This window comes from Bos javanicus, chromosome 3, assembly GCF_032452875.1.
Source record: "Bos javanicus breed banteng chromosome 3, ARS-OSU_banteng_1.0, whole genome shotgun sequence".
Taxonomy (NCBI): domain Eukaryota; kingdom Metazoa; phylum Chordata; class Mammalia; order Artiodactyla; family Bovidae; genus Bos; species Bos javanicus.
The window spans coordinates 50,832,516-51,090,211 of NC_083870.1; the positions used below are offsets into that span (position 1 = coordinate 50,832,516).

Consider the following 257,696-nt stretch of genomic DNA (forward strand, 5'->3'; position numbering starts at 1 on the left):
ACCCTGCTTATTTAACTTATATGCAGAGTACATCATGAGAAATGCTGGGCTGGATGAAGCACAAGCTGGAATCAAGATTGCTGGGAGAAATATCAATAACCTCAGATATGCAGATGACACAACCCTTACGGCAGAAAGTGAAGAAGAATTAAATAGCCTCTTGATGAAAGTGAAAGAAGAGAGTGAAAAAGTTGGCTTAAAGCTCAACATTCAGAAAACTAAGATCATGGCATCCAGTCCCATCATTTCATGGCAAATAGATGGGGAAACAGTGGAAACAGTGGCTGACTTTATTTTTCTGGGCTCCAAAATCACTGTAGATAGTGATTGCAGCCATGAAATTAAAAGACGCTTATGACCACCCTAGACAGCATATTAAAAAGCAGAGACATTACTTTGTCATCAAAGGTCTGTCTAGTCAAGGCTATGGTTTTTCCAGTAGTCATGTATGGATGTGAGAGTTGGACTGTGAAGAAGGCTGAGCGCCGAAGAATTGATGCTTTTGAACTGTGGTGTTGGAGAAGACTCTTGAGAGTCCCTTGGACAGCAAGGAGATCCAACCAGTCCATCCTAAAGGAGATCAGTCCTGGGTGTTCTTTGGAAGGACTGATGATGAAGCTGAAACTCCAATACTTTGGCCACCTGATTCGAAGAGCTGACTCATTTGAAAAGACCCTGATGCTGGGAGGGATTGGGGGCAGGAGGAGAAGGGGACAACAGAAGATGAGATGGCTGGATGGCATAACTGACTCAATGGACATGAGTTTGTGTAAACTCCAGGAGTTGGTGATGGACAGGGAGGCCTGGCATGCTGCCGTTCATGGGGTGGCAAAGAATCGGACACCACTGAAAGACTGAACTGAACTGAACTGAAGCAAAAAAGTCTAAAGATCATTGATGTTGACTTTTCTATATTTGAAACCATTGGAGTTGCTCTTTTGTCTCTGGACATCCAAAGTTATGTTATACATGAGGACTAAGAGGCCACAAATCACCTCTGAACGCAACCATATGGATCAGCTACACAACGATTAGTTTTGCATTACCTAGGAGAAGGCAATGGCACCCCACTCCAATACTCTTGCCTGGAAAATCCCATGGATGGAGGAGCCTGGTAGGCTGCAGTCCATGGGGTCGCTAAGAGTCGGACACGACTGAGTGACTTCACTTTCACTTTTCACTTTCATGCATTGGAGAAGGAAATGGCAACCCACTCCAGTGTTCTTGCCTGGAGAATCCCAGGGACAGGAGAGCCTGGTGGGCTGCTGTCTATGGGGTCACACAGAGTCAGACATGACTGAAGTGACTTAGCAGCAGCAGAAGCAGCAGCAGGTTTTATTTAGAAAAACAGTCTTTTAAGTTCACAAGAATGGATGCTAGGTAAACAGGTAAATTTAAACGTTTGTAAGGTAGTTCCACCATATGACATCAAAATTCACAGGGCAACTGTAATGCACGTGGGAAGGAGAGCCAGGTCAAGAGGTAGAATGTTTCCTACCCAAAATGGCCACAGGTCAACCTGCTTGGATCATCTTGGGACTCACATGTAGATTTAAAGCAAAAAGTTAAGTCCAAAGGTATGAGAGCTCATCAAACTCACCTAGGAGGTTCCCAGGAAGGACCCTAGGGTAGCTGCTGCTCTACATGGGATGACAAGAGAAACTACGCAAACGAGAATTGAAAATGAAAATGAATAGAAAACTAATTTCCCCCTTTTGAACACGAAAATGTTAACTACATTGATTCTTTTTGTTGTTTTTTGTTGTTTTAGTCACTAAGTCATGTCCAACTCTTTTGTGAACCCAAGAACTGTATGAAGCCTGCCAGTTTCCTCCTTGCTTGGCATTTCCCAGGCAAGAACATTGGAGTGGGTTGCCATTTCCTTCTCTAGGGGATCTTCCTGACCCAGGGGTGGAACCTGCACTGCAGGCGGATTCTTTACTGCTGAGCCACCAGGGAAACCCTACATTGATTCTTTCTTGATTCTAAATGGAAATTGACATTCACTTCTCATTTGGTTGAAACTTTATCCCTATTATTCCTGTTTATATCCTTTACCATAGGAAATCCTAGACTCCCAGATCACCCTTCGTCTTCCACCCACTAAATCACTCAGGGCTCTTCACATCACCTATTTTGAACCCCTTTACCACACTCCCCAATTTCTGAGACTCTTTCCACTATGTCCTCTGGAATTCACAGTTCATCTTCAGCGAAAACCTTTGTATCTTCTATCTCTTCTCTATTTCTTCACCTTCTTGTTCTAAAGCAAACCTGGCTCACCCTCTGTGGATGCTGTTGTCCCTGCAACCTTCCCAGAACCCTTGGAAGACTTGGAGGTGGGAGAGAGACCCTCTTTACCCTTCATTGCTTCTCTCAGGCTATTCTCCCCATCTCCTATCTAATTCCTCCCCCTGAAGTATTTGTTTCTTTAACTCATGACCTCCCATGAGAGGACATATCACTCATATCACTCTCCTCATTGTGGTAGTCCCCTACTCACTTAGAGATCACTCCGAATTATTTCTCCAGGCTTCAACTTTTGGCTACTGGCATCCTATCCAGGGGGCTTCCCAGGTGGCGCTAGTGGTAAAGAACCAGCCTGCTAACGCAGGAAGATACAAGAAATGCAGGTTTGATCCCTGGGTCGGGAAGATCCCCTGGAGGAGGGCACAGCAACCCACTCCAGTATTCCTGGAGAATCTCATGGACAAAGGAGCCTGGCAGGCTGCAGTCCATAGGTTGCACAGAGTCAGACACGACTGTAGAGGTTTAGCACACGTTTTCTATCCAGTATCTCTCTTGTCCTAAATCTTGCTGTTTTTAATATGTATAGTGAGAATCCTCATGATACTCCCTCATTGACTCACTTCCAATGACACTGTATTCCAGACTCCTTAGTCATTCATTGGCATTGTCAAATTCACTTCATCACTTCTCCATAATCTTTATTGCATGCATCCCACTCAAACTGCCACATTGTTATGGTCATTCTGCAGACTTGAGATAGATTCCTCCACCTGTATTTTGTTTGGGATGTCAAGACTGATGATGCTACACATGTACCAACTTTTTCAGAGTATGAAAAATTTTATTACACACGTAGAGAAGTTTTCTGAGGAAAGCAGGGCAGTCTCCAAGTTGGTCTAAATATGACTTGAGGGAACAGAGAGAGGAGACTTTCTTAGGGTTTATGGTGTTTGGGGTGAGTGTAGGGGGGCAGGGTCAAGTGTCCCTCACATGGACAGGCTCTTGTATACTTTGAACTTCCCATGGGCACCAAAGGAGTGAGCAGCTGGGCTTTCTGATCAATTTTCCCAGATGTGGGACACAGGGAGCAAAGAAGTGGTGGGGCTTGAAAGCTGTCATCAAATATCAAAAATGGAGCCAGACCATTTATGTTATACCTATATTTTCAGATCATTCCCTCTTCTTGTTGGACTCCTACAGACCCTCAGCCCCAAAAGGACCTGCAATTCACTGATCCAACCACAGTTTTTCTGACCTTAGTCTCTCCATGTCTACTATTCCCTCATCTTAAAACTCCGTGGTGAATCATACTCACTCCCTTACATCTTTGACTTTCTTGTGCCTCTGTCCTTGCTCTTATTTCCTTGGTAAAACCTAACTGCATACAATTCTAAGCTTACTTTGAGCCTGCATCCTGGCTCAGTCAATTACTGCTGGAGGAAGAAAGGACAAACATACTGACTTATCCCACTTAAATTTATGACCATGAACTCAGTTCAGTTCAGTTCAGTCGCTCAGTCGTGTCCCATTCTTTGCGACCCCATGAACCGCAGCACGTCAGGCCTCCCTGTCCATCACCAACTCCCAGAGCCCACCCAAACTCATGTCTATTGAGTAGGTGATGCCATCCAGCCATGTCATCCTCTGTCATCCCCTTCTCCTCCTGCCCCCAATCCTTCCCAGGGTCTTTTCCAGTGAGTCAGTTCTTCGCATCAGATGGCCAAAGTATTGGAGTTTCAGCTTCAGCATCAGTCCTTCCAATGAACACCCAGGACTGATCTCCTTTAGGATGGACTGGTTGGATCTCCTTGCAGTCCAAGGACTCTCAAGAGTCTTCTCAAACACCACAGTTCAAAAGCATCAATTCTTTGGCGCTCAGCTTTCTTCACAGTCCAACTCTCACATCCATATGTAACTAACTCAAGTGGGCCCTTAATGACACTCAGCAGGCCTGTGATATATTTTTCTTTCCTAGTATATTCATCTTTCCATTCTCCTGGATGAATATATCACACCTTCGCTTCTCTCCTCATCACCTTCAGTTACTCTTCCGAATCTCCTCTTCCCTGCTGATGACCTTACATCATATGTCTCTGAAAAAAATAATCAGAAGAGAACTTCCACAGATCCTCACCACTGCTCCTATGACCTTCCCTCCAGTTTTCATAGATGAACAGTCTGTACTCCTGTCTATAGATAATCCTTTCATTTGTGTGCTAGATCATAAACGTTTCCCCTTTCAAAGGCACCACTCTAGCAATTCTCTCTTCTTGCTCCTTCATAAAAATTTCCTCTCTTCTAGATCATTCTCACTGAAACAAATATTTCAATTTTTTGGCCAACCTACTTTTGACTCCACTTCCACCACCAGTTAACTGTGGTGGTAGGCTCCCCATGATCATTTTTGGGCTCCCTTATACAGGAGAACTTCTAAAAAGAATTGCCTATAATATTAGTATCTCCAATTTCTCTCCTTCAATTTTCTCTTAAACCCACTCAAGTTTTTTTTCCCATTTCCCATAGCCTCCATGGTACTAAATCCAGTAGTTATTTCTCAGTCCTCACTTCCTCACTCACATGTAAGCACTAATACCTCCTTGATAACTTTATATTCACTTGACTTCCAGGCACCTCACTCTCAGCTCACCAACTTCACTGGCTGTTCCTTTTCAATCTCCTTTGCTGGTTCATCCACTCTCCTGCCTTGAAGTTACAAGGTTTCATCTTTGGTTCTCTTCTATTTATATTCACTTCCTTGTGACTTTAAATATCATTTAATATCTCTATTTTTGGACAAATCTAAGTTTCTGATGACTTTTAGATCATACTACTGAGCTGGCAAAAACTCCTATATCCTGGGCTGTAGTCCTCAGTAAGGTCACAGAATAAGACATAACTTTCATCTTAAAAAAAAAAAAAGCTGGTGTCTCTTATGCTGCATATGGTAGCTTGGACCACCCTTCTTAACACTGCACTCCCATGTACAACTGCCTACTTAAGATCTCCACTTGAATTTCCAATAGATATCTTGAATGTAAAAAAGTCCAGTCCTGATTTCCTGATCTTTGTCCCCTACCCAACTCTACCTGTAGTCTTCCTCATCTTCACCGGTTTGTTTTCTTTAACATACCCTCTATCTGCTTTATTATCCTATTTGATTTTCTTATGTATTACTTGTTGCCTGCTGCCCCCACTTCCAGAATGTAATATCCACAAGGGGTGAGGGTTTTGTATTTTGCTCAGGTATGTAACCCAATCAACTAGAACAATGTCCAGGGGCTCAATTAATATTTGTTTATTGAATGAATGAAAGAACGAATTAAACCAGTACTTATCATACTCAGAAATTACTGAAATCTTTTAACTCAAGCTGAAAGATCAATGAAAAACGGGTTTATTTGCGGCAATAAAATACCACACAGGTTTTAAACCTGTTTGTGTTTGGGTTGGGGGAGGGGCAGGCAAGAATGCAATTCTTCAGAAACGGAAGACACTAGAACAAAGCTTAAGTAAAAACCACAGTGAGAGTTAGTCAAGTTTTGCTCCTAAGGAAACTTCTTGTCAGAGCAAGAGGCCTGAGTTCTAAGTGGCAACCTATGGGGTAAAAAGAAGCAAAAAGCATCTTCTTACAAGTCACTAGGATCAACAGCTGTTCTCTCCTGCTAGGATGGCTGTTTTTCCCTTATTTGGACTTCACTGTCAAAAGAAAGACACCACACCCTGTGTTATGTAGCCTTAACTGAGTGTGCCACGTCCCGGGCCTCCTGACTTCAGAACTGTATTTAATTTAGTAATGTTTGTCTTTTTCTCTTTTGACTCAAGGTTCGTGGGTAGGGCCAGGAAAGCTCTAAAGCTGTTTTGAAGCAATTCAAACCCAAAAGGTCAGACTTTAAAAAGTACTCAGGAAAAACAAGTTTAAGGCTGTAAGAGTTTAAGGCTGGATGTGGGGGCAGGTTACATTCAGTAGAGGGGAGCCCCGTCTGCGTTGGCTCAGGGGATGCGCCAGTCGGTTGCTCCCGCGGCCGCATGGGCCACGGTACGCGAGGGAGGAAAAAGCCGGTCCCCAAGGAAGGAGCCCCACGCTTCCCTTGAATTTCCTCGCAACCCGCCCAGACACGTCCGGGCTGAAGGAGCAGAGTCCAAAAGAAGCGTCAGACCTGCCGGGCGGGGTGGCGGGACGCGCGGCCAGGGTAGCCAGGAGCAGCCACTTAGGTCGGCGTGTTCGGAGAGCTGGGCTCCCCGGCCCTCCCCTCCAGGCGCCGAACAAGCGACACCCCGGCTTCCGCGGCGCCCCCTCCTTCCTCCGCACGCCTCCCCTTTAAGCGCGAGGCGCAGTTGGATTTGTGTCGGCCGAGCGAGGCGCGACTCCCCTTTATGGCGGAGCCGGCAGCGGCGGCTCTGACAGCAGCGGCGGCTCTGACAGCAGCGGCAGCCGGGCGAGCAGAGCAGGAGGCCGGGCCTCGGGCCGCCGGCCGCCGTCGCTGCAGCGGGGCCGGGGGGAGCGCGGCGCGCGCCGCGACGGGGGCGGAGGAGTGGGCGGGCCCGGCCGGACTGGGGGCGGGGAGGCGGGGAAAGGCGGGGAGCCGGGTCGCCGGCGCTCGGGTCCGCCTCTGACTGCGGCGCGGCGGGGCGATGTGTGATTACCATGGCGAGGAGTCTCTGTCCGGGGGCCTGGCTAAGGAAGCCCTGTTACCTCCAGGTAGGCCGGCGGCGAGCCCGCCGCGCGCCCGCTCTCTGCGCGGGACTTGCCCGCCTTCCTCCTTCCTCCCTGGGTCGGCGCCCGCCCGAACCCCGCTGCCCCCTGCCGTCCGGCACCTGGCGGCGCGCCCTCCCTCGCTGACCCGGCGCCGCAGCCTCCACCGCGGCGCTGTCCCGCCGCCCCCCAGCGTCCCGACCGGTCCGGGCTCGCCCTCGGCGCCTCGCATCCCGAGAGCCCCGGGACGTGACCTGGGTGCGACCCCACGCCCCTCGCGTTTGGGGCTCCGCAGTCTGGGCTCGGGACGTGCCGCGGTCCTCTCCCTGGTCCATTGCTCTCCTCCCCCCTCCCTGGTGGGCCCCGCAGGGAGGCTGTTCTCGGTTCAGTCCTGAGTCCTCAGTAGGTGGTAGGAAAGGTGGTGTGTCATTCCTCCATATTTTAGAAAATTATGACAAATTGTCACATCAGTGTTTTCTTCATACCCTGGTGAAGCGGCATGTGCCTCGGGCTGAACCACTTGGTTCGATCTCCATCACACCCGTGATTTAAACGGGAGCAAGGGCTCAAGCGAGGCGGATGGATGTTTGCTTTTTAAAAGGAAGGGGACAATGTCTTGTGCGGATCCCGAATACGCCAACAATGCAAATGTAATTCTGTTATGTCATGTATACTATTCGCGTGTTAATTTTTCATAATTTCCCATTCCACCCTCTATTCCGCTGCCAGTCTGTGTCTTCGAACCCTGCTACAGCTTTCATGTTAGTCACCAGGGGGACCTAGTAGACACCATGAGTAGCTGAGCGCAAATCCATCACCCAAGTGGAAAAACAACTACAAATCAGTTCTTCGCGTGGGTCAGCAGTTGTGTCTGCATTCAGAGAACAGTATTCCTTTACCGCTTACATTAAAATGCTTAAAGGTATCGATAGATTATTTGGGGATGGGAATTCATTAGGTGGTGCTTTTATCAATTATTTTAAAAGTTGAGAAGAAACCGTCGTGGGGCACGTAAATCTTTCATTTTTGTTTGGAAATTGCATGTGTGAATCACTACTGTGCAATGAGTGATGTACTTCAAGTTGGAAGCTTGATTGATAGCTCATAAAATGAAGAATATAGGAGTAAAACTGATTGTTCTGAGCCTTTGTAGCAACTCCGCCAGTAGTAATTGTGCCCGAAAACAGTAGAGCAACCCAGTGTAGAATTCAATCCAGGCCAGATACCTCTTTGTAACCCTTTATGTGAAGAGAAAAAAAAAAAAAAGGAAAACAAACCACTTTCCAGACTCTATTCTCAAAATTAGTTTGAGATATTTAAAATCTTTTTTCTTAACTAAAACTGTCTAGCTTTTTTTTTTTAGATTTTGTGGCACACTTTTAGACTTTGATTCATTTGGTTCTCAACGTTCTCCACGCAAGTGATTGTGACATTTTTTTGGCACCATAGCATAAGAACTTTCAGATTGGCTGAGTTAAGGTTAGTTTTTCAAATAGTTAGGCTTCTGTTAATGGCAAACATTTAGTAATTCTGCCTTCCAGAATGTGTGCATCATTATCCATTACCAAATTAAGGTAAACTCAGGTCCTCAGCATTTCAAAAGGATTTGGGGGCATAGTTATATATTAGTAGGCTATTTCTATATAAAATAATGATTAAATAGAAAACTTTGTTGATTATAGTATTGTATTTGTGATAAATTTTAGAACTTGGGAACCTGGAGTACTGGTGTTTTAAACATTGTCTTGGTATTAGTATTTATTATTTATTAGTGTTTAGGAATTTTCTTGTTAGTTGTCCTTCACCATGCCTTTTCAGTTTAACCCGCTGAATAAAAAGGCCTTCACATTACTCAGTGTCATGCCTTCTTCTGTTCTCCATTGCTTAAATGCTTCACCTTTTGTTTTTAATACTACTTCTACTGTGTGGAGCTTCCCTGGTGGCTCAGATGGTAAAGAATGCCTGCAAGGTGGGAAACCTGGGTTTGATCCTTCAATTGGGAAGATTCCCTGGAGAAGGGAGTGGCTACCCACTCCAGTATTCTTGCTTAGAGAATTCCATGGGCAGAGGAGCCTGGCTAGGTCTCACTTTTTTTTTTTTTTTTTTCTTCCACTAGGTGCTTCAACTGTAAATTGTTTTGGATGAAGTCAAAGAAAAATATTTTCATCTAAGACTATTGTACAGCTATCTATTCAGTTTCTCAGTCACTGAAAGTTGAATTAACATATACAATACTCCTTTCATTTTTTATTTTTATGATCTTTTAAATTTTATTTTATTTATTTTTGTTGTTTTTTGGCAGTGCCATGTGGCTTGTAGGATCTTAGTTCCCTGACCAGGCTTTGAGCATTGTGAGCGTGGAGTCTTAAACACTGGACAGCCAGGGAAGTCCCTGATTTTCTTTAAAATGATGTTCCTTTGGGAACAGCGTGAGGCATGAGGACAGAGCTGAGTTTTGTTCATTTGTGCATCTGGTTCATTATGACCTTGAAAAAATTTCGTAACTTTCTGGTTCCATAGTTTCCATATCATAAGTAGAAATTGTGGTTCTTAGCTGTGTAATCACATGAATGTAGTGAGGATAAGCTCAGTTTCAGTTCAGTCGCTCAGTCATGTCCGACTCTTTGTGACCCCATGGACTGCAGCATACCAGGCTTTTCTGTCCATCACCAACTCCCAGAGCTTACTCAAACTCAGGTCCATCGAATCGGTGATGCCTTCCAACCATCTCATCCTCTGTCGTCCCCTTCTCCTCCCGCCTTCAATCTTTCCTTGCATCAGGTTCTTTTCAAATGAGTCAGTTCTTCACATCAGTTGGCCAAAGTATTGGAGTTTCAACTTTAGCATCGGTCCTTCCAATGGATATTCAGGACTGATTTCCTTTAGGATGGACCTCCTTGGATCTCCTTGCAGTCCAGGAGACTCTCAAGAGTCTTCTTCAACACCACAATTCAAAAGCATCAATTCTTCGGCACTCAACTTTCTTTATAGTCCAACTCTCACATCCAAACATGATTACTGGAAAAACCATAGCCTTGATTAGATCTTTGTCAACAAAGTAATGTATCTGCTTTTTAATGTGCTGTCTAGGTTGGTCATAGCTTTTCTTTCAAGGAGCAAGCATCTTTTAATTTCATGGCTACAGTCACCATTTGCAGTGATTTTCAGTTCAGTTCAGTTCAGTTGCTCAGTCGTGTCCGACTCTTCGCAACGCCATGAATCGCAGCACGCCAGGCCTCCCTGTCCATCACCAACTCCTGGAGTTCACTCAAACTCATGTCCATTGAGTCGGTGATGCCATCAGGCCATCTCATCCTCTGTCGTCCCCTTCTCCTCCTGCCCCCAATCCCTCCCAGCATCAGAGTCTTTTCCAATGAGTCAACACTTCGCATGAGGTGGCCAAAGTATTGGAGTTTCAGCTTTGGTATCAGTCCTTTCAATAAACCCAGGACTGATCTCCCCTAGAATGGACTGGTTGGATCTCCTTGCAGTCCAAGGGACTCTCAAGAGTCTTCTCCAACCCCACAGTTCAAAAGCATCAATTCTTTGGCGCTCAGCTTTCTTCACAGTCCAACTCTCACATCCATGCATGACCATTGGAAAAACCATAGCCTTGACTAGACGGACCTTTGTTGGCAAAGTAATGTCTCTGCTTTTTAATATGCTGTCTGGGTTGGTCATAACTTTCCTTCCAAGGAGTAAGCATCTTTTAATTTCATGGCTGCAGTCACCGTCTTCAGTGATTTTTAGAACCCCCCAAAATAAAAGTCTGTCACTCTTTCCATTGTTTCTCCATCTATTTGCCATGAAGTGATGGGACCAGATGCCATGAGCTTAGTTTCCTGAATGTTGAGTTTTAAGCCAACTTTTTTACTCTCCTCTTTCACTTTCATCAAGAGGCTCTTTAGTTCCTCTTCGCTTTCTGCCATAAGGGTGGTGTCATCTGCGTATCTGAGGTTAATGATATTTCTCCTGGCAATCTTGATTCCAGCTTGTGCTTCATCCAGCCTGGAATTTCATATGACGTATTCTGCATATAAGTTAAATAAGCAGAGTAACAATATACAGCCTTGACGTTCTCCTTTTCCTATTTGGAACCAGTCTGTTGTTCCATGTCCAGTACTAACTGTTGCTTCTTGACCTGCATACAGATTTCTCAGGAGGCAGGTAAGGTGGTCTGGTATTCCTGTCTCTTAGTTTTCCAGTTTGTTGTGATCCACACAGTCAAAGGCTTTGGCATAGTCAATAAAGCAGAAGTAGATGTTTTTCTGTAACTCAGCTACATGTAGTTAAATCTATTTTGTGGCATCTTAACTGCATTTTTAATAGAAAAGCATGTGAACTTAAATGGTAAATTTACATGTAAGTAAATATGTTCATTTCCTTCTACCAAAGGTCCCTGACTTTCTATCATCCCCTCTTTTATTTGTTGAGTCTTTATTGATCTAGGGGCATGATATGACTTAATTTTACTGACTTCATCATTTACTTAGTAAATATTTGTCTATGCTTTTCATATGCCAGAAACTCTGTGAGGGGGTTGGGATTCTACAGAAGCTAAACAAACACCCTTGTGATCCTCATGGAGCTTAAAGTCTAGTCAAGGAGACAAACATTAATCAAATAACCTTAGAAATAAAAGTGCTATGAATAAAAAGTGAAGGGACAAAAGACTGCCTGAGAGGAAGAGAACAGTTTCTCTCTTTTTAAAAAGTATTTTACTATAGAAATTTTTATACATACATAAAGCAGAAAAGAATAATGTACTCTCAGGTACCTGTTACTTGCCCTCAACAATTATCAGTATTTTGTTTCATGTCCCTTCCCCTGTGTCCTTTTTCCAACTAAAATATTTTGAAGCAGATCCCATATATCACATAATTTCATTTAAATGCCTTAGTATGAATTTCTAACAGATAATGATACTTTTGACATAATCATAATACCATTATCATGCCTTAACAAAATTAACAGCAGTTTCTTACTTTCTCTCATTCTCCTACATATGCATTATTCTGAGAGAATGACTAGATTTGATTTACCATGGGATGGATTTACTGTGATATGAGAGGGTCTCTTGGTAAAAACAAAACAAAAAACTCTCCCCTTACGAGCTAATTCCTACCAGAAGTTCTTTGAAGGAAAACTTAATTCTCATTTCAGGTTTTGGGAGAAAGTCTTAGAAAATGTCTGGTGTAAGTAACATTTTCATGTAAATGTAATATTTTAAAGTAAAGCTGTAATTAGTCAATAGATATATAAAAGATTTTGTTTTGTTTGGAGATAGGGTTGGGGTGAAGAGCACTGAAGGAATTAAATTTCAAAGATAGGGGGATGAGGTGAAGGGCCCAGCAAGAAGAGAGGAAAGTTTCAGAGACCAGCTTTGTATGCTTGCTTACAGTTTTGCTCTTCTGTCTTCAAGTGGGTGGAGTCCAAAAGTAGTTCTGTTCTGAGGTGTTCAGGCCTTAGGACTTGCAAGTTTCTCTTCCTACTGTGGTTTACAGGAAAAAATTTTAAGCAATTACCTATAAAGGAGCTTCATTCTCAGTATTTTCTTTAATCCAAAGGTCACTGTGATAATTGATAATGTTTCTGGAAACTGTAGAATGTTTCTAGGAACAGTGGACTTCACTGGTGGCTCAAATGGTAGAGTCCACCTGCAAAGCAGGAGACCCGGGTTCAATGCCTGGGTTGGGAAGATCCTCTGGAGGAGGAGATGGCAACCGACTCCAGTATTCTTGCCTGGAGAATCCCATGGACAGAGGAGCCTGCAGTCCATGGGGTTGCAGAGTTGGACATGACTGAGAAACCAACACTTTCTAGAAACTGTAGTATGATGCAATTTATGATAAGTTTTCAGCTATAATATGGCTTAAGTAGGCATTTATGGACTAATGTGGGGACCTAATTACTTTTTGCAGTTTTGTTTATGTAGCAAAGGAGATTCTTCTGCTTGTGAAGAGAAAGACTGATAATAGTATATACCCATGTAGTAGAATATTGTTCAACAATAAAGAGAAATGAAGAATTGATATATGCTATAACATGGATGAACCTTGAAACCATTAAATATATGAAAGAAGCCACTCATAAAAGATCACATATTCTGGGGTTCCGTTTATTTGAAGTAGCCAGCAAAGGCAAATCTGTAAAGACAGAAGATAGATTAGTTCTTGCCTAGGACTGGGAGGGTTGTGGGGAAATGGGTATGGGGTTTCTTATGGGGTAAAGGAAATATTCTAAAATTGATGCTGTGCACAACTCTGTAAATATACTAAGATCCACTGAATTGTATACTTTAAATGAATAAATTGTATGGTATGTGAATTATATCTCAATAAAGCTGTAAAAAAAGAAATTTAGTTTATCCCATTGACATGGTTCTTCTCACTGCTTCTTGTTATAAATTCCACCCATGCCAGCTTTTTGGTGTAGAGAGTACTTCGTCCAGAGGACCAGTGCAGGCACACTGCCTGTGCGGCCTCTCTGTGAACCAAGAGGGCTTGTGATCTGCTAGAAGTAGGTATAGCCCAGCAGCATTTACCTGAGCAAACAACGGCTCAGGGCAAGGCAACATTCCCAGAGCACATTAACTTCAAGTTCTGTCCTTCCTGGCTAGTTTGTTGAAAGCTTACCTGGGAATTAGTATTTCCTGGACTAGCTATATGTTGTGGCACATTGAACAGAGTAGAATCCTGCCTCTGAGAACAGGATCTGTAGGTGTGTTCATGTTCACTAGTTTGGACCATGTTTAGGCAGTGTTTTTCTTCCACACAGCATTGTGATGGTACTCTTTGGGGCCTGTGTGGTGACCCAAGTTGACACCTGTGTTTGTCTCTTTTTAGCAGTGTGTTTTCAACAAATTAGGATCCACTTTGTTTAGAGTTTGCTCATAGCCTGAGTGGGACTGATAACACAACAGCCCTATAATTCATTGGTTTTCCTTTATAATACCTTCCTTCTTCTCACTGTCATTAAGTCCTGGAAGAATGAAAGTTAAGACAATTTAAGCTAATTCTCTATACTTAGATTAGACACATTTTCCATTCCAGTCATTCTGCCTACGTGCGTGCCCTGTTACATATAAAAGGCTGCTGGAATGCTAATGGCACTTGAAGTCTGAGATACTTGGGTGCTTATGAGGGTTTTTCAAGTCCTTTAAATTGCAAAAGTTTTAAATTTCTTAAGGTAGCCTCTTAAAAATAACTAACAGTTTCAATGTGTTCAGTAGGGCTGTTACGAATGGATGGATAAATGGCATGTTCTAATGAGGGTGTCAGCACTTTAACATTTCTGATACCTACCTGGCTCTTTGATTTACATTAGTACTAGTCTTCAAACGTGACTGCTGTAGATGGTTTGGTTCTTTTTTACTTCATGTGTATATTTTTGCAGGATTTAGTGTCTTGTAGGGTTACTGATATGGTTTAGTTGATAATATTGACAAGGTTGACAAATACTGTAGTAAGAATAATATGGCTTCTTGCTCATTTTCAACTCCCAGGATTATTTTAAATCTAAGGGTAATAAAAGCAAGTATTGTTTCCTGTTCTCCAAAGGGAGGACTGTAGGTGGTGTGGTTCATCAGCTCTTTAATACCTGCTGTACAGGGTTAAACTTTTGCCTTTGCCTGAAACTGAATCTCCATAACTATGATTAGCTTTCTTAAAGTAGTGACTATACAGGGAGCATATGCATCCCATAATGTCTTAAATTTAAGCATAGAATTATAATGCAGCCTTTTGATATTATTATTAGTCACTGTAATAAACTCAAAGAAATGGTGAATTCTCATGCAGATTTCATACTCACACACTTTCAGGCTATCAGATCAGATCAGATCAGTTGCTCAGTCGTGTCCGACTCTTTTCGACCCCATGAATCGCAGCACGCCAGGCCTCCCTGTCCATCACCAACTCCAGGAGTTCACCCAGACTCACGTCCATCGAGTCAGTGATGCCATCCAGCCATCTCATCCTCTGTCGTCCCCTTCTCCTCCTGCCCCCAATCCCTCCCAGCATCAGAGTCTTTTCCAATGAGTCAACTCTTCACATGAGGTGGCCAAAGTACTGGAGTTTCAGCTTTAGCATCATTCCTTCCAAAGAAATCCCAGGGCTGATCTCCTTCAGAATGGACTGGTTGGATCTCCTTGCAGTCCAAGGGACTCTCAAGAGTCTTCTCCAACACCACAGTTCAAAAGCATCAGTTCTTCGGCGCTCAGCCTTCTTCACAGTCCAACTCTCACATCCGTACATGACCACAGGAAAAACCATAGCCTTGACTAGACGAACCTTTGTTGGCAAAGTAATGTCTCTGCTTTTCAATATGCTATCTAGGTTGGTAATAACTTTCCTTCCAAGGAGTAAGCGTCTTTTAAATTTCATGGCTGCAATCACCATCTGCAGTGATTTTGGACCCCCCAAAATAAAGTCTGACACTGTTTCCACTGTTTCCCCATCTATTTCCCATGAAGTGGTGGGACCGGATGCCATGATCTTCGTTTTCTGAATGTTGAGCTTTAAGCCAACTTTTTCACTCTCCACTTTCACTTTCATCAAGAGGCTTTTGAGTTCCTCTTCACTTTCTGCCAAAAGGGTGGTGTCATCTGCATATCTGAGGTTATTGAGATTTCTCCCGGCAGTCTTGATTCCAGTTTGTGTTTCTTCCAGTCCAGCGTTTCTCATGATGTACTCTTATTTAACATAAGTTAAATAAACAGGGTGACAATATACAGCCTTGACGAACTCCTTTTCCTATTTGGAACCAGTCTGTTGTTCCATGTCCAGTTCTAACTGTTGCTTCCTGACCTGCATACAAATTTCTCAAGAGACAGGTCAGGTGGTCTGGTATTCCCATCTCTTTCAGAATTTTCCACAGTTTATTGTGATCCACACAGTCAAAGGCTTTGGTATAGTCAATAAAGCAGAAATAGATGTTTTTCTGGAACTCTCTTGCTTTTTCCATGATCCAGCAGATGTTGGCAATTTGATCTCTGGTTCCTCTGCCTTTTCTAAAACCAGCTTGAACATCAGGAAGTTCATGGTTCACATATTGCTGAAGCCTGGCTTGGAGAATTTTGAGCATTACTTTACTAGCATGTGAGATGAGTGTAATTGTGTGGTAGTTTGAGCATTCTTTGGCATTGCCTTTCTTTGGGATTGGAATGAAAACTGACCTTTTCCAGTCCTGTGGCCACTGCTGAGTTTTCCAAATTTGCTGGCATATTGAGTGCGGTGCTTTCACAGCATCATCTTTCAGGATTTGAAATAGCTCAACTGGAATTCCATCACCTCCACTAGCTTTGTTCGTAGTGATGCTTTCTAAGGCCCACTTGACTTCACATTCCAGGATGTCTGGCTCTAGGTGAGTGATCACACCATCGTGATTATCTGGGTCTAGCATGCAGTAAAAGGGTTTCTTCATTGTTATCTTCCCAGTACCTCAGCTTTTCATCTTAATGTTTTGTATTCTTTATAGTTTTCTTTTTTTTACGGTTTTCATTCCTTAAAGTTGCTTTGAAAAACAATACTATACTATTCTGTTAAATACCATATTTTCACACTGACTGGAAAGATAAATGTCTCACATTTTTAACATATTTAGTTCTAGACATTTAAATATTTTGTGAATAATTTTTCTTTAAAACCCTTTAATCTACAATGCATATGGGTTTAGAAATAGCAGAATACTGCAAAATGAACATGTTTAAAAGACCAAAATATTAGTCGATGAATTTTTCTTTAGAAATAGTAGGGGATTTTTTTTGATAATTAAGCAGAGACATTACTTTGCCAACAAAGGTTCGTCTAGTCAAGGCTATGGTTTTTCCTGTGGTCATGTACGGATGTGAGAGTTGGACTGTGAAGAAGGCTGAGCGCCGAAGAATTGATGCTTTTGAACTGTGGTGTTGGAGAAGACTCTTGAGAGTCCCTTGGACTGCAAGGAGATCCAACCAGTCCATTCTGAAGGAGATCAGCCCTGGGATTTCTTTGGAAGGAATGATGCTAAAGCTGAAACTCCAGTACTTTGGCCACCTCATGTGAAGAGTTGACTCATTGGAAAAGACTCTGATGCTGGGAGGGATTGGGGGCAGGAGGAGAAGGGGACGACAGAGGATGAGATGGCTGGATGGCATCACTGACTCGATGGACGTGAGTCTGGGTGAACTCCTGGAGTTGGTGATGGACAGGGAGGCCTGGCGTGCTGCGATTCATGGGGTCGAAAAGAGTCGGACACGACTGAGCAACTGAACTGAACTTTAATGAAATTAAACAGTATCTGTTTTAGGGGTGATCATGATGTTGTGGATTTTTTTTCCTTTTGTTTTTTTTATTGTGGTCAAAAACACGCAGCACAAAGTTTTCCATCTCAACCATTTTTAAGATTATAGTACAGTACTGTTAACATATGCACATTTTTCGGCAACAAATCTGTAGAACTTGTAATCTTGCAAAACTGAAACTCTGTGCCTATTGAATAAGAGCTCCCCTTTTTCCCCTCCATACCATCCTGCTAACCACATTCTACTTTCTTTTTCTATGTGTTTGACTTCTTTAGATAACTTGTGTAAATAGAATCATGCAGTAATTTTTGTGTGTGTGTGACTGGCTTTGTTTACTTGAATATCCTCAAGATTTATTCATCTGGTATGTATGATAGGATATCTTTGTTTTCAAAGGTTGAATAATATTCCGCTGTGTGTGTATACCACCTTTTTTATCCACTCATCAGTTGATGGACATTTGGGTTACTTCCACTTCTTGGCTGTTGTAAATAATGCCATAGGGAACATGGGAGTGCTAATATAATATCTCTTTGAGATATTCTTTCAGTTATTTTGTATATATACCCAGAAGTGGGAGTGCCACGTCACTGGGTACTTCTGATTTTAAATTTTTGAGGAAAGTCTGTACTATTTTATATAGTGGCTATATCAATTTTATATTCCCATCAACAGTGCACAAGGACTCCAATTTTTCCACATCCTTGTAGCATTTGTTATTTTGTTTTTTGTTTGTGTGTTTACTGGGCCAGCCATCCTAATGGGTTTGAAGTAATGTCTCATTGTGGTTTGGATTTACATTTCCCTGATGATTAATGATATTGAGACTCTTTTCATGTGCTTCTTGACCATTTGCATGTCTTGTTTAGAAAAGGTTTCTTCTTTTTTTAAAAAGGCTTTATTTAATTTAATTAATTTATTTGGCTGCATCAGATTTAATAGTTTTGGCATGCAGGATCTTGGTTGCAGTGCACAGACTCTAGTTGAGGCAAGCTGGCTCAGTAGTTGTGGTGCTTGGGTTTAGTTGCCCCATAGCATGTGGGATCTCAGTTCTCCAACTAGGGGTAGAACCCTCATCCCCTGCATTGCAAGGCAGATTCTTAATCACTGTACCAGGGAAGTCCTGAAAAAGTTTCTTTTTGATTTATTGTTTCAGAATGATGTTTATTCAGCAGGGTTATGTTAATGTAAGCAGTACTACCCTTTCTTTCCTAAGAAGGAGAAGGAGAAAGAGGGAGTGATGTTTAAATGTTTAGAGAGAGTGAGAAAGCAAACAATTATTGGACACTGTTAGCAATTGATTAGTAGAGGCATAGGTATAAGAGTATTCTTTGCACTTTTCTCCTAAATTTTCTGAAGATTTAAGCATTTCCAAAATAAAAGGTTACATTTCCAAAATAAAAAGAGAGATGGGTTTGATCTCTGGGTCGGGAAGATCCCTTGAAATGAGTAAGGAAGCAATTTGGGGCCAGGGCATTAGCTTTGGACATGTTGAACATGAAGTGCTAACTAGAGGTAGATACCAAATAAGCAGTGGGATGCAACTCTGAAGTTTGAGGTGGGGACGTTTGGGCTGATGATACACTAATACCAAATACTAATGGGTTGAGACCCATTAGTATTTGGGTTGTCGTGGAAGCCATGTAAAGAGACACAAGGAGACTACAAAGTGAGAAGCAGAGAAGGTTGGAGTCCTGAGGACAACAGGGGCTAAAGAAGATGAGATTGAGATCAGAATTCGGTTCCATGCTGTGGTAGGATTGAGGGCTGCATTTCCTTGCTGGCTGTTGGCGGGCGGGGGTGGTTGTGGGGGGCTTGTTCTCGGTTTCTAGAGGCTGCCTACATTCATTGGCTCATGGCTTCTTTTCTCCATCTTCAAAGCCAGCAACGGTGGGTGGAGGACTTTGCGTGTTTTTATCTCTGACTTCCTCTTCTGCCTCAGCCTTTTTCTTTTTCTCTGCCTCATATCTCTGACTGCTGCCTCTAAGAGTTCATATGATTATATTGGCTTCACCTGGATAATTCAAGATACTATCTCTACTTTAAGTCTCTTTATAGCAGTATCTAGATTAGTGCTTCGGAGAAGGCAATGGCACCCCACTCCAGTACTCTTGCCTGGAAAATCCCATGGACAGAGGAGCCTGGAAGGCTGCAGTCCATGGGATCGATAAGAGTCAGACACGACGGAGCGACTTCGCTTTACTTTTCATGCAGGCTCTGGGGTCACACAGAGTCGGACACGACTGAAGCGACTTAGTAGCAGCAGCAGCAGATTGCTATGCTATGCTATGCTAAGTCGCTTCAGTTGTGTCCAACTCTGTGTGACCCCAGAGACGGCAGCCCACCAGGCTCCATCGTCCCTGGGATTCTCCAGGCAAGAACACTGGAGTGGGTTGCCATTTCCTTCTCCAGTGCATGAAAGAGAAAAGTGAAAGTGAAGTCGCTCCGTCGTGTCTGACTCTTAGCGACCCATGGACTGCAGCCTACCAGGCTCCTCTGTCCATGGGATTTTCCAGGCACGAGTACTGGAGTGGGTTGCCATTGCCTTCTCCAAGCAGCAGATTAGTGCTGATTAAATAATCAGGGGGTGGAAACCTTGGGAGACTTAGAATTCTAACATAGAAAACACAACTGAAAATTGACAGTTAAAAAAATTAATCATTAATCATTTCCTAAAGTATTTTGTTTTCCTTCCATTACTATTAGGTTTTAAGATGTTGCCATAAGAAATTTTATGAGTTACCATTGTATTTATCATTCTAGCAATTACTATGAGAGGAATCTTGGATACTTATTAAAGGAAAGAAAATATAAATAGCTACTGAACAACCACATGTGGCAATACTTGTTTTTACAATAGATACTATTCTTAAATCTTTTGTAACCTTGTACAAGCTAAAAAGTGGAAAAGTATCACTTTATGAACTCTAAGAAAAGGTTCTTTAAAATGTAACCTAATACATTACCATATGTAGAATAGATAGCTAATAGAAAGTTGCTGTATAACACTGGGAGCTCAATGCAGTATTCTGTGACAGCCTAGAGGGGTGGGTGAGGTGGGGGGGCGGTACAAGGGGGAGGGGACAGATATATACTTATGGCTGATTCACATTGCTGTATAGCAGAAGCCAATACAGTATTGTAAAGCAATTATCCTCCAATTAAAAATAAATTAAAAAAATGTAACCTTGGACGGAGGAGCCTGGTGGGCTGCAGTCCATGGGGTCGCTAGAAGTCGGACACGACTGAGGCGACTTAGCAGCAACCTATGTCTTTCTGTTTATTACCTAACACTTGTTCTCTACTCCTTAAAGAAAAAAAATGCTTGTTTTGTTATGTCAGCTTGTAAGATTTCAGTCACATCTGATCCTGTATAACTAAATTCATACCCAGTGAAGGCAGAGCCTACTTATTACTCTAGTTTTGTCCTTTATCCTGAGCATATAGTACTCAGGATGTGCAAAATGATACAGTATAGTACACATATTGAAAAATATTCTTTGGGGTTGGTGCACTGGGACGACCCAGAAGGATGGTATGGGGAGGGAGGAGAGAGGAGGGTTCAGGATGGGGAACACATGTATACCTGTGGCGGATTCATTTCAATATTTGGCAAAACCAATACAATATTGTAAAGTTTAAAAATAAAATAAAATTAAAAAAAAGAAAAACTGACCAAAAAAAAAAAGAAAAATATTCTGTAATCACTCTGAGAAATTGAACTGCAATAGCTCACACTAAGCACACATTGCTCTCTCACATTCTTACTGTTTACTCTTACTACCACCTCCATCATATCATCTTCACCATTGTCGTTATAACTGAGGCTGTTGCCACCCCCTCTTCTTCCAATCTGCCAACCTCCTCTGGCTTCCCTCTTTTCCCTGTTCAGTCAGGACCCGATGTTCTGTCATGTCAGCTACTCTTCTTTGCCCACTAACTACCTCTTTGCTTCTCTTACTTTCCTTTCTTCTTGTCCTGATACTCTCCCTTTCCTTTCAATCTCATCTTTTCTTTAGCCCCTGTTGTCTTCAGGACTCCAACCTTCTCTGCTTCTCACTTTGTAGTCTCCTTGTGTCTCTTCACATGGCTTCCACGACAACCCAAATACTAATGGGTCTCAACCCATTAGTATTTGGTATTTGTGTATCATCAGCCCAAACGTCCCCACCTCAAACTTCAGAGTTGCATCCCACTGCTTATTTGATATCTACCTCTAGTTAGCACTTCATGTTCAACATGTCCAAAGCTAATGCCCTGGCCCCAAATTGCTTCTTTACTCATTTCAGTTAGTGATACTCTCCAGTTACTCAAGAGATAAATATACTCAAGTCCTTCTAGACTCTCCCTCTCTCCTTATCCTCATATTTAATCCCTCAACAATTCCACTAGTGAATCTCCTTAAATAGCTTTTGATTGCGTCATCTTTCTTTTTTTAAATATACAGTGTTATCAACTGTAGTCACCATGTTTTACCTTAGATCCTCAGACCTTATTCATTGTGCAGTTGTAAGGTTTTTACTGGCCTTTTACTGATCTCTATTTTCCCCACCTCTCAGCCTCTGGTAGCCATTTTCTACTCTCTGTTTCTATGAGTTTGACTTAAAAAAATTTTTTTTTAGATTCTATATATAAATGATGGGAGAAGGCAATGGCACCCCACTCCAGTACTCTTGCCTGGAAAATCCCATGGACGGAGGAGCCTGGTGGGCTGCAGTCCATGAGGTTGCTAAGAGTCAGACACGACTGAGCGACCTCACTTTCACTTTTCACTTTCATGCATTGGAGAAGGAAATGGCAACCCAGGCCAGTGTTCTTGCCTGGAGAATCCCAGGGACGGGGGAGCCTGGTGGGCTGCCGTCTATGGGGTCGCACAGAGTCAGATACGACTGAAGCGACTTAGCAGCAGCAGCAGCATATATAAATGATACTATGCAATATTTATCTTTCTGTCTGGCTTCATTTAGAATAATGCCCTCAGGGTTCATCTATTTTGTTGCAAATGGCAGTATTTCTTTCTCATGGCTGAATAGTTTTCTAGTGTGTTGTGTATGTTTGCGTGTCTGCCATGTTTTCTTATCCATTTATCCTCCAGTGGACACTTTGGATACTGAGGTTATTTCCATGTCATGGCTATTATGAATAATGCGGCATTGAATACAGGGGTGCGGCTATCTCTTTGAGATTCTATTTTCACTTCCTTTGGCTATATACCCAGAAAAGTAGGAATGCTGGTAGTTCTGTTTTTTAGTTTTTGCGGAACCTCCATATTTTCCATAGTGATTAAACCAATTTACATTCCCACCAACAGTGCACAAGGGTTCCTTTTTCTCCACATCCTCACCAACATAGCTGTCTCTTGTCTGTTGATAGCCATTCCAACGGGTATGAAGTGATAGTTCGTTGTGATTTTGATTTGCATTTCTCTGATGTTTAGTGATAGTACCTTTTCAGGTACCTGTTGGCCATTTGTTTCCTGCTGGTACCCTGATTCTTTCCTTTTGTCTCACTCAGTTCAGTTCAGTTCAGTCCAGTCGCTCAGTCTTGTCCGACTCTTTGCAATGCCATGAATTGCAGCATTAGGCCCACTATAATAGCCTCCAGAAGGGCCTTCCTGCCACCTTTACCCCTATCGGATTCACCCCCCACTTTCCTTCCAGATGAGTCTTCTCCAAAATGCCAATCGGATCTAATCCTCCTCCTACCAGTGAAGTCCTTCTGTGATTTACCATTGACTTCAGTGGACCATTACCTTCAGTGGCTTCCCTGATAACTCAGTTGGTAAAGAATCCGCCTGCAATGCAGGAGACTCCAGTTCAATTCCGGGAAGATCCCCTGGAAAAGGGATAGGCTACCCACCCCAGTATTCTGGCCTAGAGAATTCCGTGGACTGTATAGTCCATGGGGTCGCAAAGAGTCAGACACTACCGAGTGACTTTCAGTGAACTAAGCAGAGCTCTGAGCCCTTTTTTTCTGGTCCCTTCCTGGCTTGCCATTTCATTCAGGCCACAACCATCTCATGAACTGTTTACTCTAGCAATTCTGAAAAACTTCCCGTTTCCCAACACACCTTGCTCTCCTCCACATGTCACCTATCTATCCCACCATTTCCTCCTCTTTGCCCTAGAATGCCCTTCCCGCATTTCCCTGCATCCCTCTTTACCTGGTTTATTCGCAGTTTTCTGCTTGTCCTTTAGGTTTCAACTCAGAGAGGAAGTGACCTTTCAGAAATTTCTCCCTAAACTTCACACGGCAACCTTTTTTGTGCCTCGCAGTGTGAGTACCTGATATCTGGCACACACTTCTCTTACAGAACTTATGATATTGAATTGTTATCACTGGTGACAGAAAGAAAGATTTTATTTCTCTCTTCTGAACCCCAGACTGTGATCTCCCTGACAGCTGAGATGGAGATGTCAGTTTCCTCTCTTTATCTTTTGTGCCTAGCCCAAAGCAGATGTTCAATAAATGTTTGTTGAATGACTGAATCCTCACAAACCTGTATAAGTATAGGAGAGCTTATGATGCAAGTCATGTTTCCCCTTCCACTTCTTACCCCCAGCTCTACTCTCAGAAGGTAGCCTCTTTGAATCACTTATCTTTTTGGATTTCCTGGTGGCTACACTTCTAACTTCTAGAACAGTGTGTCTAAAGGGAACTGCACACATCCCACACCCTGGGAGGTTCTTATAATGCTGAATTTGTTTCCTGGAAGAAATTACTTGAAATTGTGTTTATTCTTATGTGCTTTTTATATCTTAAAATATTTTTCACAGAATAGCTGATGGTTTCCTGTATTTGGTTTATTATTATAATAAGCATTTCCCCCCAGTAAAAATCAATTCAAAATTATTCTTCAGTTCAGTTCAGTCACTCAGTCATGTCCAACTCTTTGCAACCCTGTGGACTGCAGCACGCCAGCCCACCCTGTCTATCACCACCTCCTGGAGTTTACACAAACTCATGTCCATCAAGTCAGTGATGCCATTCAGCAATCTCATTCTCTGTCATCCCCTTCTTTTCCCCCCTTCAATCTTTCCCAGCATTAGGGTCTTTTCAAATGAGTCAGTTCTTTGCATCAGGTGCAAAGTATTGGAGTTTCAGCTTCAACATCAGTCCTTTCAATGAATATTCAGGACTGATTTCTTTTAGGATGGACTGGTTGGATCTCCTTGCAGTCCAAGGGACTCTCAAGAGTCTTCTCCAACACCACAGTTCAAAAGCATCAATTCTTTAGCACTCAGCTTTGCTTGTAGTCCAGCTCTCACATCTATACCTGACTACTGGAAAAACCATAGCCTTGACTAGACAGACCTTTGTTGGCAAAGTAATGTCTCTGCTTTTTAGTATGCTGTCTAGGTTGGTCATAACATTTCTTCCAAGGAGTAAGCATCTCTTAATTTCATGGCTGCAGTAACCATCTACAGTGATTTTGGAGCCCAAGAGAAGGTTGTCACTGTTTCCACTGTTTCCCCTCTATTTGCCGTGAAGTGATAGGACCAGATGTCATGATCTTAGTTTTTTCAATGTTGAGTTTTAACCCAACTTTTTCACTCTCCTTTTTCACTTTCATCAAGAGGCTCTTTAGTTCTTCGCTTTCTGCCATAAGGGTGGTGTCATCTGCATATATGAGGTTATTGATATTCCTCCCAGCTATCTTGATTCCAGCTTGTGTTTCATCCAACCCAGTGTTTCTCATGATGTACTCTGCATATAAGTTAAATAAGCAGGGTAACAATATACAGCCTTAATGTACTCCTTTCCGATTTGGAACCAGTCTGTTGTTCCATGTCCAGTTCTAACTATTGCTTCTTGATTTCTCAAGAGGCAGGTCAGGTGGTCTGGTATTCCTATCTGTTTAAGAATTTTATGTAGTTTGTTGCGATCCACACAGTCAAAGTCTTTGGCATAGTCAATAAAACAGAAGTAGATATTTTTCTGGAACTCTCTTGCTTTTTCGATGATCCAATGGATGTTGGCAATTTGAATCTGGTTTCTCTGCCTTTTCTAAATCCAGCTTGAACATCTGGAAGTTCACGCTTCACATACTGTTGAAGCCTGACTTGGAGAATTTTGAGCATTACTTTACTAGCATGTGAGATGAGTGCAATTCTGTGGTAGTTTGAGCATTCTTTGACATTGCCTTTCTTAGGGATTGGAATGAAAACTGACCTTTTCCAGTCCTGTGGCCACTGCTGAGTTTTCCAAATTTGCTGGCGTATTGAGTACAGCACTTTCACGGCATCATCTTTTAGAATTTGAAATAGGTCAACTGAAATTCCATCACCTCCACCAGCTTTGTTTGTAGTGATGCTTCCTAAGGCCCACTTGACTTCACATTCCAGGATGTCTGACTCTAGGTGAGTGCTCATACATCGTGATTATCTGGGTGGTAAAGATCTTTTTTGTATAGTTTTTCTGTGTTCTTGCCACCTCTTCTTCATATCTTCTGCTTCTGTTAGTCCATACCATTTCTGTCCTTTATTGTGCCCATCTTTGCATGAAATGTTCCCTTGGTATCTCTAATTTTCTTGAAGCGATTTCTAGTCTTTCCCATTCTATTGTTTTCCTCTACTTCTTTGCACTGATCACTGTGGAAGGCTTTCTTATCTCTCCTTGCTATTTTAAAATTTCTATTATTGTGAGTTAAAATATACATATCATAGGTTAATATGACCATGATTTTTATAGAATATAAATAAGTATACAAATGTTAAGGATTTTTTTTTCCCTAATATATTTTCCTGAGAGCATTTTACTATAAAAAAAGTTTTGGGGCTGCTTTTTATCTCTGTTTCTTGATTTATTACCTTTAGATAATATCTACTGACTTTCTACTTTTAAGAAGGGCTATTTAGCTTTCCTTACACTACAGTTCTCATTCTCTGCCAGCGTTTGATTTTTAATTTTGTTTCTTCTGTTGCTTAATTTAGTAACTTCAGATAATGACAACTCTTTCTCATTTCATCCACTTTTGACAGTCTGTCTACTCTCCCCCTTTTTAAGATGGGGATTAGAACCTGTTTCATTTTTTGTGTGTTTTTTCTCAATTTCTGTCAGCAACACTTTTACATTGTCAAAAGTTGGTAACTTATATTTTCTCCTATGACAGTAACCAAATCTCCAAATAAGTGAATCTAAAATATGAAAACTATAAGTAGTATTATATTCAGTTGGCAAAAAACTTCGTTCAGGTTTTTCAGGAACATATTTCAGAAAACCCAAATGATTATTGTGATTTGTTAATTCTTCCATAAATAAAAATTCCCCCTATATATATGGCTGAGTCTCTTCACTGTTCACCTGAAAGGATCACAACATTGTTAATCAGATATACTCCAATAAAAAAATGTTTTTAGTGTTAAAAAAACTAAATTGAAAAAAATTTTTAAAAATCTCCCTTACAAAGCTGAGATCCTTTGACTACAACATGAAGTTCCTTCCCCTTATCAGGAAAGTGGGTAGAATTAACAGACTGGGATAGATGCCTCTTGTTATTGAGCAAATTATTGCAAGGATTTCCCCCTTTCCACAAGCTAAGCCGTATTTCTGCTAGTAGGGAAGAGAATGTGTGATATTTACACTTTTCCTGTAAAAAGTTTCTTTTTCTTAGAAATCATGCTTGCTTACCTTTTAATATTCTTACTAAAGAATAATTATTTAAAGCCTAGCCTTTGGAATATGTAGCGAAATAACAGAGTTATGATTTGAGATGACTGTGAGTTACAGTGTCTACCCTTAGCAGTCAATATACTGGCATTTTTGAAATGGGTACCTGGTTATGCTCAGCTCTAGGGACTAGACATTAATTCTGTTATCTGCCCCTCAAATCCAAGTGAACTGAGCTAATTTTGGAGTTCTAGACCATTTGAATAAGGAAAACAATTTTCATCTTCAGAGAGAGCACAGCAGGTAGGAACTGAAAGTGAAAGTCTCTCAGTAGTGTCAGACTCTTTGCAACCCCATGGACTGTAGTCCATGGAATTCTCCAGGCCAGAATACTGGAGTGGGTAGCCTTTCCCTTTTCCAGGGGATCTTCCCAACCCAGGGATCAAACCCAGGTCTCCCACATTGCCGGCAGATTCTTTACCAGCTCAGCCACAAGGGAAGCCCTTGATAGCAGGGAGGAACTGGCTATCATTTTGTGCCACAGTTGTAGAAAATAGGAGGAGAGTAAAGCACTTTTTGCCAGTCTTTCTCATAGAGTCCTGAAGTTTATGTCTTGAGACCAACCATATCAAAGTTAATTCTGGCCTAAAATGAAGGGCCTCTCTATTTTTAGTACTCCCTAAAATATCATTCTATATTTAGTGCAGAGCCAATTTGTGTGCTAGGATTACATTTTCTTCTCTCCAGGGCCAGGGTCGTGACTCCCTTGTCTCTCAAGACTGTAAGATCAATAATGACTACATATTTTCTCATATTCCAATTTCTTATAATTAGGGTACATATAAGCATGCTTCTTATTTTGAAATGTAGCTTTTTTGGTGACATTTGTCTTTTCTTTCTTGCTTTTTAGTTTTCAGGGAGTTTCTAGTTGCTCTTTTTTTGGCCTAATATGCCTTTGCTGCAGCCTCACTTTTCCCATATTCTGTTATTTTTTTATTGTGTGGAATCCCATTTATGACCAAATGACTCTCTAGGCTGCTGCACAGCTGTCTTCCAAGGGCTTGCCTCCATTCTTCTGTGTTGTAATCACTGTTCTTAGGGTCCTAGGTCTTCCACTGTCCTGATTTATGCCATAATTTTACTGGGGTGTATCCTGAGATAAGTTCTTTAGAAAGGATGTGTGGGAAGTAAACTTTCTGAGTCATGTCTAAAACTGTCTTTATTATACCTTTGTTTGTAATTAGGTTGGGTGTAGAATTCTGGGCTGAAGATAAGTTTTTTTAAAACTGTGAAGACATAGTTCTATTGTCTTCTAACATCCTCTGTTGCTGACTAGAAGCCGGTTTGGTTATCAATCCTCTGTGGGTGACCTATTTTTCCTGTTCAGGTCTCCTTTTTATATTTGTTTTGGAATTTCGTGAGGAAATGTGTAAATGTGGATCTTTTACTGGTTGGTTATATTGAACACTCACTGAGCCCTTTAAGACTTGTGTCTTCTCTTCTGGGGAATTCTATTCTAAATTCTATTTAATAACTTCTCCTTTCTTTTTTTTCTGTTCTCTCTTTTGGCGGCGGGGAGTGTTTAATTAGTCAAATGTTGTACCTCTTGGATTGGCTCTTTGTATCTCTCACAGTTTTCTCTATTAGTTCCATCTTTTTATCCATTCTGAGTTTCTCAATTTTATTTTCCAGCTCGTCTGTTGATTTTTTTCTTCTAATCACTCCTTAAATTCTGTCTTTTTGATTTAAAAGACTTCTGTGAGGTTCTTTGTTCCGTTTCTCCGTGTGTGGTTTTCTATTCCTAGTTTATATTCCATGCAGTACCCTTTTGATTATATTGGCTTGGCCAAAAATTTTGTTCAGGTTTTCCACACATACAGAAAAACTTGAATGAACTTTCTGGCCAACCCAATTGTTTAATAGATTTTATTTTTGTAAGTTCCTTAATTGTTCCCTTCAGGATTCCTTTTTCTAAATGTTTTTCTTAGCTCTTCTCTTTTGTGCTGCTGGACTTGCCCATGTGCCTTGGTTGTCTACTCATTTTGTAGAAAGCAGGACTGAGACACTGGTGTGGATTTCCTCTGCTATTTTAGAAGTTGGTCTCTTTTCCCTCAGACCTTTCACCTGACTGGATGGCTGACTGTGCCCTCTGTGTAGGTGGGATGCGTTGGCTGGCCTGCTTGCTCTGGGGTGAGCCTGTGCTCAGGCCCTGGGGGCCCCGTTTCAGAGGAGTCCTCTACCTGGGGCGGACTGGACTACCACCAGAGGCCTTGGCTTTCCCCGGGTTGTTTGTTCCTTCAGGTATCTGGTTTTTCAGCTGAGGGTTAATGCCAGGCTGCCTGTGATCTATGTGGGCATGGGGGAAGCAGATAGTGGTGCCAGCTTGTGCAGTTCTAGATACAGACCTTCAGTTATTCCCACTGTCTTCAGCCTACTTCTCTCTCCTGCCTTCCCTCATACCTCTGGCCCAGAGCCCGGAGCCATCAGTTGTTCTAGGCCAGATTGGCTCTCCTGATGCCTTCTAGCATTCCAACAAGCATTTTGGCTTCCAGCTCCTTTAGGTTGCCTTGTGGAGTATTTTGGGCCGTGGCTTTCTTTGCCTCTCTCATCCGTCAACATAATTCAACCTGCTTTTTTAATTCTAGAAATTAGTTCTATCTTTCATCCACTGGTGAACCCCCTACATCCCCTTTCTTTTGATATTAGAGTTTCATTGTTTCTTTTGCCTGCCTTCTTGAAGTGTGATTTTGCACGCTATAAGTAGTAAACATAAATCTTCAATAGCTTGAGATCTTGACAATCTCAAGAGTGTCAAGACATCTTGAACTGAAAGTCCTGACGTGAATTTTATCTATCATCTGAATATTTACCTACGTTGTTCATCTTCATGAATGAGGTGTCTAAGCATTGCATAGTCAATAAATTATTTCAATAAAATAAGGCAAGAGAATTTTCCCATAAAATCTTGTATAATAACAGTTTATTTTAGTAAAAAAAGAAAAAACTACTCAAAATTGGAATCTTAAAATTAGCATCAGTATTGTGCCTAATTTCTATAGATTATAGTCAATAAGGAGATTGCCTGCTATGTGTTGGGTAAGCACTGGGTTTGTAGCAGTGACTATGATAACAGTATGCTGTCAGAGAATTTGCATGTTATTTGGGGGACGGGCACTGATGGATAAATAATAAGTGAAATTAAAAAACAAGCACACAATGAAAACATCAGGTGCTTGTGTGCTTAGTTGCTCAGTTGTGTCTGATTCTGCGACCCCGTGGACTGTAGCCTGCCAGGCTCCTTTGTCCATGGGGATTCTCCAGACAAGAATCCTGGAGTGGGGGTTGTTGTGCCCTCCTCCAGGTATGGCAACAGTTAGCTATGTGCAAATGCAAATAAACTAAGTTAGGGATAAGGAGTGTCAGGACATTTGTGTTGGCTGACTGGCTAGAAAACCTGAGATCTGACTAATAAGCAGGAGCCAGCCAGGCAAGAACAGGAAATTTTGCATTACCCTCAGAGACATATCCTTTCCTTAGTCAGAGCTATCTACCCCCCTTTTGGTTTTGGTCATCCTCTGTCCTGTAAAAAGGTTTTTATATTAATGTAATAAATTGCCTGAACATTTCATCAGCTTTTAAATAGCACTTTGGTGGAATAGAAAGACTCATACGATAATTTATTCCCCTAGGACAGAGAAGGGATAAACAAGCCTTTTTAGTCTGTGATAGTGGATTGGTTTGGTGAATATAAAGGCCTTAATTATTATGCTTTAAGCAACAACTTAATTTGTTTCAGTCTGATTCCTGGCTTTCAAGTGGAGTCTTCCTCTGATATATTGTGTTGCTATTTTGGTACTTGTCATTTTGCTATTGCACTTTTCCTCATCAAAAAGCATTTACTGAACACTTCTTATATAGTCCTGGTGCTTGTATTGATACCATGCACTGCAGATGCACATTCACTTTTATCTTGAAATTGGGTACATTTTTCAAGGAGTATGGGGAATGGATAGTTTAAGGGGATCAATTTGTAGATCCTTAAATTACCCAAGTACTTTTTCCTAACATTGTTCTGCCTGAGAATGTGCCTTTGATGGAGGCGCGGGGCTACATTCCCACCTTCCCTTTTGCAGTTGCCCTTCTCCCACTATTACAAAAGAAAGACACATTGCTCATCCATCTCGGATCTTACAAAGGTCCCTGGATGTGAAAGCCACCAGGGTGCCAAACAAAGGGAAATTGAAAATATTGGTGTTTGTGTTGAGATCATGAATGACTGAGGAACACTATCTCAAGGAATGACTGGATAACAGTTTCTTTTGCAATTCAAATAGTTTCCCATTTTTTGCTTTCGCAAAATTAAAAGACCTAATTGAGTTGTTTGCTAGTTTACTAGTAAATCATTAAGTATATATGTACATTTTTTGAAGTGGTTAATACTATTCTATAGAAATGATACTTTTTAAAATTTGATTTTTATTTTATATTGGAGAAGATGGTAAAGAATCTACCTGCAATGCTGAAGACTTGGGTTCCATCCCTAGGTTGGGAATATCCCCTATAGATCCACTGGAGAAGGGAATGGCTACCCATTCCAGTATTCCTGCCTGAGAAATCCCATAATCAGAGGAGCCTGATGGGCTGCAGTCGCTGGGGTTGCAAAGAGTCCAATATGACTTAGCTTAGTGACTGAGCAGCAACAACATGATGGGTTAGTCACCAGTTATACAAGATGTTAGTGTTGGGGGATGCTGGGGGAAGAGTACCTGGACCTCCTTGTATATCTTAGCACCTTCCTGTGAATCTATAAATACTTCAAATTAAAGTTAAAATAATTTGTGGTGAAAGTAGAGAGGAGAATAAGTTCAAGAAGGAAAATAAGATATAGAAAATTTCTGACCATTCTGAACCAGTAGTTCATTCATTTTTTGAAATGGATAAAAGCAGCTATCAAATTGCAATAGAGTTTAAATTTCATTTGATGCATTTAAGGTAGCATAATAACTTTGTTTTAAAATATCAATACTTACAATATGTTGGAAATTATTCCTTTGAACTATATAAACTTATGGTGAAATTTTAAAATACTAAAAATTTTATTTTATTTTTGGTCACGTTGCATGGCATGTGGGATCTTAGTTCCCCGACCAGGGATCGAACTTGCACCCCTGCAGTGGAAACATGGTGTCTCAACCACTGGATCACCAGGGAAGTTCCCTTATGATGAAAAATTTTAGATATCAATTTAAAAATGTGTGAGGAGGAGTATATAGTTTTTAAAATTCTCTTGGGGGGTCTACAAACAGAAAAACTAGATTTCAGTAGCATAATACCCCCATTGATGAAGGGGTTAAATTCTAAAAGTATACTTTAACAAAATCGAAATCTTAATTACCAGAGGTAGTTGAAACTTTTTTCATTTTTTTGTTGTTCTTGCTTTGGCATGCCACACAGCATGCAGTATCTCAGTTCCCCACGTGTGTGCATGCTAATTCACACATGCTAATGTGCATGCTTCAGTTGTGTCCCACTCTGTGCAGCTCTTTGGACTGTAGCCTGCCAGTCTCCTCTGTCCGTGGGATTCTCAGGCAAGAATACTGGCGTGGATTGCCATTTTTTCGTCTACTTAGTTCCCTAACCAGGGATCAAACCAGTGTCTCATAGTGGAAGCTCGGTGTCTTAACCACTGGACCACCAGGGAACTCCCTAGTTGAAATATTAAAGAACTTGAAAACTGTTGGTTAAGGGTAGGATTGTAGTATCCAAAATCCATTAAATAAATAGGAATACAAAATATGGCTCAAAAAACCATAAGAAAATGAAGTGTTGTACTGTGTTTAGATAATGTTATTGGCTTCAAATGGCCTATTTTTTGAACTGATACAGGTATGTTTAGTTGCTGTGTTCTGAACAGGCAAGAGAAGAAAAGGAAAGAACGTCAGTAGAGGGTTGGGTTTTTCAGCAGTCTATGTTAGTGGGGGGCAGAGTGACGAGGGATGTTCACCTCTACCTCCAGCAGTCACCCTGAAAGGACTACATACATCTTGTTAGCCTTTAGATAGTGCATGACTACAGACTTCCTGTTTCTGTCCCCACAAAAAGAAAATCTCTATAGGCTTGATGATGTCTCAGTCATACAGAGGATTAAACCTTCCATTTCACCATTAGCTGACTTAACATACAAGTACTTCGGGGATTACGTGCTGAGTCACTTTAGTCATGTCCAGCTCTTTGCGAACCTATGGACTGTAGTCTGCCAGGCTTCTCTGTGCATGGGATTCTCCAGGCAAAAATAATGGGTGGCCGTGCCCTCCTCTAGGGGATCTTCTCAACCCAGTAATCGAACACATGTCTCATGTCTCCTGCTTTGACAGGCAGGTTCTTTACCACTAGTGCCACCCAGGAAGCATTAGTTATATAGTATAAATGAATTTCAGTCATTTGATATATGCAAGTTTGCATTTTCTAGTTGATAGAGAAGTGGAATGTGAAGAATTATTTATCATTCAACAAAGAGAGTACATGGGAAGGTGAGGAATTGGAGAGTTAAGTTTTGAAAGCTACAAATAGGAGTAGAAAGTGAGGTATTTTGGTCTTGCTAATGCATTGTTTAACATGATTTATGAATGTTTTGGTTAATATTTTATAATACTGCTGACTGCTTTATTAAGGAATTTATATCTCTAAGGATTAATTAACCTAAAATAGATCCCATTAAATCAGATTAATATAAAATGGCCCATAGCTCGAGCTGCCAAATAAATGTGAAAGTCATTATGTTATGTAGACTTCCCTCCCCAAAGATGATAGAAATTAATCATATAAAATGATACTTGGGGTACAAATGTCTTATGTAGCAAGTATTTTTAATGAAGTGATTTTGAATTTAAAGAAAAGTGAAAGAATTCTAGTGTTATATGCTTTCAAGATGAATAATATGCTTTAGCATGTCATTTGACTTGTCTTGGGCTTCCCTTGTGGCTCAGCTGGTAAAGAATCCACCTGCAATGCAGGAGACATAGGTTCGATCCCTGGGTTGGGAAGATCCCCTGGAGAAGGGACCGGCTACCCACTCCAGTATTCTGGCCTGGAGAATTCCATGGACTGTATGGTCCATGGGGTCACAAAGAGTTGGACATGACTAAGGGACTTCCACTTCACTTCACTTTTCTCAGCCCCTTTGTTTTTCTTAGCCCTATTTTTTTCATTTACTAGCGAGATGATGATGATGGTTGATAGGCCAGTTTTTCCTTCCCTCTCTAACAATATTTTCAGTATTGAAAGAGGAATGCTTTAGCTTCCTCATAAAATGCTATGATACACAAAATTATACATTTTTTAATGATTTTCAGAAAATGTTATGGCTTTCTATGTTGTACTCTTGTCTATTTCAAGGATTTTTTAAAACATTTATTTATTTGGCTGTGCTGGGTCTTAGTTGCGACATGTAGGATCTAGTTCCGTCACCAGGGATCAAACCCAGGCCCCCTACATTGCAAACAGAGTCTTAGCCACTGGACCACCAGGGAAGTCCCTCAAGGATTTTTTTGAAGTCAGATTACTGAAATGCCCACTTTCTTTCTTCAGATTGTCTATTTATCTTAGTTTGTGTTTATGATTATGTTGGAGAAATCAATGTATTTTTTTCTTATTGAGACATAATATATCCATTTCATAAAGATTTCTAGAAACTCATATACCAGTTATGTTTACATTTAGTCATATTGAATATAGAAAATTTCATTATTATGTCTGATGGTAAATGCTGTAACAAACTACAAAGTTCCACAGAATTTTGTTTCACTTTCAGTAATAGGGACATATTTATATTACCTAATACAAAAAGATTCTTCTAATGTGTTTTTAGAACTTTAAATAAGTAGACAGTTTACATTTTTACTTATGGAAAGGGCCTAGATTAACACAATGGAGATATAGGTCAGTGCTGTCTGTGTTTACTAAATAGAGCCACATGTGATTCCTCCTCCTCTGTTTATATAAACACTTTCAGGAGTCTGGATGCTGTGGCCTTCATCTAAGTGAGTGGGTGTGGCTTAGATTCACACACTGGGCTACCTCCATAGAGAAGTTGTGTGAAGTTGTGTGTGTGTCAACAGGAGGCTGCTTTACCCAACAGGAGGGAAAGGTTGGAGTGGGGAGTATCCCTAACTCATAATTGAGGATTATGACTTTGTATGGAAAACTCTAAGATACTCATTAAGTGTATAACTCTATATACTGGCAAGTGTGGTTTCCCTCTATTATGAAGAATGACATTTAAGGTTTAAATAACCTTCAAGTTGAATAATTCAAAATAAACTTTGAAATTTCTTATAAATGAAGGGTGATAGAAATAACCTTAGGTCGAGATGTGATTTTTCTTGAAATGGACCTTTGAAACAAACTGACAGTTACTTTTTAAGTTTAGAATTTTCCAAAGTAGAATAAGTAAAAGTGCTTATTTGCTCTTAGGTACCATATCTTGAACTTAGGAAAGTATCTACTAAAGTGATGTTTTTTTTCTGAATAGAGGTGTGTCTGATTAAAGATGAGAAACTAAGATCCACAGTCCAGACAATCATAGTTTTCTTCTACCATAAACTTTATTAAAGGTTTACTAGTATTCATATTAACTAATCATTGCTCATTAGCACAAGTTTGGAAAATAACAATCTCTAGAGGAAGACATAAAGAAATGCAGATGCTGATGCACAAACAAGAACCTTCTCACTGATCTTCATTTTTAACAAAATGTCTTCGTCTATCCCTGCTTCTAACATTGTGGCCTAAATAAAAACATTCATCCTGGATTGGCCTAATTTGAGATCAGTCTGCTGAGACTTCTACCCAGTTTCCTGTTTAGCCAGTTGTTAAAATCTGTAAAACATATCTATTGTAGGCCAATTGGTGGCATGGACTCTCTATCTTTACTCAATACTCAGCTTTTACTCCTTAACAGTCTAGGCCTTCTATGGGTCTTTATAAAATCACTTTAACCTCTTAAAGCTTCCAGTATGACAATAAGGTAATATGAAATAGTGATTAAGAGCATCAGCTTGGGAGTCAGACACTGCAGGATTCAGATTCTGGCTGTACCATGTAAGTGCTGTCTCCCTTTAGACAATATACTCAGCCTAAATCTCCTTAGCATAAAATTATGAAAATAAAAAAGTATTATTTCATGGAGTTATGAGAATTAGATGAAATGATGTATATAGCACACTTTGCTCTGTGTATGGTTCATAATAAAAACAGTGATAAGGGGAGGGGGAAGAAAATCATTCTTTTCAAATGTCTTTGACATTTTTTTAAAATCAAGAAAGAGCAAATTCCTTCCACTAGATTGTTACTAGATCTCTAATTCTGTGAAGCTGTTCGGTAAATGTTACTCTGCAGTTAGCTTAAAATCAGTTTCATTATTAGCCCTTATCGCATACTTTGACATTTATCCAAAAGGGGCTGTTTTTTTAATACGAAAGGCCATAACCTTAACATGAAATAGCAAGAAAAAGTACTACTGAACTTAAGTATAACTTGCATATGAAAAAGTATATCTATGATTGAGAAATAAAACCATACCAGCACTCTAGAAGCTGTCTTCATGTTCTCTTCCTATTTCTACCATCCCCAGTGATGGTAACCAGTGTCCTGACTTTTAATGGAATAGATAATAGGTCATATTTTATCTGACTTTGTTTTTTATATAAATGGAGTCACGTCTTTTGGGTCTGGCTTCTTTTGCTTAGCATTATATTTATGAGATTCATCCATATTATCACGTGTAGTTGTTACGGAGTCTAAGCGCATACTGCTTGCCACATAACAGTCCAATAAATCAAGAGATGAGGTTTTGAGGCAAGGAGCAGCAACTTCATTCAGAAAGCCAGCAGACCAAGAAGATGGTGGGCTAGTGTCTCAAAGAACCATTTTCTTTGAATTAGAATTCAGGCATCTTTTATACTAAGAGAAGAGATATGATTGATTGTTGCATTCTTGGTGCTAGAATCTTTTGTTATGGCAGTCCATGAATGTCTCGCCACGATGTTCCTATAAACCTCCAACAAGACATGCTATTCTCCATTCTACAACTTTTTCTATGTGAAGGAGAAAGTGTTATACCTTTAAAGGTCAGAGCCTTGAGAATGGGTTATCCTGCATATTTCAGGCTATAGGCAACATCATTTCAGGCTATAGCAAAGCATCATTTGCTACAAGTGATTAATTTGTAGCAAAAGCAATAGAATACAAAGGTTAAAGTAAAAGAAATAGAACCAATATGGAGTCCTATTTATTCCTCTCTATTACATGGTTATATATATTCACTTTCGGTGCTGTGTAGTGTCCTGTTGTGTGAGCATACTGCAATTTATTTATCTGTTCTACTGTTATTGGATATTTGGGTTATTTCCAGCTTTTTAGCTGTTACACATATTAAAGCTGTGGAGATTTTGGTACCTGTGTTTTGGTGAATGTGTGTAAGCATTTCTCTTGGACTGGAATTACTGGGTCATAAGTATGCTTATGTTCAGTTTAAATAAATATACTCAATTTTGCAAAGGATTGTACCAGTTTATACCACCAGCAATGTATGATAGTTCCAGTTGCTCCATGTTCTTACCAATACATCTTCTTCATTTTATACGTTCTGATGTGTATAGACTATCACACTGTGGTATTTAATTATGGTTTTAATTTGTATTTTCCTGATGACTAATGAAGTTGGACATCTTTTTAGGTTTATTTTCTGTTTGGATGGCCTTTTGTGTGAAGTCACACAAGTTCAAGTCTTGTTCACATTTCTGTTGTGTTGTCTATATTTTTCTCACTGATTCATAAGAATTCTCTATGTAAAATCCCGTCGTTTCCCAAGTATATTATTGTTACATCTTCTTCCACTTTTATGGGTTGTCATTTTGCTCATGTTGTCTCTTGATGAACAGAAATACTAAATATAATCAAATTTATCATTTTTTCCTTTCATGGTCAGAGTTTTTGCATCCTGTTTAAGAGGATGTTGTTGCTATTGTTTAGTTGTTAAGTTCTGTCTGACTCTTTGTGACCCATGGACTGTATGTAGCCCACCAGGCTTCTCTGTCCATGGGATTTCCCAGCAAGAATACTGGAGTTGATTGCCATTTCCTTCTCCAGAGGATCTTCCTGACCCCAGGACTGAGCCCACATCTCCTGCATTGGCAGGCTGATTCTTTGCCTGTGAGTGACCAGGGAAACCCATTTAAGAGGATACAGATACCTGAAATAATTTCACAAAAAGATATTTTATGTTTTTCTCTGAAATTGTATTATCTTTAATATTTAGGATTGTGGTCCATCAGGAATTGACTTTTGTATATGGTATAAATTAGAGGTTAAGGTACTTTTTTTTTTCCCAACTGGATATTCAGATGACCTTTGCTGAGATTTTTTTTTTGAAAAGTAGCATGAATACTTTGGTAATAATAGGTCATTCACTGTAAGAAGGAGTTCCAACTCTAGCCCAAAAGGAGGCTGAAGGAGTGTTTTAAGACCTCTTTTTCTTTCCTGATTTCCTGGAACACAATAAAGCAGGTAGGGATTTTTGTTGATTCCCATAGGCTAAAAGACATGTCTGCTAGAGTTAGGTAAAGTGTAACATGCAGTAACTGTGAAATAACACCTGCAAACTATCCAATCCTAAAGGAAATCAACCCTGAATATTCATTGGAAGGACTAATGCTGAAGCTGAATCTCCAGTACTTTGGCCAACTGATGCGAAGCTCCAACTCATTGGAATAGACCCTGATGCTGGGAAAGATTGAGGACAAAAAGAGAAGGGAGCAGTAGAGGATGAGATGCTTAGATAGCATCACCAACTCAATGGACATGAGTTTGAGCAACTACCTATAGGTAGTGAAGGACAGGGAAGCCTGGCGGGCTGCAGTCCACAGGGTTGCAAATAGCCAGACATAGCTTAGCGACTGAACAAGAGCAACATGATGGGTTAGTCACCAGTTAATGTGCTATGAGGAAGTTTGAAGTGATTGGAGAAAAACGTAGATCTGATGGTATCTAGTTTTAGATTTTATATGAAAGTTTTTTAAAAAGTAAAAAGTTTTGTAATAACATCGATTTACATTTGTACAACAGTTTACAAAGTATTTTTGTTTACACTTTTATTTTTATCCTTATAGTAACTAGCATTGTAAAGTTTTCAAGACAGATATTACTGTCCTTGTTTAACAGAAAAAAACCCTAAAATTCAGATCAGTTAATCAGTTTGATAAATAATTTTATAAAATTGAAAACCCTTTAGTCTTCTTCCTTTGAGCCAACCATTTTTACAAGACTGGCCTAGGCAAATTGAACCAGAGATGCAGAGAGCCCCAAAATATGATTTATTCTCTCAAAGAGATGTAAAGTTTCAGGAATTAATCAAAACAAAGTATAATGTTTCACACCTGATGAATGAGCTGGAGCTTGGAGGAGTTCAGGTAATAGAATTTGATGATTTCAAATTTTCCTGTTTTCTTTTTACAACTGTCAATTGAATTAGCTCTTTATGATGCTTCAATCTTCCCTTTTCTAGCACTTTATAAACTTTATGTTTGATGTCTGTTAGCAAAGAGACACAGTACCTAACTGCAATTAAACTGTACTTGGAAACTGATAAGAATGTAATTTTAAATGTATAACTCAGAGGTTATCAATTTTGCATAATCCTATTCAGTTGTTAACTCCTGGCAGCTCGTAGGTACAGGGACTATGTTATGCATTCTGGTTTTCCCTAGAGTAACCAGTTGTGAACCACATGTAATGAATATCCATAGTCTGTATGAGCTAACAATTGTCTCAAGTAGAGAAGTGAAGGTAAAAGTTGCTTCTACTAGTGATAGTTAAAAAAAAAAAAAAAGATCTAAATGACTAACCCATTTAAAGGCTCAAACATAAATTATCCAGAGCCACATAACAGCATTCAATAAAGCAAAGATCAGGATTCTTCATATCTGGTAGAGACACATGATTCTGGCAAAACTAGACTAAAACAGAAGACCCCAAGCTTCTTTTATGTTCTTTTATGTCCCCCTTCAGAAAAACTAGTCTTTGGTTTTCAAAACTACTTAGTTAAATGAATGCATAAATATATGATCTAAATCACCATAATTTCAACTGTGCATACCACGATTTTCTGATAATAGTGTTCTGTCTGACTCTGCAGAGCCAAATCAAATGCAGAGCTTTATTTTGTAGTGGGGATGATATTTCCTGTGTTTTAACTTGTTTAGTTAATCAAATATGGATCAATCGATGTGTTTATTTATTTGCTTTACTATTTGAATAAGTTATAAGGTAATCAGGATAAGGTAAAGATCCTATTCTTAAGTTGTCTGAAATTATATTTTAAATGGTAGAATTAATTTTAATGATCCTAAGCCAACCTGCTTATTTATAGATAAGGAGAAAACAGCCTCAGAGTCACACAGCTAGTCAGTAGCAGAGCTAAAATTTAACTCCTGGTCTTAGGATCCTGATTCCAGTGCTCTGATACCTTTAAATAAATTGGGGCATAATTTTTTGAAAATTTGTTTTATTGAAGTAGTGTTTATTTACAATGTGTTGCTTTCTGCTGTACAGCAAAGTGATTCAGTTATACATCCGTATATATTTTTCATATTCTTTTCCATTATGGTTTATCACAGGATATTGAATATAGTTCCAGGGGCATAATTTTTAAAGAATCTTCCCAAGTTTAAAGATACAGAATTTCTTAAGTATGTTTTCATAGTTTTCAGTCCACTTTTAGCTCCATTTTACTTTCATGACTCTGGAACTTAAAATACACAATTCTTTTAAAAACCATTATGTATGGGGGTCCAAAATAAAAATATATTGTCATTTCTAGCAAAATACTGATAGAGAAAGAGCCTGTGACTTTCAGGTGTTTGAAATGACTCAGATTAAAAGTTTAAGATACAGGCAGCATTATCATTTTAAGATTATTTAGAAAAGTAGCACTGTTCAACAGAGCAGTCAAAAGGTTATTGTACCTAGAGTCTTGAGACCCACATTTTTTAGAGGCACCCACTAGCTGTGTGATTTTGGGCAAATGACCTGCCTTCTTCAGGCTTCAGTTTGTCTATGGAATAAGGAAATAAGGCTAGAATTATAACTGTCTCTTTAGTAAATAACTGTCTTTATTGCAGAATTTGAGAAATCAGGCAGAGCAAGTTTGTTGTCAGAAGTCTTTGGTCATGAAAATTATCTGTGCATTACATTCTTTATTTGACACTGTTAAGTAACCACAGACTAGCCAACCAGCCATCAATCTCCATCTGTAGAACAGCCACTGTTGTCCATGTATGGAGAAGGGCCAGATTTTATTTTTGCCAGAAATACTCTTGGCAAATCTGTATCCCTAGAGATCACTGTTTAATTTTGTGGCACAGTGTATAGTTTAGTGAAAAAGAAAAGGAATGCTGAGCTATTTCATTTTAAATGCTCTCAGAGACAGCTCTACTTCATTTGTTTTTGTACTATCTGTGTTTCAAGATGTGTTGAGTGGAGGTAAGCCAAAATGAAATAAAAAGAGGAAGGTGAGAAACTGTCCACAGTATCTGCTGACTCTAGAAACGAATTTGAATGATGTGAACGATTTGAATATATGTTTACATATATTGGAAACTTAAGATATATGTATATAGTATTAACTGTCTTGCCAAGTTTATAATTTTATACATTCTTATGCTATTTTTGTTTTGTTTTGAATTAGTCTCATCTATAAATTGTTTAAAAGCACTTCATTATTGGGAAAATTTGCATTAACAGATAATTCAAAACTCTCCCATTATTTTGCCTTCTGGAAATAATGATAATGTGAATTTGAATAAATTTTCCACTGCTTTTTATTTGTAAAGATTCCAGTTAACAGCTGGATTTAAAATTCATTTGTTTGAAGAAGTTCATTTTGTGATTGAAAGTTCAGTGCTGAAAATGAAATCGCTAAATTTCATAAGTTGTAAGAGTAAATTCGGTTGAAGTTGTATTTGTCTAAAATGTCACCACCGATCTTCATCCTTCATTTTCTTCTTTCAGTCTTTCTGACACTTTTAAAATCCTTTTCTCCTAACCTCCACATCCATTTATTAACAGGTCCTAATAATTTTGCTTTCATATTGTCTCTCAGATTTCACCTTTCATCTTTATTGTGTTGGCCCATTCTAATCCAGGCTGAGCTTAGGTTGCTGCAGCAGCTTTCTGAGTAGTCTCCCCTGACTTTGGTATTCTCTTTCAAACTGTCCAACTAAAATCCATATTAATCTTTAAACATCAATTTTACCAGGTTATATATCTGTTTAAAATCTTAAAACCTTGTAATTCAGTTCTCAGTGCTGTCAAGCCTTTAAATCCGTCTGTATGTGGTCCGTCCTTTTCCATCCAACTGAATTTATTCAGCAAATATGGTTTTGAGCATCTGTGTGCAAGACACTGTACAAAGGTAAAAATAAATAAAATATAGCTTCTTGCAGCTATATAATATCAGCATTTAGTGTTAACACATCCAGGATTTTTTTCTGTTTAGAAACATGTACTTACACTGTTCTTGCTAAGGTTATCAGTGAGCTCCTTATTGGCAGATTCATCAGGCGGTTTTCAGTCCTGATTGTGCTTTACATGGCACTGGGTGCTGTCTACCATGCCTGCTTTGTTGACACATTTTCCTCCCTCAGTTTCTAGGTATAGAATCACATTTTCTATTTCTTCTTGGAATTTTTTTTAAGGAACATAGTTTTCATTTTTTTGATCTTTATTTTGGGTTATTTTCTATTTATTAGTTTCTATATTTATTCCTCCTTTCCTTCTACTTCCCTGTTTGTTTTTTTTTCTGGTTGAGTTCTTCAGTTTGATTTCCTATTCTTTTCCAGCTTCTTGAGATGCATGTTTAACTTTTAAATTTTTATTGAAATGTAGTCAATTTACAATGTTGTGTTAGTTTCTGGTGTACAGCAAAGTGATTCAGTTATACTTATATATATTGTTTTTCATATTATTTTACATGATGGTTTATTACAAGATACTGAATATAGTTCCCTGTTCCATATAGTAGAAAGGGCCTTGTTTATCCATTCTGTGTATAATAGTTTGCATTTCCTAGTTCCAAACTCCCAATCCATCCTTCCCCACACCTCTTTCCTCTTAGCAAACACAAATCTGTTCTCTCTGTATCTGTGAGTTTGTTTCTGTTTCATAGATAAGTTCATTTGCGTCATATTTTAGGTTCCACATGTAGGTGATATCATATGGTAATTGTCTTTCTCTTTCTGACTTATTTTACTTAGTATGATAATTTCTGGGTCCATCCATATTGCTACAAATGGCATTATGTCATTCTTTTTCCCCACTGAGTAATATCCCATTGTGTGTATATGTGTGTGTGTGTGTGTATATATACACACACCCCCCACATCTTTATCTGTTCATCTGTCAAATTTAGGTTGCTTCCATGTCTTGGCTATTGTAAATAGTGCTTCTATGAAACATTGAGGTGCATATATCTTTTCTAATTATAGTTTGTCTTGATATATGCCCAAGAGAAGGATTGCTGGATCATGTGGCAATTCTATTTTTGTTTTTTTTTTTTTAAGGAACCTGCATACTGTTCTTCAAGTGGGTGCACCAATTTATATTCCCACCAACAGTGTTGGGTGGTTCCCTTTTCTCCACACTCTCTCCAGCACTTGTTATTTGTAGACTTTTTAATAGTGGATATTCTGACTGGCATGAGGTGGTACCTCGTTGTAGATTTGTATTTCTCTAATAATTATCAATGTTGAGCATCTTTTCATGTGCCTGTTAGCCATCTGTATGTTTTCTTTGGAGAAGAGTCAAGTAGACCTAAGTAAGGTCTTCTGCCTACTTTTTTATTAGATTGTTTGGTTTTTGTTATTGAGTTGTATTTGCTGTTAGTGTATTTTGGAAATTAAGCCCTTGTTGGTCACATCATTTGCAAATATTTTGTCCCATTCTGTAGGTTGTCTTTTCATTTTGTTTATGGTTTCCTTTGATGTAAAAAGCTTTTAAGTTTAATTAGGTCCATTTGCTAAAAATAGAGTATATGGTTTATTTATTTGACAACACTGTGTGGCTTGTGGGATTTTAGTTTCCTGATCAGGTATCAAATCCAGGCTCTTGGCAGTGAGAGCACGAAGTCCTAATACTGGACCACCAGGGAATTCCCCCAAATACACTATTTTTAATAGCAGTTTTAGATTCACAGCATAATTGATCAGAAAATACAGAGTTCCAATGTCCCCCACATATATAGCCTCCCCCACTATCAACATCACCCACCAGAGTAGTACATTTGTTAAAAAATGGATTAACCTACATTGACACAGTATTATCACGCAAAGTCTGTAGTTTACATTAGCCTTCATTCTTGGTGGTGTATGTTCTATGGGTTTGGACAAATATATAATGATGAGTGTTCATCATTGTAGTATCATACAGAGCAGTTTCACCAAATCCCATGTGTTCCACCTGTTCATTTCTCCCTGTGCCCTAATCCTTGGCAACCACTGTTCTTTTTACTGTCTCCATGTTTTTGCATTTTCCAGAATGCCATATAGTTTAAGTTATACAGATTTCCAGATTGTCTTTCCAGATTGTCTTCTTTCACTCAGTGATAGGCATTTGAGGTCCCTCCATGACTTCTCATGGCTTGATTGCTCATGCCAAGACTGAATAATATTCCTTTGGATGTGCCACAGTGTAGTTACTCATCCCCCTACCGAAGGACATCTTGGTTGCTTCCATGTTTTGGCAACTCTGATTAAAGCGGCTGTAAACATCTGTACACGGGCTTTTGTGTGGACTTTTTTTTTCACTTAATTTGAGTAAATACTAAGGAGCATGATTGCTGGATTGTATGGTAAGAATATGCTTTATTGTATAAGAAACTGCCAAACTATCTCCCAAAGTGGCTATATCACTTTACATTCCCACTAGCAATAAGAGAATTTTTGTTGTTTCATATCCTCACCAGTAATTGGTATTATCAGTGTTTTGAATTTTAGCCATTCTAATAAGTGCATAGTCATATCTTATCGCTGTTCTGATTTGCAATTTTCTAATGGCATGTGATTAGAGTATCTTTTCATATGTTTATTTATCATGTCTTTTGACTCTATAGTTTTCAAACTTCTTTTCTTTACCTGTGCCTTTACAGCTGTGGATTACCCTGTTAGAGCTTTGGTTGTTTATCTGTTTGTATGATTTGAACTGTTCAAATTTTGTTTAAACTTTCTTTATACCTCAGCACTAAAAAATTAGTTTCACATGTGCTTGAAAATAATATGTAGTTAGTACTCTTGCCTGGAAAATCCCATAGACTGAGGAGCCTGGCGGGCTGCAGTCCATGGGGTCTCGAAGAGTCGGACACGACTGAGCGACTTCCCTTTCACTTTTCACTTTCATGCATTGGAGAAGGAAATGGCAACCCACTCCAGTGTTCTTGCCTGGAGAATCCCAGGGACGGGGGAGCCTGGTGGGCTGCCGTCTATGGGGTCGCACAGAGTCGGACACGATTGAAGTGACTTAGCAGCAGTGATGTTGAATGAAACACTGTGTATTAGGTCAAGTTCCTAGTCATGTTGTGGTGTTCAGATCTTTTCCAACCTTACTGATTATTTTTTGGTTTACTTATCTATCAGTTATTGAGAGAAATGTTAAAATCTCCCATAATTATTGTGAATTTGTCTGTTTCTTCTTGTAGTTCTTTCATTTTTGCTTTATGCATCTTGAGGTTGTATGATTAGGAGCCCATCCACCTAAAAGTGCTGTATCTCCATGATGATTTCACATTCTTTTCATTAGGAAGTGTCCCTTGTAGTCTCTTTTGGCTGGTGCCAATACAGCTATAATATCAGCTATGGTGCCAGTTATAGCTGCACCAGCTTTCAGTTTGTATTTGCTCAGTATAACTTTTTCTACTGTTTCACTTTCATCCTTTTTGTATTCTTAAATTAGACATGAGTCTTTTGAATTTTTTCTGTTTCATTTTTATCTAATCTGAGAATCTTTGTTTTTTAATAGCCTGATAATCTTTGTTTTTAAAGGAACATTTCGCTCATTCATATTTCATGTTGTTACTCGTCTGTTTGAGTTTATGTTGCTTTGTTTTGTCTTCCTTAGTTTGTGTAATGTTACTGTCTTGGTTCTCTTCATACCTTTCTGAGTTTTTAGTTTTGTTTGTGTGTGGATGGGGGTGTCACTCTCTGTTCTCCACTTAAATGCTAAAGTTCCCCAGGATCTCATTATTTGCCTTTTATTTTTCTTACTCTGTGTACTTATCCTTGGTGACTTTATTCATACTTATAATTTCAAATGCTATTTATTTGCTGAACTCCAAACCTATATATTCTTCCTGGACTTCACCACTTGGCAATGCTATTGCTTCCCCAGATTCATCATATCCAAAGCCATACCTTCTTCTATTCTACTAACTGTGTTCTCTGGATTGGTGAATATCGCTACCATTCATTTCTCAGTATATCATCATCTATTGGTAGAGCCACCTCCTTTCTATTCCCAAAGCCACTGCCTTATTTTAGATCTTTATTATAATTTGCCCACTTTGTTACAGTAGTCTTCTAGGTGGTCTTGCTGCATTTATTCTTACATGACTACATTTTACTTTCCATTGCTTTCAGAATGATGAAGGGTTTTATGCAGAACAGTGATATCAGATTTGCATTTTAGATACATGACTCTGAAAACATTTGCTGAACATGGCAGCTATTAAAGGCATCTAATGACTGAGCACCTGAACTGAACTGAATGGCTATGTCCTTCCATCTCTAGTAGATTTTCTAGACCATGACTTTCTCACTTTTTCAACCATAGCCTATAATAAGAAATACATTTTGTGTGATCAATATAAATGCACAAGTAACTGAAAGAAAGTTTCTGTTATTGTTCAGTCACTCAGTCGTGTCCGACTCTTTGTGACCCCACGAACTACAGCATGCCAGGCTTCCATCCTTCACTATCCCCTGGAGTGTGCTCACACTCATGTCCATTGATCAGTGATATAATCCAACCATCTCATCCTCTGTTCCCCTTCTCCTCCTGCCCTCTGTCTTTCCCAGCATCAGGGTCTTTTCCAATGAGTCAGCTTTTTGTATCAGGTGGCCAAAAGTACTGGAACTTCAGCTTCAGCATCAGTCCTTCCAATGAGTATTCAGGGTTGATTTCCTTTAGGATTGACTGGCTTGATCTCCTTGCTGTCCAAGGAACTCTCAAGAATCTTCTCCAGCACCAGAATTTGAAAGCATCAATTCTTCGGCTCTTAGCCTTCTTTATGGCCCAACTCTCACATCCATAGATGACTGCTGGAAAAACCGTACTTTGATTATATGGACCTTTGTTGGCAAAGTGATGTCTGCTTTTTACTATGCTGTCTAGGTTTGTCATAGCTTCTCTTCCAAGGAGCAAGTGTCTTTTAGTTTTGTGGCTGCAGTCACCACCCGCAGTGATTTTGGAGCCCCAGATAATAAAATCTGCCACTGTTTCCACTTTTTTTCCCATCCGTTTGCCATGAAAAGATGGGACTGGATGCCATGATCTTTGTCTTTTGAATGTTGAGTTTTAAGGCAAGTTTTTCACTCTCTTTCAACTCTCTTCAGGAGACTCTTTAGTTCTTCTTCATTTCTGCTGTTAGAGTGGTATCATCTGCATATCTGAGGTTGTTGATATTCCTCCCAACAATCTTGATTCCCACTATGAGTCATCAGCCTGGCATTTCGCATGATGTACTCTGCATATAAGTTAAATAAGCAGAGTGACAATATACAGCCTTAACGTACTCCTTTCTCAATTTTGAATTAGTCTGTTGTTCCATGTAATATTTTGACTGTTGCTTCTTGTCCTGCATACAAATTTCTCAGGAGACATTTAAGAATTTTCTTTAAGAATTTTCCATCTCTTTAAGAATTTTTCAGTTTGTTGTGATCCACACAGTCAAAGGTTTTAGCATGGTCAGTGAAGCCAAAGTAGATGTTTTCCTGAATACTATTGTTTTCTCTACAATCCAACAAATGTTGGCAATTTGATCTCTGGTTCCTCTACCTTTTCTAAACCCAGCTTGTACATCTGAAAGTTCTCAGTTTGCATACTGTTGAAGCCTAGCTTAAGGATTTTGAGCATTACCTTGCTAGCATGTGAAATGAATGCAGTTGTGTGGTAGCATTGCCTTTCTTTGAGATTGGAATAAAAACGAACCTTTCCAGTCATATGGCTACTACCAAGTTTTCCAAATTCGCTGGCATATTGAGTGCAACACTTTGACAGCATCAACTTTTAGGATTTGAAATAGCTCAGCTGTAATTCTATCACCTCCACTAGCTTTGTTCATGGTAATGCTTCTTAAGGCCCATTTGACTTCACATTCCAGGATATCTGGCTGTTGGTGAGTATTCAATAGAATGTAAGAAAAAGAAATGTAGTACTGACTGGCACATGCTACAACATGGATAAACCTTGAAAACATTATGAAAAGATGAACAGATCCAGTCAAAGATGACCACATATTGTTTGACTGTATTTATATGAAAGGTCCAGAATAGGCAAATTTATAGAGACGGAAAGTTGATTAGTAGTTGAGGGGAAATGAGGAAAGACAGATAATAGATACGAGGTCTCTTTTTAGGGGATGAAAATATTCTAATGTTAGATTTTGGTAATGGTTATACACCCTATGAGTGTACTTAAAAAAACAAAACAAAACATTGAATTGTAATTTAAATGGGTGAATTGTATCATATATGAATTATATTTCAATAGAGCTTTTTTTAAAAAGCCAAGGGAGAAATCAAAATGCAGTATTAAAGCCTTTTTCTCAGATAACCCCAAAAGAGAAACAAGCAAACAGATGAACAGATGGCACAAATAGAAAACAGGTAGCAAAATGGCAAATCTAAACTCAGCCAAATCAAATGTAAATGTTAGACTAAACTCTGTAGTTAAAAGGCAGAGATTGTCAAACTGGATAAAAAGCATGACCCAACTATAAGTTGTCTAAGTGGCATGGACATTTAACACAAAGACACAGGGTTGAAAATAAAAGTATGGGAAAAGATGAAAAATTTTGCCATGCAGACATGAATCATTCGAAACTCAGAATTAATATTTTAATAGTGGAAAAAAATATAAACTTCAAAACAGGGAGTATTATCAGAAATAAATAGGGACTTTTTATAATTGTAAAAACCCCAGTATAACAAGAAGACACAATTACAAATGTATATGCACCTAGTAATGTAGCTTTAAAATAGATGATGCACAAAACTGGCAAAACTAAAGGGAAAATATTCAAATCCACAATTGTAGTTGGAGATTTTCACACCCATTTAGAGCAGCAGCCCCCAACCTTTTTGTCACCAGGGACCAGTTTTGTGGAAGACAGTTTTTCCATGGACCGGAAAGTGGGGGATGGATTCAAATGTATTACATTTACTGTGCATTTTATTTCTAATCTGATGCTACCGCTTATCTCACAGGAGGTCCTAGTCTGGAGTCCAGAGGTTGGAGACCCCTGCTTTAGAGTAATTAATGTAACAACTAGGTCAAAAATCTGTGGGTATATAGAAGATCTGAATAGCACTGTTAACCACCTTGACCTGATTAATATTTATAGAATCCAACACCCAACAATTACAGAATACAGAATCTTTTCAGGTAGCCTGGAACTTTTACCAAAACAGGCCACTTATAGGTCCATGAAACAAGTTTGAAGTCTGAAATCTAAGAGTATATTCTCTGATCACAATTGAATTTCATTATAAATCAGTAACAAAAGGATATCTGGAAAATTCCCAAAGAATTTAAATTACATAATATATTTCCAAATAACACATGGGGCAAAAGAATATCAAAGAGAAACTGGAAAATATTTTCATGTGAATGGTAATGAAAAACAAACATGTGAGCATTTGTGAGGTGTAGTGAAAGCATTGCTTAGAGGAAAGTGCACAGCTTTAATGGTTCATACAGGCATACCTCGGAGATATTATGGGTTCAGTTCCAAACCATTGCAATAAGGAAAATATTGCAATAAATTGAGTCACAGGAATTTTTGATTTCCCAGTACATGTAAGTTATGTTTACACTATACTTAGACTATTAACTGTGCAAAAATATTATATATAAAAAATATATACATACCTTATTTTAGAAAGACTTTATTGCCAAAAAATGTTAACCATCTTGCCTTCAGTGAGTAGTATGTAGTATCAGAAATCACTGGTCACCATCACAAATATAATAATAATGAAAAAGTTTGAAATATTGTAAGAATTACCACAAAGACACAAAGTAAGCCAGTGCTACTGGAAAAAATGGTGCAGATAGAATTGCTTGACACAAGGTTACCACAAACCTTCAATCTGTAAGGGGAAAAAAAAAAGACAGTATCTGTGAAGTGTAATAAAATAAGATATGCCTGTATTTGAAAGAAGAAATGATTCAAATTTATTTTGTATATTTCCAGAAGCTAGAAAAACATAAGCAAAGTAAACCCAAGAAGAAGTAAATTAAGAAAATAGAAGGTATCAGTTAAATAGAAAATGGACAACAAAGTAAATTAACAAAGCCAAATGGATTTTTTCAAATGATCAGCAAAATTGAAAAACCCACAAGTTACCAGTATTGGAAAATAAAGAAGGAGTATCATCACAGATCCATAAACTTTAAAGAATAATAAGGGAATTCGAAGAAAACTTTTGCCAGTAAATTTGATTTAGTGAAACAGAAAAATTTCCTGCAAAAATACAACTTGCCCAAATTGACACAAGATGAAATTAAAAATCTGAATAGGCCTGTCAGACTTTGTGGAAGAAACTGAATTTGTTTCTTTGTTTGAAAAAGAAAACATTTTTCCAAAGCTAACTCCAGTCCTAGAGAATATCACTGATAAATTATATCAAACGCTATGAAAGAAACCATAACAGCCTGACAAACTCTTTCAGAAAATGAAAGAAGAAGCCTTTCTTTTTAAAAAAATATTCATTTGTTTGGCTGTACTGTGTCTTAATTACAGCATGTGGCATTCAGTTCCCTGACCAGGTATTGAACCCAAGACCCCTGTATTGGGAATGTTGAGTATTAGTCACTGGACCACCAGGGAAGTCCCCGAAGAAACCTTTCTTAATTAATTTTATGAGGCTAGTATAATCCTGAGACTAAAACATAGTAAAGATATTTAAATAATTAAAAAATCTATTATAAAGAGACATAAAACTCCCTAAGAAAATATTGAACCCAGGAATGTGTATGAGGATTAATATATCATGACCAAGTGGGTTTAATCCTAGGAATGTAAACTGATTTTGTATTTGAAAATAAGCATACTTACCATATTAACAGAATAAGGAAAAAAAGAATATACGATCATCTCCATAGATGCAGGAAAAAAACATTTGACAAAATTCATCACCCATACTTGACATGTGGATCTGGAATTAGAAGGGAATTTCCTCAGTCGGATAAATACAGATCTACAAAATAATCTTCAGCTAACATCATGCAAAATGGTTAAGTTCCTGGAAATTCCCCAGGAATCCAGTGGTTAGGACGTGGCATTTTCTCTGCCCTGAAATCCCTGGTCAGGGAACTAAGATCCCACAAGCTGTGCTGCGTGGACCAAAAAAAAAAAAAGTCAAATTAGTTGACAAATTTTAAAAATAAATGATAAATCATTGAACATTTTCCCTTTAAGACTGAGAAGAAGGCAAAGGTGCCGCTCTCACAATTTCTACTCATCATTTTCCTGACTGTCTTTGCTAATGCAGTAAGGTAAGGAAAACTCAAAGAAGTCAAGATTGGAAAGGCAGAAGTAAAAACTGTTCCTATACATAGATATGTAGAAAATTAATCATCAAAAAATCTTTATCATCAATAAGTGAATTTAACAACATAATCTTAAGATATAAGGCCAATAGAAATACTAATTGTATTTTTATATATTAAAAGATGCTTGCTCCCTGGAAGAAAAGCTATGACAAACCTAGACATAGGTTTGTATTAAAAAGTATTTGTATTAATACACATAGGTGTGTATTAAAAAGCAGAGACATCACTTTGCCGACAAAGGTCTGTATAGTCAGAGTTAGGGTTTTTCCAGTAGTCATGTATGAATATGAGAGTTGGACCGTAAGGAAAGCTGAGCACCAAAGAACTGATGCTTTTGAATTGCGGTGCTGGAGAAGACTCTTGTAAGTCCCTGGGACAGCAATGAGATCAAACCAGTCAATCCTAAAGGAAATCAACCCTGAACATTCATTGGAAAGACTGAAGCTGAAGCTTCAGTACTTTGGCCACTTGAAATGAAGAGCCAACTCATTGGAAAAGACCTTGATGCTGGGAAAGATTGAAGGCAGAGGAGAAAGGGGTGACAGAGGATAAGATGGTTGAATAGGATCACTGACTCAATGGACATGAGTTTGAACAAACTCCAGGAGACAGAGAAGGACAGGAAAGCTGGCGTGCTGCAATCTATGGGGTTGCAAAGAGTTGGACACAATTTAGCAACTGAACAACGAACAAAATAAATATGAGATTTTAAAACCAATGATATTTTAATAGCATTAACAATAAAATACTTAAATTTAACATGCCCAGCTCTACATTGAAAAGTGCAAAATACGGCTCAAGGAATTAAAGCTGTAACTACATGAAGATATATAATTTTCATGAATTGGAAGCCACAATATTGTTGATATATCACTTCTTGCAAATAATTCTATAGGTGCAATGCAATCCAATTATAATCCCAGCTTGTTTTGTAAATAAAAACATATCAGCTACTTCTAAAACATATGGAAATGCCAAGGACCTAGTATAGCCAAAATAGTATTGAAAAAGAGCAAAGCTGAAGGATTTATTCTCATCAAGGTTTAGTTATAAAGTGACAGTAATCAATATATCATGGTATTGGTATAAGGGTAGACACATAGAGAAATAGAAATAGAGTTCCAGAAATATACACACATATATACAGTCAACTGATTTTTGCTAAAAGCACCTAAGCAATTTAATGAAAAAAAAGAAAGAAATTTCAGGAAGTGATATTCGAAAAACTGGCTATCTAAAAAAAAAAAAAAAAAAAGCAAAACTCAATCCCTGCATATGCCATCCATAAAAATTAATTCAAGGTGGCTCAGAAACCTAAATGTAAAAAATAAAACTATTAATATAAATTGTTTAGGGAATTCCCTGTTGGTCTAGTGGTTAAGATTCTGGGCTTTGACTGCCAAGGACCTGGGTTCAATCCCTAATTAGGGAACTAAGTTCCTACAAGCCCCTCGTGGCCAAAAACAAAAAGCAAGCAAAAAACTATAAAGCCTTTAGAAGAAACTATAGAATTTTTTTGCAACCTGAAAATCATACAAAATTTTCTAAGGCACAGAAAGCAAAAACTTTAAAACAAACATTGATACATTAAACAATCAAAATGTAAAACTTCTGCCCATCAAAATGTGCAGTTAAGGAAATGAATTTGGACCCCATAGACATAGACCACATAGACCCCATAGAGTTGGAGGGGAGTCACTAAACATGTATCTGACAGAAAACTTGAATCAAGAATATGAAATAAGTTACTGCCACAACTCAGTAAATGACACCTACCCCCAAATATTTAAAAGACCTAAACAAATATTTCACAATAGAAGATATTCTATAAATGGCCAATAAACATAAAAATACAAAATACCCTTAATCAACAAGGAAATGCAAATTAAAAGACAATGAGAGGGCTTCTCTGGTGGTCCAGTGGTTAAGGGTCCACCTGCCAATGCAGGGGACACAGTTTGATCCCTGGTCTGGGAAGATCCCACAAGCTATGGAGCAGCTAAGCCCGTGACCCGCAACTCCTGAGCCCACTCATGGCACCTAGTGAAGCCCACAGCTGAGAGCCCATGCTCCACAGCAAGAGAAGCCACAGTAATGAGAAGCCCACATATCACAGTGAAGAGTAGCCCTGGCTTGCCATAGCTAGAGAAAGCCCATGTTCAGCAACAAAGAGCCAGAGCAGCAGCCGCCCCCAAAAAACTGCAATGAGATACTTCCTATTCCCTAGATTACCTGCAATAGTAAGGCTGAAAATACCAAATGTTGGCAAAAAATGTGGACTACTGGAATGTTCATACGCTGTGAATGGAAATTTTTTTTGGCGATTTCTTAGAAAGTTAATTGGAGAAGGAAATGGCAACCCACTCCAGTTCTCTTGCCTGGAAAATCCCATGGATGGAGGAGCCTGGTAGGCTACAGTCCATGGGGTCTCAAAGACTCAGACATGACTGAGTGACTTCACTTTAGAAAGTTAAACATAGGACTTCCCTGATGGTACAGTAGATAAGAATCTTCCTGCAGGGGACACTGGTTAGACTCCTGATGTGCAAAGACTCCACATGCCTCAGGCAACTAAAGCCCATGCATCATAACTACTGAGCCCACGCACTCTAGGGCCCATGAGCCACAACTAATGAGCCTGTGTGCTGCTGCCACTGAAGCCCATGGTCCTGGAGCCTGTGCTCTGCAACAAGAGAGGCCACCACAACGAGAAGCCTGCTCACCGCAGTGAAGAGCAGCCCCCACTCACCGCAACTAGAGAAAACCCACGCACAGCAGTAAAGACCTAGCACAGCCAAAAATAAATAAATAACTTAAAAAACATAGAAACACCTCCCCTTTAAATTAGTAATTCCACTTCTGCATATCTGTACAGGAGTAATGGAAACATTTCACAAAAAGGCTTGTGCAAGAGTGTCCATAGGATCTTTATTCCATGTGCAAAACTAATAACCCACATATCCATAAATAGGAGAATAAACCACATGGTTATATGCATACAGTAGCATACTGCTCACCACAAAAAGGAGTGTACTATTAATCCATGCAACAAATGGATGAATCTCATAGACATAATGCTGTGTGAGAGAAACCAGACATTGAAAAGCTTATGTTGAATGATTTCATTTATATAAATTTGTGAAAGAGGTAAAAATCTCCAGAGGAAAAATATTGGAACAGAGGTGGCCTAGGGCTAGTGGTGGGGAGCTATAAATTGACTAGAAAGATACAGAAGACAACTTTCTGAGCAAACAGAAGTTCATCTAAATTTGATGTGGGTTATTCAGATGTGGCCATTTGTTAAAATTTTAGTTAAGATTTGTGCACTTCTGTTTATGTAAATGTTACCTGAGAACTTCCATTACCAAAATAACAATCACGTAGGGGTAGGGAGAAGGTGGAAGCACCATGATATAAGAATGGCAGAATCCTAAAGTGTTGAAGTTGGGTGATGAATACATAGGGGTTCATGTTACCATTTTGTGTACTTTGTACAGATTTGAAGTTTTCCATAATAAAAAAAAATTTAAATACCAGATGCCCACCATAGTACAGAACTTCCCAGTTATTTGAGCCCATAAATTTTATTTCTGTCAAAACCAACTAGAGATGGATTTTCTGTTACTCATAGTCAAAAGCATCTCAAGTAATACACTGGAGATTGTAGTAGTCTTTTTTTTTTTTTAATTCTATCATTTCTGCGTGACAATAAACCTGGTAGTTGGATCTTATCTAAGTTTAGCAGATGGAAACCTGTTACACACCAGGAATTAGACGAGAAGTTGTGCTCGTCACCCATACAGCTGTAGACTGGAGCAGGGGAATCCACTGGCGCGTTCATTGACAGGATGGGACCAGTTGTCTGTCCGCGCATTCTGTTTGTTGTCGAACACCAGGTCTAGGTATCTTTCTCATCCTCAAACGAGAGGTCACATAATAATATGGGACTTGGAAAACTTTTAGAACAAGGGAAAGGGAACATCGTCATGAAGATTTAAAGGAAGAGCGACTGAAAATTATTTTTTATAAGAATTATGAGAAATTTAAAAACTTTTCTGTATCCTTTGTTGATGCAAGAAGATAAGGCTCCTGTAGAACTGAAGCATAAAAGCAAAAGGAACAAATAGGTTAAGATGAAAACAGGACAAAGTTGGATAGATGTAGGTGAACACCATACAGGAGCAAAATTAAAATACCAATTGGAGATGGTGAAAAAAGGACTCACATTGAGGTGAAGCAATGAATGTGGAAAACACATTTGACAGTGTCTTGGGAACTCAGAGGGAGAAATAAAAGAGTTTGAAAATTGTGGGAGAGATGGTAGCTATGGATGACATCAAATGTCAGAAGGTGAGCCAAAGTTTTCAGGGGAAAGTCTGTGACTAGGGAGTCTTGTATCCAGCTGCATTTTGTTTTATTCATGAGAGTAACAGACATTCAAGTGTGCCAGAGTTCAAAACTGTGCCAACAGTTTACATAACCTTCTTGAAAAATAAAGCAAAACATTTAGTTGACTGAAAAACAAATCAAAATAAAGAACTTAAGAACAGAATATATGTTATGAAAGTCCTGGCATACTTCCTAAAGGACTGCCAGTAAATGGAAGGCCATCACAAGTTCTTGGTTAAATACTCATCTTACCAAAATCACTGTGATAGAACTGAGCACACTGATGAAGCTGTGCAGGAATGTGTATTGTGTGCTATCTGGACTAAACTTAAAAGCAGTTTCTTTATGAGTTGTTATTCCTCTGGGACAAAACTGTGTAATTGGCACAAACGATTCATCTGGAAACTGTCTCCCTCAGGCGCTGTTTACAAGATTCAGAAGCTCCAATAGAAGTAAAGTACGATAATGTTTTCAAAAAGAAGAAAAGAATAACTTCTCAGAAAAAAAGACTGAAAGGAAATACTTCAAAATTAAATTAGCACAACATTGTAAATCAAGTATACTCCACTTTTAAAAAGTTAAATGATTACTACAAAGCTATGAATTTTAATCTTTGACTTTTATGTTATTTTAGCTTTTGAAATGAGCACGTATTGTTTTTCAATTAAAAAAAGAAAGAAAAATTGATGAGAATGCTGTTACTAAGCAAAAAAAAAAGAAAAAAGAAATATTGAAATGAGAGAGCCAAAAACAAGGTTTCATTATACAGTTTAAGCAGAGAATACATATATTATTCAAAGCATGTCATTAGCGAAAACAATGTAAAAGGGAACATTGGAAACCTTCACCTTTTTTCAATTTCAAAATTCTTAAATTTTATTTAAGTAATAACATTTAAATAGTGGCTTTACAGTTTTTCAGATATATCAGTTTATGAAACATCACAACAAATAAACAAAAGCAAACAGTAAAACCAGAGGATAGAGAGGGGAAATATATAATCCAAAAGTAGTACATGCTTCCAGAATACACGTATCCTAAGTACAACTACAGTCTTCCAGTAATAGAACAATAGTTCTATATGGTTCATACCCTACCAAGTGTAATCATAAAGGGAACCTTAGTCATAAATCCTTATCTTTGGATCAAGGAGGTCATTGGGTGCTAAAGATGTTATAGACTTGCTATGCCTGTCTTTTCTTTTTTCTCTGGAATGGGTTATTTATTCCTTAGTTTCCCCTTCAAAATTCTTAGATTTTAAGGGCAGATCAGAAGACAAATGTGAGGTCTTAATACCCTTGTGCAGTGTCCTCTAACCTGAGATGAACAGTAAGACCACACTCTGGCGGCCTTCCAGCGTGATGGTAGTTGGAGAGCCGGGGAGCTCAGGACAGACTCCTGCATTGTACCTTTTGTGCCAGGCTTTCAAGTACTTCGTAGTGACTTCCCTAATTTGATCCTTGACAGTAGAGGCAGAATCAAACTTTTAGTTACACCCACATCTAATAGGCCTCATCTCTAGCAATTAGAAGCTCATCCAAGGGCTTCCCTCGTGGCTCAATGGTAAAGAATCCACCTGCATGGGTTCGATCTCTGATCTGGGAATATCCCATATGCAACTACACCTGTGTGCCACAACTATTGAACCTGTGCTCCAGAGCCCAGGAGCCACAACTACTGAAGCCCTTGTGCCCAAGAGCCTGTGTTCCATAACAAGAGAAGCTTCTGCGATGAGAAGTCCACACACCACAAATAGAGAGTAGCCCTTGTTCACCAAAACGAGAGAAAAGCCCAAGCAGCAATGGAGACCCAGCACAGCCATAAATAAATAAATAAATAAAATTATTTTAAGAAGAAGAAAAGCTGAACTAAAAAAAGAAAAGAAGCTCACCCCCCTTCTCAGATATCTGAAGAGAGAATCAGAAGCCTACTGCCTTGCCATCTCTAGACAGTTCCACGTGCCAAGACCAGGCAGCACAGGTGATGGAGTTCGGGTGCCCTCGCTGGGGCCTCGGGACCAACAGATGACAGCTTACCTCTTGCTTGAGGATTCCTTGGAAAGTTCTCTGTAAGTGCTACTCCTGAGTCGGGAAATGCTTCCATACACCTTCCCTGACCTACTTACCCATCAGATTCTTGTAGCTCCTTCACTTTAGATCAGCTTCTTACCTACCATCCAACCCTGAGGACCTGGTTTTTCTCCAGACTGTGTTTTTACTCCTGAGACTTTCTACCCAAGACTCGGCAGCTGAGTCTATATTCCCTGGGTTCCCACTTTCCTACCATCTGCAAGGGCACTCAGAATATAAAAAATTGCTTATATAAAAAAAATCTCTTAAGCCTGTTTATGCTACCTTATTTTACTTCACATTTTTTTACACATATATTTTCTGTAACTATCTTCAGAACTTGGTCCAGTATTGTTATCTTTGCATTCTAGTTTCATTCCCTCTTTTTCTGGGAAGTCTTTCACAATTTTTCCATCCTGAGTGTGTTTCTATAGCACTTAAAAACTAACACACATAATTGCTTTCTCAACACAATTGTAAACTCCTTGCAGGCTGGAATCATGTCCAATACTTTTCTTATGCAACATAGGGCAAAGTATCCTGGTATTTAAAATAATAGTAATCAAGTGCCCATAACAGCAGCAAGTAAATATTTCTTGGGCTGTGCATTAGCCTCCCAATGTGGAAACTGTGGCTTCCTTCAGATTCTTTCCCAACTAGTTCAGAGAGTCCCCAGGGACAGTTCAAATCTGCTCTGGAATAAAGTTCTTTAGGCTACTTTGTGTGTAGCCATTTCCCCCAGCTCGTGTTCCTTGAATGTTTTTCTTTCTACCACCACCTCCCACACCCACTTTCTTCCTTTTACACTCTGGCTACCATGGTAAAATATTCTGCCACCCCATGCTCTGATGTACAGCATCCTCTGGGACCTGGATCTTCTTCTTTAATATTATTTCTTTGGCTGGGCCGGATCTTAGTTGCAGCATGCAAACACTTACTTGTAGCATGCAAATTCTTATTTGCAGCATGTGGGATCTAGTTCCTGATCAGGGATCAAACACAGACCCTCTGCATTGGGAGCTCAGAATCTTAGCTTCTAGACCACCTGGGGAAGTCCCCTATTTCTTATTTCTCGTTCTTTGTCTGGTTCAATTTGAGATAGTATCGCCTGCCTCACCAGCACTAACCCATTGATCTTACCCTGCCTTATGTTCTAGGATTCACATGGACCAACCCACCCAAACATATTAAGACATATTGTGGTTGTGTAGGATTGAGCCTGGGACTATCTCCTCCAGGAAGTCTTGCCTGAGTCATGCCTGCCCCCACCACTACCTCCATATAGGTAGTATACATCGCTTCTTTGTACCATGGTACTCTGAATATGTCCTAGATATAGTTCTTATTATGTTATATGGTAATTATCTTTTTGTGAACTTAATTCCCCATCTAAACTATGGGCCCTTTCAGGGAAAGAATCATGTCTCATGCCTTTGAGCGTCTCGCTTTGTTCTTGGTACTAAGATTCCACAGTATCTCAGGCTGGCCCCCCAGTGTGCTTGTATGTTCCACAATTGATTTGATTTGAATAATACCTTGTTTTAATTAATGGAAGTTCTTCCTTTGACAAGACTTTCTTGCCAAGGTGATTCATTGTTTTTTCCTTTAAGATTTATGTCAAATTAATTAATCAAACATTGAACGAAGCCCTGTATGTCCTAGTAATGCCCAGCCCCGTGGAGATATGGAGATGAATAAGACATGGTTCCTGCACAGCAGAGATCTAGAAGCTTCTTTGGGTTTCCCTCCCTCCATTTCTCCATTCTTTCCTCCCATTCCTTTTCTGGATAAATTTTTATTGCGTCTGAAATTATGTCTAATGGAGTAAATGCATGCAAAGAGATTTTTTTTTCTTTTTTCAGTAAGTTCTACTCAGTGCAACAGTAAAATTTTATTACAGATATAGAAATAGCACAGAAGAAAACATCATAGAATCTTAGGGTGGACTTGGCAGATCTTGCAGGAGGTGACTTTTAAGTGAGTGGTAAGGGGAAAAAAAAAACACAACAGATGCTGAGGTGGATGAAAGATGCATGCATGCTGAGTCACTTCAGTTGTGTTGGACTCTTTGCGACCCCGTGGGCTGTACCCTGCCAGGCTCCCCTGTCCATGGGATTCTCCAGGCAAGAAGACTGGAGCAGGTTGCCATTTCCTCCTCCAGGGGATCTGCTCAATCCAGAGATTGAACTCACATTCACGTCTCTTAGTCTCCTGCATTGGCAGATGGGTTCTTTACCACTAGCACCACCTGGGAAGCCAAACAAAGAGCGTATATAAAAGCCTTGAGATGTGAAGAAGCATCATGTGCTCCAGAAACAATACTACTTGGCTATCTGTCTCTGCAACATAAAGTTTAGTAGAATAGGGATGGGGTGAGATGGAACTAGGGTAATAGGCAATATTTTAAGTCTTTTATGTTTGGCACACTTTTTAGTGAAGAGAATGGTCATCTCCAGTATGGCTGGTGGTATTAGTAATGAAGTGTGAAGTCATTACATTGCAAATTTCCATCCATTTCCATCACAGAATTAAGTGGGGTTCTGTGATCATCTAGCTGTAGTTTAGTATTCACTGTATGGGTGAATAAGAATGAAAAGAATATGCTCCCTAGATTTGATGTCCCTATTGAGGATAAAGAATTGACCCACACAGACAGTTCAGAGTCCTTACCAAGCAGTCTTCAAACTAGTACAGACTTTAATTGTAAAGATAGTATATAAGCACAATATTTTTGCTTTTTTAAATTAAATTATAGTTGGGCTTTCCTGGTGACTCAGTGGTAAAGAACCCGCCTGCCAATGCAAGAGACATGGGTTCAATCCCTGGGTCAGGAAGATCCTTTGGAGAAGGAAATGGCAACCCATTCCAGTATTCTTGCCTGGGAAATCCCATTGACAGGGGAGTCTGGTGGGCTACAGTCCGTAGGGTTGCAAAGACAGTGATTCAACATCAACAGTAGTTGATTTACAATGTTGAGTTAGTTTCTGGTGTACAGCAAAGTGATTCAATTATACATATATATACATATTCTTTCTCATTATGGTTTTTACAAGATACTGAATGTAGTTCCCTGTGCTATACAATAAGACTTTGTTTATCTGTTTTATATATAGTAATTGTGTATCTAACCCCAAACTCCTAACTTATCCCACCCCCACTGATGTTTGTTTTCTGTGTCTGAATAAGCACACTCTAGATGAGTCATAGATATGATTAGGAAAGTGTGAGTTATAAAGAGACAACCTGATTTGGGGTTTAAAAACAATTTCCATCAAAGCTAGCTGAGTATAGAATATGCAAAATTGAGGAATGTATTTGTAAGTTAAAAACCTCTAACATTCTATAGTCTTACAGTCAAGAAATGACCTTCTAGTTAGACCAACAAATAATCATCTTTGAGCTTTATAGTATAAGCAGGAGACAAATTTATTTTTTCTTTATAATAAATTTGTTTACTTATTCTCTACTGGTGACATGAGCCTATGTTAAGTCTTTGTTTTCCACTAATCTTATTTTTATGCTTTTAGGTATTCAGTTTGCCTTAGAGATTGCTTATTATTTGTATGAAATGAGTCCCTGTGTTTCTGCCAAGTTACTCTCTGTCCAGACCACACAGGGATTATCTTAGATTCTCCTTTCATCTTATTACTTTCAGAAATGCACCATGCTTCTGCCTTTTTCCTGGTGGAATGCATTCACTCTTCTCCTTGTTTCACCAGGGCTCATATCCCCATAGCCCTCTATTCAGAAATTCTTTCCTTTCATAGAGCTCATGTGAACTTTTGTCAGCTCCTAGGGTCTGTATGTGAACCATCATGGAGCCTTTGATCATTAAATCCCATTTCACACTTTTTGTTGTTGTTCAGTTGCCAAGTCATGTCCCATTCTTTGCAACCCCATGGACTGCAGCATGCCAGGCCTCCCTGTCCCTCATCATGTCCCAGAGTTTGCCCAAGTTCATGTCCATTGAGTTGATGATGACATTCAACGATCTCATCCTCTGTCACCCCCTTCTCCTCATGCCCTCAATCTTTCCTGGCATCAGGGTCTTTTCCAACAAGTCAGCTCTTCGCATCAGGTGGTCAAAGTATTGGAGCTTCAGCATCAGTCCTTCCAATATAATATTCAATGTTGATTTCCTTTAGGATTGACTAGTTGGATCTCTTTGCAGTCCAAGGAACTCTCAAGAGTCTTCTCCAACACCACAGTTCAAAAGCATCAGTTCTTCAGCACTCTGCCTTCTTTATGGTCCAGCTCTCATATCTGTACATGACTACTAGAAAAACCATAGCTTTGACTAGACAGACCTTTGTTGGCAAAGTAATATCTCTGCTTTTTTTTTTTTTTTTTAATCTCTGCTTTTTAATACACTGTCTAGGTTTGTCTCCAAAAAGGTTTCCCTTCAAGGTTTCCCTCCAAGAAGCAATTGTTTTCTTAATTGTCACACTTAGGCAAACTCAAATTTACAAGGTGATGTGTTATAGTCACGGAGAAGGCAATGGCACCCCACTCCAGTACTCTTGCCTGGAAAATCCCATGGACGGAGGGCCTGGTGGGCTGTAGTCCATGGGGTCTCTAAGAGTCGGACACGACTGAGCGACTTCACTTTCACTTTTCACTTTTATGCATTGGAGAAGGAAATGGCAACCCAGGCCAGTGTTCTTGCCTGGACAATCCCAGGGACGGGGGAGCCTCGTGGGCTGCCGTCTGTGGGGTCGCAGAATCAGACACGACTGAAGTGACTTAGCAGCAGCAGCAGTGTTATAGTCAATCCTCCAAAAGTATAGGGGAACCTTTCACTTTCAATTTGTATACTTTATAAATTTACTATTTTCATAATAAAAAGTAAAGATGACCCACTTTGAAAAACTAAATTCAATAGTAGAGCCTTCAGTACCAGTTCAGGTCTGTTATCTTATCTATATCTACACACACAGACACACACACTCCATAGTGCAAAATAATATTGAAAGCCTCATACTAGTTTAGAAAGCAAGAGCCATAAAAATGTTCCTACTATATATGACCCAGAAGCTCTACCGTTGAGAAACAGCCTAAGGAAACAATTCAAAAGAAGGAAAATATAAAAATCTATACAAAGCTTGTCTACACACAGAAAAATTGGGGAAAGAAGACTTTAATATCAACATTAGGGGAAAGTTAGGAAAATAATAATACATCATGGCATATTATTGCAACACTGAAAATGATTATTATAAAAAACCTATATTAACAACATAGCATGTTTACAGTATAATGAGAAAAAGAATACAAAATTATATATACACAGATTATAGCTGTGTATAAGATGAATTACATGTGGGTAGCTAGAAGGAAATGGACAAATGAAAACAGCTGTTGTAGTTCAGTGGAACTAAGGGTGAATTTTAAAATTTTATTGAATGTTTTTTCAGGAGATAAGATTGGAAATTTTGAGAGTTTCAAATTGTCAGTTAATTCAGATTATTATTGTTCTGGGACTTTTGCAGCAAAGACTCCAGGATCTGAGCCTCTTCCCTCTCTATTTCACTAACCAAGAGAATTACCCCCTAGGAAAGAAGGCAACATCTATTTTCTTAGAAAAGTTATAAAAAGGAACATTCTCAGGGCATATGATACTGGAATGACCTTCTGCAGAAGTCTGTAGATTCCATTCTTAGAAATCTTTAAGAAAGTAGTTGTGGTTGATTACTAAAGATGCATCAAATCCAGTAACCTCTTTGCTGCTGCTGCTGCTGCTAAGTCGCTTCAGTCGTGTCTGACTCTGTGCGACCCCATAGATGGCAGCTCCCCGGGCTCCCCCGTCCCTGGGATTCTCCAGGCAAGAATATTGGAGTGGGTTGCCATTTCCTTCTCCAAAGCATGAAAGTGAAAAGTGAAAGGGAAGTCACTCAGTCGTGTCCGACTCTTCGAGACCCTATGGACTGCAGCCTACCAGGCTCCTCTGTCTATGGGATTTTCCAGGCAAGAGTACTGGAGTGGGTTGCCATTGCCTTCTCCGAGTTATCTCTTTACTGAGATAAATTCACATATTATAAAACTCAGCCTTTTTAAGCACACTTTTTAAGTAGTTGTTAGTGTATTTTTACTTTATTCTACTTTTTAAGTAGTTGTTAGTATATTTACAGATTTGCACAACCATCGATCACTATTACCTATTTTTAAAACATATTTTTTAGTACCCATTAAGCAGCCACACCCCCTTCTTCCCTCCTGCCAGCCCCTGGCAACCATCAGTCTATTTTCTGTTTCTATGGATTTGCCTATTCTAGACATTTCATATAAATATGTGTGATTCATGTCTGTCTTCTTTTACTTAGCATAGTGGATTTCAAAGTTCATGTATGTTATAGCCCATATCAGTGCTTCATTCCTTATTATAGTTGAATATTAATGTTCCATTGTATAGTACACCACATTTTGTTTATCCATTCACCAGCTGATACACATTTGGATTGTTGCCATTGTGTGTGTGAAACTGTTGTGAGTAATGCTGCTTTGAACATTTGTGTAAAAATTTTTGTGTGGACATTTGTTTTCAGGTTTTTTGGTAATACATGTAGGTATGCAATTGCTGGGTCTTATCACAAGTCTATGTTTAACTTTTTGAGGATCTCTTTTCCAAGTGGCCGTGCCATTTTACACTCTCACCAGCAATAAATGAGTTCCATGATGATCTTTTGACATCCCTTCCAGCTCTTAATGCAGTGCTTGAAGTGTGGTAAACATTGAATAGATGCCAGTTACTCTTACTGATAATGATGTCAGAGAAAACTGGAAATTGCCTTGTCTCTAAGTAAAATGAAGTCACTGTAATATTTTCCTCACTAGGCTATATTTTGGCTTTTTTTTTTTTAACTCTCAGTAATTGGTAATGATATTTTCTTCCTTTAATTTTCCAGAGAGAGATTATAAATGTGTGTGTGAATTTTTTCCTTTTTGTTTGATAAACTACTTTGACATAGTTCTGAAGTCTATAAGTATTAAATAAATACATGTACTCATATTTAGGGCATGCCATTTTGTCCCCCAGGGTCCCCAGTCCTGCTATCCTGAATATAGGTGGTGGAGAAAAACCTGCTGCTGTGGCCTAGCAGCAGGCTGTGAGAGTGAAGGAAGGTGAAGAACAATAGAGACCTGGGCTGTGAACACCAGGGTCACCACGGTTAGACGTGCCGTAGGGTGTGTGGGAGTCTTCAGTGTGATCTCTCTTTCCTGTCCTTACCACCTTTGCCACATCCCTCCCGCCTCACTCCCTTGCTGCTTCCTAATGTTTACTATTCCTATTTTAAGGGAAAGTTCATATTAAAAGAGCTCCATGTATGATAAATGATTGAAGTGTTGGGACTTCCCTCTAGGGGTCCAGTGGTTAGGCCTCCCCGGTTCCACTACAGGGGGCCGTGCTGGGGAAGTTGGATCCCATAGGCCACAAGGGTGCGGCCAAGAAAAAAAAAGGTGTTGACAATGCGAAGATTTAGGTCAAGTCATGGTTTAGCACCTTTTATGATTTTTCCTCATTGCCACATTTAAAAAATGTTTTCTTCTTTCATTCCCATAGTTCGAGTCACTCACTAGGTATTTATTGCTCTCCTCAGGTGTGCCAGGCACCGTTTCAGGCAGCCGTTTTTATCCTTCTGCATCCATTGCCTTCTGCTCCTACCTTTTTCTACCCCTTTACATTTCCCAAATTGGAAGTCAGAGAGACAAACAAGAGATAGAAATTATAGGATATAGTATCTATGTGTATTATATTCTCTTCGTATTCTAGTAATCATTTCATTGATTTTCTTTGATTTCAAAAAAATTGTATGTTTTCCCCAAACACCTCAGAGGTGTGTGAGAGGACATCCTATTTGTGTATACATTGGGTTTAAAGACTTCTTACTAGTTTTCTGCCTCTTTCCAGAATGGCATTGTTGATTTGTTCTTTATTTTCTGAGTCTGGCAAAATAGGAAGGAGGTCCTGGCAGGAGGAGTAAGAAAAATATAAACCAGAGAAGATAGGCAGAAAGGAGCAAAACCAAAGTCTTGGCCAGAATGGGGGTTACGAATCAGAGTAGTTGAGGCCTCCAAATACATAATATCTTATATGTAATATTATTACATTATGTTGCCCTTTTGTGTCATTTCAGTAAAGTAGTTTAGTTTTCATGGTGCCAGAAGAAATTTTAGAGATTATTTAATTCACTTACAAAAATAAGTCATGGAACATGCAAGGTATCCTATTTTCACCCTAACTGATAGAAAGGGGATAATAAATTGGATGTTTTTGCTACTTTTTATTTACTAACTCAGAATCTATCTTTGTAGTAGTCTCAAAACAGAAATGTTCTTCGACTAAGAAGACAAATGAATGGACTGGTATTTCCTGTATTTTTTGTGTGTGTGTGTGTGTCATATTGTGGCATAAAAAAGAACGAGCATTTGTAAAGCACTATGGCAAACAGACAGGCTACTGTCAACTAGAGGTGACTGACCTGAGGTTGAGGCCACCAGTATTTTAACCTACCTGTAACTCTCTCTCTTACACCAGCTGAGGAACTCGGAAACAAACTGTGTAAGCCACAGGATTATGGTGGATTGGTGTTGAATTTTACCCTTTACTGAGAAAAGTAGAGTGTTTTAGCATGAGCAAGGGGGCTGGAAATAATGGCCTAATTAACTCTGTGGCTTCCTGTATACACGTACACTTGATGTTGTGTCTAGTAACATAATGTATGTCTACAGCAAGAAACAATTAGTGCATATTTTAGATTATAAAAGCTGGTCTCACATTTTTAGATTTTCATGGTCACTTGGGTTTTGGAGAAAATTTGAGGGAATTGAACTGTAAGTTCTAGACCTTTGAACTCATCAGGTCTTGGAGAATGAGGTATTGGAGCTTGAAGGTTCAAGCAGGTGAAACACTTTTACAGGTATCTAATATCCTATGGTATTTTGAAAATTACATCTATATTTTCATAGAAAACTTTTTTTCTCTGCCTTTTTCCCTTTACAACAAAGGGAATTCTTTAGAGGTATGAGATGTGTATTGTCTTATTTTTAAAAGTCCATGAATGTTTGACATACATGTAAATATTGATACATTTTTTAATATATACATATATATCATTTGTAAATTTTAAATCATAATTAAAAAAATTAACATCCACAAATCTATTGGTCATGTTAGTAAGTGATGGGAATGGGGCAGGAACCCAAACAGTTTCATCCTAAATCCATTGCTATTTCTAATAAGTATCTTGATATGTATCATTCCTCATTATTAAAATGTGCAATGGTGTCATGAAAACAAATTGAAATCGGTCAGTGATGACTCCAAATGTTGATAGGAATGCAGAGGAACTGGATCCTCATACATTGCGGTAGAAATATGAAATGGTGTAGCCACTCTAGAAAATAGGCTGGCAGATCCATTAAAAATCTAAACATGTAACTGCCATACAGCCCAGCAATTACATTTTGGATCATTTATTCCAGAGAAATGGAAACTTCTTCGCATACAAAAACATGTCAATGAATGCTCACAGCACCTTCATTTTGTAATACTCTAAAGCTGGAATCAGGCTACATATCCTTCATTAGGTAAATGATTAAAGAAACTGTGATACATACATACTTCATGGCTGCCAAGGAATCAGAGGAGGGGATAAAAGTGAGTGTGGTTATAAAAGTGCAGCACAGAGATCTTTGTCGTGATGGAATTGGTGTGTACTTGACTATAGTAGTGGATACACAAAACTACATGTAATAAAACCAAATGGAACTAAATACCTTGACACACATAGAAATGAATACAAGTAAAATAGCAGATCCAAAAATCAGTAGATTCTATCATTATCATGATAGTGATATTATAATTTTGCAAAATGTTACTATTGGGAAAACTGGGCACAGGGATCTCTGTATTATTTTTAACAACTGCATATGATTCTACAATTATCTCCGAATAAGAAGCATACAAAAGTGAAATCCAATTTTAAATAACAAAATTATTGGTTCTAATTTTAAGAGCTGTAGTATATTCCTTTTATTAATAATAACTGTTACAATTTATAATGATCATTTATGGTTTAATGAAATCTTGGGATGGAAGGGAGCTTGAATGATGCATTCTAGTTCTGGCACTATTGCCGGTTAAGTAGTTGTTCAATGTAAGTCCATTTTAGTAAACTAGACAGGGGTTTCCTGAGAGGTTACTATTTATTTAGCTTGTGTCTACAACTCTTTCCCCCCAGATTTAACATGAATAACTTGGGGAACTTTTAAAATGCATATTCCCAAGGTTCACCTGTAAGGATTCTGATTGAGTAGATCTGGGAGTGTGTGGTGGGATGGGTGAGTGTTAGTTGCTCAGTCATGTCCCAACTCTTTGTGACACCATGGACTGTAGCCCGCCAAGCTCCTCTGTCCATGGAATTCTCCAGGTAAGAATACTGGGGTAGGTAGCCATTTCCTTATCCAGGGGAATCTTTCAGACCCAGGGATTGAACCTGGATCTCCTGTCTTGCAGGCAGAGTCTTCCGTGGGGCTACCAGGGAAGCCCCAGATCTGGGGATAAGTCCTGGAAACCTGCATTAAAAAAAAAATTAGCTGATTTTGATTCAAAAGAACAATGAATTATGCTTTGAGAAACATTGAAGTATAGTTTTTACAATGAATCAATAAGAACAGTTTCAGTTGCTTTGTGGCATGAGGATTTGTGATTAGGTGAGAATTTTAAGAGCAAACTACTGATAAAATTCACCCACATGTTGAAAATGTTTGAATAAACTGAGTATGTATTTACTCTGAATCAACAAGAGCTTTGAACAAAACGGAACTTGCCTTTGATTCTTATTCATGTTGAAAGAATCCTGCCAATCTCTAAACTGCTTGACTTGCCTGAAACCACTCTTGATTTGCTTGTTATAAAAAAGGCAAAGACTTCTGTTTTACTTTCATAGACTGTATGAAGGGAATGCTCTGCTAGGGTGAATGATTTATAAACTCTGAAAATAATCCTTATCCTTTTCCTCCTAAACTGTAGTAGTCACTTTAAGTGACTGTAGTTGAAAAGCAGGTGCAAAGAAATCATCCTATTTTAATTTTGGGGGGTGCTCAGTTTGCTTTTTGAAATCTGATGGGTCTCCCTCTGCTCTGCCTCCTCAAACAATTAAAACATATTCATTTGAGAATTCTTCAGGCTTAGAGTGGAGTCCAGTCCAGCTCCTGAGTGTATGCTTTGAGCTAGTGAGTTGTCCTGTGGAAGCCCCTCTCTCTAGGCTTGGGGCAAGGAAGGATCAACCCTACCCTTCCTTTCAAGAGTATTTATAGGAGAGCAATACATCTCTTCAAAGAAACCTCTTGCAAATCCTCCCTTTCTAATAACCCCATCTTTCTGGGGATTGAAGTCAGAGAACCAGCCCTGGCCTTTTTGACTTTTAACACATGTGTTTTCTTGGGCACCTCATTTTGATATGCAGCTTTTATTATATTTTTGTGTGCTTCACAGTATAAAGCATATAGCACCATGTATCATATATAACTTGGTACTTCATATAGCAAAATGCAAAAATATACATGGGAAAGACAGATAATGATTTCCTCTGAGGATGAAAGTTAAGATAATGAATATAAGGGGAGAGAGTTAGGTTTGGTCATAACATTGTATTTCTTCTTAAAAGAGAGTTTAAATTAATATGGCAAACTATTGACATCTGTTTACATTTAGTGGTAGATATGGAGCTACCTTTTATGTCATTTTTCTCTGTTTTCCTCTTTAAAAAATTTTTATTGAGTACAGTTAATTTACAATATTGTTAGTTTCTGCTGTACAGCAAAGTGAATCAGTTATATATATGTCTACTCTTTTTTAGATTCTTTTCCCATATAGGTCATTACAGAGTATTGGGTAGAGTTTCCTGTGCTATACAGTAGGTCCTGTATAAAATATAACTATTTTATATATAGTTATGTGCACATGTCAGTCCCAATTTCCCAATTAATCTCTCCCTCCTTCTATTTTTCTATACAGACAATTTTTCTGTATGTTTGAAATGTTTTATAAGTTCAGATCAGTTGCAAGAATCAATCTAGGTTACAGTAATTTCTCTGTTTTATTCTTTGTATTATTTCTCTCTTCCTTTATTCTCGAAGACAGAGAAAACTTAAGTCATCTGATAGAAATGATCCCCGCTGACCACTCAGAGACACACACACACACACACACACACACACACACGTGCACACTTCTTTCCTTCTTTCCTTTGGGCACAGTGGAGTCGCTCTCTTCATCTCTGTTCTGGGTCTCCTGTCTTCTCACCTCTCAGAAACTTTGTACTATTAATCTGCCAACACCTTATCTCTTCAGGTTATCTCTTTCTACTGACTTCCTGTAAATATATTAAAACGTGCTAGTTCCTCTTAGCTTAAAAAAATACAAACAAACCCATGCCTCAAGTAGGTGCAGAACTATCCACACTGCAGGCGAAAACATTTTCATTTGGAAACTGTCCCAGTGCATTTTCTTTAGAAGTCAGTTCCTTTTCTTCTGTGTGAAAATCACTATGATCAAAATAGCTGTCGTCTGTCTCTGAAGCATTTTCTATAGATTTTGTTTTGTTTTGTTTTTAGCTTTCTTTGGAATTTAGGCGAGAAGTGAGAAGGCAGTTTTAGATTAACACCTGTCTGAGAAATTTCAAAATTAGAGATGGCCATCTGGTTTGCATAATGTGTAATATTTTTGAAAAAAAGGTCTTATCATTCTAAATAGATTTTTAAGTATTATTCTAAAATAATACTTAATTTTAAAACTGCTACAGCTATCAACATTTTACTATTGAACTGAAAAGAGGATCATCCGATGTTGGTGATGTTCACTCCAAAAAAGAAAGCTTCTGTGACCTCGCTGTCCTCTGTGAGATAGCTATGGGCAGTGGAAGGCCACATTTCTCCTTATTCAGGCTCATATAAATTGAAGGCCCATCTTCAATTCTTCTGTGCTTCTAATTATTCTTTAGAATAATGTACTTAAATCAGGCCTTAGGTAGTCAACCACAGTAGCTCTTAACATGTCTGAATTTGACCAAGGTCATCCCTACCTCGTGGGTACTTTAAAATTTGACTAGCTCTCTTGCCTTCTATTATAACTTTGAAATAAATTTCCTGGATACATCCATGAAATTCTGCATTTTATAAATCCTGAGATTATCATTCACCAGCTCTTATTCAGTGCCCTACTGATCTATGTATACCTGAGCTTTTGTCAGATCTAGTGCTAAAGATTCAGAGAGCATATTAAAAAAACTCAAGGCTACTGTTCTGAAACTGTGACTGTAAATAAAACTGTAAACAAAACTAAAACTGTGATTGCCTATAGAATTTGATGCTGCAGGAGGTGAAAAAAGTGCATTTGAAAAACCAGTGAGTGTTAATTGTTGCAAGCTTTTTGGAAAGTGGTGTAACAATATATATCATTAACTTTTTATTTTTTATTTTATTTTTTTAACACTATGCATAATTTTATTTTATTTTTTTCTAATTTTATTTTATTTTTAAACTTTACGTAATTGTATTAGTTTTGCCAAATATCAAAATTAATCCGCCACAGGTATACATGTGTTCCCCATCCCGAACCCTCCTCCCTCCTCCCTCCCCATACCATCCCTCTGGGCCGTCCCAGTGCACCAGCCCCATGTATCCTTTGAGCTAGAAATTTTCTTGCTAAAATCTTTCCTGAAAAAAATAATCAAATACTCAAGCAAGTATTTATGTATTTAATACAATAGGCAGTAGAATAGAGAGAGTACAGACTTTGAGGCTAAGTTTCCTCAATTCAAATATTTATTCTCCTATTTACTACTCGTATCAGTTCATTTCCGTTCAGCTCAGTCGCTCAGTCATATCCGCCTCTTTGCGACCCCATGGACTGCAGCACGCCAGGCCTCCCTGTCCATCACCAACTCCTGAAGCTTACTCAAACTCATGTTCATTGAGTCAGTGATGCCATCCAACCATTTCACCCTTTGTTGTCCCCTTCTCCTCCTTCCTTTAAGCTTTCCCAGTATCAAGCCCTTTTCCAGTGAGTCAGTTCTTTCACATTAGGTGGCCAAAGTATTGGAGTTTCAGCTTCAGCATCAGTCCTTCCAATGAATATTCAGGACTGATTTCCTTTGAGATTGACTGGTTGGATCTCCTTGCAGTCCAAGAGACTCGCAAGAGTCTTCTCCAACACCACAGTCAAAAGCATCGATTCTTCGGTGCTCAGCTTTCTTTATAGTCCAACTCTCACATACATACATGACTACTGGAGAAAATACAGCTTTGACTAGACGGATCTTTTTCATCAAAGTAATGTCTCCGCTTTTTAATATGTTGTCTAGGTTGGTCATAGCTTTTCTTCCAAAGAGCAATCATCTTTTAATTTCATGGCTGCAATCACCAACTGCAGTGATTTTGGAGCCCAAGAAAATAAAATCTGTCACTGTTTCCCCATCTATTTGCCATGAAGTGATGGCACCGGATGCCATGATCTTCGTTTTCTGAATGTTGAGTTTTAGGCCAACTTTTTCACTCTCCTCTTTCACTTTCATCAAGAGGCTTTTTAGTTCCTCTTCACTTTCTGCCATAAGGGTGGTGTCATCTGCATATCTGAGGTTATTGATATTTCTCCCGGCAATCTTGATTCCAGCTTGTGCTTCTTCCAGCCCAGCATTTCTCATGATGTACTCTGCATAGAAGTTAAATAAACAGGGTGACAATATACAGCCTTGATGTATTCCTTTCCTATTTGGAACCAGTCTGTTGTTCCATGTGCAGTTCTAACTGTTGCTTCCTGACCTGCATACAGATTTCTCAAGAGGCAGATCAGGTGGTCTGGTATTCCCATCTCTTTCAGAATTTTCCACATTTTTTTGTGATCCACTCATATACCCTTGCTTTACTCTCCATACGTTTCTCAGTTTCTCCATCTGTAAAACAAAGAATAGTCCCCACTCATAGAGTTCTTACAAGGAGATTTAAGAGTAAGGAAAAGTCCAATATCTGTTAGCTACCACAACAATGCTGCATAACAAATTGCCCCCAAAACTCAGTGACACATAATGAGCATTTATTTCTAACTTGTACATCCAACAGATGAGCTGGAGTTCAACTTTTATAGGCTGAGATTGGCTCCAGGCTATGGGTTTGGTTCAGGTGGGCCATGGTGTCACTTACTGTCCTGGAATGTGTGGACTGCCAGGACCTGTTCTTCTTTTGGCAAAGCCTGAAGCACAAAGAGGCAAGTCTTATTGTACCTTTTGCTTTGCTTTGCATCTACTAACAAACATTGACCAAAGCAAGTCACATGGCCAGGCCAACAGCAATGAGGCAGGGAAACTAGGGGAGAGGGAAGGAATGAATATTTACAATTCAAGGGTTGACAAACTATAAGGAGCAAGATAGTAAATATTTGGGGCTTTGCTGGTCATAAGGTCTCTGTTGCAACCACTCAACTCTGCCATTTATAGCATTAAAGCAGCTTTAGATGGTAAATCACCACAGGGGCTGGCTGTGTTCTAATAAGATGACTTGCAAAACCAGGTAGCAGACAGGATTTGGCTCATGGACCATAGTTTTTTTACCCCTGGCCAATATACCACACTAGATCAGACTTTTTATGAAGATAACAGTCCCTGGTACAGTGCAACATAGTAAATATTGGCTCTCACTAATAATGTTTTTACTACTAATAGACCACAATATTGGAAATAACCACATGTTCAATGATAGAAATAAGGTTAAATACCCATAATGTATGGCATACCCATACTGTAAAATGTTAAACATTCATTTAAACATCATATTTTTAAAATGTCAAGACTATGTCATGGCCTAACAATGTGTTTTAATATTAAGTCAAAAAAAGTGATAAACGACATTTATCATTTGACCCCAATTTCATTTTTCTTACAAGATAATGTAGATTATATAAGTACATTATACAACAGCTATGAAATAAATACACCAAAACTGGATTGTTTATTATACTTTTTTAACATAAGTATTCTTGTTTTTTATTAAGTTGTAATTAACATATCATGTGTTAATTTTAGGTGGACAACAGAATGATTTGATGTGTGTATATACTGTAAAGTGATCACCGCATAGATTAGTTAACATCCATCTCCTCACATAGTTACAGTTTTTTCTTGTGATGAGAACTTTTAAGATCTCCTCTCTTAGCAACTTTCAAATATACAATACAGTATTGTTAACTATGAGCTTCCCTGATGGGCTCAGATGGTAAAGAATCTGTCTGCAATGCAGGAGACCCTGGTTCAATCCCTGGGTCGGGAAGATCCCCTGGAGAAGGGAATGGCAACCCACTCCAGTATTCTCGCCTGGAGAATCCCATGGACAGAGGAGCGTGGCAGGCTACAGTCCATGGTCACTATGCTATACACTGCACCCCAGGACTGACTTGTCGTTTAGCTGAAATTACATAATTCTTTGTTGTCCATTTTTTCTATAGGATGTGGGTCCTGTTTCCTGGTTGAAAGTACTTTGATGAGAAAAAAAATAGAATCCAGGTCTACTGAGGACCATTCTAACTGACGTAGTTACCATTTCTATGTCACTTCTGTTTCAATTGCTTGACAAACTGGGAGTGTACCTTCAGAGATTCTGATTAGAATGGACTAGATAGACACTTTCCAACCATTGTATTTTTAAAGGAAAATTGTTCTGCTCCAGGGCTCCTGGAAATATGTGGTAGGGTACCAACCAATGTGAATAGAATCCCCATATGCCTTTCAGGTTGAAGAAACAGTAGCTCCTTTCTGACCACAGTTCCTGAGCAACCACAATCCTTTCAGTGATACAAAGGCAGAATGTTGTTGCTCAGAGGTGAACAACCTCCCCCACCCGTGCTTTGACCACCCCAGTATTTGAACATACACATCTGCTTTCCTCATGTATCAGAGAGAGGTTGGGTTTCAATGTTTAATTGCCACTGTGTCTGGAAGTCACCCAGATGAATCCTGGGAAAGAAGTTTCTGAACCCAGCCGTCATCTTCATCAGTCTCACAGAATATTAACTAACATTAATTTCCTTTTTAAGACCCTTTAGAGTAATCAAGTTTCATCTAATTCTAATCAGCCTCTGGGTACACCAAGATTCTAAACTCTGTTGCAGATTATGTTAATCAGATTGTACAACCTAGAGGTAATTATCCCAAATAAATTTTCCTCTAAAATGTACTTCAGAGTCTGAAGTTTAAAGGGACCATGCTTTTTAACCTTTGAGTTTAGGTAAAATGTAGCTAAACTTTATTTTTAGTGAGTGAATTATTAGTGCCCACTGGGATTCCCATGTAAGATTTGCCTGCGGATGTTGTATGTTTACTAAATTCTAGATTATAAAGAAAGCTGAGTGCCAAAGAATTGATGCTTTTGAACTGTGGTATTGGAGAAGACTCTTGAGAGTCCCTTGGACTGCAAGGAGATCCAACCAGTCCATCCTAAAGGAGATCAGTCCTGGGTATTCATTGGAAGGACTAATGTTGAAGCTGAAACTCTAATACTTTGGCCACCTGATGTGAAGAGCTGACTCATTTGAAAAGACCCTGATACTGGGAAAGATTGAGGGCAGGAGGAGAAGGGGACGACAGAGGATGAGATGCCTAGGTGGCATCACTGACTCGATGGACATGGGTTTGGGTGGACGCTGGGAGTCGGTGATGGACAGGGAGGCCTGGAGTGCTGCGGTTCATGGGGTCACAAAGAGTCAGACATGACTGAGCGACTAAACTGAACTGAACTGAACTGAGACCCAGTATAGTGCTCAAGCCTACTAAAAAGGGAAAATGACCACCTGATTTGCCCATTCTGAGTCCCCAAATGTTGCTAAGACAACATGAATCCTATTTGGAGACTTATCTCAAGCAGTTCTTTAACTTGGAACTTCATGTGTATAAGCTAAAGATTTGTTGGGACTTCCTGACAGTCCAGTGGTTAAGATTCCATCCTTCCATTGCATAGAGCGTAAGTTCAATCCCTGGTCAGAGAACTAAGATCCTACATGATGCAGGTGTGGCCCCCACAAAATAAATACATAAATAAAGATTTGTTGATAGTTACTGCGGTCATGATATGGAATGAAAACTGTATTTAATAAGCTTAAACATATATACAACTACAGATACTATGAGTGGATTTTAATAGAAATTTCCAGTTATGCTCCATTAAGGAAGAAGGAAGAGCCCTTAATCTGAATGGCCAAGAAAATCATCTGTTCTGGCTAGGACTTGCACTTGTTTTTCTCTTCACTCTTAGACCCTGCTTTGCTGACCCGATCTGGGAATGGCAACTACTCTCCAAAGATGACCCTGCAGTAGCCCTGCCTCCTGGTGTGCATGCCCTTAAGGAGTGCCCCCTACAGTCCCTCTGATCTGGCCTGTGTAACCACGAGAGTAGGGCAGAAATGGGGCCGCTTCCTCCTTGGTCTCTGGGAGCTGTTGTCCTGGGGTAACCCAGCCATCATGAAAGAAGCCTAACTACCCTGAGCACCGTGCTCAGGAGGCCAGTTTGCCGTATGCAGCTGTTCTAGCTACTCCAGCCAAGGGACTGGGCCTGGGGGTGAAACAGCCACACGTATGTCCAGCCCAGTCAGTCCTTTGTCACATGTCTTCAGCCCTAATCATGAATTCATGGAAAACTTGACTGACCAGCTCAGTCCAGTCAACTCAGAACCACGGGAGACATAAATTATTTTTCTAAGCCTCTGGGTTTGGGGATAGTTTATTATATAACAATAGAAAATGGGAACACTTAGCTTTCTTAACCCCTATCTTTTGTACTGGGATGTTGAAGAACTCCGTGACTGAGTTCCTTTGCTCTTAAAAATCCTAATATTCCTTTTATGTAGAGTGCTCATAGGGACTGCATCTCCCTTGCATTTGCTGCATAAAATGCAGGTTATTTGTTCATTAAAAGCCTTCTGTGTGCCTTCTTAGGGATGGCTTTGCTTTGTTTTTCTGGTCTTACGCTCTTTTAAACATGTGCCTGGCTTGTGGTCCCTAAAGCAGCAGCACCCTCTCCAGAATTTACTGTTTGTAGATTTTTTTGATGATGACCATTCTGTCTGACATGAGGTGACCCCTCACTATAGTTTTGATTTGCATTTCCCTAATAATTAGTGATGCTGAGCATCTTTTCATGTGTTTGTTGGCCATCTGTATGTCTTCTTTGGAGAAATGTCTATTTAGGTCTTCTGCCCATTTTTTGATTGGATTGATTGTTTTTTTTAATATTGAGCTACATGAACCATTTGTGTATTTTGGAGATTAATCCTTTGTCAGTTGTTTCGTTTGCAAATATTTTCTCCCATTCTGAGGGTTGTCTTTTCATCTTGTTTGCTGTGCAAAAGTTTTAAGTTTAATTAGACCCCATTAGTTTATTTTTATTACTCTAGGAGGTGAGTCAAAAAAGATCCTGCTGCGATTTATGTCAGAGAATGTTCTGCCTGTTTTCTTCCAAGAGTTTTATAGTGTCTGGCCTCACATTCTGGTCTTTAATTCATTTTGAGTTTATTTTTGTGTATGGTGTTAGGTTGTAATTTTATTCTTTTACACATAGCTGTTCAGTTTTCCCAGCACCAACCACAGCCTCCTTTGTTATGGATTAGGTGACCCTAAGTGTGTGGGTTTACCTCTGGGGGTTCTATCCTGTTCCTTTGGTCTACATTTCTGTTTTGTTTCTTTTTGTGTCAGTATCATACTCTCTCTCTCTTTCTTGCCTTTTTTTCTTTTTTTAAAGAATTCCCTAAAGCAGTAACTGACAAGGATCTTGGGACTATGGGATTACCATAATTCAGTATGACACTTTCTTGATTACTGTAGCTTTGTCAAATAGTCTTTTTAAAAAAAATTCATTTATTTATTTTAATTAGAGGCTAATTACTTTACAATATTATAGTGGTTTTTGCCATACCTTGACATGAATCAGCCATGGGTGTACATGTGTTCCCCATTCTTAACCCCACTCCATCTTCCCTCCCTATCCCATCTCTCAGCGTCATCCCAGTGCACCAGCCCTGAGCACCCTGTCTTATGCATAGAACCTGGACTGGCGATCTGTTTCACATATGATAATATACATGTTTCATTGCTATTCTCTCAGATCATCCCACCCTCGTCTTCTCCCACAGAGTTCAAAAGACTGTTCTATACATCTGTGTCTTGAATAGTCTTAAGGTCAGAGAGCCTGATTTCCCCAGCTCCATTTTTCTTTCTCAAGATTGCTTTGGCTATTTAGGGTCTTTTGTTTTTCCAAACAGATTGTAAAATTTTCTGAGCTAGTTCTGTGAAAAATGCCATTGGTAATTTGATAGGGATTGCATTGAATCTGTAGATCACTTCGGGTAGTATAATCATTTTCACAATATTGATTCATCCAATTCATGGTATATCTCTCCATCTGTCTATGTTGTGTTTGATTTCTTTCATCAGTATCTTATAGTTTTCTGTGTACACAGGTCTTTTGCCTCCTTAGGTAGGTTTATTCCTAGGTATTTTATTCTTTTTGTTGCAGTGGTAAATGGAATTGTTTCCTTAATTTCTCTTTCTGATCGTTTGTTCTTGGTGTATAGGAATGCAAGAGATTTCTGTATATTGATTAGAAAAAGGAACCCTCCTGCACTGTTGGTGGGAATGTAAGTTGATACAGCCACTAGGAAGAAGAGTATGGAGGTTCTTTAAAAAACTAAAAATAGAACTACCATGTGACCCAGCAGTCCCATTACTGGACATATACCCAGAGGAAACCATAACCAAAAAAGACACATGTACCCCATTGTTCATTGCAGCACTATTTACAATAGTCAGAATATGGAAAGCAACCTAAATGCCCATCAACAGAGAAATGGATATAGAAGATATGGTAGGGACTTCCCTGGTGATCCTGTGGGTTGAGAGTCTGCCTGCCATGCCAACGCAGGGGACTTGGGTTCTGTCCCTGGTTGGAGAGGATTCCACATTGCCATGGAGCAGCTAAGCCCATGTGCTACAACTACTGAGCCCGCTCTCTAGCGCCCTCGAGGGGCAATCACTGAAGCCTGTGTGCTACATCTGCTGAATCCCAAGCACCTAGAGCCCATGCTGTGCAACAAGAGAAGCACCACAAGGAGAAGCATGAGGGTAGCCCCTGTTCTCAACTAGAGAAAGCCTGAATGCAGCAACGAAGACCCAGTGCAACCAAAAATAAATAATAAATCAACAAATAAAATTTAATTATAAAAAAGATGTAGTACATATATACAATGGAATATTACTCCATTGTATGGGTCATTTCTAGGTTTATTTGGATAAACCTAGAAACTGTCAATGAAGTAAGTCAGAAAGAGAAAAATATTGTATATCAATGCATATGTGGAATCTAGAAAACTGGTATAGATGATATTATTTACAAAACAGGAATAGAGACACAGACATAGAGAACAAATGTATGAACACAGGAGGGGAAGGGGAAATGCATCAAAGAAAAATGCAAGTCACTGTACATGGTATATGTTTCTATATCTATAAAGTTCAAGAGTAATGAACATCAAATTCTGCATTTTAGGTATACATGGTCAATGGTTAAACTACATAGGAAAGCACATATATGATTATCATTGAAGTCAGGTGCATGTTTATTTATATATATAACCCTTTGTTGAGAAGTCACATGGAGATCAGTGAAGGTACTAGAGAAACTGTTTCTTAACCCAAGTGATAGTTACATGGGTATTTGCTTTCTAATTATAATTTAAGTTACACCAGTGACCACCTGACCTGCCTCTTGAGAAATCTGTATGCAGGTCAGGAAGCAACAGTTAGAACTGGACATGGAACAACAGACTGGTTCCAAATAGGAAAAGGAATATGTCAAGGCTGTATATTGTCACCCTGCTTACTTAACTTATATGCAGAGTACATCACGAGAAACGCTGGGCTGGAAGAAGCACAAGCTGGAATCAAGATTGCTGGGAGAAATATCAATAACCTCAGATATGCAGATGACACCACCCTTATGGCAGAAAGTGAAGAGGAACTAAAAAGCCTCTTAATGAAAGTGAAAGAGGAAGAGTGAAAAAATTGGCTTAAAGCTCAGCATTCAGAAAACGAAGATCATGGCCTCTGGTCCCATCACTTCATGGCAAATAGATGGGGAAACAGTGGAAACAGTGTCAGACTTTATTTTGGGGGGCTCCAAAATCAATGCAGATGGTGATTGCAGCCATGAAATTAAAAGATGCTTACTCCTTGGAAGAAAAGTTATGACCAAATTAGATAGCATATTGAAAAGCAGAGACATTACTTTGCCAACAAAGGTCCATCTAGTCAAGGCTATGGTTTTTCCAGTGGTCATGTATGGATGTGAAAATGGACTGTGAAGAAAGTTGAGTGCTGAAGAATTGATGCTTTTGAATTGTGGTGTTGGAGAAGACTCTTGAGAGTCCCTTGGACTGCAAGGAGATCCAACCAGTCCACCCTAAAGGAGATCAGTCCTGGGTGTTCTTTGGAAGGACTGATGCTAAAGCTGAAACTCCAGTACTTTGGCCACCTCATGTGAAGAGTTGACTCATTGGAAAAGACCCTGATGCTGGGAGGGATTGAGGGCAGGAGGAGAAGGGGATGACAGAGGATGAGATGGCTGGATGGCATCACCGACTAAATGGACATGAGTTTGGGTGAACTCTGGGAGTTGGTGACAGATAGGGAGGCCTTGCGTGCTGCAATTCATGGGGTCGCAAAGAGTCGGACACGACTGAGCGACTGAACTGAACTGAACTGTGTATTTTTTAACTTATCTGTGGCTGCACTGGATCTTTGTTGCTTTCTGTAGTTGCGGTGAAGGTGGGCTACTCTAGGTTGCAGTGCACGAGCTTCTCATTGCAGTGGCTTCTCTTGTTGAGGAACACAGGCTCTAGGCCTGTGGGCTCAGTAGTTGTGCACACAGGCTTAGTTGTACCATGACATATGGAATCTTCCCAGACCAGGGATCGTACCCATGTCCCCTACATTGGCAGACAGATTCCTAACCACAGTACCACCAGGGAAGTCTGACACTATTGTATTTTAAACAATTCTATATGAAGGATTTATTTCCAAGTTTTAAAAAAGAAATTTTTAAAAAGCACTCAGGAGACTTCTAGATCCTAGAGATATGTTTTAAAATAGATATGCTAAAGCACTTATATGAAAAAAAAAAAACTATGTATTTGCATCTACTTACATATCTATCAGTTCAGTTCAGTTCAGTCGCTCAGTCATGTCCAACTCTTTGCGACCCCATGAATCACAGCACACCAGGCCTCCCTGTCCATCACTGAATCCTGGAGTTCACCCAGACTCAGGTCCATCGAGTCAGTGATGCCATCCAGCCATCTTATCCTCTGTCGTCCCCTTCTCTTCCTGCCCCCAATCCCTCCCAGCATCAGGGTCTTTTCGAATGAGTCAACTCTTCTCATGAGGTGGCCAGAGTACTGGAGTTTCAGCTTTAGCTTCAGTCCTTCCAAAGAAATCCCAGGGCTCATCTCCTTCAGAATGGACTGGTTGGATCTCCTTGCAGTCCAAGGGACTCTCAAGAGTCTTCTCCAACACCACAGTTCAAAAGCATCCATTCTTCGGTGCTTAGCCTTTTTCACAGTCCAACTCTCACATCCATACATGACCACAGGAAAAACCGTAGCCTTGACTAGACGAACCTTTGTTGGCAAAGTAATGTCTCTGCTTTTGAATCTGCTATCTAGGTTGGTCATAACTTTCCTTCCAAGGAGTAAGTGTCTCTTAATTTCATGGCTGCAATCACCATCTGCAGTGATTTTGGAGCCCCAAAAAATAAAGTCTGACACTGTTTCCACTGTTTCCCCATCTATTTCCCATGAAGTGATGGGACCGGATGCCATGATCTTCATTTTCTGAATGTTGAGTTTTAAGCCAACTTTTCACTCTCCTCTTTCACTTTCATCAAGAGGCTTTTGAGTTCCTCTTCACTTTCTGCCATAAGGGTGGTGTCATCTAATGTAATATATATTCATTATAGAAAATCTGTATAATACAGAGAAAACTAAAAATCATTCATAATCCTACCACTTTTGACATTTTGAAATAACCACCCTTGACATTTTGATGTATTCCTTGTAGTTTGTACAGTCTGTTTGTGACTTTCCTTTTTTTTTTTTTTTTGAAGCAAAATTGGGAACATATCATATATGCTGTTTTGAAAGTTGATTTTTTTCTCTTACCGTATCATGAACATTTCCGCGTACTTTGACACTTTGAGATATTAATTTGCTATTGAAATCAGCCACAGGCTTCAGGATCACCCCATGCAATTAGTTCCCCAAGGAAAAATGTTCTGCTTTTTTGGTGCTGTCAGCCCTGTAAGCTGTAAAAAATATGAACCAGCATGCAAAGAAAATGTGAAAATTATCTGCTACTTGTTAGAATTTTATTTCTAGAGTTCTAATAAAATCAGAAAAGAGAATATGCTCATGCAAATAAAACCTTTAGAATTTAGATCAGAGAATAATGACAGTTCTTCCTATAAAAGTGAAAACTCAGCTCTTAGATAAAGAATGCTAAAACTCTGAGCAATAGGCTAATAATGCCCTTTGACAAGGAATTCTCCTCTAAAGTTTTGTCATAAAAAAAGTATTTTCATGCTCAGGACAAGCTGGGGAACATAGATATTTTTAGGACCTTTTTTTTTCACTATTTTTAACTTATAAACACTCAAGATCTTCCTTGTGTGGAATGACATGAAAGTTCTTTTCTTGTGTGTTTCTTGGTTAAACATCATAACTGTTTCTTGATGTTCATGAATGTTAGCACTAAGAGAGTTAAGATACATTTTCTTAATGGTTTTCCCACAACCCTCCAACTAAGCAGTGAGACAACCTTTAGTAAAGGTATAGGATCCATTCCAAACAAAGTTGATCTGGAGGTGTTGTGGTATACAGTATTTACCTTATTAAATGGTTTCTTTATATTTCTATTTTTACAGTCAGCATGTTTTTCATGCTCAAGTATTATTATAAATATCTAGAGTTCATTTTTTAAAAAAGGGTACAGTTATATTTAAAGATATGTCAATAATTTTAACTTTAGTTTTTTCCAGCCACATTACTCCTAAATATTTAGCAGTAAAAGTTAGCTAGCTATAGTATTGTTGCTGCTACTGCTGCTAAGTCGCTAAAGTCGTGTCCAACTCTGTGCGACCCCATAGACAGCAGCCCGCCAGGCTCAGCCATCCCTGGGATTCTCCAGGCAAGAACACCGGAGTGGGTTGCCATTTCCTTCTCCAGTGCATGAAAGTGAAAGGTGAAAGTGAAGTTGCTCAGTCGTGTGTGACTCTTAGCGATCCCATGGATTGCAGCCTACCAGGCTCCTCTGTCCATGGGATTTTCCAAGCAAGAGTACTGGAGTGGGGTGCCATTGCCTTCTCCGATAGTATTGTTAATATAACAATAAGGGGAAAAAAGATATTTGAAGTTTATTTAAGAGTAAGTGATTATTTAAAAACTTGAATAAAAATACATTGTACACATGAAACTGATAAAAATGTTGTAAACCAGTCTCAAAAAATAGCAAGCTTGTCTTAACTTTTTCTATGAAATGATGAAATCATTGTATTTGAGTTTTTACAAGTTATAACCTTATCAGTTTGTTAGATTTTCTGAGTGTTCAAGTCTACTACATATATTAAGCAAAGTGTGAGAGAGATTTTTCTTCCTTACTTTTCACAATTAAGAACATCTGTATGGGGAGGTACTTAGGGATAAAGCAGATGGGCTTTGTGCTTTATATGTTTGTATTAGGTTGGTGCAAAAGTAATTGCAGTTTTTTGCATTATAAATTTGCCTTTGATATTAGAATGCATTCTTAAACAAATGTGGTTATGCTATACATAATTTTAATGCACATTTCTCATTTTATGTTTTTTTTTGCTATTGACTTATTACTTGCTGTTTATTTTATATTTATTTTAGATTAGGGACATGATGTTACACAAAAAGCAAATTTGAGCAGTTTTCTTATTTGAGTTCAAAATGGGTCATAAAGCACTGGAGACAACTCACAACATCAAAAACACATTGGGCCTAGAAACTATTAACAGATGTACAGTGCAGTGGTGGTTGAAGAAGTTTTGCAAAGGCGACGAGAGCCTTGAAGATGAGCATAGTGGCTGGCGATTGGCAGGTGACAACAACCAACTGAGGGCAATCACTGAAGCTGCCCCTCTCACTACTGCACAAGAAGTCACCATTGGCCATGCTATGGTCATTCAGCATTTGAAGTAAATTGGAAAGGTGAAAAAGCTCTATAAGTGCGTGCCTCATGAGCTAACCGAAAATCAAAAAAAATAGTCATTTTGAAGTGTCTTCCTATTCTACGTGACAACAACAAACCCATTTCTCTATCAGATTGTGATGAAAGTGGATTTTGTATGACAGCTGGTGATAACCACCTCAGTGGTTGGATTGAGAAGAAGCCCCAAAGCACTTCCCAAGGCCAAACTTGCACCATAAAAAGGCATGGTCACTGGTTGGTGGTCTGCTGCCAGTATGATCCATTATAGCTTCCTGAATCCTAGTGAAACCATTACATCTGAGAAGTAAGCTCAGCAAATCAGTGAGATACACTGGAAACTGCAACGCCTGCAGCTAGCATTGGTCAACAGAGAGTGCCCAATTCTCCACAACAGTGCCTCACCACACATCACATAACCCATGCTTCAAAAGTTGAATGAATTAGGCTAGGAATTTTGCCTCATCCACCATATTCACCTGACTTCTCACCAACTGACTACCACTTCTTCAAGCATCTCGATAACTTTTTGCAGGGAGAATGGTTCCACAACCAAAAGGATGCAGAAAATGCTTTCCAAGAGTTCATTGAATCCCAAAGCACAGATTTTTACACTATAGGAATAACCAAAGTTATTTCTCATTGGCAAAAATGTATTGATTGTAATGGTACCTATTTTAATTAATAAAGATGTGTTTGAGCCTAGTTGTGATGATTTAAAATTCACAGGTCGAAGAATCAATATTGTGAAAATGACTATACTACCAAACGCAATTACAGATTCAATGCAATCCCTATCAAATTACCAATGGCATTTTTCACAGAACTAGAACAAAAAATTTCACAATTCATATGGAAACACAAAAGACCCCAAATAGCCAAACCAGTCTTAAGAAAGAAGAATGGAGCTGAAGGAATCAACCTTCCTGACTTCAGATTATACTACAAAGCTCCAGTCATCAAGACAGTATAGTACTGGCACAGAAACAGAAACGAAGACCAGTGGAAAAGAAGGAAAGAAAGTGTGGTCGCTCAGTCGTGTCTGACTCTTTGTGACCCCATAGACTGTAGCCTACCAGCCTTCTCTGTCCATGGTATTTTCCAGGCAAGGGTACTGGAGTGGTTTGCTATTTCCTTCTCCAGGGGATCTGCCCGACCCAGGAATCGAACCCAGGTTTCCCTCATTGTAGGCAGATGCTTTACCCTCTGAGCCACCAGGGAAGCTCTAAAGACCAGTGGAACAAGATAGAAATCCCAGAAATAAACCCATGCACCTATGGATACCTCATTTTTTATAAAGGAGGCAAGAATATACAATGGGGCAAAGACAGCCTCTCCAATAAATGGTGCTGGGAAAACTGGACAGCTACATGTAAAAGAATGAAATTAGAACACTTCCTAACACCATACACAAAAATAAACTCAAAATGGATTAAAGACCTACATTTAAGACCAGAAACTATAATATTCTTAGAGGAAAACATAAGCCGAACACTTAGTGACATAAATCAAAGCAAGATCCTCTATGACCCACCTTCTAGAGTAACGGAAATAAAAACAAAAGTAAACAAGTGGGACCTGATTAAACTTAAAAGATTTTGCACAGCAAAAGAAACTGTAAGCAAGGTGAGAAGACAACCCTCAGAAAATCCCATGGACGGAGGAGCCTGGTAGGCTACAGTCCATGGGGTCTCGAAGAGTCGGACACGACTGGGTGACTTCACTTTCACTCTTCACTTTCATGCATTGGAGAAGGAAATGGTGACCCACTCCAGTGTTCTTGCCTGGAGAATCCCAGGGACAAGGGGAGCCTGGTCGGCTGCTGTCTATGGGGTTGCAAAGAGTTGGACACGACTAAAGTGACTTAGCAGCAGCAGCAGAATGGGAGAAAATAATAGCAAATGAAACAACTGACAAAGGATTAATTTCCAAAATATACAAGGAGTTCATACAACTTAATGCCAGAAAAACAATCAACCCAATCCAAAAGTGGGAAAAAGACCAAAGAAGACATATAGATGGCTAACAAACACATGAAAAGATGCTCAACGTCGCTCATTGTTAAAGAAATGCAAATCAAAATCACAGTGGGATATCACCTCATACTGGTCAGAATGGTCATCGTCAAAAAGCCTACAAACAGTAAATGCTGGAGAGGGTGTGGAGAAAAGGGAATGCTCTTGCACTGTTTTTGGGAATGTGAATTGATGCAGCCACTATGGAAGATGGTATGCTGCTGCTGCTGCTAAGTCACTTCAGTCGTGTCCGACTATGTGTGACCCCATAGACGGCAGCCCGCCAGGCTCCGCCATCCCTGGGATTCTCCAGGCAAGAATACTGGAATGGGTTGCCATTTCCTTCTCCAATGCATGAAAGTGAAAAGTGAAAGTGAAGTCGCTCAGTCGTGTCCGACTCTTAGCAACCCCCATGGACTGCAGCCTACCAGGCTCCTCCGTCCATGGATTTTCCAGGCAAGAGTACTGGAGTGGGGTGCCATTGCCTTCTCCGGGAAGATGGTATGGAGAGTCCTTAAAAAACTGGGAATAAAACCACCATATGACCTAACCCAGCAATCCTGCTCCTAGGCATATACCCTGAGGAAACCAAAATTGAAAGAGACACATGCATCCCATTATTCATTGCAGCACGATTTACAATAGCTAGAACATGGAAGCAACCTAGATGTCCATTGACAGATGAATGGATAAAGAAGTTGTGGTACAGATACACAATGGAATATTACTCAGCCATAAAAAGGAATGCATTTGAGTCAGTTCTGATGAGGTGGATGAACCTAGAACCTATTATACAGAGTGAAGTAAGTCAGAAAGAGAAAGAGAAGTATTGTATTCTAATACATGTATACGGCATCTAGAAGAATGGTACTGAAGAACTTATTTACAGGGCAGCAATGGAGAAACAGACATAGAGAATAGATTTATGGACATAGGGAGAGGGAAAGAGAGAGTGAGATGTATGGAAAGAGTAATATGGAAACTTACATTAACATATATAAAATAGATAGCCAAAGGGAATTTGCTGTGTGTCTCAGGAAACTCAAACAGGGGCTCTGTATCAACCTAGAGGGGTGGGATGGGGAGGGAGGTGGGAGGGAGGTTCAAAAGGGAGGGGATATATGTATACCTATGGCTGTTTCATGTTGAGGTTTGACAAAAAACAATAAAATTCTGTAAAGCAATTATCCTTCAATAAAAAAATTAATTAAAAAGAAAAAGCAAACAAAAATTCACGGGTCAAAACTGTAGTTGTGTTTGCACCAACCTAATAAATGAATGTGAAAAATAGGTAAGTAATATAGAAGTAGTCTTATGTAGCTGAATTTTGGTATGTTGCCTCTTTATGCCTAATTCAAAACTTAATGTAAAACTATTTGAATAAGTTCATAGGTTTTCAGATTTTTCATGAAATAAAATCATCACAGTAAAATAAAACAATATAAAAAAAAGAAAAAGTATCACTGTTCTTTACAGTAGAATTGGTAGAGAAAGTTTGTTTCATCATGTATATATTTTCCATCTCCAGTGATTTTTCTTTATGTATAATAAGATATTGCCAATCATTTAGTCATTAAGAATTATTTCTGTTATTTCCAGACAGATGTTATATTTTTCTAATTAAGTAGTAGTTTATGCTTTAAAGATTAATTTAAAATAAAATGATAGTGTCATACAAATTTGATTCTTTCAACCCCATAATCTTTGCTTTCATGTTATTTTGTAACCGTAATACAAGTTTTCTCAGTCTTAGTTAGCACTGTGGACGTTTGGGTAGATAATTCTTTGATGTGGGGAGCCCTCCTGTGCTTTGAAGGATGTTTAGCAACATTTCTGGCCTCAACAGACAAGACTCCAGTCACACTTTGTGGTTCTAGACCCTGCCAGGTATCCCCAGGAGGCAAAACTGACTCTAGTTGAGAATCATGCCATAGTGTATTCTCTAAAATTCTTATAACTTTCAGGAGCATAATTTGGAATAAAGCAGTTACCACTAGTGAAAAGTGAAAGTGAAGTCACTCCGTCGTGTCCAACTCTTTGTGACCCCATGGAGTATACAGTCCATGGAATTCTCTAGGCCAGAATACTAGAGTGGGTAGCCATTTCCTTCTCAAGGGAATCTTCCCAACCCAGGGATCGAACCCAGATCTCCCACATTGCAGGTAGGTGGATTCTTTACTAGCTAAGCCACCAGGGAAGTAGCTAGGCCTAAAATCAGCAGAACAAATTTTGCTTCTGGGCAGTATTTTGGATAGTTCAGCATCAATAAAAAGGTCATAAACAGTAACTATATTTTTTCATCAAAGTCTAGATTGTCTAGGTAATTGGTATAGAACAGACCACTGGGAACATTTTAGTGAGTGCCACACAGGGAAACAGTCAGTAGGTACAGATGTCATTTATGGCTGTTTTTCTTCAACCTTTATTTTAAAATGTGAGGCAACAGGATCTGCAGAAATTAAAGGACACATGAAAGCCCTTATACTAGTTTGTGTTACCCTCAAATCACGGTGATTTCAGTGACATACCAGAATAAAAATGCGTTTCGCTCCTTTTGTCATTTACATATAACAGGTGATGCCCACTGCCCTGCTGGGAACATCCTCAATCCAACTTCCTCTCCAAAAATTTTGGCATTCTGTATCATGATGAACACACAGTGGGCAAGCCAGTTTACAGGGTATTTTTCCATTTAAACATATGCCAGAGGGAAAAAAAAATTTAATTTAGCTCTTTGAGAGAAAAACAAAATTACTTCAAATTTTATTAAATTGGCTGTGCAGAAGGGAAAAATATACAGGTCTCTGCTGCCAACATTTATTAAGCTTAATATGCATTTGATAGCTAATAGAAATTATTGATGGAGACTCCAAAGGTAGTTGACATTACTAGACTCCTTGAGGTGGGTGTCAGGGAGAAGGTAAGACAGACCGTTCTGAACTAGCAGAGAACTCACCATGTCTGCGTGGTTTCCTTTACTCTGTGACTTCTACCTGCTGCAGAGCAAGGCAAAAAAAGGAAAAAAGAAAATATTATTTTACAGTGTAAGGTCTTCTTGATTTTTTACTAAACGAATTGAGGTTAATCTCGTTTTAAAACCCCATCTCAATATTAATATAAGATTGAACTTCTCACCTAAGTGGTTGATTGTAACTTTATGGCCACTAAAAGATTTCAAACTGCATTCATTCCTCTTTGTACACATAATGAAAAATGGGCAAAATAATGAAGATTGATGTTTCCTTAAGTCTGCTCTGTTTAATTCTACTGTCTGCTCTTCTACAGTGCTGTCTCTAATTGTACATAGTTTAATGATATCTAGGAGTATAAAGGTGTTGCCCATAAACAGCTTGTAAATAGCTTTCCTAAAATAAAATGGTTTCAATAATTGTATTCAGTAACTTCTTGATTGCTGAAACTTGGTTGCCTCTGATAATGCACTGTTATAATAACAGGTGTAAAAGATGTCATATATATTACATTGGGGTGGGTCGGGGGATGTGTGTGTGGGTATGTGTATAGTATAGACTTAATTCTTCACTTGTGATACATCCCTAAATGTAGAATTTGCTAGATGAAAATTTTTAGAGTTTTTGATGTATATGGCTAACTGCTCTTTCAGAAAATGCTGTGACAGCATACCCTACCACCATCATAGGAGTGAGTACAAATCTCCTCAGTTCAGTTCACTTGCTCAGTTGTGTCTGACTCTTTGCGACCCCATGAATCGCAGCACACCAGGCCTCCCTGTCCATCACCAACTCCCGGAGTTCACTCAGGCTCACGTCCATCGAGTCAGTGATGCCATCCAGCCATCTCATCCTCTGTCGTCCCCTTCTCCTCCTGTCCCCAATCCCTCCCAGCATCAGAGTCTTTTCCAATGAGTTAACTCTTCACATGAGGTGGCCAAAGTACTGGAGTTTCAGCTTTCGGATCATTCCTTCCAAAGAAATCCCAGGGCTGATCTCCTTCAGAATGGACTGGTTGGATCTCCTTGCAGTCCAAGGGACTCTCAAAGTCTTCTCCAATACCACAGCTCAAAAGCATCAATTCTTTGGCGCTCAGCCTTCTTCACAGTCCAATTCTCATATCCATACATGACCACAGGAAAAACCGTAGCCTTGACTAGACGGACCTTTGTTGGCAAAGTAATGTCTCTGCTTTTGAATCTGCTATCTAGGTTGGTCATAACTTTCCTTCCAAGGAGTAAGCGTCTTTTAATTTCATGGCTGCAGTCACCATCTGCAGTGATTTTCAAGCCCAGAAAAATAAAGTCACCTACTGTTTCCACTGTTTTCCCATCTATTTCCCATGAAGTGGTGGGACCGGATGCCATGATCTTCGTTTTCTGAAGTTGAGCTTTAAGCCAACTTTTTCACTCTCCACTTTCACTTTCATCAAGAGGCTTTTAGTTCCTCTTCACTTTCTGCCATAAGGGTGGTGCCATCTGCATATCTGAGGTTATTGATATTTCTCCCAGCAATCTTGATTCCAGCTTGTACTTCCTCCAGCCCAGCGTTTCTCATAATGTACTCTGCATAGAAGTTAAATAAGCAGGGTGACAATATACAGCCTTGATGTACTCCTTTTCCTATTTGGAACCAGTCTGTTGTTCCATGTCCAGTTCTAACTGTAGCTTCCTGACCTGCATATAGATTTCTCAAGAGGCAGGTCAGGTGGTCTGGTATTCCCATCTCTTTCAGAATTTTCCACAGTTGATTGTGATTCACACAGTCAAAGGCTTTGGCATAGTCAATAAAGCAGAAATAGATGTTTTTCTTTAACTCTCTTGCTTTTTTGATGATCCAGCGGATGTTGGCAATTTGATCTCTGGTTCCTCTGCCTTTTCTAAAACCAGCTTGAACATCAGGAAGTGACTTCAATTCTTGTCCTGAGCCCTCTAGCTACCCTCTCTTAATCTAATGATGAAAACTCCTGTCACATCCCATTTTATCTTTCAGCTTTGTTTACAGTGATTTTTGTCACAACTTTAAAGTTTTTACATAGTCAATGTCTTCCTTTAGAGATTCTGTGGTAGTTAGAATTTTTGTCATCTCAAAAAATATTTTTGAAAAATCCCTACATTTGTATTATATTATGTCATGTATTACATGTGTATCAGTTTCCTGTGGAATTTATTTTGATGTAAGATGTGTTTTAGGTTTTTAAATATGCTATTTCCAAATGATTAACAGTTGTCTAATCATCTTATACTAAATAATCTTTCTCTAACGGCCACATACACACAAAAGATTGGACTTATAAAAGTAAAATCATGCCATGCTACTGTTGTCCAAGAAACCCTCTGAACTGTGTTAAGGGTACTTATCTGGTATTTAGGATTTGTTTGTCACTGTAAACGCAGATGTTCTGAATGTGCCTAAGGTGGCGCCAGGCACGTAGTAGACAACAGATAGTGGCTGAATGAATGTGTGGGAAGCGGGTATCTTGGTATGAAAGTATTCCTTATCTTACAACGTAAAAAAATGTTAAATCAGTAGAGAAAAATGTACAAACGAAGGCATGTAACCATCGCCCAGCTTGAGCAGTTACCAACTCACGGCCAGTATTGTTTTAATACTTTTCCCACATACCTTTCCCTTCCTATATTGTTTTGAAGCAAATCCCAGGTACTATTTCATTCATAAATGTTTCAGTGTCTGTCTCAAAAAGATTAACTCGTGTTTCTTTAAACATCACATTATTATGCCTAACAAACTAAAATAATGCCTTTACAGCATTAGGTATCCTGTCAACCTTCAAGTTTTCAATTGTCTCATAAATGTCATTTTTTGTTTTACAGTTTTTCATTTGAATCAGGACTCAAAAAAGATCCACGAAATGTGATTATTTAATATACAATATTTCTTAGGTATTTTTTGATCTTTGGTTTTCTCATCTTCTCTCTCTTTTCTCCCTGGTGATTTATTTGTTGAAGAACGGGGTTATTTGTATGGCCGCATTTCCCACAGCCTAGAGTTTGCTGATGGTATCCTAATACTGTCATTTACTTAAGTGTTACTTATATGCCTCTGTCTCCTGTATTTCCTGTAAACTGGTAGTTGGAGCTAAAGGCTTAATCAGATTCAGATTCAGTTTTCTTTTTGGCAAGCCCAAAAAGAAGGCGGTGGCCTATCATAATGACAGCGTTACTGGCTTTTTGTTCAGGGCCTTGCAAATTGATTTTGCTAACGTTTGTTGAGTATTTTCTGTGTGCCTAGCAAAGTGCTTATGTTCTGCAAGCATTATGTCACTCAATAATATTTAAGCTTTGTAATACTAGTACGTATCAATTTCTGTCTGATGACTAGACCTCTTATTAGGGCCAAGTTATCTTAAATGTCTTTCAAACAAACCCCTTGGTGTATACTCATGGTCATTTATGTGATTTAATTTGGAAATCTATCTGGACTTTCTTTTTATTGGATTCATTTAGAGCCATACAAAAATAACTTGCATTTAAGTCATTAAAAAAATGTTTTAATAATAAAACTCAGAGATCTATCATTTAACTGTGAATTTGTTGTACTTAAGCTTTTTGGTACTGGGATTCACTTCACAAAGACCGATATCTAAACCACAAATAGAGCCAAAAGAATTCAGTATTTCGGAGTCCCTTTCTCCTCTGCACTCCGCAGACGCACTTGTGTCTCCTTCATCTCCCTCGGCTTTCTTTGCAAGCCCACAGCGCTCACAGTGTCCCGCTGTTGTCCCGTGTGAGAAACTGACTTGGGGTTGTGAAAGCAAAACTAGCTTTTCATTGTTTGTTTACATGTCTTTAATTTATTTTTGCTCAATTCTCCCCATGGTCCTAAATTCAGTTATTTATAAAATCAGACCATTGGAGTTCCAGACTCAAAACATAAATGTCAAATTATCTTGACCAGCTGACAGTTTTGGAGATGAAACTGTTTGATATGTAGTTGATGGAGAAAAACCCCCAACTGACCGGAGTCGCAATTAGATACCAGAGCACTAGTTGCAAAGCAAGGCAAAGAGGATCCTATTGTACAGCTTTACAAACTGACATGAGGGGAGTCATTTATTCTTTATATATATATTCATCTTTCTTCTCCTTTAATAGTTGTAACTTTTTCCTCAAATTTCCAGAATATCTGTTAGGTGAAGCATTTGACTGATTGAATAAAAGGAACATAAAGCATTGGTGAATACAGCAGGGAAATAGGAATGAATGTGAAGTTTCATTTCATTTCATTTCTGGTTGTACCTCACTGTGAGACATTAGACTAGTAGCCAAATTCTCTGTTTTTATTTCTTTAAAACACAATTATTTTTGCCATACTTATTCATACAGAACTTTAAGATTCTTATTTGAACCAGTCTTCTGTAAGCTTGTCATAGAGGGGACTGTGTCTCTCTTCACCTGATCTTACTGGGTGTCCAGGGTAGCACGGTGCACGTGCTTGAGCTTAATGAGTAACTTTGGATTCTGGTGGTATTTGAAAGATTATACATTTTAAAGGGTATTTTGTTCTCTTTTTCTTGGCAAGACCAAGGAGCTTCCTTTTCTAAGACCAGTGCTTTTTAGACTCAGTGAAAGTACACATTGTTCTAGGAGAATTGCCATATGAAAGCCTAGAATATATATTGAGTGCTTCCAAGAAAGGGGGAAAAGTCATGTTCTAGGACAGTGAATGCTGACTGTGTGCTGAATGATTGACTGTTATGTGCTCTTTTACTCACAGGCTCGCTTCTCATATGTGCGAATGAAATATCTTTTCTTTTCCTGGTTGGCGGTCTTTGTTGGAAGCTGGATTATATATGTGCAGTACTCTACCTATACAGAACTATGCAGAGGAAAGGACTGTAAGAAAATAATAGTAAGTATTTTTTATTTTCTAGTATATGAAGAAACCTATTCTCTAATTGAAGTAGAGTTGATTTAAAATGTTGTACCAATCTCTGCTGTGCAGCGTGACTCAGTTATATACATATACACATTCTTTTATTTATATATGTATATATATATATTATTTTCCATTATGGTTTATCCCAGGAGGCTGGGTATGGTTCCCTGTGCTATATGGTAGGACCTTGTTGTTTATCCATTCTAAGTGTAATAACACATTAAAAAACTATATTAATAACAGATATATTTATTACTTATACATAGACTAAAATTATTTTCAAAAAGTAAAAGTTAATCTGATTTTGAGTTGTGTTGAACTTCTTACCATTTTGATATGACCAAATTAGTAGAACTGTTCCCCACTTTGAAAAACTCTGTATTCAGAAATCTGAGTAAGCCAGACTAGTATGAGAGCATACTTATTACAAAGAGGGATTCTTGCTTTTCAAATATATTTGAAGTTTAGTTTAATCAGATGGATTTTTAAATATTTATAATATGAAAGTGTTATTTGCATCCATCCTTTCTGGAACATATCTTTTGAATAAATGGAGTCATTCTCGAATGCTGAAAATATTTGTAAAAAGTATATACGTGTATTTATTATTTAATTTCTATCCTACTGGATATATCTTAGGAAAATCACTAACAGAATAAGATTTCTAGTAGTAAATATTGGTTCCATAGCACTTATATTTTAAATGTTTGAGGATAATACTTAACTCCTTGTTTTCTGCTAATATCTTCTATATAAATAATATTAAAACATCTAAGAATTCATCTAAGAATTATATTTTTATCTAATAATTATTGAGATCCCAATTATTGTAACTTGTTAATGGTTCTAATTGTTGAATGGTTACTTTTTAAACAGGCCAGTGACGTAGGTGTATACATTTAGCAATAAGGCATCCTGACCTTATGAACTTAGAGTCTAGTAGGGAAGAAAATGAATAATTACAGTAAGGTAAGATAATTATTATAATTATTACAGTAACAAATGATATAGGGTCATAAGATAGGGAGACCTGAAGCTTTCCAAAGTTTTAAGAGAATAAAAATCAGGTTAACTCTAGACATTCTGTCAGTCAGAATAAAAATAAATTATTCCCCAGGAGTATAATATCCGCTTAGTAGTCAGAAGAGAAATACTAATATAAGAAGCAAGGGAATTAATTAGCAAAGAACAGTTCCAAATCAAGGAAGGTTGAAAGATGTCAATCTCGTGTTCATTCCAATTGGCCATTCCAGATCCTTGAAGACTTTAGGAAACTCTGGGGGCAGGCAGTATACTGGGTACTTCATATCGTCATTAGTACTTAAAATGATCCTGTGAAAGCCCCCCCCAAAACCCACTTTACAAATAAAGAAATATGACTAATAAGAGAGAAGAATTTGCCTTTCCTGGTGGAGCCAGAATTTGATCCCAACTCTGTGTGTATAGAAAGCTCATGCTCTTTCTGCTACCCAGAGTCAGAAAAGACTGATAAAGGGAGTTATAGATTAATAAAGCTAACAAACCCCCCCCCACAGAACCCACCAGCTCAGCTTCAGTGACGAAGAAAGAAGTTATATAATCAACTATAATAACATGTAAATAACCAAAACTATTTGAAATGTTTATTTTCCTTTTTTAAGGTCACCTTTCTCAAAGTGGGTTTCTTGAGGCACCTTAAAAGGTAGTCCATGAGTCAGATATACTTGAAAACAGAAAGTTAAACAAAAATAAAGAGTTGACTTTACTGAGGACTTCTTAGGATCTTTAATATACTAATGTGTGTTCTGCATCTCCAAAGAAAGCAAATATATTTGATTAGGCGAAAAATCCATCCCCACTGTAATCCTCCCAGGAAGACCTATTAACATCATCTGGCTATGTTAGAATACTGTTCTAAGAGATTAGAAATAGACATGGTTTTTATCTTGTTTTTAATATAGTAGCCTTTAAAATGTAAGGCATATGTTGGTACATATTCTGTTATGAATGAAATTATAGTTTAAGTACGTCATTTTTCATTTTAATGGGTAAGAAATGAAAGCAAAACATAATTCTAGCATAATTTAATGGTTATCTTTCTAAAACTTCAAAATAATAAACAAGTTTTCTAAGCCTAAAATATATCTTTTTCCTAAGACTGTCTTTAAAAAAAAAAAAAATTATAGTTTCTCTGCATTTGGGAATTATGTTCTTAAACTTACCCAAACTGGCAATACTTTAAGACCAATAATACTAAATAGTACTGATATGGCATAGGAATTGTGTAATTAGAAAAGAAAGCAGTGGGGCTTCCCTGGTGACTCACTGGTAAAGAATCTGCCTGTCAATGCAGGGGACATGGGTTCAATCTTCCATAAAGATCCCACATGCTATGGAGCAACTAAGCCTGTGCCTCACAGCTGCTGAGCCTGTGCTCTAGAGCCAGGGAGCTGCAACTGCTGAGCTCACGTACCTAGACCCTGTGCTCTGCAACAAGAGAAGCCATGGCAATAAGTCTGTGCACCACAGCTAGAGAGCAGACCCTGCTCACTGCAACTAGAGAAAAGCCTAAGCAACAGCAAAGATCCAGCACAGCCAAAAAGAAATAAAAGTATTTTTTTTAAAAAGAAAGAAAACAGGCAGAGAAAATATTTTTAAAGTATATGTTAAAGCTTCAAAGAACTAACAAGGTAGTGAGGAATTACTTGATTAAGATCTGAGAAAAGGGAGACTTGCCTGGTGGTCCAGTGGCTAAGATTCTGTGATCCCAGTGCAGGGGGCCTCGGTTCAATACCTGGTCAAGGAACTAGATCCCATGTGCCACAACTTCAGAATTCGAATGCCACAACTAGAGATCAAATATCAAAGAAACTAGTGCTGCCAGTAAGATTCAGCATAGACAAATAAAATAAGTAAATATTAAAAAAAAAAAGATCTGAGAAAGGATAAGATTTAAGAGAGGTGAGCCTTGATTTTGTAACTGTGTTTGCCTGGAGATAGATGACCTAAAATATAGTCTTTTTTTTTTTTTAACATGATAGTTTTATCATTTATTTTAAATCCAGTAATGCATAGTTCTCATTTAAGTAATCCAGTTCTCATTTAAGTCTCACAAATACCTATATAGCTAATTATTGTCACATAAATTTCACATGAAGAGAACAAATTTTAGCACTGACAATATGAGAACTCTATTGTTTGATTATGAAACCCATAAATTATGTTCTGACAAGCAGTAATTATAAATATATAGGGTCATATATTTAAATTTTTGTATATTTTTCCATATACATCACCAAAAAGTATCTATTGGTTCTGTATTAGTATTCCAAGAACTACAGTTGTTGAGACCAGAGCAGTCAAAATACTGTACTTGGAAGCTATTACTGAAACCAGGAGTGAGTCACCAATAGTCTCAGCACATAAATCAGTTTAATATGGAAAGATTTTGTTGTCATTGTTGTTGTATTGTTTACTTTTCCTTTCTTTTTAAAATCATGGTAGGAATGAGGTTTGGAGAATGGTATCTCATAAATTTTTATAGGATGCATTTTCATTTTTATTCATCTCAAAGTAATTTCTAATTTTCATAGTCTTATGAGGCTAGGAAGATAAAAATATAGTACAGTTTCTACCAAGAGTGGGACCTTGGTACACCGTGCTTTGGGCTGAGATCGCAAAGGGCTGGACCCCAAGAGTGAAGGTGAGCTAAAAGAATCTCAGAAAGGTGAGCTGACTTTTGTAGCTTCTTTTTCCCTTGAGGAATTTGCTGATACTAGGCATGAGCAGGCGTCTGAGAACCAGGACTGTATACTGGGAGACCTTTGCTCTGGGGACAAGAAACCAGCAAGCTTTTATAGAAAACTAAGGGAACCTCAAGCAAACAGGCAGTTATCCTGTTGGGATGTTTGCCAAATCCTGGGCTTTACAGAATGGAAGGCTAAAAAAAATCTCATTGGAAAGCCTTTGAAAAGCAGACATTTTGGCAGTCTCAGAAGATACAGACTAGAGTTATAAACCTGCCAGAGGGAGAAATCTCAATGAATTCCCAGGGTCTCAGTTAAAAATCCTGGAGGGTTGTGCTCTTGGAATGGAGATGAACCCAAAGTAGCTTGACCTTTACTGGAGACGCAATTAAGCCTGCACTCAGCACAGCCCCCTGATTGGTTTAAGGTGATCAGTTACCATATCTGCCTACCAGAGGAAAGGGAAATCCTCTCTGGAGGCATTATGTACAAAATTACAGGGCATACCAAAAGACAAGATGACATGACCGAAACCCAAGAAATAAACATGGACAATAGAAGCAGATCCGTAGATAATCTAGATATTGCTGTCATCCAAAAAAGATTTTTAAATAACTGTGTACATGTTCAAATATATAGGAAAAAAACAAAAGTAGAGAATATAAATTTTTAGAAATGGGTAATTTCAACAGGGAATTAAAATGTATTTAAGAGAATCAGGAAGACAATATAGAAGTTCCTCAAAGTTAAATATAGAATTACCATATGAATTACCAGCAATTCTACTTTTAGGTATATACCCAAGAGAATCGAAAGCAGGGACTCATATACTTGCACACCAATGTTAATAGCAGCATTATTCACAGTAGCCAAAAAGGTCGAAACTTTCTAATGTCCATTAGCGTAAAGAAAATGTGACATATCCATACAAAGGAATTTTAATCAACCTTTAAAAGAATGAAATTCTGGTGAACGTGCAATGTGGAGTAACTTTGAAAACACAATGCTGAATGATATAAGCCAAATGCAAAAGGACAAATGTGTGATCCACCTATATGAGATACCTAGAATAATGATTACACAAAATCATTACAAAAATTGGTTTGACTCCACTTGTTTGACTTAGTATGAATAGAATGCTTGATTTCTGATTTATAGTAACCGAAGACTTTGATATAGTTTCATGTATTTTCACATCTAGTATTACTGCTAAAAGTCTAGAAAATTTATTATCTTAGTGATTTAAAAACACTTGAGTGAAGCTTGAACTTTTGGACATAAATGGTATGGACCTAACAGAAGCAGAAGATATTAAGAAGAGGTGGCAAGAATACACAGAACTATACAAAAAAGATCTTCATGACCCAGATAATCACGATGGTGTGCTCACTCACCTAGAGCCAGACATCCTGGAATGTGAAGTCAAGTACTTCTGCTTTATTGACTATGCCAAAGCCTTTGACTGTGTGGATCACAACAAACTGTGGAAAATTCTTCAAGAGATGGGAATACCATACCACCTTACCTGCTTCCTGAGAAATCTGTATACAGGTTAAGAAGCAGCAGTTAGAACTGGACATGGAACAACAGAGTGGTTCCAAATAGGGAAAGGAGTACATCAAGGCTGTATATTGTCTCCCTGCTTATTTAACTTATATGTGGAGTTATTTACCTTATATTCTTAACCTATATAGCTTATTTAACTTATATTCTTTTATACAAGAAAATTAGAGATACCAAGGGAACATTTCATGCAAAGATGGGGCTCGAAAAAGGACAGTAATGGTATGGACCTAACAGAAGCAGAAGATACTAAGAAGAGGTGGCAAGAATACACAGAAGAACTGTACAAAAAAGATCTTCATAACCAAGATAATCACAATGGTTTAATCTCTAGTCTTTCCCATTCTATTGTTTCCTCTATTTATTTGCACTGATCACTGAGGAAGGCTTTCTTATCTCTCCTTGCTGTTCTTTGGAACTCTGCATTCAATGGGTATATCTTTCCTTTTCTGCTTTGCTTTTGGCTTCTATTCTTTTCAGAGCTATTTGTAAGGCCTCCTCAGACAGCCATTTTGCTTTTTTGCATTTCTTTCTCTTGGGAATGGTCGTGATTCCTATCTCCTGTAAAATGTCACGAACCTCACTCTATCAGATCTAGTCCCTTAAATCTATTTCTCACTTCCACTGTATAATTATAAGGGATTGGATTTAGGTCATACCTGAATGGTCTAGTGGTTTTCCCTACTTAGTTCAATTTAAGTCTGAATTTGGCCATAAGGAGTTCATGATCTGAGCCACAGTCAGCTCCTAGTCTTGTTTTTGTTGACTGTATAGAGCTTCTCCATCTTTGGCTGCAAAGAATATAATCAGTCTGATTTTGGTATTGACCATCTGGTGATGTACATGTGTAGAGTCTTCTCTTGTGTTGTTGGAAGAGGGTTTTGCTATGACCAGGGCGTTCTCTTGGCAAAACTCTATTAGCCTTTACCCTGCTTTATTCTGTACTCCAGGACCAAATTTGCCTGTTACTCCAGGTGTTTCTTGACTTCCTACTTTTGCATTCCAGTCCCCTATATTAAAAAGAACATCTTTTTGGGTGTTAGTTCTAAAAGGTCTTGTAGGTCTTCATAGAACCGTTCAACTTCAGCTTCTTCAGCATCACTAGTCAGGGCATAGACTTGGATTACCGTTATATTGAATGGTTTACCTTGGAAATGAACAGAGATCATTCTGTTGTTTTTGAGATGGCATCCAAGTACTGCATTTCAGACTCTTTTGTTGACCATGATGGCTACTCCATTTCTTCTAAGGGATTCCTGCCCACAGTAGTAGATATAATGGTCATCTGAGTTAAATTCATCCATTCCAGTCCATTTTATTTTGCTGATTCCTAAAATGTCAGTGTTCACTCTTGCCATATCCTGTTTGACCGCTTCCAATTTGCTTTGATTCATGGTCCTAACATTCCAGGTTCCTATGCAATATTGCTCTTTACATCATCGGACCTTGCTTCCATCACCAGTCACATCCGCAACTGGGTGTTGTTTTTGCTTTGGCTCCATCTCTTCATTCTTTCTGAAGTTATTTCTCCACTGATCTCCAGTAGCATATTTGACATTTACCGACCTGGGGAGTTCATCTTTCAGTGTCCTATCTTTTTGCCTTTTCATACTGTTCATTCAGTTCTCAAGGCAAGAATACTGAAGTGGTTTGCCATTCCCTTCTCCAGTGGACTGCATTCTCTCAGAACTCTCCACCATGACCTATCCATCTTGGGTGGCCCTACACGGCATGGCTCATAGTTTAATTGAGTTAGACAAGGCTGTGGTCCATGTGATTAGATTGGTTAGTCTTCTGTGATTGCGGTTTTCAGTCTGTCTGCCCTCTGATGTAGAAGGATAAGAGGCTTATGGAAGCTTCCTCTGGGAGAGACTGACTGAGGGGAAAACTGAGTCTTGTTCTGATGGGCGGGGCCATGCTCAATAAATCTTTAATCCAATTTTCTATTGATGGATGGAGCTGTGTTCCTTCCCTGGGGCCCAACTATGGTGGAGGTAATGAAGATAATGGTTACCTCCTTCAAAAGATCCCATGCATGTACTGCTACACTCAGTGACCCCAACCCTGCAGCAGGCGACCACCAACCCATGCCTCCGCTGTCACCAACTTAGACAGCATATTAAAAAGCAGAGACATTACTTTGCCAACAAAGGTCTGTCTAGTCAAAGCTATGGTTTTTCCAGTAGTCATGTATGGATGTGAGAGTTGGACTACAAAGAAAGCTGAGTGCTGAAGAATTGATGCTTTTGAACTGTGGTGTTGGAGAAGACTCTTGAGAGTCCCTTGGACTGCACGGAGATCCAACCAGTCCATCCTAAAGGAAATCAGTCCTGAATATTCATTGGAAGGATTGATGTTGAAGCTGAAGCTCCAATACTTTGGCCACCTGATGCAAAGAGCTGACTCATTGGAAAAGACCCTGCTGCTGGGAAAGCTTGAAGGCAGGAGGAGAAGGGGATGACAGAGGATGAGATGGTTGGATGGCATCACTGATTCGATGGACATGAGTTTGAGCAAGCTCCGGGAGTTGGTGATAGACAGGGAGGTCTGGCACGCTGCAATCCATGGAGTTGCAAAGAGTCGGATAGGACTGAGAGACTGAACTGAACTGAAACTTTTAATCCAGTTCTGAGCCTATAAAGTGATACTATGTTGTAAAAAGAAGAAAAAAAAAAAACAGAAGAAATTAATGTGATACAGTATTATTAACTAAAGTATAGATTTTGTTCAAATTTCACAAAATTTTATGCTAGTGTCTATTATTTGTTTTCATACCTTATTCAAGACTCCATATTATGTTTAATTGCATTGAGCAGCTTCAGCTGCATGCAACAAATTCTGGTAAATTCTCTTTTCATTTTTATTCTTTGCAAATATTTTCTAATTTTCCTTGTTATGGCTTCTTAGAAACATCTGTCATTTAAAAGTGGACATTTAATTTCCAAATGCATGGGATTTTAAAAATATCTTTGATATTAATTTCTCATTTAAATGCTTTCTTCTCTGCAATAACTCTCTGTTTTTTCAGTCTTCTAATATTGAGGCTTTCAGTGGCTAAATCAAAGATCTCTCTTGGTAAATGTCACATTGCACTTGAAAAGATATGGATTATTTTCAAATATCTTTTGACACTGATTTCTAACATAATTTCACAATGATAAGAGAACAGACTCTGTATGATTTCAGTACCTTTAGACCATGAAATTTTTGCACCTTTTTTTATGTCCCTGGATATGTTCCAGTGTCTCCTATTTTATAATCTATGGGAACTTGAATAGACTTCGTATCCTACCGTTGTGTGAAATTTGTATAAATCTTAATTATGTTGAGTTGGTTCATAGTGCTTTTCAGGTCTACTATATTCTACTTCTCTGTATATCCATTCTATTACTTTTTAAGAGTTTGATATTGAAACTCCAACTAAAACTCTTAATTTGTCTGCTTAAAAAAATAATTGTAATACATAGTGGAACTATATGTAAGCTTGTTTTGTAATTTCCCAGTCTCCTATAAATGTGTTATCATACTTTCATAATTTAAAACATAAAAAAGAAAGACAAAAAAACTATTACACATAAATAGGGAAAAAGGTAAACGGAGTTAAAATGTTTAAAATCCTTATCATATTGCAGAGTAGGAGAAAAGTATTAATTAACTTTAGACTTGCTAATTCAATTATGTATTTTATTATTTCTAGGATAGCCTCTAGAATAGAAAAAGAGCACATCATTTCCAAACTACTGTAGGAAAATTGGGATAAATAATAATACTCAGTCCTAAAGATAGCAAGAAGGTCAAGAAAAAGAAACATAACAGGCAGAAGAAGTAGAAAACACATAATAAGATGATAGATATCACAAATTAAATTCCCTGGGAAACAGACTCAGAGACTAAGATTTGCCCAAAGGAAGTTTGTTGGGATGGTCTTTTGAGATTAACATCTGTGAGGGAGTGAAGAAGCAAGATAGACCTGAAGAAATTTAAACTGCAATGCAGTGGTAATAAACGCCTCAGTTGATTCTACAGGGAACCTGGAACTGGGATGGGCTTGCAGAGATGCAGGCATTTATAGAAAGCATCACTATGAACAAAGCTAGTGGAGGTGATGGAATTCCAGTTGAGCTATTCCAAATCCTGAAAGATGATGCTGTGAAAGTGCTGCACTCAATATGCCAGCAAATTTGGAAAACTCAGCAGTGGCCACAGGACTGGAAAAAGTCAGTTTTCATTCCAATCCCAAAGAAAGGCAATGCCAAAGAACGCTCAAACTACTGCACAATTGCACTCATCTCACATGCTAGTAAAGTAATGCTCAAAATTCTCCAAGCCAGGATTCAGCAATATGGGAACCATGAACTTCCTGATGTTCAAGCTGGTTTTAGAAAAGTCAGAGGAACCAGAGATCAAATTGCCAACATCCGCTGGATCATCGAAAAAGCAAGAGAGTTCCAGAAAAACATCTATTTCTGCTTTATTGACTATGCCAAAGCCTTTGACTGTGTGGATCACAAGAAACTGTGGAAAATTCTGACAGAGATGGGAATACTAGACCACCTGACCTGCCTCTTGAGAAATTTGTATGCAGGTCAGGAAGCAACAGTTAGAACTGGACATGGAACAACAGACTGGTTCCAAATAGGAAAAGGAGTTCATCAAGGCTGTATATTGTTACCCTGCTTATTTAACTTCTATGCAGAGTACATCATGAGAAACGCTGGACTGGAAGAAACACAAGCTGGAATCAAGATTGCCGGGAGAAATCTCAATAACCTCAGATATGCAGATGACACCACCCTTATGGCAGAAAGTGAAGAGGAACTAAAAAGCCTCTTGATGAAAGTGAAAGAGGAGAGTGAAAAAGTTGGCTTAAAGCTCAACATTCAGAAAACAAAGATCATGGCATCCGGTCCCACCACTTCATGGGAAATAGATGGGGAAACAGTGGAAACAGTGTCAGACTTTATTTTTCTGGGCTCCAAAATCACTACAGATGGTGACTGCAGCCATGAAATTAAAAGATGCTTACTCCTTGGAAGGAAAGTTATGACCAACCTAGATAGCATATTGAAAAGCAGAGACATTACTTTGCCAACAAAGGTTCGTCTAGTCAAGGCTGCGGTTTTTCCTGTGGTCATGTATGGATGTGAGAGTTGGACTGTGAAGAAAGCTGAGTGCCGAAGAATTGATGCTTTTGAACTATGGTGTTGGAGAAGACTTTTGAGAGTCCCTTGGACTGCAAGGAGATCCAACCAGTCCATTCTGAAGGAGATCAACCCTGGGATTTCTTTGGAAGGAATGATGCTGAGGCTGAAACTCCAGTACTTTGGCCACCTCATGCGAAGAGTTGACTCATTGGAAAAGAGGGATTGGGGGCAGGAGGAGAAGGGGACGACAGAGGATGAGATGGCTGGATGGCATCACTGACTTGATGGACATGAGTCTGAGTGAACTCCGGGAGTTGGTGATGGACAGGGAGGCCTGGCGTGCTGCAGTTCATGGGGTTGCAAAGAGTCGGACACGACTGAGCAACTGATCTAATCTGATCTCTGATACCCTTCTCCCTGACTAATCATTGGATACCATTTCCCATCCTCTCCCAACTTCCTTAAAGGGGATATGACCTTGAATAAGACTGTATTCCAGCTGAGGACAAGTCCCAAAGAAGGATTCAGCCGAGACCTGTTGACTACCTATGTGCTCAGCAGCTGAGGGAATGAATGCTCCAGTTCTAGAGCAAATATGAGGTGGCTTACCATGGCACTGACTGTCGTATATCTAAACCCAAACATGTTGGTAATTAAATTAAATATAAAGGGACCAAATGCTTCAGTTAAAAGACAAAGATTGTCGGACTGTGTTAAAATTTAAAAGCAATTATATAAGATACACATCTAAAATATAAAGATGCAGACAGATTGAAAGTAAAAGAATAGGAAAACATTCATGCACATATGCAGATTCTAAAAGGAGGAATGTTTAGAGAAAAAACCATGGCTATATATATTCTTGTAAGTTCAATATTGCACAGACTACCTCTTTTTAAAGTTTGAATTAGCTCTTACTGGCTTGAAATGCAATTCCTTTTAAATTTGCTTCCCCCGGGTTACAGGTTTGCAATAGCTGCCTAAGTAATTGTCTGGTCTTCTCCTAAATTATGGCACTATCCACGCATACTTGTTCTGGTCTTAGTAATTCCTGTTTTGAAATGTGGAGTCTACACTGATTATCTCTCTCCCTCTGTATTACTGCATAGACTGTTCTCTTAAGTGGAATGAACTGAAACGGAGCATGTAATAAGATGGCTGGTTTTCAGTTTGGGATATACATACATAATACTGCATTATCTCAAAACCACATTTAGTGAAAACATGCTTGCCAAAGGATTACAGTATCTTGTGTATAAACTATGAACAGATTTCCTTTAAAATCCTCAGTCAGTTTCATCTTAGTGAACTAAGGAAGATTAAAAAGAGACACAGAAGATCCAAAAGCAGCCCTGTAAATACTGTTTGCTAAAGTTTAATAATGAGGGTTCTTTTCTTTCTTTAAAAGTTGACAGTTTAGCTTTTAACCTTTTTCTAGTTTTTTTCTTATTTTTCATAATTTAATATGTATTTTCAAACATACATATTTAATATGTATGTTAGTCATTATTCTGAGTGCTGTTGATACAGTCGTAACCAGAGTCCATGTCTTAAGAAGCTTATATTCTTAAAGTGGAATATGAATAATAAAAGCAAAAAACAAATAACTGACTTCATATATTAAGAAGGGCAGTGAGAAAGGATATAATAGCAGTATTTAGTAGAGAATGGCAAAGGATCCTATCTTGACCAGAGTGGTTGGGACAGGATTTCCTGAGAGGAGGGCATTTTAAATTGAAACCTGACGAGAAGGAAATAGCTGTGTATTGGGGCATAAAGCATTTAAAACGAGAAAGGAAGTACAAATGTCCAAAGAACAGAGCAAGTTTGGAAAATAGGAGTGGTTTCATGTGTGACTTGTGGAAATGTCTCATTACTTTAGTCACATCGGTGTATCCTCAAACCCTTGGTACTAATGGTACAATACACAAAGTATGAGGAGCCTCTTGACTGTAAGTAGCTCAACCATAACATGTTAGTCTATTGGAGAAAACACTAGCCTGGACTCAAAGAACTAGTCTTACCCTTTCCCGTGATGCATGACTTTGAATAAATGACTTCATTTTATTGACTAGCTATTAGTTCCATTGTACAGGTGAGAAAAGTATTTCTTTTTAAAAATTATTTATTTTTGGCTGTGCTGGGTGCAAAATTTATTTGTTACAGCGTGGGCTTTTTCTAGTTGCGGCGAGCGGAAACTTCTCTTTGTTGCCGTGTGCAGGCTTCTCACTTGGGCGGCCTCTCTTGTTGTGGAAAAGGAGCTCTGCGGCTCTTGGACTTCAGTGTTGCGGCCCGTGGGCTCAGTAGTTGCAGTTCCCGGCTTCAGAGCATAGGCTGAATATTAATAGTTGTGGCACACGAGATTAGTTGCTCCATGGCAGGTGGGATCTTCCCAGACCAGGGATCAAACCTGTGTTTCCTGCCTTGGCAGGCAGGTTCTTTAACACTGAGCTACCAAGGAAGCCTCAGAAAATATTTCTGCCCTACCTGCATCACAGATTTTGTGAGGATAAAGTAGAATTGAACCAATTAAGCTGAACGATATTCTGACATATCTATTTTTTGTTTTGTTTGAAAATAAACGTTTATTTTATCCCACAGTATGAAAAACAAAGACATTTTTTGAGCAGCTGAAGTATCTTGACATATCTATTGAATACAGAGAACTTGACTTCCTTTGGCCTGGGGCAAGTACCCTAGTGCTTGTGCCTGTAACAATTTGTACTTCAGAATTTCCTTAGAAGATTGCTCTGACTCTCTTACTTAGAGCATTGCCTCCAAGATGAGCATATTGTCTAGGACAGGAACAACAGGTGATTGACACAGTGTTATAGGCAGTTTACTTACGTTTAAGAATCATAGTCTGTCTCAATTTACATAGCTTTCTTTTTCTCTGTATATCTCTATCTCTGTCTTTTCCACTTTCCTTCCATTTGTGTGTAATGGTTCCTATTTATTCTAGTAAAGTGCATCAGCTTTGAAATAAATGAACTTCAGGTTTGAGTTCCAGCTTTGCCATTCCTTAGCTGTATAAGTTAGGCAAATTATTTAGCCTCTATAAAATGGGGATTAATAATACTACATGTCTCATCAGGTGGTTGTGAGGATAAAATGAGTTCATGTATTAAAAGGCTTAATACAGTACTTAACACTTGACACATAGTGTTCAATGAATTATTATCTCATTTATACCTTTGAATATGACTAGGAAGATAAGACATATACAAACATATATATGTACATGACATTATATGATCAGTGGTATCAATCAAGGTTCAAGCAGAGAATCAGAGCCAATAAAAATACATATTAAGAGATTATTATTTTAAATTTTATTAATATAAATTTATTAATATTACTTATTAATAACATGGGTGGACCTCAGGGACATTATGCTAGGTGATATGAGAAAGACAAATACCACATGATCATGTTTATTTGTGGAATCTAAAATATTCCACAACAACAAAATCCAGCTCATAGATGCAGAGAATATACTAGTCTTTGCCAGAGGAGGGGGTGTAAGGTGGGCAAAATTGCTGAAGTGGATCAAAAGTACCAAACTTCCAGTTATAAAATAGACAAGTCATGAGGATATAATGTACTCGATGGTGACTATAGTTCATAATACTGTAGCCAGTGAATCACAGCCTTGGTCACTGGGCCTTTTGGCTACCTGTAAATTAATATCTTTTCCTCTTTTATATTTTTATAATAAATTTCAAAAACAAACAATATTGAACAAATCAGCTATGTATTTCATATGCATTATGTACTATATGTGAATTAGTCTAATTTAGTAATTAATTACATTTCTTATAAATTCAATATTGAAAATCACTATAGAAAGTTAGTATTACTGCCCTGAGATGTTCTTCACTAACCAATGGATAATTTTTGTCAAAAGATATTGTAAAGAAATGAGAACTGTATTCTGCTCTTCTTTGTTTAAAGGCAGCTCTCACTAAAACTAAGGGCAACCAGTAACTAACCCTAATTAGATGTGCTCAGAAGGATCCATTTTTTCCCAGTTGTGCTTTTTCTTTTTTCCACCAAGCTAGTTATAACATATTATACATTTTCTATGATCGTAGCTATCACTAATTCACTTGTTATTTCAGCAAAGTCCTATTTTGTGCCTAACCATAAAGAAAGTTTGCACAGTTTGGTTTGCTGGGTTCTTTAAAAAAGAAAAAAGAATGAGGGAGGAGGGAGAGAAATTTTCCTTCTATACATTTTTCAGGAAAACTTTAATATTGAAATTTCTGGCGTGTTCCTCCATGATCAAGAGTGTTTGTTCTAAGGCTCTACCTCAGCAAATAATGAGGAATCACTCCCTGTGATACATTCTGGTGAACCTTTGTGACTATTGTATGAGCAAATGCTTTAAAATGTAAGCATTAAAGATGAAAGAGCCCGTAGATTTTATTATAGTCTCTTAAGATTTAATTTCTAAAGATAATAGTTTGTTGCTTAAAACCACTAGCTTCAGTTCAGTTCAGTTCAGTCGCTTAGTCGTGTCCAGCTCTTTGCGACCCCATGAACCGCAGCACGCCAGGCCTCCCTGTCCATCACCAACTCCCAGAGTCCACCCAAATCCATGTCCATTGAGTTGGTGATGCCATCCAACCATCTCATCCTCTGTCGTCCCCTTCTCCTCCTGCCCTCAATCTTTCCCAGCATCAGGGTCTTTTCAAATGAGTCAGCTCTTCACATCAGGTGTCTAAAGTATTGGAGTTTCACCCTCAACATCAGTCCTTCAATGAACATCCAGGACTGATCTTCTTTAGGATGGACTGGTTGGATCTCCTTGTAGTCCAAGGGACTCTCAAGAGTCTTTTCCAACCCTCAGTTCAAAAGCGTCAATTCTTAGGCCCTCAGCTTTGTTTATAGTCGAACTCTCACATCCATACATGACCATTGGAAAAACCATAGCCTTGACTAGACAGAACTTTCTCAGCAAAATAATGTCTCTGCTTTTTAATATGCTTTCTAGGTTGGTCATAATTTTCCTTCCAAGGAGTAAGCATCTTTTAATTTCATGGCTGCAGTCACCATCTGCAATGATTTTGGAGCCCAGAAAAATAAAGTCAGCCACTGTTTCCACTGTTTCCCCATCGATTTGCCATGAAGTGATGGGACCGGATGCCATGATCTTAGTTTCTGAATGTTGGGCTTGAAGCCAACTTTTTCACTCTCCTCTTTCACTTTCATCAAGAGGCTCTTTAGTTCTTCTTCACTTTCTGCCATAAGGGTGGTGTCATCTGCATATCTGAGGTTATTGAGATTTCTCCCGGCAATCTTGATTCCAGCTTGTACTTCCTCCAGCCCAGCGTTTCTCATGATGTACTCTGCATAGAAGTTAAATAAGCAGGGTGACAATATACAGCCTTGATGTATTCCTTTCCTATTTGGAACCAGTCTGTTGTTCCATGTCCAGTTCTAACTGTTGCTTCCTGACCTGCATACAGGTTTCTCAAGAGGCAGGTCAGGTTGTCTGGTGTTCCCATCTCTTTCAGAATTTTCCATAGTTTATTGTGATCCACATAGTCAAAGGCTTTGGCATAGTCAATAAAGCAGAAATAGATGTTTTTCTGGAACTCTCTTGCTTTTTCGATGATCCAGCGGATGTTGGCAATTTGATCTCTGGTTCCTCTGCCTTTTCTAAAACCAGCTTGAACATCTGGAAGTTCACGGTTCATGTATTGCTTAACATATACTAAATTCAAGATACTTAGAACCATGTTTTCAGTAAGATAGCAGTACATAACTAATGGTTTCATTTAGCTTTCATTTACTCAGAATCAATTATTGTTTGGTTCTAGAGGTTCAGTTTGTGCTGTTATCCTATATTTTTTAGAACCAATTCATTTGAAACATACTGCTTTTAAAGTACAAGCTTAATTTTTTTCTTTTAAAAGTATGGCTTTCCTTTATGCCAACTTGAGTTAGGTTCCCAGTCTCTTATTTGCAAACTTACAGGAAAATATTTACTAAACAAATTTATTTCAAATCTTAACAGACATAAGCCCCAGAAGAGCTTCCCATGTGGTTCAGTGGTAAAAAATCTGCCTGCCAAGCAGGGGACACAAGAAACGTGGGTGTGAGCCCTGGGTCAGGAAGATCCCCTGGAGAAGGAAATGGCAACCCACTCCAGTATTCTTGCCTGGGAAATCCCATGGACAGAGGAGTCTGGCAGGCTACAGTTCATGGGGTCACAAAACAGTCAGACACAATTTATCAGTTAAACAACACAACAACAATGTAATTGAGACTGGAAGAAGGGTTACTAGATTTATGAAACAAAACAGAAATAAAAACAGTATATCCAGTTAAATTTGACTTCAAAATAATGTGTTTTTAGTGTATGTCCCAAATATTACCAGAGAATAGCTAATAATTTTTTAGTATATGTCCCATGCAATATATTTTTTCATTGAGTAATCCTGAGAAGGTTCCAGAAGACTTTCTGGAAGAGGTTATATCTGGACTGAATTTTGAATTGAGCAGTGCAGGCAGAAAAAGGCTTGTGCAAAGCTACAAAGATATGAATGAATGCTGCATTCCAGAAACAGCCTGGCTAGAGCAGAGCGCATGGGGAGCAGTTTATGGAGGTCACGTTAGCAGAGTCAAATTCAGAACTATGCATGTTGTGTTAAGGGTAGCAGAGACTCAATAGCAGGTTTTAAACAGGGAAGTGAGTGATTAGATTTATGTGTCAGAGGAATGTCACTGTCTGAGGCAGATAGTGGATCGGGTAGGAGACTGTCACACACAGGGAGACCAGTTTTATGTTGTTGTTGTCCAGGCCCAGAGCAGTGAGAGTTTAACCCGCAGCCTTGGCAGTGGGAGTGGAGAGGAAGAAATAGCTTCAAAGTGTATCAAGGAGATAATTTGACCGCCAGCACATGGTGACCAGCTGAACACGGGAGGATTAGGAGGAAGGAGGCGGTTGGGACAGCTCACTGTTCCCTCTCTTGGATGCCTGAGTGGATGATGGCGCCTTTCAGTGAGGCAGGGAATGAAGGAGAATGACCCTCGGAGAGGAAGGCACGAGATGGTGAGTTCGGTTTTGTGAAGGTTGAATATAAAGTACATGTAAGTTATACAAATGGAGATAGGAGATGTCCAAAAAGCACTTAGATATTTAATTCAGGAGAAAGACCTGTGTAAGGACAGAGATTTGTTAGAGCCATGGGAATAAATGTTACCATGATGACATACAGAGAAGCCAAAGAAAGTAGAACAAAACCATGGAAAAACAATAATACTTATGATGATGAGAAAGGACTGAAGGTTATAATTCAGAGTTCATAGTCAAACGTGTTATAAGGATTTTCAAAGTCTAATAGGATCCAAGGGCTTCAAAGCCAAAATACGTTGGATTACATTTGAATGGGAGGAAAGAAGTGTCGATACCAAGTTTAAACTACTGTTTCTAGAAACTGTGCTGGGAATTTGTTGGTTTGGGTTTGGTTTGAATTTTTTTTAATTATGATAAAATCCACATAATATTTACTGTCTTAACCATGTTTGCTTTTTAGTTTGTTACTACTTTTTGTCCTCACTTTATTGAGGTATAATTGACAAATAAAATTGTAAGATAGTTGAAAAGTATGTGGTAAAATAAAATCAAGTATGTGGTGATTTGACATACATATATACTATGAAAAGATCCCCCCTCAAGTTAATTATCACATTCATTGCCTAACATATTTACTCTTTTGGTGTATGTGAGAACAATTAAGTTCTACTCTCTTAGCAGATTTAAATTATACAATAGAGTGTTACAGCTATACCTATAGTCACCATGTTATGTTAGAACCTTAGACTGTCTTCATTTTATAACTGAAAGTCTGTACTCTTTACTATCCTCTTCTTATTTCCCCACCCTCTCAGCCTTTGGCAACCACTTCCCCACTCTCTTGTTTCTATGATCTTTTATTTTCTTTTTTTTCATATTTCACTTAAAAGTGATACCATCTAGTATTTGTGTTTCTCTCTGTGGCTTATTTCATGTAGCATAATATCCTGCAGGTTCATTCATGTTATTGCAAATGACAGGCTGAATAATATTTCATTGTATCTATTTACCACATTTTCTTAATCCATCCCTCTGTCCATGGACACTTAAGTCGTTTCTATAACCTTGGCTATTGTGAATAAGACTGCAGTGAATGTGGAAGTATAGCTGTCTCTTTGAAATAATGATTTTGTTTCCTTCGGATATATACCCAGATTTGATATTGCTGGATCACCTGGTAGTTCTATTTTTAATTTCTTGAGGAACTACCATACTGTTTTCCATAGTCCATGTTCACTGTTTTAAATGTACAGTTCAGTAGTGTTAGGTTTATTCACATTGTTTTGCATCCAGTCTCCGTAACTTTTTCATCTTGCAAAACTGAAACTCTATACCCCTTAAACGCCAGCTTTCCATTTTTCCCTCCTCCCAAGGCCCTGGTAGCTCAGCTAGTAAAGAATCTATCTGCAGTGCAGAAGACCATGGTTCGATCCCTGGGTTGGGAAGTTCCCCTGGAAAAGGGATAGGCTACCCACTCCAATGGGCTTCCCTGGTGGCTCAGACGATAAAGCATCTACCTGTAACACGGGAGACCCAGGTTCGCTCCCTGGGTTGGGAAGATCCCCTGGAGAAGGAAATGACAATCCACTCCAGTATTCCTGCCTGGAGAATTCCGGGGATTGAGGAGCCTGTTAGGCTACAGTCCACAGGGATGCAAAGAGTTGGACACGACTGAGCGACTTCACTTCACTTCACCCACTCCAATATTCTTGGGCTTCCCTGCTGGCTCAGACAGTAAAGAATCCGCGTACAACGAGAGAGACCTGGGTTTGATCTCTGGGTTGGGAAGATCCCCTGGAGAAGGGAATGGCAACCCATGCCCAGTATTCTTGCCTGGAGAATTCCATGAACAGAGGAGCCTGGTGGGCTACAGACCATGGGGTCACAAAGAGTCTGACGCAGCTGAGCTACTTTCACTTTCAAAGCCCCTAGCAACCACCTTTTCTACCTTCTGTTTCTGTGAGTTTGACTACAAAAGATCTCACGTAAGTGGAATAGCACAGTATAGTTACACTTGAACCACATGGATTTGAACTGCATGGGTTGACTTATGGTGGACTCTTTTCACTAAATACAGACTACAGTATTATATGACTTGCAGTTGGTTGAATCTGTGGATTAAGGACTATGGATACAGACAGCTGACTGTAAAGTTATACCCAGATTTTGTACTGGGGAGGGGATCACTGCCCTTAACCCCCGTGTTGCTCAAGTATCAGCTGTGTTTGTCTTTTTGTGACTGGCTTATTTCACTTAGCATAATATCTTGAAGTTTCATCCATGTTGTAGAATATGTCAGAATCTCCTTCCTTTTTAAGGCTGAATAATATTCCATTGTATGTATATAACACATTTTGTTTATCCATTCATCCATCCACCCACTCTTGGATTCTTGGGCTGCCTCCACCTTTTGGCAGGGAAATTGATTTAAACTCAACTAACCCAGGTTGGGCATGCACGCTTCCTTAGATTCTATTTTGAAAGATAATGGCAGCCACAGAAAATTTTGATGTAGGTGAGTATGAACTACTGCCACACAACCTCTTTACTATGTTATAATGAAAATGATTTCTACTAAACATAGGCATTTATTCAGCACATATTTATTTATAAGCAGTCATAAAACATTTCATATAATCAGTCTGTACCAGGTGGCTCAGTGATAAAGTAATCCTCCTGCCAAGCTGGAGACACAGGTTCAATCCCTGGCCTAGGAAGATACCCAAGAGGAGGAAAGGGCAACCCACTCCAGTATTCTTGCCTGGAGAATCCCATAGACAGCAGAGCCTAGTGGGCTGCAGTCCATGGGGTTGCCAAAGAGTTGGACACAACTTACAGACTAAACAGTAATAACAACAAACCCATTTAAGTTCTAACTCTGGCCTTTTAGTTGCTCAGTGAACTTTCATGAAAGATTTCAGAGGCAGGCTCCTGTTACCCTTATAATTAGCCTCGAGCAACTAGAAATTCTGAACCTGATTCTCAAAATGTTGTCTCTTTGATAAGCAGCAGCATTAGTATCACCTGGAGACTTGCTACAAATGTAAAACTGCAGCCCCACCTAAAACCTAATGATTCAGAAACTCTAAGAGTGCAGTCCAGCTGCCTGTTCTAACAAGATCTCCAGGCGAGCTGAAGCTCCCTAAAGGTTGAGAACTTAGCTCTAGGTACCTATCTAGACAAAGGTATGACTTCTACTGGTTCTTATAACATTCCCTCTCTGTGAAAGAGTAGGAATATCTTATATTTTAGCCAATGCACATCTCTCAATTTCACCAGTGATAGCTCATTTCTAACTTCACATGCCCCAAGTTTCACCTGTAAAACCCTAATTTGCTAATTAACCATATCTCTGAGATGGATCGATCTTTATCATACAGATAACAGAAGCCCTTACAGCCTCTGGAACATGGGCTTCCTTGCTCCCTCATTAGAACGCTAGTCAAGAGCCTGTGCGTTCCTGACTGAGGTATTGGAGGCGCCTGGACCATAAACAGGCCCACACAGCACACTATGTGCTGCATGTAAAATACATTATAACATAAGGGAAGGCAGGAGTGGAGAGGGTTCGTGTGTGTGTGTGTGTGTGTGTGTGTGTGAAACGAGAGAGAAAGAAACTGAGAGTGATGAGCACTGTTAATGTCTGAGAGAAAGAAGTCAGGAGAGAGAAAGAATGAGAGGTTGATGATACGGTGAGAATGCAGAGAATGGTGAAGTTGCTTTAAAATAGCTGATGTAGGGAATGGGCAAGGGTGCTGACTAGAGACTCAAGAGAATTTTCAGGAATTAAGAACCCAACTATTGTGCTTCTTCCTAAGTAAGGAGAAATTGATAATTGTGTGAAATACATTTTTAGAATGTGGAACTTAGAAAATCATCTGAAACCTAGTACTATACATCTGTTCATTGTTACCACCTCTTGTGGTACAGTTTCCATAGTTCATGAAGTTATTGTCAGCACAAATGGGTTTCATCAAATTTAGCTGAAGAGTGCCATCTTCTGGTACCATGAGGTATGTGCAAGCAAAAGGGGTGAATAGTAAAATCCTCATAGTTAAATAAAGCCTTTGATGTTTTCTGCTCAGAATTGTAAAGTTGAACATTCTCTGTAGTCTCTGTGTCTTTTTAGTTAGAAGATCAGATTACTGACAGTGATTATAGTTTGTGTGTATGGCTGAGCCTGAAAACAAGACAAAACGAAAAACAAAACAATATGTGGCCGACCATCCTTTTCATAAAAGCATGTGGGAAATTTGCTTTTAGTTTGTGATGGAAGCCACAAGTTGAAGAGCCTGTTCTTTGTGACTACCTCTTTGATGCAGGCTTGGCTTGGCGCCTTTGCTTAAAACAAGAATCTGATTCTTGTAGCTGAATGCCCGCTGAATGTCTTCACTGTTTCACAGTTTACTAATAAGATACTGGTTTGTTCCTTTTTTTTTTTTCTTTAGTGTTTTAAACATTATGGGAAAGCATTCATTTTATCCTCAATGAGGTTTTAAAATCAAAAGCTCTATGTTTTTATGCTGGTTATTTAATAAGCATTTATTAGACACTTAAGCAATTCCAAACTCTGTGCTATGTGCTAGAGGGAAAGGGAAGTTCAGAGATGGCAAGGACCACGTCTGTGTTCACATTGTATTAGGGAAGATAATGTGAACGTAAATGAAGTTAGATTTGGGAATGCAGGGAGAGAAAGAACAAGAATATAAGCTCAGGAAGGAAATAATACAGCCTTGGGATTGTTCAATGGAAGACAGGTGTGGTAGAAAGAACCACTTTAAATCTTGACCTGGGGTAGAGTTGCAGATAAAGTGTGCCTCAGAATGCAGGAGCCAAAGATTAGTTAAAGCAGGTAGCTATCCTTGTCCTACTCTAGGAGTTGTTCATAACAGAGTGCCCTATTTCTAGATAAAAAAACCCAGAATACTCTTAATCTATTCATCTATCCAGCAAGAACTTTTTATATGCATTTGATTATATGCAAAGCTCCAAGGAAACAAATATGAAAGTTGTGTCCTCGCTTTGAGTTGCTGTGTAAAAGGAATGAGCACTTAGCAGGAGCACTGGGGATGGGCTTGCGACCCCATCACTATTAAACATGCTCTAAATGTTGCCCTCCAAGATAAGTAATCCTGGTTCTTTTACTTGGGTGGTTAAAAGCACAGGCTCTGGAGGCAGACTGTCTGGGTTTGGACCAGCCCCACCACTAATGTGCTCTGCAAGTTTCTTTTTTTCCTTTTGTAATTTTCTAAAAATGTATATATTCAAACAAAATCATCAATTTTTTGGTATAAAATTTGTAATAGTCTCTGTTTTTAATGTCTGCAGAATATGTGGTGATATCCCCTCTTTCATGCCTGGTATTTTTTTATGCCTTCTTTTTCTTCATCAGATTTGTTTCTGCAAGTTTCTTAACCTTCTTGTGACCTCTCTTGCTTCAGTTTCTTTACCAGTAAAATGGAAATAATGATAATACCTCTTTCATAGGGTGGTTGTGAGGATCGAAGAGAAATATAACATGAAAAGTTCTTAGAACAATGTTGACGTATAGAAAACAATACAACAAACACCTATGTACTTCCTACCTAGATAGCAGACCTTTGCCATAGTTGCTTAATTTGTATAGATTTTAAAAATAATTTTATTTAACTATGTATGGCTGCGCTGGGTCTTCACTGCTGCGTGGGCTTTTCTCTAGTTGTGGCGGGGGGCTGCTCGCTGCAGTGGCTTCTCTTGTTGCGGAGCACGGGCTCTAGGGCCCTCGGGCTCAGTAGTTCCAACTCCCGGGGCCTAGAGCACAGCCTCAACTGCTGTGGTGCGTGGGCTTAGTTGTTCTATAGCATGTGGGATCTTCCTGGACCAGGGATGGAACACATGTCTCCTGCATTGGCAGGTGGATTCTTTACCACTGAGCCATCAGGGAAGCCCTATTTTTTAGAGATCTTTAGAATTTTATTTATTCATTTGTTTTTGGTTGTGCTGTGTCTTTGTTGCAGTGTGCAGGCTTCTAATTGCTATTGGCTTATCTTGTTATGGCAGGCCCAGTTGCGGCTCAGACAGTAAAGAATCTGCCCGCAGTGTGGGAGACCTGGGTTCAATCCCTGGGTTGAGAAGATCCCCTGGAGAAGAGAATGGCAGCCCACTCCAGTATTCTTGCCTGGAGAATCTCATGGACAGGGGAGCCTGGTGGGCTATAGTCCGTGGGGTTGCAAAGAGTTGGACACAACTGAGTAATTAACTTTCTCTTGTGGAGCACAGGCTCTAGAGTGCAAGGGCTTCAGTAGTTGGGCATTTAGAGATAAGCTTTATAGTCTCTGTGATCTAAAATCCTTAGAAACCTTAAACTATACCTGCAAAATCACTACAGATGGTGACTGCAGCCATGAAATTAAAAGACGCTTACGCCTTGGAAGGAAAGTTATGACCAACCTAGATAGCCTATTCAAAAGCAGAGACATTACTTTGCCAACAAAGGTTCGTCTAGTCAAGGCTATGATTTTTCCTGTGGTCATGTATGGATGTGAGAGTTGGACTGTGAAGAAGGCTGAGCACCGAAGAATTGATGCTTTGAACTGTGGTGTTGGAGAAGACTCTTGAGAGTCCCTTGGACTGCAAGGAGATCCAACCAGTCCATTCTAAGGAGATCAGCCCTGGGACTTCTTTGGAAGGAATGATGCTGAGGCTGAAACTCCAGTATTTTTGGCCACCTCATGCAAAGAGTTGACTCATTGGAAAAGACTCTGATTCTGGGAGGGATTGGGGTCAGGAGGAGAAGGGGACGACAGAGGATGAGATGGCTGGATGGCATCACTGACTCGATGGACGTGAGTCTGGGTGAACTCCGGGAGTTGGTGATGGACAGGGAGGCCTGGTGTGCTGCGATTCATGGGGTCGAAAAGAGTCGGACACGACTGAGCGACTGATCTGATCTGATACCTGCAGAAGGTTTCACTCCTGAGTCATACCCAAGAACTCCCACCACCTTTCCCTCAGTGAAAAAAACATGCCAATGAAATTCCTGGCCATCTGATACCAAACAGATGGTTCTGCATTTCCTCAAAATCGCCAGAGGTTGACCTGGATGAGAAAGTATTGAGCATCTCCCCATGGAGTTCCCCACAGACTGCTTCTCCTATGAAGATGAAACCTAATATTCTTGGTTACAACCTGGTCTAAAGGAGAAAGGAGGCATGGTGAAGGGCTCACCCAAGAGCTTCTGCTAGTGATAGCTGAAGAGTAACAGATTCTAGGTGTTTGTATTCAACTCTACATGTGAGCAGGACTCTCATCTCTATTAGGGCTATCCTTATTCTCAGAGCAAATAGGTCTGCTGAGCCTGTGCTAGCCTTTCCAAGTATTGAGTAATTACCAAAACCCACTATGCTTTGGCTGTTTCTTTGGGATCATGAAAAATTTATGCCCCCAGGGACTTCCCTGGGGGTCCAGTGGTTAAGAGTTCTCATGCTTCCAATGCAGGGGGCACGGGTCCAGTCCCTGGTTGGGAACTAGACCGTACATGCTGAGCAGCATGGTAAAAAAAAAAATATGTCTCCAGAATGAAAGGTTCAAGAAATCATCCTCAGCCACAATCCCATACAACAGGAAACCCAGTCACTGCAAACCTCTAATAGGTTGCCTTATCCCAACAGCTAGAAGTGGGCAAGACTGAGACTAAGAGAACCAGACAGACAGGAGAAATTCTGGGAATGAGCAAACAAAAGGTAATTGCAGAAACCAGGAAAGAGCAAGAAGGTCTAAAGTAGGCATTAGGAGATAAAGATCAGAGGAATTCTTTCAGTTACAGGAACATACTTCCCTGGTGACTCAGACGGTAAAGCATCTGCCTCCAATGTGGGAGACTCTGGTTTGATTCCTGGGTTGGGAAGATCCCCTGGAGAAGGAAATGGCAATCCACTCCAGCACTCTTGCCTGGAAAATCCCATGGACAGAGGAGCCTGATAGGCTACAGTCCATGGGGTCACAAAGAGTCGGACACGACTGAGCGACTTCACTTTCATCCATAGTCTTTTCTTTATTTTATATTGGTTAATGCATTCTTTCTGCATTCTTTAGATTTTTTAATTCATTTGTTCTGTGTTGTTTATTAATGTAATTAAGACTGCATAGAGCTTTGCCACGGAGAAGGCGATGGCACCCCACTCCAGTACTCTTGCCTGGAAAGTCCCAGGGACGGGGGAGCCTGGTGGGCTGCTGTCTATGGAGTCCCACAGAGTCGGACACGACTGAAGTGGCTTAGCAGCAGCAGCTGCAACAGAGTTTTGCCAAGAGAATGCACTGGTCATAGCAAACACTCTCTTCCAACAACACAAGAGAAGACTCTACACATGGACATCACGAGATGTTCAGTACCAAAATCAGATTGATTATATTCTTTGCAGCTGAAGATGGAGAAGCTCTATACAGTATGCAAAAACAAGACCGGGAACTGACTGTAACTCAGACCATGAACTCCTTATTGCCAAATTCAGACTGAAATTAAAGAAAGTAGGGAAAACCACTAGACCATTTGACCTAAATCAAATCACTTATGATTATATGGTACAAGTGACAAATAGATTCAAGGGATTAGATTTGATAGACAGAGTGCCTGAAGAACTATGGACGGAGGTTCATGACATTGTACAGGAGGCAGTGATCAAGACCATTCCCAAGAGAAAGAAAAGCAAAAAGGCAAAATGGTTGTCTGAGGAGGCCTTACAAATACAATGAAAAAAAGAGAAGCAAAAGGCAAAGGAGAAAAGGAAATATATACCCATTTGAATACAGAGTTCCAAAGAATTGCAAGGAGAGATAAGAAAGCCTTCCTCAGTGATCAGTGCAAAGACATAAAGGACAACAATGGAAATGAGAAAGACTAGAGCTCTCTTCAAGAAAATTAGATACCAAGGGAACTCTTCATGCAAAGATGGGCACAATAAAGGACAGAAATGATAATGGACCTAACAGAAGCAGAAGATATTAAGAAGAGGTGACAAGAATACACAGAGGAACTGTACAAAAAAGATCTTCACGACCCAGATAATCACAGTGGTGTGATTGTATCCACGATGGTGGAATATCACTACAAACAAAGCTAGTGGAGGTGATGGAATTCCAGTTGAGCTATTTCAAATCCTAAAAGATGATGCTGTTAAAGTGCTGCACTCTATATGCCAGCAAATTTGGAAAACTCAGCAGTGGCCACAGGACTGGAAAAGGTCAGTTTTCATTCCAATCCCAAAGAAAGGCAATGCCAAAGAGTGCTCAAACTACCACACAATTGCACTCATCTCACACGCTAGCAAAGTAATGCTCAAAATTCTCCACGTCAGGCTCCAACAGTACGTGAACCGTGAACTTCCAGAGGTTCAAGCTGGTTTTAGAAAAGGCAGAGGAACCAGAGATCAAATTGCCAACATCTGTTGGATCATTGAAAAAGCAAGAGAGTTCCAGAAAAACATCTATTTCTGCTTTATTGACTATGCCAAAGCCTTTGACTGTGTGGATCACAATAAACTGTGGAAAATTTTTCAATACCAGACCACCTGACCTGCCTCCTGAGAAATCTGTGTGCAGGTCAAGAAGCAACAGTTAGAACTGGACATGGAACAACAGACTGGTTCCAAATCGGGAAAGGAGTATGTCAAGGCTGTATATTGTCACCCTGCTTATTTAAGTTATATGCAGGGTACATCGTGATAAATGCCGGGCTGGAAGAAGCACAAGCTGGAATCAAGATTGCCAGGAAAAATATCAATAACCTCAGATATGCGAATGACCACACTTAAGGCAGAAAGCAAAGAAGAACTAAAGAGCCTCTTGATGAAAGTGAAAGAGGAGAGTGAGTTTCTCAACATTCAGAAAACGAAGATCATGGCATCTGGTCCCATCACTTCATGGCAAATAGATGGGGAAACAATGGAAACAGTGGCAGACTTTATTTTGGGGGGCTCCAAAATCACTGCAGTTGGTGACTGCAGCCATGAAATTAAAAGACACTTGCTCCTTGGAAGAAAATCTATGACCAACCTAGACAGCATATTAAAAAGCAAAGACATTACTTTGCCAACAAAGGTCCATCTAGTCATGGCTATGGTTTTTCCATTGTTCATGTATGGATATGAGAGTTGGACTATAAAGAAAGCTAAGTGCCAAAGAATTGATGCTTTTGAATTGTGGTGTTGGAGAAGACTCTTGAGAGTCCCTTGGACTGCAAGGAGATCCAACCAGTCCACCCTAAAGGAAATCAGTCCTGAATATTCATTGGGAGGACTGATGTTGAAGCTGAAACTCCAATACTTTGGCCACCTGATGTGAAGAACTGACTCATTTGAAAATGCCCTGATACTTGGAAAGATTGAAGGCAGGAGGAGAAGGGGACAACAGAGGATGAGATGGTTGGACGGCATCACCGACTCAATGGACATGAGTTTTTGTAAACACTGGGAGTTGATGATGGACAGGGAGGCCTGGCGGCTGCAGTCCATGGGGTCACAAAGAGTCAGACACAACTGAGTGACTGAACTGATTGAACTGAAGACTGCATTCTTCTCTGAATCATTTTTTCAATTTTATCATTGGTTTTAGCTATAGTTTCTGATATTTTTTAAAATGCATTATTATTATTTCCCAGATGCTTAAAATTTCAATTTAGGCTTTCTCTTTGACTCAAGAATTAAAAGAATATTTCAAATTTTCCAGGTAGATTTTTTTGTTAATTTCAAATTTCTTATCATATTGTGACTGGAGAATACTGCTTTCTGCTGTGTCTATTTAGTGGAATGTGTAGAGCTTTTGATCTAATTCATAGATGTTCCATAGGCATTTGAAAAAGTCTGTTCTCAGGGCAATTAGATGTACCTAGATTATTGAGTTCTTCTGTGTCTTTTTTTGTAAACTTTTTTCATCTGTCATAGACAGATAAGAAAAGTGAAATAGGGACTTCTAATGCTTTTCTCTTTATTTCTTTTTCTATTTCTTATAGATTTCATGTAATTAATTAACGTTACTTGGTTTACTTTATAGAAATTCAGGAAGGGGGAGGACTGTGAGGGAGAGGATGTATGTATACGTGTAGCTGATTCACTTCACTGCACAGCAGAGACTAACAACATTGTAAATCAGTTGTATAGTCCAATTAAAGTATTTACACTCCAGTTAAAGTATTAGTATTGTAATATCATCATTGTGGATTATATGTTTTAACATTCTAAAGATTCTAACACTTTCTTTTTTGCTTTATTTAACGCTCCCTCACATAAAGAGGGGGATTCAACCTCATCTGGTATAAGATTGTAGCTTAACTTTTTTCTTTGTGTTTGGCTGGTGTACCTGTATCATCTTTTATTTTTCAACTTTTTTGATATTGTCTGTTTTCTAAAGATACTTTTCTTGCAATAGGTAAGCTTATCCCATTGACGTTTATAGGTATGTCTTAGTTCTGTATCACATTTTATGACCTACTTTTTGTTTTTAAGGATTGGTTTGTATCTTTCTCCAGAGGGTATATATTTGTTTTATGCTTTTGTTCCTTTTGATAATTTAGGAAGGTTTGTATTCTGATTTTAGCTCTTCTATTGGTTAGCCTTATACTATAACTTTTAAAAATATATTTTATTCTCTATTGCTTTAGGCCACATCTATTTATTCCCCACTACAAGCAGTGACAAAATTATTATACCTCTATCCATCCCATCTCCTTTACTCTACTTCATTTTAATGAATACATTATTATTATTAGTTCTTCAAATTATCATCTCTATACTTTTGAATATACTCTGTCTCTATTATTTGATTTATAAGAAATAAATAATGTCTTTTGACCTAGGATATTAAAGATAAGGAAATCAACATCCTTTTGCAACCTCTCATCTTCTTACATCTCCCCTTCTTGGTTTTGTTAATTCTATTACTTTTACTGGTATAGTTTATAATATTAACATTCTGAACAATATAGAGTAGTGATTAAGAGAATGAGCTCTGGAACCAGACTGCTTAGGTTGAAATCTTGGCTTTTATGATTTTGTAGCTTGAGTATAGCAATAGGTTCTACCTCACAGGGCTGTTGTCATAATAAAAATGTGGCACTGGAACAGTGCCTGATACACGGTAAGCATCTAATAACTACGCAATACTGTTTTAACAGTTATTATGAAATAGATTTTCAGGGTTGTTTTCATCCCAGTCCTACATTTCAACTGGCTTCCATGCGCAGTTTCTGTGTTCATCTCTTGGTTGCCTCAAATTCATTCTCTAATAGTTCTTCAAGAGATGCTAATGGGAATTATATCTTCTGATCCTTAACATATTCAAAAACATTTGATGCCTTTTACTTGAAAGAAAGTTTGGCTATGGAAAATAAGAAGAGTTATTATTGAGCACTTATTAAAATCACAGGTGATCCATCCTCCTTAAATGATTATAGCTCATAATAGTGCTATAAGTCAAGCAGTATTTACATCTCCTTTTACAGAAGAGAAAATTAGGACACAAGCAGGTCACACTTCTTTCTCAAACTTTGCTGGCACTGCACTACCTTTGAAGATGGCTGTTGAGAAATCCGAGTCCAATCTGATTTATTTTCCCTTAAAAATGTCTTGATCTTTTGCCTGCTTGCTCAAAGGATTATTTATTTTTCAAGTCCAGTAAAATTCAATGGGATATGTCACAGGGATCATTCTGTGTCCATTTCCTTGGGACACTGTGAGTCCTTTCAATCTGTACATTAAAGACTTCTTTCACGTATATGAAGTTCTGTTGAATTCTACCTTGATTATTTTTTTCTTTTCCATGTATTCTGTTCTTCCAAATATGGATATGCTGGATATCCTTTGTCTTCTATATCTATAATTTTATCTCAAGTTCTTTTTAGTTCTTTTTAAATTTCTATCTTATTTTGCTCACTTTTCTCAACCTAGCCCTCATAAGTCTTCCTGTGTTGTTGTTTTTGTCTTCCTACGCTTTTACCCATTCACACTATGTCTTTAACTTCTGTGATTTTTTTTTCCTTTTCTTCCTTTCTGAGTCCTGTTTGCTTCATTTAAATTCAGTTCTTTTGTCTCATCATTATGTCTCCTGCTTTGAAGTCTTAAACTATTTCATTAAGTCTTTTGAATTGATAGCAGTATGTTTGCTGTGCTTCACGGCAATATTCTTCTGGAAAAAAATTTTTGTTTGAGATGTCCTCTTCCTATTCCTTTCTTCCTTTTCCTCATAGATTTGCTGTATAGATCTCCAGCTTGTTTTGAGTATTACTCATTAACTGAATGAAAGGAGTTCTTCAACCCGCTATTTGCAGGAAGCAACTGGGGCAGTGAAATGAGCGAGTGGTGAAACTCCTGTGGCCCAGAATTTGTGTGTATGTGTGCGCGCGAAGAGAAAAAGAAAAGATGAGACAGAGAGACAGAGATACACAGATTGCTTTAGCCTATCTCTCTCCTCAGCAACTACAGAGTTGCTCATAATATAGTCTCTCCCAACTCTTATTTTATTTACAGACTGCCTCCAACATAGATAAGATTTTTAAGGATTTTATTAATCAGTGCTGCCTTGCCCTGGTGGCTCAGTGGTAAAGAATTTGCCTGCCAATGCGGGAGACGTGGGTTTGATCCCTGGGTCAGGAAGATCCCCTGGAGAAGGAAATGGCAACCCACTCCAGTATTCTTGCCTGGGAAATTCCATGGGCAGAGGAGCCTGGAAGGCTGCTGCTGCTGCTGCTAAGTCACTTCAGTCATGTCCAACTCTGTGTGACCCCATAGACGGTAGCCCATCAGGCTCCCCCATCCCTGGGATTCTCAAGGCAAGAACACTGGAGTGGGTTGCCATTTCCTTCTCCAATGCATGAAAGTGAAAGTGAAAGGGAAGTCGCTCAGTCGTGTCCGACCCTCAGCGACCCCATGGACTGCAGCCTTCCAGGCTCCTCCGTCCATGGGATTTTCCAGGCAGGCTGCAGGGTTGCAAAGAGTAGGACATGACTGAGCACACACACACACTGCCTTGCCCTGCTACTTCATGATGCCAAATAGAGTCCTGGGAAGTTCTCACAGCTTGTGCCCCCTAAACTTTCATTGCAAACCAGAGAGGTGGGTCTGTCCCTCAGGTATACCACGTAGTCAGTGCTCTCCCAGCTTTGAGAAGTGAGGTCACAGCAGGTATTTCATCTCAGCATCCTTCTGTACTCTGCTGTAATTTTTACTGTATTTGGCAGGTCATCCTCATTTATTGTGCCTTAGGGTTACATTCGGAGAAGGCAGTGGCACCCCACTCCAGTACTCTTGCCTGGAAAGTCCCAGGGACAGAGGAGCCTGGTGGGCTGCAGTCCATGGGGTCGCGAAGAGTTGGACACAACTGAGCGACTTCCCTTTCACTTTTCACTTTCATGCATTGGAGAAGGAAATGGCAACCCACTCCAGTGTTCTTGCCTGGAGAATCCCAGGGACGGTGGAGCCTGGTGGGCTGCCATCTATGGGGTCGCACAGAGTCGGACACAACTGAAGCGACTTAGCAGCAGCAGGGTTACATTGGCACCTTATCTTATCAAAGGATTTGGTTTCTTTTTTTTTTGGTCGCAACACATGGCTTGTAGAGTCTTAGTTCTTTGACCAGGGATTGAACCCAGGCCTTTGACAGTGAGAGCAGAGTCCTAACCACTGGATGACCAGGGAATTCCCATCTTTTTTTTTTTTTCCTTGTCTTGGGGCAATATCAAGGAGACAGACAAGATGACAGAAGTGCCTTGTTATTTTAAAAATATTTTGGTATTTTAAACTTATTTTTAATTCATTTTAAAATAGAGCCATTTTAAAAAATAGACTGCCCATCTTCTCATAAGCAGTAGATACCATACTACGTCAGGCCATGCTAAGTGGGAAAAAATGACTTCAAAGTTCTGTGCATGCCCTAGTCACAATAAGATCTCTCATAGTTATATAACTAGTAAGGAGCAGAGCTTGGATTCAAATCCAAGTCTGTCCATATCCAAAGCCTGAATTATTTTTATCATAGAACTTTCTCTTAAAGAATGTAAATATTTCTTTATGGTATCTTTAATATGTTTCTTCTTTTTTAATTTTAATTTTATTGGCATATAGTTGGTTTACAATATTGTGTTAGTTTCAAGTGTACAGCAGAGTGATTCAGTTCCACATATACATATATTCATTCTTTTAGTTCTTTTCTCTTAGAGGGTATCACAGAATACTGAATAGAGTTCACTGTGCTATATAGTATTCCTTGTTGATTATCTATCTTATATATAGTAGTGTGTGTATGTTCATTTCATCATTCTGATTTATCCTTCCCTCTCATTTCCCCTTTGGTAACCATAAGTTTGTTTTTGATATCTGTAAGACTGTTTCTGTTTTGTAAATAAGTTCAGTTGTATCATTTCTTTTTGATTCCACATGTAAATGATACCATATAGTATTTGTCTTTCTCTGACTTAATGCACTTAGTATGATAGTCTCTAGGTCCATCCATGTTGCTGCAAATGGTATTATTTCATTGTTTTTATGGCTGAGTAATACTCCACTGTATGTGTGCCACGTCTGCTTTATCCTTTCCTTTGTCAATAGACATTTAGGTTGTTTTCATGTCTCGGCTGCTGTGAATAGTGCTGTGGTGAACACTGGGGTGTATGTATCTTCTTGGATTATGGTTTTCTCCTGATATCTGCCCAGGAGTGGGATTGCCGGATCATATGGTAGCTCTATGTCAGTTTTTTAAAGAACCTCCATACTGTTCTCTATTGTGATTATACCAGTTTACATTTCCACCAACAGTGTGGGAGGGTTTCCTTTCCTCCACACTCTTTCCAGTATTTATTGTTTGTTACTTTTGGATGATGGCCATTCTCCATGGTGTGAGGTGATACCTCTTTGCAGTTTTGATTTGCATTTCTCTGATAATTAGTGATGTTGAGCATCTTTTCATGTACTTTCGGCCATCTCTCTGCCTTCTTTGAAGAAACGTCTATTGTGATCTGCCCATTTTTTCTTTGGGTTGTTTTTATTTTGACATAAAGCTGCATGAGCTGTTTGTATATTTTGGAGATTAATCCTTTGTTGATTGCTTCATTTGCAAATATTTCAATGTGGTTCTCCTTGTGAACATTTTCCTATTAACTACTTTTTTATTTCCTGGTTTTTAGTGTGACAAATACAAGACCGGAGTTATTGATGGGCCTGCATGTAATAGCCTTTGTGTCACAGAAACTCTTTACTTTGGAAAATGCTTATCCACCAAGCCCAACAATCAGGTATGGACATTGTGAATTAACATTCCAGATTTATGGTGCTATCTGATTTTACCTTAAACTACTTATTAAAAGAACTGTTGAACTGGAACTTTAGGATATTTAAATAATTCAATTGTATAAGTGTTGACTCACTCATCCAACAGGTATTTATTAATCCCCTAGTCCAAGCATATTCCATACACTATTTTAGATGTTAGGAAAACAGGGGTGATTAAGACAGATAAGATTATTTCCCTATGGGTCTCACATTATCAGTTGACAGATAAGTAAATAAGTAAAGTAATTACAGAATGTGGTGTTTTGTATAGGATATACACAAGGTGAGTTGATGAAATATACTCATTCCTTTTATAGAAATTTAAAGTAGGTTTCAAGTCTATAATACTAGCCATGCTTAAGAAGTTTTCTGAAATAAAGTCCAGTATTTGAGTATCTGCTGTTTGCTAAGTACTGCTTAAGGCATTGGGAGAGACCATGGGGAACAAGACAGACAAAACCTCTGGCCTCATATGCCTTATGTTTCATGTGAAAGAAGACAGGTGATAAAGAGTCAATAAAGAAATAAGGTCATTTCATGGATTCCCTGGTGGTACAGTAGATAAGAATCCGCCTGCCATTGCAGGGGACACAGGTTCAATCTCTGGTCCAGGAAGATTCCACATGCCACGGAGCAACGAAGCCCACGCGCCACAACAACTGAGCCCTTGAGCCTAAACTACTGAGCCCGCGTGCTGTAACTGCTGAAGCTTATGCACCTAGAGCCTGTGCTGTGCAACACAAGAGGCCATCAAAAGGAAAAGCCCATGCACCACAACTAAGAGTAGCCCCACTCACTGCAACTAGAGAAAGCCCATGCACGTCAGTGAGGACCCAGCACAACCAATAAATAAATAAAACAGAACATTAAAAAAAATAAGATCGTTCCAGACAGTGATAAGGGCTGTGAAGAAAATAAAATGAGGTCATGGCTTAGAGGGTAGTCTGTGAGGGAAGAGGGATCTACTGTAGGTAGGAAATTAGGGAAGGTCAGCCGAACGGGACCTCTTGGCTGAGACTTGAATGATGTGAAGGAATGAACTGTATGAAGATCATTGAGAGTACACTCCGGGCAAAACCAGTAGCAAGTGAAGGAGGTCATGAAACAGGAATGATGGTAATAGGTTCAAAAAACAGAGAGAAGACCAGCATAGATGGGATATAGAGACTGAGGCAGTAGGTGGTAAAGATCAGGTTGGAGAAGCAGGCCAGCTCATAAGAAGCCTAGCAGACAATGAAAAGGGCTTTGGACTTTAATCTGATTGAATTAGAGGGTTTGAAGCAGAGGAGAGAGTAATAGTATTACTAATTAATATGGTCATATTTGTTTTTTACAAATAAATAACAACAGTATAAGCAGCAGTAGACTGCCTGGGTTCACATGCTAGCTTTGCCTCCATTGTATTCCCTTCAGCATACTGCTTCACTTCTCTCTGCTTCAGTTCATCTATCAGTGAAGTCAGGGTAATAATAGTATCTACTGCATAGGGTTGTTATAGGGAGTAAGATAATCAAGTAAACTAACAGATCATAGCATAACGTAAAGCACCATATATTGTTAGACTGTTAAATAGCTAGATAGTTAATAATTACTAATTCTGGGAATTAGGGAAATGGATGTTGAACTTTTCATGTTTCTGTGTAATTTGACTTTAAAAAAGACTATATTTATAGCTATAAACACATATTAAGAGATAAGATCTCAAATAAACAACTGAACTTTACATTGTAAGGAATTATAGAATAAACTAAATCTAAACCTTGCTGAAGGAAGGAAATAATACAGATTACAGTAGAGATCAAGGAAATAGAAAAACGATAAAATCAGTGAAAACAAAAGTTGATCATTTGAAAAGGTCAACAAATCTGACAAACTTTTAGTTAGATGGACTAAGAAACAATGAGAGAAGACTCAAATTATGAAAATCAGAAATGAAGCAGAGACATTACTGTCAGTTGTACATAGATAAAAAGGATTATGTGAGAATACAGTGAACAGTTGTACAGCAACAAGTTGGATAATCTAGATGAAATGGGCAGATTCTTCCTAGAAACACAAAACCTACTAAGAAATAGAAAATCTACATAGACTAACAGGGAGATCGAATCAGTAATCAAGCCCCCAACAAGAAAGGCCCTGGATGTATGGGTTTCTCTCATGAATTCTGCTGCTGCTAAGTCGCTTCAGTGTCTGACTCTGTGCGACCCCATAGACGGCAGCCCACCAGGCTCCTCCGTCTCTGGGATTTTCCAGACAAGAGTACTGGAGTGGGGTACCATTGCCTTCTCCCTCATGAATTCTAATAAACATTTAGAAAACTAACACCAATCCTTCTTAACTTTTGATGGCTCAACAATGAAAATTGATCAATGTAATAATACATGACATTAACATAACAAAGGGGGAAAAGGAACACCACAATTAATGCAGAAAAAGCATTTGACAAAACTCAAGATAAAAACACTCAACAAACTAGGAATAAAAGGCAACTATTTCAACATAGTAAAAACCCTGTGTGGAAAACCTACAGCCAACATCATGCTCAGTGGTGAAAGACTGAAAACTTTCCCCGTAAGATCGAGAAGAAGGCAAGGATGCCTAGTTTCACCAATTCTATTCAGTATAGTACTGGAAATTTTGGCAAGATCAGTTAAAGAGATAAAAGGCATATAAATTCGAAAGGAAAAAGTAAAATTATCTCTTGATAGGTGATATGATCTTATTTGTAGAAAAACCTAAAAATTTCACAAGATTATTAGAGCTAATAAATGAATTCAAAGTCCACCCACAAAAATCTGTTGAATTTCTATACAGTAACAATGAGGACAGATATATAGACTAAAGGAATACAATAGCCCAGGAATAAACCCTCACATATAGAGTCATATAATTTTTGACAAGGGTGCTAAGACCATTCAATAGGGAAAGAACTCTTTTTTAACAAATAGTACTGGGAAATCTGGATATACACATGCAAAAGAATGAAGTTGGACCCTTACCTAACACCACAGGCAAAATTCAAGTCAAAATAGATCAAAGATCTAAAGATAAAATTAAAACTATGAAACTCTTAGATGAAAACATTAGGTAAAAGCTTTGTGACAATGGGTTTGGCAATGATTTCTTCCACAGGCAACAAAAGAAAAAATAAATTGTACTTTATAAGAATTTTTAAACTTTGTGCATCAAAGATCTATATCAGTAGAGTAAAAAAGAAACAGAATGGGAGACAGTATTTGCAAATCATATATCTGATAGGGGATTAATATCCAGAATATATAGAGGGCTCCTAAAACTCCATAACAATAACAAGAAACCCAGCTGTATTAAAAAAAATCGGCAGGAACTTCCCTGGTCCAGTGGTTAAGAATCCTCCTTCATGCAGGGGACATGGCTTTGACCCCTGTTCAGGGAACTAAGATCCCACAGGTCTCGGAGCAAATAAGCCCATGTGCCACAGCTAGAGAGCCATGTGCCAGAACTGAAGAAAGCCCACCCATGCACTGCTAGGAAGACCCATAGCAGCCAAAATTTTTAAAAAAAAAAAAGGTCAAAGAATTTGAATAGACATTTCTCAAAAAATGGTATACATATATCCAATAAGTACATGAAAAGATGCTCAGCATCACTGATTATAGGAAAATGCAAATCAAAACCACACTGAGGGAAATTCCCTGGCTGGCCAGTGGTTAGGACTCCGTGCTGTCACTGCCGGGGCCTGGGTCAATCCCTGGTTGGGGAACTAAGATCCCACATGCCATGTGGAATGGCCAAAAAGAAAAAGATACCACCTCACACCCATCAGCAGAGAAGGCAATGGCACCCCACTCCAGTACTCTTGCCTGGAAAATCCCATGGACGGAGGAGCCTGGTAGGTTGCAGTCCATGGGGTTGCTAAGAGTCGGACACAACTGAGCGACTTCACTGTCACTTTTCAGTTTCATGCATTGGAGAAGGAAATGGCAACCTACTCCAGTGTTCTTGCCTGGAGAATCCCAGGGATGGCAGAGCCTGGTGGACTGCCGTCTATGGGGTCACACAGAGTCTGACACGACTGAAGCGACTGGGCAGCAGCAGCAGCACACCCATCAGAATGGCTACTGTTAAAAAAAAAAAAAAAAAAAACAGGTGTTGGCAATAATGTAAAAAAAAAACTAGAACCCACTATTGGTGGGAATTTAAAATAGTATAGCCACTGAAGAAAACAGGTTGGCAGTTCCTGAAAACATTAGAAGTAACGTGACCTTATGATTCAGTAATTCCACTTCTGGGTATATATGTAAAAGAATTGAAATCAGGATCTCAAAGATATATGTGTAGATCCATATTCATAATTATTCACAATAGCTAAAACATGGAAGCAACCCAAGTGTCCATTGATGTATGAATGGAAACACAAAATGTGGGATATTTCTACAGTATAGTTTTAATTCAGCATTAAAAAAGATGGAAATTCTGATACTTGCTACAATTTGGTAAACCTTGAGGACATTATAAGCTTGTTAGAAAAGAACACTTACATAAGATACTCAGAGTGAGTAGTATAAATCAGAGACAGACAGTAGACTGGTGCATGGCAGGGCTGAGGAAGGGGGCAAACAGGGAGTTGTTTAATGGATAGTTTCAATTTTAGAAAATGAAGAGTTCTGGAGACAGATGATGGTGATTATACCACAAGTTCATGAAATCTAATACCACAGAACTGTATTGTTAAACATGGTTAAGATGATAAATGTTCTATTTTTTATATTTTAGCATGATTTAGAAACTGGAAAACAATAAAATTGATCGTGGTAAAAATATATATATTTATATATATATATAAAAATATATATTTAGGTATGTAATATTTTTTAATTAGGAAAATTAAGGGAAAAAAGCTTTGAAGTATGATTTCAGATTTGCAACTCAAAAAGTCAGCTCAGTGTTGATGTTTTGTTGCTCGTTTGTTTTTTTAAGAGATGTTGGTGGTTTAGTCTCTAAGTCGTGTCCAAATCTTATGACCCCATGGACTGTGGCCCACCAGGCTCCTCTGTCCATGGGATTATCCTGGCAAGAATACCGGAGTGGATTGCATTTCTTTCTTCAGGGGACCTTCCTGTCTCAGGGATCAAACCCGTGTCTCCTGCATGGAAGGCAGTCTCCTGCATTGCAGGTGAATTCTTTACTGCTGAGCCACCAGGAAAACCCCATTTTTAAGAGGAGGGGGACACTAAAAATATCATGTAGATTAGATGAGGGTTTTCTACTCTGCCTAAAGCATAATTTGTCATTCTTTTCACAGATGTATTTAGGGATTTGGGATAATCTACCAGGTGTTGTGAAGTGTCAAATGGAACAAGCACTTCATCTTGATTTTGGTACAGAATTGGAACCAAGAAAAGAAATAGTGCTATTTGATAAGCCAACTAGGGGAACTACTGTCCAGAAATTCAAAGAAATGGTCTACAGTCTCTTTAAAGTAAGTATATGCATTCACATGTTGCTGGTATGACATGGTTCTCTTCTAGAAGCTGGCAGGATTTCATTGTAAGCCATAAAAATGTTGCTATTCTTTGACCTATATCAAGGATTCTATCTTGAGGAAATAATTCAAAGAAAAGAAAAAAAAAAAAGGAGGGTGTTTACTTTAACATTACTTATTATAGCTAAAAATGTCCAGATGTGAGAGTAGAGTTCATTAAGTAGATGGGCTGCTCTATAGCTTCACATTATAACCGGTACACCATTTTCAAAAAGGTGAAATAAAATTAGGCCGATTTTTTTTTAAAGAATAGAAATATTAAAAGATGAAAATAACACTTCTGGAAAGAATATGTTTTCTCATTTTCATTGCACTCATATATTTTCACTCAAAATCTTTTCTTTGGACAGTTTATACTTTTAGACTGTTTTGTGCCAGGGAACATTTGTAGGGAAATGCTTTTTAGCCTTTACTATTGGAACAATATACTTGAATGAAATGTAAAAACAATTACAAAATAAGAGATAGTAATCTGTAGTTGACCTTTGTAACTTTGGATATGGGCAAATCACGCTGCAATTTTGCAAGTGTATGGACAAGGCAAAGAATAATTAAATTAATGGCTTGGGTTTAAGGAGATTATGGGAGTTAGGGTGGTCATTTCTTAACAGACAAATATACTTAGCAAAATGGGTTTTACTGCAAGTACCTAAAGCATAGTTTTGACTTGACAAATATTATAAATACCTGGGAATGTCCTTAATCTCCTATGGGTATTCAGTAGCAAGGTTATTACTTAGCAGGTTAATCATTCCCATAGAGGAAGTTAGTTATGTATGTTACACTTGGGATACTCATTTTTCATACCTTCTGTGTAATTAGCCAAGTTCTTATCTTTACAGGCAAAGTTGGGTGACCAAGGGAACCTCTCTGAACTGGTTAACCTCATCTTGACAGTAGCTGATGGAGACAAAGATGGCCAGGTTTCCTTGGGGGAAGCGAAGTCAGCATGGGCACTTCTTCAATTGAATGAATTTCTTCTCATGGTGATACTTCAAGATAAAGAACATACCCCCAAATTAATGGGATTCTGTGGTGATCTCTATGTGATGGAAAGCGTCGAATATACCTCTCTTTATGGAATAAGCCTTCCATGGGTCATTGAACTTTTTATACCATCTGGGTTCAGAAGAAGCATGGATCAGTTGTTCACACCATCATGGCCTAGAAAGGCTAAAATAGCCATAGGACTTCTAGAATTTGTGGAAGATGTTTTCCATGGCCCATATGGAAACTTCCTCATGTGTGATACTAGTGCCAAAAACCTAGGATATAATGATAAATATGACTTGAAAATGGTGGACATGAGAAAAATTGTGCCAGAGACAAACCTGAAAGAACTTATAAAGGATCGTCACTGTGAGTCTGACTTGGACTGTGTCTATGGCACGGACTGTCGAACTAGCTGTGATCAGAGTACAATGAAGTGTACTTCAGAAGTGATACAACCAAACTTGGCAAAAGCCTGTCAGTTACTCAAAGACTACCTACTGCGTGGTGCTCCAAGTGAAATTCGTGAGGAATTAGAAAAACAGCTGTATTCTTGTATTGCTCTCAAAGTCACAGCAAATCAAATGGAAATGGAACATTCTTTGATACTAAATAATCTAAAAACATTACTGTGGAAGAAAATTTCCTACACAAATGACTCTTAGTTCATTTGGACGTTGTAACCATTTTAAGAAAACTTAGCACTTCAAAAGAAAACTATTCATCATTTTTTCTACATGGCTTGATTCAAACCCTTGCGTTAACTCCTTTCCCCAATCCTAAGGAAGCCATCATCTTAAAATACATGTTGATTGCTGAAGGCAGGAGTTACAGGATCAAAAGGTCCAAAAAATTTATTCCTGTCCTTTTAGAAACTCTTGGTACACTTCCTAGTACATCTACCGTGTAACTATTTTGACTAATGACTTAAAAAATAATGCTGTGAAAAGCCTCATTCCATAAACATCAACAGTGAAGAGTATTTTGTAGATTTGTTAGCCAAATATCAGTGCTGGAAATTGTGTCTGCATTGAAGCTGCTATTTAAAAAAGAAAATTTATAAATTTACTAATGTCTTAGCATGGTAAAGTTTGCACATTAACAGGAATTAAGACTGCAAAGCAGGTAAATTAAAATTACTCCTTTATAAACAGGTGTTGGGTTAATAGCATGGTTTCTTGTATTATACACTTAATCCATTTATATATCAAATTTTACGTGGCTTCAGAATGTTGAGTGGCCCTTCCCCACTTGAAACCCATCAGGAAGATTCTTTCTGGCAATATGTAACTAACTGCCAATTTCAGAGGCTGAATATGGATGAGCTTTCATCATCCTAGATTTAAAGCATCTGTATCTTAGTAACCAGCCACTGGTCCTTCAAAAGGTGCATCTTTAGGCCATAGACCCAACAGTTCCACATATCTTGAATCTAAGCTGTTCAGAGTGGGACTCTGAAATCATACAACTTCCTATTAATAACTGTTTTCAAACATTCCCTATTGGCCAAAGGGCTGTTTCTTAAGAGGCATGTAAATTTACCCATCTAACACTCTGTCGTGTAAATTTGACATACAAGCGTTGATATGTGCTCCTCTTTTGTTTATTCAGATCTGGCATGTGCCTTTCAACTCTATAAAATGAAACATCTCGTGTGAGAAAGACCCAGTGTTTTCTGCTCAAAGCTTTCACCTGGTTAAAATGAATATGTTAAAATTATATGACCTTCATGGGACAGCTTCCTCTGAAAAATTAAAGCCAGGAATTAATTAGCATCAGTTTTTCTTACTTTAAAATTGTAAACTTTGAAGGTACTTTTTCTTCCCACTTATCATCTGGTTACAATAAATGAATTGAAGAAATACTTCTAATGGAAGGTTTGTCTGTTGCTTGCCAGACTTGAATTAACTCCTGTCAGGAAGAACTGATGCCCAGGCAGCAGATATGAACCTTCAGACAATATGTAAGCTCTCAGAAAAGCTATACTTCTTTCTGGAAGGAAAATACTGGCTATGTCAGGTGCTTTCCAAAATTCCATTAACAAGAGCTTAACACAAACAGCTGCTTGTTCAATAAGTTTATTATTCTTATCTGAAAAATCTTGATAGAAAATTGTAGTTTGGTTTAACTCTCAGCAGCTCGTTCCTGAGCTCTAAGGAAGCTTGCCTTCTTCTGAGCTACCCGATCTTTCTTCTGGGCAAGTGACATTTTGGGACGGTTCCACCTAGGAAACAAAAAGAAAACAAAGGGATGTAACTTAAAAACCTGACTTTAAAAGTCAAATAATCCAATTCTCAATACATGTACTCATTTATGATCTTAGTCTAACTTTCCCAAATTCCAATTTCTGTGACACTGTCCTATTATATCACAGGGCCAAAAATCAAGTAAAGATTTAAGTATAATGCTTAGACTCATTATTAAAATCCCATGTGCCATGCAGCACAGCCAAAAAAAAAATGGCAGTAGTTACAATGTACTGGGATAGAATGAGCCACCTCGGTAGCATCCGAGGCTAATACATTTCTATCACCACAATTACTTTAGCAAACCTGGTTCCCCTCACCTCTGCAACATCATGCAGAGCTAGTGATCGAGTTTGCACAATTTCAGAGTCTGCGAGAGATGCAACAAGGCAAGAACCCCTCCCAACCTTTCTTTCCAAAAGAAAAAAGATACACACCTCTTCTTTTTAACTTCTTTCTTAGGCTTCTTCTCATACACTGGATTCTCTCGTATTGCAGCATGAGCTTTCTTATACATCTCCTCCATCTGAAACAAAGCAAAGCAAACAGTACTTGGTTTCATTTCACATGCCCTAAACGATAATATGACACACTGTATTCTACTGCTTGCTCTATTTTGTCCTTCTAAGACAGATTCTCAAAAGGACTAAGTCCATGTCGGTATCCATATAAAAACCACATTTTCCTAAGTCCCAGTTTTTACCACAGGCAATATGAATTGACACTATTCACAAAACTTAACTTACTCTTCCTCAAAAAGAAAAAAATTCACAATTTCTGAGCTGTTCAACTATACTTCTTGAGTCAAGTTCAAAATAAACTGTTTCTGTAGAAACACATACTGTGCTCACTTAAAACCATCTGACCTAAATTCTTTCATTCAAATACGGATACATGCCAGCATTTAAGAGGTTACAATGAAGAATATGTGGGCCAACAAACAAATGCCAAATGCATCTCTGTCCTCCCACATTCCCCATTATTTTTATTTTCCACTGATTTCTGATAGGTCTTTACAAAAGTTATTCCCAGGATCCCATACCAGGGACCTCCTGATCTATTACCACAAATCACCATATCTGGCAGTATCAGGCCTTAGTGGAATCAGAAAGAGGTCTGAATTTCCCTAGAAAATCCTGAAAGGCTATTAGAAACCTTACTGAGAATTTTGTTCTAAAATTTAACAAAAAACAATGTTGCAACTCTCTGAATTGTTTCAGTACTTCCTAACCCAAGCAAATGACTACCAAACACATGGAAGATCAAGTCATGAAGAAACTAAAATGCCTGAGACTCAGTAACAATTACCTTCTTCCTTAAGAATGAGTCAAGTTAATCCAGATCTCTAAACTACACATTCAACGTGGATAAAATGCAATTACAACATGTATTTGTATAAAGCTCATTAGCCAAGGAAAATAATGCAAAAACTTAAAACAGCACTTGAGACCTCAAATACCTAAATCCCTTTTGAAAGTTTCTCTACTTCTCTTAGCTATCACAGCTCTCTACTGTATTTAACAAATTTAATGACTTCAAATGCAGCCATTTAACAAATCTAACCAACCCAGTTCACTTCTTCCACAAGATCAATTCCATAGGAAATACAACCATGTATGTAGAGAACACCATGAATTTAGTTTATAAAAAGACCACTTTCTGTTGGAGACATACCAGATGTCTGCAGAAGATTTCAGGAGGCACACATAAGCAGAGGCCTCTACAGATAAAATGAATGAGCTTACTGTAAAAGGATTAGCCAAAGAATGGTCTGGCTGAAGTATACCATGCATTAAGAAAGCATTAGGAAGCAGACATCTGAAACACATGTTGTAGCTTAGGAAGAAGTTTTACAGGCAAAGCAGAATTAGTCAAACTAAAAGGTATTTTTAATATTAGGGTGATGTCAATAGTAACATAAATATACTCACATGAAAATTAATATGCATCTACATTACTAATATAAAACTACCCATTTCCTAGCTCAAAAACTCAGAACTATAGTGTTTATTTAGTCTTAAAAGATTGTGTACTAAGCATACAAATGACAGTAAGTGATCTACCACCCAATTATAATTCTAAATATAATTTTTAGACATAGGTATACCAAAATATAAACTATGCACCAACAGAAAGAACCTAATAACAACAATTACTTGACATATAATCCATCAATTTACATAAAATTCTATATTTGTAGGTTTTATAATCTGTGATTTTGGTGTTCTATGCCTTCATTATCAACACTAGCACTATCATCTTCAATTACTTCAATGTGTTAAGAGATAACCCTGAGACTCAACTTTAGGTGTGATAAACTTCACAACATTAAACTTCAGAAAACATGGGCCCTTTCACTTCTGCAACATCACACACAACTAGCGATAGACCTGTCCTTCTCCTTTTCTGTGCATGCCTGAGACACAGAAAATCAACATGGCACTTATTGGCTATAATGAAGACTGAACCTTTCCCCTATTATCTCAAGAAAAGGGAAGTTTAGTACATAGAACCTCATATCAGAGTAGATTGTAACTATGACCACACAAATGAATTTTTTAACTACAGAACAGCCAAATACGTAAGAGCCACCAAATGCTTTAGATTTGGATGCTTGAAGCTTGCCATCCTTAAGCATCTAAAAGATTCCTAAAAGCATGTTGACAAGCCTAGCTCCTTCTAATATCTTTTCTGACTTTTTAACTTGCCCTGGGCCCAATATCCCAATTTCATTTTAAGCCAAAACCAGCTTTTTAAGGTCTGTCTATACCTACGAACATGCCCTTATTCAATTTTAACTGTTAACCTGAAATAAAACTGTATTAACGTACCTACCCAAAACAGAAAACTTGGTTCTATAAATTTACCAATACAGGCATTTAAAAATTTTTTACCATGTCTGGAGTTACGTTGTTCTTTATGTACTGAGAGAACTGTTTCTTGTAAGCATCTTCATCTTCCTCAATCAGGTAGCGCATGTAATCTGCAACGTTTTGCCCCATGATGTGCTTTCGGTGTACCTCAGCACTGAATTCTTTGCTTTCTGAATCATAACCAGGGAACCGTTTGGTACTGAAATAAAATTTTCCATATTTTAGTATATACTGGTTGAAATCAGTTTACTAGCAGGAATTCATTTCAGTAGCTGCCATCAGTCCCGTCTTGAAACAATTAATTGCATCATATGCAACCAAAGGACCAACTACTGACTGCTCAGTTAGTGGGATATCATCATTCAGCAGCTAATTTCTGAATTCCTGGACAGAAAATCATGCAACAAGCACCTTTAAAAACTATTAAATGAACCAAGGCCACTATAAAGTTAGTTCTCCATATTTCATAGACACGTTTCAAAATTACTTTCCTGAAAACCTACAATTACTTAGTGGTGCCTCAGGGCACATGGTAAGTGATTTGTTCCAGATTACATTTAACAGGTGCCTTGCAAGAGAACTGGCAAGACACAACTCCCTCCCCTCTATTACAGAAGTAAGTGCCAGTCAGGCTATATTTTACTGTTTACCACTCCCCTGCCAAAACAGGCGGGGGAGGGGGAGTATCGGTGGAATAGAGCTGCTCATTTCCAACCAAAATTTCTCTTGTGGCTCAGCTCGTAAAGAATCCCCCTGCAATGCAGGAGACCTGGGTTTGATCCCTGGGTTGGGAAGATTCCCTGGGAGAAAGGAAGGGCTACCCACTCCAGTATTCTGGCCTGGAGAATTCCATGAACTGTATAGTCCACAGGGTGGCAAAGAGTCAGACATACCTGAGCAACTTTCACTTTACTTCAACCAAAACTTAGCCACACACAAAAGGTAATGGTTTCAACACTGGCTTCTCTACTTACTGGCTCTAAAACCTTGGACAATTCATTTTACCTCTGAAGCCCAGTGTCTCCACTTATAAAGCATGTTACAATTCCTTCCCACCCCACCAAGTTCCTTTTACACAGTACCCAGCACATGGCAAGTACACAATGATACTACTATTACTTTCACTGGTTCAATTTTCTCCAAAGCCCAACTAGTTAGAAATAGTGCTGTTTTGGAGTCCAGGAAATGTGGTCTTGAATACTATTATTACCTGTGAGGGATAGACAAGCCTCCATCGACAGCTCCCTTTAGGGCCCCAAAAACTTTATTCCCGGTAGTAGTTCTGGCAAGTCCTGCATCCAGGTAACAGGTGAAGGCACCAGGTTGACCATCGATGCTTTCCACATTGTATTCATCTCCAGTCACCTCGACTTGCCCTTCATAAATTTTGTCCATACCAAACCTATTAAGAAGCTATTAACAAAGAAGCCAGTCTAAATGCTTATCAGAATATATTCAAACAACTCTAAAATATCTCAAAATTCACAACTTTAATCCCAACCTACTTTTAAAGAAATTTCAGACATCCAATTTTAATCACAAGTATAACTGTTTAACAGTTTCTGAATCGGCTACACTGTCCATACTTGATTTTTGTAACAATCAATTAGGACATGGTACTTAAAAGAATATCTTTTTTTCTCTACAAAGCCACTACATTATGTTAATTAAGCCACTACTCTGCTAGTACACGTCAGGTGGCTATGGTTTCACAAGTAGTGCCTTTGCAATAAAATGCTCTCAAATAAAAGACAGTGTTCCCCAACCAAACATGTTTATAACCAGTGAAGATGTGGGTCCCCAACAATGACACATGCTTAACCAAGAAAACAAAAACAAGGCAAAAGTTACACTTTCATTTCCTTTCTGTATTATAGGAAATGCTGCCACCCAGAGGCAAAGATTATTAAAACAAAACTGAATACCCCCAACCAATGCCTAGCCCCACCCCAAAAGCTTAAGGCACTGCTTCTCAAAACTTAGCATGCATATAAATCACGTGGACATCCTATCAAAACATAATTTCTGAAGGTGTGAAGAACAGTCTGCATTTTTAACGTACGCTGATGCTCACAATGTATGGATGTGAGAGTTGGACTGTGAAGAAGGCTGAGCACCAAAGAATTGATGCTTTTGAACTGTGGTGTTGGAGAAGACTCTTTGAGAGTCCCTTGGACTGCAAGGAGATCGAACCAGTCCATTCTGAAGGAGATCAGCCCTGGGATTTCTTTGGAAGGACTGATGCTAAAGCTGAAACTCCAGTACTTTGGCCACCTCATGCGAAGAGTTGACTCATTGGAAAAGACTCTGATGCTGGGAGGGATTGGGGGCAAGAGGAGAAGGGGACGACGGAGGATGAGATGGCTGGATGGCATCACTGACTCGATGGACGTGAGTCTGAGTGAACTCCGGGAGTTGGTGATAGACAGGGAGGCCTGGCATGCTGCGATTCATGGGGTCGCAAAGAGTTGGACACAACTGAGCAACTGATCTGATCTGATGCTCACAAGATCTACACTTTTGAGTAGATCTGTCCAACAGGTAGCCACCAACCAGCCACAGACGGTTATTCATATTTAAGTTAAAAACTCAGTTATGAGTAGCACTAAAAACATCTCAAGCACTCAATGTATGTGGCTAGTGGCTACCACATCAGACAGCATAGATTACAGATACCCATCACTGCAGAAAATTCTACTGGCCTAGATACACACAACAAACAGGAAAGAAAACTGGAGAGGAAAAAAGGCTTCCCCAGATTAGAAAGTGTATCTGTTAGAAACAATGCATTTATAAAATTATCTTCTGCAGTGGTGCCCTTTTAAGCCACAGGGCAACAAGAGGCGCTTCTCTGTTCCCACGGTTGAAGGTATCTGATCCATGTATGAACCATCTATGTTACAGACAACTCAAGTGAGCTAATTCCAAAATATGCCAATTGAAATAATCTTGTACATACCCTGCGGGCCAGCAGCAGGCCAGTACAATATGCCGCAGCATAATTTGTCAGGCCAACCTTCACACCATATTTTGGGAGTTCGTGAGCATAAGCTGCACAAACTATCATATCTCCTTCTATACGGGCATAAGCAATCTACAATAAAAGAAAAATGAGGTTAGTAATCTGTTTTCACTGATTACTTGTCCCAAGTATCTTCTTTGTCAAAGGAGTTAACAAAAAGCTAGATACAGACCTGCATCACTTAAGACTTGTCTTCGTTAAACCCACTCACTGTTTCAACTACAGATTTATGGCTTCGTCAACTACAGCAGGTAGGTTTGAGTCAAATGCCACAATACATATGTCTCAAATTACACAGCTGGTAATGGACAGGGAAGCCTGGTGTGCTGCAGTCCACTGGATCGCAAAGAGTTGGACATGACTGAGAGACTGAACTAATAAGCAAACTGCTGCTTTCTGAAAATCTTTTGCATGGGAGACACCTTCATACATATTTACTAAAACTACTTCAAACAATATACAGGAATAAGAACACTCTTAAAAGTCTAATATTCACACCTACCTACCTCTTCAAAGCAGTGCATAAGTGGACTTAGTCCACAACAAATTCTAGTATCCTACTGGAATTACAATGGTCAAGAACCTTCTACTAGGTCTTAAATTTATCCTCCCATCCCCCGAAAAACAGCACAGAACCATAAATTTCTCTAATCCGCCCCCCTAAACTGAATGGATTAAACTGGGGTAGGATTGCTGAACAGCTGATCTTCAAAGTATTTTTTTTTTTAACAGTACCAATTCTCCAGGCTCCACCTTCAGACCTACTAAAACAACTACTCAATGTTTTTTGGAGTGCCAGGCACCAAACTAGACAGACCTAATGCATACATTTGTTCTGCTTCCCAAGTATGTCTCTAGCACAGTAAGGGAAGAAGTGGGGGTGGAGGTTACCAACTATTATTTAAGTCTAAAATACAACTTACCTGACAAATGATATCTCTGTTCGTTACACGAACAATCATTCTGTATTTAGGTGTGTTGTACTTATTTTTATCTTGGATTACCAATCGTTTCCGAGCATAGTAGTCAGTTTTGCCCTCTGAAAGAAAAAAACAAATTAAGAAAGTCCACTCCGTTACAAAGCAGAATCTTTTCCTAATGAGAATATGAAAACCTGACCATACCTCGCCTTCTTCTGAATTTCACTTGGTATCTCTTGAAGTAGGCCTTGTTCTTGACAACTTTAACAAACCCCTTTAAGATAAAAGAGTAAATTATTAAAACTTTGATAAATGTTTTAGCTTGATATCTTTGACATTTGAGTTAACTTTGTAACAAAGTAACAACTTAACTTTGTGACAAACAAAACTTTGTGACAAAGTAACAACTTAACTTTGTGACAAAGTAACAACCTAAACTTCAAAAGTGAATCCAGAAAACCATCACTTTCTCAAATCTGAGAAATCAAATCACTTTTCTTCTATTTTCCATCTATCAAGACTGACAATTTTATACAACAAAATAAAAATGAATCAGCGCCAAAACAGGAATGAAAAAGCAAACATACAAAATGTAGGCCAATTTATTATAGTAACCAGATATAAAACGAGCACTATTAAAGTTTTAAACACTCTCCACTTTTATTCCCTCTTGGACCAACAATCCTTGTGTCCCAACTTTTGCTTAAGACAACTATTTTGCAAACGTCAGTCTGTTCTTAATGCTGTCCCATTTGATGAACCTATATTTTCCCTTTCCACGAACTTTTTTCAAAAGCCTAAATTTCTTGTCACGAAACACAACTGGCCAAGCACATACTCGGCAATCACTCCCGATTAAAACAGTCCCCCACAAACTACAGCACCACACCACCCGAAAATTCACTAAAATCTGTTACCAGCGACAATTTAGAGAAAAAAGCAGGAGAGGTACACCAAACTAAATGGGCTTTCTTTCGGGGCCCAAAGACACCAGAGCCTCCAGGTTCTACTGACGGTTTTGGTTTAAAAGCCACTTTTTCGGACCAGTAACACAGGTTTCCCAAACAACCTGCCGACCCCGACGCTCCCTCGGAAAACCCACCAGTCATGAGCGGAGCTGGGTCCGAGAAGCCACAGCCCGTCTCCACTCAGGCCAGTAGTCTGAGACCGACTCCATGCAATCTTCCCTTCCGGGCCGCCTGCCGGAGCTCCCCTCTGCCAAGCCAGAACTAGCCACACCGTTTGCTTACTCTACTCACCTCCTCCTCAATCCCCGGTCCCAGCTCCCATCTTCTTCAACCCCTCCCCCCACTAAGCTTGAGCGCCGTGGCAGCCATTAAGGCCACGCTGGGAGCTGCAGCCCGACCACAGCGGAGCCGGCAATCTAACGCCATCCGATTCCTGCGCCGCGCTAAACGGACTTTAGGCGGGCTTTAGGACAAGGAGAGGAAGGCCCCATGCATCCGTAGCCCCAGCAACGGGATACCCACTCACCATCCTGCGGATCAGAACCCAGACTCCGCGGCTTGCCACAGAGCTGCAGAACCAGCACGGCTCCGGGGGGGAAAAGGCCGCGGCGCACGCGCAGGCGCAGTATGTAGCGCCGACGAACACGCCAGCGACGTGTGGAAGAGAGACCAGCCGGTCGGCCGGAGTGCAGTGTGCCTCCCCCTGCTGGTGGGAAGACCGGTGCTGACCTTCGCCTTCCCCCGACGAATCCTCAGAGCCGCAAAGTCCCTCATCTCCAGACTGGTAATCCGACAGGGAGCGACTGTGAGCACTAGCATGGAGGATTATTAACGGCATTCACTTGCCTGTGCTAGGAAGTTGTTTCATAACAAACCTGTATTACTTTTGTAAGCAAGAAAAAAAATTTTAATTAAGTAGAATAAATTTGCTGTAGAACACTTTTGCCTGCTTCTTGACTACGCTTCCGAGTCCAGAGCATATGCCCCTCACGAAGCCTTGCCTTAGTGCTCCAAGCCTGGGTTAGGGGCCTTCCCACAGCACCTTTGTAATGGCACCCCAGTCCAGTGCTCTTGCTTGGAAAATCCCAAGGACGGAGGAGCCTGTTAGGCTACAGTCCATGGGGTCGCTAAGAGTCGGACACGACTGAGCAACTTCACTTTCACTTTTCACTTTCATGCATTGGAGAAGGAAATGGCAGCCCACTCCAGGGTTCTTGCCTGGAGAATCCCAGGGACGGGGGGAACCTGGTGGGCTGCCGTCTATGGGGTCGCACAGAGTCGGACATGACTGAAGTGACTTAGCATAGCATAGCCTACCCTAGATTGTAAACTCCCTGAGGGTAGTAGGCCCTGCTGTTAAATTCCTTTGCTTCTGTAGCACTTAGTCTAATCTGTCTGATACTTGATGAAACTGCAAACAAACCCAAATTGAGAGACGTTTTACAGAGTAACCGGTATGTATCCTTCAAAAATGACAAAATCAGGATGGATAAGGAAAAACTAAAGAACTATTCCAGTTTGAAACAGACAACTACATGCAATGTGCGATTCTAGGCTTCATCTTGGACAAGAAAGAAAAAAAGAAAAAGGAAGGGCTTTTTTTTTTGTTTTCTACGAAGAATATTCTCAGAATAGTCAGTGAAATTTAAATGAAATCTGTGGATTAGATGGTGGTAATAGATCAATGTCAATTTCATTCTGATAACCACACTACCGTTATGTATGAGAGTGTTCTTGTTTTTCAGGAAATATACTTTGAACTATTTTGGAGTTCAAAATAGGCATCATTTCACAATTTACTCTCAAAAAATGACAAAAAATAATTACATTTATGTGTGTATACACATATCCAGTATTTTGGCCACCTCATGTGAAGTGTTGACTCATTGGAAAAGACTCTGATGCTGGGAGGGATTGGGGGCAGGAGGAAAAGGGGATGGCAGAGGATAAGATAGCTGGATGGCATCATCGACTCGATGGACATGAGTTTGAGTGAACTCCGGGAGATGGTGATGGACAGGGAGGCCTGGCATGCTGCAATTCATGGGGTCGCAAAGAGCTGGACACGACTGAACAACTGAACTGAACACACATACATGTAGAGAGAAGGAAAATGAAAAAGCAGATGTATTAAAATGTTAACAATAGGGAACCTAGAAGAAGGATATATGGAAATTTTCTGTACTATTGTTCTTACAACCAACTTGTGATTTTGAAATTATTTCAGAATAAAAAATAAAACATTGTGGTGACTTTTCTGGTGGTCCAGTGGCTAAGACTGTGTTCCCAACACAGGGGGCCCAGATTCAACCCCTGGTCAAAGAATTAGATCTTACATGCCTCAACTAAAAACTCCTCATGCTGCTGCTGCTGCTGCTAAGTCACTTCAGTTGTGTCTGACTCTGTTCGACCCCATAGACGGCAGCCCACCAGGCTCCCCCATCCCTGGGATTCTCCAGGCAAGAACACTGGAGTGGGTTGCCATTTCCTTCTCCAATGCATGAAAGTGAAAAGTGAAAGTGAGGTCACTCAGTCGTGTCTGACTCTTAGCGACTCCATGGACTGTAGCCCACCAGGCTCCTCCACCCATGGGATTTTCCAGGCAAGAGTACTGGAGTGGGATGCCATTGCCTTCTGCATGCTGAAACTGTTCATAAAAAAATCTCACATGCAACAACGGGATTTAAAATCCTGCTTGCTGCAACTAAGACCTGGAGGAGCCAAAAAAAAAAAAAAGAGAGAACATTAGGAATTCCCTGCCAGATCAGTGGTTAGGAAATCCCTGGTTGAGGAACTGAGACCCCCATAAGCAGCTCAATGTGGTCAAAGGAAAAATAATTAAAAATAAAACATTGATTCCTCTTAAAATAGAAGATATTTCTCATATTATTTGAAATGAAAACAAACTCAGTTTTATCAAAATTTATAACAAATAGAAAATAAATCAGCAATTTTTAGTTCTGGTAATGATGATTTAATACCAAAATATGGGAAGTATTCTATGATGTCAATCCATGAGGTACTTACTTAGTGCCCAAATCATCTAGATCTTTATTGAAACCATCATCAGTTCAGTTGTTGCTCAGTCATGTCCGACTCTTTGGGCCCCCATGTACTGCAGCATGCTAGGCTTCCCTGTCCATCACCAAATACTGCAGCCTACTCAAACTCATGTGCATTGTCAGTGATGCCATCCAACCATCTCATCCTCTGTCGTCTGCTTCTCCTCCTGGCTCCAATCTTTCCCAGCATCAGCGTCTTTTTAAATGAGTCAGTTTTTCGCATCAGGTGGCCAAAGAATTGGAGTTTCAACTTCAGCATCTGTCCTTTCAATGAATATTCATTCAGGACTGATTTCCTTTAGGAATGATGGGTTGGATCTCCTTGCAGTCCAAGGCACTCTCAAGAGTCTTCTCCAACACCACAGTTCAAAAGCATCAATTCTTCAGCGCTCAGCTTTCTTTATAGTCCAACTCTCACATCCATAAATGACTACTGAAAAAACCATAGCTTTGAGTAGATGGACCTTTGTTGGCAATGTCTCTGCTTTTTAATATGCTGTCTAGATTGGTCATAGATTTTCTTTCAAGGAGCAAGCATCTTTTAATTTCATGGCTGCAGTCACCATCTGCAGTGACTTTGGACCCCCCAAAATAAAGTCTCTCACTGTTTCCATTGTTTCCCCTTCTATTTGCTATGAAGTGATGGGACCGGATGCCATGATCTTAGTTTTCTGAATGTTGAGTCTTAAGCAAACTTTTTCATTCTCCTCTTTCACTTCCATCAAGAGGCTTTTTAGTTCTTCTTCACTTTCTGCCATAAGGGTGGTGTCATCTGCATACCTGAGGTTATTAATATTTCCCCAGGCAATCTTGATTTCAGCTTGTGCTTCATCCAGCCCAGCATTTTGTATGAGTTACTCTCCATATAAGTTAAATAAGCAGGGTGACAATATACAGCCTTGACGTGCTCCTTTCCCAATTTGGAACCAGTCTGTTGTTCCATGTCCAGTTCTAACTGTTGCTTCTTGACCTGCATACAGATTTCTCAGGAGGCAGGTCAGGTGGTCTGGTATTGAAGAATTTTCCACAGTTTGTTGTGATCCACACAGTGAAAGGCTTGGCATAGTCAATAAAGCAGAAGTAGATGTTTCTCCAGAACTCTCCTGCTTTTTTGATTATCCAATGGATGTTGGCAATTTGATCTCTGGTGCCTCTGCCTTTTCTAAATCCAGCTTGAACATCTGGAAGTTCATGGTTCATGTACTGTTGAAGCCTGGCTTGGAGAATTTTGAGCATTACTTTGCTCAAAATGAGTGAGATGAGTGCACTTGTGCAGTAGTTTGAACATTTTTTTGGCATTGCCTTTCTTAGGGATTGGAATGAAAACTGACCTTTTACAGTCCTGTGGCCACTGCTGAGTTTTCCAAATGTGCTGGCATATTGAGTGCAGCACTTTAACAGTATCATCTTTGAGAATTTGAAATAGCTCAACTGGAATTCCATCACCTCCAATAGCTTTGTTCATAGTGATGCTTCCTAAGGCCCACTTGACTTCACATTCCAGGATGTCTGGCTCTGGGTGGGTGATCACACCATCGTGGTTATCTGGGTCATGAAGATCTTTTTTGTATAGTTCTGTGTATTCTTGCCACCTCTTCTTAATATCTTCTGCTTCTGTTAGGTCCATACCATTACTGTCCTTTATTGTGCCCATCTTTGCATGAAATGTTCCCTTGGTATCTCTAATTTTCTTGAAGAGATCTCTAGTCTTTCTCATTCTATTGTTTTTCTCTATTTCTTTGCACTGATCACGGAAGAAGGTTTTCTTATCTCTCCTTGCTATTCTTTAAAACTCTGCGTTCAAATGGGTATATCTTTTCTTTTCACTGTAATTATGATCAAAAAACATCTAATTATCTCAAAATGTTTTTTCCACTTTGGCCACTCATGCAAATTGTTGACTCATTGGAAAAGACTCTGATGTGGGGAGGGATTGGGGGCAGGAGGAAAAGGGGACAACAGAGGATGAGATGTCTGGATGGCATCACCGACTCAATGGACGTGAGTCTGAGTGAACTCCGGGAGTTGGTGATGGACAGGGAGGTCTGGCGTGCTGCGATTCATGGGGTCGCAAAGAGTCGGACATGACTAAAGGACTAAACTGAACTGATGATCAATTATTGTTTTCAATAGAATACAGCAGAAACTATTACCAGATATTTTGATATCATCATATAAACCACTGCCATTTTTTTTTTCCAGATTTCTTTGTCTCTTGCAATAGTATCCACAATTCAGTTCAGTCGCTCAGTCGTGTCCAACTCTTTGCGACCCCATGAATCGCAGCACGCCAGGCCTCCCTGTCCATCACCAACTCCTGGAGTTCACTGAGACTCACATCCATCGAGTCAGTGATGCCATCCAGACATCTCATCCTCTGTCGTCCCCTTCTCCTCCTGCCCCCAATCCCTCCCAGCATCAGACTCTTTTCCAATGAGTCAACTCTTCACATGAGGTGGCCAAAGTACTGGAGTTTCAGCTTCAGCATCATTCCTTCCAAAGAAATCCCAGGGTTGATCTCCTTCAGAATGGACTGGTTGGATCTCCTTGCAGTCCAAGGGACTCTCAAGAGTCTTCTCCAACACCACAGTTCAAAAGCATCAATTCTTCGGCACTCAGCCTTCTTCACAGTCCAACTCTCACATCCATACATGACCACAGGAAAAACTATAGCCTTGACTAGACGGACCTTTGTTGGCAAAGTAATATCTCTGCTTTTCATATGCTATCTAGGTTGGTCATAACTTTCCTTCCAAGGAGTAAGCGTCTTTTAATTTCATGGCTGCAGTCACCATTTGCAGTGAGTTTGGAGCCCCCAAAAATAAAGTCTGACACTGTTTCCACTGTTTCCCCATCTATTTCCCATGAAGTGATGGGACCAAATGCCATGATCTTCGTTTTCTGAATGTTGAGCTTTAAGCCAACTTTTTCACTCTCCTCTTTCACTTTCATCAAGAGGCTTTTGAGTTCCTCTTCACTTTCTGCCATAAGGGTGGTGTCATCTGCATACCTGAGGTTATTAATATTTCCCCAGGCAATCTTGATTTCAGCTTGTGCTTCATCCAGCCCAGCATTTTGTATGAGTTACTCTCCATATAAGTTAAATAAGCAGGGTGACAATATACAGCCTTGACGTGCTCCTTTCCCAATTTGGAACCAGTCTGAGGTTATTGAGATTTCTCCTGGCAATCTTGATTCTAGCTTGTGCTTCTTCCAGCCCAGCATTTCTCATGATGTACTCTGCATAGAAGTTAAATAAGCAGGGTGACAATATAGAGCCTTGACAAACTCCTTTTCCTATTTGGAACCAGTCCGTTGTTCCATGTCCAGCTCTAACTGTTGCTTCCTGACCTGCATATAAGTTTCTCAAGAGGCAGGTCAGATGGTCTGGTATTCCTATCTCTTTCAGAATTTTCCACAGTTGATTGTGATCCACATGGTCAAAGGCTTTGGCATAGTCAATAAAGCAGAAGTAGATGTTTTTCTGGAACTCTCTTGCTTTTTTGATGATCCAGCAGATGTTGGCAATTTGATCTCTGGTTCCTCTGCCTTTTCTAAAACCAGCTTGAACATCTGGAAGTTCACGGTTCACGTATTGCTGAAGCCTGGCTTGGAGAATTTTGAGCACAATTACCCATGTTTTATTATTCTTCTTACAGTATTTCAATGATGGCATATGATAAAGGAAAACAAAATAGTAGCATGTTGCTCGACTTGTTCAAATGTCTTCAATCAGACTATCTACACTGACCTTTCAGGGTCAGAAGATAATCTCTATAGAAATTAGTTTTAGGTTTGTTTGTGCTTGAGTTTACTTCTTCCCAGTCATGCAGACTTTTCCATTTCCTTATTCTAATTTCCTTATATTTCATTCTAATGTCACATTTGTTGAATATCTCTCATGTAGTTTCATTCAACATAGAAAAAATGTATCTACAATTTTTATGTTCTAAAAAATTAGATCTGTTTGAACACTTGTAATTATTAAAAGCAAGTAATATTTAAAAACTAGCACAAATTCAAAAAAAATTTTATTTTTTTTTGCCAAAGACTAATTTGCTCTCTATCTGAGCACCTTCCCTGTTTCACTTGACTCTTCCACAGCATCTCATATCTTGTTTAAATAAAATCTAACTTTTAGCAGGATGAATACCTCTAAACCTGAAACTGGAACATAAAGATAAGCAAGAAATTAGAGGCTTGGCTTTACTCAGTCATGAAACTTCATTATTCTAGAATCTTTTGTGTTCCCTTTATCACAAAGAAAAGATTTGATGAGTTAGTTTTTGTTTTTTTTTTTTACTTCCCTAATAAAAAATTTCCATTACTCAAATTCTCCTGCACTCCAAAGCAGTTATCTGTTTCAAACAGCAGCACAACCTAAAACCTCATGACATTCAGACACAGTTGCTTTTTGTGTTGAGGACACAGCACAAGAAATGTGAAACAGCATTTCCCTGGGGCCTGAAGGTGTTGATTGCCAGGGCAGATGCTTAGAGTTTCTGGTAAGAGCTGAATGCCAAGTCCCAAGTGACAGAGGCAGCCATGGCCATGCATTCCATAATAAATCTACTTTTCTGTGTGTTTGAGAGATGTAAGGTTTTATAAAGTACAGACCCAGGGTAAGGGACCTGGCAAGGGCCCCTCTTGCCTGGGTCTTGGGAAGGTACTTTCTAGAAGCATCACAACCCCTGAAGATCATCTGACTTGAAATGTCTGTACTCCTCCCTGTTGGACTGTTCTTCCAGACTAATCTCAATGACTCAGACTTGGTTGGGGGGGGGATAGTGAATAGGGAACAGAGAAGGAGTGGCAGGATTTCTACATGTGGATCAGAAATAACAGACATCTACTGAGAACTTACTATGTGCCAAAGTCTATGCTAAGTATTTATTACATTATTTCATTTTAATCTCAAAACTGATCCATCAATAGTTCATTATCCTCACTTTATAGATGAAGAAAAGGATGCCATAGCCAATCACTGTGGAACACAGAAGGACTTTTCAAATCTGAGCCTGTCTTAAAACTGTACTAAAGGAAGGACCTTGTACTATAAAAAGTTCATTAATGTGTGTATTTGACTTTGGAGTATATGCCATGATGTATTTTTGTTTGACTAAGATGTTAACATTGTTTGTGTGAAAGTGTTAGTCTCTCAGTTATGTCCGACTTTTTGCAATCCCATAGACTGTAGCCCACCAGGCTCCTCTGTCTATGGAATTCTCCAGGCAAGAATACTAGAGTGGGATATATGTATACCTATGGCTGATTCATGTTGAGGTTTGGCAGAAAACAACAAAACTCTGTAAAGCAATTATCCTTCAATAAAGAAATAAAGATTCTTCACTGTCTGAGCCACCAGCAGCTGAAACATTGGTTGGCTTAGACTAACTACAATTAGTTTGACATTGTAACTAATTCTAACTTTGTTTGAAAATAAAGATGAGGGAATTCCCTGGCTGTCCAGTGGCTAGGACTCTGCACTTCTACTGCAGGGAGCATGGGTTTGATCCCTGGTTAGGAAACTAAGATCCTGCAAGCCATGTGGCCAACAAATAAATTAAGGTGAGACTGTAGCTAGTGAACTTCTTGTCATCTTCTAAGTCATCAAAATGAAACTAAAGTTTTACAAACTTCCAGAGAATGAAGACTTAACAAAACTCTGATCAGTCTGAACTAAGAGTCATAGCTTGTTGACTAGATGAAACCTTCTAATCTAGAAGGATTAGAAATCCTTCTAGAAGCAGGAGAGAAGCCCTTGAAGCTAAACAAGGCGGTCTCAGGACGAATCTGGTAAGTCCAGCACCATTTTATTAGATGGTCAGTTAATATATGAAAGTCAAAAAACTTAAATGATTCAGTAGTATTTAGGTGTTTTTCTGGAGACTAAATTTATAGCAAGTCCTTAAGAAAAAGTTTGAAAGTCTAGAGATTGCTGAACTTTAAAGGTCAGTGCTGTCTTCAGGGCAATTATCATCTATTATGCTCAAGTTAAAAAAAAATCTATTATTGCCACAAGTTGAAAAAAACTATTATTGCCACAAAATCCATGGGGATACGAAATAAGGGGAAATCCCTGGCAGTCCAGTGGTTAGGACTCCGTGCTTCCACTGTTGAGGTGGGACGCACAGGTATGATCCCTGGTTGGGGAACTAAGGTCCTGCAAACCTTACTGTGTGGCCAAACAAAGCAAAACAAAAAAATTGAAATGAGAGGAAAGAAGCAGCTGGCTAGGCCGGTGTTAGGTGGTAAGGAACTCACCTGGGAATTAAAAGTATGCCTTCATCTTTCCTGGAATCATCCAAGTTAACTACAGTCTTATCTTGCCAGTTCTTCAAGGCTTAAAATATATGACTCATAACAACCTCCATAAATCCTTTTGAGACTGTACTTGTTAAATGACACCAATAATATCTGTCTCCCTCTTCAGTTACTTTGGGAATGTAGGGAAGACCCCAGATACACACAAGAAAGCCCACCGAGTTCTTTCGCCCCTTAGCCCACGATGGTAAAACCGGCTTCTAGATTCTCCCTGTTTCCTGAGTCAACTTCTTCAAGGAAATGTTGCAAGCAAAAAAAAGGTGTAATTAGATCTGTTACAGACAACTTCAAAGTGATGGTCATGGTGTTCTGAGTCATCCCTGCATTTCTGTGTGGGGTCAGCTTCTTGGAGAGTCTATGCTTAAAGGCACAGTGTCTTGAATGGCATTTAACTCTGGCATCATGGCTATTAGATGAGTCAATACACAGAACGACTCTAGTATAATAGCAATGGAGGGCAGGACAAGTACGTGAACTATACTTGCTATAGAGCAATAACACCAAAAGCCTTAAAGTCATACTTAATGCCTGTCTTCTAATCAAGTTCCACATCCATATCCTAGTGGCTGTATGTACTTTTTTTTTTTTTTTGGCCGTGCCATACAGCTTGTGGAATCTCGGTTACCAGACCAGGGATTGAACCCAGGCCATGGCATTGAAAGACCTGAATCCTAACCACTAGGCCCCCAAGGAACTCCCATGGTAGCTGTACTTTTAATATATATATGTAACATCTGACCACTCTTATCTCTCATGCTCTGGTCTAAGCTACCATCATCTGCTACCCAGATCATTGCATTAACTTACAGGTCTCTCTGTTTCAAATTCTCCACACAGTCAGACTGATCTATCAAAAATATATGTCACTTCTGTCCTCAAAACCCTCCAGTGCCCAAAGTTTCTTCCAGGGCCTATGAAGCCCTATGTGGTCTGTTCCTGCCCCTATCTTCTTCTAACTTCATCTCCTCTCTTTCCATCCCTCCCTCATTCTGTTCCAGCTGGCCTTGAAGCCACGCCTCTTGAGTTTTAGCATTTGCACTAAATATTCCCTCTGTCTTTATTGCTCATCCCCCAGATATCCGTGAGATGTGCTGCCTGACTTCTTTCAAGTCTCTATTCAGTCATCTTCCTTTCAGAAAGGCCTTTCTTGGCCACTCCATCTGATATAGAATACTCCATCACTCTTTATTCCTCATAGCCTGCTTTTCCTCCAAAGCATTTATTGCCAACATCCGCTGGATTATGGACAAAGCAAGAGAGTTCCAGAAAAACATCTACTTCTGCTTTATTGACTATGCCAAAGCCTTTGACCATGTGGATCACAATAAACCATGGAAAATTCTGAAAGAGATGGGAATACCAGACCACCTGACCTGCCTCTTGAGAAATCTGTATGCAGGTCAGGAAGCAACAGTTAGAACTGGACATGGAACAACAGACTAGTTCCAAATAGGAAAAGGAGTACGTCAAGGCTATATATTGTCACCCTGCTTATTTAACTTCTATGCAGAGTACATCATGAGAAATGCTGGCCTGGAAGAAGCACAGGCTAGAATCAAGATTGCCAGGAGAAATCTCAATAACCTCAGATATGCAGATGACACCACCCTTATGGCAGAAAGTGAAGAGGAACTCAAAAGCCTCTTGATGAAAGTGAAAGTGGAGAGTGAAAAAGTTGGCTTAAAGCTCAGCATTCAGAAAATGAAGATCATGGCATCCAGTCCCATCACTTCATGGGAAATAGATGGGGAAACAGTGGAAACAGTGTCAGACTTTATTTTTCTGGGCTCGAAAATCACTGCAGATGGTGATTGCAGCCATGAAATTAAAAGACGCTTACTCCTTGGAAGGAAAGTTATGACCAACCTAGATAGCATATTAAAAAGCAGAGACATTACTTTGCCAACAAAGGTTCATCTAGTCAAGGCTATGGTTTTTCCTGTGGTCATGTATGGATGTGAGAGTTGGACTGTGAAGAAGGCTGAGCGCCGAAGAATTGATGCTTTTGAAGTGTGGTGTTGGAGAAGACTCTTGAGAGTCCCTTGGACTGCAAGGAGATCCAACCAGTCCATTCTGAAGGAGATCAGCCCTGGGATTTCTTTGGAAGGAACCATGCTAAAGCTGAATCTCCAGTATTTTGGCCACCTCATGCGAAGAGTTGACTCATTGGAAAAGACTCTGATGCTGGGAGGGATTGGGGGCAAGAGGAGAAGGGGACGACAGAGGATGAGATGGCTGGATGGCATCACCGACTCAATGGACGTGCGTCTGAGTGAACTCCGGGAGTTGGTGATAGACAGGGAGGCCTGGCGTGCTGCGATTCATGGGGTTGCAAAGAGTCGGACACGACTGAGCGACTGATCTGATCTGAGCAATTGTCAATTTATTTGTTAATTTTTAAATTGTGTGCCCTCCATGCTACAAACACTCCCTTAAGGAAGGGAGGAACATTATCTGTTGGAATCACTGCTGTACCACCAGCATAAAACAGAGCTTGGTATGAAATTAATTGAATGATAAATGAAATGAAAATAATATCAAGATAGGCACACTGTAATCTCTAATCATGTATTCTGATCATCCCATTTATCAATTGTTATGTAACAATCTACCTCAAAACATAGAAGCTTAAAATAATACTGTCATCCATTTGTTTTCTGTGAATCTGTAGTTTGGGTAGGACTCAGTTTAGATGGCTTAGCTCTGCTCCCTTTGGCATCAACTAAAGCGGCTCAACTGGAGCCAGAAGGACCCATATTCTAAATGGCCCATTCACAAGGCTGATAGTTTGGCTAGGAGCTTGGTTCCTCTCCATGTGGGCCTCTCTGCAAATTCTTCACAGAATGATGACCAGACTCCTAGACTGAGAGTTCCGAGAGAACAAGGGAGACACGCATGGCAGTGTGACTTCTATAGTACTCCACGGGACAAGGCAGTCACAAAAGCCCGCCTAGAGGAGAGGCACGGACTTCATCTCTTACAGGGGGCGTGGCATGGTTCTAGAAGCACATGTAGAGTAGGAGAGATTGTTACAGACAGCTTTAAAAAAACAAAAACACAGTATTCTAGGGATTCCCTGGTAGTCCGGAGGTTAAGATGCTGACTATCCACCACAGAGAACGTGGGTGTGATCCCTGGTTGGGGAATTAGCATTCTGCATGGTACACAGAGCAGGCCAAAAAAATACATACATACATACATACATACATACATACATATATATATATATATATATATAAAGTCTTCTAGGGAATTGCCTGGTGATCTGGTGGTTAGGACTCCATGCTTCTACTGCATGGATTCAATCCTTGGTTGGGGAGCTGACATGACCCCCCCAAAAAAAGTCTCTTATGCTAATTAAATGAATTTTTGATTTTGTAAAATCATTATAACAACAAATATATTGATTTGTATGGAAATGTGCTCTATAATAACTGTACTTTTTTAGAGCTCATGTTTAAAAGTTATGCTTAAAGTATCTCAGAAAAAAATATATTCAATTCTTTCTGGACATTGTGTCCAGTCCTACTTCCTGGGGCTTGTTTCTGGCTTCTATAACTACCTCTTCTCTTATTTATTTTATTTTTGGTTGCCCTGGATCTTCATTGCTGAGTGAGGGCTTTCTCCAGTTGCAGCAGGTGAGGGCTACTCTTCATTGTGGCGCATGGGCTTCTCGTTGTGGTGGCTTCTCTTGTCATGGAGCACAGGCTCTATGTGCTCAGGCTCAGTGGTTGCAGCACATGAGCTTTGTGGAATCTTCCTGGACCAGGAATCAAACTCACGTACCCTGCATTGGCAGGTGGGTTCTTATCCACTGTTCCACCGAGGAAGTCCTATAACCACCTCTTTAAAAGGGATTTCAATGAGAACTGAATTCTTGATCTTTTCTTTTCTTCTACTATTAAAAAATTATAGAAAAAAATTTAAATATCAATTAAAAAGTCAATCAGATCAGATCAGATCAGTCGCTCAGTCGTGTCCGACTCTTTGCAACCCCATGAATCGCAGCACGCCAGGCCTCCCTGTCCATCACCAACTCCCGGAGTTCACTCAGACTCACGTCCATCGAGTCAGTGATGCCATCCAGCCATCTCATCCTCTGTCGTCCCCTTCTCCTCTTGCCCCCAATCCCTCCCAGCATCAGAGTCTTTTCCAATGAGTCAACTCTTCGCATGAGGTGGCCAAAGTACTGGAGTTTCAGCTTTAGCATCATTCCTTCCAAAGAAATCCCAGGGTTGATCTCCTTCAGAATGGACTGGTTGGATCTCCTTGCAGTCCAAGGGACTCTCAAGAGTCTTCTCCAACACCACAGTTCAAAAGCATCAATTCTTCGGCGCTCAGCCTTCTTCACAGTCCAACTCTCACATCCATACATGACCACAGGAAAAACCATAGCCTTGACTAGACGAACCTTTGTTGGCAAAGTAATGTCTCTGCTTTTTAGTATGCTATCTAGGTTGGTCATAACTTTCCTTCCAAGGAGTAAGCGTCTTTTAATTTCATGGCTGCCATCACCATCTGCAGTGATTTTTGAGCCCAGAAAAATAAAGTCTGACACTGTTTCCACTGTTTCCCCATCTATTTCCCATGAAGTGATGGGACCAGATGCCATGATCTTCATTTTCTGAATGTTGAGCTTTAAGCCAACTTTTTCACTCTCCACTTTCACTTTTATCAAGAGGCTTTTGAGTTCCTCTTCACTTTCTGCCATAAGGGTGGTGTCATCTGCATATCTGAGGTTATTGAGATTTCTCCCGGCAAACTTGATTCCAGCTTGTGTTTCTTCCAGTCCAGCATTTCTCATAATGTACTCTGCATAGAAGTTAAATAAGCAGAGTGACAATATACAGCCTTGACAAACTCCTTTTCCTATTTTGGAACCAGTCTGTTGTTCCATGTCCAGTTCTAACTGTTGCTTCCTGACCTTCATACAGATTTCTCAAGAGGCAGATCAGGTGGTCTGGTATTCCCATCTCTTTCAGAATTTTCCACAGTTTATTGTGATCCACACAGTCAAAGGCTTTGGCATAGTCAATAAAGCAGAAATAGATGTTTTTCTGGAACTCTCTTGCTTTTTCCATGACCCAGCAGATGTTGGCAATTTGATCTCTGGTGCCTCTGCCTTTTCTAAAACCAGCGTGAACATCACGAAGTTCACGGTTCACATATTGCTGAAGCCTGGCTTGGAGAATTTTGAGCATTACTTTACTAGCATGTGAGATGAGTGCAATTGTGCGGTAGTTTGAGCATTCTTTGGCATTGCCTTTCTTTGGGATTGGAATGAAAACTGACCTTTTCCAGTCCTGAGGCCACTGCTGAGTTTTCCAAATTTGCTGGCATATTGAGTGCAGCACTTTTACAGCATCATCTTTCAGGATTTGGAATAGCTCAACTGGAATTCTATCACCTCCACTAGCTTTTTTCATAGTGATGCTTTCTAAGGCCCACTTGACTTCACATTCCAGGATGTCTGGCTCTAGGTCTGTGATCACACCATCGTGATTATCTGGGTCGTGAAGATCTTTTTGTACAGTTCTTCTGTGTATTCTTGCTGTCTCTTCTTAATATCTTCTGCTTCTGTTAGGTCAATACACATATTCTAACTGCACATCTCAAATGTTCTCTTAGCTGTCTTCATTTTCAAATATTATTTCTTTCATGGAGTTGGATATGCATGATTATTCATCTTTGAATTTTATGTTGGGTGTTTTAAAACTAATTTTATGAAGTATAGTTGATTTACAATATTATGTTAATTCCTGCTACATAGCAAAGCAATTCAATTATACATATATACCTTCTTTTTCTTATTCTTTTTCATTATGGTTTATCACATGATATTGAATATAATTCCCCATGCTTTTGGGACCTTGTTGTTTACCCATTATATATATAATATTTTGCATCTGCTAACCCCAAACTCCCAATCCTTCCCTTCACATCCTCTCTCTCCAAGTCTGTTCTCTATGTCTGTGACTCTGTTTATGTTTTGTAGATAAGTTATTTGTGTTATATTTTAGATTCTACATAAAAGTTATATCATCATATGATAAATTTGGATTTCTTTATGAAGTGGACCTCAATTCAGCTCTATGGCTTGAAAAGTATATGAAATACCTACTACTTGCCTGGTACTGTGATAATGCAGTAGGAATTAGGAACAGTTATATTCCTGCCTCAGAGCCGAGGATATTTGATCAAATAGAACATTTCATTCATCTCAGAATGCTGAGTAGCAAAAATTATCATAATATGACTTAGTTATTCCATAGTACTTATATTTTCTGTAAAGAAGAGAACCAGGTATGTGAAAAATATCATTTATTCAAGATAATACCTTTTGAATTTCCTGTACTGATTACTAGCAGGGCCATATTCTAATGAACATATCTTATATTTCCTCTGGAAGCTTGGCCAAAATAAGAATATTTGTTTCCTCTCTGTGCTGCTGCGTGCTCACTCATGTTTGACTCTTTGGGGCTCCATGGACTGTAGTCCACCAGGCTCCTCTGTCCATGGGATTTCCCAGGCAAGTATACTGGAGTGGGTTGCCATTTCCTCTTCCAAGGGATCTTCCTGACCCAGGGATTGAACCTGCATCTCCTGCATTGCAGGCAGATTCTCTACCTGCTGAGCCTCTGGGGAAGTCTTCTCTCTATAGAGTAGTTTTTTTCATGCAGTTTGAAGTACTGTTTGGTCTTGTCAAAATGGACAGAGTATCCACAGCCAAGGACAGAGTTGAAAGTAGTGCCTGGCAGTCCAGTCAGATGGATGAAGCCGCCTGATTTTCTGGGGCAGCTGTGCACTGGGGGTGAGTGAGACAGACTGCAGCTCAAGGTCTGCAGTAAAAGAGCCAGTGAGACAAGACACACACCACAAACTCACTAAAAGCAACAGTACAGAAGTGAGTAACAGTGCAAGGGGGCAGTGTGTTATTAAGTGTCACAGAACACACAAGTTAGGAAGTGTGGGGCCCCAGAGAGCCTAGCAGGGAGCAACTCTAGAGCTCTGGAATACTTTGTGCAAAAAGACGGAATTGGATAGGTGGGGGGAGGGTGCTGGGTGCAGGCTGCTGATGAACAAAGGTGGAATGCTGGGGCTTCCCTGGTAGCTCAGTGGTATAGAGAATCTGCCTACTAATGCAGGAGACATGGGTTTGATCTGTGGTCTGGGAATATCCAACATGCCACGGAGCAACTAAGCCCATGTACCACAGCTATTAAGACTGTGCTCTAGAGCCTGGGAGCCGCAACTCATGGTCCACATGCTGCAACAACTGAAGCCCACACACCCTAAAAGCCATACTCTGCAACAAGCGAAGCCTCCACAATGAGAACCCCGGGCACCACTAGAGAGTACCCCGCTGCTCACTGCAACTAGAGAAAAAGCCCACTCAGGGATGAAAACCCAGCACAGCCAAAAATAAACAATTTTTTTTTAAGGTGGAATGCAGGGATCAATGTGAAGGTGGCATCTGGGGTAGAGTTGGGCAGAGGTGGAGTGAAGGAACTGGTTGGGCACAGGTCTTCCACACTTCCTGGGAGTAGTGGGAAGAAATGGGGAAAGCTGGGCAGGATCTGGACAGGGAGAAAACTCAGACTACTGCGTCTGGCTTCCCTCTGGTGTCTAATCATGAGCTTCTAAAGGTTTTTTAGCAGGAAAGGTTCTGAAACCTGGTGTTACATTCTCACAATCACAGGACTTCTCCTCACAAGTTATTCATATTATTTTGTTGAATGAAACGAGTTGCAGTGCTAGAGTTTACTCTGAAGTTTTGTTTCTTAAAGAGTGTCAAGATTCATGATTATTATATTATCAATACACACCCTCTTTATTGTGGGAGGCACCCAGGAAGCCATGTCTTTGCTTCTCCGGTGATGTGATGAAGAGCAGACTGGCTCTGCTGACATGGGTAAGTTAGTCAATGTCTCTGTGCCTCCCAGGAGTAATATGCGGGCAGTCAGAGCATCTGTCAGCTAGAGGTGTATCAAGAGGATGGTCTGAGCCAGTACAGGGATGGACCTTAGAGCAGGACCTGGCATGCAGAGAACACTGCACAAGGGCTTGTTAACTGAATCACAGACAATTCTGATAGCACTTTCCCCTGTCAGGACAGACTCGACATAAATGCTGGAGGTGTCAGGCCTTGTTTGAACCTAATTTTCTTCTAGAAAGAGAGTTTCAAGTGGGATATACCCCAGAACCTTCTCAGTAATGGAGGGTTAGAGCCGGAAGAAGCTTCTGAGAGCAACCAGCGAGGTGGTCCTTCTTACAGGCGAGGAAACTGAGACTGTGGACCCGTGGAGCAGCAGCCTCTGAACACCCCCCAGGCTGCCTCTCCCCTCACACGGGGGGCCTCGCCCTGCCTCTGACACACTGAGCATATTCCCTCCTCTGGGCCATTGCTCTTGCTCTTTGCCCAGAGGTCACTGTGGCCTCAGGTCACGTCCCTCAGGCCTCGGGTCAGACGTGTCCCGTGAGGTATTTTTTGAAGTGTATAAATTTACAGTTAGTTATGGGTAGTTTTGGCAACCTGCTCCAGTTTTCTTGCCTGTAGAATCCCATGGACAGAGGAGCCTGGTGGGCTATAGTCAGTCCATGGGGTCTCAAAGAGTTGGACACAACTGATTGACTGAGCACACACGCACACACACGCGCGCACACAATGGGTAGTTTGATATTGCTTGCAGTGCCTCTGTGTATCAGAAGGACTGCACTCAGAAGGCTGCCAGACAGAGCTGTATTTCAAGAGACAAAAGGCAAATAGGGAAATGAACAAATGACCTACTCTTCTCCGTCCAAGCGTCCCTGAAGAAGGGCACAGCTCTTGGCTGCTGTCCTGACATATGGGAAGCAGGGAAGGAGGATGCAAGTGAAAAGCTGGGGGGAGCTTTTAAAGCTTCCTCTTTTCCCACTAACGGAGGGGCAGGAGCAGGGCAGTGTAAGTGTCTGTGCTTGTGTTTCAGGTGCCATGGCGGGGGGGGGGGGCGGGGGGCGGGCAGGTAGGGAGGAATCCTCAGAAAGAGAAGACTGGCAATGACAGAGTCAATAGGTGTTAGTGCACGACTTCACAAAACAAAATGAAAAACCGGAAGTAAGCACAGGACTTCACAGGACATCGTGTAGTTCATATTCATGCATACTTCTGTGTTTGGTCCTAAAATATGAGACGACCTGTATGTGCACCACACCTGTCCTCTGTATCTCAATCTACTAAAATACGCCGACAGACATTGTGCCTTCAGCGTGGAATTGAACGTATCTCCTGGGCTCACTGTCTTCTAATTTTTGCCCCCTTTCCTTAGCTCACTAATACCTGCTGCCAGTCTTCCATTGAGACAAAGACCAACTCAGGGTGGGATGCCTTTTCAAGAACACCTGCAGTTCAGTAGCAGTGACTTTGTATATTCTAAAGACCTTAAGTGACTGAATCAATTCTGGGATGACTTCAAATTTGAAACCAACAAACCAGAAAGACTTCAGACCACTGTGGACTCCAGGGCCAGGGTGGTGTCAAAGACAGAGAATGGGCTTTAGTATCTGCACAATCTCGTTAGCACCATAGTCATTGATATAGACAATTAAGGTTTCCTCAGTTTCTGTGAAGTGCTGTATAACTGCAGCTTCAAGACCTGTTCCCTCACCCTACCTTCCCATCTAGAAAGCTGCCTGTCCCAGACCCCTACTATAAAGGTATCCTGAAACCATCACTAGTTCCTTATCTGCCGTGAACCAACAACATTTGGTTTCCTGACTTGGCTTGATGATTACAGTCTTATCTTCAGTTTTTGAGTGGGTGCAATTGAGAGTCTTTGAACTTTGCCCAACTTTGTCTCATGTAACCAATGTAGTTATAATATCTACATTGGAATAACAGTTTTGATTGGCATTAGTTTGGGTACTTTAGGTGTAGTTTTAACATCTTTGCTTTTAGTTCACTGTGTGAACTTTGGCCATTTAATCCTGGAAGTAATCATTAAAATATGGTGTCATCTAATCACATGTTAAGTAAAGATCCTGTCAAAAAAAAAAAAAAGTCTAAAATGGCTTGCTTTGATTTTTTTTAATTTTTATATTAGAGTGTAGTTGATTAATAATATTGTGTTAGTTTCAGATGTATAAAATGATTCTTTGCTTTAAAACCACACATGTAAGAATAATTTTTCATTTGACAAAAGTATAAAATTAACATGACTTTTTGGATAGGAGAATTTGAAAATTTGCTGTTATCATTACTTAACACATTTATTAATGACTCACCAGTCCTTTTTCCCAGAACCAAGTAAGTTTTATCTCTATAATAGGGAGAGGGCTTCCCTGGTGGCAGAGGGTAAAGTGTCTGCCTACAGACATGCAGGAGACCCAGGTTCGATCCATGGGTCGGGAAGATCCCCTGGAGAAGGAAATGGCAACCCACTCCAGTACTCTTGCCTGGACGGAGAAGCCTGGTAGGCTACAGCCCTTGGGGTCACAAAGAGTTGGACACGACTGAGCAACTTCACTCACTCTATAATAGGGTAGATGACTTTTTTTTTTTTTTCCTACCAGATTTCTTCTCAAGGAGAGCACAGTATTTGTTGGAGAAAATACTTGGATAAGGTGCTAGTACAAAGGATGAGACCCCGACATACTCAAGCACCATGCTTGCTAAATTGCTATGCAGAAAGCCAAGTGAAGAATTTACTTTGCTTCTGGAAAGCATTAGGGTGGATGAGAGAGAAGGGAAAACAAAGAGAGAAGAGTGAATCTATGAACTGACCCACAGAATGGTGGTGGAAGTGAATTTCTTGTGAAAACTCATGAAGGGCTGAGTTCTGGGAAGGCATTAATGAAAGAGGAACAAAAACAACGAGCCCAGAATATGAGCCACAGGCAGAGATGGTCATGAAATCAGAAGCCACCGTGAGTAAACAGAAACCTGGATTAGGACATTGGATTTTATGGATCTCAGAAACTGAGAGGTTGAGTTCTCTGCCAACTGAACCTGAAATAATCTTCAGAGAGAGTTTTCTGCAGAAGAGAGAGGACTGCCTAACACCAATTGTCAAGCCAGACAGTTCGTGTTAAAAGGGAGGGTAACTACTGCCTAACTTCATCATTTGGAAATTAAACCCATATCATAAGGATTGGCCTTTTTGTATTACAGTGAAGAGTCTACTGATTATGTTTTTTAAAACTCCTTCTTCAAACTCTGAAATTTTCAGAAATATATCTCATTTTTCAGTAGTGAACTGGGGCTTCAGTCTGAAATTTTGATATACCCAAGTATGGACTTTGATAAATGTCCCCAGAACTGACTGATGTTGCTTTCATGCTCTGTTCCTCTGCACCGGTCTCTCTGGGAGGAATGTTAAATTCTTCCTGTGAAGAGCCTGGGGTTAGGGTGAGCTCCTCTAGATTTCCACACGGCTCTGCCACTTATCATCTCTCTGAGCCCTAAATTCTTTACCTGGGAAATGGCAATAATAATAGTACCTCCCTTTCAGGTTACTTTGAGAATTAAATAAATACTCAATGTTTTTTCTTACTAGTAATACTGATGGAAATATTAATGGAAATGCATATAAACCCAATTTCTATGCTGGTGTTTTATAATCTTCTTAGTGTTCAGGTTTATCTCTTGAAATGGATACAGGAAAGTGTCAGTGAACCTGAACGCAAAAGGAGTTTCTCCTGAATAGGGCTGGACATAAACAAGATAAGCAAATGATAACAAGGGATTATCCAGAACCACAACCTGAAGCCTCTATAGCTATCACATGCCTTCTCAGCTGTTGACTGACATTCCATGAATCAGAAATCTAGCCATTTAAGTAAACATTTTATTCAAATGCAAATACACATAATGCTGGTAAAGATAACTATGGAGTGAATAATTTTAAACATTCCTTTCCTAAGAAGAGGTTTCGAATGAGCTAATGAAGGAGAAAATAAGGGGGCAATGAACAGACTTCTGATAATCCTAAAAAGAGAGAAAAAATTAGAAAATTGAGAAGAGATGGGTCTCAAAGACAAAGGAAGGATTTAGTGATAAAAATGTTAGTAGTTAAGAGAATCTGTTTGCAATATCCTGATACTGTAGCAGATTATCAATGTGGACAATGTTAGACAAGCTAACCCAGAGGGAGATTTCAGTCTAAGCGTGTTGTCTTTCAAACCAGAGTGAGAAGTGAGGTTTGCTTTCCTGTCTCTCACTCTTATGTTGCTTAACCACACTGCTGAAATTTATCTGGGCTGATTTCTCTGGAAATTCATGTGGTCTTGAAAACTGAGAGCTAGAACTGAGGATCACAGTGAGTGCACTGGCCACGCTCAGACTTGGACTGAGGCAGTTTCTGTGATGTCACCAGAGACTTGTGGACAAAGCAAGCACAGGAGATCTCTTCAAGACCAGAAAGACTCCCTAGAACATGGACTTGGCAGGAGTCAGACAAGCTTAGGTTTGCACCCTGACTCAATGGCTTACTCATTGTTTGACTTGAAGCAAATTAGCTAACTGCTCTAAACCTTAGTTTCATCATCTGTAAAACAAAATTAATTATACCTCATGGGGTTGTATTAAATAATACAGTTCATGTGAAGTACCTAGCATTATATCTGAGAGTACAGATATAATGTACTAATTTTTTATAATTTTTAGATATAATGTTCTAATTTTTTCTACTGCCCAACAAAGTACAGTGTGTGTGTGTGTGTGTGTGTGTGTGTGTGTGTTTTCATATGGAGGTTTGATGGCTTGTCTTATGTGTCAACTTGGCTAGGCTATGGTACCTACTTATTCAATCAGACATTAATGTAGGGACAGCCCTGGTGGTTCAGTGGTTAAGAATTCATCTTGCAATTAAGGGGACATGGGTTTGATCCTTGGTCAGGGAACTAAGATCCCACAGGCCATGGAGAAACTAAGTCCATGTGCTATAACTACTGAGCCCATGTGTTCAGTAAATAAGTTAATTTAATATATATATTTTAAAAAATGAATGTAGGTATTGCTGCAGTGGTATTTTATAGATGTGGTTAACATCTATAACCAGTTGGCTTTAAGTAAAAGAGATGATCTTGATAATGTGAGTAGGCCTCATCTAATCAGTTGAAGAAATTAAGAGCAAAAACAGATTTCTTGGAGAAGAAATTCTGTTTCAAGTATGCAGCATAAAATCATGCTTGAGTTTTTAGTCTGCAGACCTGCCCTACAAATTTTGGACTCAGGACTGGACCATCAGCTCCTGCCTGAATTTCCAGCCTGCCAGTTTGCCCTGCAAGATTTCACATTAGCCAATCCCCACCATCACCATGAGCCAATGCCTTAAAATAAAGGAATTGCATGTGTGTGTGTGTCTGTGTGTGCGTGTGTGTATTCTATGGTTTCTGTTTCTCTGGAGAACACCGACTGATATATGGATTACACTTTGGGTATAAATCAGCACAATAGGTTCAGAAAATCCAATTGAGACTGTGGAAAGAGGGAGAGGGGGCAAGAGAGGTTTTAAGAAAAAAAATAGGATCCTTTAAACAGCTCACTAGACCCAATTGGAATTTCTACAGGAAGTGGGAGTCCCTCAACTGGTGCGCTACCCAAAGTGGCTACACAAAAGTGGGCCTGGTTCCCCCAGAGGAATTTTTGCTGCCTATCACTGAGGATCTTCTCCTGTGAGTTGCCTGCTTGACCTCACCACTTCCTCTGTGGTCCTCTGGGATTCATGGGTCCATGGGTCAGAGGCTTCTTTCCTCCTGACTCGGACTGAGGACTGAAAGATGCTGTACCCCCATCAGTGCACAAACTGGCCCTCTCAGCCTCCTACTTCTTAGAGTCTCTGGAGAAAAGTCAAATGGGAACAAAAATCTCCTCCAATCCCTGAGGATTTCAAGGATGAACTCTTTTCTGCTTTGTGTCACTTACTGACTGGTACATGTTCCCCAAAATACTATAGATACAACATGGTGATTGGAATCAGAGTTGGAAGTTGCTCTTTTAGAGTCCCAAAGGGCACCCAGCTATTAATTAAAGCTCAGAGAAACTAAACACTGCATCTAGACAATGAAGCAGTTAATTAAGCAGAATTTGTTTAGATAATACTCAGATTCAGATTTTAAAATTAAACTTGTCAAATGACTTAAAAACCACTCACTTCACACTCTACTTAAAATTACTTAAAAATCAAGGTATTACTATGCTTTGAAGACTATATCAATAAAAGGAGAACCTAACAGGAGTAATACCTGTATGGATAGTCTTAATGAAAAACTTTGTTTTATATTACAAATATTAAATGCCTAGATAATTAAACATCGCCAATCAAACACACCTTTTTGTCTCACTTAAGTTTCTTGCACCATGGGTGACTTTCCAATCAGCATTTTCTACCTCTGTATATTCTCCATACTTCTGTTAAGTTTCATCTTTCTGAAATTCCAGTTTTATCAGATCAAATTAATAATGAGCTTCTTCTGATTAAATCTGAGTACCTAAAACAATAGTATCTATTTATATTTTTAAATTAAAACTCTATAAAACTTTCTTCCCGTGTAAAAAGTGTTTCCAAAGATAAATCAAGATCATTATAATATCAGTGGATACTTACTGGAATTTATGTCATTGTTTGGACAAATTACCCCTGAAAAAATTAGAGCTGAGTAAGGAACTAATTATGTCCCATCAAGTGTTCATATGGTTTCCCGATTCTACCCAAGGGTAGGGAAAAGGGGTTTGTGGACAAGATTCAGTAGGGATCCTTAGGATATCCAAGAATTCACCAAGCCAAAATAGCCAAAAAGGAGGTATTAGGGAAGGAGAAATGTAGCAATGTGTGAAAAATATTGATAAAATTTGGATGACTAACTGAGGAATCAAGGGTCAAGATGACTGGGTGGACAGTGATACTGATGACCATGAAATTGAAAGACCAGAATGAGAAGGCAAGTACTGACTAGATACTGATAGAATTTTGAATTGGTAGAAATATGTTTCATCCTATTTCCATGAAAGAAATAATTTGAGGAAGAATGAAGCTGTAAAATCATAGAAGAAAGGTTGTTCATTTTACCAGAATCTGAGTTTTGATCACATTTGTATCTCTGCCTACTCTGTGTCTACATCTAGTATATTTGGTGTAAAAGCACAACCATGCTGACTGCTCTCATTTAAAATTTTTGACTATGAACTTTAAGTAGGCCATTGATGATGCCTGGCAATCAATCATATTGTATTTCTCTATTGAATTTGTTTCACTGTCCCAGACAATTATGTCATACATTCCTCTTAGCTTTTTCTTCATCTTCATGAACACTTCACAGATTTTCATATTCCCTTGTTCAGGGGTTGTGCTGCTTCTCTCTCTATTGTTCCCATTTTAGTATATGTGCTGCCAAAGCAAGCATTCTTTTAGCTTCTGAAATTGTCAACACTGTCTACATCCTCACTCTCTGATGGCTTTCCGTCTTGTTTCACTGAGAAATTATAAGCACAATGAGAAAAGAATGTCTACCAATTCCCACGATCTCTACCCCGCTAAACACTTTTGTGTATAGACACCTTGCATTTCCTCTTGTAACAGTGGATGAATTGCCCATGATTCCATCTGAGGCTAACACTGCCACGCCAGCACCTTATTCTGTGATGTAGCTCCAGTGATTCTCTCCCTTCTCTCCTGCACCCTCAGTTTCCTCCTTCTAATAGATCTTCTCAATTAGCATCCAAACAAGATGTTATTTATCTCACTTTAAAAAACAAACAAAAAACACTTTCTTACAACCATCCTCCACTTTTCACCTTTCCGTTACAGTGAAACTATCGCAAACATTTGTCTATGATTCCACTTTCTTTCCTCTTGTTTTTTCTTGGACCTACTCCAGGCAGTCTTTTGCCTACACTGTTCCATGGAAACAGCACCAATAATGTCCATTTTGCTAAATCCAGTGGTCATTCTTTACTCATCAATAGCAATTAACTCAGTATTCTTGAAATACTTTTTTTTTTTTCTCTTGGCTTCCCAGACTCTATACAATCTCCTGGTTTCCCGTTCATTTCACTCAATTGCTCTTTCTCGGTCTCTTTTGTTAGTTCCTCCTCTCTCCAGCCTCTCTAGTTGTGCTCTAGCTAAAACCCAGTCTTTAAGCCTGTTCTCTTCTTCATCTATACTCACTCAGCTCCATTTCATGGCTTTATGTGAGTCAGTAAGTATGATCCCATTTTCATAAATAAACAAACTATAGGTATTCATTTACTCAGAAATGAAACAGAAAGAAAAGAGATGAAAAATGTCAATGGTGATTATCATTCTGTGATGAGATTATAAGCGATTTTAATCTTTGTAATCACATACAATTAATAGGTAATGTTTCTATAATCTGATTTTTTTTTAAAAAAAAAAGAAGTACACATGGCTGGAGGGATGCAGAGAAATTTACCTAATAAACTCTAAAACTTTCTTTTCCCACCCTAATAATCAGAAGCTTTGGAAATAATGAGAGACATGCAGATTTGAAGCAATACTTCACTGGTGGGAAAAAAAGAAGCCTTGGTCAACAAAAACTATGCCAATTTGCTTGCATTGTCCAGGATGAGACCTGTTTATATTTCCCAGGCTCTGAATGACTGAGAGTCAGGGTCATTCTCCTGAGGAAGGACAATGGGAAAGTCTGAAGGCTTGAGGATCCCAGCCCATGAGTCCTTAGGCTCCACAGTTTTCTTTGATGTAGAATAAAAATTCACTGAATATTTTTGTTCCCTAAAAATTGAATTTTAGTAGTAGTACTTCTTGTTTACTAAATCAGAATTTTCCTCTTTAAAAATTTTTTGGCATGTAATATTTGCTCAAAAAAAAAAAAAAGAATTTCTGTATGTAATGAAATTCAATAATAAAATAGATGGCCTTAAACAACCCCAAACTTTGCCTGGTCCCAGTATATCACCAATACATTTGCATGTACCTGGGCCACTCCTTTCCTATCCTATGGGCTTGCCTGTCTCCCTGGAGGAAAAAAAACACTAATGTTGTTAGCATTTTCATATCTATTTTAACAGTTTTGTTGAGTATGTATACTTTCTTAAACAGTGTATTATTTAGTTCCTTTTAGAACTTCTTAAAAATAGTGTCATATCTTATGAGGCTTTCTGCAAGTTGCTTCTGCAACTCAATATGTTTCTATGGCTTCCCTGATGGCTCAGTGGTAAAGAATCTCCCTGCAATGCAGGAGATACAGGATTGGTCCCTGAGTCGGAGAGATCCCCTGGAGGGGGGAATGGCAACCCACTCCAGTATTCTTGCCTGGGAAATCCCATGTACAGAGGAGCCTGGTGGCTACAGTCCATGAGATCACAGAGTCGGACATGACTTAGCTACTAAACCACCACCATCGTTATGTTTCTAGGTTTCACCTACATTTTGTGTAGAGCTGTAGTTCATTCATTTGCACTGTTATATAATATTCATTGTGTTAATATTCCATGTACATTCACCTGTCAATGGATATTTGGTTTTGTTTTGTTTTTTTTTTTCCTACTACTAACAATGCTGCTATGAACTTTCTTGAAATAAACGTGTGTAAGAGTCTTTCTAGGCCAATAGTTTCCATGCTTTTTTCCCACGGCAATCCAAGTAATAAGTAAATTTTACTCTACAATTCAGTACACCTATATGGCACAGATGGTTTGCTGTTCATTCACTTTCATAGTGCAGAGTTATTGCTGGAAAGCAGAAGTTACTTGGAAGTATATTTTCAGACTCCCTTGGTAGTCCAGTGGTTAAGAATCTGCCTGCCAATGCAGAGGACGTGGGTTCAATCCCTGGTCCAGGAAGATTCCACATGCCAAGGTGCAACTAAGCCCTTACACCACAACTACTGAAACTCAAGTGCCCTAAAGCCCGTGCCTCCCCAACAAGACAAGTCACTGCAATGAGAAGACCGCACACCGCAACTAGAGAAAAGCCTGCACACAGCAACAAAGACCCAGAACACCAAAAAAAGAAAAAAAGAGCATATTTTCAAATATTGAGATCTCTGGAGATTAAAATTGATTTATCTTTTTACCTTAAAGAGAGAAAGGTAAATAGATAAAATTTTTGCTGTTGACTTCTAATTGCGTTGCATTTTGGTCAGAGAAGGTATTCCATATAATGCCAATTATTTAAAATTTGTTGAGACTTGCTTTATTGTCTGAAAAGTGGTCAATGTTTAGAAATGTCCAGTGTATGACAAATAAGTATTCTCAAATTGTTGGAAACTGGTTCCTATTTTTCCATAAAAAAATCAAAGTTGTTAATTATTTTTAAAAAACTTTTAAAACAATGTTTACAGATGTAATAATTTGCTTTAAAATACTCCAGTTCCTCTTGGGCTTTCCCCAAGGCTCAGAGGGAATACTCTGCCTGCAATGCAGGAGACGTGGGTTCTAATCCCTGAATTCGGAAGATCCCCTGGAGGAGTAAATGGAAACCCACTCCAGTATTCTTGGCTGGGAAATCTCAGAGGAGCCTGGTGGGCTACAGTCTGTGAGGTTGCTAACACATGACTGAGCAATAGAGCACTACTACTCCTCCATTTCTTCTAAATCACTCAGAAAAAAAATTGCAGAAATATTTTAAACCAGCAGTCCCCAGTCTTTTTGACACCAATGACCAGTTTCATGGAAGATGATTTTTCCACAGACAGGGCCAGGGGACCGGGGTGGGGGCGGGGCTGGCGGGGCTTGTGGTGGGTGGGTGGGGGTAGGGGATAGTTTTGGGATGATTCAAGTGCATTACTTTTATTGACACTTTATATCTATTATTATTATATCAGCTCCACCTCAGATCATCAGGCATTAGACCCTGGAGGTTGGGGAGCCCAGCCTTAAATAAGGTTGCCAAAATGGGGAATTCCCTGGCAACCTAGTGATTAAGACCCAGCATTTTCACTGCTATGGCTCTGGCAAGCCACGTAGGGCAGCCAAAATAAAAAAAGATTGCCAAAACGCGTCAGTACTTAGAGGGTCATTACATCAAACCAGGGACCCTTGAAGTGAGGTTTTCCAACTAGCAGCAGCAGCACCACCTGGGGACCTACTAGAAATGAGTCCCAACCTTGACCTACTGATGTAGAAACTGGGATGGACCCAGCAGTCTGTTTTTACAAACTCTCCAGGTGATTCTTATGTACACTAAAGTCTGACATTTTATCATAGCTATCTTTTTGTTGGTGTTTGCCTGGGTTATCTTTTTCTAACTGAAATTCTATTAAGGTAATAGTACATTTATACACATTTGTAAGAAATACTACAGGGAAATCTTTCATATAGTTTGCCCAGTTTCTCCCAAGGCTAAGATTTTGCAAAATTATGGCATATCACCACCAGTCTACTGACATTGATGACTGGCCTTTTTTCTACTTCTTTAAACCTTTCCCTACTCTTATATTTTAGGTATGTCTCTTGTAAATAGTTGGGTTTTATTTATTTTTTCATCCAATCAACTTTTTTTTTTTTTTTTAAATTTTTAGCCTGCACTGGATCTTTGTTGCTGAGCAAGGGCTTTATCTCGTTGCAGTGAGTGTGTTTGTGTGGGGGCGTTCAGGGTGGGTGGTGTGCAGGCTTCTCACTGCAGTGGCTTGTCTTGTTTCGGAGCATGGGCTCTAGAGAGTGGGCTCAGTAGTTGTGGCGTGTGCATTCCATTCCTGGTACAATTCCTGGGAAGATTCCACTTGCCACCTTCTCAACCTAAATTTCCAATTTTTTCAGATATAGCTTTTAAATTTTAAAGTGTTTGGTAAACTGTGGCTGAGTTTTTTCTGTTGCCAATAGCAAACTGCTTTCCCATTTATGGAGAATTCATGCCTTTCAAGCATTTTAAATATGACAATATTTATAAATGTGTGGTTTGGAGGAATTGTTTAAATTCTTTTTCCTAATTTCCTTTCTCTTCAGAATAGATTCTTTCAATAAGTAATTTGTAGTAATGACTGTGTTGACTTCAATTTTGGAATGTAGTGAAGCCAACACAGAAATTGCTGCTGTGTTTTTTCTTCAATGATAAATAAAATACTTACAGAATTTGTAAAAAAAAAAATAAATAAAAATAAATAAATAATTTTCCAGTTTTTTTGTTTTATCCTTTAAAAAAAAAAACTTCCAAATGAGCGATATTTATTGTTATATAGATATTTGTTTAGATTTGACTACCTGCTTAATTACATCTTTGCTTAATAGTTCATTTCCCACCTTTTAGCTAGAATTATTTTTCTTCTTTCTTTTCCTGCTTCTGGTCTGAGATCAGCAACAATGGCATCACATGGGCAGTTATGAGAAATGCAGACTCATAGGCTCTTCCTCAAGATCTACTGAAACAGTATCTGTATTTAATATAATCCCTGGGTGATCTGTATACACTTTAAAGGTACACATATTAAAGTCTAAGAAGCATTGCCCCAAAGTATTCCCTTTTAGAATTCTGCCCTGTGCAGATCTCTAGTGGCAAACATTCTCGTTCCTATTTATCCAAAAAAATCTTTATGTTACCATTCTTCTTGAATGGGTACCCAATTCTTCATTAGCAACTATTTTCTCTTAGCATTTTTAATGACTTCATTTCTCTATCTTCTAAATTATTTGCTCTTAAATTTCCTGTTTACCTAGTTGCTATTTCTCTCTCACTGCCACTGAGATATTTTCCTTTGACATTATTCTGTTTTATTACAGTCTTTTCAGCTTTAGATAGGAGTTTTCCTTGTGGTATAGATTTGGGAAGATCTAAGGTAAAATCTTTGCATTGATCGCTGAGGAAAGCTTTCTTATCTCTTCTTGCTATTCTTTGGAACTCTACATTCAGATGCTTATATCTTTCCTTTTCTCCTTTGCTTTTCACTTCTCTTCTTTTCACAGCTATTTGTAAGGCCTCCCCAGACAGCCATTTTGCTTTTTTTGCATTTCTTTTCCATGGGGATGGTCTTGATCCCTGTCTCCTGTACAGTGTCACGAACCTCATTCCAAAGTTCATCCGGCACTCTATCAGATCTAGGCCCTTAAATCTATTTCTCACTTCCACTGTATAATCATAAGGGATTTGATTTAGGTCATACCTGAATGGTCTAGTGGTTTTCCCTACTTTCTTCAATTTAAGTCTGAATTTGGCAATAAGGAATTCATGATCTGAGCCACAGTCAGCTCCTGGTCTTGTTTTTGCTGACTGTATAGAGCTTCTCCATCTTTGGCTGCAAAGAATATAATCAATCTGATTTTGGTGTTGACCATCTGGTGATGTCCATGTGTAGAGTCTTCTCTTGTGTTGTTGGAAGAGGGTGTTTGCTATGACCAGTGCATTTTCTTGGCAAAACTCTATTAGTCTTTGCCCTGCTTCATTCCATATTCCAAGGCCAAATTTGCCTGTTACCCCAGGTGTTTCTTGACTTCCTACTTTTGCATTCCAGTCCCCTTTAATGAAAAGGACATCTTTTTGGGTGTTAGTTCTAAAAGGTCTTGTAGGTCTTCATAGAACATTCAACTTCAGCTTCTTCAGCGTTACTGGTTGGGGCATAGACTTGGATTACCGTGATATTGAATGGTTTGCCTTGGAAATGAACAGAAATAATTCTGTCATTTTTGAGATTGCATCCAAGTACTGCATTTCAGACACTTTTGTTGACCATGATGGCTACTCTATTTCTTCTGAGGGATTCCTGCCTGCAGTAGTAGATATAATGGTCATCTGAGTTAAATTCACCCATTCCAGTCCATTTTAGTTCGCTGATTCCTAGAATGTCGACGTTCACTCTTGCCATCTCTTGTTTGACCACGTGCCTTGATTCATACTGTTCCTCAGCGATCAATGCAAAGAAATAGAGGAAAACAACAGAATGGGAAAGACTAGAGATCTTTTCAAGAAAATTAGAGATACCAAGGAGCATTTCATGCAAAGATGGGCTCAATAAAGGACAGAAATGGTATGGACCTAACAGAAGCAGAAGATATTAAGAAGAGGTGGCAAGAATACACAGAAGAACAGTACAAAAAAGATCTTCACGACCCAGATAATCACAATGGTGTGATTACTCATCTAGAGCCCGAAATCCTGGAATGTGAAGTCAAGTGGGCCTTAGAAAGCATCACTATGAAAAAAGCTAGTGAAGGTGATGGAATTCCAGTTGAGCTATTTCAAATCCTGGAAGATGATGCTGTGAAAGTGCTGCACTCAATATGCCAGCACATTTGGAAAACTCAGCAGTGGCCACAGGACTGGAAAAGGTCAGTTTTCATTCCAATCCCAAAGAAAGGCAATGCCAAAGAATGCTCAAACTACCACACAATTGCACTCATCTCACATGCTAGTAAAGTAATGCTCAAAATTCTCCAAGCCAGGCTTCAGCAATATGTGAACTGTGAACTTCCAGATGTTCAAGCTGGTTTTAGAAAAGGCAGAGGCACCAGAGATCAAATTACCAACATCCTCTGGATCATGGAAAAAGCAAGAGAGTTCCAGAAAAACATCTATTTCTGCTTTATTGACTATGCCAAAGCCTTTGACTGTGTGGATCACAATAAACTGTGGAAAATTCTGAAAGAGATGGGCATACCAGACCACCTGATCTGCCTCTTGAGAAATCTGTATACAGGTCAGGAAGCAACAGTTAGAACTGGACATGGAACAACAGACTGGTTCCAAATAAGAAAAGGAGTACGTCAAGGCTGTATATTGTCACCCTGCTTATTTAACTTATATGCAGAGTACATCATGAGAAACGCTGGGCTGGAAGAAGCACAAGCTGGAATCAAGACTGCCAGGAGAAATCTCAATAACCTCAGATATGCAGATGACACCACCCTTATGGCAGAAAGTGAAGAGGAACTCAAAAGCCTCTTGATGAAAGTGAAAGTGGAGAGTGAAAAAGTTGGCTTAAAGCTCAACATTCAGAAAATGAAGATCATGGCATCCGGTCCCATCATTTCATGGGAAATAGATGGGGAAACAGTGGAAACAGTGTCAGACTTTATTTTTTTGGGCTCCAAAATCACTGCAGTTGGTGATGGCAGTCATGAAATTAAAAGATGCTTGCTCCTTGGAAGAAAAGTTATGACAAATCTATACAACATATTAAAAAGCAGAGATAATACCTGACCAACAAAAGTCCATCTAGTCAAGACTATGGTTTTTGCAGTAGTCATGTAAGGATGTGAAAGTTGGACCATAAAGAAAGCTGAGCGCTGAAGAATTGATGCTTTTGAACTGTGGTGTTGGAGAAGACTCTTGAGAGTCCCTTGGACTGCAGGGAGATCCAACCAGTCAATCCTAAAGGAAATCAGTCCTGAATGTTCATTGAAAGGACAAATGCTGAAGCTGAAGCTCCAATACTTTGGCCACTTGATGCGAAGAATTGACTTATTGGAAAAGACCCTGATACTGAGAAAGCTTGAAGGAAGGAGGAGAAAGGGGCGACAGAGGATGAGATGGTTGGATGACATCGCCAACTCGATGGACATGAGTTTGAATAAACTCCGGGAGTTGGTGATGGACAGGGAAGCCTGGCGTGCTGCAGTTCATGAGGTCCCAAAGAGTCAGACACGACTGAGCAACTGAACTGAACTGAGACTCACAAAACTATAGTTTTGCCTTTTTTATACTTAAGTATTAGAAAACTAAGATCATGGCATCTGGTCCCATCACTTCATGGGAAATAGACGGGGAAACAGTGGAAACAGTGTCAGACTTTATTTTTTGGGGGCTCCAAAATCACTGCAGATGGTGACTGCAGCCATGAAATTAAAAGACGCTTACTCCTTGGAAGAAAAGTTATGACCAACCTAGACAGCATATTCAAAAGCAGAGACATTACTTTGCCAACAAAGGTCCGTCTAGTCAAGGCTATGGTTTTTCCATGTATGGATGTGAAAGTTGGACTGTGATGGACTCGATGGACGTGAGTTTGAGTGAACTCCCGGAGCTGGTGATGCACAGGGAGGCCTGGCGTGCTGCGATTCATGAGGTCGCAAAGAGTCAGACACGACTGAGCAACTGAACTGAACTGAACTGACTGATACTTGATTATTAGGAAAACTGTATGGATCATAACTAGATAGGAGTTAAGCCCTTTAAATTCTGATAGGATAGAGATAATAGAATTCTGTACCATTGTTTCAGGTCTACATCAAAAGATTAAAGTCTTTCTATGGAACTCACCCCTGGAAAAAGAATGAAATATTGCCATTTGGAGCAACATGGATGGACCTAGAGAGTATCATACTAAGAAAGTAAGTCAGACAGAGAAAGATATATATTATATAACATTACTTAGATGTAGAATCTAAAAAATAATACAAATGAATCTATATATAAAACAGAAACAGACTCACAAATGTAAAAAACACACTTATGGTCATCAAAGGGGAAAGCCAACGGGAGAGAGATAAACTAGGAATGTGGGATTAACAACTAGATAAGCAACAGTATTTACTGTTTACACAGTGAAATATAGAAAATGTAATAGTCTAATATGTAAAACAATCAAAGTAAAACGGAATCACTTTGCTGTACACCTGGAACTAACACAACATTGTAAATCATTATATTTCAATAAAAAAAACTTAAATGATGAAATGAGCGCAGGCTAAGATCCAGGACTAGTAAATTGTGTGTTTCCCATAACTTCTACTTAATTACAAACAAAGATAAAATGTTCTTTTTCACTTTCCCCACAGTTATTACAGAATGAGTAGTATTGGGGCAGGGAAACCACTAACAGATATCAGTCTTTCGTTTCTTGTAAATGGAAACTCCATCCTTCTATTTGCGCAATCCCCCAAAGTTGGAGTTATCTCTGATTTCTCTCTTTTAACCCATAGCCAACCTGAAGACAAATCATGTTGACTGAAAATACATTGATCACCTCTCACCTACTTGAACTTCCTACTCTGGCCCAAGCAGTCACTTTTCTCATTAGCTTCCCTGTTTGTACCCTTCCCTAGAATCAATTTTGAGAAGGAAATGGCAACCCACTCCAGTATTCTTGCCTAGAGAATCCTGTGGACAGAGGAGCCTGGTGGGCTGCTGTCCATGGGGCCGCATAGAGTCGGACACAACTGAAGCGATTTAGAATGCATTTATGCATTGGAGAAGGAAATGGCAACCCATTCTAGTATTCTTGCCTGGAGAATCCCAGGGACGGAGGAGCCCGGTGGGCTGCCGTCTATGGGACTGCAAAGAGTCGGACACAACTGAAGTGACTTAGCAGCCGCAGCAGCTAGAATCAATTCACTGCACAGCAGCCAGGTGAGACTTTTAAACATAAAACAGATCAGAGCATGTCATTCTGCTTATCCATCCTACTTAGAGTAAAAGCCAAAGACCTGAAGATGGCCTGCAGGGCACACTTTGTATCCTGGTTCTGTTTTCTCTCTGATTTCATATCCTAGCATTTTCTATGTTGCTTATGCCATTCTAACCACAACACTACCCTCTTTGCTGTTCCTTGATTATACTAGGTATATTTCTGCCTCGGAGCCTTTGTGCTTGCTTTTCTCTCTGCCTGAAATGCTCTTTGCCAGATGACTTGCTCTCTTACTACTTTGTTTGTGAGATCTTCCTCTGACTATTTTATTTAAAAATTTAATAACCCTTCCCCATACTCCTTCTTCCTTTCTCTGTTTTAATTTTCCCCTTGTACTTACACCATCTTATATACCATCTATTTCTGGAAGGTTGTTTACATATTCAACTTACTATTTCAACTAAGTCAACTCAAGATTCTCTTTCTCATTTTTAGGAGGCTTTCTTTTCTCTTCCTATTGTGGAAATATATATATATATATAATGAAGTTTACTATTTTAATTGTTTTTAGATCTACAATTCAGTGACACTAAGTACATTCACAATATTGTATAACCATCACCATTATCTAGTTTCAAAATATGTTCATCTCCTCAATCAGAAACTCTCTGCCCATTTAAGATTAACTCCCCATGTTCCCTTCCCCTTGACTCTAGTAACCCCTATTCTACTTTCTGTCTCTGTGAATACCTAGATACCTCGTACATGTGGAATCATATAATATTTGCTCTTTTGTGTCTGGTTTATTTCACTTAACATATTTGCGCTTTATTCATCTTGTAGTATGTATCAGAACTTCATTGCCTTTTACAGGTGAATAATATTCCTTGTATGGATATACCATATTTTTTTAATCCATTCATTTGTTGATATATTCTTGGGTTGTTTCCCTTTTTGGCTATTATAGATAGTGCTGCTATAAACACTGATGTATCTGTTTAAGTTTCTGTTTTGAATTCCTTTAAGCAGCTTGAAGAATGATTGCAGGGTCAAACGGTGATTTTGTTTAACTGTTTGAGGAACTGCCAACTGTTTTCCACAGTGGCTTCATCAGTTTACGTTTCCATCAGCAATGTGTAAGGGTTCCAGTTTCTCTATGTACTCTGATATATTTGTAATTTTCTGATCTTTTTTTTCCCTAACAGCCACCATACTGAGTGTCAAGTGGTATTTCATTGTGGTTTTCATTTGCATTTTTCTAATGACTGATAATACTGTGCATCCTTTCATGTGCTGTTTTATATCTTTTTGGGTGAAATGTCTGTTCATGTTCTTCTCCCATTTTTTAATTGGCTCATTTGCTTTTTTGTTATTCAACTGTAGCATTCCTTTATATAGTTTAGGTATTAATTCTTTATCAAATATATGATTTGAAAATATTTTCTCCCACTCCATGAGTTATTTTTTAACTCTTTTGATAGTGTCTTTTGATGCAGACACATTTTTAATTTTGATGAAATCCAGTTTATGTATTTTTCCTTTTGTTGCCTGTGTTTTTGGTGTCACATTTAAGAAATCCAATGTTATGAAGATTTCCCCCTGTTTTTTAAATTGAGTTTATAGCTTCAGTTCTTAAGTTGAAGTCTTTGATCCACTTTGAATTAATTTTTTTATGTGGTATAAGACAAGGATCCAACTTCATTCCTTTACATGTGGATATTCAGCTTTCCTACTATTTTTTTGCTTATAGTGTATATCTGATTATTGTCTGTTTTCTCCCACAAGAATTTGAGCTCCATGAAGGCATGGTCTCTGTCTGTTCTTGCCATTGACATATTGTATTAATTTTTATTACTCTTGCCATTTATTGCTATTTGTGGTAAAAAAAAAAATCACTTTAAAATTTAGTGCCTTAGAAAAGCAATAAACATTTATTATTATTTAGGTTTTTTTGGCTACACTGGGTCTTTGTTGCTGTGTGCAGGTTTTCTCTAGCTGTGGTGTGTAGGGATTACTCTCTGTTGTGGTGCACGAGTTTCTCATTGCGTTGGCTTCTCTCGTTGCACAACACAGGCTCTAGGTGGGCTCAGTAGTTGTGGTGCAGAGGCTGATCATCTCAGACCAGGAACCAAACCCGTGTCCCCTGCCTTGGTAGGCGGATTCTCAACCACTGGACCACCAGGGAAGCCCTAATAAACATTTATTATCCCTTACAGTTTTGACATGTCAGGAATTTGGGTGCAGCTTGCTGAATGGCCCAGGTTTACGGTTTCTTGCGGGATTCAGTCAGATGTGGGCTAGGACTGAAGTTATCTGAAAACTTGACTGGGACTAAAAGATCTGTTTCCAAGGTGGCTCATTGACATGACTCTCAAGTTGGTTCTAGATGCTGATGGGAGGCCTTAGATTTGTTCTTAATAGAGTTGCTCACACATATCTGCTGACTTCCCCCAAAGCAGACAATCTAAGAGAACAGGGAAAAACTACAGTGCCCTAATGACCTTGTCTCAGAGGTTATAACCTACGCTTTTCCTATTTTATAGGTCACACAGTCCAGCCCTTATCAATGTGGGAGGGACTATACAAGGACAGAAGAATAGGCAGCAAGGATCACTGGGGGCCCAAATAGAGGCTGGCTACCACTTGTATCTATCCCCAGTGCCTAGAACAGTACCTAGAATAATAATCTGATATAATAAGCCATATATTATATAGGCAGCGTATATATGTAAATGTTCAGAAAATACTTGATGAGTGAATGAGTCGCTTAGAGGTTCTTGGTGAGGCCGCAGCATCAAAGAAAAATCAGAGCAACAGAGGCTTAGGAAAGGCAGGATTGACTGGAACTGAGGATTCTATATCTTCAGGATGCTCTCTGTTTCATTTTTTACTTCTTTGAGAACAGCCAGGATCTCTGGGTTCAAATCCCTGAGCTTCATAGTGAGAAGGCAAAGGGCAGCTTTGGCCTGAAAAATCCTTGGGGAGGTTTCTCCCAAGCCTACCCCCTTGAGCCAGTTACTGTGGTCAGGGGATCAAGGTAACATGATTGGTTTAGCTTAAGGTCAGGTGTCTACACCTGTTATTAGAAGACGGAAGGGGATGTGGGCAGATAAAAATAGTACAACTCCCTGGCCAGATTAGGTAGATCCCCATTCTGTATGTTCCCATCATACTATATCTCCAAATAATAGAACATATCATTATTGTCCATTTATTTGTTCACATGTTTGTCTTGTACAGGAGACTATACGATCTTAAACTAGAGTCTCAACACAGGTACTACATTTTTGTAACTCCAAACAACACAGTGAAGGTAGAATTATGATTGCATTTTTGCGTTTTGTTTTTCTGTCATTGTGGTTTTGGGCCAGCCATAGTGTCCTCATCCTTTCTATGGGCCAAATGATAGCTTCCCAGGTGGTGCCAGTGGTAAAGAACCCACTTCCCAATGCTGGAGGTGTAAGAGAAGTGTGTTTGATCTCTGGGTTGGGAAGATCCCATGAAGGAAGGCATGGCAACCCACTCCAATATCCTTGACTGGTGAACTCCATGGATAGAAGAGCCAGGCGGGGTACGGTCCATAACGTCACAAAAAGTCAGACACAACTGATGTGACTTAGTAGCAGCAGCAATGACAGCCACCTCATTTTGGAAGCACATTACATTATTGGTGATATGAACTGAGAATATTAGTTATTGCCCTTCCTTTTAGAAAAGTGCCTGACACAATTCTATGTTCTTGATAGGTTTATAAGTGAAGGATTGAATGAGTAAATAAATGAAGCATTCTTAGAGATTTGCTTGGGTTCACTTATAAATGAGGATAGTAATAGGGATATGGTGAAGATCGCTCAGTTGTGTCCGACTCTTTCAGACCCCATGGACTGTAGCCTACCAGGCTCCCCTGTCCATGAAATTTTCCAGGCAATAGTACTGGAGTGGATTGCCATTTCCTTCTCCAGGGAACTTCCCAATCCAGGGATCAAACCCGGGTCTCCCACATTGTAGACAGACGCTTAACTGTCTTAGCCACCAGGGAAGTCCCTTTTAGATAAAAAGTGCTTCCATAGCCCAATTCATGGACAGTGGCTTATCTCTATTTAGATATCTCTCATAAGGTATATAACTTGCCTCTGTATTTCATAAAAACTGTCAATGAATAATCCTGAATAACACAAATGCAATATACATTAACACAATAGCCTGCAGTATTCCGAAACCTCAATTAAAGAGTAGAAAAAAAACAAAAAATAGAACTTAACAAACTAATAATTTTGTCTAGAGTCAAATTTAGGTACTGAAACCAGCTAATATAAAGAAGCTTCTAACCAGTGGCTCAGACTTGGCACCCTAAACACAGTAACAGTTAGTATTATAATTGTCATTCTGAGACAAATCAAATCATTGAAAGGAGGAAAGAAGGAAGGAAAAGGAAAGAAAGTAAAGGGAGAGATGGAGGAAGAAAGGAAGGAAAGCTGGAAAAAAAAATTAGCATCCTTATGGCCAAAAAGCTTTGTTTATTGCATTCCTAGTCCTCCACGTTCCCAGCTTCCCCCAGAGGTGCTACCTAAACAAATATATAGGGTGGAACCGAAAGGGTGCTAAATGGGTGGATCCCAGTGGCAATGTCTTGTAAACACTCCCTATGAGTCAGCTATAAATTCAATTCAAATCCCCGGTCTTCCTGTCTTTGCTTATCATGGTTACCACCAAAATGACTTCTGCCTTTAGAAAGCCTAGTAGGAAACAGGTAAATGTCTAAAACAATGTTTGATTTTACATTAAAACTTTGAAAATGTAATTACTCAAAAAAGATATTTTGTTATTCAGTTAGGATAAATATACCTTGCTTGCTCTTCAAGTCACAGGAACAGCTTGTTAACATTTCAGCTTTATTTTAAGACTGTTATCTCCTTATTCTGTGGCCATTTGAGTGTCGAACAAAAATTTATGAAGTGTTAGGTTTAATTCCACACCTGTAAGAAAGGTTATTTTAATAACTGACTTCTGTAATTCAATACTGTTTCTCTCCTTGCTGTAACTGGCTGCTGGTTATCTTTTCTGAATGTGTTTTTTCAGAGGAGACAATGTGGCTGCATGGGTTTCAAATTTCTCATGTGGAGAAAATGATTAACTGGGGAAAAACCTGGTTACCACAGAATTTGTTGACAAATTCTGTTTGGTGGCAATGTTGATGGTTGTATGGCTTTTCAGTGATGACTTCAACAGTGGTTGCTACCTAGTTGTGTTTTGATGCACAGGGCATAAAAAAAGCTAAATTAATTTTATCATAAAGTAAAATTTTACCTTCCTAATGTAGTTTCTTAGTTTCATTTTTGGTAGAGGTTGGGACAAAGTTAACATTAGCTGATATTGTACTTTCGGAGAAGGCAATGGCAACCCACTCCAGTCCTCTTGCCTGGAAAATCCCATGGACGGAGGAGCCCGGTAGGCTGCAGTCCATGGGGTCTCGAAGAGTCGGACACGACTGAGTGACTTCCCTTTTACTTTTCAGTTTCATGAATTGGAGAAGGCAATGGCAACCCACTCCAGTGTTCTTGCCTGGAGAATCCCAGGGATGGGGGAGCCTGGTGGGCTGCCATCTTTGGGGTCGCACAGAGTTGGACACGACTGAAGCGACTTAGCAGCAGCAGTAGCAGATACTGTACTTTACTGCTTTTAGACATTTCTCACACGAATAACACTTCTGTTGTTGACAACTCTTATTCTTACTTGTCTGATGAAACAAGCTTACAGAGGCCAAACAATTATTAGCAGGTGGTAGAGTCAGGATTTTTCTGTTACAGAGTCTTTTAGAAATCTATTTAAATTTTTGTCATATTGATGCTTTGTAACTTTGGATAACAGGAATTACCATTCACTGAATGCTTATTTTGTGCCTTGGGTATATTATTTCACTTAATTGTCACTTCAATGTTTAAGTAGATCGTTTTATTCTCTCCAGTTTATAATGAGAAGACAGGAGCTCAAAGAGGTTAAACACACATTTGGCAAACGCATGTGAAATTTTAGGTTACAATCTAGTCACGTGCATTAATTTGGAAGTTATTAGTTCCCAGATAATTGGATAGATTGGAATTGCTACTCTAATTGCACTAAGTTTTGTCTTGCTCTAAAACAGACACTTTAGACTGTCAAGAAAAGAATGGACTTCTCCTTTGGCGGGTGAGGTGAAAACTGGCACTCAACTGATGTCCCAATTTGGTGGCAGAGTTTTAAAAGCTGTTGTTGGGTTGATAGTGTGAATGTGTGATATCACACGTAGAAATGATGTCCAATCACTGGAGCCCAAGACCTGGTTCTTTACCACAACTATGGCAGATCTAGCCCTTACTCGTGCACAAGTGCCAAGAGATGGCAATAGAATTGTGTGCCTCTCAACAATGTTCTTTCCTAAGATAATGTGTCTTGCAAACCACAGGATGTGGTGGAGGTGAAGCGGTGAGGTTAAAGCCATTTTTATCACCTCAGTACAAGGAGAGGCCACAGCTTTTTTGCTTGAATGCCTTTTGGTTTGCGCTAAGGAAAGCACTGAGCCAAGTGAAATAGGCTTTCATTCCACTATTTCATTGTGAGCCTTTGGGCTGAAGGTCACAATGGAGTGTTGTTCCTCCTTTTTCTGGAATAGTGCTGCCAAGAGAACTTTCTGATGGATAGAAATGGTGTATGTGTGCTGCCCAACTTAGTGACTAGCTGCCGCATGTGGGCTATTATTAAGCATTTGAAAGGCGTGACTGCTACTGAGAACCTGAAATTTTAAGTTTCAATGTAAATAGTCACATGGGGCTAGTGGCTGATGTATTGGACAGTGCAGTCCTAGAATGTAACTGAGATGCCCTGATTTTCTCTGGAAATTCAAGATGCCAGCTGATGCCCAAAGTGAGTTTACCACTAGTTAGTTCCTTTTCTGGACTCTTGAGTAGTTTTTGCCTCTCATGGGAATGTACTGAGGTTATAAGAATGCTTCCCTTGCCTCTCCTTCCTGTGAGCAATGAGGCTCACATGGCTGACTTATAAAACACTGTTGGTGACTGAGAGCACAATGCTCTGATGTTTAACCCTTACCTGGTTTAGAGGGGACTAGAACTCAAACTCTCCTTCTGTTCCCCTCCTAGTGTGTGCATGCTAAGTTGCTTCAGTCATATCTGACTCTGTGCAAACTTGTGGACTGTAGCCTGTCAGGCTCCTCTGTCCATGGGAATCTTCAGGCAAGAATACTGGAGTGGGTTGCCATGCCCTCCTCCAGGGGATCTTCCTGACCCAGGGATCAAAATTGCATCCCCTGTGGCTCCTGAATCGCAGGCAGATTCTTTACAACTAAGCCACCAGAGCAGCCCTCCCTTCTTAGATAGTGACCCAAATCAATATCAGGGGTGTGTGGCATTAGAACACAGGGAATCTTGAATCGCTAACTGAATTTGCCTCAAATTCAACTGTCTCTGAGGAGGGGACCCCTGCCCACTGCACCCGCACTTCCTCTATCTGCTATTCTAGTTTCATTCAGGGTGTGAACCGCCGAGTGGCAGAGGGCTGGAGCAGAGGTGGTGCTGGTGTGATTCACACAGTGGAATTTCACTTATGCAAGTGTTTAAGCACTTGGGAGAGGTTAGAATTAGCTATTTCTCTAGTTAGATTTAGCTTTCATTTTAATCTTATTATTTATTTGTACAGCTTTTTAAAATTTAAAATAAAAAAATTTAATTTTTCAGTGAAAAACTAAAGTGTAAACTCTTTCATCAAATAAATTGGATGGTTAGAGCTAATGGTAGAAGCTTCTCTCCTCAGACCTATGATCTCATTAGAGATAGTACATCTTAGGCACTTAACACAATGGTACTGATTATTTAGATTGTTTAGAATATTACACACACACAGACACATGCATGCGTGCATGTGTGCTCAGCCGCTTTAGTCATGTTGGATTTTTCTGAGGCTCTATGGACTGTAGCCTGTCAGGCTCCTCTGTCCATGGGAATCTTCAGGCAAGAATACTGGAGTGGGTTGCCATGCCCTCATATAATTTGTACCAATTAAAAATACATAATTTGTACCAATAAAATCTACACCAAGCTTGTTCTTTATCATTCATTCAAAATATGTTAAGCAGCTACTATGCAAAGTGCTGGGGCAACTGAATAGTCTAAGACAAAATATGATTTCAATCTTTGCAAAGCTCTTGATCTAGTGGGTAAGTAATATAAACCACTTCTGACATTAGACTGACCGGGTTCAAAGCAATGCCCCATCATTTTTTATTTTTATAGATAGGGGCAAGTTACATGGTATTTACTAAGTTTTAGTTTTCTTATCTGCAAGGGGGTTATAGTGATACCAACCTCATGAGCATAGCATAAGGATTAAAAGAAAAAATGTATTAATATATACAGTCCTTAGCCAATACTTACAAAGTATGCAACTGTGCATTAGCTTATTTTTAAAATTGAATTGACTCATGATATTATATTAGTTTCAGATGTACAACATAGTGATTTGATATTTTTATACATTATGAAATGATCACAACAGAATGGCTAGTTATTAGGTTGGTGCAAATGTAATTGTGGTTTTGGTCTGTGAATTTTAAATCATTATAACTCAAACACATCTTTATTAATCAAAATAGGAAACCATTACAATCAATACATTTTTGCCAATGAGAAATAAGTTTGTTTATTAATGTAGTATAAAAATCCATGCTTCCGGATTTGATGAACTCTTGGAAAGCATTTTCTGTCTCCTGTTGGTTGTGAAAACATTTTCCCTTCAAAGAATTGTTGAGATGCTTGAAGAAGTGGTAGTCAGTTGGTGAGAGGTCAGGTGAATATGGCAGATGAGGCAAAATTTCGGGGCTTAATTTTTGAAGCATTGGTGTGGGACACGCAGTCATGCATTGTTGTAGAGAAGAAGTGGGCCTTTTCTGTTGACCAGTGCCGGCTGCAGGTGCTGCAGTTTTTGGTGCATCTCTTTGACTTGCTGAGCTTGCTTCTCAGATGTAATGGTTTTACCAGGACTCAGAAAGCTGTAGTGGATCAGACTGGCAGCAGACCACCAAACAGTGACCATGACTTTTTTTTTGGGGTGCAACTTTGGCTTTGGGAAGTGCTTTGGAGCTTCTTCTAGGTCCAACCACTGAGCTGGTCATCTCCAGTTGTCCACTTTTCATTGCATATCACAATCCGATCGAGAGATGATTCGTTGTTGTGTAGAATAAGAGATGAGGACACTTCAAAATGACAATTTTTTTGATTTTCAGTCAGCTCATAAAGAATTCACTTATAGAACTTTTTTACCTTTCCAATTTGCTTCAAATGCTTAACGACCTTAGCGTGGTTGATGTTGAGTTCTTTGGCAACTTCTTGTGTAGTTGTAAGAGGATCGGCTTCGATGATCCTCTCAGCTGGTTGTTGTTAACTTCTGATGGCCCGCCACTGCACTCCTCATCTGGTCTCAAGGCTCTCATCTCCATTGCAAAACTTCTTGAACCATCACTGCACTGTACATTTGTTAGCAATTCCAAATGCATTGTTGATGTTGCGAGTTGACTCTGCTACTTTATGACACATTTTGAACCTGAGTAAGAAAATTGTTCAGGGGACTTCCCTGGCAGTCTAGACTTTGCCTTCCAATGCAGGGGGTGCAGGTTTGATCCTGGTTGGAGAGCTAAGATCCCACATGCCTCATGGCCAAAAACATAAATAATATTGTAAAAAATTCAATAAAGACTTTAGAAAAAAAGAAAATTGCTCAAATTTGCTTTTTGTGTAACATCATTTCCCCAATCTAAAATAAATATAAATACACAGCAAGTAATAAGCAAACAAAATAAAGGGAGAAATGTGAATTAAAATGATGTATAACATAACCACATTTATTTAAGAATGTATTCCAATATCAAACAGCTAATGTCGACAACATAAAACCACAATTATTTTTGCACCAACCTAATATACTCTGTCACCAAAGTTATCACAACTTTATTGACTACATTCCCTATATTACACTGTACATTACATTCCCATGACTTATGTTATTACTGGACATTTGTACTTCTTAATTCCCATATCCTATTTCACTTAATTCCCCATTCGGTTTGTTCTCTGAGTGTTTCTATTTTGTTATGTTTGTTTTGTTTTTTAGAGTCCACCTATAAGTGAAAACATGATATTTGTTCTCTGCCTGACTTTTTTTTTTTTGACTTTTTTTTTTATATAGCATATTCCCTCTAGGTACATCTACGTTGTTGCAAATGGCAAGATTTCATTCTTTTTTATGACTAACATTTCATTGTGTATATATACGCTGCTGCTGCTAAGTCACTTCAGTCGTGTCCGACTCTGTGCGACCCCATAGACGGCAGCCCACCAGGCTCTCCTGTCCCTGGGATTCTCCAGGCAAGAACACTGGAGTGGGTTGCCATTTCCTTCTCCAATGCATGAAAGTGAAAAGTGAAAGTGAAGTTGCTCAGTTGTGTCCGACTCTTAGTGACCCCATGGACTGCGGCCCACCAGGCTCCTCCATCCATATCTTTATTCATTCATCTATTGATGGACACTTAGGCTGCTTCCATATGTTGGCTGTTGTAAATAATCTGCAGTGAACTTTGGGTGCATATATCTTTTTTTTTTTTTTTTTTTTTGCCACACTGAGAGGCTTGTGGGCTCTTAGTTCCCCAACCAGGGATCAAACTCGAGCCCCATGTAGGGGAAGCACTGAGCCCTAACCACTGGACCACCAGAGTATTCTCTGCACATATCTTTTTAAGTTAGTGTTTTCATTTTCTTCAGATAAATACCCAGAAGTGAAATTGCTGGATTGTATGGTAGTTTTATTTTCAATTTTTTTAGGAATTTCCATACCATTTTCCACAATGGTTGCACCAATAGTGTGTTACTGTTTTGAGTACTTGAACTCTCTAATAAGTAGAAATTGATAAGAGGCCAGATGAGAAATCCAGGCAAGTTATTGGATCTCATGCTGCAGCACAAGGGAAGGAAAATGAGTAACAGATGCCCTTACTGGCTCCAAGGGGTGGTGGGAGGCAAGAGGTTTCTTAAATGGGTTGAGAGGATGGGCAAGTTGGTGGGTTGGGCAGGAAGCATAGCTTAGATGGTCCGTCCACCCAACTGGTGGTGCTGTGTGCAGGAGTCATACATAGTACCCTGATTTTGCTCCTGACACCTTGGAAATGGCAGTTGGTTTGTGGTCTTTTTGTATCTGCACATGTGTGCAAGTATTTTTAGTCCCTTATAGCTTCTTTGTATTCTGTTGCTTAAGGAAATATTTATGCAGGTGCAAGCACTCCGGTAAAGAGTCCCAGGTATCAGCCTAGCCCAAGCGGGACAATTTTATGACCCAGAAATTTCTCTCATGTACCTTCCCAATTTCCTGCCAGAGGCAATCTGTTATGATTTTTTCACCACAAACTAGTTTTGCCTTTTCTGGAATTTCAAATAAATAGAATCAGAGTATGCACTCTTTTGTGTCATTTATTTTCAAATAGGTAATATTAATATATTCACATGGCTTGAAATTAAGAAGGTACGAAAGGGCAGGCAGTCAAAAGTCTTCTTCCCAGCCTTGACTCCCAATCATTCAATCTTCCTCCCTTGAAGCAACCATTGTTATTAGGTTTATGTGGGAACATCCCATGGCAATCATTATTAATTCAGGGCTTTCTTTATACAGGTACTTTGAGAATTCAGTTTTAAAGGTTACCCAAAGGATCTTCAGACAACTCAGCTAAACAAAATAAAATCAATTTTAAAAATTACTGGAGTTCTTTTTAGACTCTGATTCCAAATATCAGATTGTGACATTTTACCTATCTATGACTTAGGTAACCTTCAAGCCATATCTAGTTCAAGTTCTAGTATTAGAATAATTAATTGTTAATTACTTCTCATTTATTGAATTAACAAAACATACATTGAACAAATATAGAAATACAACCATGAACCAAAGAAAACCAAGCTTCTGGCCGGCATCATTGGTGTAATAGGGGAAACAAAAATTCACCAAAAAAAATCACATTATTACAGTTTCAGTGCCATGTGATATGAAAGGACCAAGGCAGGGGAGTCTGAAGGTACCTCTCAGAGGTAGAGACTAGAGGTGCAGTCAGAAGGATGAGTACTGGAAGAGGTTTCCAGGCACAGAGCAAAGCATACACGAAAGGTCTGTGGAGGGAGAAAACTGAGGAATTGGAAGAGGTCAGTGTGGCTGGAACAGAGATAGGACAGAATGTGGTCTGAGCAGTGAGAAGAGCTGGAGAGGTGGAGAAGAGGCTGCCTGACCATGCAGATTAGTTAAGAGGTTTTGTCTAAGGAAGTGGGAAGCCATTGAAGTGGTAGTGCTGTGGTACACAGAGCCATTTGTGTGGAGACAGGATTAGAGAGAGGCTACAGGGCATATATTTAACTTATATGCAGAGTACATCATGAGAAACGCTGGGCTGGAAGAAGCACAAGCTGGAATCAAGATTGCAAGGAGAAATATCAATAACCTCAGATATGCAGATGACACCACCCTTATGGCAGAAAGTGAAGAGGAACTCAAAAGCCTCTTGATGAAAGTGAAAGAGAAGAGTGAAAAAGTTGGCTTAAAGCTCAACATTCAGAAAACTAAGATCATGGCATCCGGTCCCATTACTTCATGGCAAATAGACGGGGAAACAGTGGAAACAGTGTCCGACTTTATTTTTTTGGGCTCCAAAAGCACTGCAGATGGTGATTGCAGCCATGAAATTAAAAGACGCTTACTCCTTGGAAGGAAAGTTATGACCAACCTAGATAGCAGATTCAAAAGCAGAGACATTACTTTGCCAACAAAGGTCCGTCTAGTCCAGGCTATGGTTTCTCCAGTGGTCATGTATGGATGTGAGAGTTGGACTGTGAAGAAAGCTGAGTGCCAAAGAATTGATGCTTTTGAACTGTGTTGTTGGAGAAGACTCTTGAGAGTCCCTTGGACTGCAAGGAGATCCAACCAGTCCATTCTAAAGGAGATCGGTCCTGGGTGTTCTTTGGAAGGAATGATGCTAAAGCTGCAACTCCAGTACTTTGGCCACCTCATGCAAAGAGTAGACTCATTGGAAAAGACTCTGATGCTGGGAGGGATTGGGGGCAGGAGGAGAAGGGGACAACAGAGGATGAGATGGCTGGATGGCATCACCGACTCGATGGACGTGAGTTTGAGTGAACTCCCTGAGTTGGTGATGGACAGGGAGGCCTGGCGTGCTGTGATTCACCTGGTCGCAAAGAGTCGGACACAACTGAGCGACTGAACTGAACTGAGAGGGCGTAAAAGTAAACCAATCAGAGACTAAATTAGTAGCCCAGGGCCTCCCTGGTAGCTCAGTCTGTAAAGAATCCGCCTGCAGTTCAGGAGACCGGGTTCTATCCCCTGGAGCAGGAAATGGCAACCCACTGCAGTATTCTTGCCTGGAAAATCTTACGGACACAGGAGCCTGGCGGGGTACAGTCCATGGGGTCCCAAGAGTTGGACACCATTTAGCGACTAAACCACCACCACCCAGGCCCCTGGTCCTCCCAGGCAAAGGTAGTTTGGACTTAGGGTGGTGATGGAGGATATAGAAGAGGCCAGATTCAAGAAAAATTTGGTAGGTAAAAATCTACAGGATTTTCTGATAAATGGAATTTAGGAAGGAGAGGTAGATTAACATGGTGTCTCAGCTTTCTTATACAAGATGGATTCAGCTGTGATGAAATTTGGTTGAAATTACTTTAAATAACGGCATAATCTAAAGTTATGCAAAATTTTGCCTCAGATAAAATTTCAAGTTTTTATCTGCGTGGAAAGACATGGCTCTACTTCCTATTTTTTGAACTTCCTAATCTTTTTTTTTTTTTTAATGCTTATTACAGTGGAACCCTTTCTGGAAATTATGGTTTTCAATTAGATAATAACCAGGGCTATCTAATGTCTAGGTTCTTTTTTGGGTGCTAATTACTATCATTTTGTCACTTCTAAATGTCTAATGAAAGTAATTTATATTGCCTTTGTTATTATTTTTTGCCTGTTTTTCTGGGATTTGACCGGGATTCGTAGCTTGTTTCTGTTCCTCAAAAAGCACTTTCCTTCTAAGAATGTCTTCGTTGATATTGGATGACTGCCCGACTGGACATCACATATTTGTGCCCATGTTCTGCTTACTGCCGGACTCTGCATAAACCCAATGTGTCGAGACGACTGATGGTAGAGGAATTTGCAATCACAAGTGCCATTTACACGTTAATTGTTTTTTCAGAGTGATCTGGTTGCCTCTCGAGGAAGCTCCGGCGACCGCTGTAAGCTTGCGCGCCTGCATCGCGCGGCCCCAGCCTGGGACCCCTGCGCGTGGGCGGTGCGGCAATGCCAGGCCGGCAGCCTTAAGGCTGGGGTCGCTTCGGGCCGGGAGCGGGAACGTTTGGTGCAGCTCTTACAGGCAAGGGGCGGTTCTAGAGACTGGGGAAGTCAGCAGTTTGTGCGTCCGATGGCTGGAGCTTTGAAAGAGAGGCGGAGGAACAAGCGAGAGCTCCCCGCCCCCGTTCCCCACTGTCCAATCCCTTCGGCTTCTCCTATCCTCGGCTGGCCGGCCCGACCCCTAACCTGCTCGAACCCATTATGCGGTAGAGACGGCCGGGGCTCTTTAAGGCCCTTGCCGCGCCTGCGCCTTGAGCCTTCCTGACGCGGCCGGGCCGGACCCGGGAGGAGCCGGCGGCGGGCACGCTAGGGGTCGGGTGGTAATTGAAACCGCGGCGGCTCGGCAAGAGTGAGGTCAGGGTCGGAGGCGGCCCTGAGGTCCTGAGTGAGCGCGGCGCTCGAGAGGAGGCGCAGAGGGCGGCCCGCGAAGCCGGGAGCGAGGCCGAGGAGCTGAGACGCGGCGGCTCGGCTGCCGGCTGGATGGGAAGTTAATGTTTACGACGGAGTCCACCCAACGTTTCCAAGGTGAGGGGCGCCGCGCCAGGCCGGGCGGGCCGGGAGGCCGGGCGGGCCGCGAGCCCGAGTTCCGCGGGACGCACAGCCGGGCCGAGGCGCGGCGAGTCGGGGCCGCCACTAAACTTGCGGCGCGAGCGGGGCGGGCGCCTCCGGCCCTACTGGGGCCTAAGTTCCCTGTGGCCATCGGGACCCTCCCCACCGCGGTTGCTGCGGAAGAAACTCGCCAGCGGAACTCCCAGTAGATTCCCAGGGAGGTGAAGGGACGAGGCTGCTTCGGGGGCGCTTCCTCGATATCCTGTGGGGGCATACTGACTCTTCACCCCCGCCCTCGAGGCCAGGAGTCTGTTCCCTCTGGGTGACCAGATGGGGCGAGACTGTCCGCGCCTCTTGCGAAGTTGGCGTCTTTACTTGGCCTCGGGGATTCTGCGTAAGGCCATGTCTCCAGGCAGGTGATGGGCGAGCCAGGTGTGGTAAATGACGCCCAAGGATCCAGTTCGGAGCGTTTGTAGCCATCACTATAATCACCTTATGACTAGAGGGGCAAGCCTCAAATTAACCACAGAATTTCCGGTAGGTTGGATTGTGGTGGTAGTGTCTGATTTAGAGTTGCTGTGATTTCTTTGTGTCTTTCTTTCTGTCTTGGGCATCATAGATCAACTCGGATGGCGTCCTTTCACTGAAGAGTTAACCAAAACTTTTGGAATGGTTCCTTCACTTGACTCCTATCTGTTGATGTTAGAAGTGGTTTCAAAAAGCAGCAGTTTCTTGCAGAGATATCTCAGCTGTGGGTTTCAGTGTAGAATAACAGAATTCTTCCATTGGTGAAAGCAATCTGGTGCTTCATGAAAATCAAGAAGTTATCTGTTTGTAGTTTTTACCTTTGTTCTGGACTGAAATGTATTAGTAGCTTTTTTGTTTTGTTTTCCAAAAATGTTATTAATAAAGTTTCTGCAGTTTACCAGAAGCTCCTATTCTAAAATGCTAGCCTTAAGGTCTCTGAGAAATTTGTGTCAAAGAAATCTTAGAAAACTTATTGTAGTATAACGTATTTTTAAAAAGTGCCAATCTTGAGTATGCAGGTAAAGACTTTTTACTAAGTGTATTATTACAGATCAAGAAACGCAGCATTGCAGGATTGGGGTATATATCCAGGAGTGGAACTGTTGATTACTGAGGTATGTGAATAATAAAATGTTAGCATTAGATCCAGTTGAACATTTTCCCAAAGTAGTTTTACTTTGGGAATTAGCAGGGAATGGTATTCCATTTACCTCATATCCTTGCTAACGCTTCTCAGTTTAAAAAATTTTTGCTATTTTGATGGAAGTGCAGTAATATTTATGTAGCTTTATTTTACATTTTTCTGATGATTGTGGTTGAGTACCTTTTGTTGGCCATTTATATGTTGTCTTTTGTGAAGTGCCTGTTCAGTCTTATTATTTTTTAAATTGGTTTGTAATTCTTTATTCAGAATATGAGTTCTGTTTGTGTGTGTGTGTGTGTGTATGTATATACACATCTATTTCCCATGAGTCCTTTCTGGACTTAATCATTTTCCACTTTGTATCTTGTCTTTTCAATCTTGATGGCCTTTTTTTTTGATGAATGGAAATTGCTAATTTTAGTGAAATAAACTTATTCCTGATTACTCTTTTTTGTGAACTATTAAAGAAATCTTTGCTTCGCCTAAGAATATGGAGATGATTTCTCATGTTACCAAGTATGTGTGCTCAGTTGCTTCAGTTGTGTGCGACTCTTTGCTACACTGTGGACCTTAGCCGATCTGGCTCCTCGTCCATGGGATTTTTCCAGGCAAGAATACTGGAGTGGGTGGCCTTTGCCTGCTCCACCCATGTGATCATACAGAAGTTTTATTTTTACTTTTTACATTTAAGTTGTACAATTTACAGTAAGTTGTAGGTGGATTGTAGGGGTCAAGATTCACTTTTTACCGTATGGGTATATATTTGACCCAGCACTATTCACTGATATATATCATCCCTGCCCCTCTGCACTGTGTGACACTTTTGTAAGTCAGGTGAACGTAGAGTGTGGATCTGTTTCTGAACACTGTTCTGTTTCATTGATCTATTTGTTACCCTTGCACCAATATCACTGTATTAATTGGTGTAACTTTATAATAAGCCTTGATATGGGTCTTTCCTATTTTGTTCTTTAAGATGGTCTGGACAGTTCTCGGCTCTTAATGTTTCCATATAAATTTCAGAATCTTGTCCATTCATACAGATTTTGGAGATTGGAATTGAATCTGTTTATCAATTTGGAGAGAATTCAGTTCTTAACAAAACTGAGTTTTCCAGTTTATGAACGTGATATGTTCTTCCACTTCTTTATGTCTTTTAAAATTTCTCTAATGTTTTGTAGTTTTCTGTATTAAAGTCTTGCATACCATTTGTTATTTATTTGTAGGTATTTGATATTTTTAATGTAATTGTAAATGATATTTTAAAGCATTTGTGGCCAGTATACAGAAATACAACTGATTTTGGGAGTGAGGGGAGTGGCTCGGAAATTATTTTAAAACAAATCCCAGACATCATTTCATTAATAAATCCTAAATTTTTAATCTCCCTTCAAGACCTAGTCCAGATTACACCTTGTATGTTCTAATTTTCCAAGGTTTTCTCATCTTTTTCTATTTGCATGTTTTCTCCAGGGTCTGAGACAAATTAAAGATTTGTAGAGTGTTTAATATAAAGTGTGAATGTGTTAGGCTCTGGGGATACAAAGCTAATTAAGATGCTGCCCCTGCTTTTAAGGAGTTTAGAGTCTAGGAGGAGTTGTAGAAATTCAAGAAAAGGCCTTTATCTTGCTATGATGAAAATTGGTTTGGCTGCATGCAAAAGGGACATTTAAATCAAACTGTGGGGGAGGTAATATGCCTGGCTCCCAGTGTTCTGAGAGCTGGGCAAAGGAAGTGGGCTGTGGGTGGGGGCTGCTATTCACTATACATACTTCTGCTTTATTCCTTGGCTTTCAGCCTTGAGCCTCTCTCCACTCTTCTTGAGTCTGGAGTCTCTCCAAGTCTGTGTTTCCAGAGAATAAATTTATGAGAGGACGTGAATGGGGGAGAAGGGAAACTGCAGGTCCATATACAGACTTTGTGTGTGTGCTCAGTCGTGCCCAACTCTTTGAGACCCCATAGACTGTAACCTGCCAGGCTTCTCTGTCCATGGGGTTCTCCAGACAAGAATACTGGAGTGGGTAGCCATTCCCTTCTCCAGGGAATCTTCCTGACTCAGGGATGGAGCCTGGGTCTACTGCATTGCAGGCAAGTGTCTGAGCCACCAGGAAAGCCTTTAGCTGACTTTAAACCACTAACCTGATTTTTAGCCCTTTACTTCTTCCCCACTGACTGTGTACTTGGAGACTCTCAAGGGCTGAGCCTTTCTGGGGCTCTGAATGAGGCCTATCAGTGTGTTGACCTCCAACTTACTTTTGCAGGCCTGGAGGTTTGACTTCTTGTCCTCTACTTCCTGTCTTCTACCTGTTACTTGTTTTTTCATCTCTTTTCTTGTTTCATAGATGCCATATCTCTTTATCTGTCTCAGAACATTAAAGATAGTTTCTTTAAGCTGTTTTTTTCCTTACATAGCTTATTTCCTCCAAGTTACTTTTTTTCCTGTTTGGTATAATCTCAGCAGTAGAGACCCTCCTCAGAGGTCTGGTAATCCTTGGTTGTTTGCTTGTGATTGAGAGACCAAATACATTATGTAGCAGTACTTTTAAAAATTTAGATGTGATTGCCCACAGCAAAATATATAGAGTAAGTGTATAGTTTGATAGTTTTCCTATGTATGAAAGTGAAAGTGAAGTTGCTCAATTGTGTCCAACTCTTTGCGACCCTATGGACTGTAGCCTACCAGGCTTCTCTGTCCATGGGATTCTCCAGGCAAGAGTACTGGAGTGGGTTGCCATTTCCTTCTCCTGTGTAATTAACACACAGTACAGAGCATAGTGAAAAACCCAGACAATTCCTTCATATTCCTTTCTTCTATCTACCCCACTCCCTGCCCAGAGGCAACCCCTATTCTGATTTCTCTCTGCATAGATTAGCACCAGTATTTTCTAAAGTTGCCCAGGTGATTCAAAGGTATGGTCAGAATTGAAGCCATTGGTTTGAGTGGGCTGTTTGAGCCTCTTTCCAGTGTCTGTCTTTCCTTTTGGCCTGATTCTATTTCCCAGAGAGTATGGAAGTTTTCTGCTTGGAGGCCAGAGGTCTAGTTGCCAGTGGTCTGGGAACTCAGGAAAGGAGAGTTGGGTAATGAGCCATTAATGAGCTTATAATGTGAAGGGACACATAATTGGCTTCATCTTTCATGATGTATGGTTTTACCCTTTTTAGAGACTGAATCTCTAATCTGCTGCCTTATTGAGATTAGATCATTCAGTGACTTGAAAGAGGAATGCAGGTCTAGGTTTCTAACTGTTCAGTTTTCACCCCATCTTTCCTTCTTCAGTCTCCCCCTTCTTTGCTCTGGCAGTTCCGGATCCCTTTGAGGATTCTGTACTGTAAACTGGGTTTGTTCTTGGTGGTCAGTGCACTGCTGTCTTTGCAAACACTACTTGTCTTTGACCCAATCAGTTACCACTCATCCATCTCTCCACCTTTCAAGGTTGTGTTGCTGTTCTTTGTTCCATTCTCTTGATCCTTATGGTAAGTGTCCTAAAAACAACAGCAAAGTTTTCTTTATTCTTGTTTTATTAGAGTTTTGTTGTTGTTTAGTCACAGTACTGTCTAACTCTTCTGCAATCCCATGAGCTGTAGCCACCAGGCTCCTCTGTTCATAGGATTTCCCAAATAAGAGTACTGGAGTGGGTTGCCATTTCCTCCTCCGAGGGATCTTCCCAACCCAGGGGTCGAACCCGTGTCTTCTCCATTGGCAGACACATTCTTTACCACCGAGCCACCAAGGCAGCCCTATTAGGATTCTGGGAGAGAGAAGAATTAGATGTGTGTGATCAATCTGCCATCTTAACCTGGAAGTCCCTCATCTTTCATCATACAAAAATGTGTTGCCATCTGTCAATCACTGTTGTCTCCTTCCTGTGGGGTTATAGCTTTTAAAGTTTCTTTACTGTTATCTACATAGAATGGTAGGAGGGAGAGCATCTGAATACTGGATCAAACTGTCATTTCTCTAGAAATCCCTAAATTCTTTTGAGAAGTATCCTTTGTCCCAGAGTCTTATAATCTCAGGATTGGAAGTGATTTTAAAGATAAGACAGCTTAGTGAGCTATTTGATACTTTCTGTAGTGGGGAACTCACTTCAGTTCAGTTCAGTTCAGTCACTCAGTCGTGTCCGACTCTGTGACCCCATGAATCACAGCACGCCAGGCCTCCCTGTCCATCACCATCTCCTGGAGTTCACTCAGACTCACGTCCATCGAGTCAGTGATGCCATCCAGCCATCTCATCCTCTGTCGTCCCCTTTTCCTCCTGCCCCCAATCCCTCCCAGCATCAGAGTCTTTTCCAATGAGTCAACTCTTCGAATGAGGTGGCCACAGTACTGGAGTTTCAGCTTTAGCATCATTCCTTCCAAAGAACACCCAGAGCTGATCTCCTTTAGAATGGACTGGTTGGATCTCCTTGCAGTCCAAGGGACTCTCAGGAGTCTTCTCCAACCCCACAGTTCAAAAGCATCAATTCTTCGGCGCTCAACTTTCTTCACAGTCCAGCTCTCACATCCATACATGACCACAGGAAAAACCATAGCCTTGACTAGACGGACCTTTGTTGGCAAAGTAATGTCTCTGCTTTTCAATATGCTATCTAGATTGGTCATTACTTTCCTTCCAAGGAGTAAGCGTCTTTTAATTTCATGGCTGCAATCACCATCTGCAGTGATTTTGGAGCCCCCCAAAATAAAATCTGACAGTGTTTCCACTGTTTCCCTATTTCCCATGAAGTGATGGGACCAGATGCCATGATCTTTGTTTTCTGAATGTTGAGCTTTAAGCCAGCTTTTTCACTCTCCTCTTTCACTTTTATCAAGAGGCTTTTTAGTTCCTCTTCACTTTCTGCCATAAGGGTGGTGTCATCTGCATATCTGAGGTTATTGATATTTCTCCCGGCAATCTTGATTCCAGCTTGTGCTTCTTCCAGCCCAGTGTTTCTCATTATGTACTCTGCATAAAAGTTAAATAAGCAGGGTGACAATATACAGCCTTGATGTACTCCTTTTCCTATTTGGAAACAATCTGTTGTTCCATGTCCAGTTCTAACTGTTGCTTCCTGACCTGCATATACGTTTCTCAAGAGGCAGGTCAGATGGTCTGGTATTCCCATCTCTTTCAGAATTTTCCATAGTTTATTGTGATCCACACAGTCAAAGGCTTTGGCATAGTCAGTAAAGCAGAAATAGATGTTTTTCTGGAACTCTTGCTTTTTCCATGATCCAGCGGATGTTGGCAATTTGATCTCTGGTTCCTCTGCCTTTTCTAAAACCGGCTTGAACATCAGGAAGTTCACGGTTCATGTATTGCTGAAGCCTGGCTTGGAGAATTTTGAACATTACTTTACTAGTGTGTGAGGTGAGTGCAATTATGGGGTAGTTTGAGCATTCTTTGGCATTGCCTTTCTTTGGGATTGGAATGAAAACTGACCTTTTCCAGTCCTGTGGCCACTGCTGAGTTTTCCAAATGTGCTGGCATATTGAGTGCAGCACTTTCACAGCATCATCTTTCAGGATTTGAAATAGCTCAACTGGAATTCCATCACCTCCACTAGCTTTGTTCATAGTGATGCTTTCTAAGGCCCACTTGACTTCACATTCCAGGATGTCTGGCTGTAGGTGAGTGATCATACCATCATGATTATCTTGGTCATGAAGATCTTTTTTGTACAGTTCTTCTGTGTATTCTTGCCAGGAACTCACTTAGAAGAGATGAATGACTGGAGAAATGGAGTTGGCTGTGGATCTCTGCACTGGGTCTGGAAATCCATATGTGCAGTAAACATCAGATAGTGAATCAACAAATAATCTTGCATATTTGTAACATATAAAAATTATTAAAAAGTCATGGTGGTTTTGTTATTTTAATCAATAATTCTTAAATCTAGTTATGGTCATGGGGGGGTAATACTTAAAATTTTTTGTTTTTTGCTTTTGACTGAATTCTCTGAATATTTATCACACAGGTCACAGCAGTAGCAGGTGTGAGGGAGAGATGGGCGACTCCTTTACCCTTTAGGTAGGTCTTGGAGGTCTGCCTGCCTACGGGGGGTTTCCTTCAGGCCTGCCTTCTGCCAGATGTGCCTCAGGTCTCTCTTGAACTTGATCTGCTTCGCTTCCAGGCTGACTTTCCACTGCAGGAATTAGGTCCTCCTGACCAACTGGCAGTGCTTGAGATGATGCTGGCAGATCTTGAGCACATCTTTGCAGTGCATCTCAGACCTCCTTCCCCCCTCCTGCCTAACCCCTTCCCCAACCTGGCTGGGCAGACCCTCAGAGTTGGGGTGAGACACAGTCCCTGAGGCCCCAGCATCCAGTCTGGGCAGGAGGTAGCAAATGGTCAGCCAGTTCTCCAGGGGCTGATGGAAACCTTCCTGGGGACCAGCATCTCCTCAAACTCCGGGTGGACCTGCCGGCCAGGAAGGGAGGCAACCCCATGTGGGCCTGTTGGTGGCGTGCTGTAGTGAGACTGGCAGTCTTGCCTGCCCAGCACCTCTGAGACAGGCCAGGGCCCACTGCAGCCTGCCCCGGGGTACATCCCCGAGCAGCTGGGAGTCAGGTGTGCCAGAACATGGTCTGTGTGTGGCAGCAGCCTCAGGTGCTCAGCAGGGCCTTCCTGAGCCTCAGCTTCACCCTGAGGCACCCACAGTGCGTTGCAGGTGGTGTGGGTGCCTCGGCTGTTCCTGGAACCCACAGGCTGTGGCCTCACGCTGACCCTCCCCAGATGTGGCCAGGAGACTGACCATTCCACCATCCAGAATTTTTTGTTTTGAAACACAAGGTTTTGTACCAGAAAAAATTGATAAATTGCTAAAGTTGTTGAAATCTTGATAGTTAACTTAAACTGGTAAATTAATTAGAACTAGCCATTAAAACCTCTGTTACTCCTTTAACAACTTTGTTATGCTTTGCACTCTTTTTTTTCTTTAAAACACTAAGTAGGTTTCCAAAAGCTTTTTGAAATAAAAGCTTTTATCATAGAGTTCATGATATGAAAATATTCTCAATGTAACTTGCTTTCTGTTAGGCTAAATTTATAAAATTTTATTTGTTTACCCTTCAGTTGTATCCATGTTTCTGGGTTTCAGTGTCTTTTTTTGCTGCTGTTGCTCTTGTTCAGTCACTCAGTTGTATCCGACTCTTTGCAACCCCAGCACACCAGGACTGCAGCACACCAGGCTTCCCTGTCCTTCACCATCTCCTGGAGTTTGCTCAGACTCATATCCATTGAGTCCATGATGACATCCAACCAATCTCATCCTCTGTCGCCCCCTTCTCCTCCTGCCCTCAATCTTTCTCAGCATCAAGGTCTTTTCCAATGAATCAGCTGTTCTCGTCAGGTGGCCAGAGTATTGGACCTTCAGCATCAATCCTTCCAGTGAATTTTCAGGGTTAATTTCCTTTAGGATTGACTGGTTTGAGCTCTTTGCTGTCCAAGGGACTCTGAAGAGTCTGTCTCAAGAGTACTGTCTCTGTGCTTCATGAGAGGGTTCCCTGCCTGTGCTGTTTGTAGTTTATTAAGTAGCCAAAGACAATGTGGCTTTAGTGCTTGTTTATTGTACTTTGTACTAATCCAACCCTCACAGTTGTACTTTGAAAAATGTTCCCTAAAGCTGGTTAAACTGGCTATTAATCTGGGTCTTCATTGTAGGTTTTGGTAATCAGTGTCTTATGAATTTATGATTAGGGCTCTATCTTTAAGGCACTGCTGGCTCCTGTGTTCTTGAAAGGAACCTTGATAGAGATAGGAACAGAATGGTTTTTTTATGGATCATTGCCCTTTTTGTTTTTCACAAGAAAGTGTAAGCACTGATGGGGAAATGACCATGGGCATTTTGTCCATGGTCATTATTTGAGCAGTGATGCTCAAATGATTAGTTGCTGTATTTGGCTTGGTACAGTTCTTTTGCCATGTTAAAAATGAATCCAGGGACTTCCCTGGTGGTCTAGTGGTTGAGAATCCATCTTCCAGTGCAGGAGGCATGGATTTTATGCCTGGTCAGGGAACTAAGATCCCACAGGCCATGGGGCAACTAAGCCCATGCACCGCTTCTACTGACCCTGAGTATCACAACTAGAGAGGCTTTGTGCTGCAACGAAAGACCCGATGCAGCCAAAAATAAATAAATATTTTAGAAAATGAATGGAGCTTTCTCGTACATTATGCTAGTAAGTTTGTTAGAACAATGTTAACAGATATTGGATAAAAGTTTCACTTTAATGAACAATTGTGTAATATCATATTTGAATGAGATACATGACAGAAAGAAAAATTTAATATATTCGGGTATACTAGAAATCATGATAGTTTAGAAGACTGAGCCAGAATTTGATGGTGAGAAGATATAAGTAATTTGAGAATGAATCCTAGCTCATGAAAAGTGTAGTGGCTTTAAATATTTAATTGAAATGCATGTAAGAGAGGAGCACAATGTTAAAGACTCAACTTGGCTGCCTTTTTGAAAATGTGGAGAAGCTTCTTTGCCACTGCTGGATGAACAAGGTTTTAAATGTTGTCAAGCATGGTATGTTTACATTTAACACACATCAGAAAAATGAGTCAGTAGATGATCTAAAAATTTAATGGAGTTATAAACATTGTCAGTAAGTCATTAAGAATCAGCAAAGATAACATATATATAGCATCCCGAATGTGTCAAGTATAAAGATGGGTGCTGGGGTAATTGTAATCAATTCTACATAGACGGAATCTTTGCTTTCACGGAATTTATAAACCAGAGGAACACACAGGGGCTACAGTCTTGTTTCTTTACTTTTTTTGTGTTTGGTCACACTGCTCAGCTTGTGGGATCTTAGTTTCCTAATCAGTGATCGAACCCGGGCATGTGGCACTGAGAATGCCAAGTCCTAACCACTGGACCGCCAGGTAATTTCTGGTGTAGTCTTGTTTCTGAGTGAGATGATAAAGAAAGAAGGGGGGTGATTTAGTGATTGGTTTGTTTTAAATCTTGAGGCTTTTTAAAAAATGAAGTATAATTGATTTTCAATGATGTGTTTCAGGTGTACAGCAAAGTGATTCAGTTATACATATATCCTTTTTCAGATTCTTTTTCTTTATAGGTTATTATAAGATATTAAATATAGGCCCCTATGCTATACAGTAGGTCTTCATTGTATATATAGTAGTATGTATCTGTTAATCCCAGTCTCCTATTTATCCCTCCTTTCCCCCACCTTTTTGCTTTGGTAACCATAAATTTCTATGTCTGTGAGTCTATTTCTCTTTTGTAAATAAGATCATTTGTATCTTTTCTTTTTTTTTTGATTCCACATATAAGTGATATCATATGATATTTGTTTTTTTCTGTCTGATTTACTTCACTTGGTATCATAATCTCCATAGGTCTGTCTGTGTTGCTGCAAATGGCATTATTTTATTCTTTTTTTATGTGACTAAATAATATTCCAGTGTGCATGTATATATACCACATCTTTATCCATTCATTTTTTGATGGACATTTAGGTTGTTTCCATGTCTTGGTTATTTTCAGTAGTGCTGCTCTAAATATTGGAGTGCATGTATCTTTTTAAATTAGAATTTTTGTCTTGTTTGAATATATGCTCAGGAGTGGGATTGCTGGATCACATGGTAACTCTACTTTAGTTTTTTTAAGGAACATCCATACTGTTTCCATAGTGGCTGCACCAATTTACATTTCCACCTACAGTACAGGAGGGTTCTCTTTTTTCCACACCCTCTCCAGTATTTGTTATTTGTAGACTTTGGTGATGGCCATTCTTCCAGATGTGGTGGGCTATTCTGACAGCTATGAGGCTTTTGTATGGAAAAATGCTGATTTAAAAGTTTTAAATCTTAATGTTTGCTTTAGAAATTTTTGAGGTGAAATTTATGTGTAGCAAAATGCTCAGAACTTAACTATAAAGCTGAATGAGTTTTAAAAAAATTGATGTGTAATGGTTTTACAGTGTTGTGTTTCTGTTGTACAGCAGTGTGAATCAGCTATAAGTATACATATATCCCCTCTCTTGAGCCTCCCTCCCATCTCTACCTCCTAGGCCATCACAAGTGCGGAGCGGAGCTCCCTGTGTCTGTAGAGCAGCTTCACACTGGTTGTCTGTTTTATGCATGGTAGTGTATAGATGTCAGTGTCCCTCTCTGTTTGTCTTACTCTCTCCTTCCCCTACTGTGTCCACAAGTCCATTCTCTGCATCTGCGTCTCCTTGCTTTGCAGATAGGTTTATCAGTATCATTTTTTCTAGTGAATGAGTTTCAGTAAATATGTACTCTTGTGTGACTCTCTGCCTTCCCAATAATCCTGCATAGTTCCTTTAATCAATTCCTGTTCTGATAGCTTTTACTACCAGTTTAGTTTTTCTAGGTCTTGAACCTCACCTAATAGAAAAGTAGAATAAGTGTGTATTCTTTTCAGGCTGGCTTCTTTAGTTCAATGTAATGTCTTTGAAATTCATCCACTGTTGCTCTTATCAGTAGTTCTTTTTTTTTTTTTTTCCCTGTTGCTCGTTGGGGTATATCTGCCATCTTCCTTTTTTTAAAAAAATTAATTTTTTTTTTTTTATTGAAGGATAGTTGCTTCAATAGTTCTTTATAGTGATGTATAGTAAAACATTATACGGGCTTCCCTGGTATCTCTGCTGGTAAAGAATCCGCCTGAAATGCAGGAGACCCCAGTTCAATTTCTGGGTCAGGAAGATCCCCTGGAGGAGGGCATGGCATCCCACTCCAATATTCTTGCTAGGAGAATCCCAGTGGACAGAAAAACTTGGTGGGCTACAGTCAGTGGGGTCGCAAAGAGTCAGATATACTGAGCAACTAAGGACAGCTCAGCACGATACATTATATAATTATAACACAGTTTGTTCATTCATTCTCCCTTTAGGCTATTATGAATATAACTGTTACGAACACATAACTGCTAGTCTTCTTATACACATACATTTTCATTTCTCTTGTATAAACAACTAATGGTGGACTTACTGGCTCATGGGGCAGCTGTATGTTTAACTTTAGAAGACACTGCCAAACAGTTTTCCCAAGGGAGTATATCATTTTACATTGCAACCAGCATGACACATCAGAACTGAGTTTCAGAAAGCCTTTTCTGTCACAGTGGGGTATGAGACTTGAGATAGAGGAGCACGCACAGTGAAGCAACACAGCTGGAAATTGGTGTATTCCTGTTCTAAGGAATTGATAGGACGGGACAGAATCCTATGGACTCTAGAGCCTATGGTGTATGGGGTGAACATAAAGCAGGGGTCAGGTGATCCCCACATATCTGCCAACGTGTTAGTTGTTCAGCGGTGTCTGACCCTTTGGGACCCCATGGACTGTAGCCCGCCAGGCTCCTCTGTCCACGAGATTCTCCAGACAAGAATACTGGAGTGGGTAGCCATTCTCTTCTCTAGGGGATCTTCCCAACCCAGGTCTTCTGCATTGCAGGCAGATTCTTTACCATTTAAGCCACCAGGGAAGTGCATATCTGCCATAGGCTGTTGGATATTGGTGCACCAGTCATTAATAAAATGGAGGAGTACATTTTAGAGGGAAGTGGGAGAAATTTGTTTGTAAGTAGTAATTGGGGTAAAAGGAAGTAGATGAGACAACTGTGTATAGAAAGGAGAAAGCCCAGGATGGAATTGGAATTTTGGGGACCACTGACATGTAAGAAATAAGCTGATGAAGAGAAGTCTGGAAAGGAGCAGGAGGAATTCAGTAACCACAACAGAAGGGACACCGGAAGCGATTTTAACAAACTGAAAGAGTTGAACTTTGAAGAAGGAGGGAGAGGCTTGAATGTTGTTAGTGTGAGTAAAAAATAATAATAGCCTTTTTGGAGATTAACTTAAAAATCCATTAAAACTTAAAATATAATGTTATTTGACCATATAGTTGCACTTTATGGAATAACTGCTAGAGAAACAGACAAATATGTAAAGATGTGTTTCAGTTCAGTTCAGTCGCTCAGTCGTGTCCGACTCTTTGCGACCCCATGAATCGCAGCACGCCAGGCCTCCCCGTCCATCATCAAATCCCGGAGTTCACCCAAACTCATGTCCATCGAGTTGGTGATGCCATCCAGCCATCTCATCCTCTGTCGTCCCCTTCTCCTCCTGCCCCTAATCCCTCCCAGCATCAGAGTCTTTTCCAATGAGTCAACTCTTCGCATGAGGTGGCCAAAGTATTGGAGTTTCAGCTTTAGCATCATTCCTTCCAAAGAACACCCAGGACTGATCTCCTTTAGGATGGACTGGTTGGATCTCCTTGCAGTCCAAGGGACTCTCAAGAGTCTTCTCCAACACTACAGTTCAAAAGCATCAATTCTTCAGCGCTCAGCTTTCTTCACAGTCCAACTTTCACATCCATATATGACCACTGGAAAAACCATAGCCTTGACTAGACGAACCTTTGTTGGCAAAGTAATGTCTCTGCTTTTGAATCTGCTATCTAGGTTGGTCATAACTTTTCTTCCAAGGAGTAAGCGTCTTTTAATGTCATGGCTGCAGTCACCATCTGCAGTGATTTTGGAGCCCCAAAAAATAAAGTCAACACTGTTTCCACTGTTTGCCCATCTATTTGCCATGAAGTGATGGGACCAGATGCCATGATCTTCGTTTTCTGAATGTTGAGCTTTAAGCCAACCTTTTCACTCTCCTCTTTCACTTTCATCAAGAGGCTTGTTAGTTCCTCTTCACTTTCTGCCATAAGGGTGGTGTCATCTGCATATCTGAGGTTATTGATATTTCTCCTTGCAATCTTGATTCCAGCTTGTGCTTCTTCCAGCCCAGCGTTTCTCATGATGTACTCTGCATAAAAGTTAAATAAGCAGGGTGACGATATACAGTTTAGAGGTATTCTAAACCTCTAGGCACCTAGTAAAGTATGTAGTAATGAAAAACTGAAGACAACTCAAGAATCCATTAATAAAGGATTGGCTAAATAAAATATGATACATTCGTATGATAAAATGCTATGCAGCTGATGGAATACGTTATACACGCATACCATATTCCATCAGCTATATAGCATTTTATAGTATGTGCACCATACACACACATGGTATTAGTTTTCTATCGCTGCTGAAACAAATTAGTACAAACTTAGTGGCTTAAAACAGAAATGTAGTCTCTTACAGTTACGGAGGCCAGAAGTTTCAAGTGTTTTACGGGGCTAAAGTCAAGGTATTGACTGTGCTGGTTACTGAGGTAGAATCCATTTCCTTGCCTTTTCCAGCTGTTAGAGTTGCATTCTTTGTAGTCTTTGCATTGCATTCCTTGACCTCTTCCTGCATCTTCAAAGTCAACTGCATTGCATCTTCAGGTGGGCCCAGCTCAGGTAATTTAGGATAATCTCTTCACCACAAAACCCTTCCCTTAATTACCTCTGCAATTTAAGATAACATGCCCAGGTTCTGGGTTTTATGATGAGCTCTTTTGTTGTTGTTTAGCTGCTAAATTGTGTCTTGACTCTCTTGCAACCCCAGGAACTGTAGCCTGCCAGGCTCCTCGGTCCATGGAGTTTTCCAGGCAAGAATACTAGAGTGGGTTCACATTTCCTTCTTCAGGGGATCTTCCTGACTTAGGGATTGAACCTGCATCTCCTGCATTGGCAGGTGAATTCTTTACCACTGAGCCTCTAGGCAAGAATACTGGAGTGCGTTGCCATGCGCTTCTGCTGGGGATCTTCCTGACTGAGGGATCAAATCCAGACCTCCTGCATTGCAGGTGGATTCTTTACCACCTGAGCCACCAGGGAAACCCTGAGTTCTTTTGGAGGCCATTAATTACGCTGTCACATAATATACTAACAAAGAAAATCAGGCTCATTATATAAAGATTTCTCAAAAATATATAGTATCTATTTTTTTTTTGGCTGGGCTGAGCAGCATATGGGATCTTAGTTCCCAGACCAGAGATTGAACCCATGCTCCCTACAGTAATAGCTTGGAATCTTAACCACTGGTCCACCAGGAAAGTCCCCAAGTATGATCTAATTTTTGTTAACTTAATACATATACTCATATAGTAGCATATGTATAGCAATCTTAATGAATATGTACTGTACTGCTAACAGTGGCTGTTTTTGAGAGTGGGATTACAGAGTACTCAAACTTTTCCGTTTTTTCTATGATAATTTCAGTTCTTAATGAACATGTATTTACTGATCAGAAGAATAAAAAACGAAAGAGTATTGTGTGGGTCACATGTTACAGAGAGATCTGCAAGTAAGATGAAGATTGTAAATCGTGTACTGAATTTAGCGCAAAGAGGCTGTTGGTGAGTGACTTTGATAAGTGTGGTTTTAGTAAAATGGTATGGTGGAAACCACATTTCAGTGAAAAAGTGGGAGATGAAGTAGGGAAGAATGAAAATTAAACGTGTGTCCAGCTGCTTAGCTGTGGGGGAGGGACAGTACTGTGAGACAGTGGGTATTTAGTGGGATGTAAGATCTAGTTAGAGTTCTCAATATGGCAGAGCAGCCTGTGTAAAAGTTGAGAGCAGAAACTGGGAAGAAGAGATAGACTGCCTCCTGAGTTCCAGGACAGAGAACAGGAGGCCTGTCTTCTGACTTTAGACAGAAACCCTACCTCTCTGTGGCTAGTGAGACTAGAGAGGTATGGATATAGGTAGTAGTAAAGTTTATAACATTTTTGTTTTCTTTAACATTATCAGATTAAAAAAAAAAAATCTCTCGTAGTCCTAAATGTTCCTCTGGCGTTTTGTTAAAGTCTAAAGTTATTGTGTACCTGGGTTAATTTACCCAAGAGTACTGGCTAATGTACTCTCACTTTGTTGGTTTGTCCCAGAACTTCTGATTGTTTCTGTAGCCTCGTAGTGGCTATGTAGTTCAGGGAATGAGACCTTAGTTTTCTAGTGCAGTGTTTTGGGGATTCCCCCTACTCCCTGGCCCCTTTATTATTGAAACTAATATTGCATAAAAATCTGCTAGTATGAGCTGATCGATTTTCTTTTGGCTCCACAATGTCTGAACAGAAAGGCATTGGCGATACCATTCACCCCAGCCTTTTTTTTTTAAGTTCTGACAAGGAAACAAGGTTTAAAAACACTTTAACTTGTGAAGGCCCTGTGGCTTTTGGTTGCTTGCATGCTCGGAAGGCCCTATGTACTTTGTCAGTAAAATGTGGTGCTTTTACCTTGCTGAAATGCTGAGGACCTTTCAAAAAATCATTTCATTGGTACTATATTTCTGTGAGAATTTCTTGAGTTTTCATGTGTCCTTCTATCCAACTTCAATTAACATACATTTTCTACTCTTATTTTAATCAGTTTTTTTAAACCAGTATCAGTGTAATTAAATTAATTTAAATGTCAATTTAAAGTAATTTTTAGGCCTTGCCATGATGTGTGCATTATTTGCCTGTTTTGGAGAATTATGTTAAAGATTTTTATTGGCATTTTAGGATTTTTCAAAACAGTGGCAATTCATTTTTATTTCACCCTCAGTATGGAGTGATAGTGCTTAACACACTTTTTTTTCCCCCACACTTCTTGATATATTGTGTACATTAAATAAAAGATTCCTGTAATGTGTGATATATTTTAAGAGATACTTGTTCTGAATTTGTGCTTTTTTCATACTAGATGGAAGCATAAGAAAACAAGTATTTTAGTACTCTTGCTGCTGCCAGGAAAAAATTGTGTGTGCGGATATGCTTTTTTTTTTTAAAAACAATTTTGTGTTTGTAACAATGGAAGGTTGAGGTTGGGGACAGGCTTATTAGCTCTTTACTCATGAACTTGAACACCTTGGCTATAGAAATTTTAGGTTCAGCTCACAATGGCCAAATTTTAGTTATCTAGTATTCTTATCAGTGTATTTTACATAGCATTCTCTTCCAGTTTTAATGCATAAATATTGATGGAGAAATTATATCAGTAGTTTGGTAATACAGTAAAATATTTCACATAATATCAGTGCCTTTTCTTTGAAGGAAAGCAGCAGTAGTTTTTATTGAAGCAAGTAAAGTTCTGTTTCAGGAAGAATTTCGTTATGATATGAATTGGTGGCCAGAGGGGAACAAAGTGGCATAATGTAGAGAGTGTGTGTTAGTCACTCAGTCATGTCTGACTCTTTGCAACTCCACAGTCTGTCCATGGAATTCTCCAGGCAAGGATACAGGAGTGGGCTGCCATTCTCTTCTCCAGGGCATCTCTCCAACCAAGGGATTGAACCCGGGTCTTCTGCATTGCAGGCAGATTCTTTACCATCTGAGTAGAAAGAGCAAGCATTTTGCTTTGTCATTTTCCTTCTTCTTTTAACCTGTCTGGGTCTGTTTCTTTATCAGAAGAATGGGTGTTTTCATATTTACTATGCAATGTTGTTCATGAGGAATGGAAATAATAAATGTAAAGTATCTGGAACAGCGCTTGGCCTGTTTTGTGTTAAATATAAATAGCTGTTATGATTTTGTGATTATCAGTTTCTTAAAGGAAGTTTAAAAGAATGCAGAAAGCATGAATGGAATTGACTGTAAAATATAAGGAAGACCCTTCTGATAGCAGGATTGGTTTCAGTTTTGTGTTCAGTTTTCAATTACCAGAATGTCTTAAGTGGATTGCCAGAACTACCTGTAAGTTAGTTTTCGCCTGTCAGTCTGAGGAATTATGCTGTGTACCTCATAAAGTTGTTTGATGCATTGTATATACTTAAAAATACTGATTATCTTATTCTTTGAATGGTTTGGCCTATAGCAGGCAAGATTCTAGGTTTATATACATTTTAAAATAGGTTGTGTCTGCTGAAGTGTATAGCATTAAATAAGTCATTTTTAAGCGTGAACAAAATTTAATTCAGATCCATAGCTCATGGTAATATTTGTTTTATGATCAAGGTGATTTTAAAGGTCACTGTTTTTTCTTAAAAAACCTAGCAGTGACTATCCTGAATGTATGAAAACTCTTTTAATACTAGGTAGTAGGTGAAATGTCCAGTTAAAAGATTTCATTAAATTTTTGAATAAAACTGAACTTGGATAGCTCTTAGGTTTCAAAGACTTAAACAAATGCTAATTCTTTAAGATAACTAAGTACTATATCTAGTACAGTTTTGTATATTTAAAACATTTAAAATGCTAAAACTTAGGACCTTATCCACATGTAATGCTTTAATCAGATAGTCTCTAAATATCAGCAGTACTCAGGTGTTTTGAATGGTTGGAAAAGTGTGTGAACTTTGAATGTAGTTTAAGGTATCTCTGAGCTGTGGCAGTCCATAGAGTTAAGGGCATTTGGTTAGAGAACAGTGCATATAGTTCTTTAAAGCTGAGTATAGGTACAGATTTGCAGCTATTAAACCACGAGCTTATACTTTTGGAGCATCCAACAAAACTGACATTTTATGTTTAGAAGATTTTTAGAAAACTTATAATTTATAAACAAGTTAGATTAGTTGCAGTTGAATGTTTCTGTTACCCTTGGTAAATTTCCTTTTATCCCTGTTTCAGGCATGTAATTGTGATGTGGTTGCCGATGGTTGCTTTTCACTGTTCATTTTCTTTTCTTCCTTTCCTTCTTTTTCTTTAGAAATTATTGCTGTAGCTTACAAAGTGGGATGGTTTTCTTTTGTGCAAAATGTTAAAGTCAGGAAAATGGCAAATATTTCTGCAGTTATGCAGATCTGTTTACACTTACTATAATAAAAGAGGTTTTTGTTGATATTCTTGAGACTTTTTTTTACACTAGTATTATACATTGATATAAAAGATAAAATATAGTCAAAGGAGGTAGGAGTTTTCTTGTGATTGACAGTTTATTTTCAAATATAATTTCCATCTCAATATTTTAGTAATCAGATTGGTTTGCTGCAGGTCCTATCTGTCTGTCAAAATCCTTAGAGTCATGACATGTTCTGGTGTGCTGTGTTTTTACTTTTATGCTCTTCTGTTAGTTTAGCTCACCTTCCTTTGAATGATTTACACTTGTGAGGACATTTTGGTTTTAGGACTGAATGTTTAGTATCCTGGCTCCATCACTTATTAGCTAATGGCTTCTTGGGCCAGTTGTTCTGTCAGTCAGTTCAGTCCAGTTGCTCAGTCGTGTCCAACTCTTTGTGACACCATGGACTTCTGCATGCCAGGCCTCCCTGTCCATTACCAGCTCCTGGAGTTTACTCAAACTCATGTCCATTGAGTTGGTGATGCCATCCAACCATCTCGTCCTCTGTCATCCCCTTTTCCCCCTGCCTTCAATCTTTCACAGCATCAGGGTCTTTTCAAATGAGTCAGTAGTTCGCATCAGATGGCCAAAGTATTGGAGTTTCAGCTTTAACATCAGTCCTTCCAATGAATATTCAGGACTGATTTCCTTTAGGATGGACTGGTTGGATCTCCTTGCAGTTCAGGGGACTCTCAAGAGTCTTCTCCAACACTGCAGTTCAAAAGCATCAATTCTTTGGTGCTCAGCTTTCTTTATGGTCCAACTCTCACATCCATACATGACTACTGGAAAAACCATAGCTTTGACTAGATGGACCTTTATTGGCAAAGTAGTGTCTCTGCTCTTTAATCTGCTAAGTTGATCGTAACTTTTCTTCCAAGGAACAAGCGTCTTTTAATTTCATGGCTGCAGTCACCATCTGCAGTGATTTTGGAGCCCCCCCCAAATAAAGTTTAACCTCTGTAAACTTCAGTAAAATCTGTCTCTGGATTATCGTGAGGATTAAATAAGATAATGAATGTAAGTCTTGTCATAGTGCCTGGTAACAGTAAAATATACAGCAGCAATAATATATCACTGTGTGCAAATTTTCCTTTTCTTTTTTTAAATTATAGTTGATTTACAATGTCATGTTAGTTGCAAGTTTTCTTTTCTGAAACATTGCCCTAGAGGTAGGAAGGATCAGAGAGAGATGAATATATGCTGTATGCATATAGAAAATAAATTAACTCAGAAATTTGTCATATAGACATCTAAAGGAAGACTTGTCAGCAGTGTTACCCTTTTTTCTGTTTTTTTTTTTTTTCCCCTTTCAGTGTAATTCCTGTTTGCTATTTTTTTCTATTATTATTGAAGTCAGTGTTTTGTATCTTTTCTTCCATCTGACAACTGTTAAATAAGTGAAAGACATAATTTGAAATTCTTCTTTGAAGATATTTATAGATTTTTAAAGATCTGTACTCCATATTTATTGATAATACTCAAAACATGCAGAACATTGCTGTTTATAATAATGTTTATTCCCACATTTACAGAGCTGAAATAATACTTCCTTAGGACCTGCTTAAAGACTGATGATAGATATTATATTTGTGTCCTATTGGAATAATATTGAGTATAAATATTTATATATTTTTTGCTTTCTACATGTTTTTCAGTGGTATATCAAGTTCTTTTATGGGCTCAGAATTTCTAGTACTTTGAAGAATAAGTAACAATGTGTATGGATCACAAATTGATTATTTTTTATATTTACATTGGCATAGAACATTTTGAAATTTGAGCATATATTTTAGGTGTATGTCTGAGTTTGACACATTGCTATTTATTTTGGAAGCAAAGATGAAAAGACCTCTCTGGACCCATTTGGCAATACACACAGACAAATACCCACTTAAAAAGTATGATGCTATAAGGTGATGAACTTTGGGTTTGCAATCTTGTTAAGCAGTCAGAGTTGTAGTTTAAATAATGGTCCTAGAGGTACAGTTGGAGAAGGCAATGGCACCCCACTCCAGTACTCTTGCCTGGAAAATCCCATGGATGGAGGAGCTTGGTAGGGTTCAGTCCATGGGGTCTCGAAGAGTCGGATACGACTGAGCGACTTCACTTTCACTTTTCACTTTCATGCATTGGAGAAGGAAATGGCAACCAACTCCAGTGTTCTTGCCTGGAGAATCCGAGGGAGGTGGGAGCCTGGTGGGCTGCCGTCCATTGGATCGCACAGAGTCGGACACGACTGAAGCGACTTAGCAGCAGTAGCAGCAGCAGAGGTACAATTGCCTGTCATTCAGGTACTGGCCAATTTCTCCATAAGTTCATATAAAACTTACTGAAACTTGAGATGTTTCTAATATTCCATTTCAGACTAAGAGTATAAATACTTTTAAAAATATGATGTAGTTGGAGGAGCTCAGAAATCTATAGAATTTGTCTTCTATTTTTTTAACCAATTTTTGTTGTTGAGTTTCTGGTATATACCGGGTACTGTGCTAGGCATTACAGAGGGCAAGTAATACTTTGTCTTTGGTCAGAACAAAAAGGAGATGCCTTCTCAATAGTGCTCCTAACGTGCAATCCTGACCTCAGTAATGATTTCTTAATATGTTATTTCAGTATTGTTGCTTTCTCCCTTTTGATTCCTTCTTGCAAATATATTTTTCAGATTAGAACATATATAGTCTGTCATGATAGAGGATTCTAAAAAATGATTTCCCCTCAATAATGCAAATAATACGTATGTGTTTAGGAAAATTTGGAAAAATCAGAAGTATAAATAATTTTAAAACCATAAAGTTGGGACTTCCCCAGTGGTCCACGGTTAAGACTGCACTTCCACTGCAGGGGTTCTATCCTTGGTCAGGGAACCAGGATCCTGCATGCCTTGTGGTGCAGCTGAAAAAAAAATCCATAAAGTTAATGTCTTGTATTCTATTCATATTCTGTTGTGGTAATTGCTGTTGGCAGCTTCTGTTGCTGTTTTTCTTTAGCCAGAGCAGACTATTAAAGGTCTATTTGGCATTTGTATGCCATGTTCATAGCAGCATTATTCACAATAACACAAAGTTGGCAACAACCCAGATGTCCATCAGTAGAAGAAGGGGTAAACATTAGATGAGTAGAGTTCGTTCTTTCTTTCCTTCCTCTCTCCCTCCCTCCTGTCTCCTCCCACCTCCCCACAACCCTTCCTGCCTCCATACCTTCCTTTCTCTCTCCAGTTTTTCATGGCCTGAGTTTCTATTCTAGCACCATGAAGAATGAGAGAAGTATATATAATGGAATATTGTTCAGTCATAAAAAAAATGAAGTTCTGATACATGCTGCAGTGTGGATGAACCTTGAAAACTTTATGCTGAATGAAATAAGCCAAGACACAAAAGGACAAATATTGTATGTATTGTTTGCTGTTGTTTAGTCACTAAGTCGTGTCCGACTCTGTGATCCTATGGACTGTAGCCCACCAGGCTCCTCTGTCCATGGGATTTTCCAGGCAAGAATACTGGAGTGGGTTGTCATTCCCTCCTCCAGATTGTATGTATTAATATGATTCTATTTATATTTCTAGAATAGTTAAATTCACAAAGTCAGAAAGTAGATTAGAGGTTACCTGAGGCTATGGAGAAAGAGGAATGGTAGTTTCTGTTTGGTAAAGAAAATGTTTTGGAAATAGACAGTGGTGATAGCTGTACCTCATTGTGAATATAATTAATTCCAATGAGTTGCACACTTAAAAATTGTTACAACGGTGGGTTTTTATGTCCTGTATATTTTACCCCAGTTAGGAAACAGTCTGTTAGGAACCTGTGAGAGCCTTGTGGCTAGTTCACAGTTTTACTTCTTAGTAAGGCTAAGGTCTCATTCATGCTTCCTCATGCTTCCCTTGTTCATGCTCCATCGTTTTTGAGAAAAAAAGACTAGCGCTGATTGAGTGGCGATTTTATGGATAATTTTTCTTCATAGTTTTTTCATTTTTTGGTAAATATGGATCACATAATGAAAATATTCATAAATGGGACTTTTTTAAAAAACAAATCAGAAAATATTTATCTTCTTTGGCTTATTGCATAGTGTTATTTCTTTTAATCTTTATTTCTTCTTGATCATTTCACTTTCACTTCTTTCACTTTTTTTGGATGTGTGTATCATTCTGTAATTTTATAGTTTTTAGTATAACTAAATTGGAGATAATTGGAAAAAGAAAGGAAAGGATTCTTCACGTGCCCACAATTCACTACTATATCATTGAGTTTCTTGGTTTTAATTTTAATATATTTTCTTCTAGTCTCTTCTTTGCTTATGTCTTTGTCCTTATGAAAATTTATGTATAATTTGAATTCCTTTTTCACTTTTTGCTACATGAGCATTCTGCATGTGGTCTGCCTTGTCTTCCTAACCATCTTTTTTTCCTCTAATCATCTTTTTAAAATAAAGTTACAGCTTCCAGTTTCTGCAGTCAAATGCTCTACCCCTGAGCTATACCCCCCTAACTTCCAGTTTCTGGTTCAGCATGGAAGTTGCCAGTTCCCCTTAACAACAGGTAAAAAAACTAAACAAAGTGAAAAATCAGTGATTCTTATATTCACAAAAAGTGAGGCCACAAGACAGAGCACTGCCCCCTAAGTTGGAGAAACACAGAAGTAGATATGGAGAATTACAACTTACTGGAGAGAAACCTGTGAGTTTGAAACCTCTGTGGGAACTGGTGGTAGGGAAGGGAAGCCTGAACTAAAACTGATGGATTGCTGCAGGCTCAGTGTGAACTGGTCTGAGAGATAAAAAGTCCAGGGGGATCCAGTCTTTGTTGCCCCAACACTTTTGTGAATTTTGCCTCCAGGAGCTTGGCCAGGTTTTCATAGTGAATATGAGAGAAAAATCCCCTCTTGCTTCCAACTGGAGGAAAAGAAAAGGAAATGTTTAGAAATACACCAGAATATTCTCTTCTTAACAGCATCTGCCCTCAGGAGAAAGTGTTTAACCAGAGCCTCATCTCCTGGAGTTTGATCAGGGCCTAACTGACCTGGGGGAAATAAACAGCTCTGGCCTTGTCTGGCCATTTTGTCTCACATAAGGGGAGTGAAGTGATGGGAGAGGGAGATGACTGAGTGGCACATGTAAAGTTCAAAGTTCAGAGATACAGGCTCACTGAAAGACTAAGATCTAATCATAGGACTATAAAATGCTTCCCTTCCCTCCACACTGTGCTACCACATTATTAATAAAGGCCTGTTTACAGCAGTTCCTTTTACCTAGTACATCATATCTATAAAGCAATTATAAGACACACTAAAGACAAAAAACAATTGGAAGAGACAGTGCAAGCATTAGAACCAGACTCAGATATGGTAAGGATGTTGGAATTATCAGACAAAAGAAGACTTTAAAGCAACTGTGATTAAGATGCTAAGGCCTCTAATGGATAAAGTAAATAGCTGACGCAATAGATGGGCAATATTAGGAGAGGCTGGAAATTATAAGAAAGAAACCAAAAATAAATGGTAGAGATCAAAAACACTGTAATGAAGAATGCATTTGGTTCAGCTTATTAGTAGACTGGATATGCCTCAGGAAAGAATCTCTGCGTTTAAGAATAGCTAGGTAGAAACCACCAAAACTGAAAGGCAAAGAGGAAAAGTGACTAAAAAAAATAGAATATCCAGTAATTGTGGGATAACTATAGAAGGTGTAACACATGTGTAATGGGAATTCCAGAAGGAAAGGAAAGAGAAAAGAACAGAAGGAATAGTTGAAGCAATAATGAGTGAGAATTGCCCCAAGTTAATGTCACATACCAAATCATAGATCCAGGAAACTCAGAATGAAGCAGGATAGGTGCCCAGAAAACTACGTAGGCATATCATTTTCAAACTACAGAAAATCAAAGATTAAGAAGAAAAAATCCCGAAAGAAGCCAGAGCGAAAAAAACACCTTACCTATAGAGAAGCAATTTTAAGAGTTACATCCAACTTCTCAGAAATCATGTGATCAAGAAGGGAATAGAGCAAAATACTTAAAGTGCTGAGAAGAATTCTGTGCTTTGCAGTATCATTCTTCAAAAGTGAGGGAAAAATAAAGATTTTCTCAGTCAAACAAAAATTAAGGGTATTTGTTGCCAGTAGACCTGCCTTGCAAGAAGTGTTAAAATAAGTTCTTTACAGAGAAGGAAAGTAATGTAGATCAGAACCTCAGACCTTACTTCCTTACATAAAGAAAAGAAGAGTCATGAAAAAGGAATAAGTGAAGGTAAAATAAAAACTTTAGTTTTTTGTTATCATTGATTTAATAAGTTTGTCCAAGATAATGTCAGTAGTGTATTTCATTATGTATTCTTACATGTATATATATATTTATGTATTCTTACATGTATATATATTTATGTATTTATACATATATATATGTATGTATCCTATGCATAAGTGCAATGAATAACACCAATGAAACATGGGCGGGGGGGAGGGGAGGATTTATGATTATTTCCTTATCATAAGGTTCTTGCACTACCCATAAAGTGGTATAGTGTTATTTGAAAGTAGAATTGGATTACCTGTGATTGGGTAACCACTAAGAAATGTATAAAAGAAAAAATATAACCAATATACTAAGAAAGAAGAGAAAATAGAATCATATAAAGTTTTTCTTAAAACCATGAAAGTCAGAAAAAGAATAGAAGACAAAAATAGCAACAAAGAACAAGGAAGCAAACAATAACAAATTTGGTAGGTATTAGTCCAACTGTATCAGTAATCACTTTGAACATCAATAGTGTAAATGCACAAATTAAAAGATAGAGATTGTTAGAGTAGATAAAGAACAAGATTCAACTATGTTGTCTATAGGAATTCCTCTTTAAATATAAAGACACATACAGATGGGATTAAGAGGTACAGATTACTATATATACAATAAATAAGCTACAGGGATAGATAGTACAGGGAATGAATATAGCCAGTATTTTATAATAACTAAAAGTAGAGTATAACCTTTAAGAATTGTGAATCACTGTTATACACCTGTGTAAATCAACTATACCTCAAAAAATAAAAAAACCCCACATAGATTAAAAGTAAATGAATGGAGAAAGATATCAAAGATACACAATTGCTAACACTAATTAAGACAGAACAGCTGTATTAATTTCAGACAGCAGATTTCAGACCAAGGAAAGTTTTCAGGGATAAGCAGAGAAGGGGATATATAATGATAAGGGGATCAGTTCATCAAGAAGACATAACAACCCTTGATATGTATACATCTAAACCAGGGAACCAAACTGAGGCAAAAACTGAAGAATTGCAAGGAGAAATAAATGAATCTATTTTCACAGCTGGAGACTTTAATACCCCTCTAAGAAGTGGACGAACAAAGCTAGTGGAGGTGATGGAATTCCAGTAGAGCTATTTCAAATCCTGAAAGATGATGCTGTGAAACTGCTGCACTCAATATGCCAGCACATTTGGAAAACTCAGCAGTGGCCACAGGACTGGAAAAGGTCAGTTTTCATTCCAATCCCAAAGAAAGGCAGTGCCAAAGAATGCTCAAACTACTGCACAATTGCATTCATTTCACACGCTAGTAAAGTAATGCTCAAAATTCTCCAAGCCAGGCTTCAGCAATACATGAACCATGAACTTCTGTCAACAGCGTGAATGTTCAAGCTGGTTTTAGAAAATGCAGAGGAACCAGGGATCAAATTGCCAGCATCCACTGGATCATGGAAAAAGCAAGAGAGTTCCAGAAAAACATCTATTTCTGCTTTATGGACTATGCCAAAGCCTTTGACCATGTGGATCACAAAAACTGTGGGAAATTCTGAAAGAGATGGGAATACCAGACCACCTGACCTGCCTCTTGAGAAACTTATATGCAGGTCAGGAAGCAACAGTTAGAACTGGACATGGAACAACAGACTGGTTCCAAATAGGAAAAGGAGTTTGTCAAGGCTGTATATTGTCACCCTTTTTATTTAACTTCTATGCAGAGTACATCATGAGAAACGCTGGACTGGAAGAAGCACAAGCTGGAATCAAGTTTGCCGGGAGAAATATCAATAACCTCAGATATGTGGATGATACCACCCTTATGGCAGAAAGTGAAGAGAAACTCAAAAGCCTCTTGATGAAAGTGAAAGAGGAGAGGGAAAAAGTTGGCTTAAAGCTCAACATTCAGAAAATGAAGATCATGGCATCTGGTCCCATCACTTCATGGGAAATAGACGGGGAAACAGTGTTAGACTTTATTTTTTGGGCTCCAAAATCACTGCAGATGGTGACTGCAGACATGAAATTAAAAGATGCTTACTCCTTGGAAAAAAAGTTATGACCAACCTAGATAGCATATTCAAAAGCAGAGACATTACTTTGCCAACAAAAGTCCCATCTAGTCAAGGCTATGGTTTTTCCTGTGGTCATGTATGGATGTGAGAGTTAGATTGTGAGGAAAGCTAAGTGCCAAAGAATTGGTGCTTTTGAAGTGTGGTGTTGGAGAAGACTCTTGAGAGTCCCTTGGACTGCAAGGAGATCCAACTAGTCCATCCTAAAGGAGATCAGTCCTGGGTGCTCTTTGGAAGGAATGATGCTGAAGCTGAAACTCCAGTACTTTGGCCACCTCATGCGAAGAGTTGACTTACTGGAAAGGACTCTGATGCTGGGAGGGATTGGGGGCAGGAGGAGAAGGGGACGACAGAGGATAAGATGGCTGGATGGCATCACCGACTCGATGGACGTGGGTTTGAGTGAACTCTGGGATTTGGTGATGGACAGGGAGGCCTGGTGTGCTGCAATTCATGGGGTCGCAAAGAGTCGGACACAGCTGAGCGACTGATCTGATCTGAAGAAGTGGACACGTTCAGTGGACCGTGAGGACACAGTTGAGTTCAGTAGCACCATCCATCAACTAAATATAACAAATGCCTGTTAATATAGACTACTTCATCCAACAACAGCAGAATGTACAGACTACTAAATTTCACATGGAATATTCATCAAGACAGATAACATTCTACCAATCTTGAGAGACATGATCTGCCGCAACTCACAGAAGTATAGACAGGTTTTTTAAATTAAAAAGTAATAAAATTTTTTTGGCCACACCATGCAGCATGTGAGATCTTAGCTTAGTTCCCTGACCAAGGATCAAACCCCTGCTCCTTGTAGTGGAAGCATGGAGTCTTAATTAGTGATCTGCCAGGGAAGTCCCAAGAATTGACAATTTCTATTAAAGTAATTGAATCAATTAATAACCTTCCAGAACAGAAAGCACTAGACTCCTGTGGATTCACTGGTGAATTCTACTGAACAGTTAAGGATAAAATTGTATCAATTCTCTACAGTCTCTTTTAAGAAGATAGAATGGATAAGAAAGCCATGGTACATATACACAATGGAGTATTACTCAGGCATTAAAAATAATACATTTGAATCAGTTCTAATGAGGTGGATGAAACTGGAGCCTATTATACAGAGTGAAGTAAGCCAGAAAGAAAAACACCAATACAGTATACTAACGCATATATATGGAATTTAGAAAGATGGTAACAATAACCCTGTATATGAGACAGCAAAAGAGACACTGATGTATAGAACAGTCTTATGGACTCTGTGGGAGAGGGAGAGGGTGGGAAGATTTGGGAGAATGGCATTGAAACGTGTAGAATATCATGTATGAAATGAGTCGCCAGCCCAGGTTCGATGCATGATACTGGATGCTTAGGGCTGGTGCACTGGGACGACCCAGAGGGTTGGTATGGGGAGGGAGGAGGGAGGAGGGTTCAGGATGGGGAACACATGTATACCTGTGGTGGATTCGTTTCGATATTTGGCAAAACCAATACAATATTGTAAAGTTAAAAAAAAAAAAAAGATAGAAGCAGAGGAAGTACTTCCTAACTACATTCTGTGAGGCCAGCATTACCCTAATACCAAAACTGGACAAAGACATTAAAAGATAGCATGCAGACCCAAATATCTCATGAACATAGATGCAAAAATTCTCAACAAAATATTAGCAAATTGAATCCAACAATGTATAATAGAATAACATATTGTGATGAAATGGGATTCATCTCAGTTATGAAGGACTGATTGAAATTTTGAAAATCAGTTAATATAATCTACCACATCAACAGGCTAAAGTAGAAAAATTGTATCAATAGATGCAGAAAAGCATTTGACAAAATGCATTACCCACTTATGAAAACTCTCAGCAAACTCTCTTTGAACTTGATAAAGAATGTATACAAAGTTATACAGCTGTTGTACTTAATAGTGAGAAACCTGTAGCTTTCCCACTAAGATCAGGAACAAAGCAAGGATGTTCCCTATCCCACTGCATTTCAGCAGCATACTGGAAGTCCTAGTTAATGCAGTAAGATTCTTTTTTTAAAAAGGGAAGTTAAAGGTATACAGACTGGGAGCAACAACAACGAAAACTGTTCACAGATGACATGACTTGAAACTCTGAAAGGTTTCAACCACAAAAACTTCATGGAACTAATAAGCAATTATAGGAGGGTTACAGGAAAAAAAATACATAGTCAATTGATTTACTATATATCAGCAATGAACAAGTGGAATTTGAATTGAAAAACACAATGCCATTTACAGTAACATCTTGAAAAATGAATTATTTAGGTATAAATCTAACAGTATGTGCAGGGTCAATCTGAGGAAAACTATAAAACTCTGAATGAAAAAAGCTACTAAATAAATAGATATTCCATATTCATAGATTGGAACACTCAGTTTGTAAGGAGGTCAGTTCTTCCCAACTTTAATCTGTAAATTAAAATCCCTGTAAAAACCCCCAGAAAATTATCTTATTGGTTTTGGCAGACTGACTCTAAAGTTTATAAGGAGAAGCAAAAGATCTGGAATAGCCAACGCTGTTGAAGGTGAAGAAGAAAGCTAGAAGACTGATACAATTCAATTTCAAGATATACTATAAAGCTATAGTAATCAAGAAAGTATGGTGGAGAGGAAGGGATAAATGGGAGATTGGGATTGGCATATACACACTGCTGCTGCTAAGTCGCTTCAGTTGTGTCCAACTCTGTGCGACCCCATAGATGGCAGCCCACCAGGCTCCCTCGTCCCTGGGATTCTCCAGGCAAGAACACTGGAGTGGGTTGCCATTTCCTTCTCCAATGCATGAAAGTGAAAAGTGAAAGTGAAGTCACTCAGTCGTATCCAACTCTTAGCGACCCCATGGACTGCAGCCTACCAGGCTCCTCTGTCCATGGGATTTTCCAGGCAAGAGTACTGGAGTAGGGTGCCATTGCCTTCTCCATATACACACTACTGTATATAAATAGATAACTAATAGGGACCTACTGTATAACACAGGGAACTCTACTCAGTACTCTGTAATGACCTATATGGGTAAAGAATCTAAAAAAGAGTGGATATATGTATAACTGACTCACTTTGCTGTATAGCAGAAGCTAACATACCTTGTAAATCAACTATACTTTAATAAAAATGAAAATTGTTTCTAAAGGGAAGAGAAAGGAATGAATTGATGGTGACAGACAGATGGACAAACTCCACATATTGATTGGGGGAAGAAAAAAAGGGCAGTATGGTGGATAAATAACAAGGTCTTATTGTATAACATGGGGAACTATACTCAGTATCCTGTGATAAACAATAATGGGAAAAGAATATGAAAAAGTTTTATATATATATATGTATATATAGTTGAATCACTTTGCTGAACACTCGGAGAAGGCAGTGGCACCCCACTCCAGTACTCTTGCCTGGAAAATCCCATGGATGGAGGAGCCTGGTGGGCTGCAGTCCATGGGGTCGCTAGAAGTTGGACACGACTGGGCGACTTCACTTCCACTTTTCACTTTCATGCATTGGAGAAGGAAATGGCAACCCACTCCAGTGTTCTTGCCTGGAGAATCCCAGGGACAGGGGAACCTCGTGGGCTGCCGTCTCTGGGGTCACACAGAGTCAGACACGACTGAAGCGACTTAGCAGCAGCGGCAGCAGCAGCTGAACACTAGAAATTAACGCTGTAAATCAACTATACTTCAGTTAAAAAGTGTAGTATTGAAAGAATATACAAAACAATGGAGTGAAATAGCCTAGAAGTAGTCACACATAAATATAGTCAACTGATTTTTGACAAAGGAGCAAGGCAATGCAATGGAGAGATGTGTGTGGGTTAGTCGCTCAGTCGTGTGTGACTCTTTGCAACCCCATGAACTGTAGCCCATGAGGCTTCGCTATCTATGAGATTCTCCAGGCAAGAATACTGGAGTGGATTGCCATTCTCTTCACCAGAGGATCTTCCTGACCCAGGGATTGAACCCAGGTCTCCTGCATTGCAGGCAGATTCTTTACCATCTGAGCTACAGGGAAGATCTCGGAGAGAAGATAGTCATTTCAACAAAAGATAACTGGAGTAACTAGGTATCTACATTAAAAAAAAAAAAAAAAGGATTCTAGGTACAGACCGTACATCCTTCACAAAAATTAATTCAAAATGGATCACAAACCTAAGTGTGAAAGGCAAAACTGTAAAATCCCTGGAGGATAACATAGTAGAAACTCTAAGTGACCTTGGGTTTGGCAGTGACTTTTTAGTCACAACACCAAAGGCACAATCCATGAAAAAAGAATTCATGCCTGAATTTCAATAAAATTAAATATTTCTACTTTGTGTAAGACACTGTAATGAGAATGAAAAGGCAAGCCAAAAAATGAGAGTATTTTCTAAAGACATATCTGATAGTGAAACCACACTCCTATTCACATAAGATTTGAACTCAGCCAAAACTAAGGTTAACCCCATGGGCTAGGACTTGAACCCACTGTCTTTTAATTAAAATCCGCTACTGAAGCTCAGTAAGGTTCTTTTTTCTCTGATATGGAAAATTTGGCTTGAGGCAAAGCGATTAGTAAAAAGTGTGTTTATTAGCATTGGACACTTTTGTAGGCAAGAGAGCACAGCCCTGAGAACAAAGAGGGCTAGATTTTTATAATCAAAGAAAAAGTAGGGAGGGAATAAGACCACCTTCTTCCTCATTCTTGGATATATGTCAATCAGGGCTTTCACCATTAGTTCCTCTTTTGACCCTTTATGATCTGAGACTGTCATGGTGCTATTTAAATCATATGTATATTAGCATAAGGGTAGTAACATATATTAAAATATGATAATTCATCTCAGCTTTCATTATAAGGTGCCCTTTCACTTACATTCCTGTCTTGGCTACATGCAGAGATGCTACTTTTCAAGGACCATTAGCTCCCTGACTTCAGGTAACATGAATCAGACCCCATGTCTATTATCTTGTGTTTGAGTTATCAGGATTTATGACTTGAGTGTGCCTGGTCTTCCTTCAAGGTGTAGATTGTTGCTGGGTTCCTGGATTCTTTCCTTGAATGGTCACTGACTTATATCAGTTTCCCAAAACTCTTCTTAAAATTCTGTCTTTGTCTTTAATCCCCTAGTGGAATTTTTAAACTAACCTTTTATTTATCCTACTTTATCTGATATCCCTACTGATATCCTATCAGTAATGGACTTTATCTGATATCCCTATCAGTAATGGACTGTTACCTAAAAATAGAGAATTCTTAAAACTGAACAGTAAGAGCTCAACACAATTAAAAAATGGACCAAAGACCTTATCAGACACCTCACCAAAGATATACAGAAGGCAAGAAGCAAATGAAAAGAAAAACAAACAAACAAACACAAAGATGTTTCACAACATATGTCATACAGGAAATGCAAATTAAGATAACTGTAAAATACTACCATATTCTTATTGGAATAGCCACAATCTAGAACACTGACAACAACAAATGCTGACAAGGTTATGGAGCAACAGGAGCTATATCATTCATTACTTTTTGCAATGCAGAATGGTACAGCCACTTTGGAATAGTTTGTCTAGTTTTTACAAAAGTGAACACATTTTTACCACACAGTCCAGAAGTTATACTCCTTGGTGTTTACTGAAAGGAGTTGAAAAATTACATCAATACAAAAATCTGCATATAGATGTGTATAGCATCTTTACTCACAATTGCTAAAACTTAGAAACAACCAAGATATCCTTCAGTAGGTGAATGGGTAAGTAAACTGTGGTACATCCAGACAGTGGAATATTATTTAGCACTAAAAAGAAATGAGCTATCAAGCTCTGCCAAGATGTCCAGGAAACTTAAATGCCTGTTACTAAGTAAAAGAAGCCAGTCTGAAAAGGCTGTACGTAGTAAGAGTCCAACTCTATGATATTCTAGAAAAGGCAAAACCATGGAGACAATAAATGGGTAAGTTGTTGCCAGGCATTGGGAGGAAAGATGAGATGAAGAGGCAGAGCACAGAGGATTTTTTGGGCAGTGCACCCACTATGTATAATGCAGTTGGATTTCCTTATTGTTGGGTTTCTCATTCATGGATTCAACCAACTACAGATAAAAATATTTTAAGAAATTCCAGGGACTTCTTTGGTGCTCCAGTGGTTAAGAATCTGGGTGCCAGTGCAGGGGACATGGGTTTGATCCCTGGTCCAGGAAGATTCTACATGCCGTGGAGCAACTTAAACCCATGTGCCACAACTGCTGAGCCCACACACCCTAGAGCCTGTGTTCCACAGGAGAAGCCACCGCAATGAGAAGCCCACGCACTGCAATGAAAACCCAGTGCAGCCAAAAATAAATATTTTTTTAAAATTCCAGAAAGTTCCAAAAAGCACAACTCGAATTTGCCACACTTCAGCAACTAGTATTATAAGTAATCTAAAGATGGTAAAGTATAGGAGGATGTGTGCAGGTCATATCCAAATGCTACACCATTTTATATAAGGGACTTGAACATCCACAGATTTTGGTGTCCACAGGGGTTCCTGGAATCAATCCACTGTGGATACTGAAGGGTGACTGCACTGTAATGATGAATACATACCTTTATGCATTGTCTAAACCCACAGAATGTACCGTAATTTAAATAATGGAATGACAGAATGGGAATAATGGAGTGGGAGGAATACAAATCAGCTAGGATCTTTTGTTAGTGTGACCAAAGCCATTCAGTAATACCTTTGAACCCTTTACTTCTAGCCAAAGATGCAGAATTATTTGTTTATTTCTATTATCTTTTATATAGTTCTTCAGCTTTTGTTACATTATGTGTTAATTGTTTCTATGTTTGTTCACACTCCCATCAGTGGTGCTACTTGAGGACAGGGCAAGACAGGAGCCAAATATGTTATTCTTCCCACTCAGTGCTGTGCTTAGTAAATATCTGTTGAGTGAAATTATGGGGTTTTTGTGGAAGTAAATAAGTTAGAAGAAATATTAAATTCCTGAAGCTGAGATAGGCAGGTTTTTGAGTCATTGTTAACTTGTGTAGACCACCCTGTTTCTTCTGAAGAGTGGTAACAGTAAGCTTCTGAACTACTTATGCCACTTTGGCTGTAGGAGTTTGGCACTGATTTTGAAGTCTTGGCATTTGGCTTCTATTTTGTTATTGTTCTCTGGGGCTTGGTTTAGGAGAAAATGTCTTCTGTAAAAGATTTTAATTGCAAACTCCTTCTGGGCATATTAATTGAAGGTAAATGTTCTTTCATTTTTCAAAATATGAAAGTGTAATAAAAGACCTACAGGCCTTTCAGTTGAGGATTTTGCTGCTGGTGTCCTCAGGAGGCAGTGCTTAGCTTCAGCTACATCCTAATGTGTTATTTTTATTTATAGGTTTTGGAGAGCCAGTGTATTACTGCAGAGAATAATATACCTAATTTTAGAATATCAAGGTTTGAGTCTCACTTTTAGTTTTTATTTTTAAGTGTCAGCCTCTCAGAACCTGTTTTCTTATTTGGAAAAGATTTCATGTTCATGAACTGTAGCACTCCCTGCCAAATAACAACAAAATGCCAATTTCTCTGGTTTCAGTAAATGGCACCATCAGTTGCTCAGGTCAGAATAGACTGTACTCTTGATTTGTCTTTCGTCCTCATTATCTACATCTACTTCATCAGAAAGTCATTTCCACCTCCACAGTATTATTTTGGAGGTAAATATTACATCTATTTTCTTAGTCTGTGCTGCCCCGTAATAGCTTAAATCTTATCTCTTACCCAGATTTCTGTAACAGTTCCCTACCGAGTCTCCCTACCTCTTCTCTTACTCCCCTATAATCTGTTTATAAAGGAGGGTGCTTTTTTTTTTTTTTTATAAAATAGAAAAGACCATATTATTCTTCTACACATGGTTAAAATCTTAAATGACTCTTATATTCCAAATAGTTTCCTTTCTTATAAGATCCTTACTGATTGAACCCTGGTTGACTTCTAGTTTCATCTTTTTGCACGTCCCCTTAAACTACTATGCATTAGCTGTAATGCTCTCCTCTTAGTTCTAACCTCTGCTGTTCAGTATGGAGGCCACTAGCCACGTATAACTGTTGAGCACTTGAACTGTGACTAGTCTGAAATGAAACGTGCTCTAAGCATAAAATGAGCTTCCTGGGTGGCTCAGTAATAATCTGCCTGCCAATGCAGAAGATGCAGGAGACATGGGTTTGATCCCTGGGTCAGGAAGATCCTCTGGAGTGGGAAATGGCAACCTGCTGCAGTGTTCTTGCCTGGAAAATTCCATGGACAGAGGAACCTGGTGGACTATAGTTCATGGGGTCTGAAAGAGTCTGACACGCTGAGCACTCATTCACATACGTAAGTATAAAATACACACTGAATTTCAGCTTAGTATTAAGGACAGAATGTAAAATATTTAATTAAATATTCATTTTCTGTTGAAATAATATTTTTGGTATATTTGGGTTAAACAAAAGAATTTCATTTGCTTTTACTTTTTAAAGTTTAGCTACTAAAAAATTTAACTATTGTGGCTTGCATTGGGGCTCATCTTATATTTCTTTTGGGCAGCTTTTTTCTAACATATTAAGTTTGTTAATTCCTCAGGGCCTTTGTACATGTCGTTCCTTTCTTTGCCTAGCTCTTTGTATAGCTGGCTCCTTCTTGCTCATTTGGAAGATCCTAACTCGAATAATGCCTCCTCAGAAAGGCAGTCCTTAACTGCCCTAACAAATTGAGTTCTTGTTTGTTGTCCTCATGCCATATAACCTTCCATGCCTTTGTTCACAATTTGTCTGATTTAACTAGTTCCTTGAAGGTAAAGAACATGTCTCTTTTCGTTATGACTACATATTCATGTATATTTATTACCCAGTAATGTGATTTTCAGATTAGGTTCTAAATAACTGTAACTTGTCAAATAATACTTGTCAACGTAGTAATACTGGACTTCTTCTCAGATCTGTTGTAATTAAATACATGAAAATATTTTGTAAAGGCCAGTAGCAATGTTATTTATATATAGAGAAGCTGGAGAAATTGGTCATATGCCTCTTGAGAAATTAAAAATCAGTTAGATGAAGCAGTCTGAATTTAGCCTGCAATTTGGTGTGTCCTTCAACCTTTGCCTCTGATAGTTTGACATAACAGTACATGTATTATGTGACCTAGAACTTTGGAGGATTGTCATGTTTTAAAAATGGTTTTTTGAAAGGTTTTTTACCTCTGTTTCTTTTCTCCAGTAGTTATTTTTATAGCTTTTATTTTCTTTGTAAGGGTAGTTAGTGTATTCATTTAAAATAGTATCAGATCTCAGAATAGGTGATGAAATATTTGTAGGTGTATTGTTACCTTCAGTTTTGGCTATATCTTTTTCTTGGCCATTCCTTAAATATGCTGAGATTATCAGAATAAAACTTAGTATTCTAGTCAGTATTCAGGTATCACTCATGCTAAGTTAGGATGACATTCTTGAAGAAATTATTTCCATAGGAAGAATTCTTGTCAAAAAGAAAATTTAATTTGATTTTTTATTCAGTGATTTCACAGATACATATTTGTATTTTAGAAAATAAAGGTTAACTCACATAGTTTGTGACATACTGATTATAAACCCATCTACAGCAGCAGCGATCTGGAGAACAATGATAATTCTTACTTTGTGAACTATTAAAGATTGGGAGAGGAAACAAGCAAGGGTCCAGATATAATTAGTTTAAGCCTCTGTAAAAGCTTAGGGGCTTCCCAGGTAGCTCAGTTGTAAAGCATCTGCCTGTCAATGCCTGGGTCGGGACGATCCCCCGGGGGAGGGCATGGCAGCTCACTCCAGTGTTCTTGCTTGGAGAATCCCATGGATGGAGGAGCCTGGCGGGCTGCAGTCCATGGGGTAGCAGAGTCCAGCACAGGTGAGTGACAGTACACACGCACAAACACAAAAGCTTAGGAGATAGTGCGGAGAACACTGTGAGTCTTTTATTAATAAATACACAGCAGCATAGGCAGTAGAGGTAGCACTGATATAGTAGTAGTGGCAAAAGTTTGAATGCCTACAATGCCACGTGGCCTTTTAAGTGTCAGAAAAACATAATTTTCATGACAGTCATAGGATATATGTTATCAACCCACTTTTTTTTTTTTTTCAGTTGGGGGTTAGAGGCATCAAGTGATGAAACAGATTGCCCAGGGTCACACAGCAACATCTGGGTACAGAGTTTGTATTTGATTTAGCACAGAGTAAAAGGAGAAGTGGCCAAAGATGGCTTTGTGGAGGACATCTGATAAAGCATAGAAAGGATCTAGCAAGAAAGAAACCTGAGAAGTAGAAGGAAAAACCTAAGGACATGTCATCATAAAGGCTCCAGGAAGAGAGAGAAGAAGAAAGATTGTTAGTATGAAAATAGCTGCATTTATTGAGTGCTCTACATATGCCAAATGCTTTGATTACATCTTATCTTTTATTTTTGACGCTGTTTTATAGATAAGAAACTGAGGCTTATTATATCAGTAGTAAGGAGAGGAGCTGGTGTTGCACCCAGGTCTTTTTTCTTTTTTAACTTTTTCTTTTTTACTGGGGTATAGCCAATTAACAATGTTGGGATAGTTTTACATGAACAGTGAAGGAGACTCAGACATACATATACATGTATTCATTTTCCCCAAACTTTCCTCCTCTCCAGGCTGCCACATAACATTGAGCAGAATTCCCCGTGCCATACAGTATTTCCCTGTTGATTGTCCATTTTAAATCTAGCTGTGTTTACATGTCCACCCCAGACTCCCGAACTATCCCATCCCCCCAGCAACAGTAAGTTCGTTCTCTAAGTCTGTGAGTCTGTTTCTGTTTTGTAAGTAATGACCTCAGTCTCTAATTTCAAAGACCAAGTGCTCAATCTTTAAGCTGTCCTGCTTCCTAACAATATGAGGGTTTGTGGAAAATAGTGATCAAATTGGGAGGAACAGTAAACGTAGGAATCCAGCCCAAGAAGTACAGAAACTGCATAATAAGACTTTGGAAAAAAATATCATCAAAGAAACAAATCAGGAAAATTTCCCAGGACTGAAGGACATGAATTTCTAAGTTAAAAGAGCCCATCAGAGTGCTGAGCACAATGGAGGAAAAAAAGATTTGTGTCAAAGCATTTCATTGCAAACTTTTACAACTTAAGAAACCAAAGAGTTGGAGAACTTCCCAGAGATGAAGGGAAAATGGGTTAATTAATAAAACTAGAGTGGTTTCAGATTTTTCAATAAGAATAGTGAAAAAGACAACTGAGTGCTATATCTACAAAATCTCAGGGAAAATTATTTTTAATCTAGTTTGTAATGCAGCCAAATTTTGAAGTGAGAGAATAGAATAAAGATATATTCATGTATGCAGTGTCTCAAATTTACCTCTCGTTCAGCCCTTCTCAGAGGCTTTGGAAGGTGTTAACCCACCAGAATGAGAGAATGTACCAACAAATAGAAAGACACAGGGTTTGGGAAATAAATTACCCAAGCCAAGTGAGGAATGGATAACAGTGAAGGGAAGTCCCTGGAGGACAGTTGTATACCAGGTGTAGAGAGCAATCAGTCCAGAATGGAGCAGGTCAGTTTTCAGAATGGACATGGTCAAAAATTGGTAACTCATGTGAGAAATATGTTGTGGAAATTTATAAAATTGGATGAAATGGGAAATAATTGGGCATGAATTAATAATGCATACGTATTAAAATGAGGATGTTTCTTAAGGGTATGTAAAAAGTTCCTCTTCATGAACGACACCCTTGTCATGGTAAAGGGGCTTGCGTTACTCAGTGAAGCTGAGCCATGCCGTATAGGGCCACCCAGGATGGATGGGTCACAGGGCAGAGTTCTGAAGGGTCTTAGTGAAGAGTTTTCTGGGTCCACAGAAGGAGGAAGTGGCAATCCACTCCAATATTCTTGCCATGAGAGCCCCATGGACAGTATGAAAAGGTGAAAAGATATGACACTGGAAGATGGGCCCTTAGGTTGGAAGGTATCCAATGTGCTACTGGGTAAGAGCAGAGGCCTATTACTAATAGCTTCAGAAAGAATGAAGCTGCTGAGCCAAAGTGGAAACAGTGCTTAGTTGTGGATGTGTCTGGTGGTGAAAGTAAAGTGCAGTGCTGTAAAGAACAGTATTGCATAGGAACCTGAGAAGTTAGGTCCATGTATCAAATTAGACATGGTCAAACAGGAGATGGCAAGATTGAACATTAACACCTTATGAATCAGTGAACTAAAATAGATGGGAATAGGTGAATTTAATTCAGATGACCATTATATCTACTACTGTGGGCAAGAATCCTTCAGAAGAAATGGAGTAGCCCTCATAGCCAACAGAAGAGTATGAATGCAGTACTTGGGTGCAACCTCAAAAACGACAGAATGATCTCAGTTCATTTCCAAGGCAAACCATTCAACATTACAGTAATCTAAGTTTATGCCCCAACCACTGATGCCAGAGAAGCTGAAGTTGACTGGTTCTGTGAAGACTTAAAACACCTTTTAGAACTAATACCAAAAACAGATAACCTTTTCATCAGAGGGGATTGGAGTGCAAAAGTAAGAAGTCAGGCGATACCTGGAATAACTGGCAAGTTTGGCCTTGAAGTACAATATGAAGCAGGGCAAAGACTAACAGAGAACATGCTGGTCATAACAAACACCCTTTTCCAACAACCCATGAGATGACTCTACACATGGACATCATTAGATGGTCAGTACCAAAATCAGATTGATTATGTTTGCAGCCAGAGGTGGAGAAGCTCTATACAGTCAGCAAAAACAAGACGTGGAGCTGATTGGCTCAGATCATGTGCTCCCTATTGCAAAATTGGGGCTTAAATTGAAGAAAGTAGAGAAAACCATTAGACCGTTCAGATACGACCTAAATCAAATCTCTTATGATTATACAGTGGAAGTGACAAATAGATTTAAAGGATTAGATTTGGTAGACAGAATGCCTGAAGAACTATGGACAGAGGTTCATAACATTGTACAGCAAGCAGTACCCAAAACCATCCCAAAGATAAAAAAAAAAATGCAAGAAGGCAAAATGGTTGTCTGAAGAGGCCTTACCAATAGCTGAGAAAAGGAGAGAAGTGAGAGGCAAAGGAGAAAAGGAAAGATATAAGTATCTGAATGTAGAGTTCCAAAGAATAGCAAGAAGAGATAAGAAAGCCTTCTTCAATGAGCAATGTGGAGAATTAGAGCAAGACAATAGAATGGGAAAAACTGGAGATTTCTTCAAGAAAATCAGAGATACCAAGGGAACTTTTCATGCAAAGTTGGGCACAATAAAGGACAGAAATGGCATGGACCTAACAGAAGCAGAAGATATTAAGAAGAGGTGGCAAGAATACACAGAAGAACTATACAAAAAAGATCTTCATGACCCAGATAACCATGATGGTGTCATCCCTCACCTAGAGTTAGACATTCTTGAATGCAAAGTCAAGTGGGCCTTGGGAAGCATCACTACGAACAAAGCTGGTGGAGGTGATGGAATTCCAGTTGAGCTATTTCAAATCCTAAAAGATGATGCTATGAAAGTGCTGCACTCAATATGCCAGCAAAATTGGAAAACTCCAGCAGTGGCCACAGGACTGGAAAAGGTCAGTTTTCATTCCAATCCCTAAGAAAGGCAATGCCAAAGAATGCTCAAACTACCACACAGTTGCACTCATCTCACATGCTAGCAAAGTAATGCTCAAAGTTCTCCAAGCCAGGCTTCAATAGTACATGAACCATGAACTTCCAAATGTTCAAGCTGGTTTTAGAAAAGGCAGAGGAACCAGAGATCAAATTGCCAACATCCGCTGGATCATTGAAAAGGCAAGAGAGTTCCAGAATAACATCTGTTTCTCTTCATTGAGTATGCTAAAACCTTTGACTATGTGGATCACAACAGACTGTGGAAAATTCTTCAAGAGATTGGAATACCAGACCACCTGACCTGCCTCCTGAGAAATATGTATGCAGGTCAAGAAGCAACAGTAAGAACTGGACATGGAACAACAGACTGGCTCCAAATAGGAAAAGGAGTATGTCAAAGCTGTATGTTGTCACCCTGCTTATTTAACCTCTATTCCGAGTACATCATGAAAAATGCTGGGCTGGATGAAGCACAAACTGGAATCAAGATTGCCAGGAGAAATATCAATAACGTCAGATATGCAGATGACACCACCCTTATGGCAGAAAGTGAAGAAGAACTAGAGTGTCTTGATGAAAGTGAAAGAGGAGAGTGAAAAAGTTGGCTTAAAACTCAACATTCAGAAAACTAAGCTCCTGGCATCTGGTCCCATCACTTCATGGCAAATAGATGGGAAACAATGGAAACATGAGAGACTTTATTTTTCTGGGCTCCAAAACCACTGCAGATGGTGACTGCAGTCAGGAAATGAAAAGACACTTGCTCCTTGGAAGAAAAGTTATGACCAATCTAGACAGCATATTAAAAAGCAGAGACATTACTTTGCCAGCAAAGGTCCGTCTAGTCAAAGCTATGGTTTTTCCAGTAGTCATGCATGGATGTGAGAGTTGTATTATAAAGAAAGCTGAGCGCCAAAGAATTGATGCTTTTGAACTGTGGTGTTGGAGAAGACTCTTGAGAGTCCTTTGGACTTCAAGGAGATCCAACCTGTCCATCCTAAAGGGAATCAGTCCTGAATATTCACTGGAAGGACTGATGCTGAACCTGCAACTCTAGTACTTTGGCCACCTGATGTGAGGAACTGACTCCTTTGAAAAGACCCTAATGCTGGGAAAGATTGAAGGCGGGAGGAGAAGTGGACGACAGAGGATGAGATGGTTGGATGTCATCACCGACTCAATGGACATGAGTTTGAGTAAGCTCTGGGAGTTGGTGATGGACAGGGAGTCCTGGTGTGCTGCAGTCTGTGGGGTCGCAAAGAGTTATATACAACTGAACTGAACTGAATGTAAAAGTAAAATGTAAAAAAGTAAAACAGATTTTACTTTTTTGGATTCCAAAATCACTGGACAGTGACTGCAGCCATGAAATTAAAAGACTTGCTTCTTGGAAGGAAAACTGTGACAAACCTAGACAGTATATTAAAAACCAGAGATATCACTTTGCCAACAAAGATCCATATACTCACATCTATGGCTTTTCAGTAGTCATGTACTGATGTGAGAGTTGGATCATGGATCATAAAGAGGACTGAGCACTGAAGAATTGATGCTTTTGAATTGTGGTATTGAAGACTCTTGAGAGTCCCTTGGGCAGCAAGGAAGGAGTTTAAACCAGTCAATCCTAAACGAGATCAACCCTGAGTATTCATTCAACTGATGCTGAAGTGAAGCTCCAATACTTTGGCCACCTGATGTGAAGAGCTGTCTCATTGGAAAAAACTCTGTTGCTGGGCAAGATGGAAGGCCAAAGAAGAGGACTTTGGTTAAATGGTTTGACAGCATCACTGACTCAATGGGCATAAATTTGAGCACACTTTGGGTGATAGTGGAAGACAGAGGACCTGAGTAACAACAGCAACAGTGTAAAATGTTGGGCTAAGGGACTGTGAAGAAAGTTGAGTGCCGAAGAATTGATGCTTTTGTGGTGTTGGAGAAGATTCTTGAGAGTCCCTTGGACTGCAAGGAGATCCAACCAATCCATTCTAAAGGAGATTGGTCCTGGGTGTTCTTTGGAAGGAATGATGCTAAAGCTGAAACTCCAGTACTTTGGCCACCTCATGCGAAGAGTTGACTCATTGGAAAAGACTCTGATGCTGGGAGGGATTGGGGGCAGGAGGAGGAGGAGACGACAGAGGATGAGATGGCTGGATGGCATCACTGACTCGATGGACGTGAGTCTGAGTGAACTCTGGGAGTTGGTGATGGACAGGGAGGCCTGGCCTGCTGCGATTCATGGGGTCGCAAAGAGTCAGACACGACTGAGCAACTGAACTAAACTGAAGGGAGTAAAAGTAAACACAGCCACTTACAGAACCACTGTGACTTCAGTTACATAGTCACGTTAATGTATATACTGAATCTTGATGTGACCAAAAGTATGTTTTAATTAGATAGGAGTGGTGAAATGTAAGAGATGTGTGCATGTTATGGTAGGCAAGGCATGGATGGTTTGGGTGATGGGGAAGAGAACTAAATTGTCCTGTTTCATAGTGAGAGGTCAGTAGATAAATTATTTAAAACTTTCTTTTTCGTCATAGGCCTCGTATAGCTGATAAGCATAGTGTGAGTAAGGGGAAGTAACAGTGATGAATCAGGTATTAGCTGAAGGAAAGCCTGGTTTTCTTATTCCTGTGTCTGTGTATTATGTGAACCTTTGAAAGCTATTTGCAAAATTTTGTTTATATGTTCCTGAAGTTTTCAGAGTGACCTTAAAAATGTCCAGACTTCTGTCTTATAGGAGAGGTGTAAGGGGTGGTATGATTATAGTGATGGTGGTTTTCAGCATGCTTGACAGCTGAGGTTGTTTTGGTGCTGATTCTTTTTTTTTTTTTAAGTTTTTTGGCTCCATGGCATGTAGATTTTAGATTCCTGACCAGGGATTGAACCCTGCCTCCTGCATTAGAAGTACACAGTCTTAACCACGGAACTGCCAGGCAAGTCCCCTGGTGTTGATTCTTGATTCATGTTTTTCTTCATGTATTATTTAATCATCTTATATGAAAAAAAAAAAAAAAAATAAGAGAAGGCAATGGCAACCCACTCCAGTATTCTTGCCTGGAAAATCCCATGGATGGAGGAACCTGGTGGGCTGCAGTCCATGGGGTTGCTAAGAGTCAGACACGACTGAGTGACTTCCCTTTCACTTTTCACTTTCATGCATTGGAGAAGGAAATGGCAACCCACTCCAGTGTTCTTGCCTGGAGAATCCCAGGGACGGCAGAGCCCGGTGGGCTGCCGTCTATGGGGTCGCATAGAGTCGGACATGACTGAAGTGACTTAGCTGCAGCAGCATATGAAAAATGACATTGGGAAACTAACTACCATTTTGTTTTTGGTCCTTTATCCAGATAAATCTCCAGAGTATTGCTTTGTATCTTTGTGCTGCTTTATAAGGTATATTCAGTTCTTCTAGTTCACTGATTTCCTCTTTATGGGTGGTTATAACCTGTTTAACTCTCTATCTCCCCCATCCTTCTCATTCCTGGTTTTTTCCTTGCTCATTTAAGATACTCTCTTTTATTGCTTTCAGCATTTTAGACGTACTTAATTTATATTCTGTATTTGGTAACTCTAGTAGTCGAAGTGCTTCTTGATCTAATTCTGTGTTATTTAATTTGTCATTATTATTAATATTATTACTATTTTTGACCACTGTGAGATCTTAGTTCCCTGATCAGGGATCCTTTCCCCAGTTGAAGTGTGAAGTCTTAACCACTGGCCTGCTAGAGAAGTCTTCAGTTGCTGTTCTTTGAGCTTTGTTTCCTGTGTGCATTGTAGTTTTAAATTGTGAGCTTTTTTCCATCTGTGTCTACTTTGGTGGTTTGATTGAGCATTTTTAATTAGAGAGATTTTAAGAGCAGTTATGTGAACATGAGTTAGTGTGGACATTTGGAAATTTGAGGTTGTGGGCCCAGTTTTAGCAGGATGTATATTGCATTTGGTAAGATAGGATCTGCATTTTAATGATCATTTGAGTACTTAACAAACTGCTTTTTTTTTTTAATGCCTTCATGTGCTCTAAATAGGGAGGGAGTTTTCCCCTAGATGTCTTAATGTCAGCATGATTTGGCTAATTGAACACTTATTGTATTTACTGGTTATTACTCTCCCATTTATTTTATATGTAACTTCTTATTGCACAGACATTTGTTGAGTATCTGTTTTATGACAGACACAGTCTTTGGTACTAGGGATATAGAGATATTCAAGACACAGTATCTTATTTTGGGGAAGTCAAGTAGCAGTTGAAACTGAGAAAAACCTTGTTGAGAACTTACAGTTGCTCAGGCTGCACAAAAATTAAAAATGATAGGATGTGTTGGCAAATAGAAGGGGTACTTTGCTCTGAAGTAAAAGAAAAAGATGTTTTGAGTTGAGTAGAGAAATAAGTGAGGAATTTAATTATTAGACCACTTCTGCTTCATTAAGGTAAGGCTGTTTGAGAACATCTGAAAGTTGTGGAAAGACATGAAAAAAGGGTTGTTTTTTAAATATTTATTTATTTGGCTGCACCAGGTCTTAGTTGTGGCATGTGAGATCTAGTTCCGTGAGCAGGCATAGAACCTGGGCCCCCTGCACTGGGAGTACAGTCTTAGCCACTGGACCACGCGGGAAGTCTTTTTTTTTTTTAGGATAGGAGATTTGATTAGAGGTGAGAGTTGTCAAGCATTGTCTGCATCATAAATTGGTCTTTGTTATTTTATGGAGAAATTTGTTCTAACCTAAATTTTATGTTGTTGTTTTATGTACAATATAATGCTGATATTATTTAAAATACATAAAGTATGGAAGAAAATATATCCAATATTAATAGTACTGACCTGGAATTTTGTGTGTGTGTGTGTGTGTGTGTGTATATGTGACTGTGCTGCGAGGCTTGTGGAATCTTAATTCCCGAACCAGGGGTTGAATCTGGGCCCTTGGCAGTGAGGCACTGAGTTCTAACTGCTGGACCACCTGGAATTCCCTGACCTGAACCTGAAAATTTTTTAATTTTATTCTATTTGTTTGACTATACTGGATCTTCCTTGCTACACACTGGCTTTCTTTAGTTGTGGTGAGGGGAGGATACTCTAGTTGTGATGCTGGGTTTCTCATTGTAGTGGCTTCTCTTGTTGAGGATCATGGGGTCCAGAGGGTGAGAGCTTAGTAATTGTGTCACACGGACTTAGTTGCTCTATGACATGTGGAATCTCTCGGACCAGGGATTGAACCTGTGTCCCCTGCATTGGTCAGTTGATTCTTAACCACTGGATCATCAAGGAAGTCCTAACCTGAATTTTTAAAATAACTTTTTTTCAGACATAATTCACATCCTATATAATTCACCCATTTAAAATATGTAATTGACTGGTTTTTAGTATATTCACAGGCATGTGCAACCATCATCATAGACAATTTTAGAACACTTTCATCACTGCAGAAAGAAACCTAGTGCCCTTTAGCCATCACGTCCTGTTCCTACATCCTCCCCAGTCCTATGTAATCATTAATCAGCTTTTTGTCTCTAAGTAATGCCTATTCCAGACATCTCTTGTAAATGGAATCATTATATGTGGTATTTTGTGGTGGGTTTCTTTTACTTAGTATAACGTTTTCAAGATTAATTTATGTTGTAGACTATAGTTCATTCTGTTTTTAGCTGTGACCTATTTTTTTAAATGTAAATTTAATTAAAACTGCTTATACCATTGAACTAAACTTTTTTGGATATTCTTACTGAAAAATTTCTTTCAGTAAAATAGAATAGGTTTCTGTTTTAATCACTTGTCTTAGTTAAAATATAAATATTTATAACTATATCTTCAACTTAATTATATCCTGTATTACTCAAAAAACAAGATTTCTATTTCAAGAGAATAGCCTACTTGTTAAACAAAAGGCTTCCTTGAATATCTTACTTCTTGGCATTGCTTTAACATATGATCAAAATGCTATTTTAATAGCAGTGAAAAAATAACATGATTTAAAAGCATTTGACTCTGAGCTGCAAGTCAAGTGATACATTTTCTAACTTAATTAAATGCTGTTCTTTTAGGCCTTTGGAGCATTAATTTTATTTTCTGGTTCTGCTATTTACTTATATTTTCCTAGTATACTAACTTTGTTTTTTCTCAATTACATGTATCCTCCATCCTCTCAAAAGCAAAAACAAGTGCAGTATGATGTCTCTACTAATGCAACTTCCTGGCTTTATTTTAAGTTTTGTTAAATATTTTACTTTTATTTTGTGATTTATAGCTGTGTATCAAGCCACCATAAAACTTAGTGACTTAAAATAATCATCTTAGTATATCTGTAGATTCTTTGAATCAGAAATTTGGACAGAGTTTTATGAGGAGAGCTTGTCTCTGCTTCATGATGCTTTTGAAGCTGAGAAATGGAGACCTTTCATCTAAAGCCTTGAGTTATTTGACAGTGTATCTACGCTCATGTCTGGTGGTTGATGATGGGACCTCAGAGAGGCTGTTAGCCAGAATACATACCTACACTTGGCCTTTCCATGTGGTCTCTGTGTGGACTAGTTTAGGCTTCTTAACAGCATGGTGCCTGGGTTCCAAGAGTGAGCCTCAGTAATGATGTTCAGTGTACACTGTTGGTTGAGGTAGTCAGACAGGTCTGCTCAGGTTAAAGACACAAGACAGAGACTCTCCCACTCAATGGGAAGATAGCAGATAAGCAATGTGGCCATCTTATGGATTGAATTGTGCCTCTCCCTCCTCTGCCCCATTAACTCAGAATGCAGTCTTGTTTGGAAATAGGTTTGTTGTATATATAATTAGAGGAGAATGCCATAGAATATTGGAGGCTAAATTGAAGTGCTTGAAGTACTGCAACTACAAGCCAGGAAATGACAAGGATTGTTGCCAAACCACCAGAAACTAGGAAGGGACATGGAAGGGTTCTCCCTGTAGATTTTAGAGGGAGAATAACCTTCCTGATGCCTCGGTTTTGGATTTTTAGCCTTCAGGACAGTGAGACAACAAATGTCTGTTGCTCTAAGCCACGCAGTTTGTGGTACTTTGTTAAGGAAGCCCTAGAAAACTAATACAGGACATCTTTAAAAAACACGGTCTGCTATAGTTTTGTAAGATAGCTTTTTTCTCTTCATTTGTATTTGGCAGTGATTTTGCCCATCTACACTTTTATGTTAATATATCCAACGGAAACTTAACAGGAGGGGCTATTTTAACAGTCATCAGCCTAGTTTATCTGTTAACATTTTTTGTTGAATGAGTACAAAACATAAAAGATTGTCAGTGTATATAGCTGCAAAAAGAAGTTGGAATGGGACTTAGATTCATTGAAATGTAATGCTAATAAAAATTTATTAGGGGAATATTAATTTTGAGTGCCTACTATTCACATAGTTTTGTTCCTTTTTTGTTTTTGAATTGAAGCATAGTTGATTTACTGTATATATATTGTTTTACATGTACAGCATAGTGATTCAATATTTTTGCAGACTATACTCCATTATAGGTTATTACAAGATAATAGGTATAATTACCTGTGCTATACAGTATATCCTTGTTGCTTATCTATTTTATATGTAGTATTGATAGTTTGTATATTGGATGTTAATCTGGTACCCTTAATTTGTCCTCCCCTTCTTTCTCCCTTTTGGTGACTACAAGTTTGTTTTCTATATCTGTGAGTCTGTTTCTGTTTTGCAAATATATTCATTTGTATTATTTTTTAGATTTCACATATAAAGGATAAATATAGTATTTGTCTTTCTCCGACTGATTTCATTAAGCATAATATTCTGTATGTACATCCACGTTTCTACAAATGGCAGTATTTAATTTGTTTTTAATCCTTAGTGGAAACAGTGTCAGACTTTATTTTTTTGGGCTCCAGAATCACTGCAGATGGTGACTGCAGCCATGAAATTAAAAGACGCTTACTCCTTGGAAGGAAAGTTATGACCAACCTAGATAGCACATTAAAAAGCTGAGACATTACTTTGCCAACAAAGGTTTGTCTAGTCAAGGCTGTGGTTTTTCCTGTGGTCACATATGGATGTGAGAGTTGGACTGTGAAGAAGGCTGAGCACTGAAGAATTGATGCTTTTGAACTGTGGTGTTGGAGAAGACTCTTGAGAGTCCCTTGGACTGCAAGGATATCCAACCAGTCCATTGTGAAGGAGATCAACCCTGGGATTTCTTTGGAAGGAATGATGCTAAAGCTGAAACTCCAGTACTTTGGCCACCTCATGGGAAGAGTTGACTCATTGGAAAAGATTCTGATGCTGGGAGGGATTGGGGGCAGGAGGAGAAGGGGACGACAGAGGATGAGATGGCTAGATGGCATCACTGACTCGATGGACGTGAGTCTGGGTGAACTCCGGGAGTTGGTGATGGACAGGGAGGCCTGGCATGCTGCGATTCATGGGGTCACAAAGAGTCGGACACGACTGAGCGACTGAACTGAACTGAATAGTCCATTTCCCACACCCCTTCCTCCCCCACACCCCCACACATCTTCTTAATCCAGTCATCTGTTGATGGGCACTTGGGTTGCTTCCATCTGTTGGCTGTTGTAAATAGTGCTGCTGTGAACCCTGGGTTGAGGTATCTTTTCGAATTATGTGTTTTTTGTTTTTTTAAGATACTGAGTTGGCAAAAGAATTGGGTCAGGTTTTTCCGTAACATCTTATAGAAAAACCCAAATGAACTTTTTGGCCAATTCAGTATATACCCAGGAGTGGAATTGCTGGATCATATGGTAGTTCAACATTCAACAACTCAAACATTCAAAAAAGTAAGACCTTGGCATCCAGTCCTATCACTTCATGGCAAATAGATGGGGAAACAGTGGAAACAGTGACAAACTATTTCCTTGGGCTCCAAAATCACCGCACATGTTGACTGCAGCCATGAAATTAAAAGACACTTGCTCCTTGAAAAAAAAGCTATGACTAACCAAGCCAGCATATTAAAAAGCAGAGACACTACTTAGCTGACAAAGTAATGCAGAGACATTACTATGCCAGCATTGTCAAAGCTTTGGTTTTTCCAGTAGTCATGTATGGATGTGAGAGTTGGACCATAAAGAAAGCTGAGTGCTGAAGAATTGGTGCTTTTGAACTGTGGTGTTGGGGAGGACTCTTGAGAGTCCCTTGGACTGCAAGGAGATCAAACCAGTCAATCCTAAAAGAAATCAGTCCTGAATATTCATTGGAAGAACTGATGCTGAAGCTGAAACTCCAATACTTTGGCCACCTGATGTGACTCATTAGAGTTAACTCACAAGAGCCGACTCATTAGAAAAGACCCTGATGCTGGGAAAGGTTGAGGGCAGGAGGAGAAGGGGATGACAGAGGATGAGATGGTTGGATGGCATCACTGATTCAATGGACAGGAGTTTTAGCAAGCTCCAGGAGTTGGTGATGGACAGGGAATCCTGACATGCTGCAGTCCCCGGTGTTGCAAAGAGTCAGACATGACTGAGTGAACTGAGCTGAACTGACTTGTATCACTGATTCTGTTCATCATGCCCATTGTCTTGCCGTTCACACTGTTTGCACTGTTTGCTGAATCCAGGATAGGCAAGGCTAAGAGGCTGAAAGGAGACTCGAGGAGCTGTAGGAACTGCAGACACATTTATTCTGTCCTGGCTACCACGGCAGCCATAATACAGCCTCTCTCCTGGCTGACGCAGTAGCTGTAGCAGCAGTGACAATATAACCATAGCGTAGCCATGACATAGCCATAACATAATCTCATATAACATAACCATGAGGCTGCTCAAATGTAACCCCAGTGCAGTAGCAGCAGTCATGGCTTTCATGGTGAAGCTCATACAAGTGTACTGCACAAAGTAGCTTGTGACCAAGTGAGCACCTTGTGATGCACATGCGCAGTCTACAAATGATCTCAGCTGTTACATGGTCTATTCACAAAACATGGGGTGAGAAAGCCTGAACATGCCCTCTTGGCCAATTTGCTTTCTCTCCACTTTCCACCTCTATGGGATCTTTCACCTCACATTCTATGTGCAGTGCATCTTTAGTGATATTCCCTTGGTGAGTAGCACTGACACTTGGATTTACATCTTGTAACGGCAGTGGCTACAACAGCAGTTACATACCCAATACATATCAATGCCAGGTATCACCTAGAACTCATGTTCCAGTCCTTGCCCTCAGGGGGCTAGACGAGCCACCCTCCATGTGTGGAGTGCCTTTATCTTCCATGGCCAAGTCCAGTCCACCATCTGTCCTTGTGAGATTGCAGGAGAGCCTCCGCAGGGGAAGCTCCACTCCTGCCAGGTTTATTATTAAGGACCCGCAAAACCTCCTACAGGTGCTGGGGCCCACCCCTTCAAGGTTGAGGCATTCCCAGGCCACCCTACCTGATTCCAAATGCTCTCACACTCTTCTAAATCTGCAGGAGAATCAGTGCGTAGTAGCACATCATACGACACAGCCTTTTACAGTGCAGTGTCCTAAATCTAGAACACAGCCTAAGTCTCTGCAGTCTAAATCTGTATCACTTGGCCGCATCACCATCAGTGTATGCACTAGGACCGGGAAACTACTCTGGCTTGTCATAAACAAGGCTGCATTCAGCACCAGTGTCAACCAGGGCCATTACTCTCTGCACATTAGCTAGTGACCAGTGACTTGCAAGTTCTACATGGGGCCACCTGTCCTTGCTTGGGTTCTTCAGGAGGGCACCCTGGTCTGAGCCATATTCAGAGCCGGAAAAGGGCATCGTCTAAAGGAATGTCCTAGGGCGCCGTATAATCTTTTAGCTGAGCTGTCCATTTCTTGCTCTGGGTTCTTCCCAAACATGGTAAACTGCTGCTCTGGTCTCAATTACTTCCATAGCTCTAGGAGCAGAGCTTTGGGCTGTTCATCAGTTTTATTTCTGTCAACTGCTGCCAGCAAATCAACCCACACTTGCATTCTCTTCACCAGGATGGGGCCTTTACCAGCTTGGGTCCCCTTCGGGATCTTCACATGTCTAGTCCCCTTTGGCCTGCTGCTGCCCCTCAATTTTCTCCCAAACTAGCCACCATCAAGGTCACCTCATAGATGGGGTGCCCCACATAGGGTGCTAGGATAGCAGTCAGGGGTCCAAAAAAGGTAGATGGTGCGTTGTTCAAAATGTCTTCTCAAACGCCGCCAGTAAAACGCTCGTCATTTGGCCTCGGGTGTTTGGGTTGAATATTGACTGCTTCGTGCCCAGTTCTCTCACTACTTGGGTCAACGTGGCATAGGTATGCCATTTACTCACAGTATCTGGGAGCTCTCCCGCGTTTGACCACACAGTGTAGATGACGGCGTTAATCCAGTCCATGAGGGTGTGCGTTTGTTTAGGCGCCCCTTGCATTAATTGCCTAGCATTCTGCTAGGCAGAATGAAACCTTTGTTTCAATGAGGGGGTGAGTGGTTATAGATGTCAGCCATTCTATTTCATCCCCAGAACACAGGATACCATCCACCCCTGTGTCTCAGAGTCACAGGAGCCAAGTTGCCATGGTTTCCCTTGCTTTTGCTGAAATTGTGTACCCAAGTCTGCCAACTCCGCCTGAGTATATGGTTGATAACGTTTTGTGAACTCAGTCACATTGGGGGCCGTTGAAGATGTCCCCCTGAGCCACAGGCTGCTCATGCTTCAGTTTCTGCTGTACAACAGGCCTCACTGCCAAGTGAGGACCTGCAGTCTCACAGCGTTCATCATCATCATCCTCAGTCTCATGTTCATCATCACCGTCACTTACCGCTTTGTCGTCAGAGATGCTGGGTTCTTCAGGGCCATGGGGTTCTTGCTCTAATGCCAGTATGTGTTGCTCTAGTTCTTGTAAGCATCTCTACACATTACGCACTAGTGTAGCATCAGTGAGGGCGTTATCCATATTTGCCCTCAGTGCAGTCAGGAAAATCTACTTCATGGTGCCAGTGGCAGTCCATGCCACTTTGTTTGGCAAATGGGAGCTCACTGCCCATAATGCCTTTTCAGTGCTATCTGGTGAACCATATGTTGCCTCCCAGTCTTCCACCAGACTCCATGCTGAGAGAGTCGTGGCCATGTGGTACCACATGCTATATGGTGGCCACTGGCTTCCTCCATCCAGTGGCGCCTTAGGCTCCCCTACCTGCTGGTATCCTGCTGACCTTCTGGGAGCCTCAGGGTCCTCTGCCTGCTGGATATCCTGCCAACTGTGCCAATTGTATCACTGATCCTGTTCGTGACGCCAGTTGTCTTGCTGTTCCTACTGTTCGCTGAACCCAGGGTAGGCAAGGCACAAACTAAGAGGCTGGAAGGAGACTCAAGGAGCCATAGGAACTGCAGACATGTTTATTCTCTCCTGACTGCCACAGCAGCCATAACACAACCTCTCTCCTGGCTGACACAGCAGCCTCTCTCCTGGCTGAGCAGCAGCCATAGCAGAAGTCACAATATAACCATAATGTAGCCATGACATAGCCATAACATAAATCTCATATAACATAACCATGAGGCTGCTCCAGTGTAGCCCCAATGCAACAGCAGCCATGGCTTTCATGGTGAAGCTCATACAGGCGTACTGCACAAAGCAGCTTGTGACCAAGTGAGTACCTCATGATGTGCATGCGCAGTGCAATAAATGATCTCAGCTGTTCCGTAGTCTGTTCACAAAATGTGGGGCCAGAGAGCCTGAACATGGCATCTTGGCCAATTTGCTCTCTCCCCACAGTACTTCCCAAGTGGTTGCACCAGTTTACATTCTGACCAACAGTGTACTAGGGTTTCCTTTTCTCCACAACCTCTCCAGCATTTGTTATTTGTGGACTTAAAAAAAAATTAACTCAATTATCTAAATAATATAAAAAAAATTATTTTGGCCATGCTGCATGGCACATGGGCTCTTTGTTCTCCATTCAGGGATTGAACCTGCACCCCTGCGCTGGGCATGGGGAATCTTAACTGTTGGACTGCCAGGGAAGTCCCTGCTTGTAGATTTTTTGATGATATGTCTCATTGAGGTTTTGATTTGGATTTCCCTAGTAATTAATGATGCTGATCATCTTATGTGCTTGTTAGCCATCTTTATGACTTCTTTGGAGAAATGTCTAATCAGATTTTTGGCCCACTTCTTGACTGGGTTCTATTTGTTTTTGTTGGGCAGGCATGGAGTTGTATGAGTTATTTGTGTATTTTGGATATTAACCTGTTGTTGGTCACATCAGTTGCAAATATTTTCTCCCATTCCATGGGTTGGCTTTTTTGTTTTCTCAGTGACTTTGTTTATTTTTGCTTTTATTTCTTTTGCCTTAGGAGACTGCCCCAAGAAAATATTGCTACAACTTATGTCAAAAAGTGTTCTGCCTTTGTTTCTTCTAGAAGTTTTATGGTTTCAAGTCTTCTATTTAAGTCTTTAAAGCATTTTGTGTTTATTGTTGTGTATGGTGTGAAGGAATGTTCTAAACTCATTGTTTGGCAAATAGCTGTCCGGTTTTCCCAGGACAGCTGTCCGGTTTTCCCAGGACCACTGTTGAAGAGACTGTCTTTTCTCCATTGTGTAGACTTGTGTATACTTTGTCATGAATTAATTGGCCATAGGTGTGTGGGTTTGTTTCTGGGCTCTCTCTTCTGTTCCTTTGATCTTTGTGTCTGTTTTTGTGTCAGTACCACTCTGTTTTGACTACTGTACATATAGCTTCGTTCTTGCTCATCAAGACAATTCATGAAAAGAGTAGTCTTGTTGACCTATTACATTCGTTTTGGTGACAATATGGATATATATGAAATATTATTTTTATTTCTTAAGGAACCTCTAACATCTAAGTGGTTAATAATCCAACAGTATAAAGATAATATGACACAGGTACCACAGGGTTGGAGGTTAAATTACGTGATATCAAGTATCTGAGTGTAATTTACTAAGCACTTAGTAAATATTAACTGTTATTACTTTGCTAATGAATGCTAAAGTATTCAATTAAGTTGTCTCTCAGTATCTGCAGGGGATTGATTCCAGGACCCCATGGATACCAAAATTTGGGTATCAGTGACACAGTATTTGCATATAACCTACACATATCTCTGAATACTTTAAATCATATCTAGGTAACTTATAATACCTAATAAAATGTAAATGATGTGTACATGTAGTTATCAATGAATGCAAATTCAGTTTTTCGCTTTTTGTAACTTTTTTGGAATTTTTTTTCCCCTTCTGTATTTTCTATCCTTGGTTGGTTGAATTGGTGGAAGTGGGACCAGCATTTATAGAGTACTGACCCTAAGAATGAAAAGTACCATAGAAATGGAGAGAAAAGTAAGAACACAGTTACAAACACCTTAAAGAATGAATACTGTTTGGAAATAGCATTTCTCAAAATATGTTTGCCTATAATGGTGAAAAAAAGGATTTATGGACAGTTAAGATTGGAAAGTACATTCCTTTACCTTCTGTCTTGACAGTAATATAGTAATATAATTCCTACCTGTACAATAATACAGTTCAGTCTGTGAGAAGTTGAATAATTAAAAAAAAAATGTCACCTAATCTATAGGACCTCTTTAAGCAATATGGTTCACCACTGCTTGGAAAATCTCTTCCTAAATAAAGCATCTAGAAATGCAAAAATCTTTTTAAATGCAAAATTGTATTTCCAAGAAGGTAAGGGAAATACCCCAGAGGAAAAACAGTCAGAAACTGGAAACCAGATGGCCTTCAAACCCACCTATGTATTGTATAAATTATTTACTTTTTTGAATAATCAATAAAAAGCTGGAGTAGCTATGTTAATTTCAGACAAAGCAGACTTGAGAAGGAAAGTTTTCAGACATTATGTATTGATAAAGAGGTTAAGTCTCCAAAAAGGCATAGTTCATGAGGCAAAAGCTGATAGAATTTCAAGGAGAAATAGACACATTCACCATTATGGGTGGAGTCTTAAGCACCTGTTTTTCAGTAATATAGATACAGCAGGTAGAAACTCAGTAAGGATACAGGTGAACAATACCATCAGTCAACTGTATTTAATGATGTTTATCTGATAACCACTGAGTATATGTTCTTTTCTGGCATCCATGTATCAGTCATCAGATGCACTATATTCTGGGTCATATGGTTCATGTGCTCTCAGACCACAATGGAATTAAGTTAGAAATAATAGAAAGATAGCTGGAAAATGAAAATAGAGATTAAAAAACACATTTCTAAATAACACATGGATCCAAAAAAAAAGTCCAAAGAAAAATTTTGAATATTTTGAACTGAAGCAAAATGAAAAGTAGCAGAAGCAGTATTAGAGGTTAGTTTAGAGCATTTGAATGTATTTTAAAACAGAAGAGAGATGCAAAATGAGTAGTCTAATCTTCCAGCTTAGAGAATCAGAGAAAAAGAGGGATATAAACCTTAAGCAAGTGGAAGAAAAGAAATTAAAATTAGAGCATGAGTAAGTAAAACTGAAAACAGGAAGACAGAGAAAAATCAACAAAACTATTAATAAAAGTTGGTTCTTTGAAAAGATTGATAAACTTCTAGCCAGGCTAACAAAAACCAAAAGACAGAAAGACACAAATTACTAATAAAAGGAATGAAAGATGTAAATATCTTTTTTTAATTTAATTGTGATAAACTCCTTACCCTTGAACAACATGGTAGTTAAGGGCACTGACCCTCGTACAGTTGAAAATCCATGTATGACTACCATTCAACCTCTGTATTCATGGTTCTGCATCCTTGGATTTAGACAACCACAGATCTTGTGGTACTGGATAGTACATACTTGTTGCAAAAAACCTGCATATAAGTGGATCCACTCCCTGGTGGCTCAGATGGTAAAGAATCTGCCTGCAGTGCAGGAGACTGGAGTTTAATCCCTGAGTCAGGAAGATTCCCTAGAGAAGGAAATGGCAACCCACTCCAGTATTCTTGCCTGGAGAATTTCATGGACAGAAGAACCTGGTGGGCCAGAGTCCATGGCGTCTCAGGGTCACACACAACTGAGCAACTAACACAGACACACACGGTACAAACCCGCGTTGTTCAGGGGCCAGCTGTACATAACGAAAGTTTACCATTTTAAGCATTTTTAAGTGTACAGTTCAGTGGCTTTTTAAGTGCATTCACTTTGTTATGCAACCATCATCACTATCTACTTCTAGAGAACCCATTAAACTTCCCATTTCCCACTTCCCTGGCAGCCACCATTCTGCGACCTGCCTCTATGAATCTGACTGCTCTTTGGTACCTCTATAAGTGGAATCATAGAATATTTGTCATTTTGTGACTTGCTTATTTCACTTGGTGGGTCAGACGGTAAAGCGTCTGCCTACAATGCAGGAAACCCGGGTTCGATTCCTGGGTTGGGAGGATCCCCTGGGGAAGGAAATGGCAGCCCACTCCAGTACTCTTGCCTGGAAAATCCCATAGATGGAGGATCCTGGTAGGCTACAGTCCATGGGGTTGCAAAGAGTCAGACATGACTGAGCGATAGAACTGTTTCACTTGAAGTAATATCTTCAGGGTTCATTCATGTAGCGTATGTCAGAATTTTTTTTTTTAAGGCTGAATAATATTTCATTGCCATTTAAAAAATCCATTCCTCTGTTAATGAACATTTGAGTTGCTTCTGCCATTTGTTTTTTTTGTTTGTTTGTTTTATGAATTGATATTTCATTTCTTTCTTTCTTTCTAAAGAAATTTGCCATTTATTTCTTTTTTTTTTTTTCAAGTATGTTTTTTTTTTTTCCGTCTAGTCAAGGCTATGGTTTTTCCTGTGGTCATGTATGGATGTGAAAGTTAGACTGTGAAGAAGGCTGAGAGCCGAAGAATTGATGCTTTTTTTTTTTTTTTCATTTTATTTGGTTGCTGTTTATTAATATAAAGCTGTACAAAGGTGATACAAATTTCTGTCTTGAAAATTTTATTGGTCTTACTTTTTTTTTTTTTTAATATTTCAGTAAATGTTCTATAGATACTCTTCATCTGATTTTCAACATAGCCATTTGACACAGCAGAATAAGCCTGCACACTGTTCTGTTCCTAGCCACATGTTTGTACAGTGAGCTTTATACTGTTTCCAATAAATGTTTTACTGAAACCTAATTCTAATAAATACTTCAATAACCTGCTTTTATGAATGTAACTAAATTAATCAGAACAATATTTTTACCTTGGTTTTCAGAGTAAAACACGTATAAATAATCAAAATTCTTTAATTGTCAACTAGAATCTTTTTTTAGTATTTTCACTAAATTACTGATGTTTCCTCTGAAACATATAAGGTTTTTAATGACCAGACTTTACAGGTGAGACATTTTGAGTTTCTCTCGGTTTCTTTCTTTTTTTTTATTTTTATTTTTATTTTTTTACGTTAATAAACTTCTGTTTGATTTTGTCCTGCTATTCTGTCATTTCTTACAGAGATCCTCAGCTAAGAACTCAAAAGGGTAAAGGGAAATAAGCCTCTATGTCACCCTAAGTCAGCTTCAATAATTGCCATAGTGAGCAGTCTTTTTTTTTTTTTTGGGATGAAATGTCCTATAGCTATCAATTAGGTCTAACTGGTCTATTGTATCGTTTAAAGTTTGTGTTTCCTTGTTAATTTTCTGTTTAGTTGATCTATCCATAGGTGTGAGTGGGGTATTAAAGTCTCCCACTATTATTGTGTTATTGTTAATTTCTCCTTTCATACTTGTTAGCATTTGTCTTACATACTGCGGTGCTCCCATGTTGGGTGCATATATATTTATAATTGTTATATCTTCTTCTTGGATTGATCCTTTGATCATTATGTAGTGACCTTCTTTGTCTCTTTTCACAGCCTTTGTTTTAAAGTCTATTTTATCTGATACGAGTATTGTGACTCCTGCTTTCTTTTGGTCCCTATTTGCATGGAAAATCTTTTTCCAGCCCTTCACTTTCAGTCTGTATGTGTCCCCTGTTTTGAGGTGCGTCTCTTGTAGACAACATATGTAGGGGTCTTGTTTTTGTATCCATTCAGCCAGTCTTTGTCTTTTGGTTGGGGCATTCAACCCATTTACGTTTAAGGTAATTACTGATAAGTATGATCCCGTTGCCATTTACTTTATTGTTTTGGGTTCGAGTTTATACACCATTTTTGTGTTTCCTGTCTAGAGAATATCCTTTAGTATTTGTTGGAGAGCTGGTTTGGTGGTGCAGAATTCTCTCAGCTTTTGCTTGTCTGAAAAGCTTTTGATTTCTCCTTCATACTTGAATGAGATCCTTGCTGGGTACAATAATCTGGGCTGTAGGTTATTTTCTTTCATCATTTTAAGTATGTCTTGCCATTCCCTCCTGGCTTGAAGAGTTTCTATTGAAAGATCAGCTGTTATCCTTATGGGAATTCCCTTGTGTGTTATTTGTTGTTTTTCCCTTGCTGCTTTTAATATTTGTTCTTTGTGTTTGATCTTTGTTAATTTGATTAATATGTGTCTTGGGGTGTTTCTCCTTGGGTTTATCCTGTTTGGGACTCTCTGGGTTTCTTGGACTTGGGTGATTATTTCCTTCCCCATTTTAGGGAAGTTTTCCACTATTATCTCCTCAAGTATTTTCTCATGGTCTTTCTTTTTGTCTTCTTCTTCTGGAACCCCTATGATTCGAATGTTGTAGCGTTTAATATTGTCCTGGAGGTCTCTGAGATTGTCCTCATTTCTTTTAATTCGTTTTTCTTTTATCCTCTCTGATTCATTTATTTCTACCATTCTATCTTCTAATTCACTAATCCTATCTTCTGCCTCTGTTATTCTACTATTTGTTGCCTCCAGAGTGTTTTTAATTTCATTTATTGCATTATTCATTGTATATTGACTCTTTTTTATTTCTTCTAGGTCCTTGTTAAACCTTTCTTGCATCTTCTCAATCCTTGTCTCCAGGCTATTTATCTGTGATTCCATTTTAATTTCAAGATTTTGGATCAATTTCATTATCATTATTTGGAATTCTTTATCAGGTAGATTCCCTATCTCTTCCTCTTTTGTTTGGTTTGGTGGGCATTTATCCCGTTCCTTTATCTGCTGGGTATTCCTCTGTCTCTTCATCTTGTTTAAATTGCTGAGTTTGGGAGTCCTTTCTGTATTCTGGCAGTTTGTGGAGTTCTCTTTATTGTGGCGTTTCCTCGCTGTGTGTGGGTTTGTACAGGTGACTTGTCAAGGTTTCCTGGTTAGGGAAGCTTGTGTCGGTGTTCTGGTGGGTGGAGCTGTATTTCTTCTCTTTGTTCAGTCGCGCTGTGGGGAGGGAGGGAGGGATGCTGCAAACAAATGACACTGGCTTGCGCTCGCAGTGCCTCAGCCACACTGGGTCTGCCCCCGCTCACGGCGCGTGTAGCCTCCCTGCCCACACTGCTCGGGCTCTAGGTTGTTCCGCTGGGAACAATCCGAGGCTGGCCCTGGGTTGCATGCACCTCCCAGGTCCAAGCCACTCAGGTTCAGGCACTCGGGTAGTCCTCAGAGGCGCAGACTCAGTTGGGCCTGCGTTTTGTGTTCTTCCCAGGTCCGAGCAGCTCAGGTGATGAGGTGTTTGGCGAGCGCCGATGCTGCGACTTATTGCCTCCCCGCCACTCGGTTATCTGGGTGTAAAACCGGCGCACCTTCTCAGGCAGATGTTGACCGTCCAGACCCCCAATAAGTTTTAGTTAGCAAAGAAGCCAGTTTTATAGATAATGTCTCTCTGGGGCTGCGATTGCCCCCTTCCGGCTCTGGCTGCCTGTCACCGGAGGGGGAAGGTCTGCAGCCGGCTATCTCTGTTTAGTCCTTTGTTCCGTGCGCAGGCTGGCAGTGTCTTAGGTTAGGGCTGGCTTTTCGCATAGTAGATATCCCACAGTCTGGTTTGCTAGCCCAAATTATTTCGCTCAGATAGTGCTCAGGGTATTCAGGCCAGATTCTTACTCTCAGCGATGCAGCCCGCGCCGCGCGTCCCTGCCCAGCCCCCGCTTGTTAATGGCGGATGCAGGCGTCTGCGCTGCTTCTCCGCTGGGGGAGTTACCGTAGGGCTCGCAATCTGCGAGTTTTAATTGTTTATTTATTTTTTCTCCCTGTTATGTTGCCCTCTGTGCTTCCAAAGCTCGGCACGGATTCGGCAGTGAGAAGGTTTCCTGGTGTTTGGAAACTTCTCTCTTTTTAAGACTCCCTTCCCGGGACGGAACTCCGTCCCTCCCTCTTTTGTCTCTTTTATTGTCTTTAATATTTTTTCCTACCTCCTTTCGAAGAGTTGGGTTGCTTTTCTGGGTGCCTGATGTCCTCTGCCGGCATTCAGAAGTTGTTTTGTGGAATTTACTCGACGTTTAAATGCTCTTTTGATGAATTTGTGGGGGAGAAAGTGTTTTCCCCGTCCTACTCCTCCGCCATCTTGGCGCCTCCCCCATTTATTTCTTTAGAACACTAACTCATCAGGTCCTTTCTGAATTAGTTTGATAATTTGATATTGCTATTGGATAATGGAACATTGGGCTTCATGATTTTAATTTAGACCACCCTTGAAAATGTAGTGAGTGCTTCCTTGTGATTTATTAATAGTATAATATAAGTAATAATAAGTAATGCTTTTACAGAGTGTTGAATCATGTAAATTGGGGAGTTTTGAGGGAAATTAGATTTCCACCTGTCAATATATTGCGTTGGCCAAATTAACATCTTATGAAAACCCTGAATGAACTTTTTGGCCAACCCAATAATTCCTAACTCCTCTCCCTACTCCAATAATAGTAGGAACTTGGTAAGTGATTTCAAATGAAAGGAGAGAAAGAATTTACTCTGATTTCATGAATATGTGATGAAGTTGAAGTCATGAGTTGTGTACCCAATAAGGATATAGGCTTTTGAATCTGAGACCTGATTTCAGTTTCTTTCACTAGCTATGTGATCTTTGACAAATTATTTTACCTCTCCAAATTTCCTAATCGGTGAAATATGGAAGGTAATTTTTACCTTTCAAAGTTACTTTGACTAGGTAATATGCACAAAACGTTTACCATGGTACTTGGCACACATGGCCATTGTTGGAATAGGAGAAAGATACCTATGGGTGGAAAAAGCCTCATATAATATTCTTGACTACTAAATTTAGGAAAGTCAACCTTCTGCCATTTGAATATTGCGAATAATGCTGCTATGAACTTGGGTGTATAAATATCTCATTTAGTCCCTGCTTTTAATCCTTTTGGGTACATTCCCAGAAGTGAAATTGCTGTATTATATAACAATTCTATGTTCACTTTTTTGAGGAATCATCATACTCGTTTCTGGGCATCCCAGGTGACTGTGGTAAAGAACCCGCCTGCCGATGCAGGAGACACAGGAGATGCGCGTTTGATCTCTGGGTTGGGAAGATACCCTGGAGGAGAACCTGGCAGCCCACTCTAGTATTCTTCCCTGAAGAATTCCGTGGACAGAAGAGCCTAGTGGGCTACAGTCCATGGGGTCACAAAGAGTCAGACATGACTTAGCAACTGAGCAAAACAAACAGAGTATTTTCATTGCCATGAAAGTCCTTTGTTCTCTGCCTGTTTGTCCCTTCTCTTGCCCAACTCCTGATCTTTTTATTGTCTCTCCAGTTTTGTCTTTTCCAGAATGTTATGTAGTTGGAATTAGAGATTATGTAAAACTTTTCGGATCGACTAAATCCTTTTAAAATTGAGATATAATTCACATACCATAGAATTCTCTTCTTTAAAGTGTTCAGTGGCATTTAGTGTATTCACAAGTTGTATAACTGTATAACTGTCTCCAATCCCAGAGCATTTTCATCACTCTGGGAAGAACTGTACCCATTAGTAGTCATTTTCCATACCCCTCCTTCAGTCTCTCCAGGTCACTAAACTCCTTTCTGTCTCTAGGTTTGCTTCGTTTATGTAAGTGGAATCATACGCTGTGTGGCCTTTTGTGCCTGATTACTAAGCCTTTTTAATGATGGCTTTAATCTTTTCAAAGTATGTTCATGTTTGAAAATAAATGCATAACACCTCTGTGAGGTAGACAGGAACTTTGTGACAAACTTTGTGACATAGTTGCATTGTCAGATTTATTGTGTCTTCATGACACAGTTTAACATAAGATGAGGGAAAGAGGTTGGGAGGTGGCAGGGTAGAGATTTGGAAAAGTAGAGTTAAAGAAAAAATAGGACATGATGATATATGAAAAATAACTCAGTCCTGTGGGATTTCTACAACCATGAGTATTAAACATTATTAAAGTGGAACTGCAGTTAGATTTAAGAATTTAAAATGCTAAAGATGGGTTGTTGAGCCTTCAGTAGTTACAGACTGAATTTCATTTCATCAAGGTTGAAAGGATATCAGGATTGTGTTCTTGGTTATTCCAAACTCTTTAAATGGAAGCCTGTTGCTACAGTATGTAGAGGGGTATGATAAATTTATTTTTTAAAATAAATTAAAACAAATAATACATGTCTTTTGCCTTTGCCACAGTTAGCTGGAGTAGAGAACTTTTATATAAGGGAAGTGTAAAGCTTTCTTTAAGAATTATTTCCATATGTATTTTAAAATTGAAGTATAGTTGACTTATAGTATTTCAGGTGTATGTAAAAGTGATCCAGTTATATATATATTCTTTTTCA

General features: G+C 39.4%; 3 protein-coding genes and 2 non-coding genes across 15 annotated transcripts in view; 2 read left to right on the forward strand and 3 right to left on the reverse strand.

Moving 5' to 3' along the window:
- Positions 1-6,808: 6,808 nt before the first annotated feature.
- On the forward strand, positions 6,809-136,555 carry DIPK1A (divergent protein kinase domain 1A). Its single transcript, XM_061411182.1, has 5 exons — positions 6,809-6,949; positions 94,208-94,342; positions 128,033-128,140; positions 133,462-133,638; positions 134,544-136,555. Exons 1-5 carry the CDS (start codon positions 6,896-6,898, stop codon positions 135,354-135,356), a joined length of 1,287 nt encoding a protein of 428 aa, XP_061267166.1. The 5' UTR covers positions 6,809-6,895; the 3' UTR covers positions 135,357-136,555.
- A 156-nt stretch (positions 136,556-136,711) lies between these two features.
- RPL5 (ribosomal protein L5) lies at positions 136,712-145,573 on the reverse strand. Its single transcript, XM_061411184.1, has 8 exons — positions 145,247-145,573; positions 143,957-144,026; positions 143,756-143,871; positions 142,770-142,904; positions 141,021-141,223; positions 139,832-140,009; positions 137,375-137,463; positions 136,712-136,915 (listed from the first exon to the last, which is right to left on the reverse strand). Exons 1-8 carry the CDS (start codon positions 145,556-145,558, stop codon positions 136,816-136,818), a joined length of 1,203 nt encoding a protein of 400 aa, XP_061267168.1. The 5' UTR covers positions 145,559-145,573; the 3' UTR covers positions 136,712-136,815.
- LOC133245437 (small nucleolar RNA SNORA66) lies at positions 137,164-137,296 on the reverse strand. Its single transcript, XR_009735696.1, has one exon. It is a non-coding gene; the product is annotated as a small nucleolar RNA SNORA66 (small nucleolar RNA).
- LOC133245435 (small nucleolar RNA SNORD21) lies at positions 140,082-140,177 on the reverse strand. The gene has a single exon (XR_009735694.1). It is a non-coding gene; the product is annotated as a small nucleolar RNA SNORD21 (small nucleolar RNA).
- A 48,638-nt stretch (positions 145,574-194,211) lies between the features above and the next one.
- Positions 194,212-257,696, forward strand: part of EVI5 (ecotropic viral integration site 5) — a 239,151-nt gene continuing 175,666 nt past the window's right edge. For 9 of the 11 annotated variants that reach the window (XM_061411185.1, XM_061411186.1, XM_061411189.1 and 6 more), the window contains exon 1: positions 194,761-194,861. In XM_061411185.1, the coding sequence (XP_061267169.1) occupies positions 194,766-194,861 (96 nt within the window). In that variant the 5' untranslated portion in view covers positions 194,761-194,765. Of the gene's footprint in view, positions 194,301-194,760; positions 194,862-257,100; positions 257,482-257,696 lie in introns of those variants that run through there. The other 2 variants (XM_061411190.1, XM_061411191.1) reach the window with 2 other exon arrangements.

Coding starts and splice junctions, on each gene's coding strand:
- RPL5 (XM_061411184.1), bottom strand. CDS start 145,558: ATGCCGTTAATAATCCTCCATGCTAGTGCTCACAGTCGCTCCCTGTCG. Junction 144,027..145,246: donor GGGTTCTGATCCGCAGGATG/GTGAGTGGGTAT, acceptor TTTATCTTAAAG/GGGTTTGTTAAAGTTGTCAA. Junction 136,916..137,374: donor AAAGAAGTTAAAAAGAAGAG/GTGTGTATCTTT, acceptor TTTGTTTCCTAG/GTGGAACCGTCCCAAAATGT.
- DIPK1A (XM_061411182.1), top strand. CDS start 6,896: ATGGCGAGGAGTCTCTGTCCGGGGGCCTGGCTAAGGAAGCCCTGTTAC. Junction 128,141..133,461: donor CCACCAAGCCCAACAATCAG/GTATGGACATTG, acceptor TTCTTTTCACAG/ATGTATTTAGGGATTTGGGA. Junction 133,639..134,543: donor TGGTCTACAGTCTCTTTAAA/GTAAGTATATGC, acceptor TTATCTTTACAG/GCAAAGTTGGGTGACCAAGG.